This window comes from Zophobas morio, unplaced genomic scaffold, assembly GCF_036711695.1.
Source record: "Zophobas morio isolate AGI-343-1 ecotype UQ-CSIRO unplaced genomic scaffold, CSIRO_AGI_Zmor_V1 ptg000044l, whole genome shotgun sequence".
Taxonomy (NCBI): Eukaryota; Metazoa; Arthropoda; class Insecta; order Coleoptera; family Tenebrionidae; genus Zophobas; species Zophobas morio.
This window is the reverse complement of record NW_026972149.1, coordinates 5,671,246-5,935,305: the sequence shown is the minus strand read 5'-3', so window position 1 is coordinate 5,935,305 and position 264,060 is coordinate 5,671,246. Positions and strand designations below refer to the sequence as shown.

General features: G+C 36.2%; 18 protein-coding genes across 39 annotated transcripts in view; 9 read left to right on the top strand and 9 right to left on the bottom strand.

Moving 5' to 3' along the window:
• Positions 1-25,116: 25,116 nt before the first annotated feature.
• On the top strand, positions 25,117-139,339 carry Trh (trachealess). 4 transcript variants are annotated; one of them, XM_064072975.1, is made up of 13 exons: positions 25,117-25,462; positions 56,319-56,351; positions 66,036-66,083; positions 116,239-116,259; positions 130,039-130,277; positions 134,263-134,336; positions 134,738-134,827; positions 135,239-135,401; positions 135,783-135,904; positions 135,955-136,255; positions 136,325-136,472; positions 136,849-136,973; positions 137,046-139,339. In XM_064072975.1, exons 1-13 carry the CDS (start codon positions 25,230-25,232, stop codon positions 138,116-138,118), a joined length of 2,670 nt encoding a protein of 889 aa, XP_063929045.1. In that variant the 5' UTR covers positions 25,117-25,229; the 3' UTR covers positions 138,119-139,339. The 4 variants fall into 4 exon arrangements, with proteins under 4 accessions (XP_063929045.1, XP_063929048.1, XP_063929046.1 ...); XM_064072978.1 differs by lacking the exon at positions 116,239-116,259; XM_064072976.1 differs by lacking the exons at positions 25,117-25,462; positions 56,319-56,351; positions 66,036-66,083; positions 116,239-116,259 and adding an exon at positions 120,996-121,255.
• Positions 139,340-139,414: 75 nt separating this feature from the next.
• Positions 139,415-142,291, bottom strand: LOC135141675 (actin-related protein 8-like). The gene is made up of 10 exons (XM_064072980.1): positions 142,016-142,291; positions 141,799-141,966; positions 141,547-141,747; positions 141,213-141,497; positions 141,045-141,161; positions 140,515-140,667; positions 140,237-140,458; positions 139,895-140,105; positions 139,719-139,847; positions 139,415-139,664 (listed from the first exon to the last, which is right to left on the bottom strand). Exons 1-10 carry the CDS (start codon positions 142,046-142,048, stop codon positions 139,492-139,494), a joined length of 1,692 nt encoding a protein of 563 aa, XP_063929050.1. The 5' UTR covers positions 142,049-142,291; the 3' UTR covers positions 139,415-139,491.
• A 3,432-nt stretch (positions 142,292-145,723) lies between these two features.
• Positions 145,724-157,735, top strand: Sema5c (Semaphorin 5c). Of its 3 annotated transcripts, XM_064072973.1 has the most exons (10): positions 145,724-145,938; positions 145,987-146,091; positions 152,599-152,711; positions 153,115-153,214; positions 154,164-154,371; positions 154,419-154,721; positions 154,770-156,226; positions 156,287-156,678; positions 156,734-156,889; positions 157,061-157,734. In XM_064072973.1, exons 3-10 carry the CDS (start codon positions 152,612-152,614, stop codon positions 157,435-157,437), a joined length of 3,093 nt encoding a protein of 1,030 aa, XP_063929043.1. In that variant the 5' UTR covers positions 145,724-145,938; positions 145,987-146,091; positions 152,599-152,611; the 3' UTR covers positions 157,438-157,734. The 3 variants fall into 3 exon arrangements, with proteins under 3 accessions (XP_063929043.1, XP_063929042.1, XP_063929044.1); XM_064072972.1 differs by having other exon boundaries at positions 145,724-146,091; XM_064072974.1 differs by lacking the exons at positions 145,724-145,938; positions 145,987-146,091 and adding an exon at positions 152,291-152,391 and having other exon boundaries at positions 157,061-157,735.
• Positions 157,736-157,799: 64 nt separating this feature from the next.
• Positions 157,800-158,802, bottom strand: LOC135141359 (short coiled-coil protein homolog). The gene is made up of 2 exons (XM_064072404.1): positions 158,526-158,802; positions 157,800-158,473 (listed from the first exon to the last, which is right to left on the bottom strand). The coding sequence occupies exons 1-2, from the start codon at positions 158,587-158,589 to the stop codon at positions 158,115-158,117; spliced, it is 423 nt and encodes a 140-aa protein (XP_063928474.1). The 5' UTR covers positions 158,590-158,802; the 3' UTR covers positions 157,800-158,114.
• A 147-nt stretch (positions 158,803-158,949) lies between these two features.
• On the top strand, positions 158,950-161,132 carry LOC135141358 (cysteine-rich hydrophobic domain-containing protein 2). 3 transcript variants are annotated; one of them, XM_064072402.1, is made up of 4 exons: positions 158,950-159,320; positions 159,365-159,519; positions 159,568-159,778; positions 159,830-161,132. In XM_064072402.1, the coding sequence occupies exons 2-4, from the start codon at positions 159,398-159,400 to the stop codon at positions 159,995-159,997; spliced, it is 501 nt and encodes a 166-aa protein (XP_063928472.1). In that variant the 5' UTR covers positions 158,950-159,320; positions 159,365-159,397; the 3' UTR covers positions 159,998-161,132. The 3 variants fall into 3 exon arrangements, with proteins under 3 accessions (XP_063928472.1, XP_063928473.1, XP_063928471.1); XM_064072403.1 differs by having other exon boundaries at positions 158,951-159,320; positions 159,394-159,519; XM_064072401.1 differs by having other exon boundaries at positions 158,953-159,320; positions 159,385-159,519.
• An 86-nt stretch (positions 161,133-161,218) lies between these two features.
• LOC135141357 (uncharacterized protein B0303.7) lies at positions 161,219-162,313 on the top strand. The gene is made up of 2 exons (XM_064072400.1): positions 161,219-161,818; positions 161,866-162,313. The coding sequence occupies exons 1-2, from the start codon at positions 161,303-161,305 to the stop codon at positions 162,151-162,153; spliced, it is 804 nt and encodes a 267-aa protein (XP_063928470.1). The 5' UTR covers positions 161,219-161,302; the 3' UTR covers positions 162,154-162,313.
• Positions 162,314-166,953: 4,640 nt separating this feature from the next.
• Positions 166,954-173,619, top strand: LOC135141368 (uncharacterized). Of its 5 annotated transcripts, none has more exons than XM_064072419.1 (5): positions 166,954-167,345; positions 168,050-168,193; positions 171,356-171,503; positions 171,559-171,921; positions 172,029-173,619. In XM_064072419.1, exons 1-5 carry the CDS (start codon positions 167,173-167,175, stop codon positions 173,298-173,300), a joined length of 2,100 nt encoding a protein of 699 aa, XP_063928489.1. In that variant the 5' UTR covers positions 166,954-167,172; the 3' UTR covers positions 173,301-173,619. The 5 variants fall into 5 exon arrangements, with proteins under 5 accessions (XP_063928489.1, XP_063928488.1, XP_063928492.1 ...); XM_064072418.1 differs by having other exon boundaries at positions 167,933-168,193; XM_064072422.1 differs by lacking the exon at positions 166,954-167,345 and adding an exon at positions 167,397-167,864 and having other exon boundaries at positions 171,322-171,503.
• Positions 173,620-175,781: 2,162 nt separating this feature from the next.
• On the bottom strand, positions 175,782-179,804 carry LOC135141330 (mesoderm induction early response protein 1-like). Of its 6 annotated transcripts, none has more exons than XM_064072330.1 (6): positions 179,633-179,804; positions 179,225-179,473; positions 178,968-179,181; positions 178,841-178,920; positions 178,291-178,674; positions 175,782-177,447 (listed from the first exon to the last, which is right to left on the bottom strand). In XM_064072330.1, the coding sequence occupies exons 2-6, from the start codon at positions 179,426-179,428 to the stop codon at positions 177,178-177,180; spliced, it is 1,152 nt and encodes a 383-aa protein (XP_063928400.1). In that variant the 5' UTR covers positions 179,429-179,473; positions 179,633-179,804; the 3' UTR covers positions 175,782-177,177. The 6 variants fall into 6 exon arrangements, with proteins under 6 accessions (XP_063928400.1, XP_063928403.1, XP_063928402.1 ...); XM_064072333.1 differs by having other exon boundaries at positions 178,850-178,920; XM_064072332.1 differs by having other exon boundaries at positions 178,971-179,181.
• A 222-nt stretch (positions 179,805-180,026) lies between these two features.
• On the top strand, positions 180,027-180,862 carry LOC135141505 (COMM domain-containing protein 5-like). Its single transcript, XM_064072656.1, has 3 exons — positions 180,027-180,260; positions 180,307-180,628; positions 180,676-180,862. Exons 1-3 carry the CDS (start codon positions 180,179-180,181, stop codon positions 180,845-180,847), a joined length of 576 nt encoding a protein of 191 aa, XP_063928726.1. The 5' UTR covers positions 180,027-180,178; the 3' UTR covers positions 180,848-180,862.
• Positions 180,863-181,120: 258 nt separating this feature from the next.
• On the bottom strand, positions 181,121-183,297 carry LOC135141296 (golgin-84). 2 transcript variants are annotated; one of them, XM_064072277.1, is made up of 8 exons: positions 183,046-183,297; positions 182,815-182,996; positions 182,606-182,675; positions 182,238-182,552; positions 181,755-182,190; positions 181,626-181,701; positions 181,424-181,584; positions 181,121-181,383 (listed from the first exon to the last, which is right to left on the bottom strand). In XM_064072277.1, exons 1-8 carry the CDS (start codon positions 183,150-183,152, stop codon positions 181,375-181,377), a joined length of 1,356 nt encoding a protein of 451 aa, XP_063928347.1. In that variant the 5' UTR covers positions 183,153-183,297; the 3' UTR covers positions 181,121-181,374. The 2 variants fall into 2 exon arrangements, with proteins under 2 accessions (XP_063928347.1, XP_063928346.1); XM_064072276.1 differs by having other exon boundaries at positions 181,121-181,374.
• Positions 183,298-183,384: 87 nt separating this feature from the next.
• LOC135141297 (transcription initiation factor TFIID subunit 9-like) lies at positions 183,385-184,455 on the top strand. Its single transcript, XM_064072278.1, has 2 exons — positions 183,385-183,554; positions 183,634-184,455. The coding sequence occupies exon 2, from the start codon at positions 183,650-183,652 to the stop codon at positions 184,358-184,360; it is 711 nt and encodes a 236-aa protein (XP_063928348.1). The 5' UTR covers positions 183,385-183,554; positions 183,634-183,649; the 3' UTR covers positions 184,361-184,455.
• LOC135141298 (translocon-associated protein subunit gamma) lies at positions 184,385-185,260 on the bottom strand. The gene has a single exon (XM_064072279.1). It carries the CDS (start codon positions 185,014-185,016, stop codon positions 184,465-184,467), a length of 552 nt encoding a protein of 183 aa, XP_063928349.1. The 5' UTR covers positions 185,017-185,260; the 3' UTR covers positions 184,385-184,464.
• Positions 185,261-188,956: 3,696 nt separating this feature from the next.
• On the top strand, positions 188,957-207,985 carry LOC135141733 (transcriptional coactivator YAP1-A-like). 2 transcript variants are annotated; one of them, XM_064073098.1, is made up of 5 exons: positions 188,957-189,996; positions 203,143-203,267; positions 204,220-204,351; positions 204,410-204,682; positions 206,198-207,985. In XM_064073098.1, the coding sequence occupies exons 1-5, from the start codon at positions 189,518-189,520 to the stop codon at positions 206,458-206,460; spliced, it is 1,272 nt and encodes a 423-aa protein (XP_063929168.1). In that variant the 5' UTR covers positions 188,957-189,517; the 3' UTR covers positions 206,461-207,985. The 2 variants fall into 2 exon arrangements, with proteins under 2 accessions (XP_063929168.1, XP_063929169.1); XM_064073099.1 differs by lacking the exon at positions 204,220-204,351 and having other exon boundaries at positions 188,961-189,996.
• Positions 207,986-208,083: 98 nt separating this feature from the next.
• On the bottom strand, positions 208,084-215,976 carry Hpo (hippo). 4 transcript variants are annotated; one of them, XM_064073094.1, is made up of 8 exons: positions 215,827-215,976; positions 215,043-215,563; positions 214,708-214,995; positions 214,517-214,656; positions 214,302-214,467; positions 209,108-209,193; positions 208,877-209,053; positions 208,084-208,827 (listed from the first exon to the last, which is right to left on the bottom strand). In XM_064073094.1, the coding sequence occupies exons 1-8, from the start codon at positions 215,838-215,840 to the stop codon at positions 208,669-208,671; spliced, it is 1,551 nt and encodes a 516-aa protein (XP_063929164.1). In that variant the 5' UTR covers positions 215,841-215,976; the 3' UTR covers positions 208,084-208,668. The 4 variants fall into 4 exon arrangements, with proteins under 4 accessions (XP_063929164.1, XP_063929166.1, XP_063929165.1 ...); XM_064073096.1 differs by having other exon boundaries at positions 209,114-209,193; XM_064073095.1 differs by having other exon boundaries at positions 214,523-214,656; positions 215,827-215,975.
• A 4,739-nt stretch (positions 215,977-220,715) lies between these two features.
• LOC135141429 (transmembrane protein 205-like) lies at positions 220,716-221,837 on the bottom strand. Its single transcript, XM_064072524.1, has 3 exons — positions 221,580-221,837; positions 221,182-221,527; positions 220,716-221,122 (listed from the first exon to the last, which is right to left on the bottom strand). The coding sequence occupies exons 1-3, from the start codon at positions 221,789-221,791 to the stop codon at positions 220,835-220,837; spliced, it is 846 nt and encodes a 281-aa protein (XP_063928594.1). The 5' UTR covers positions 221,792-221,837; the 3' UTR covers positions 220,716-220,834.
• Positions 221,838-244,507: 22,670 nt separating this feature from the next.
• On the bottom strand, positions 244,508-245,651 carry LOC135141455 (transmembrane protein 205-like). Its single transcript, XM_064072564.1, has 3 exons — positions 245,370-245,651; positions 244,972-245,317; positions 244,508-244,911 (listed from the first exon to the last, which is right to left on the bottom strand). Exons 1-3 carry the CDS (start codon positions 245,579-245,581, stop codon positions 244,624-244,626), a joined length of 846 nt encoding a protein of 281 aa, XP_063928634.1. The 5' UTR covers positions 245,582-245,651; the 3' UTR covers positions 244,508-244,623.
• An 11,796-nt stretch (positions 245,652-257,447) lies between these two features.
• On the bottom strand, positions 257,448-259,355 carry LOC135141527 (mitochondrial outer membrane protein SLC25A46-like). The gene is made up of 5 exons (XM_064072710.1): positions 258,979-259,355; positions 258,652-258,934; positions 258,546-258,602; positions 258,078-258,495; positions 257,448-258,006 (listed from the first exon to the last, which is right to left on the bottom strand). The coding sequence occupies exons 1-5, from the start codon at positions 259,142-259,144 to the stop codon at positions 257,692-257,694; spliced, it is 1,239 nt and encodes a 412-aa protein (XP_063928780.1). The 5' UTR covers positions 259,145-259,355; the 3' UTR covers positions 257,448-257,691.
• A 1,968-nt stretch (positions 259,356-261,323) lies between these two features.
• The window catches only part of LOC135141498 (venom protease-like), a 3,331-nt gene continuing 594 nt past the window's right edge, over positions 261,324-264,060 (top strand). Inside the window, exons 1-5 of the mRNA XM_064072642.1 lie at positions 261,324-261,483; positions 261,775-262,149; positions 262,281-262,419; positions 263,769-263,929; positions 263,984-264,060. The exon at positions 263,984-264,060 is cut by the window's right edge and continues 25 nt beyond it. Coding sequence (XP_063928712.1) covers positions 261,405-261,483; positions 261,775-262,149; positions 262,281-262,419; positions 263,769-263,929; positions 263,984-264,060 — 831 coding nt within the window. The 5' untranslated portion in view covers positions 261,324-261,404. The remainder of the gene's footprint in view (positions 261,484-261,774; positions 262,150-262,280; positions 262,420-263,768; positions 263,930-263,983) is intronic.

Below are 264,060 nucleotides of genomic sequence, written 5' to 3'. Positions count from 1 at the left end.
GGTTTATGATTATAGTTCGAGAATTGTTGAAGCCGTGGAAATGAACGTCGGCCCGTATGGTATAGTTATGAGTATCCGCTCACACTATAATCAAAAGAAATGTTAAAGGTACCGGTACCGAGATGCCGGGGACAACACCATGAAGACACGCGGTGAGAGCAGCGCGATACACGTTCTCAAAAAAGATCAAATCGAAAAATAGCTTTAATCGCAAGCCGAGGTGAAAATAAGTGGCCAACACAATGCAATAACAGCTATTGTTGCCGTTGTCGTCCAGGATCGGACGCAGGGACATTCCGACCGCCGCAGCGAAAATCGCAGCAGCAATTAAGCCTGGAATTCCATAACGGTCCTAATCGTTATTTTTTCGCCGTAATAACAGTTATCGCGCTTGCGGAAGTATCGGCGACTTTTCGAGCGACGCGTTTTTACTTATGTGTGAAAATTAACTAACTTGATTAACCTTAATAAATCAGTCCGGCCCTGGTCGTCGGACTACACCTGGCAGGTTTGACGGCCGAACGCTACCTTGTTATTACCGGACCGATATTACTACACCCACTACTTTGCCGCTGCGGTATAGCTCAAGCATAGCCGAGCTTTCGCATTCTGAAATTTGTCGTGTAATTTTTATTCAGTTGGTACCTATTAAACATCACCACTTTACCCTTCAGCTCGATGCACTCACGACTATCATTTGCTACTACCAAAACACCCTAAGGACCTAAATAAATCACGGCTTCATCATCTTGTTATTTAGACATAATTCTTTAGTGTTAATAACGTTCCCATTTCGTAATGGGATGCCACAATGATGCAACGTAATTGTCGCTGGAATTGAAGTCATTACGAAGATTTGTGGGAATCCGGTTGATGTCCCAAATATGAGTGCAGACTCATATAGGACCACTATTGTTTCTAGTACACAATATGTCTTTTATTTTAAAGGTTCTAGTTACGCATTGCATAATTAACGCATTTCTGGACACCAGGGACCTTCTGGAAATCGAGAATTTTCCTGAAACCGTGACGCACCAGACTCCAAATTTTATATACCTTTAAATGAAGCAAAATTTCGGCCATTCAGGTACGGGTCTAAATTTTTCAAGTGCCGGTTCAACAGGTCCCACTCACCCTTGATCGTGGGACTCCGAGTTTCTTTAAAGCTTACTTCATATACAAAACAAAAGAAGTCCCTGAGATTCTTTCAAATTAGTCCAAAAACCAAACAAAAGGGGTTCCCGGAATTTTTCAAACTTCTTCAAAAACAAAACAAAAGGGGTCTCGGGGATTTTTTCAACTATTTAAAAACGTCAGAGAAAAGGATTACCGAGATTCTTTCATTTACTTCAAAATCGAAACAAAAGGAGTCCCCGAGATTCTTTCGAACTACTTCAAAAACCGGACACAGAGGGTCCCCAAAATTCTTCCAATTTACATAAAAAACAAAGTAAAAGGAGTTCCCAACACTGTTTCAATTTACTTAAAAAATAAAACAAAAGGAGTCTCCGAGATTCTTACAAAACTACTTCAAAAACCAGACAAAAGGGGCGCCCGATATTTTTCAAACTACTTCAAACACAAAACAAAAGGGGTCCCCGAGATTCTTTCAGTGTACTTCAAACACAAAATGTGTCCCCGAGATTGTTTCAAAACGACTTCAAAGACAAAACACAAGGCGATTTTTCCAAATTACTTCAAAAATGACACATAAGTGGTCCCCGAGATTGTTTCAAACTGCTTGAAAAATGAAACATTTAAGGACTCCAATATTATTTTAAACTACTTCAAAAACCAGATTCGAGGGGTCCCCGAAATTCTTTCAAACTACTTCAAAAATCAGACACAAAAGGTCCCCAAGATTCTTTCAGTTTACTTCAAAAACAATAGATGTCCCCGAGATTTACTGTAAAAACAAAATAAAAGAGGTTGCCAAGACTGTTTCAATTTACTTCAAAAATAAAACAAAAGAGGTCCCCGAGATTCTTTCAATTACTTTAAAAATCAGACACAAAGGGTCCCCGAGATTCTTTCATTACACTTCAAACACAAAATGTGTCCTCGAGATTCTTCAAAGCTACTTCAAAGGCCAAACACAAGGCGATTTTTTCAAATTACTAAAAAAAATGAAGCACAAGAGGTCTTCGAGGTTATTTCAAACTACTTCAAAAACAAAACAAGAAAAGTCCCCGCAATTCATTTAAACTACTTAAACAATCAGACACAAGAGGTCCCCGAGATTTTTCAAACTACTCCAAAAACAAAACAAAAGGGGTCCCCGGGATTCTTGCAACTGCTTCAAATATCAAACACAAAGGATACCCGAGATTCTTTCAATTTACTTCAAAAACAAAACAAAAAGGGTCCCCGAGATTCTTTTAAAGTACTTCAAAAACCAGACACAAGGGGCGCCCGAGCTTTTTCAAACTACTTCAAAAACAAAACAAAAGGGGTCCCCGGGATTCTTTCAGCTACTTCAAAAATCAGACACAAAGGATCCCCGAGATTCTTTCAATGTACTTCAAACACCAAATGTGTTCCGGAGATTCTTTCGATTTACTTCAAAAACAAAACAAAAGGGGACCCCGAGATTCTCTCAATTTACTTCAAAAACAAAACAAGAAAGGTCCTCGGGATTCTTTCAACTACTTCAAAAACAAAACAAAAAGAGACACTGAGATTCTTTCGATTTACTTCAAAAACACAAAAGGGGACCCCGAGATTCTATCAATTTACTTCAAAAGCAAAACAAGAAGGGTCCCCGGGATTCTTTCAACTGCTTTAAAAATCAGACACAAAGGATCCCCGAGATTCTTTCAACTACTTCAAAATCAGACACAAAGGCTCCCCGAGATTCTTTCGATTTACTTCAGAAACAAAACAAAAAGGCACCCGAGATTCTTTCGATTTACTTCAGAAACAAAACAAAAAGGCACCCGAGATTCTCTCAATTTACTTCAAAAACAAAACAAGAAGGGTCCCCGGGATTCTTTCAACTACTTCAAAAATCAAACACAAAGGGTCCCCGAGATTCTTTCGATTTACTTCAAAAACAAAACAAAAAGGGACCCCGAGATTCTCTCAATTTACTTCAAAAACAAAACAAGAAGGGTCCCCGGGATTCTTTCAACTACTTTAAAAATCAGACACAAAGGATCCCCGAGATTCTTTCAATGTATTTCAAACACCAAATGTGTCCCGAGATTCTTTCGATTTACTTCTCAAAAACAAAATAAAAGGGGACCCCGAGATTCTCTCAATTTACTTCAAAAACAAAACAAGAAGGGTCCTCGGGATTCTTTCAACTACTTCAAAAACAAAACAAAAAGGGACACTGAGATTCTTTCGATTTACTTCAAAAACAAAACAAAAGGGGACCCCGAGATTCTATCAATTTACTTCAAAAGCAAAACAAGAAGGGTCCCCGGGATTCTTTCAACTGCTTTAAAAATCAGACACAAAGGATCCCCGAGATTCTTTCAATGTACTTCAAACACAAAATGTGTCCCCGAGATTCTCAATTTACTTCAAAAACAAAACAAAAGGGGACTCCGAGATTCTTTCAAACTGCTTCAAAAATGAAGCACAAGAGGTCTCCGAGATTCTTTCAGTTTACTTCAAAAACAAAACAAAAGGAGTCTCCGAGACTCAATTTACTTCAGAAACAAAACAAGAAAAGTCCAAGCGATTTTTCAAAATACTCCAAAAACAAAACAAAAGGGGTCCCTGAGATTCTTTCAACTACTTCAAAAATCAGACACAAAGGCTCCCCGAGATTCTTTCGATTTACTTCAGAAACAAAACAAAAAGGCACCCGAGATTCTCTCAATTTACTTCAAAAACAAAACAAGAAGGGTCCCCGGGATTCTTTCAACTACTTCAAAAATCAAACACAAAGGGTCCCCGAGATTCTTTCGATTTACTTCAAAAACAAAACAAAAAGGGACCCCGAGATTCTCTCAATTTACTTCAAAAGCAAAACAAGAAGGGTCCCCGGGATTCTTTCAACTGCTTTAAAAATCAGACACAAAGGATCCCCGAGATTCTTTCAATGTACTTCAAACACAAAATGTGTCCCCGAGATTCTTTCGATTTACTTCAAAAACAAAACAAAAGGGGACCCCGAGATTCTCAATTTACTTCAAAAACAAAACAAAAGGGGACTGCGAGATTCTTTCAAACTGCTTCAAAAATGAAGCACAAGAGGTCTCCGAGATTCTTTCAATTTACTTCAAAAACAAAACAAAAGGAGTCTCCGAGACTCAATTTACTTCAAAAACAAAACAAGAAAAGTCCAAGCGATTTTTCAAAATACTCCAAAAACAAAACAAAAGGGGTCCCTGAGATTCTTTCAACTACTTCAAAAATCAGACACAAAGGCTCCCCGAGATTCTTTCGATTTACTTCAGAAACAAAACAAAAAGGGACCCGAGATTCTCTCAATTTACTTCAAAAACAAAACAAGAAGGGTCCCCGGGATTCTTTCAACTACTTCAAAAATCAAACACAAAGGGTCCCCGAGATTCTTTCGATTTACTTCAAAAACAAAACAAAAAGGGACCCCGAGATTCTCTCAATTTACTTCAAAAGCAAAACAAGAAGGGTCCCCGGATTCTTTCAACTACTTTAAAAATCAGACACAAAGGATCCCCGAGATTCTTTCAATGTACTTCAAACACAAAATATGTCCCCGAGATTCTTCAAAACTACTTCAAAGACAGAACACAGGGCGATCTTTTCAAATTACTTCAAAAATAACAAAAAGTGGTCCCCGAGATTCTTTCAAACGGCTTCAAAAATTAAACATAGGAGGTCTCCGATATTATTTTAAACTACTTCAAAAACCAGATTCGAGGGGTCCCCGAGATTCTTTCAAACTACTTCAAAAACCAGACACAAAGGCTCCCCAAAATTCTTTCAATTTACTTCAAAAACAATAGATGTCCCCGAGATTCATTCATCTGGAAATCAGGAATTTTCCTCAGGTAGCTATGGTACACTAGAATCCAAATTTTATACACTTTTAGACGAACTAAAATTTCTGCCTCTCAGGCGCCGGTCTAAATTTTTCCAGTCACCAGCGTGTTTTTGCGTTTGTTTGGTCTGATTTTGCCGTTTTATCAGAAATATTAGTTCTTTTTAAAGCGCATATATCGAAAAACCTCCGCACGGCCGGTGATGACTCACCTAAGCTATTTTCAGATTGTACCAGGTCTAATTTTCTCTCTAATTGATGGTAAATATCCGAAAAATGAGAGAATCCCACAGCGGACTCATATAGGACCATTAGTGTTGCTACAAAACCTTAACTTTCCAGTATATGTATATAATTTTTTGTATTGTAGTTGTACATTATTTACCCGTAACGCCTGTTTAGCACGTACGTGATTCTGGATACTAATTTTGTCTCTGACTAAATAGTTGCTTCAACTGAACTACGGAAATCAAGTCTGCAATCAAAAATGAACTCTAGATGCTTGAAGATTTGAAATTTTTGTGTGTATTAAATTTAATTGTCAGATCGTCACTATATACAAAGAAAAAACAGTGGACCCTGCACTGAGCCCTGCGGGTCTCCAATGCGAAGGATTTGTAACCCTCCATGCAGAGAATGTTCACCATCTAGATGTTACAAAATGTTTCTGTGTTGTAATGGGGGAAAAGAGGTAATTACAGCAGTTTTTGAAAATCTAGAAGCAAGGAACAAAACATAGATTACACTATGCGATTTATTAATAATGACTTTAAAATATTACGGTGTGTGTGCAGACCTCCGAGACTTGTATAATCATGTTTGGAAAACTGTTCAGATTAACGGATGATATAGCAAACAAGTGTACAAAAAATGTACGTGTCGAGGTGTTCCCCAGGGTACTGTTCTTGGACCGTTGCTGTTTCTCTATATTAACGATCGTGTCAAGGTGTTCCCCAGGGTACTGTTCTTGGACCATTGCTGTTTCTCCTATACTAACGGTCTGTAGATTTATTTCTTGTCAAGTACGTCTGTTTTCGTTGACTGACCACTAGATTATCAAGAATCATGGTCTTCTTGCAAAAAGTTACCACTTTGGATTTTCAAATTCGATAACATTTAATTGAGTCAAAACTTACGTCAGTACGTTTCCGCGGTTAACGGTCAAAATATCTGCTCAGGCGTACCTCAGAGTTCACTTTTTAAACCACTAATGTTTATTTTACTTATAAGTGATATCGGTAAAAAACTAACAGTGCAGTATTTGATAGATGCTGAGGATGTTGTTGACAAGTGCTCAAACAATAACTGCTTACCATTAAATTATTGTAAATGTCACATTGCGTCTTACAGCAGCAAACTAAATACACTAAAAAAACGAGTTTTATAAAAGACGTGGTGAGTTACACTTTTCAGAAAATACCATCAAATTATTATTATCATGATATTACTATATGTTGTCGCTTAGAAAATTTCGACTTAATGGCAAATACCAAAAATGGCGGTGTCCCCCACCGGACTCAAACGGGCCCGTTATTGTTGCTTGAAAAATCGCAATTAGTTAATATACTTGTGTGTCATTTTGGCTGCTCCAGTTACACATTTACCCGGCCTTAACGCCCGTTTGGCGGTTAGGTGTCTGTCCGTCTCGTAATTTTATCTAAGTAGATTTGTCATTCTGAGAAAGAATTAGCGTCGCCCCCTCGCGTCGATTTGTCTCCGGCGCCTGTCTCGGGTTTGGCGTGACGTGGAATTTTTTGTGCGTGCCTGGTTGATTTGGACAGTAGTTGCGATATTTTGATGGCAATACATAAGCAACAGGTGACATGTGATGGCGGAAAGTTGTAGCGGTCGTCGAGGGGGTGTTGGTCGAATACTTGTTAACATGCGCCATCCGTAGTCCGTAGAAACGCGTATATGCAGCGAGGGTAGCGGGAAGAGACGCACAATGAACGTTTGGGACGGGACCCACGGGACCCGCATGCTAAATACTTTAATACGTGATGCGTACAGGTCGTACGTCAGTACTCTGTGTCACTGCACCGGATGTTTGATTCAGGTATATTCTATACATAGATTGATCGTACGTACGGTTTTAGGTATTTGCTTAGAAACTTGTGTACTTATGGATTCGCCGAGATCGAAGTATTGATTCGGTGACCTAGTTGCCGTTTTACGATGGTACTTTACGTTTTCGGTGTTTGTGGCGATGCGGTGGAATAAGAGCCCGGCAAGACGGACATTTACATAAATCGTGAATAGCACTAATTAGCGGCTTGTTAGGAACACGTCATAAATCAAAAGAGGTTTTACTACACCCTTTATAATTACACATAATATCCACAATCATTTTTGTTAAACGGAATCAATTGATTTGCAGTGTCGGTTCAAGCGGGACGAGGAATCGTAAGTCTTTTCCCACACACGTGTCACTCACGCACATGCAAAGTACGAATTTAGACTTGTTCCTTCCTCCCATGGGAACGATTTCCATATTTTATGAAGTTTTTTTTCTCCGATAGTGGTTTAAGGACGGAATCTTAGATAGTCAATTACGAAGTTGGTGCATCGGAGGCAATATTTTACCAAGTTAATTTGACGCTTCACTGGAATCTACCATACCATTGTTTTTTTATTTATTTCCTAAACTACACCTTAGTGGATTTTTTTGCCCCGCGGGAAGCCTCTTCAGGTGTAAACCTGTTTAAGACTTGGCTACTAATATTGATTGTTCTGAATGTGACCGAAAGTCATTCATTCCTGTCATGATTAGACTTCGAAATTATATGCATGGGTTTTGATTAAAATATGACCGTGGTGTCTCGAATATACAAATTTGCGGTCAAAATTTACAACTAAAATGTTATTTAGGAGATTAGACAATACCGTCGTCTTAAATTAACTCTGACACCTATAATATAACACCCATCAATCATTATTGCTACTAAATGTAGTAGTAAAATAAATGAGTTTTAATGTTGATTGTTTCATTTCGATTATTAAATTTTTCGGCTTAGGGGTCAATTTCCAACTGATTTTACGTCGCCGCCAACTGAATTTCCGCATAGCAACACCAACCGGATTGTTTAATATATAGCAACAGCGTCAAATTTTATAACAAAACATAAGTTGTGAAATATGTATTCTGGAATTCTACTAACCAATTTTAGTTACTGTTTTAACGAAATTTTAAAGAAGTCTATCGGTACATTCTTTATCAGCCCTTTATACGTGATTAAAAAAAAATGAAGCTTCATCAAAATACACACCACATATTTTTACTCATTTTTCGCAATGACGTCATCAAATAATAGGAATAAACAGATATATTTTATAGATATTTTTAGTTAGTGTTTTACTAAAATTTTAAAACTTATGTATTTATTATGTTTTTCTTCGATGTCATAAACTTCAGTTGTGTTTTATTGTTCTTTTTCGTCGCATTTCGTAATTTCAAATAAAACTTCATCAAAATCAATAAAACACTGGATTCCGCAGCATATTTTTAATAATTTTTTCCGATGACGTCGTCAAATTTCTGAAAGAGGTAAGTAAACAATTAATTAACAGAGCAAAAAAATGTTGTTGCCTATTTGCCTATTATTGATTATGAGTGCCTTTTTGCATTTTTTTTTTACCTAAATATTTTACTGTTTTTCTGTCTATTTTGTTTTAAAGTCTGAATTTTCTATATCCCTAAGTACATTTTTCTTGCAAAGGTCACATTTAATATTTACGGTACCATAAAGTACTTGTTAAGATAAGACTGATTTATACCCTTTAAGAAAATAAAAGATAACACTGATTTTGGCAGATGATACACTCTTCAGTTCCTACAGGGTCTTTTATGAACAAGCAATAGCTTTACAACTTCCGTCTCAGTGCCAATAAAATGAGTGATCAAAACGAATAGGGGTGGGTGGGCGGGGCCACTTCTGACCGTTTTAAATTTTAGATTCTACCGTTTTTCAAAATAGAAGTCAATCAAAATTTTACACTAAATAAAATAAGTCAGTGAAATGGAAAAAGTGGCCCTGCCCACCCATCCCTTCTTCATTTCAGTGACTACTCTTGATATTGTTCAGTCTTATCTTAGCAAATCTTAGCCCCGCCCACCCACCTCTATTTTCTTAGAGGGGTAGGTATGTCATTTGCCAAAATCAGTCTTATCTTAACAAATACTAGCCCCACCCACCTGCCCTCTGGTTTCTTAAAGAACATTACATTTGCCAAAATCAATCTTATCTTAACAAGTACTAGCCCCAACCACTCGCTTTCTATTTTTTGAAGGGTATGTCATTTGCCAAAATCTGTTTTATCTTAACAAATACTAGCCCCACTCACCCGCCCTGTATTCTCTTAAAGGGTATGTTATTCGCCAAAATCAGTCATATATTAGCAAGTATTACGAGTACGAGCGCGAACTCGGTGTCGGTGTCGGTGTCGGTGTCGGTGTAACGCCGCGCTATAGAAAGAGAGAGAGAAATAAACTATTTAAAAAAATGCGTTCGTTTGACTGTTCTAACGACTGAATTAGGTACAACAATTGATGCCGTTTTCACACGCTTTATTACTCATGTAAGAACTGATATTTATATCACTCATTTTAGTCCACTAATAACTGTATTAAATAATAGGGATAAAGATACCGAAGGCGATAACACTATGATTGGACAGTAATTTGTATTTTAAATCGAATAAGTTATAAATACTGCATTTGTAAATATTTACTTGTTACTTTAGTTGGTAAATTACACATTGTACTATATTTTTTTTTAATGCAATATTATTATGATATTTATATAGGTATGATAAATAAATAAAAAAAGTATATTTTATAATAAACAACAATTGACAATACATGGATAGTTACTTTAATTAACCCAATCATCACATTAAACATCATTTTTCAAAAAATACAAATGCGACATATTTTTGTTTTTTATTATTTTTTAAGAGAAAATACGTGTTTAATTTATATAAATTGACAACGCAAAGTTAAAACTTCATCCGTGCGTCCCTGGGTCGACGCACTATTTTTTTTTTATTAAATATATATCATTTGCCAAAATCAGTCTTATCTTAACAAGTACTAGCCCCACCCATTCGCTTTCTATTTGTTGAAGGGTAGGTCATTCGCCAAAATCGGTCTTATCTTAACAAATACTAGCCCCACTCACCCGCCCTATATTCTCTTAAAGGGTATGTTATTCGCCAAAATCTGTCTTATATTAGCAAGTATTACGGGTACGAGCTCGAACTCGGTGTCGGTGTCGGCGTCGGTGTAAATGTGTTCGTTTGACTGTTCCAACGACTAAATTAGGTACAACAATTGATGCCGTTTTCACAAGCTTTATTACTCATGTAAGAACTGATATTTATATCACTCATCTTAGTCCACTAATAACTGTATTAAATGATAGGGATAAAGATATTAAATTTTGCCTTTTTTTTTCTTAATATATATAGCCATCTTCTCACAACAAGAAACTTAGAACATGGTTAAAATGGTACATTTTTGCAAAGGAATGTGGATTTTACAATTATCAATCGGAGCCTAATTGGAAAATCGATATTTCCTTGTACAAATTATCCATTTTAACATATTTTAAGTTTCAAGTACTAAAAAGAAATCTACACATATTAAAATAAAAAAGCAAAATGTAAGCCCGCCCACCCGCCCTATCTCAGTTCTGATGATTTTTTTTATTCGCCGTGAACCAAGGGGGCGGGGCTTAACTGCAAAGTACTTATTTCATTACAAGAAATTAAAATCATGTTTTTGAATATCGCATTGTTCAAAGAATACTATGTACATTAAAAAAAATGCAAAATATAAATAAGACTTGCCAAGATAAGACTGATTTTGGTAAATTATATACCATCTACCCTTCATTTTCTTAGAGGGTTTCTTATTTGCCAATATCAGTCTTATCTTAGCAAGTATTGGCCCCGCCCACCCACCCTTTGTTTTTTTCGAGGGTATGCAATTTGGCAATGTCAGTTTTATCTCAGCAAATACTAGCCCCGCCCACCCACCCTCTCTTCTCTTAAAGGGTATCTCATTTGCCAAAATCACACTTATTTTGCCAGCTACTAGGTCCGCCCACCCACCCTATCTTTTCTTAACGAATATGTCATTTGCCAAAATCGGTCCTATTTTATCAGCTACTAACACCGCCCCTCCCCGCCGTAAAAAATAAAATTCTCTCGACAAGATCTTCAAAAATATAGCGTGTTTTTGGCCCCAGGTCAGTATTCATGAAATATTCGGTATAATTTTTTTTTTAATCCAAAAAATTGAGATATTTCTCATTGACCGATTCTGACAGTGGACAAAAATACTCTTTCGGAAATTCTTAAAGGAGCTCGAAAATAAGTAAAAAATTTCATACAGGGGGTTTCGAAAAAAGTCCCTAAATAATTCTAAAATCTAGATGTCAACGAGCAGATTCGAAAAACAGAGCGTTTTCGGGCTCTCAACCAAAATATGTAAATATTTACTTGTTACTTTAGTTGGTAAATTACACATTGTACTATACTTTTTTTTAATCCATTATTATTATAATAATTAATTATGATATTTCTACAGGTTTGATAAATAAATAAAAAAGTATATTTTATAATAAACAACGATTGATTAACCAATTAACCCAAGCATATCACTAATCACGATTTTGTCAAAAAATACAAACGCAACATATTTTTTAAGAGAAAATTAACGACTTCACCACCTATACGTGTTTAATTTATATACATTGTTAAAACTTCATCCGTGCATCCCTGGGTCGACGCACTCTTTTTTTTCTTAAATATATATCATTTGCCAAAATTAGTCTTGTCTTAACAAGTACTAACACCACCCACCCACCCGTTATTTTCTTAGAGGGTATATCATTTGCCAAAATCAGTCGTATCGTAGGAAGTACTAGCCCCGCCCACTCACTGTCTGTTTTCTTGGAGGGTATATCAAAATTGATTAAATTAATAAACTATATTCACGCATTCATTATATCACCAATTTTGTCACCGCAAAATTTTGAGCGGATGCATCAATGTTTTGGAGCGAATAGGCAAAGATATTTTGATTAAAAATTTGTTATGACTATCATAACTTCAAAACATCTGCAAGATTTCAAACCATCAAATTGCAAAATGTGATTTTAGATTTTTTTTTCCAAAAATCTGGAAATTTGGTTAGCGTTTTACCATCTAAATGATATTCATAATACACATATAAAATTTGACAACAATCGGTGCAGTAGTTTCGGAGATTATCTGTCTAATAAAAATCCGAACAGACGGCAGACAGGCGGACAGACAGACAGACGACGGAAAATAAAAGGTCGCGAAAACGTAAAAGTAAAGAGTCGGTCGACGGACTCGATTATAAAAAGATGGATTTCGAGGTAATAAACTAAACACCTAAATACTTTTCACTAGTAGACAACCATTGAAATATGGTGTACTGATGAGACCTAAGGAAGTTAATAATATTTTATATTGCATATTCTTTCATATTGTTTATAAATGTATCCTTTTGTTCTTGAACTATATGGTGTAGGAACTCTTCCGAATAGTTTACCTGCGGACAAAGTATTTACTATATAAGTTATGAAAAAAAAGTCCAAAAAGATTAATTCCGACACTATAAATAATATTTTAGAACTCAGAGACAGCAAACTCAGTACACAATTACCAGAGATACTAAAACTAAAGAACTTAAAAATAAAATAGAAACAAACAAATTTGGTTTTCTTTATGACAAGAGAGTTAGTTATTCTAGAAAACAATACAATATCGTTTTATACCTTAATTCTTATCGTTGTTAATTTTTGTAGCCCGAATTGAATTTTATATTTCTTAAAAACAGGACAGAATCCCTAAAATTTGGATTTTTTAAAAAGGTGCCTCAAAACCACTTTTTTGTTTATCGTTTCACAGCAGCCTCCAATACAATCGAAAATTATCTGCCTATAAAATATCCAACTTACACCCGATGGAAACGAATGACTGATATTTTCGTATTCTATAAACTGTGAAAAACCACGAAATTGCATATTCATCAATATGACACGCTCAGATGCTGCGGGAAGTAAAAGCATATCACACTCGTGTCCGATTACTTAGAAAAAGATTGAAATGACGTCACTAATGTTTTGGAAAGGAAAAAGAGATATTTTTTACAGCACAGTTAAAATTCCATGCTTTTAAATTCCAAATGAAATTAGATGTTTGTCAAAATTTTCATGAATCTTTCACATATAGACAATCCGACGGATAGAAACGGGAAATACGCATTTTCGCATTTTACGTGCTGCGAAACGCAACAAATATGACATTAGACATTTATTAAAACGATGCTACTGCAATAATTCCCCTTGCTGTCGTTTGGTCAATAAAAATAAAATATTATATCAAGTTACTAAAACATGACTACACCGATATCATAACTGTCGGCATCAAGTCAAAAATAAAGTTGGATTGATTAACCGTATCATTTTGTAATTTTTAAATTATTCATCTTCAAACTTTCTGAAGAGTCGTATCATAGAGGCCTTATTTGTTTGATTCGTTTCTTTTCTCACAGTTAGATGCCTCTTGGGCAAAAAGATGTTTATCGTGCCGACTAATAAAGCAATCAAAGCCGGTAAGAGTCTCATCAGCATTCACGTATAGGTTTAGAAATTTCTATATTATACCATTTTTAGAAATGCCATTCAAAAATGAGTCATAAAGTATGATACCGTTTCGCATATTGAATGGAGTCAAGTCTGGGATATGTTAACCCGTTTGTCCACCCGCAGCGACGTGATGTAATTTTGGCGCCATTTGTAAATTATTACCGCAGAGAAGCGATTGTTTGTGACCCTCCTCTGTTGCTGAACAGCAATTAGAGAAGTCGACCGAATAATTACTATTCTATACTCAACTCCCACTCAACGAATTCAAATCGAACATCCCAGATTAGGAACTTTCTAAACTGTCCGTGAAATAATTGCAAATAGCGCACTTTTACGCAATTATCCGACGAAGGGGCTCAATTAATCACCCGACGGAGAATCTTGGCGGCCCGATAGCATCGTTTCTATTTTTCGGCATACACATAATTATCCAGAAAGCTGAATCCACTCTGTATTCGTGGAGTGTAATGTAGTTTAAGAGGCTAGTCACGGATCCTTCTCGATTCATATTTTGGAAAAGTGAATGAAAGGAGTATTGTATAAATAACTCAAGAGAACTTGCCGGTACCTGAGACTTGAGACTTCTTCCTTTCCCCTCGCGGAGACGTGGTTTATGGTCGCGGGTCGCAGCCATCAAGATAGGCACTGCGTTGTTTCCCGTGTCCAAGCTATTTGTCCGATCTTACCTTCCGCCACGGCCTTTCTTCTACACCTGCACTACCGGTGTGAATAATTCTTAACTGGCCTCTACGACTCTCACCCGAAAATTAACACAAATTCAACACTATACCATTAAAACACCCACACAACACTAAAATCGAGAGGTTTTTTGACAAAAGACATTGATTGTGCTCCAAAGACAAAGAAAGTTCGCAATTTTCACTTATTTACTAGCTAATCTTTAGCCAAACTCAATAATAACGATATAAAATTAGTAGTTATATAGTGGGGGTTCTGCCCGACTGACTCACACTTAATTGAATAAATGGGTGGTCTTCGAAAAATAATTTTCCCAAATTCGTGTCACTCTCGTACCCTGAAGCAGCTACGTATCATGAAAATGTACACAGTTTCAGCGGAAACATAAAATTTACTTTAAATAAGACACGTCGTATTATAATAAACTGTAAATGTCCATCGTTTGGAATATAAAATTTCATTCACACTATTCGGTCACTCTTTTCATTAAAATGAATGCCGCCTGTTTTCTTTTCGACTTCAAAGGATTTTCAACTCTATCAACATTGATGATAATAATTTACATTGGATTGTACAAATATCAAAATTATGAAAATAAAATTATATAAAGGTTATGTTTCGAGGTCCACCCATTTAATCACTTTTTATCACATAAACGACTGTACTTCTAACATGACGTCATCAAGTTTTTGGTGGGGACGAACGAACAAATTTTGGTTAATGATAAACCATCTACACAACACTTTTGAAATAAAGGAAATTTGATTTTACGATTATTTTTTTGTGATAACCTCTGTAAAGTAAAAACCAGTGGACTAAAAAAAAGCTCACGGCCTCTGTTTATTTTTATACTTCGAAATTCGACTATAAAAATTTGGTTGATTTTGTCTCAAGACAGAGGAGAAACCGTTTTTCCCAAAAATAATAATTTTACCTAATAATAACAGTACTCTAGTTCCAAATTTTCGGAAAAATGGAATGAACCGTTCCTGATTTAATCATTAAAATACTCTGACACATTGACTAATTTTTTTGACCCACCCTGAATAAGTAATTCTAAAAAGTGTTGTTATAAAATTTTGATTTTTTTCAAAAAATATATCTTATTTTATAATATTAAAAACAAATTTACTACTGTAAATTTTGGAGATGACGTCATCCCATTGGTGGTGGGGATGATCAGCCAAACTTAGATTAGCGCTTTACCATCTACATGATAGTCCTAACATACATAAAAAATTTGACAACAAACAGTCCGGTAGTTTCAGAAATTATCTGTCTAATAAAAATCGACACAGACGGACGCACAGACAGACACACGGAAACAAGCAACGATTCATCGGATAGACCCTATTACAATACAATAAATTATTGCGCACAAGTACAATTACTTAAATAAAGATTTGTTTTAATTTTTACTTCCCGAACGTAAGCTAACGAAGTATAGTAATCGACGTTTCATGACCCCTAGAGTACGAAAAAAGTAGTCTCTCGATTCCGTCTGACTGTCTGGCTGGTGTCTGCCGAAACTACTGGATCGATTGTTTTCAAATTTTGTATACATGTTAGAAATATCATGCAGATGCTTAAATCCTAACCAAAATGATCTTAATGTTAATAAAAAATATCCTCCTATACTTGTAGTATACGAACCAGCTCACAGTTTTTTCTTTTAGCTAAGAAAGACTGAGAAGCTAAGGAGATTTCTCTAAAAAATTAGAGGGCGGGTGGGCGGGCTTAGTACCTGTTAAGATAAAACTGATTTTCGCAAATGACACACCCACTAAGAAAATGAAGGGTAGAGAGTATATCGTTTGACAAAATCATTCTTATCTTCGCAAGTATTGGCCCCACCCTTTATTTTCTTCGAAGGTGTGCCATTTGACAATATCGATTTTATCTTAGCAAGTACTAGCCCCGCCCACCCGCCCTTTATTTTCTTATAGGGTTAGTACCTGATAAGACAAGACTGATTTTGGCTAATGAGATCCCTCGCTGTCGGAAACGTGACGACGGCATGCCTATTATGCTTTTTTTTTTAAATTTAATTTTAAAATAAATTTGGGGATTCATTAAATTTTTTGAGTCACCCTGTATATCCAAATCCAAAAAATATGATTGGAATGATAAATTACATCATATTTTGTACATTTTAGATAGGATTATCCGGCAAAATTTTGAACTGACGTCATCAATTTTTTGGAGAGGATAAGCAAATATATTTTTACTAAAAATTTATTATGCTCCTTATAACCTTAAAACATTTGCAAGAATTCAAAGCTTCGGTTCTGTAGTTCCTGATTAAATCAATAAAATAAATTTACCCATTCATTAACTTTTTGAGTCACCCTGTATATGCAAATCCAAAAAATATGAATGGAATGATAAATTACAAGAAGATACTCATCATATTTTGTACATTTTAGATAGGATTTATTCAGCAAAATTTTGGAGTGGCGTCATCCATTTTTAGGGAGGATGAGCAAATATATTTTGATCAAAAATTTGCCATGCTTATCATAAATTTAAAACATTTCCAAGATTTCAAAGCATTCGGTTTTGTAGTTCCTGATTAAATCAATAAAATAAATTCACGCATTCATCTTTTTTTTTGGGTCACCCTGTAAATACATATCCAAAAAATATGAATGTAATGAATGATAAATGACAAAAAGAGACTCATCATATTTTATACATTTTAGATAGGATTATTCGGCAAATTTTTGAGGTGACGTCATCAATTTTTTGGAGGGGATAAGCAAATATATTTTGACTAAAAATTTATAATGCTCTTTATAAGCTTAAAACATTTGCAAAATCTCAAAGCGTTCGGTTCTGTAGTTGCTGATTAAATCAATAAAATAAATTCACGCATTCATTAATTTTTTTGGGTCGCCCTGTATATGCATATCAAAAAGATATGCATGGACTGATAAATCACAAGAAGAGACTCATCATATTTTGTACATTTTAGATAGGATTTATTCAGCAAAATTTTGGGGTGACGTCATTAATTTTTTGGAGGGGATAACTAAATATATTGTGATTAAAATTATATCATGCTTATCATAACTGTAAACCATCTGCAAGATTTCAAAGCATTCGGTTTTGTAGATTCCAAATTAAATGTCAAAATGTTGTTTCCAAATTTTGATTTTTTTTCCGAAAATCTGGACGTTTCGGGCAAAATCTCAATTCGGAGTCATAAACTACATGTGTAAGACTATGCTATTTGATACAATTTTAAACCCAATTATTATGTACAGTTTTGAAGTGACATCATCACATTAGTGGTGGGGATGATTAGACAAATTTTGGTTAGCGTTTTACCATTTACCTGATATACCTAATATAAATACAAAATTTGACAACAATCGGCCCAGTACTTTCGGAGATTATCGGTCTAATAAAAATCCGGGACGGCAGACAGACGGACAGACGGACAGACAGACAGACGGATAGAGGTCATGAAAGATCGAGAAAATGTAAAAGTAGAGAGTCGGCCGACGGACTCGATTACAATACTTCTTTTTCTTACGCTCGGGAAGTAAAAAGAGGGTGGGTGGGCGGGGCTAGTAACCGCTAAGATAAAACTGATATTAGCAAATGACCCACTCTCTAAGAAAATGAAGGGCGAGTGGAGGGTGCTGGTATTTATGAAATAAGACTGATTTTGACAAATGACATACACTCTAAGAAAACGAAATGTAGAAGGTATATCATTTGGCTCCGCCCACCCACCCTTTATTTTCTTCGAAAATATGTAATTTGTCAAAATCGGACTTATTTTGGCAAGCACTAGTACCACCCTCCCGCCCTTTATTTTCTTAGAGACTGATAAGACTGATTTTGGCTAATGGAAGAAAATAGAGGGTGGGTGGGCGGGTTTAGTACCTGCTAAAATGAGATCGATTTTGGCAAATGATATATCCGCTAAGAAAATAGAGGGCTGGTGGGTGGGCCTAGTACCTCCTAAGATAAGAGCGATTTTGGCAAATTGTGCTCCCCCACCAAAATGATACACCATGGGTACCTAAAAGTTTCCCAAATGATAATGAATGTGTTGTTTACTTGTTAAACGTAGCAAAACAACCAATTTTAAAATCATTACAACTGTATAACAATTTTTTTTACTATTTTTCCCAAACTCACCAGATAATCCGCCTTTTTGCAGACACCCGGTATAATTATGATAAAATAAGAATTATAGTATTCAGAACATTTTGTTCGATTGTGGTTTCATTAATAATTTTAGTCCTCTGCTTTGAGAAGACAAACTCATTCAAATCAAAGTAATTTCTACGTGACATTCTTTCGATGTATAAAGATTATAAACACTTGGGCTTCAGATTGGTATATTACCTAGCGCTGAAGGACATTTTAGCCCGTTACTTAGGGCTTTAAATATATTTTACCTTGTCCGTACGGCGCAAGGGTTGCGGGGGTGTTATTTATGCCACTGGTTATCACAAAACGAAAATCGTAAAATCAAATTTTTAAATAAATTTCTACGGGGTATTCTTTCGAAATATAGACATAAACAATCAACGTTAAGCATGTGTACTGATAATAATACACTCTTTTCCATTGGTTATTTGTTTTGAATATATTTAATATATAAGGGTTATCAGAAAACATTTTTTTTTAATAATTTTTCAAAGAAGCGGAATTTGTTGGACTGTACTTTAAGAGCGAAGTTCGGTAAAAGTAACCTTGGACCAATTTTTTTAAGACGACGTGATCATCATCTTTCTCAAATGGATAGATAAATAGAATTTAATTATGTTACTCTCAAGAATTGTCACATGAGCAATTATTTTTGCATTTTGGGTTGAGTTCCCACTTGGATGGGAAAAATGAGTTAAATAACTGAAAGCAGTACTGGAACATCATCCGGATAAGAGAATCAAAAATAAGTCATTGGAACTTGAAAAGAAAACATTTAGAAAAGCCTCAAGTGCCATAAAGATCATGAATAATCACCACAAAAACCACAGGCCTGCCAAGGACAATGGTCAGGTTGCAACATCCAAGAAATCATTATTCCTGAATTATGATTCCACCGACTTTCCAATTTAGGCAAAACAAATTTGGTAAACGAATCGATTATGATGAAAATGGGGTTATAATTCACGTTGGTACCTTCTAGAGGACTTGCACTTTTTTGCACGTTTACTTGTTTCACGATTTGTTAAAGTACAATGTCTACAACATAAGACGCACATTTTGTACCGTTTTTCCCATCTCTGGAATGTAAAAGTCTTGTTTTAATGATCCTTCAGTCTTTATTAGGAACACGGGCACAACAATTGTTTAATTACCGTTTTTTCCTGATCCTCTTCTTCGGTCTTCTGTATTGGTTGCTATATATCAACATTTGTCTACAGTACGCATGCGCACAGTACAGCACCACACTCTTCGTTAGATGCGTCCCCAAAAATTAAATTAATACAGAGGTTTGAAAAGATAATGTGAAAATCACGAAATTTTGCAAGTCCATCTGTTCGGTAAACGGATTATACTAAGTTGGTTTGTCACTAATAAAAAAACTAATTTAAAGTTATTTCAGCTACGTATGGGACGTCGTATGGTGGATCTATGGTTTAGTTAACTTCTGCGGCAAAAATATTATTTCCTTCCTAACGATCCTAATTGGGATCATTACTCCAAAACGTTCGTTCCGGTAAATCATGACTAGTTAGTCGAAAAAGGTTCTTTATAGAGTCTACATGACAACATGAGCGGGAGCAGTAGCCACAGAATCTTTGTGCTTGTTAGTTGTCGTAAGTTTGAGATGACACGATAAAAATGTCCCATCCTCGACCACGACCATAATTTGTCGTACATCAACTTCATATAACTATTCTCTCACACTCCGAGTACGTACCCAGATAAAAATAGTGGTTTCATTCATAAAATTAAATTATATTTTTATGTGCGTGTACGTTTTTATACCGCGTCGTTGATTTACGAGCAGCTGGCGAATTCTCTTAGGATGTGTGCTCTGCTCATTTTTGCTTATCGTACCTACTTCCACTTAAATATCAATTGAAGAACGAGGTGTCGTGATGTGTCGGACGATAAAAACTAATGAAGCTATAATAAGTTGTACTGGTAGTGTGATAGTAATCATAGTGGATCCGATCAAGCGTAGCAGGAATGCCTGTCCGTGAGTACTGATCAGAGCGTACGGTTGCCTGGAACAGTACCGTGATGGTACTCGTACATGCACCTTACACTCGCGTGACACCTAATGACTAAATATAGACGTTTACTTCGTATACGCTTTATATTATTTTAAATTCATCTCCATTGTTGTGGTTAACCATTACTTTAATCAAAAACCAAATAAAATTCCGTAAATTCAACCGCAAAAATTTGCGTTTTGGACTCAAAGTCACTCAACGCGACGCCCAAGGTCAAAATTGTTTCCGTTGAGGAAAAGTAGTCTGTTATAAGACAGCTCCCAACTTTTTTCATGCTATACTACTAATAACATACACATTATATACCGTAATTTTATTGGAACGGCAATAAATGTACAGTTGAATGTTTTTGTCGAAGCTATAACACAACCTAGTCGCCCATTTTATGTTCATTTTAATTATAAGTGTTTTTTTTTATACCTTTGCCATGACGTGGAAATCACTTCCTATGAAAAATTTGTCTTGAATTTTACAAACTTTACAAAACAAATGTTCTTAAAATTTATGCGAGTTTACGCTAGACATCGTTTTTGGGATAACACCGTGTGTGTTGAAGAGACAAAAGGATTGAAATTTCGTTTTCTTTTAACGCAAATGCCAACGAAGCATGTTATCCGAACGTGCTAATAGAAAAATTTTTTCGAATATAAACATAAACAGTCGAAATTACGCATTTCCCTACTGAGAAAACATGTTTCCCTTTGGTTATCAGCTTTAAAATATATCTCATATTGTTCGCACTTTTACTGTGACTATAGAGGTTATCACAAAACAAAAATGGCAAAATCAAATTTTATAATTTTTCAAATGAGCAGGATTCGTTGGCTATACTTCAAGTGCGAGGGAAATTCTGTCGAAATAACTTTCGAACAATTTATTTCTTATTAAATACACTCAACAGTGTATTATATTTTGCCTTTTTTTTAATATATGTAGACTTCTTTTCACAACATGAAACGTAGTGTAGGAAATATGGATTTTGCACTTAGGCTCCGCCCTTCGGTCTGACAACGAATGAAAAATTCATATTAGTTGAGATCGAGACGGATGGGTGGAGCTTCTCTTTTGGCTTACTTTTATAATCAATACATTTAGTTTTCTTTGCATAACACGATTACTTAAGGACATATTTCATATGGTAATTTCTCGTAGAAGAATAAGGATTTTGCACTTAAGCTTACGACGAATAAAAAAAAAATCATCAGAATTGAGACAGGGCGGGTGGGCGGGGCTTATATTTGGCCTTTGTTTTCTTAATATACACTTAAGTTTCATGTTGTGAAAAGAAGTCTACATATATTAAAACAAAAAGGAAAAGTCGACCCGCCCATCCGCCCTATCTCACTTGTGATGATTTTTTTATTCGCCGTGTACCAAGGGGGCAGCGTTTAACTGCAAAATACTTATTTCTTTACAAAAAATTAAAAACATGTTTTTCAGTACCGTGTTGTAAAAAAAATTCCCGCCCACCCACCCTATCGCAATTGTGATGATCTTTTTATTCTTAGATACTTAAGACACGTTTAAAATGGTAAATTCTTGTAGACAAATGTGGATTTTGCAATTAAACCCCGCCCCTTGATCTGACAACGAATGAAAAAATCATCACAATCGAGATAGAGTGGGTGGGCGGGCTTACATTTTGCCTTTTTGATGTCTCAATTGTGATGATTTTTTTTATTCGCCGTGAATCAAGGGGACGAAACTTAACTGCCAAATACTTATTTCTTTACAAGAAATTAAAAACATTTTTGAATATCTTGCTGTTCAAAGAATACTATGTATATTAAGACAAGAAGGCAAAATATATACCCCGCCCACCCACCCAAAGATTTTTTTATTCATAGAAACATAAAAGACGTTTAAAGTGGTAAATGTTTGTAGGGAAATGTGGATTTTGCAATTAGGCTCCACCTCTAGGTCTGGCAACGAATGAAAAGTTCATCACTACATATTTCGATCAGGGCAGGTATGGGTGGGTTTTAATATTTGGCTCTAATTTTTTTTAATATACATACTAGTATTCTTTGAACAACACGATACTCAAAAACATCTTTTTAATTTCTCGTAGAGAAATAAGAATTGTGCAGTTAAGCTTGGCTAAACACGAATAACAAAAATCATCAGAATTGAGACTGGGTGGGTGGGCGGGGCTTCATTTTGTCTTTTTTTCTTAATATGTGTAGACTTATTTCGACAAGAAACTTAAAACGTGTGTAAAATGGTAAATTTTTGTAGTAATCAACTTAAATCCGCCACTTTTCTTCTACAACCTCTTTAAATGCGACAAAAGTAGAACGTCAAAAAAATGCATTAAAAAAACTTGAGACAAAAATTGACTTTTTTTATTTTATAAAAAACGCAATAAAAAACTTCAGCGTCAAAATTGGCCTGTTTGGTGTAACAGTTTAGAATCTATTTTGAGTGATGGTCAACAATTCGAACATTAATTCAATTCTTTGAAGGTAATTGTAGTAATTATTCCCAGTAGAAAGCAGTTGTGTCACTTTTCAACTGCTGAAACAGTGTCAGTGGTGTTTTTATTTAAATTTTTACGAATAATATACCTAACTACTTTTACAGTTAAATTAATACCTCTCTGTGTATTACGTTCGAATGACATACAATATTCAAAATAATTAATAGTAAGTTCGGAAAAATATTTAAAATAATTTACAAGTAGAATTGTAAAGACGACTGACGACTTTTACGTTTTTCGACGTTTCATGTCGTTTGTCCGGATTTTTATTACACAGAAAATCTTCGAAACTACTGAAGCGATTGTTATCAAATTTTATATATGCATTAGAAAATGTCCTCTTACAATTGTGCCGAATAAATCTTTTTAAATTTTATACAATAACATGCTTCTGTATGTGTGATTTATGAATCCGTGTTGAGCAATCCGGGCGTCCAGATTTTTGTAAAATAAAATTCAAACTTGTATTACAATATTTTACAATTTAAGTCTGAAATTGCAAAAACCGAATGCTGTAAAATCTTGAAAATGTTTAAGGTTATTGGAAGCATAGTAAATTGTAAATTAAAATTTGTTCGTCATCTTACAATTTTCTCAAATACATGTTCTGCAAATTTTTGTTTTTGTGAAAAAACCGTCTTTCCTTCTACGACAAAGGGAGACAAAATCAACCAAATTTCATTTTCTTTTCTGCTAATGCTTGTAATTTGAACGTGCTAACAGTCGAATTCTTTCCAACCATAAACATAAACAGTCGAAGTTCAGAATGTACATACTAAAAAATTGAGAATGTCCACAATTTAGGCGTTGGTTATCTGCTTTAAATATATTTCATGTTGTCCACACTTGTGCGGACCGCGCCCCTTTGGAATTTGCCCCTCAGCGCTACTGGTTTTTACTTTATGGAGATATATCACTGAACAAAAAGAATTTTATGAATTTCTAAACAAATGGGATTTGTCGGACTATGTTTCATGGGCAGGGAAGTTCTGTCGAAACAACTTTCGACCAATTTTTTTTTTAATTCTAATTTTGGTAAAGAAATGGTGATTATTACTCATAGCATATTTCCTTAAAATGTATGGTATTCCACAAGGTTCCGTTTTAGAGCTTGTCCTACTTTTATTGCATATCAACAACGTTGAACTATTCCAGAATTTCTTACAGACAATGTGGTTAAACTTATAAAATGATATATATTATACTTTGTTTTTAAATTTACTATAGTTCTAATTGTTGCTCGTATATTGTTGTTTAAAACAGTATACTTGAACCCTGTGCACCCGGACTTCCTCATTACTGACCTACGCCGAAGTAAAACAGTACCGTGAGGTTGAAAAAAAACGAGTTGGCTGTGGTTTTAAACTCCTGCTATAAATTCTGTTCTGTGGGTGGTATATTACATAGTTAACGTGTTTTAAGTTGAAGATTAAAATCGTATTGAAATTATGTACTTATTTATAATTTGTGTTGTTGTTAAGTATATATGTTGTAAAAGTTTGTCTTTGTTGTTGATCTTATCAGGCAACCGGAATAGATTTTTAGGAGGTATAAGGAAACGGCGAACGTTTGTCCTGTATGTAGAGGTATGTATCTAATTTTAAGGGTCGAATGATTTATGGTGGTAATGTGTAGCGTTATTAGAGTAGGGCAGTGTAATTTTATCCTGATGAGCAAATTTCCTTCCCCAGTAAATAAACGAAGGGTAAGTCGGTAGTGTGAAGGCCGCGTGCCTTGATCGATAGGGGCGATAGTGAGTCGTTTCGAACCGAAACGGAAGATATAGGGCAGGGGCGAAGGGCCGTCGTGCGGTTCGGTTTCGGGTTCGCTAATGGTAGCGCGATACACCTCGCGCTCGCACCTTGGTCCGACAGGTGAGCCGATGCGGTAATTAGGTGTAGTATTCGCATCGGTGTCTCGGCGCAAACACGCCTCGAGTGGGAGTAGCGCGGATAGGCGGGCTAGCCGCCGGAGCCAGTCAGCGGCTCCTCCCGCCTCGTCACGTGACGGTGGCCACGCACGCGAGCCCGCGACCCCGCCTTCGTTAACTCTTTCCTCATTCACGTCCAGAGCGGACTCCTAGGAGTCCGCGATCAATGGCCGAGTGTCCGCGCTCGCCGACGCACGTGTGACGGCTACTACGACTGTGACGGTGCACCGGGATGCCGTTAGTGTAGTGTTGTGGCTGCATGCACTTGAGTGTCGTGGAGAGGTGCGCCTTCGAGCTGGATCATCCCGGAGGGTTCGCGTCATCGCCCTGGGCGGCCGTCTTGGGGCACCACCACACGGCAGCCGCCGCCGCCGCCGCGGCCGCTGCCGGGACCATGATGCAGACCGCCGGCGACCACCACGGCTACGGCGCCGCGCACCACCCGGCCGCCCCCATGGACCTACACATGCCCCAAGCCTTTCCCTACTACCGGTGAGTTACCTCCGTTTCCGATCGGACGGACGCCACTTGTTGCTCATTTGCATTTGGGCTGCCACGTGATATAGCTTCCTGGGCACGTGCTGGCCGCTCGCCGATGGTTCTGCACCCCTCGGTCACCCAAGGGACCGGATTCGACCGCCGGTCACCTCGGGACAGTTAATCGCGACACGCGAGCCGCTCGCGCTACAAAAAACACCCTTCCGCATATTAATCTCGCCTCCCCACAATTTAACCATACTTAAACGTCGCATTCAAAGGGCGAAACGTCTTTTTCAAAATATCGAAGTATATGTTTATTTTCATTTAAACGGACGATTACTCAAATCGTATCACGTCAAATGGCTGCCTTCTAGCTTCTACTCATTGTATGTATATTTATATACTGAACAGTTACATTTAAGTGCCGGTGTGCCGCTCGCAAAAAACTCACCCTCCTGAAAGTAACACACAAACACTTTCTTCTCCACAATATAAACAGCCCTTAAAACTCGGATTCGGCCGAGGGTGGAAACTTTTTTCTAAATACGAATTGGCAACTCATTTACTTCGTTTTCATTTCAACGGGCAATTACTCAAATCTTGTAATTATAAATGACTGCCTTCTGACAAGCGTATTTGACGCCAGTATTTCAATAACCGATTTATAATGGTTGCTAACAAAACACAATTTTATTTTGTTATTATTATTATTATTTGTTTCAAGTGAAATGGACGATAAAACTGACATTTGGTTTTAAATTTGACATAAAATATTGCCTTGATCCATAAACGCTATAGTGTTACTACGGGTTCAGAAGGGAACATTTGTGTCTGTTTTTCAACAAATTTGCACGTTTTAGGAAACCTCAATTTTCACACGTAACTATATCCCACCTTCAATCATGTAGCCGCAGTATCAGTGGCCATTCATAAATTTAATCAACTTGTATAGGATTCGGTATTGATCAAATTCGGGTAATTAAATAAGGCTCCATTGAAAATGCGCACGAATTAATTTGCTATATATCGTCCACACACATTTGTTGTTTCCGCGTAGTGGTTTGCGGTAAATTAGTGGAATTTCTTTTTTCATGATTCCTAGTGTGCTATAATACGGACAGAATTTGGATTTTAAACATGTGGCACCAAATTCAATTATTACTTAGTAAACAATATATGACATTTATAAACAGAGTCACAAAAAATCTAGAATCGACTTGAAGTACCACTAGTACCCGTAATTTTCAAAGTACAATCGACTGATAATTTTTTGAAATGACGTCATTAAAACTTTGGTGGGGGTAAATATATGAATTTCTGTTTAAAATCTACTGCTAACTTAAAATAAAAACACAAGCAAACGATCTACGCGCATAACATAATAGACAAATTTTTGACATGACGTCACCAATTTTCTAGAAGGGTTGTAACATATGTTTCAGAGTTATCACGACAACGCTTCTTTAAAAATTATAAAATTTGATTTTGCGATTTTCTTTTTTTGTGATGATCTCTATAAGGCATAAACAGAAGTATATTTCTCAGTACATGCTTAACTTTGACACGTTATATTTATACTTCGAAAGAATTCGACTATTAGCACGTTCCGATTACAAGCAGCTGCGGTAAAAGAAAATGAAGTTTAATTAATTTTGTCTCCTCAACTCTTAAATTCGGCACAACTGTAAGATGATGGACAAGTTTTGATTAACGATTTACTTTAAAATATTTTCAAGACTTCACAACATTCAGTTTTTGCAAATTCAAAGTTAAATTGTAAAATATTGGTTATATAATTGTGATTTTTCTTCAAAAAATCTGGATGCCAAAGGTAAAAATTCAACACGGATTCATAAATCACACATGTAGGAGCATGTTACTTTATAAAATTTAAAGAACATTTATACGACAGAATAGTGACATGACGTCATCATTTTTTGGAGAAACAAATCTTGATTAACGATTTATCAATGTCCTATAACCTTAAAACGATTGCAAAATTTCGGAGCATTGGGTTTTACAGTTTCAAAATTAAATTGCAAATTTGGTTTTTTTTTCTAAAAATATGAATAAAAACTCAACACAGATTCATAAACTACATATGCAGGAGTATCTTATACTATAAAATTTAAATAATATTTACTAATGCAAATTTTGCAATTGACGTCATCTTGCTGCTGGGGGGAAGGATTAGACAAATTTTGGTTAGCGTTTTACCATCTACACGATATTCCTAACACACAAAAAAAAGCCAAAATATAAGTCCCGCCCACCCGCCCTCTCTCAATTCTGATGATATTTTTTTATTCGTCGTAAGCCGAGGGGCGAAGTTTCATTGTAAAATCCTTATTTTTCTAAGAAAAATTACCATGTGAAATTAGTTCTTAAGTAATCGTGTTATGCAAAGAAAACTACCAAGATAAAACTGATTTTGGCAAATGAGATATCCTCTAAGAATAGAGCGGGTGGGTGGGCGGGGCTAGTACCTGCTATGATAAGAGTGATTTTGGCAAATGAGATACCCTCTAAGAATAGAGCGGGTGGGTGGGCGGGGCTAGTACTTACTAAGATGAGAGTGATTTTAGCACATGACGTATCCTTTAAGAAATTAAATTATTATCTATAAGAAAAGGCACTAGAAGCTCCAAAGCATTTTCAAATTCTTTCCAAACAGGAATACCTAGAACCCCAAGATCGTTTAAAAAAATCTCGCGAATTAAAAAATGCTGCGGCACTCAAGACTTTCAAATTCATAAAAAATAAAACACTAAAAGGTCAAAAGATTTTTTCAAGTTCATCCAGCAACAAAACACCAGATTCCTTTACATTCATCAGAAAATAAAACAACAGAGGACCTAAAATTAACTGCGAACGTAGGGTTTTCAAATCTGTAACAATTTTTTTTTACTAGTTATATTCTGATAACGACTGTGTTGTTCAGTTGTTAAACGTAGCAAAAGAACCAATTTTAAAATCATTATAACTCCACCAAAATGACATCGATTACAATACTTCCTTAGCTTACGCTCAGGATGTAAAAAAAGGAAGTAAAAGAGAGAAAAATCGAAAAATCTAAACATAATAACAAAATAAAACAATAACTGGGAGATTTAGTTGCGAAAATTAATAAAAAAATAAGTAGGGGAAACAACCTCAAAATGTTTTATTGAACTAATTTGAGTAATTTGAGTACCTAGGCCCGGTTTATATACATTGGCAAATGACATACCCTCTAAGAAAAGAGAGGCGGGGCTAGTACCTGCGAAGATAAAAGTGATTTTGGCTAATGAGATACCTTCTAAGAAAAGAGAGGGTGGGTGGGCGGGGCCAGTACCTGCTAAGATAAGAGTGATTTTGGCAAATGAGATACCCTCTAAGAATAGAGAGGGTGGGTGGGCGGGGCTTAGTACCTACTAGGATAAGAGTAATTTTAGCAAATGGCGTATCCTTTAAGAAATTAAATTTTTATAAGAAAAGGCACTAGAAGCTCCAAAGCATTTTTAAATTCTTTCCAAACAGGAATACCTAGAACCCCAAGATCGTTTTAAAGTTTTCAAAAAAAAAACCCAAAATTAACTCAATAACAGGTCAGGTTAGAATTTTCCAAAAATAGAACACTAAAGTCCTCCAAAATTATTTTAAATAATTTACAACAAAGAATCTCCCCAAAATAATAGACCATGGGTACCCAAAAATCTTGCGAATTAAAAAAAACTGCGGCACGCAAGACTTTTTCAAATTCATAAAAAATAAAACATCAAAAGCTCAAAAGATTTTTTCAAGTTCATCCAGCAACAAAACACCAGATTCCTTTACATTTATCAGAAAATAAAACATCAGAGGACCTAAAATTAACTGCGAACGTTGGGTTTTCAAATCTTTGACAATTTTTTATTACTAGTTATATTCTGATAACGATTGTGTTGTTCAGTTGTTAAACGTAGCAAAAGAACCAATTTTAAAATCATTATAACTCCACCAAAATGACATCGATTACAATACTTCCTTAGTTTACGCTCAGAAATAAAAAAGGAAGTAAAAGAGAGAAAAATCGAAAAATCTAAACATAATGACAAAATAAAACAATAACTGGGAGATTTAGTTGCGAAAATGAATAAAAAAAAATAAGTAGGGGAAACAACCTCAGAATGTTTTATTGAACTAATTTGAGATAACTAGGCCCGGTTTATATACATTGGCAAATGACATACCCTTTAAGAAAAGAGAGGCGGGGCTAGTACCTGCGAAGATAAAAGTGATTTTGGCAAATGAGATACCTTCTAAGAAAAGAGAGGGGGGTGGGCGGGGCTAGTACTTGCTAAGATGAGAGTGATTTTAGCACATGACGTATCCTTTAAGAAATTAAATTATTATCTAGAAGAAAAGGCACTAGAAGCTCCAAAGCATTTTTAAATGCTTTCCAAACAGGAATACCTAGAACCCCAAGATCGTTTCAAAGTTTTCAAAAAAAAAACCCAAAATTAACTCAATAACAGGTCAGGTTAGAATTTTCCAAAAATAGAACACCAAAATCCTCCAAAATTGTTTTAAATAATTTACAAAAAAGAATCTCCATGGGCTCCCCAAAATAATACACCTTGGGTACCCAAAAATTTCGCGAATTGAAAAAAAACTGCGGCACTCAAGACTTTTTCAAATTTATAAAAAATAAAACACTAAAACCTCAAAAGATTTTTTCAAGTTAATTCAGCAACAAAACATTCTTTTACATTTATCAGAAAATAAAACATCAGAGGACCTAAAATTAACTGCGAACGTAGGGTTTTCAAATCTATGACAATTTTTTATTACTGCTTATATTCTGATAACGAATGTGTTGTCCAGTTGTTAAACGTAGCGAAAGAACCAATTTCAAAATCATTATAACTCCACCAAAATGACATCGATTACAATACTTCCTTAGCTTACGCTCAGGATGTAAAAAAATGAAGTAAAAGAGAGAAAAATCGAAAAATCTAAACATAATAACAAAATAAAACAATAACTGGAAGATTTAGTTGCGAAAATGAATAAAAAAAAATAAGTAGGGGAAACAACCTCAAAATGTTTTATTGAACTAATTTGAGATAACTAGGCCCGGTTTATATACATTGGCAAATGACATACCCTCTAAGAAAAGAGAGGCGGGGCTAGTACCTGCGAAGATAAAAGTGATTTTGGCTAGTGAGATACCTTCCAAGAAAAGAGAGGGTGGGTGGGCGGGGCCAGTACCTGCTAAGACAAGAGTGATTTTGGCAAATGAGATACCCTCTAAGAATAGAGAGGGTGGGTGGGCGGGGCTTAGCACCTACCAGGATAAGAGTAATTTTAGCAAATGACGTACCCTTTCAGAAATTAAATTTTTATAAGAAAAGGCACTAGAAGCTCCAAAGCATTTTTAAATTCTTTCCAAACAAGAATACCTAGAACTCCAAGATCGTTTCAAAGTTTTCAAAAAAAAAAACCAAAATTAACTCAATAACAGGTCAGGTTAGAATTTTCCAAAAATAGAACTCCAAAGTCCCCCAAAATTTTTTTAAATAATTTACAAAAAAATCTCCATGGGCTGCCGAAAATAATACACCACGGGTACCCAAGAATCTCCTGAATTAAAAAAAAACACTGCGGCACTCAAGACTTTTTCAAATTTATAAAAAATAAAACACTAAAAGCTCAAAAGATTTTTTCAAGTTCATTCAGTAACAAAACACCAGATTCCTTTACATATATCAGAAAATTAAACATCAGAGGACCTAAAATTAACTTCGAACGTAGGGTTTTCAAATCTATGACAATTTTTTATTACTAGTTATAGTCTGATAACGACTGTGTTGTTCAGTTGTTAAACGTAGCAAAAGAACCAATTTAAAAATCATTATAACTCCACCAAAATGACATCGATTACAATACTTCCTTAGCTTACGCTCAGGATGTAAAAAAAAGGAAATAAAAGAGAGACAAATCGAAAAATCTAAACATAATAACAAAATAAAACAATAACTGGGAGATTTAGTTGCGAAAATGAATAAAAAAAAAATAAGTAGGGCAAACAACCTCAAAATGTTTTATTGAACTAATTTGAGATAACTAGGCCCGGTTTATATATATTGGCAAATGACATACCCTCTAAGAAAAGAGAGGCGGGGCCAGTACCTGCGAAGATAAAAGTGATTTTGGCAAATAAGATACCCTCTAAGAATAGGCGGGTGGGTGGGCGGGGCCAATACTTGCTAAGATGAGAGTGATTTTAGCACATGACGTATCCTTTAAGAAATTAAATTATTATCTATAAGAAAAGGCATTACAAGCTCCAAAGCATTTTTAAATTCTTTCCAGACAGGAATACCTAGAACCCCAAGATGATTTTAAAGTTTTCGAAAAAAAAAACGTCCCAAAATTAACTCAAACTTCAGGTTAGGTTAGAATTTTCCAAAAATAGAACACCAAAATCCTCCAAAATTGTTTTAAATAATTTACAAAAAAGAATCTCCATGGGCTCCCCAAAATAATACACCTTGGACCTTGGGTACCCAAAAAACTCGCGAACTGAATAAAAACTTTGACACTCAAGACTTTTTCAAATTTATAAAAAATAAAACACTAAAAGCTCAAAAGATTTTTTCAAGTTCATCCAGCAACAAAACACCAGATTCCTTTACATTTATCAGAAAGTAAAACATCAGAGGACCTAAAATTAACTGGGAACGTAGGGTTTTCAAATCTTTGACAATCTTTTATTACTAGTTATATTCTGATAACGAATGTGTTGTCTAGTTGTTAAACGTAGCGAAAGAACTAATTTTAAAATCATTATAACTCCACCAAAATGACATCGATTACAATACTTCCTTAGTTTACGCTCAGAAAATAAAAACGGAAGTAAAAGAGAGAAAAATCGAAAAATCTGAACATAATAACAAAATAAAACAATAACTGGGAGATTTAGTTGCGAAAATGAATAAAAAAAATAAGTAGGGGAGACAGCCTAAAAATGTTTTATTGAACGAATATGAGATAACTAGTGAAACAAACTAAAGCAAGGAGAAGGATACTAAATATGAATTAAAATGAACAACAAATTGTACAGTTCAAAACACAGAAAGCTTAATTCTTTAATTCGAGAAATTATAAAATGCATTCGAAGCTTGGTGGTCAGCAAACACCCAACACAGACGTCTCTGATCTATATTAGAATTAGTTTAATTTAGGTGTTAATGAGGGTTACAATTGCGTGTTCTATTTGTTAATATTGTTATTTTTTAATATAGTTGAGGATCTTTACCAGGGAGGTTGTTGAGCATTTCACACAAATAGGGTACATTTTTTTTTTATTATTTCTAACGTGTTTAAGTGTGAGTACGTCGGTCTTTGACTGCGTGGCGTACGTGTTTGTGGTATTCCGCGCCGGAAAATAGTATACGTAAGTGATTTTTCACGAAATGAGTTATAGGTGACGGTGTTGGCCATGTTCGGTAGAGGTATAAACCATAATTGAAATCACACGGACATACCGCATGCTGCATGTTCTTCAGCGGGAAGCCGACTCCTGCCGTTTAGACTCCATCATCCTATCCCAGTCCAAATGAGTGCTTATTTTTAAGCGGCTTCTTGTCGCAGCGGGCGCTACCTAATCTACGCAGCGTGCCTAACATATTCACACCAGATTATTTACACACATACACACACCTGGAGACTTCGCTCAATTTGTTAGAAGCAGCTAAGTTGGTTCCGTGCTGTCTGACACTTAATCTCCGTCTAATTAATTAATATCTCTAATCGCTATAATGCGATACGCCTTCTGGACGGACGTTTTATTTAAAATTCAACGAGTCGGTGTGTACAAGCAGCCATCCGATCCATCGGCTTCGACGATTATATTTAGAAGGTAGCTTTCTAAGCGGCTCGTCCAGCGTCACACGCGCTACAACAAATCAAGAATAATTGACCAGTTTTATCTCAAACAGTTTCTAAACAATTTCATAATGTAGACGTTTTGCGCAAATATCTGATGCCGAGACTCAAGTTCGCCGGATTAGTCAAGGTCAACGCTACAAAATCATGTTCCCACATGAATTTGTCCTGTCGTAAAGCAAAATCGTGATCTTTTCAAATATGATCGTGTATCTTGACAAATGCGAAGCAACAGTCGGGTAAAAAGTGGCCTTTAGTACCGCGCTGGAAGTTGTAAGCGAGCCGTTTGTTTGCTTACGTCAAATATTAGAGACTTTGAGCACCTGTTCTAACTAGGTTCCTTCCTAGAAGATGCTTTCCGCCGCGTAAAGTATGGACTTGCTGACTTGCTGCGTTCTGTATCGGTCAACATACATGTTGATTTAACACAATCTGCCGTTAGCATACCGTTTCTCTCCGGACCTTCTTCTACTAATAGTTTACCTACTCATCTTTCAAAGCAACAACCATAATTTAGCACAAACCGGCTAATAGATGCCCAATAACACCTATTAACCAACCCCAAACCACACAAAAACGATCGGGCGCCCAAGGTTCTTCTCGTTTGCATACAGAATGACCAGTACAAGCCCTCTGAACAACCCAGTATTCATGTGCTTACTGAAATCAACAGAGGGGAATCGCTAGATTAACTAACTGCCTTGTAGCCGCTTCAAATCAGCAGTACACCTATCGTTATTTACAGCTGTGGGTTTTGTCGAACTTAAAACTCATTAGCAGCCACAGTACCAGATATACAACAATGTAAAACCTAATATTGTTGAAGTTGTCAGAAATCAATCTTTTGGCAGCACTTGTGCAAATTGAGCAATTGTGTGAGCAACTGTGATGTAATTTTGTGGTGGTGGTATTAAAGTTGTATATATTCTGGGATTCTAGAACTGCTAGGACAACCACAATTGATAAAAAAAACTTGTAAATTATGCTTGAGAAATGTAAATAAAGTTCCAGAAACTTGATTATTTATTAATTATTCTCAATTTTAAACCCAGCACAAAATACAGAAGCACACCAGATTTGGTAATGAAACGCGTCGCCATTTTGTGTCCACTTGGGGTTGCGAGAGAAGTCTAGGTTATAAAAGTTACGTTTTAACGATATGTTAAAACTGTTATTATAACATCCAAAGTACTTATTATTATATTAACTCAACAGTTACTTTAATAATACCGTGGCAGAAAAGTTTATTAAATCAATTAAATTGAGTGCTATACTTATAAATTTAATATTAAATATAAGTATAAATAACGACAGTAATTGTAATTCTCTAATGGCTAATTTCATGCTTTTTGACGTCCCGTGGTCCCTAGAATAAGAAAAAGTGGGTCCCCCTTTTTCGTTTATTTGGCTGCCAACTGTTGGTGATTTAAGTACAACCTATTTAAAACGTATCATGTTGACGAAATAAGTCTACATATACTAAGAAAACAAGGCAAAATGTAGCCCCGCCCACCCGCCCTATCCCAATTGTAATGATTTTATTTATTCGTCGTTAGCCAAGGGGGCGGAGCTTAACTGCAAAATCCTTGTTTCTCTACGAAAAATTAACAACATGTTTTTAAATATTGTGTTGTTCAAAGAATAACATTAATATTAAGTATATTAACAGAAATACAGGCAAAGATTAGGTCCCACCCAACCCGCCCCGATCTCAATTCTCAATTGTGATGAACTTTTCATTCGTTGTGAGATCGAGGGGCGGAGATTAATTGCAAGATCCATATTTGTCTATAAAAATTTACCATTTTAAACAAGTTTTAAGTTTCTTGTTTTCAAAAGATGACGACGTATATTAAGAAAAAGGCAAAACAGAATGTTTTAATCGTTCCCAATTTTTAACCTTATATGTATAGAGTTTTAGATGAAAATTAAAAATTATACAAACAAAATTTTACAATTTACGATGTGTCTCTTAAAAAGTAATAAAATATAGGGTGTTCTATTTGAAAAAAACTGAAATATAGATATTTGAAAATTGCAATAAATAAAACACTCTATGTGTGAAAATTTAATCTCACAAAATATTATAACGCAGATTTTAAAAATAATCCTAGTGTGATTTTTTTGTGGACCTTTTCATTGCTAAAACTTTCACGAAAATTGGGATAACGTGGCAATGTTGCATCGTTTTTCGAAAATACACTGTGGTTCTAAAGTCTAAGAAGAGGTCAATTAAAATATGTAAAGTTATATAGGTTGTTTCATTTAAAAAATCTAAGTTGTGATTTATGCTTTAAAAACAGAACAGTCTGTATAGTTAAAAATAATTTTACGGTATAGCCCTCAAAGAACCGCATAACTTTGATCTTTGACTTTTTTCCTATTTTTACTAATTAATGAGATATCCAAAAACGCGCGCCTAGTGACTCACCCTGTATATAATTGTTCTCTTCTTAAAAATTGACACTAGATAGTGACGTGCTTTTTTATTTTGGTTTAAATACTCCACACATTTTTTTAGAACTATTTATACAGGGTGTGTAAAGAAATTTTGAATGAAGCAATTAATTTTGTTGATGACGTCATCACAAAATTTATTAAGTTAAGCTTACTCGAAAAAATTCAGCGTATTATTTTACGACAGTACATTCTACAACTCATTGTTATGACATTTTAAATATAACCTCAATGTCTCAATTATTTAAGGAAATTTCGGAACGCCGTTTCCATCACTGTTTTCAGCTTATAAAACTCTAGAAAGGTTACTAGATACATTATCTACAAAAGTTGACAATTTTAAACATGTTTTAAGTTTCTAAAAATAAAAAAATCGTCACAATTGAGTTGGGGTGGGTGGGCGGGGTCCATATTTTGTCTTCCCCTTCTTAATAAGTATACATAGCATTCCTTGAACAACACGATATTCAAAAACATGTTCTTAATATCTCGTAAATAAATAAGTATTTTGCAGCCAAGCTCTGTCCCCTTGGTTCACGATGAATAAAAAAAAATCATCACAATTGAGGTAGGGCGGGTGGGCGGGCTTCCCTTTTACTTTTTTGTTTTAACATGTGTAGATTTCTTTTTATAACATGAAACTTAAAACATGTTTAAAATGGTAAGTTTGTATAGGGAAATATCGATTTTGCAATTACGCTCCGCCCCTCGGTCTGACAACGAATGAAAAATTCATCACGACTGAGCTTGAAACGGATGGGTGGGGCTTCCCTTTTTTAATTAATAAATGTAGTTTTTTTTATTAATATCATAGCCATGTTTCCACAACAAGAAACTTAAAACATGGTTAAAATAGATTTCCTTATACAAAGTTTCCATTTTAAACATGTTTTAAGTTTCTTTATCAAATTTGGGGAGGGGGGAGGGATAAATTCAACAATTGCTAAAATGTACAATGTAACACTAATTCTAAAGTTATTTACTGCATTACCAAAACCAAAATAAAATTAAATGGTTTCAGAGAATAGTCGGTTTGAAGAAGATACTTTTTTCACACATTCTAATTATTTTCTTAGCCTAATTTGAATAGTTTTGTTGTTTTCAAGATAGAACGGAAAAATAAACATAAAACTAAGGTAGTTTATTAAATCGCAATGGTAAAAAAATGTCATGCTATTTGTTTTAAGTAAGATTTTCAAAATTTTGAGACATCAATATTTTTTGTTGATTTTTACTTCTCGAGCTTTAAGCTAAAGAAGTATAGTAATCTAGTCGTATAGTACGAAAAAAGTAGTCTCCCGTTTCCTTCCGTCTGTTTGTCTGTCTGTTTGTCTGGTCTCTGTATCCACTTCTCTTAGAGACTGTAACTAGAGTTATCCATGCTGATGACGTCATCACAAATCTTTTATTAGTCAAATTAAGAACCAGTAGCCCTATTTTCTCGAAAATGTGAAGAATACGCACTTCTTTATACACTAATGATAAAATAAGAGTTATAATATCCATAACATTTTCTTCAATTGTGGTTTAATTAATAATTTTAGTCCTCTGTTTTGAGAAGACAAACTCATTCAAATCAAACTAATTTCTACATGACATTCTAGAAAATGTGAGAATACCCACGTCTTTATTTAATTATGATCAAATAAGAATAATAATAATAATAATCATATTCAAAACATTTTGTTCCATTGTGGCTTAATTAATAGTTTTAGTCTGTTTTGAGGAGCAACTCATTCAAATTAAACAAATTTCTACGTGACATTCTTTCGATGTATCAACAATCGGCGACATACACACGGAAAAAAGAACTTCAATTTTCATAGTTACTCTTGAAATCAGTTTTCGAATCTTTTAATAGTCATAACTACGTAAATTTTTATAAGGTGGCGTTTCGCTAATTAAAGCAAGCGTAATATTTCAAATTTAACTCGGATTTAATCACTACCCTTTGTCGCACCCTAATTTCTGTGTAAAAATAATTTTACTGCGTTCCGTCGGATAAATCGCCGGCGTCAATGAAGCAAATTACGTCAATTGTACACTTATTGGTCGGCCGACAAAAACGTGGCCAAACCCGGGTGTCTTAACCCTTGCCTGATTGAATAAGGGTTGTAGAAGAGTTAAGTAGGGGATTTGAGCGATTCGGTTTGAGTAAAACTACCCTCGTTTGTTACCATCGTCGTCCGTGTTTGCAGCCGTAATCAATCATAGTAACGTTGGTATGAATCTGCGCTACCTCAATTTTTTTCAGCGGGCTATAAAAATGTCGGTGGCAATAATTTTTAAGTAAGTGGCGTATGCAAATTTAAAAAGTGGGCGAGCACAATATTGAGCTAAGTGCTTGCGAACAACTGTTTCTATAATTCTCGTTTAATATAAATTCGGGCATACGGCGCTTTAGAGCAGGGGTCGAACGGTGTAAATGTAGGAGGCTAATGTCTTTACGGACTGTGAAGGGGGCAATCAAAAATTTGCAAGTCTGATTTTTTTCCAGTAGGGGCATGCACTTGATTATTCTTTAAAACAGTAGATCCTTTACTCCCCCTTGCCGTTCACTTTGTTAAAGTCACGGGAAAAGTCATCGAGTCAGAAGTATTTACATTAATTTGTGACTGTCGCGACAGCTCGTAAAGAGAATTTATTTATTTTTTTACCCTCGCTAACATTTTTCATAACGAAATATCGGCGCGAAATTGTTGCTATTTCGTAATCGACAGTCATCTGTACGTGTCGACGGGATTTACACTCACTACCAGAATATGCTGCTAATGTTGACTGCTCAATTAATTATTTTTAAATTATCACAGAAAAAACTGACTCATACATAATTAGACACCTGCGTGTTAAATCCGAGTTAACGAAATTGCAAATCTATGGCTTCTGACGTTTATAAATATATTCTTCTAATGTAAACATTAAAGGATCAATAACCTCAATCGAATTTAAATTATATACTCTTTCTTTTTTTTTCTGCTACCTTGTAACAATTTGTTAAGTAGCCATCTTCGAGAAGATAGTGAACAGGATGAATCATTTTATACAAATTATATGCTTCAAATAAATATTTGCTTTAACTAATAATTTGACTTAACGCTGCTCCAAAATAGATTAGTTACATGCTCTATTAGCTTTATTGTTAGCCCACAAACCAAATTTCACGCTGTAATTAGTCCTACTGCTTTGCGGAAATGACGTCATTTACTTCGCATTCAGAAGACTTCATTTAAATAGCACACGTATTTGCGATAATACAATACATATTTTTGTAAAATTAATTAGCAAATCCTACGACGTTCACCGTTTACTTTGGACAACAATCACATGTCTTTATGACACAATAATTCTTGTATTGTTTTTCCTTGTCACCTTTACTTTTTTGTTCATTTATTATTTCCACCCTTTACTTCAAAACTGTGAAGATTAATTTCGGAAATTTGGAAGATCTGTGTGTTATTTTGTTTCCAGCGCTCAAAACCACTTTGTGTATTAGATTTGGGAAAAATTACAACAAAATTTATAAGTTAATTTATAAATTACAAAACCGACTGCTCCTGACATTTTGCTAATCAGAATTTATCCGTTTATTTCTTCCAAAAGCTGGATGATTTCTAAATTATATGCTTCCACGCTTGTGACTAATTATCTTTATTTTTAACATTTTGAGCTTATGCGTGTCGATTTTCGAAAAAAAATCAAAACTGTTTACAATTTTTACTTCCTATGCGTAAGCGAAGTGTTATATCAATGCAAGAAAAAAAAGGAAAGGGAATAAAACGTTATTATACCTTGCAAATGTTTTTGCGAAAATTTGAACGTTTAGCGAACAAACTGAAAGTGGATTGGTACACTACAATTATATGAGTATACAGTATAACCTCTATAATCCGAACCCACGATAATCCGAACGGAGGCGAAAAATAAAACTCATTTTGGCAAATGACATACTCTTTTAAGAAAAGGTACTAGCCCCGCCCACCCACCCTTTATTTTCTTAAAAGAGTGGGTCATCTGCCAAAATCAGTCTTATCTTGACAAGTATTAACCCCGCCCACCCACCCTTATTTTCTTAGAGGATACGTCATTTGCAAAAATCAGTCTCATACTTGCGAAGATAAGAGCAAAATCAGTCTTATCTTCGCAAGTATGAGACTGATTTTTGCAGAAAACCTATTAGAGTCTTATTTTGCCAAGTACTACCACGGCCCTCCCGCCTTTTATTTTCTTAGAGGGTTGGTTACTTGGCAAGTGCTAGCCCCACCCACCCGCCCTTTGTTTTCTTAGAGAGTAGATCATTTGACAAAATCAGTCTTATCGTAGCGGGTACCGCTAGATTTTTCAGTTTTTCGTTTTTTGAACTTTCGAATTTTTCATTTCTCGCTTTTTAAATTTTCAATTTTTTGATCTGTCTTTCGATTTTGTATTTCTTTGCCAACTGAAAAAAACTTTTACAATTTTGGCAGTTTTCGCATTTCTCAATAATTGGATTTTTTAAAATATCGAGAAATTAGATGTTTATTTTTTTTTTATTTCGATTTTTGATTTTTTGTCACCGAGTAAAAAGTAATTTTGATCAGCGATTTGCCATGTTTACCGTAACTTTAAAACATCTGAAAATTTTGTTTCGAATTTTCAATTTTTGGATTTTTCGATTTTTCAAAATTTCGGTTCGAATAAATTGTCCTTTTAGTAAAAAAATCGAAAAATGACAAATCGTGAAAAGGAAAAATTTGAACTTGAGAACTTGAAAATTAAAAATCAAAAAATTCCAAAATTGTAACGTTAAAACTTGAAAAATCAAAAGATTGGAATCAAAAACTGCAAAAAAACGAAAACTGGAATTTCGAATTCCGACTTCTCATTTATCCGACTTTTCAATGTGTCATTTTTTGATTTTTAATTTTTTTTATTTTTAGCCAGTACTAACCCCACCCACCCAGCCTTTATTTTCTTAGAAAAATAAGTCATCTGCCAAAATCAGTCTTATCTCGGCAAGTCCTAGCCCCACGCCCACCCTCCCTTATTTTCTTAGAGGATATGTCATTTGCCAAAATCAGTATCATCTTGAAAAGTACTAGCCCCGCCCACCCACCCTTATTTTCTTAGAGGATAGGTCATTTGCAAAAATCAGTCTTATACTTGCGAAGATAAGACTGATTTTGGCAGAAGACCTATTAGAGTCTTATTTTGCCAAATACTAGCCCGGCCCACCCGCCTTTTATTTTCTTAGAGGGTTGGTTACTTGGCGAGTGCTAGCCCCACCCACCCGCCCTTTATTTTCTTAGAGAGTAGATCATTTGCCAAAATCAGTCTTATCGTAGCGGGTATTGCTAGATTTTTCAGTTTTCCTTTTTTGAACTTTCGAAAATTTCATTTCTCGCTCTTTAAATTTTCAATTTTTTGATCTGTCTTTCGATTTTTGATTTCTCTGGGCAACTGAAAAAAACTTCAATTTTTTAATTTTTCAATTTTGGCAGTCTTCGGATTTCTCAGTTATTGGATTTTTAAAAATATCGAGAAAATACATGTTTATTTTTTTTAATTTTCGATTTTTGAATTTTGTCACCGAGTTTTACGAAAGGAGTAAAAAATAATTTTGATCAGCGATTTGCCATGTTCACTGTGACTTTAAAACATCTGAAAATTTTGTTTCGAATTTTCAATTTTTGGGTTTTTCGATTTTTCAAAATTTCGGTTCGAATAAATTGGCCTTTTAGTAAAAAAATCGAAAAATGACAAATCGTGAAAAGGAAAAATTTGAACTTGAAAACTTGAAAAATTAAAAACCAAAAAATTCCAAAATTGTAATAAAAAATAAAAATCGAAAGATTGGAATTAAAAACTGCAAAATTGTCAAACAATGAAATATTCAAATGTTAAAAAACCTAAAAACTAAAAAAAAATTAAAACTAGAATTTCGAATTCGATTTTAGATTAAGATTTGTTTTTTTTTTCAATTTTTCGATATTTCAGTTTTTGATTTTCCTATTATACATTACAATTTTTGATTTTTCAATTTGTCATTTTGTGATTTTTAATTTTTTTTTATTTTTAAGTACTTTATTTTCTTAGAAAAATAACTCATCTGCTAAAATCAATCTTATCTTGGCAAGTACTAGCCCCCCGCCCACCCTCCCTAATTTTCTTAAAAGATATGTCATTTGCCAAAATCAGTCTCATCTTGAGAAGTACTAGCCCCGCCCACCCACCCTTTATTTTCTTAGAAGAGTGGGTCATCTGCCAAAGTCAGTCTTATCTTGACAAGTACTGGTTTAAATTATGCTTGTTTTTCGTTATTTTCAAATAACCAAATTTAAATCTATTGGAAAATGTCATCAACTAATTTTCGGATATACTTGAAAAATGGTCAAAAATGTCAAAATCAGTCTCATCTTATCAAATACTAGCCCCGCCCGCCCACCCTTTATTTTCTTAGAGAGTAAGCCATTTGCCAAAATCAGTCTTGCAAGTACTAGCCCCGCCCCATGGCCCACCCCTCTTCCGATTTTAACGACTAATTTTGTTGCTGTTCAGTATACGATCATTCATTTCATTCAGATCAGATAAAATCAATCACTGAAAAAAAGACAGGGTGGGTGGGCGGGGCTAATTATGGTCTCCTGTTGATTGGGAATGTAAACTAATTATAGAATTTAGGATGTGAAAAAGTAAAAAAAAGCGCTAATTGTAACTTTTTTTGTTAAAATCAGTCATATCTTAGCAAGTACTAGCCCCACCCACCCGCCCTCAATTTTCTTGGAAAATATGTTATTTGCCAAAATCGTTATTATCTTAACAAGCACTAACATTTGATAAGATAAGACTTATTTTCGCATTTTTGACATTTTCGACTATTTTCCAAATATATCCGAAAATTAGTTGAAGACATTTTCTTGTAGATTTCGATTTCGTTTCTTCAGAAATTTCTACCGTTTTTCGAAAATTTGAAATTGAAAAAAAGCAATTTTTGAGTTTTGTCAAAATAGCTCTCTGTACAAATTTTGTTGATAAAAAGGAAATTATTATTAATTTTTGTTCCATTGTTCCATTATTAGTTTTCACTCCCACTCGACAGACGAACATAATTAGCCCCGCCCACCCACCCTGTCTCCTTTTCAGTGATTCGTTGTAAATTTAAATGCAGTTTACATCAAAGTAAATTAAACACCCACTAAAATACAATATTTCCAACAAAATAAAACGCTAATTTTCTGGTTTCCGTCTGTTTGCCTGCCGTCCCTCACCTGTGTCGGTTTTATTACGCAAAATTTATCTGATTATCCCCACCAACATTTCGATAACGTCATCTCAAAATTTTGCTAAGCAATTCTATAGTGGGCGGGTGGGCGGGGCTAGTACTTCCTAAAATACGACTGATTTTGATTTTTCGGATTCATAAACCACAATGTTACTTTTTAACATTTAAATAACATTTATTCGACAAAATCATAAGTTGACATCATCAATTCCCGGAGGAGCTTAAACGGATAAATTTTGATGAACGATTTACCATGCTCCCGACGACCTTAAAACCTTTGCAAGATTTCAAAGCATTCGATCCTGCAATTTCAAAGTTAAATATGTAATCATAAAATGTTGTAATACAATTTTGATTTTTTTTTGCAAAAATCTTGATGTCTTGGATAAAAACTCAATACGGATTCAGAAATCACAAGTGAAGGAGTGGAAACTACAAAACCGAATCGTTCTTATATTTTTCTAATAAGAATTTATCTGTTTATCTCTTCCAGAAACGTAATGATATCAAAATAAGTGTAGATTTTCGAAAAAAATTTTCAAAATTGTTCAAAAATTTTATAACTTGATTAAAAAATTGTTGTGATGTTTTGCACACGATAAATCGATCCACTTGTATTTTTTGAAATTGTTTATACAGGAAGTCTCAAAAAAATAAATGAATTAGTTTCTTGCATTGGTCAAAATTCTGGGTACATACTTATCCAAACTGATGCATTTATCCCTACTAAAAAAATGGTTACGTCATCCCAAAAACATAATAGGGGTTGTTATAAAAACATTCGCATGATCAAATCTGATAATTTATCCAAAAAGTGACTAAAAACTTTCATCGATTGTATTCAGTCTAAATTTAACTTTCTTTTAACTAAAAGATATTTCTTAGAGTCAGAGTCCAACGGACGACTAGCTACTTTCAGGTTTTCTCGACGTTTCATGACCCCTACAATAGGAAAGAATAGATCTCCCGTTGTTGCCAAACTATATATATTTTTTGGAATATTAAAAAAATATATTTTTGTCGCACAAGAATTCACAATCTGAAAAAATCGAACGATAACACAAAGTAGTTATTTCTTGAATGTTTTGTCTCCACGTTACGACTGTTGTGTCTGTCGGAGTCCATTTTAGCTACTATGTAACATAAGATTAATGCGATATATCCCTTGATAAGATTATGTGTTGTTGGGTTACGACGTACATAGATATCACACTTCCGCTAAAAGATAATAATAAAATAAAACCCACCCAGCCGCTAGCACACTAATCAAATTATATATACATATTTTTTGCACAAATTAATATTAATAAAAATTACCTATGATAATTTAATTACACAAGTCGTCACGTGTTTAATTTCTTTAATAGTAACAAACTTGAACTCTGGATATTTGGAAAAGTTATTAAAGTGGCGTCTCGTGGTTGTGTAAATAATTCCAAATTCACCAGCTTGTCTAAAACGTTAAGGATCAGGAACTGGAAATTTTTTGTCGGGTTTTGAGTTATAGTCGTGAAACGCACAGAGAAATCGAAGAAAATGCACCGTCGGATCCTGTCAAAAAGTGAAGGTGAAAAGTTAAATGTTTACCGTGGTGTAATAAATAGCAAATAAAATGATAATTAATTATGTGATTAATTTTATTGCACTGACATAATGACTAGAGATTAGAATTTATTGCAAATAGCTGGATTATTTGATGGCCGGAAGGCATGAAATATAAATTTTTATGTAGGAAGGAACGAGTTTAAAATTTTATTGACGTTGTTAGAATGCGGTTGAAGTCTAGACGCTCCGAATTTGACGCAAAACAATGGATTACTGTTATTTAAAAAAAAGTAATTTATGCGCGTAAAATGAAAACATCAAACTTTTAAATGTTAACAAGTTAAACAGAATGTTATGCACAAACGAGCTTATAACGATCATTTAAAGTGTAAATGCCTGTATTAAATTTACATCAATTAAGATTTAAATGCGATAGATGGAATTATTTAAGCGCGGCGGTGTTTGTTCTAACTGATATATGTATTATAATAGGAAAAGATCGTATTTTTTAGGCTCGGCTCGTGTATGGTAAATAGCGGGATGTACATAATAATGGCGGGGTAATTTGTCTACTTGTGTATTCATAAGAAACTGTCATTGGTAGTTTTAAATTCAAATGAATTCACAAATCCGCGTTACTTACTGTGGCAAAATAAAAAATCCAGAGAGTTATGATTTATACATGGTAGCTCTTTGACACACTTCGTCTTTAAGGGTTTTATAAGAGAAGCCGTAACGTATTCATGAGCTGAATCAGGACGGAAAGAAAAGCACTTTGATTTTTACCCCCACAAATATAATATGAATATGATAACACCGCAATGGGGGTGGACTAATCAAAATGCATAGCTTATGCTTACAGCGCTCTATGCTAAGCCCAAATAAGAAGAAATTAATGGAAAACTCCTCAAACCGATACCGCTAATGCAACCCCGACGCGAAAAAAATTTAAACCAGACGCACCCTGGGACGAAATAAAAATATGTGCACAAAATATTAATTGTTACATGTATTAATTTATTTATTTATTTTTTGTAACATTGATGATGTTACCGCAAAATTTTGCTGATAAATACTATTTAAATTTTAAAAATAACATACACCTGTACGTGTAGTCTATGAATTCGCCTTGATTTTTATTTATCACGCGTAAGCGAAGGAAGTATTATGGCTACTTTCAGGTTTTCTCGACGTTTCATGATATCTAGAGTACGAAAAAGTGTGTGTCATCTGTCTGTGTCGATTTTTATTAGACAGATAAAAGTATTATGTATATGAGAGCAGCAATTCCTCTCCACCCGTGAAATGAATATCTCAGTCATTTATGGAAATTTCAAAACGCGATTTTCAACTTACAGAATTCTAGACACTATTTTCTGCCGGAAATGAGATTCGCTAAAATTAGTTTTTGTCGAAAAAGAAAAATTTCATTAAAATGTTGTATGTATTTTTTGAATTTCATAGCATAAAGTCTGTTAATAATGGACATATTACATTCTGAAAATGTGTTGAAAATCCCATTCGCCAAACTTGTGAAGTTCTGGTTCGGAAAACGGGCGCAGGTTCGAATTCTGCACCTGGACGTAGATGATTTTTTTTGTTAAAAAATTGCAGGTTCTGTAATACCTATTAAAAAATGCAGTCGATGTTTATTCGGCACACAGATATTTTTGAGTTCGCCCCAGTGCGCGCCGTCGTCGCAAATCGAAAGGAATAAAACGGGATTATATGAGAGTGCAGCGAACGGATCTAATCGATCGGAAAAGGCACCAGGTAATGCAATTTTAAAGCGTCAGGTCTTCGCCCCCTAAATGAGTCATTTGGAGTCCTCATACGCGGAGATCCTCACCGAGATATCGCCCCGCAGAAGACGGTCGTGGAGTCGTCGCCTGGAAATCTGCGAATGACGTACGCGGACACTGATGAATGGGAATAATAGTGATTGTTTGCATTGTGCAATTTCCTTCATGTGACATGTATCCGGAAATTGCTGCCAATCTCGGGGGAGGCGCAGACGATTAGATATCGCACAAAAGGTTGAGACAGATTTAATAAAGCACTCGACGATTGTCCGATTCGAGTCGATGCCTTCACGCTCCGCTTGCCTCTTTCGCAGATCAAGACAACCACTCTATTGATATGCATTAGACTTTTGCTGTCAGCGATCATCATTCCTGTTGCTCCGATAGTCCCTCGATACCGACATTGCACCCGCTTTGACGCTCATATTCGCCTACCATTTACACTAGACCTTTCAAACGAAACAATTCAATCGCGACACGCTTTCACCTCGACGTGCTCCTCGACTTTTAAACACACGATCAAACCGAATAATTAAAAAAAAAAACATACATGTGTATATATTTTTTTGTTGCAAAAATTTTACGATTTCAACTAACGCGTCCAGTTTGACGTTTCCGATTAAACAACTGCAATGCCACATCATTATTTTAAAAATTAATTTCATGGCTTACTAGACGACTTATTTTTCGATCATATGCTTTTGATGCTCCGTCATATTTCGACTGAACTCACCGCCGGATAACTCTCTCATGAGGTCACGATTGTATTAAAATCACAAGAACAAATATATGCAATAGAAAACTTATCCATTGAAATGAATGAAACAAAGGCCAAAGTTGCTTGCGGTCTACTGGTTCTCAAACTTAACTAAATCGTAACAGCTCGGCCGTTGGTGTGGCACCACTGCAAAACCAAGACTCGGGCGGATGTCTCAAACGCGAAAAAGTGGTATTTGTCACATAATTGTGGCAACCCGCGGAATCCGTTTCAGTGACTAACCATTCCTCTCACAGCGTCTCATTTCCCCGAAGGTGTGCCCCTCGATTATCATCTCAGAATTTTCGCAGAGCAGTTCCTGAAATGCTGCTGCCCAACCAAGATGGAACAACATCGCATGTAGCTTGATGTAGCTTTATGAGAGGTTCAAAGGTGAAGGTTGACCGGACAGAGTTCTCATGACATTTTTACATGCGATGAACCCTCGACATCTAAGTGCATTAATCTGTGTTGTAATTAACACTGCTCTCATTTATTAAATCTGAAGGGACCATGGCGTGACCGTGAGACGGACTCGTCTTACTTTGGCCAATTCGCTCTTCGGTCTCTTCATGTGCGATCGCTCATCACTCATTCGTGTGCGTAGGCGTTATTGGGAGTAAAAGGGCACGGAAGCGACTATTCATTGCTGCCTTGATGGAACCTGATCTAACACTACTTATCTTCGTGTTTCAGTCAGGGGCGTAACCGGCGTTTTGCCGGCGGGGGGCTGATTGTCTCAATTAGCGCCGGAACATCAATAGAGAGATATTTTCATAATAAAAAAAAAACTAGAGAAAAACAATACGGCTATTAGCACAACATGTCAGGTGCAGAATTCGAACCTTCGCCCGTTTTCCGAACCAGAACTTAAGAGGAGTCCCTACGTTTGGCGTACGGAATTTTTAACACGTTTTCAGAATGTAATATGTCCATTATTAACAGACTTTATGTTATGCAATTTTAAACATAACCTTTTTTAAAAACGATATCTCAATTATTTACGGAAATTTCGAAACGCTGTTTTCGCCACCGTTGAGATAGAGTAAAAACAATTTTTTCGACAACAAATACAAAGCTGTAAGCTTAAAACAGCAGCGACAATCGCGCTCAAAAATTTCCATAAATAACTGAGATATTCATTTCACGGGTCAAGAGGAATTGCGACACTCTGCGTGATCCGCTCGCCGTAGAAAAAAATTGCACATTTTGCAAATATTTTGAATTTTTTTTTCCTTTTTGATAGACTTTAAACGTGTATAAATACATACAGGTCGTTTTTTTAAAAAAAGTACAACTTTGATAAGACAATAAATGGTACTTATATATGGCAATAACAAAATGATTGTTCTTGGTATAAAAACACAGCCAACTATCTCTGAGACGCGAAGCCATCGACGTAAGAAAAAAAGACCACTTCCAACCGTTCGTGTTGGTCTATTTTGGAATATGCGCCTTCCAGGTAGTCGTAACCAGAAAGCGCTTAAATTGTTTAACCTGAACTCCCAACATTGACTAGTAGGTACTGTCAATTATTGTGTGAACAGACGACAATAGATGCTTTTAAAACCAATAAGTCACGGCAAACGTGAGTAAATTCAAAGTCTCGTGGAATCTCGTATATAACCTACAACCACAACTACACATGTGTTTGCAAAATCCGCACCAATTTAAATTGACTCGTCGCACAATCAGGCGTCTTTTACCCAAAATTAAATACATTTTACCGTTCATAGCCCCATCCGCGCGTCCCCTCAAGGTCGCAGGTCAGACTTGTCCGCTGTGTGTTTCTAACAATTTTTTATTATCTGCAAACATTCCGTGTATACGAATAAAGAGTGAATTCAAACAACCGCCGAGGTATTTCAATTTCAAACACCGCTTCGAAATTTCCTTGGTGGCTGCGCACCGACCGGCCAGCGCTAAAATGATCAACTGACGTGAAAATGTTATAAACAATTTGTCGCCGGTCGACCGGATTGATTAATTTGGTGTTGGAGGCGAGTGTTTTTCAGCACGATGTTAGTTCTCATGCATTTCACAGCTGAATTGTCCATTACTCATGTAGTCGAGACTCAGCACTTCACACCCACCGATCTCGGCGCGGTTCGGACTTAAGTCACTCACTCAGTCACGCTTCACTTGTGAAATCTCTTAGGCCCTAACGTAAAAACTCATATCTAATTTGTTGTTTAGAAAATGGGATTTTGACTTTGCCGACGCTTTTTTGGCTAGTTACGCGGACGTGGCCATCGTTTCGGCTAAGTCGCTAGACAAATTGAAATATTGAGGTTACGAAATCAAGTGTGTTTGAAGACGACTCTGATCAAGTTTGTTGCGAGATAAATTGTAACCAACATGATCAGGCTGTTACTAGGTTTGTGAAACGCTAAGAAAACTTTCGTTCAAATTGCTTCATGCACAATACATAAAGGAAAAAAGGAATAATAATTTTAGACGGAAGTTGCTTGTCGGAGTAATAAACAATTTAATCCAGTGTTGTTTTTTGTTTATTTATTACAGTCGAGGATATTGTGGAGGTCTTTTTGGGTAAAAATGTTCAATCTGCCTGTTCTAAATACACATTTTTTTAATTTATTCTATTAATTCTGTTACGTTATTCAGCTTTCTCCAAGGGCGCACTTTTTGCGGGAAATTTTCAATACTGACACCATTAAAATGCGAGCAAGAAATCGAATATGTTACAGAACATTTATTTATTGCGTTAAAATTACTATCTCGAGCAAAAAGTTCCGAAGGCATTTTTACCAGTTACTCAACAGTATAACCACAGCACAATTATATCCACTTGTTTTTGTTGTTGGTATTATACATACAATCTAACAGTAAAACTCGAGTTTTTTCTATTTTTCCACTATGTTGCACTAAACCCGATACATAATTGTACTAAATAATAGATAACAAATCAACTGAACCGAGACAGTTTTTTTTTCAACACAGAATTTGCATTCTGGTTGTTTTATTTAAAACGCAACCAAAAACGTTCACCTATATCTTTATCAAATTTATATTATTGGAAACCCATGTGTGGTCCATCCGAAGTTAATCGAAACTGGTTTGGTTAAGTATAAGTCGAAATTCTATTTAAGAGAGAATCACCAAATGGGATGCTAATCCAAATGATATTTGATTATGTTCATTCATCGGCCTTATTATGCAACGATTTTTATCTTGAATCGAAATCCCACTTTTCTTATCTGATCTGATACCAGTCGAGATCCAGACGTAAGGGTGCCCCCAATCATCTACTAACGACTCTTTCCTATTCAAAAATTAAACAATAATATCGCAATTCTGTCTGAGCGAATAAAAGCCACTGACCTTCGTACTGGTTTTTATTAACATCAACCTTCGAACTTTCATTATCATCATCAAAACCATTTTAATTGAAATATTCAAAATTCTCACTTACACAGTTCCATTCAATTAGCAATTACCAACCGTAAAACCAACCATTCCTTAGCTGACTTGCCACAAAACAATTTGTTCACGGGAACAAGACGACAAAACAAAACACAAAATAAATTACAATAATATTATTACAAAATCACCACGCCGATCCGCCAGATTGAAAAGTCGAAGAAGCCGCAATTGCGAAATCGATTAAAAAAATGCACCGCGTTGCTTTTTACGATACCCTATTACCCGCGAACACTACGGAAAAGTCGGTGTAATAGCATGGTCCCCGAAGTGCCCCCTTGCGTGACTCCGCTTTTAAATTTTGACGAGTTCGGTTTGACAATTCAACTCCACGCTTTTATTTATGTCTGCTACTGTTAATTATAATAGTCGAGTGCCCCAATAAAGCGGCCGTAAGTGAGATGAAGACAATTTAAATCAGTCAACATTTAGCGCTTGCGTGTTGTCTGCCGTGTTCGTGTTGGCATAATAATCAGCACCGGCTATAAATCTGTAGCCTCATTATTAAACGTGTCGTTTTAATTGAAATCTCATGTTTTGTTAGGCAAAGCGGCAAACTGGCCCCTATATTTTCCACACATCACCCTCTTACCAGCGGTCATCTTCTGGCGCCGGATTCAGTGTTCTTTACGGCATACCACCTTCAAAACATTCTTTTTACCACTCGTGCCGTCTAGTGTCGCTTCAATTTAAATAAAACGGCCGTAGCTACTTCCTTAAGACTTGGAATAATCTCGAGAAAGACTCTTGTTCTCTTATCCTTTAATAATGGGGTTTGTGTTTAGATTAGTGAAGGGCTCTAATGGAAGGTAAACACGAAGGCACTGATCATAAACGCTCACTTCCTTCTCGGCTATGAGCGAAATTGCTCCTACTCCGTGCCAATAAATTTTTCGACCAACTGATGATAGCGTACTTGGCGGTAGCGAAGTTCACAAACAAATATAAATAAACAATGTTTACATGTTACGGACATTCCACAGGCTCCACGGTCCAAAAAACTGGTGCCCGAGATACTTCACTTTTGATAGAAAACCCGAAAATTTTGGCATAGCAGAAATACCAAAGCGTTGTTTCACGTTCATCACTAAGCAATATTTATTTTAAGGTGCAAAATAGTTAATTCTTCACAAACATGACAAAAACTATTTGAATTATTTATACTCTTACAAGAAATAGTCGATATACGACACGTCACATTATCACAGACTGATTCAATTTAATTTAATCGTTCTGCTATATGTTCTTACGTACCCGCACAATCGCATAACTACGAGTTTCTTAAAAAAAAAAGGTGAGGGTAATACCGGCATACGAGAAAAGAATATTTGTGTAGTGGGATCAACTGCAGATCAATTCAAGGCAGATTCATAAACTACAAATATAGGGGTACTTTTTTGCGATTTAAATCGCATTTACAGATAATAGCATACGCTTCGGTCGTGAAACGTAAAAATATCGTTTAAATATGCTACGATATAAAAAAAACTTTCGAGGGTTTTTTTTTTTAGAAACGAAATAATTAAAATTGTTCAAACTAACGAACAATGTAGTATTCAGATTTCGTAAATGATGTAGCGGCGTGTGGTGGTTACTAATAAAACATCATAATAAATTTATGAGTTTACGTGCGGTAAATACAGTACATGTGATGTTGAATTTGCCATATAAATCATTCTTGTAATGAAGCAAAGAGCTCGAAGTGCATCCTCACGACTGTTATAATTACTTAAAAGGGTTCCCTCATCCTTATTGCAGCGTCTTAACTAGACCGTGACCCAGTTCGTCTCAGCACGACAATTCGATGCGGAAAGGCATCTCGGTTCATTCCGTTTGGCTATTCAGTTCGAAAAATTGGTGCCCGAAGACATGCGACGTTCGACTGCGACACGCATAATTTTGGTGGAGTTTTCCCAGCGTGCAACGAACTCGGGTGGATGTCCCACTGTCCAAAAAACTGGTGCCCGAAGACACATGCGGGACGGGCGAAGTGACTTCATTACACACCGGTCATTGTCAACAGGATGTGGTAAAATTTCATAGACAGTAAATTGTCCGTCTCATTCGAAATCAAGATTATCGACAAATCTCATTCCGCGGTTGCTCTTCCTAATCACCGAATAGAAAAAAACGGAATTTACTTACCGCAAGTTTGTTTATTCAATTTATGCCCGGTATTATGAATATAATGACAATAATTATCCGCGAGACGATGTTCCTCCATTAGACAATTTAATGGTTGCGTGTCTACGCCATTATCGAAAGTGAAACATCATTTCAGTTCCCGCAAATTCCTCCAGTCGATTAAGTGATTTGTACCGAGTGCTCTAATTATTCGCTCGTCGATATTATGTACCGAGGAGGAATGAAAAAGTCATCGCTGGCTCCGTGGAAGAATGTTATTGCGCATAAACACGAAGCAATTTACTTATTATAAGAACCCTCGAAAACTGATTACAATTTATCAAATATATAACGAGATCGTTTTTGCCGCAGCGCCAACAAAAGATTCAAACTAGCGGCGAAAGTCACGTTTCGGGAAAAAACAGAGGCGGCTCGTGACCCGCTGTGTTAGGACGGTATCGCCCCAGTAGCCGATGTAGATCTCTGCCGTACGTTATTCTACAGGTGCGGCAAATACAGTACAGTTTTCTAAAAGCGGTCGTCAATCCTGGTCCGCAGCCAAGTGTACGGAAATCCCAACGACTGACAAATATTTCGGGTTAAATGCATTTTGTCGAACATCGCCGCCCCTGCCCGTGATAACTACGAGAATTAAAGCGGGCCAATCATTTTTGTTTGAAATATGGTCCAAGCGTGCCATGGCCGTCGCAAAGATTTGTCTTTTAGATAAATTTATAGCCGTTAACTCCCCTTAAATATATCTCGAGTTTTCCCTCATTTGGTCTAAACGGAAATTTCGTTATAATAAAGAACCTACTTTACATGCTCGTTTCAAAGGTCTGTTGCGTTTCAAAGGCATTTTCCCTTCCAATATATCACCTACTCACTCCGTTGAGTGGAAAGTAACTCGACAATGCCACTCACATTTTCAAGTCGACTTCGAAATATCGCACAACTTAGGAGTTGTTTGTCATCCAGACGCGTTTTTGAATTTTCGTTGTTAAAGAAAAAATGGTGAGTGCAACTCGGGTGCAGAAGTGACCTGTCTGTCACAACTCCAATTCTACAACTGTAACTGTTGTTACTTTTTCGAGCAGTTTTTTCCATTTTGGCACAAACAGCCTATTGTTATCTATATAAATTGTCCATTTTTTCCAACATAATGTAACAATCGAGCGGATCGAATGGATTCCACTTTACAATAATGGAAGATAGAATTAATCAATCGGAGCGGAGTTAATCCTCATAGTCTGGTTTGTTTAACTGAAGATATGCGACTTTTCCGAACTGATCGACTTGAAAATGCCAAATCGTCTTGTAATCGACTAATTTAGTTTTTGTTTAAGACGAGCAAGCGCCAATTTGTTTCCACTGGTCTAACTTAAAAAAATGCAAGTCATGTCGGAATTTGCTTTTAAATGTTATTTTAGTGACATTCAATCGGTTACGAAACATTCATGGATGACTTAGCGAAGGAATTTTCGACATGAAAAACAAGAGCATAACTGAAAGCGACGCTCGCACAGATGGTGAATATTCATCGTAAAATCGCGATCTTATTCTGGTAACTCGAACATTTCAAACACAATTGGTCATGCTTTAAAAACTGATCACAATAAATTTATAGTTTACAATGTAACACTATCGAAACAAAGAATCTGAAGTAATTGAAACAAATGCGATTGATCACGTAAAACTCGCATGAACAGCCTGCGCTAAAGCGTTGTGAGTCGATGTTTAATTTACGCTACTAAAATCAAGGTGATTTGAACTGGAGTGAGCACATGCATAACTTACTATATAGGAGTCAATAGGAACGGTAAGTTCGTGGATCAAGCGCTTGTTCAGTGATTCTAGTGTAATTTCAGTTTCGGGTGTGTATCGGCCCCGCTGTGCATAAAAATTAGTCACGTGACCCGGTCGGTGTACGTTTTTACGATAGCATATCCTGTGAATCCCCGCTGCGTTGTCAAGCGCGGCGATAATGCGACGTTAAGCGACGAAAGTCCGCGTTTGTTTTATGTATAATAAGGTTGTTAAAACTTGGTTGCAGGAAAGTAATAAGCGCTCCGGTTTTATGTTTCACATCGCGATATTAGGTGTTGTAGACGGTACAAATAACAGCTGTCTGCGATTGGCGCAGTTTCATTTGAAAATTTGGCGTGGGGCATTTTTGCAGGGGTGTAAAGCGATGCCAGGCGTAATAAAACATGTTATTCAAAAAGACAGGCTCGCTTTACGAGCAAATCTACAAGACACAATATAGGTGGCGAACGGCGGGTGAGTATTTACAGCGATGGCACGTTTAGCGATAGTATGCAAAGAGTGTGGGGTATGTCATGTAGCGCGAATAAAGCAGCAACCCAAAGTGTAACATGTGGTTTGAAGTGGTGCTCCTCGTAAAGTTGTCAGTGGGCATGTGGTGGTAACGGTCCCTACTCGTACCGCATTTCAAATGAGCGACCTCTCGAACACGTAATGACAATGTGATGAGCCCGACGTCGTCACTCACGACTTTCCACAACCGCCGACGAAATTTTGCTCCGAAACACCGAGCCGGCGCTCATTAGTCGACGAACGCGCTCAAATTCAGAAAAATCGCGATTATGGAATTAGCCGAACAACGGCTCAGAATATACAGTCCACCGACGCAGCATTCGAAAGTCGCCCTAAACATTTTTAATAAATTTTAGCGACACAGGAACACATTTGTAATTTTTAATTTTCGCGTCGTTACCACCGCGCCTTTTCTTGCCCGGGAATACTTTTCGGAACGCTGGCTATCGGTCGGTCTGTCGGAAGGTCGGTGCAATCCATCGATGAGCGAGTTATCCCTCTAACTTGGAGAAACTACTTTTTACCAGTCCAAAGACCAACTAAAACGAACGTGCAGCTGCATTGAGGAAAAAGTTAGTTTGAGCCGCCGACAATCGGGGGTAAGTTCATAGAGAGGGGCATTATAACCAGACATGTCCATGTTAGGATCAAGGTGACTATGCCTGGTAGCTTTAGCTCACTGCCATTGCCACTGTCGGTTGACTTTGCTGATGGACGACATTTACAATCCTCAACGTCCTTTTTGTATGGTCTTTACTCTCCGTACCGTAGACTAGGCCTCTAAACGAATTTATTATGAAAACGTACGTACATTAAATCCATGAGTCACGTCAATTAAGGAATCATTTCAGAAGCGTGGGTCAGGTCATCCCGTAATTTTTTTATTATGATGGAGCGCTACATGAACTTGTTGCACTAAGGATTCTCCGAATAACACACCTGTGCGAGAGGCTAAAATTCATAAATCATAACGCACCAACTACCTCAATTTTGATATTTAAATTTTGATAGTACCACCTTCTGTCCACAAAGGGTGGTACTGTTTGCATATTTAACTACCGTTTAACCAAGTGGGTGCCGAACTATTTCCACTTTTGTTATTTTAATATACTGATTTTCGTAGTAGTACCATTTGACTAAAAAGGGTGGTACCGTTTGCCTAAATGATTAATAAATATATATATGTGGTGACAAACCGCAACGTAGTCAATGCTATTAAAGACATTTCTGTTGCAGGTACAGGGAAGAAGCGCTGTGCTGGACAGAGCGGTAAGTAATCTAATTTGCCCCGTAAGTGGGAGTCGGACATGGTAGGCGCTTGATAAGTCAGAATAATGTGTAGGTGTAAAGCACCGCCGAGTTCTTGTAAAGTTCGCCGTCTTCACGGAGTCTGAAGCGATGGATGGTGGCCGAATTTCGGATCAATTTAGTTCGAAACGAGTCGTCAGTCAAGTTTTTGTTTTGTCACAGCCATTATATAGACAGGCATCGATACTGGTCGAAGGTTTTTCTGTAGGATCGTGGTCTCGCGGTACGTCGGTTAATGAGGGTGGCAAATAAAACAAGAAGGTTATAAATTATCTTCCAGTCGATTAGTCCGAGTCTATCAACCTTAAATCGAAACCTGTTATGAAATTACTGGACATGATTACTCCTCCGATGCTGGCGGATAATTTGCTTGAATAAGTGAAGGTCTTGTTGGTGTCAGAAGTTCGACCGCCGACCGAGCACATCCCAACTTCACCAAATTACACTGCGGTCGGGTCCTATCAATATCTACAAAATAAAATTCCCGAGTGGACAAATTATTATTGCCCGGAACACGTACAATATTTTTGCTATGTCGTCCAATTCACTGATTACGATACGTCTTGAATTATAAAGTCATGCATTGAACTCACTGTTGTCGAAATTAGAGCATTTACGATATTCGCAGAAATTAATGACACCGCGGACCCGTAATGTTTGATAATGAACACTTTCGTTCGACGAGATGTCGCACACAGACAGACAGACGACAGACAGACGGAACGCGGACCTGGTTTTTCATACGCTAGGGGTCATGAAACGTCGAGAAAACATGAAAGTAGCGATTCGTTAGATGGACCCTATTACAGTACTTCCGTAGCGTCATTAGCAGCCATCTTGTATAATAGTGTATAAACTTAGGACTCTTTATGAAAAAAATGGACCTTGACATGCACGGGGCAAGCAATTTTTTGGAACTTCAACTCAAACACGTGGTTTTAGTTGTTATGGCTAGATTTTGGTGTGATATTAAAAATGATAATTTTGTGTAGGGAATGGAGGGAATATGAATTATGAAGGTGACCGTACGTGAAGGTACTATCTGTTGCGTTTGTGTTCGTGTTTTCGTGGGTACGTCGGGGTAGACAAAAACGGCCCCATTGTTCGGGAGTCATGCTCCCTTATTAGGAGATTGCATAAATTAACGGTGAGGGAAAGGTCCGGCCGGACTGGCCCGGCACTCGTCACAATAGCGGCGCGTAGTAACGAACCGATGTACCTTTAGATATCTGGTCGAATAAATCTCCCGAGTCCAAATCAAAGATGATTTTTTGTGCGAAAATATACAGTGCAGTTGTATTGTTGACCAGATAGATGCAATATTTATTGTGTCCAGCAGGCCAGCAGAATGCGACGGCAGTCAGTCGAGTTGCATTTCCACATTCTCAACATACATGGGTTTTAATGAGCAAATCCTACTAGTTCTGCCGTGCGCTCGCCCGCAGCACCAAACGCACTCCCTGCTTTTTATATCAATGAAGAGAGACCAAAAGGCCGCCAGAGCCACAGCGGCCTTCTTTGGGCATTCTGTCATTCTGCGGCCGACGCAAAACCTCTGTCTCCGGTTCGCTTCTTGTTGCCCGATGACGTTTTGGCTTCCAAGTCCGGATTCCCTTACGGTTCGAATTATTAAGCAGGGAGATAAATCGCGACGGTCGCTCTTAACGCGGTTTTGATGGCCGCGTCCCCCGTTTTTTCGCACGAGCACGCGCCTGAGGATAGATCCACAGATCTAGAAGGGCCGCCTTCCTAATTAAAACCGCATTTATTAAACGCTATAAATAAGAGTTCAGAAATCAATGTTCTTTCTGAAAACCAATTAGACCATAATTGGTAGTTGCAGATTGCTGAAGGCTAGTGACATATATGGAGTTGTATTTGTTTCGAGAAACGATTGAACGGTGGCCGATATGATATTATCGGTAGAGGCGGCCGAAGACCGGCTATCGGAGACGAGAGCGGCTCGCCGCGCTCAAGATCGACGCAACTTAGGTAGTAAGGAAGGCACGCGAGCAGAACGCGCCCTAAATGCTCGGATGCTGATCACGAGGAGTCTGCGACCGGCTAGTGTTGTACACAATGCAATACAACTCGATAGTGACCATTAATCTCCCATCTGAATAATGCATGTCGTCATGCCGTTACCGTATGGCGATTGAACCAAACTAACTTATATCACAAGATAACCATGCTGCAGCGCGTGCTGTATAAACACCATTAACCCTTAACTGGACGAGCGTTAAAATACCTTACATCTACCTCGATCAACTAAATTATCTCATCTTATACATTTTAACATATCATATGACAACACCATTAACCTCACTTTTCGCACTACGAAAAGAATAAGTTTCAGACAGACGGACATACGGAAAAACGCATTACAATACTGCATCTTCTATCCTATCTTAAACAGCCATCAGCTCAACTTCTGGCAAGTATGCAAACTCGGCGTCGATTTGCGGTAATTGGAGAAACATGGCCAAAATTTACCGGTTGATTAGCACGACACCACGACGTGGGTTCCTCGCCTTTAACGGATTGACTGCGCCCCTTAATTACACGCGTTTTCGGTAGGGTGTTGATTTATGGGGTAGTTACAGATCTCATAAACAGCACATGGGCTAGCTGGAATGCTCGCTGTCATATTTGATGGGACCATCGCGCATTCTTTCTCGTCATTCATCTTTTGCTTCTCTCTAAACCACTGGCTCGTTTCGCACTTTTTTAATCGTTTAGGCACGCATAAGTAATGAACCTATTATATTTTTATGCGGTTCTTGACCCAGATTTTTCTTCGTGCGTAACATACGATGTGGCAAAATTTATACCAGCACCAGAGAAAAGAATGCAAGCGTCCGTCATTGGGTCGCTTTTGGCGATGAAGCAACAATCGGGGTTGTATTATTCGCAAATATGTTATGCATGAGACATACTATTGTGTAACTGTGACCACAACATATCAAGGTGCTGCATTAAATTAATATTGCAGTAGCACGTACGGGCGTGCATTTCCAAATAAAAATTAGATAATTAGAATGCAGTGCGTTTAGATTGGTTTGTTATTAAGGTAGGTCGTATCAGGGTGATTTGTAAACAAAAATGGTCTATTGTTGCTTGGACTGACACTGGGTTTATAAAGCCATACAGTCCACCTTAATGCCTTAACTAATTTTACGACTTAATGGCAGTATTAAACACGTCGTTAATAGATTATTCAGTATTTGCTTATATTGTGCATTGTACTACTTGTAAACGAGTGATTTATGTTGTTGCCATATATATTATGATGTTATCACGTCCAACTGCAAACAACGTCCATAAAGTTACCTTTGAATCATGCTTAAAACTGTCTTAAATATACTCATTATTACTATTATTGTTTTTAAAATTTTTATTAAAAGCGTAGAATCGGCACAGCTTATGACTTTACAGTCCTGTTCCAGATTTGACCTCCTTGAAAAAAAGATTTTAGATTTAACCCTTGACGACTTCTTTCACTATTCATCACGATAGATATTATTGGTCTCTGTTGTTTCTCATGCTTGAACGTTCTGCAACTCTGACAACGTCAACTAAGTTATCAGAGAAGTTTTTACCGAACAGAATGTTCCAGAAACTTCCCCGTTTCTCTCTGTTACCAGTTCCAGAGGACCATCTTAAATTCCGAATTTCAAGAACATTTCCTTATGTCAACCCTTTTTTGACAGTCCACCTGTTTTGGAATACCCCCTTATTCACCAGGGTAACATTCTTCTCCAGTACAATTTTCTAAAACCCTTCCGAATTTCGTCTTTCTCTTCTAAGTTTTTTTGCTTTTCTAGAATGATTTGGAAACGTCTTTCTTTCGCTTTTAATTAGTGTCAACTTTTTGTATCTACTTGTTCCCACTTAAAATGCCTTTAAAAGTTACCAAAGTAGTGTTCTAGCACGATTGAAAGTTCTAGAAACTCCTCAATTCCTTATCAATTAACTTCCCTTTCATATCAGTTCTAGAGACTCATCTTAAATTCCGAATTTCATGAACATTACTCTGTCAATCTTTTTTTGATAGTCCACCCTGATTCACCAGGAAATTCGTCAAAACGAAATTCGTCTTCCTCTTCTAACTCTTCGTTTTCGAATAGGATTTTCTAGAATTCTTTTAAGCCATCAGTTATTTAATTTTAATTATATGTCAAACTTTCTGCGTCTTCTTATTCCTACTTAGAATGCTTTTAGAATTTGAATTCCCTCTTACCATATTTGTTTTCCAAGTAGAATATTTCTAAAAGTTACCAAAGTAGTGTTCTTACGAAATAGAATGTTCTAGAACCTTCTCTATTCTTTGTCAACTATTTTCTCTTTCTATATCGATTCAAGAGAACATCTTAAAGTCCGAAATTCATGAACATTTCCCTGTGTCAACCTTTTTTTGAGACTCCACCTGTTCTACACTACCTTGATTCACCAGAGTAACATTCTTCTGCAGTGTAATATTCTAGAACCATTACGAAGTTTTTCATCTTTCTTTTCTAACTCTTTTCGCTTTCGAATAGAATTTCTCTAGAATTCTCTTGAAACGGCAATCTTTCGACTTTAATTAGGTTTCAAACTTTCTGTATCTTCCTATTCCCACTTACAATGCTTTTAAAATCCAAACTGAATTATCAACTTACCGCATTTATTTTGCAAGGGCAATAGTTCTAAAATTTATCAAAATGTTGTTCTAGCTACTTTTTCTAATCCTAGAACCTCTTCGATTCTTTGTCAACTAACTTCTCTTTCTTATTAGTTCTAGAAAATCACCTTAAATTTCGAATTTCATGAACATTTCCCAATGTCCACCTTTTTTTTGATAGTCCACAAGTTTCATTTCACCAAGGTAATATTCTTCTCCAACATTCTACACCCATCACGAATTTCGTGTTCCTCTTCTAACTCTTTTCGCTTTCGAACAGGGTTTTTAGAATTCTTTTGAAACGTCATTCTTTCGACTTTAATTAAGTGTCGAACTTTCTGCATCTTCCTGTTCCGACTTAGAATGCTTTTAGAATCCAAATTGAAGTGCCTCTTACCATATTTGTTTTGCAAGTAGAATAGTTCTAAAATTTATCAAAATAGTGTTCTTGCAAAGTAGAATGTTCTAGAAACTCATCGATTCTTTGTCAACTAACTTCTATTTTTATTAGTTCTAGAGAATCATCTTAAATTCCAAATTTCATGAACTTTTCTCTATATCCACCCTTTTTTTGACAGTCCACCTGTTTCGCACTACCCCTGATTCACCAGAGTAACATTCTAGAACCATTACGAATTTCGTCTTGCTCTTCTAACTCTTTTCGCTTTCGGCTAGGATTTTTCTAGAATTCTTTTGAAACGTCCATCTTTCGACTTAAATTAGGTTTCAAACTTTCTGTATTTTCCTACTTCCACTTGCAATGCTTTTAAAGTCTAAACTAAATTATCAACTTACCGCATTTATTTTGCAAGGACAATAGTTCTAAAATTTATCAAAATGTTGTTCTAGCTACTTTTTCTATATCACTGCTACAGAATCACCTTAAACTCCGAATTTCATGAACATTTCGCCCTATCAACCCTTTTTTGACAGTCCCACTTAGAATGTTTTTAGAATTTAAATGAATTCTATCTTGCCACAAAAATAATAGAATGTTTTAGAACCTCTTCGATTCTTTGTCAACTAACTTCTGTTTCTTATTAGTTCTAGAAAATCATCTTAAATTTCGAATTTCATGAACATTTCCCTATGTCCACCTTTTTTTTGATAGTCCACAAGTTTCATTTCACCAGGATAACATTCTTCTCCAACATTCTACACCCATTACGAATTTCGTGTTCCTCTTCTAACTCTTTTCGCTTTCGACTTTAATTAAGTGTCGAACTTTCTGCATCTTCCTGTTCCGACTTAGAATGCTTTTAGAATCCAAATTGAACTGCCTCTTACCACATTTGTTTTGCAAGTAGAATAGTTCTAAAATTTATCAAAATAGTGTTCTTGCAAAGTAGAATGTTCTAGAAACTCATCGATTCTTTGTCAACTAACTTCTTTTTTTATTAATTCTAGAGAATCATCTTAAATTCCAAATTTCATGAACTTTTCTCTATATCCACCCTTTTTTTGACAGTGCACCTGTTTCGCACTACCCTGATTCACCAGACTAACATTCTAAAACCGTTACGAATTTCGTCTTGCTCTTCTCTTTTCGCTTTCTAATAGGATTTTTCTAGAATTCTTCTAAAACGTCAATCATTCAACTTCAATTAGGTGTCGAACTTTCTGTATCTTCTTGTTCCCACTTGGAATGCTTTTAGAATCTATACTAAATTTTCTCTTACTACATTTGTTTCCTAAGTAGAATAATTTTAGAAGTTACCAAAGCAGTATTCTTGCAAAATAAAATGTTCTAGAACCTCCTTCTCAAATCTCAAATCTTCAGATTTGAGTTTTATCCTATCTAATACTCTAGAATGTTTACGGGGGGTTCTTTTGATACATCGTTGATAGTTCGATTTTAATCCACCGTTCTCTTTTTTACAATGATTTTACAGAATTTTATCAATTTTTTCCTTCCCAATACACCGAAAGATGCAATAAAAACTTAAATTTAGTCATTACTATTGTGGCGGCACAATAATAGCTAGGTAAACGAAGTAAAGATAAGCCGCTCTGTAGCCTAGTGGTCAAGGCACCCGCCGGGCAAGTGGGAGATGTGTGGTTCGATTCCCAAACATTTTTCTTCGCTTACCGACACTATCAAAATTATATTGTTAAAAATTTTGTCTTATGTATTGTCAATTTCAAAATTGATCTGTATAAAATAGGAAAACGATGAAAGATATTCGTAAGACCAGATTCAAAGACCAGAATCAAAGAGAATTAGAAACAGTTTGGAAATGTATACAACTAAAATTCCATACAGTTAAGTGAAACAAAGCGAACTGAGACATAAGAAACTAGACCAAACGGAGAATACTTTCGCAAATTTTGAGGATTTGTTTTCAGTCAAGGTTTCCACACTTCGATCTTGTCAAGTGTTGACACCTGCATTCAAGATACGGCATCTGTTATTTACGACTGTGAGTTTTGCGGAATGGTATATCTGTTGTAGGTTTTACGATACCCTAAGTTTACACGTTACGTTCTTAGAGAATTTGCGAAACTATACTCGGAAAGAAATAACAAGAATAGGAAATGAGGTCAGGTCAGATAGCGGCAGACAATCTAATGGGTAAGTCTCATCAATATTTAATTAGGTATGTTTGTATTTTGGTTAGTTTTAGAAATGTATTCCCGACGTTCTGGATAAATCGTCGAAAGAGTGTACTACTCGAAATATAAAAATTTGATGCTGCTATTAGGGTGGCTACAGGAAGCGGCATTCTAGCAACGTAAAAACAATAAAGAATCCGGGTATCCTTACATGACATGCACTATGGAAAATTAGACAGACGTGTCCCCACATGGCGTAAATAATACAACGATAATGCCACTAGGATATGCGCTTCACGATCGCTGAAACTAAGGGAATATAATCCCGCTTCGGTCACATTTACTAACACAATTATAATCTTCCTCGGCGATTTTTTCCTGGACGAGAAATTGGATTGCATCGGCGAAGCTTTTACGCTAGCAGTTATCCGATGAAGCCTCTAATTGCCAACCCAATAAAAAATACCTATTGGAATGTTAATGTCAATTGTGGTTAATTAGTATTAATTAACCGTGTGATTTTGCTTTCCGACGTGCCTGAAAGAATTCTTTCTGCATCTACACCTAATAATAAAACAAGTTCCGAAGTGAACCTTATCTAATCTGGAATTACCACGGTTATTTTCATTAAAACCCTGTATACCGTCGGAGCTACGAATCCTTTTGGCCATTGTACTTGAGAAGTCATTCCAACGTCGCTCTTTTATCTTCCATCTACATTACTTTATGTGATTTGCTATTAATTGGCATGCGGTTAAAGACCAGCCTTATTTGTGACAACACAATGAAATAAACAATTTTATTCCGCATCTAAAATCGCTGCTATAAATTCAATTACTATTTGAAGATGCCACGTAACGATTGCGTTCGCTTCTGAACTAATTTAACTCACTAATTCGAATAACAAGTTCTGTCAAAGTCGATTTTTTATGGAAAAAAGTCAAAATAAACACTCGCTAACGTAATCGACTCCCCTGTAATTATAGTGATTGAAGCGAAAGCAATTTCCTCGAGTGTATGAACTGCTACAAAGTGAACACTTTTGAAGGGTTACTTTTTTCACGATCGGAATTGTAGAATCTCTCAACCGTCGTCTTATGCATACTACTACATCTCTAACAATCGTAAATTGCCGCACGTCTGAACCATAATCGCTGGCGCTCACTAACACTTCCATTAGCTATTAATTGCTATTAAATTAATCATACCTTATGCTAGGATAATAAGTTGGATCTTTAATACTGCCAACAATCTGTATTTAATCAGCAACACAAACATCCGCTCGGAACAAACCATGCACGGAATAAATTATCAAACCAATCACGACCAAATTTACATGTGATTAAATACAAGCGAGCATCTAATAATTACGTGGTTTAGATAACTCGTTAGCAACTCGCCCAATTCTGATCAAAATTTCATTTCTCTAACGCAGATGTGATGACTTCTCAATCCCCAAGCGCAAGTGGAGGCGTTTTGACAAACGTCAAATTTCATATTTTTCGTTTCCGTCTGTCTGTCGTCAGTCTGTCGGTCATATCATTAATTGATGAGATACCCATTTTACCTAACCAAAATTTCTTAGTGTTCGTGAAAATTAAATTCAATATTGTTTCTGTCTGGAATTATCCATGCAGGATAATGATGTCAAAAATAGCTTCTCCGATAATTACATATCAAAATTTAGGTATTAATTGTTGCAACAGGTGCTCAAAGGACTCGCTATATACTTAGCAACAATAATAAAGGCGTTTTCTGAGAATTGGATGGGGAAATACTGACTGAAATCTTTAGACCCACTATCAAATTACAATGTCGCCACTTTGTTCTCATCACCAGTTCTTATTTATTACGTAACTATTAGTTGGACTATTTCTGGTAGAGAAGGATATCAGCAGGAAATAGTTCTAGTTATTATTGTGTTCCTCCAGGTGAACATAACAGGCCTCTGCTCTACTCATTTACATTAGTAATAATAATAATAATAAAAATTGTGCGGTTGTTTTCAGTAATGAAAGGACGAGCTTTAGAATGTTTACGTTATCAGGAATTGCATCCTGCATTTCTTATTAGAAGAGTAAATTTTATAAAAGGCAGCGCGCGTTCGTTGAAATTTATCGTGCGCGTTTGAAAATGCGGTAAGGGCTGCTCATTTTATTAGTTTTCCTTGAAAAGCAATCCGTTATCAGTATTTGGTAAATGAAGTAGGGGTGGGAGTATTCTCCCATATTAAGACTTATTTAGGGTAGCATGTAGAAGGGGATCCGAACGACAAGGGCAGTGTCAGATTATAGCACCGGCAGTTGCATTTTCAACGTTCCGCGTTTCACGTCAACCGAAGGCGACTTCAGATCCGACTCCTACACGTGGTTAATTTAAACTGTTGATATGTTGTACGGACTTGCTTATCCAGAAGTTTGTTTCTATTCTAGGAAACCGACAGTCGACGATGTTGGAAATCCGTCATCGGTCAACGCGCGGTAAGTGCAGATAGTATAGTTTTCCAAAAATAAAAAAATTCGAACCTTGTACCTACAAGTTTATGTATAACAACGCCATTTGCACATAAACAAGAGCATGCTAAGTCCTTGCTTCCGATTAGCTTATAACATCGCCGATAATTCCGTAACCTGAAACGCAGGTGCGTGCTAAAGATCGAAGCATATGATTATACCTATATATGATTCTTACATAGTTTGTGCTTGCACATAGATTATCAATCAACAGCCTGCGGTACGTGTCAGTTATCAAAACCCTGCCATCTATAGCAACCTACCTGTCGTCATAAAATTAACTCAACTACCTTAACCTGCCCGAAATTTGAAAGTCAAACTTTTTAATTGGTGGCAATTTTCCGCAAATTTCTCACAATTTGCGCTCCGCGAAAGATCAAAATTTTCTCTCTTAAATGCATATAAGAATTTTTTTACGTGCAATTTGAGATAATGCCGATCGAAGATGTCCTCGACTTAGCTCATTTCTTTTTACTATTAACTTTTCGGTAACCATGGGTCATCATGTTGGGTAATCACCGTCGGTTAATGCAATTTTAGGAGATTGCGCCGTAAATCTTGGACCATGGTCCTCTGATCGCTACCTACACCTATAATTTAATGGCTCCGATCACTCCCCTAGGGAAATAAGATTTTATACCGGTGGAAGCGCTGCCGAAAAAACAGGTGCATTCAGCCTCCAGACCATCACAAGCTTCAATAGCTGTACCATTGTTTCCATAATTTATAAATTATGGTTATGGCGTGAGAAGTCCAATTCACGTACTTACCACGTTGTAAAGACATTGTAGCGTTATATGCACTCCAAATTCGTTTTCGTATTGTATACGACATAAAGTAAATATTATGGGCTATAACCGGCCGCCGCCAATCGCACACGATATCAGGGACGGCAAAATTCTCACGCTCGAGATCACTCTTTACTCGTACTTTTGCAATGCTTTATTGTATTGTATTACACCCGATACGATTAATTAAAATAATAACACACTGACACAAAATGTGAGGTTATGTTAGAGATTTTGTCTGTTTACACTTGTTTGTATATTCACGGAACGAACACTTTGATTGTTAACACGACTATGCAACGTCTCTGAAATGATTCTGCATCAAGAGTGCTCTGGAACTTTTTTTGTTAATTAATTTACCGCCTTGTTACCACAGCGAGCCACATTTATGGACACGTATATTAATACGCGTAACGACTATAATTAGCTGTTACGTGCTAATGGCTGTCTTGATTTTTGAATTTTAACTATAAATGGGGTGCTGGTTTGAACTGCCCAGTGGTACTATCGTAAGTCAAGTACGGAAATGTTATCGCAAAGAACGTATGCGTCGTGATACATTGTTCTAATAGTAGGAATAATAGTAATAGTACATTACTGTAACTGGTTGTGGGAAGGCATGGCCAATGACATGGAGATGTAATCTCCATCTTTATATTTCCGTATTGTTTTGGTGACGTGAAGGATTTTTGTCGTCATTATGGTACTTTTCAGTTTTATTTATTTCGCACTAAAAAAACACAAAATGGCTGCTCAGTGACAATCTGTATGTACCCCACATTACAAAAATAAATAATATTAATAACAATGTACATTTTGTCAAAAAGGTGGAAAACGTATCAACAATTAGAAATTTTGAAGTATTGTAATGTGTTACAAATACGTTAATTGGTTATGTGTGATTAGGTATCGCCAGGGTGTATATGAGAAATGTCAAAAAAGTAGTGGTTTGTGAGTTCGTTTGCAGTCCGTCGGTATTTTTCTGGTGAAACTGTGGCCGAAATACGGAATACACTTGCACGTACGTGTCGTCTAGAAAGAACGAACAATGACTCGTCCTAATAAGTGTGTTTTGAAAGGATAAGTATTCAATTGCCGATGTCGCGAATCGGGTGCGGTTCTGAGACAGTTCGTGCCGTCTGGTCATGTCCGGAAAATCCGCGTCTGGATGTATCGTTCGTATCCAAAGTTGGTCGGTTCGAGGAAGTTGAAATTGGAGGCCGTGATCTGGAGGTTTGCGATCCGAAAGGCGCTAATATGAGACCAGTAGAACCCCAAACACGTATGCAGACGTGACACAGCTGTACCGCAATATCTGGCTCTGATGACCTATAGACTGACGTCAGACGACGAACCTTCGTGACTAGCGTACCCGGGACGCTCACGTAGGGCATCGTGGCGCGCCGTGCCGGCCGTCGGAGGCGTCGTCTTCTTCATTACTACCACCAGCGCGGTAGAACACTAACCGACCGTACGTTTTGGGTCAAACACGTACTTGATGCCATAGAAAACGTTCCACGAACGGAGATGATCATATCCCACGCGATCGGGACGCCTTTTCGGTGTTGTTCGACCACCATTAAGGTTTTTTGTGTGGAGATTCAAAATCACGGCTGCTTTAGAGAGGTTCGAGACGCGGTTAGGTCAGTAATCTCACGTCAATGAATGATGCATAACCGAAAGTCGGAGCCTACATGAGACAAAGCGGCCGACCACGACAGACAGACAGGGGCCGCCAGCTGGACGCGGACGCCACTACTAGTCCTCCAGCTACCACTGACACTTCTTACTCCACGCCTCGAGTCACCACTTTACTTTACTATCGCGTCGTTAGTTGCTGTCATCAGCGCGAGCGTATTTTCGCATAAGAGACACTAATAATATCGGATTCCTAGTCGTTCCGGCGAACGTGTCAGGTGTACTACTAGTCGTGATTAGGTCGTCGTAACTCTTCATCTTGTGGGACGCTTTAGGTCCGCGCAGCCTCGGGAGGTCGACTGATTTGGGCTTGGTCATGTGCGGTTGTCAATCAGACATAGCCAGACACCCATTATTTCGCATTTTTGCTTAGCAAATTGGTTTTTATGGGTCTGTCCAGTTGCGATAGAATCATCGGAATGTGGTAGTTGTCGAACAATGGGCATTGAATCTCATATTTGTGATACGCTCAAGACCCGGTCCCGGCTATTGGCGATCATGGGACGCGCTTTTCTGATGAAATCGTGTAGAGAAACTGGATTACAAATTCGGATATACATCTAGATGGCATCTGTATTCGTTACACGCGACTCAGTTAGCCGTGGTTAGGTCAGGGATGGGTCCATCGTGCATGCCGAGCAGGCGCGCCCGTAACGGGACCGCAACATAGAAGCTTATATCTTGTTTTGTACGACATGTAGAGCACCCTCACACGGTCGCTTATAGGTGATCCACGTTTTCGCTATTAACCCCCGGCCGATATCAACCGGCGATCGCCCGAATCCCCACGTCCACTCTATCTAGAACTCGGGAAATTCAAACTCACCCTAATTTCGGACAATAACAAGAGTAAGGTGAAAGCTTCAAGGTTCAACCCGACTTAGACGGGATGATGCGTGCGTCGACGAATCTTGTGCCCTTTTGCATGAAAATCGTGCATTAGCGGCCCAAATCCGAGGAGGAGAAGTATCGGTAAGCCGGGTCTGATTGGAAACCGCAGCGGAACATTAAAAAGTAAAGCTCGTACTAAGTCCCGTGACCAATGCGTGGATTAATGCGAAATAATGTGCGTTCCATCTGCGTGTGCCTGGCGTATCGAATTTCCTCGCACCCCGTTGTGAAATCCAGTTTAATTTAAGTGAGATTGTAGGGGTGAATAGAAGTCGCTAGCCAAGGGTCAGTTCTTGTACTTCCACGGATTCCGTTCCCCTTCGACGCGGATTATTATTATTTCAAGTCAATCATAAAATATCACTGCTCTTTCTATCGATGACATTTCCATGAATTCTAAATATACCCTATCACAGTGGACGCTCCGCACACAACTCCTCCGTCCATTTATAAAGATTGATCTCCACCCATGAACATAACCATTTGTCAACTTCTGCAGTCGCAGCGCTAAAATTGCATCATTTATGTTTCAAAGTCGCCCATCGTCTACATTCGGATCAAAATGCACAATCCCGCCTCCATTATTTATCAAACTTCGCGAAATATTCCCGACACGTCAGCGAGCTGCACCGCGCGCTCAAAATTTTCCTTTTTCTTAAATTAACTTTAAACAAATCAGTGATGATAAATCTGGAAGTCTTATATTGAACCTTGCACTATATTGTCGCGTTTGGACAAATGTCCTGTCAAGCTTACACGTTATTGGCGCAGCAATACAAACGACAGGATTCCGGGATTAGGTGTTTGATGAGATGCAGACTTCTCCACCCCCCAGCGGGACTCAGTTTTAATGACTAGCATGTCTTGCGCGCTGCCAATAATTAAGACAAACACTCATGGGATATAACTTTACTTCCTCCCGCCACATCTCGAGCACTTGCAGCACGATTTTTACGGCCGACGCGATCCACGATCTCTTTCGAGGGACGAAGGATTATTAAAGCTCAATCTGAATGAATAAAATTAATATCGCAGAGTGGTGAACTTAACGACTTATCACCGGAGGAAGACGACACTGGATCTACCTTATCCATTTAGCTACCAAGCAAAGTTCAAGGCAGTGGAAAAGTAAATTTACAATCCATTCAAATTAATCAACCGGTTGTAACTAATGTCTTCAATTAAATAAAAATAAATAATTTTTGTCAAAGTTTTTTTTAATCTTAGTTAAGTTACTAAACGAGGTAAAGTATATTGACAATAAAACAACTCGAGAAGCACGCGTTACACTACTATCTAAAAACTCAATTCGTCTTTTTTTTAATTATATACTTCAAAACTTACGGTCTCGGTTGATTTGCGGTATTATATTCTGGGGAATACCTTTTCACTTCCAAACTCTACGTTTTCAACAAAAAAGCATAATGAGATCTATGGAAGAAACTAGTTAAAGATCCCGTGCAAAACCACTGTTTCACACTTGTCGACTATTAGTGCTATCACTTTTACCTACACATCGGGACGTGCCGGGTGTGAGAAGTTGCACGTGAAGTGGCAAGAGCCCGTTGTTTAAACACATTTGTGCTCATGGTCTGTATATTTCTATAAGTAACAAACTATTTTATCATAACAATGATTTTAATGAAGTTTTAGTAACTAACTTGACGTGAGTGTAGGAATAGTAATTAAAAATTTAACTGTCACAAAGTAGAGGATAATAATAAGTATATAAATAAGACGTAACAGCTTTTGAGACACATTCGTTAACTGGAGAAAAGAAAGGTAATTTTTCGTCTGCACGCAGATATGTGTTGCAGATAAGTACCATGAGAAATGGTTCCCCTGAGACGTCAGAACTCCACGTGAATAATTGATAAACATTCAGATTTAACATTCCGTATTCCCGTATTATGTGGCTTTTCCAATACAACAGAAGCGATTCCGATGCGGTCCCGCTTCAATTCTGCCACTTCGAATGTCGCTCTTACTTGATTTATATGTTAGCTGTTCTATATCTATCAATTTTATATATCCCAAGCGTGGCGTGTTTCACTCGGAAACAATATCCAAATCATCTGCGTTTGGTCTATTAAGCAACTTATTTACATCGTAATAAATGTTTGGATTTTTGTGGGGAGCGAAGTTATTATTATGCGAGTTTCTGGTAGAGCGAGCATAAAAGAGCTGTTCAATCAACAAATTTCCTCCACTTGGCGGAATCTTGGCGTTATCTTGGGTGCATGCATTCGGTATTGACGTTTGAAGCGTGCTGCAGCAACTCGCTAAGATAATAAGAAGGAGGAATTCGTAAAGAAAGATAATGAAAGAGTATTCAGGACAAATTCGAACAATCGAGTTCTTCTCTGTTATTCTAGAAGGCAGCATTTCTTCTCCTCTTGTAGCCTTTTTTATTCCAAGATATTTCTAAAACATTTAACACGATATTAGTCGAGTTAGTTCTGAATGGAAGCTGCTCGGTAATTTGCAGAATTTAAACAAGTCGAAATGAAAGAAATAAAACAGAAACAGCTGAAATTAAAGGGCAAAATGTGTCGGTTTAAAATACAGAAGAAAAAAATAAATGGTTAGCTCGTCGCACGAATCGCAAACGGGGTCTTGTAAACAAATTGCAATACCCTTCCGCGTCTGAAAAAACCCATAAGTTCTTTTAATTAGTGCAGCCTTCAGGGGCGAGGGCGCGCCTCCACCTTGCATAATTTACAAGCCTAGACCAATCGCGGATTCACTCAAAACAAAAAAACTTTCATTAACGAAATTTACAGATGATAAAACGCAACATCAGCGAGAGATAATTAAAAATACTGCCGACAAGAGAATTATTGCTGTTCGCACCCCAACCTGGCCGAGGGGCGCTTGCCTTTTTTATTATCAAATTTAACCTCGCGGAAATTACCGTTTTACAATATTACTTTTGTTCACAAATCGGATCGCGTACAAGGAATGCACTCACGCCGTCTTGATGCCCATTCGCTTTAATTTGCAGCCCATTCTATTAAATGGCAATTTGTATAAGCACTCTATTTTTACACGCTCGCGCTCTCGAGGATTTTCACATTTTTACAACGTTATGGCCCTTGAACAAACGCGACTCTCGTTCTTTCTTTAGTTTCATTTAAGTTTTATTGTCAACAAACGTCGATACAACCGAGGGGCCATGTCGATGGTGTAATTATCTGCGCGCCCTCGCCTCGCGTCACACCTCTAAGAATAAAAAAAATGGACTCGAATGACTAACCACCCTCAAAATCACACTCAGGGCTAAAGCCAAACACTTTTGTCGAGGTTTTGTGCCTTTCGCAACTTTTAAAGGACAATAGATGACATTGTTGTCGACGGTAACTAAATTTTAGGGAGAAGGACAACAACAGACACATACATACACATTTTTAATAAATACATTTTTCTCAAATTTGTTTAATTGTTATTTAAGCATCTTAAGATTCAAAATTCTTGTTAGTATTGTTAAATTTCACTCTCTTCAAGAAACTTACGATGTTTTCGAAACCATTCTTTCAGTCCCCATCCTTCCCATTTTACCTCCTCTACCCATATTGTTATAAATTCTCAAATCTTTTCCATATGATACACCACGTTTCGTTTCGTGGCGAAATAATTCAAAATTTCTCTCCAAATCCCTTGTGGTACACATGCAAAACTGGGTACTTCTCTACACATTTTCTAATATTGTGTACAGTTAGCTAAGACATGCCTCTTTTTCCCTTCTTCCAACTTCAATAATTCTACTACCACCTTTTTGACCACCTTTTTTAGCTGCTGGCCCCTCACTATCTCCTTCTACAAAATCCAAATTTCGCACTATTGTAACGAAGAGACTTTTCGGCCAACAATGGACAGGGGATTTCGTGACAACCGCGCCACGCCGACGTCGGGAATCTCATTTAACTTTGGTGAAAAGAATTGTGAAAAGTGCTACCAATCTCCAACGATTTTCTTTGAAAAAAACCATCCAGTAAGTTCCCGTTCGTCGCCATCTTACGACCATCACCGTCCCTTTTTGGAGCACGCGTGCGTGAACCCTTTCGGCGTACCCTCCCCAGACCGCTTGCGAGACCCTCCAGACATTCGTTTCTTCGGCTAGAGTATCTCACGAAGTTGGCGCCCGAGGAACCGCCCCCGTAGAAGGCGCAATATTGGTGTGACTCACGATCTGGATGTACCTCGTCGAATTACTGTAGAACGTCTTTTAACCACATGAAGCTGGAAGTTTTTCAACTCTCGTATCAGTTTGAGGTCCAGCAGGCCCGCCAACCAATTATCATCGCTCCTGGGTACCTTATACCGTGGTTTCCCTAGAATGTTTTTCGCAATGGGGAAGCAGAGTGTGTCCCTGCTTGCTCAAGCTTAGTTTTGGCCCCTACCTGTTCATGTCGGTGGAATTTTGAAGGTGCTAAGGAACGTCCCTTCTAATAATTCTCTTTTGTTTTGTGACTAACCCTTCAATATGGTGCTCCAGAACCTTCGGTACAATACCATATCATAATTGGGTAGTTTGGAGGACACTGAGCCTCATGAGCGCGATTTGGCACTTACTGGGATTAGAAAGAACACACGGACTCCCAGATTTTGAAGTTACATAGTATTAGCGGTGACATTGTAGATTGTATTCTGGGTTTCATCAAAGGTACAGGCTATTGGTGAATGCCAATTGAAAGAGCTGCTACAGTGAAACTTCCTATAACCGACACCTCCCAACAGCGGGCATCTCTCCACAACTTATAAAATAGGCCATTTAATGTAAATAATCCTCCAAACAACGGACACTCCCAACAACGGACACGGACAGATAAATTGGCGGATTTTTAGTTATTTTCTTTGTATTATTTGAGTGTTTACGTTTAAAGTGTGTAACACGACCGCTAAGCAAAGAAATTTTTAAGTATTAGTGAAAAAAATTGAAATTATCGACAATGTCGAGAAGTTTAAATTAAGCATTTGGCGACTCTCAGATAACTTCGCCGTTGGTTATGTCCGTACATGTTAAAATGTAGTGTTTTCTTTACTTCGTGTCTTGAAACCTCTTGATAGCTGGCACCTCTCCACAGCGGACAATTTGAGATTTCCGTAGATGTCCGTTGTGGAGAGGTTTCACTGTACGTGTATGACGGTGTGACAAAACATGTGTTATCGCACTCGTGTTCTTGTTAAAGAGGTGTATAAGGTCATGCATAGTGTAGGTAAAACCGCATTTTGCTACCGCGTTAGACCGCATACCCGTATCGGGTATTCTGACCAACCGGAAATGTATTTCTCGGTTTCCGTATTGGGTCTTTTACGACGACAATGCTTTTTAGAGTTTTCGTTGAGCAATATTAGATGAAAATTTGATATCTCTGTCCTGCGGAGCCGAGCGGTGGGCCCGAGGCGGAGGGGCCGGTGCACGGTGCCTTGATTCAATAAGTTCACCTCAAGCGACCTTTGGTCGGCTGCCCTCTCGGTCGTCTTCTTGTTTACATAATGACCGTCGTTTAGCTGGACAGCGGTCTGTGCCCCTTTTATTTCACCATATAAGTGTCCCAAAGCTGTAATCGATTCTTCAATAATGTCCGTCCGGCCCTCGCCTGCCGTCCTGCGGCCTGCCATCTATACATAAATATGCCGCATACGGCACGTGCAACGCTCACTTGCTTTATTAAAGGCGATTTACGATTTGCTGTTTTACATATATACACCGAATTCGGAGTATTTTGTTCCCGAACTTATAATAATCTCGGAAGTTTATCACCGGACACGTTTCTGCTTTCGGACAGTTCGCGTCAAATTTGGAAAATGACTTAACCACTTGCCGGAGGCAAGTTCGAAGATTAGCTTCCCCGCCGAATTTATACGGAGCGCACTTTATACAATTTCCAGCATTCGCCTAAAAGCTTACGAATGTTTTTAAATAAGTTATGCACCGCTAGCACTTATTTGAGCACGGAAAACCCCAAAACATAAAAGAAACATTCAATAAAACGTGAATTATGCTTTATGGCCGGACCCCATCTAATGTAGTTTTACTGTACACCATTTGGACCAAGTCCACCATTATCAACGCGTTAACTCATAGAATTGGCGTAATTGGGCATGCATTCACGTCTTATGCCTCTACAGTGGTGATACACGATGCGTACTGAGGAATACAACGGGTAAAAATTAGCACGGACACCCTATATACCCTATGAAACTGCGTGCCTAGTAATCATAAACTTACTGGGGGAATAATGAATCTTTCATAAAGGAGATGCGCTTCCGCTTAGCACTGTAAAAATGTAAGTTATTTTATGTTCGTTGATGTAACAACAGACTAGCGACCTACCTCTATACACGTCTCGGTACTAACGAGTTTTGACATTTTTACTGCCACGAGGGATGTGTGAATCACCAGTTATCGTGGTATTAGTGGACTAGTAGCATTTAGATGATACGTGGTGTTAGTTACTACTGTAGTATATTGCGTTGGCCACGATCGCGGCTGTTGCTACAAGTATTGCACTGACGATTTATATTAGGGTCGTGTCCAATCTGTCGCGGACATTAAGACAATAAGCTCGGACTTATCGCTCCTCATTGCGGTTCGAGATTTACGAAGCTATTATCTACACGGTGTTCCTCCAAATAATGAACTTATTAGACGCACAATATGGCCGCATTCTTTCATTAATATATACACCTCCTTACTCTATTAAATGAACTTACTTGCATGAACATTTATAGCTACTTAAGTCACGAACACACTGTAGAACATGTCGTCGAATCGTTACTTGACTTTATTGAGTAATAAGTCTAACTTTAAAACGCATGTACCTTTCCACTGTACTAAATAAACTTTTCCCCTTGACTTGATGTCATTTTAACTATTTGAAGTTGTGCGCACTATCTAATTGTTAACTGACTGATTGAGTAATAGCTCTAATTCCACAAAGGAATGCGTGCTAATTCTGCAAGAGCACAAAAACTAGACACGATACTTTTTTAACATCGTACTTTCAATCATCTACGGTAGATTATGCATTGAAATGAATTTTTTGCTTACTTCTCGGTTTGTATCAATTTGGCTTTTTTCGTTATTTTAGTTTCAAGACGAGAAAGTTTATAGTTTTTTTAGCTAAATTGAACGTTAGTGGGTCAATCAACGTTAGCAAAAATACTAAAAATGGCAAGGGCGATAGCACTATTAATGCGGTATATCAAACGTAGGAACGTAGATCCGAATCGGAATAAAATCCATAAATGGATGGACCCACGTTGTTGTTTAAAAGTCGGCAATAAAAGAGTGCAATTTTTACCAATATAAACTACAGCGAATACCAGCCGAAGGATCAGCATCACAATTGGAAATTGAAATGATGCTATAAGTTTGGGGCTTATTGCCCCTGTAATAGGGCATTTACACGTTGATGGCGTAGCCAGATGGGCCCTTGCAGAATGATAGGGACTCTTACTTTGACCCCACTGAGACTGACCGCTGACCGCTAGCCGCAAACCGCTCAGCCGACCGCGCTCTCTCAACCCATGTTATATATCATTTCCTCGCGATATTTAACAGGTTATGGGTTGCATGTCGATGATTCCTTTCCATCGGCGTACGGATTTATGTAAAATAATAATCACACTGTTGTTCTCGCAGAACTGCCGCAAAGTGCAAAAGAAGCAGAGAGAATGGTCCTCTAATAAATGATTCAACGACTGATCGGACGTACGGGTCCACACGGATCGCCTAAACGTCAGCCAGCCACTTTTACGACACTCTCTAATGTCGCCATTACGGTCCGATAAGACCAAGCAATGACCAGGAACAGTTTTCCGACCCAAAACCCCCAAGGCTCTTTAATGACGCTGCTATTTCACTAAATTAATTTTTACATAGACGATCAAAAACGAAACCGAACTTTGAAGTGTCGTATTCACCAGCAATAATGAATTAGTATGAGAAGCTTATGGAAGGTGAAACTACGCTTTATTCAGACAGTACATTAAGAGTGGAACAGTTTAGCATTTGTATAAAGACATGTAATCACAGTAATAAATAAGGCCGGTAATGTAAGGAAGGGACAAATCTGATGTTGTTCGTGGTGCGGCTCCCCGTATGTTTTATAAATGGTGTGTCTTTAATATGACAATGTTCCTCATCCCTCGTCACCCTTCTTTAAAGTTTCAGTAGCGAACCCTGCGGAAGTTGTCCCTGTCCAAGACCTTCCGTTGTTTTAAATTATAAAATACTTTCCACGCCACTGAGTTATGTCTCTCCAGACCAATTTATTACTCTTTTAATTAAAGAAGAAGCTAGCGAATGTCAACAGGCACAGAAAATCGGATAAATTTCGTTCAAGTGTGTTTATGTTTACCGTAGGAAGGAGTCCTTAATTCATGGCACTTCCAGGCGTCGGGGATGTTTAAGCTATCAGGATTTAGCCGCCGTGGGTGAGATTGAGGTTGGCAAACAGCCTCCAGGTCCGTCGTACTGTGATAGTCGCTCGAACGCCAACGGGCCATAAATAATGTTCTGTTGCCTCTACGTGTATTAAAAATGATTCATTAGCTTATTCCAAGCTCAGAGCGGGTGAAGCAATGGAACCCTAATAAATGTTAATACAGTTATAATTATAAGATTTTTGGTTATCGATCATTTTCAATAAGCACTTTGAAATCAAATCAAATCTGAAGCAGGCAGCAATTATTGATTATCGAAGAACGGAAAATTAGGCCTTTCTCGCGAATTATGATTGTATTAATTATGAAGACTATAAATTATCGCGAGAAAATATTACGTTAATTCGAATTGTCAATAGTAACAAATCTAGTGTTAACGAGCTGGCGTAAGTCATTTTTTATAAACGAGAAAACGCTTCGAGCTTTATCGTTAGACGTTTATTAAAGATTCGTGAATGTTAGACACGAGCATGTAATTATTTTTTAAAATTACTAACATTCTACGGATAGTCAAAGATGACGTATCTTCTAACACTGTATTATAATGATGAAGATTTAAATAATGAATCTATTAGACCCGCACGATATTAATTTAGAGATATATATTATAACTAAAAGATCGGTGCCGTTAGAGCTTTTATCTTGGGAACTTTACTTCTTCTTTTTCTCTAGTTTTATTGCATCATGGTGCCGAATAACCACCCTAATTTCGGCTAAATTAAAGAATTCTAATCGCTATTAAAACGTATTTAAATTGCCCAACGTTCGGCAAGCTTCAATGAGACGAGTCCGATCTCTCCCGCATAACTTAAGTATGCCTGAAGGGCAGTTATTAACTAAAAGAATCATCGTAAGATCTTATTCACTAGCCCAGCATAAGCGATATAACAAAACCGATCAGAACATTGTCTAATTGTCACCTAAAACTAGTAAAACATTTATTTCACTTGATAAAACCTCCTTAAAATATTCGCGTCGTCTAAAAGTGTTTTTCAAATGCAATTCGTGTGAAGATTTGACCTTTCCGTTTGCATAAGAGCAGACAATGGCTCCCTTATTAGGTAAGATAGCGTCATGCGATAAAAGTCAAGTTTAATGACAAGTTAAGCAAAATACGCAACAAGAATCAAACTGTTATGGCCTTACCTCCACCAGATTTCTATTTTAAGTATATTAGTTTTTTTGAAAAAAGACAAAACAAGAAATTAATGACAAAATTTAGATGAGAGAATGGAAAATTAATGTACGAAATTACTAAAATGGAAGTATATAGTTCCGGTTTTGCAATACGGAATACAATTTTCACTATTTCATAACTTGAACTATAAGTCAATAGCGCAAGCGTTAATTGTAGTTCGCCCTAATCTAACACGCGTAATTTGGTTTACGAATGTGGATACATTTTTTATTTTTTGCAAAAACGAAGCAATTTTTTCGGTTGGAGCGATAAACCTCCGGTTTATAAAATATCATTTCATTCGAGGTCGATTCGGCTCGTAGATGTCTCAAGCCATCCATCCCGCCGAATCACCCACTTATCATCCGCCGAATAAAGATAATCCCGCAACGACGGCATTTTTAAAAAGATCGCATAATTTCATGTGCGGAAAGTTAAAAACAGAACGTTCCCGCGGCGATGTGCGAAGATAACTTTGATTAGTGAAATAACGTTTATTCAGCTGGCGATGCGATCACGTGTGTTTAAGAATGCCGTAATAAGGAAGAAGTTTGTTAAGATGCAGCGGCGGCTCGTGGCGTCCTTACATTTGAAGTACCTCCGTTTCCAGTACTAGGCAACGGCGGGGTCACGTTGGTCTCTTCATGTGACGAAATCATCGCCGTGGGAACGAGAGGTCGATTCATAGAAGCCGCCTGCTGATGACGACGCTGATGGAGGCTCTCTGTATCTTGGCCCGCAAACGAATGAGAAAAGCAACTCCCCACACTATATGGATACACACTGCAAGATTATACATCATAAATTATTTTAATTAACATTTTCCTCGCTTCGGCTATGCCTATCGCCATCAATTCTACAAAAGTTGGCTATTCACAACATAATCTAACGCTCCGCAGCTCATTTAATGATAACGTGATGGGTTCGAGTGGGTTTAGCTTGCCTCTACAATACCGGTATATGAAGATTTCAAATATAAATCGCCAACATTTGATTGAATTTAATTAAAATGGCACATAGTAGGTCCCTCAATTGAATGGCGCTAAATTCAAATCAAATTGTTCGTAAAAAATTTTCACAATTAATTTCTGTGTTCGTGCACACGAGAATAACCGAGATCTGAAATCGCGCCGTACTAATCCAGGAATACCAATATCATCGTGTAGCAGTTATTACTAGTGACAAAAACTTGAATCGCCAAAGAACTACAGTATCATCTTGAATGAGTCTTGTGAAAACCCGTCTTAAATCAATTCGCACTAATGATTTGTTGGTTCTCTTGACCGCTCGTATCCACTTTTAACGCCAGTTTAATTTGGAAAAATGACTGTAATGAGTCCGCTCGGAAATCGTACGGAAAGAAAATAAAGAAAAAAGTCGAAATTAATTTCACACATAATTGAGCATATTTTCGTTATAAAATAAGAAAAAACTTAATCGAAATACTGACGATGTTGTCGGGAGTAATTTTCTTAATTCAGTCGTGGATTGCAACGAGTAGTTTAGGGTTAACGTACTGTTGTGTGGAGTCCAATTTAAATATGTCGAGATGCCGCGTGCCAAATGACATATAAGACGGGATTAAAGAAAGTGATCCTTTTCTTTAGAAAATTCCAGTTGCTTTTAACGAAAAAACACATGATCTAACGCATCGTGGTTACAGCTTTTGATATCGTCGCTAACACTTGACTGATATTGAGGAAGCCGGTGTTATTGTCTGTGGTGTTAATTCTACCCGAGATGATCTTAAGCACTATGCAAAAATACATATGCATGTGGTAAATGATATATACAGGATACATGTACAATTCGTTTGACATTGACGATAAATAAACAAGCGGTTGTAATAAATTTATGGTCCCACAAGTGATTTTATTCCTTTCAGGAGCCAAACATTGGAAATAAATTTTACACTTGTGTTTTAAGGCCGCCTTAAAATAAACCCGTTTTATCTCCCGGCCGGTGAGACGCACAATGTAACATAAAAAGAGCCGTTTCAGCTGAGTCAATGTCTAAGTAATCGAAAACTTCGATTTTGGATCAAGGTAAATACAAAAAATAGTAGAGGCGCAATATTCATGAACACAAAAATTACAATCGAGAAACACCTCACGGTAATAAAGCACTTCATTTCATGGATGTTTAGGGATAAAAGCCACACAAAAACCATCACTGTTTCGTTTTATACTTAGAATTCAATTACACACTATTAAATATTTGATTTTATTTCGGACCGAATGAAAAACATAAATTGCACTTTCTTCTTTTGAATGTGAAAATTTTTGCTAAAAATCTACGCATTAATTAATTTATCAACAGCTTAATCATTCGGTTCAAGTTTTTGTATGTTCGGTATGATTGGGAAATTCATGGTTGATACGTTTGCCACGGTAATTGCACTTGATGTCGGTGCTAAATAAGAATAAGAAGCAGGGCCATGGAAAATTGACACTAATTTATTTAATTTGATTCGTTAAGCTCCAGTTCATTATGATCCTATAATTAAAACCGCAACTTTTTGGGCTCACTACACAGTATGACTTCTATTATCCGAGCCGTTGATTTCCGCAAAATTACATGTGTCGAAATCGCAATTGAAATCTCACTGCAAAAAACGAACATACTCTTTTTCAGTTTTTCTTTTTATGAAAAATTAGAAATCGCTTTTGACCACAGGTTTGCTTCACCGATTTCTAAACTAATCAGATAGGACTTGTAACCAAATTATACTGGTTGATGATAATGTTTTTATTTAACTAAAAAACGAAAATTTTAATTTGCCTTAAAGCCTTCATTACGCAATAATTTAAAAAAAAACCCTAAAAGTTTGACGAAATTCAAAATATGTCAATTATGTCGGCATTGAGGGTGGTCCGTTTCAACTGAACGATCCAATTACTACGAAATTACCACTGATGTAAGGTGTGTTTAAAATCTGCTTAACACCAGCCAAAAAAAAAATAATAGAAGATTTCCTGCAGATCAAACCCACCCGTAATTTTCATAATTTCCACTTAATCAGATTTCTCAATCATTCTGCAAGACTTAACTTTAATAAAATAGCGTTTTGTGGTTGTAATTTAATTGACAAAAGAATATTATAGTAAATCACAATAGCACTCATACTTAACCATCCGTGATTTTTGAGGTTAACATCTCGAAATCAATTATGCCAACTGTAATGCGATTGTCATAGCTAGCTTCAAATCAAACTATTTGTAGATGATAAATGCTAAGCAAAATTTGTCTCTTCAACCCCACTAAAAATTTGATGACGTCAAGTCAAAATTTTGCTAAATAATTTATAACGTGACGTTAGACGCACTATCGCCCTTATGAGATCTGGTCAAACAACGTACTTTGAGCTAACCCTCACTAATTGGCACAACACTCTTGTTTCTAGTTTTATATATCCCCTAATTTGTCATTAAACTCAGCTTTTACAGTTAATAAAGGAGCTATTAGGTGGGGAAGACAACTCGAAACGGGCGATGTACACACGCCGGTAAAAATTAGTGGTTGTATCTACACCCGCTTACAAATGGTAGGGTGCGGGTGTGATTATAGACGAGTGTTCTGTTGCTATTCCCAGAATTCCGTCTGCCTTCCGAGTGTCCTTCCGTCGATCGCGATCCACATACGCACCTACGACGAGTGAAGCTGTGGCGAAGTGGTTATTATCTTTGCATATAAAGCCCGTGATGACGGGCACTTTATAGACACAAGCAGGTATCAGCGGATTCGTGGCTGTTAACTGGGCGAGAGTGATCATATATTAAGACCGAGGACAGGAGGGTGCCAATCCTGGTCGTTTTTAACGTCTTCAGTGTCGCCTCGTGACCGCTAAGAGATTGCTGAGTGCAAACTCTTGTTAACTTCCCGAGTTATTTCTCGAGCTTATAATCCGCAGTGCAAGGGGAGACGAGGGTCATGATGCCGGGATGGCGCGACGCCTATTTCTTCTTTCCCAACGGGTTAAACCGCTAATCTGGAACCTAAGAAGTCTAAGACGACACGTCGCGTTTGCACCTCGGGATCTTATTATGTCGCCCAAAACGGCGCTAACTGCTTAACGATGGCATTAGGAGTTGAGCAAGTTGCACAAAGTAGAGATGGTAAACAGTTGGCGGAGACGGCGTAATGTCGACGAATTTCCCTCGTAAAAACTTACGTTAACAACACTTGCGGCCATCATTCGGTAATGACGCATCGACCGGCCTTAAAAAGTTATTAGTGTCGGGATCCTTATTCGATTAGGCTCCCTCAGGTACGTGGCAGGTTGCTCCGGAATCCCTTGCTCTGGAACGCTGCAAGTGCAGCACCCCGCTCGACTCCTTCGAGATGCACGCTACGACCACCCAGGGATTCGGCCCGACACGATTCCCGATTTATTGCACCATCAAGGCTATTTATGAATACTCGTGAAATTGCAATGATACATATGATCGCGCACCATCTTCTGACTGTCGCTGCGGCCGGGCTCGCGATCCACTCGCTTTTTCTACCCGGTAATCCTACAGGAATGTTTCCATAACTAAATCCAAAACACGATCTTCTCCGTCCCTTAAGACATATCGCTCCAAGAAAAGAGAGAAATCCCCACCGCTATAAACAACACTGTCACCACAAGAAACTCTTCGGAACAGTACTTTTAGATGTGCTTAGAATGAACCAGAATCCTCACTATATAACTACCAGTATTATTAATGATTTCGACATTCGGTAGGTCCTAAGAGTTATGAACCGCATCTCTTCTTTGTTTCACAAATTCTAATTGCGGGTACGGTTTCACCACCTTTGATAGAATTAATCTTGCGTTTCCCGTTACAGTAGTCACTCTTAATCAGACTTCATTTAGGACACCACACGCTCTGACCTCTGAACCGCAAGACGCTCTTCATACGAATGGTCTTCCGGTTTGGATGTGCGATGAGCTTTTTTCACCTTCTTTTTCCCCGAATCAGCATAGAATAGTCTTTTTTTGACTCCCTTTTCTCGGTCTTCTTTTCAAAGACCTAGTAAGAATCTCGTTCCACGGTTGGTACCACCCTTTAGGTAGGTCTGCATTTTAACATTTAGGAAAGACCTGAAACAGAAACGCAAAATTCATGCTGTAAGCAATATTTATGCATATATACGGTTTAAGGTATAGGATGTCGATGGTACATTTAGTAGAGGCTATAATTTGGCACGAGGAGTCCATTTCAGGTATGTGCGTGTTTGTGTGTTGTAATCTGTGGCAAGGGGTATATAGGTGTGATAAACAAAGCGGATTCCCATCGGTTCAATGCTCCATCGAGCAAGAAGGAACAATGAATGTTTCATCCCATTTGCACAAATTGATTTTGACCAAATCTCTAGGTACCCTGGACTGTATTTTGGTTTATAGCTCAAAATTATACGGTCGAAGTTAGTAATTGGTTGACAGCGAGCGGACGACGGTAAGTGACGGCCCAAGGCTGATTACACGCCAGCGGAGCTCCGAATCGGACGGGATGAAAGATGAGAAGCGCGGTGGCAACTGGTCGACGGTAATCCGGAGGGGCATCGGCGATCGGCCCTTGGCCCACTTCCCGCAATATAGGGGCCCAAGGGCCGACACCCGGTGGCCGAGCAACCGCCCGGCAATATGTTAGCCTCCATAAATCATTGTTAGAATGACTAACAGCCTCCGAAGACGCGTCTCGCAAAACCCCTAGCTCCCGCCCTTCTTTCCAGAAATATGATGTAATTTATATGGAAATGCATCGAAATCTTTGTCATTTGGAGATATGAATGAAAAATTCAGTGTCCTTCTGCGGCCGAATTCGGTAGGTCGGAGCATGTGTCGGGGCAGATAGCGGCCGCCTACTGATTTGTCAAGTTATCTGTCCCCGTTGTTGATTTTGCTTACGAAATGCCATGATTTATGCGGCGGACCTCTCGTCCCGTCCTCTCCTTTATGAAACATGCCCTGCAATAAATGCGTTCCTGAAAAGCAGTTTGTCACTCCGAGTGCGAACTGGAATTCGTCCATCACTCCGGGTGCAATGCAAGAAAGAATTCTACAAGAGCGCTCTAATTGCGCCACCCTATTCTTATTCATTCGCATTCTTCGCACACCTCGCGAAATGTGAACCTAATAAGATATGCACGCTGCAGGACCAAAGCCGGCCGAAATCAGCCCTCCGCCAGCCGAACTTACGCACTTCGTCATTACCATGTCGACACCTCCATACATATTAATAACAAACCGACAACTTTTTCCGAATCGGGACCAACTTCCAAATTCACGAACAAACGAACAAAACACATCCTCGACGCCGCACGTCCCTTCGCATCCAAAACACGATAAAAAAAAACTCATTCACTCGTCCACGAAGGATAAACGAATCGCAAATTCACAGCGTGTTGCCGGCATTCGTCAAAAACCAAAAGTTAGGTTAGAACTGCTACCGAAACTAATGTGGTTACGTGTATTTGACAGCGACACAGGCGACTACATGTGATCGTAGACGTGTCACGACGACCGCAACCAATTATTATTAAAGACGTACTATATTACAACAACTACTGGACCGATTGTCGTCAAATTTTAATGTGTATTAGGAGTATCGTGTGGATGTTGAGATGACGTCGTCACCTCAAGATTTTGCACAGTAAATGTTATTTAAATTTTAGAAAAAAACATATTCCTGCTACCCGTTTATAGAATTTGCATTTTTAACATCATGAGAGTCAAGATCGATCGGTTCGACGCGGGGAAATGTCTCGCTAATTCCGCAACGAAATCTCCAATAACGCGGAGAGCAACATCTCCGCACCATTTTCTATTATATACCTTGCGAAAGCCTTAGCTTATGCATATTGCAATTTGCATGTTAACTAGATACCATCTTCAAATATCGACAGGAACAAGGGTATGCAAAGACGGGAAGCTGTTACTCTGTCGCGATATCTTGTCAAGACTGGATGATCTGGTCTCGACAAGTTAATCATATACATAACCACTACAGAAACGACCGTCAAATTATGCATACGTTCGAAAAAGATAAAAGAAAAATTCGCACTCATTATTATCGTTCATTTCCTTTCATTGTTGACACGATTACATCGCTGACACGGTATCTTAAATCGGCGCATATGAAAACATTTAGTCGGAGCTAATTTGCATTTAACACCCCCTTTCGGCTGTCACTCATCATCAGTTAACGCCGCGTTCAACCCTCGTTTTGTCATACTTCATACTTACTGACTGCGTTCTCATTAAATTGGGCAATGAAGCCCGCACGATTAGCAATATGTTCCCAATTACTCATCGCTCGTGCCTTCCCTTCTTCCCGTCGCTGAATTACAGCACATCGGCTTTAACTCGACGAAACAACTTCTGGCGGCGATCTTTTCTACTCGAACGGATTTTTAAAAACTGTCACAAAAAAACCGAGAGAAAAAGCGGGAGATCGCGACGTCCTGCATTCGCAGGAGCGAGGCCGCTTTCGAACGGCGCCGCCAAACGGCGGCAGGGCGAACTACTAGCTTCCAACGCCGGCGGATAGGTGGCGCCTGAATCAACTTCAAGCTTTTGGAGCTTCGGAACGATATTTTCGTTTTTCCGTCTCTATTTTTTTGAATTTAAAACGCGGAAACATCAACATCAAGTACGAGGATTTATAAGGAAGTGGAGCTAATTAAGTCGCTCTTGTGGTAATTAAGTTGATGGATTGAGACGTTCCGGTGGTCAAGTGAGGTAATAAATCGAGGCGGGAAGTGCGGACGTGAAGGGGTGAACGATGGGTTTAAAATGAAGTGTGGAGTAGCTTCCGTTTTATTTTAGGAAGCGGGCGGTATGATTCAGCATTCGAGTAGTGTTCGCAGGTAAATAGGCCGCTATGAGAACCGATCCTCGAGTTTTATGACGTACGTTTGCAATCCCTCAGGAGGATAACATACACACACTGCTTATTTCGACAATTCGAGATCAAAGTAGATCTGTCGTGATTTAGTTTTATTATGCTGCATTTACATACTCCTGGATTTGCATCGGTGGGATTTCGACGAGGAAGAGAGGAATTTTTCATCATCAAGCGCTCCCCGCCATAAACGTATCAGTTTTATTAGTTTAGGTATTTTTGGCACTCGAGAGCAATATCCGGTTAAGAAAAGTACGAAGGATTTCTCCTGTGGGCAATCTAGATGCATATTTAAAACGAAAGTGCCGTTTTAAACCGTCAGTAATTTGAAATTACCGCGAAAAATCATGCATTTGAGGCGGATAAAATAACCCTTTTATACTTCTTATATCCGCGCGTTATTGTGTGTGAAATTGAAACGTAAATTTAACCCTTAAAAGACAAACAAATGCACTCATTTAGAGTTAATTTTGCATCTTGGATGCGGCGCAGCCGAAGGACGAGTGGGACTGCGAAAAGGGGATCCTCAGGACTCCTTTATGACACTTCGCCGTTTTCATTCTAATCGTTCCTTCGTCCAGAATTACCCCGCGCTAATCCTGCGAGATCGCTCGCAAAACAAAATATCAGGAAGATTTGCTGCCTTGTCTTCTTTTGATTTGCATCATTTCCAAGGTAGTCGCTTCGCGTAATGGAGCACACGATTTAAGGTTCCCCTGAGTCGTTTTCTGCGATAATTTAAAAGCCATATTTTCTTAAATAAATTTTTACAGTACATATTCCCTGTCGCATGCTCGTTACATTTTATTGTTACAGATTGACTATTTCTGTATGCAAATATGATCCCCTTCCCCCATTAAATTCTCCGTTTAACTAGGATCGCTTTTGAAGCGCCTCGTTTTAAAAATGCTCAAATGACAACTCTGCTTCACCCCGCTGTTCTTTCGCTCAGCTAATTGACTCCGCCGAAACACCCGAATGAAATTCTAATCGCCCCGTAATAATGTTATAAAGGGAGCACACGCATCATAAAGTAAGTATGTGGTTGAGTTGCTCGACACCTTTTATTAAATGATTTGCATTTTAGTACGATACATAGAGAACTAGCGAGATTACAGCAGTTACGTCGTGTTTTGTAGATTTAAATTATCTCGGGGACCCATAAGTGTAGTGAAGCTGAGATGGGGTCCGGATTACATGCATTGCTCGACGTAAGCACACATAATTTCTGCAAAATGACTGCTACTATCTCCCTTACACTGTTTTAGAGCAACATTTCAATACGACTTTTGCTCCCGACTTTCGTGCTACAACAAAACGCGAAATTCGCTCTCCTACGAAAACACAAAACGCACAGTTTTTTCCAAAACCAGTAAAAGAATGATTTTCTCCCACAATTTTGAATCAAAAAGAAAAAGTCTCATTGTAGTTCCGAATTTTTCAGTGTTTCCGTAGCAATAGAGCATTATCCATTACAACGAAAAACTAATTTATTGCTTAATTTCTTCTATTCATGCAGTGTAGATCATTACTACTATTATAATTATTACGATATATTACTGGCAATCTTAACAGGTCTTGCTGGAAAGGGGAAATGCATTTTCAAGTTTTCGCGACGTTTCATGACCCCTAGAGTACCAACGAGATCATGACGTTCCCCCGGATAATAACATACTATAATAAATTTGTTCTCTAAATTTAGTTTTGTTCTGTTTAAAATTAAAAAATATGATTCTCAATTAAACTATTTCGCACCGCGCGTGTATTTCAGAGACAAATAAAGATAACTTTATGGAAATATTTTCTTTCGACTTCTCAAACTTAAACGAGGAAAGTATTGTGATACGGTCAATTTGACGGTTTGTACAATACCAATTGGTCTCCCGTTTCCGTCTGTCAATTGTTTAATAATGTCCGACTAACTACTGGACCAATTGCTGTAGATCTGCGGTGTGCTTGCAAAATTTGTTTGTTGTTTCCACCAACAATCTGATGACGTCATCTCAAAATTTTGCCTGATAAATTGTATTAAATTTTTGTACTTGAGACTTAAAGACTTAGTCTTAAGTAAAAAAATCAAAATTCCCAAAGAGCATTTGAAAATTTTTAAGAGAAAACACCAATGAACCACAAATGAGACAACTTCCCTCGCTTTTGAAGTACAATGCAACAAATTCCGCTTCTTTGAAATATAATAGAAAATTTGTCTTTTCTGATAACCTTTAGATAGTAAAAACAACGGAAAAGAGTGTATTATTATCAATGTACATGCTTAATTTCGATTGTTTATGTTTATACATCGAAAGAATGTCCCGCAGTATTGTCTCCTCAAAACAGAACACTAAAATTATTAATTAAACCACAATGCAACAAAATGTTTTGCATATGACTATTATTATTCTTATTCGATCATAATTAAATAAAAACGTAGTGCTTCAATGTGTTTATAGATCGAAAGAATGTCACGTAGACATGAGTAGAGTGATTTGAATGAGGACCAAAATTATTAATTAAACCACAATCGAACAAAATGTCCTGAATATTATAATTCTTATTTTATCATTATTATGTAAAGATGTGCGTATTCTTCACGTTTTCGAGAAAAATTTTTCTTTTTTTCGTAATTTGACCAATAAAAAATTTGTGATGGCATCCTCAACATGGATAATTCTAGTCATAGCACAAAAGAAAAATAGTCACAGCATTATACCAATGCAAGGAAAAAATTGCGGACAATATGAAATATAAAGCATGGAAGTACGTAACGGTGGCATTAAATGCATGCATATGTATTAAAAGAAACTGAAATTTGATTGATTTTGTCTTTTCAATACAGGCGATAGGACCAATTAAATAAGTAAACATACTCGTTTTTTTGCCCGAAAGGTATACCTAGATAATCGCAGGATAGTACAAGAACAAAAAAAAAAACGTGCTGGAATAGAGCCTCCGCAGTTTCTAATAAAAATGAATACAGACACCAGACAGACAGACAGACAGACAGGCAGACAAACGGAAACGGGAGACTACTTTTTTCGAAATGTAGGGGTCATGAAACGTCGAGAAAATATAAAAGTGGCCAGTTGTCCGATGAACTCGATTACTAACTTCTTTGGCTTACGCTCGGGAAGTAAAAATCGGTCGAAGGTTATTTCGATAGAACTTCCCTTGCGCTTGAAGTATAGTCCGCCAAATCTCGCTTCTTTAAAAGGTTATAAAGTAAACATCAGTTAAATTAAACAGTTAAAACGTCCGCACAAGTGTGGATAATACGAATTATATTTAAAACAGATAACCAATGGGAAAAAATGTAGAAATTCTCAATTTCTCAGTACATGCTTAACTTCGACTCTGAAAGAATTAGACTGTTAGCACGTTCAGACTACAAGCATCTGCGATAAAAAAAATTAAATTTGATTGATTTTCTCTCCCCAACAGAGAAAAGGACTGATTTTTTTCCCGAAAACACTCATAAATTTGAAGAACATTCATTCGGCAAAATGTAAGATGACGAATAAATTTTGAGTGACGATTTACCATGCTTCCAGTAACCTTAAAATGTTTACAAGGTTTCACAGCATTCGGTTTTTGCAATTTCAAATTTAAATTTCAAAATTTTTCAATTTTGTCATATCAAAGTTAAATTGTTTACTTGATCAAATTTTCTTTCGTCATTAGAACTGAGGGGCGGAGCGTAATTGAAAAATACATATTTTCCTAGAAAAAATTACCGTTTTGAACATGTTTTAAGTTTCTTGTTGTGAAAAGAAGACTATATTAAGAAGAAATGACAAAATATAAGCCCCACCCACCCACCCTGTCTCAATTGTAATGATTTTTTTTATTCGTTGTCAGACCGAGCGGCGGAGTTTAAATGCAAAATTTTACTGTTTCAAGAACATATTTCACATGTGAATTTCTTGTAGAGAAATGAGGATTTTGTAACTAAGCTCCGCCCTCGACGCACGATGAATAAAAAAATCGTCACAATTGAGAGGGGGTGGGTGGGCGGGGCTTATATTTTATAAATTTTTTCTTAATATACGAAGTCTTCTTTTCGCAACATGAAACTGAAAACATGCTTAATTAATGTGTTGTTCACAAAAAACTATATACCTATATTGAGAAAAAAAAAAAACGGAGATTAAGCACGACCCACCCGTCCCGATCTCAATTGTGATGAAATTTTCATTCGTCATTAGAACCGAGGGGCGGAGCGTAATTGCAAAATACATATTTTCCTAGAAAAATTTACCGTTTTGAACATGTTTTACGTTTCTTGTGAAAAGAAGACTACGTATATTAAGAAGAAACGGCAAAATATAAGCCCCACCCACCCACCCTGTCTCAATTGTAATGATTTTTTTTATTCGTTGTCAGACCGAGCAGCGGAGTTTAGTTGCAAAATTTTACTGTTTCAAGAACATATTTCACATGTGAATTTCTTGTAGAGATATAAATACATATATACATTTTGTCTTTTTGTTTTAATACGTGTAGAGTTCTTTTTACAACATGAAACTTAGAAAATGTTTAAAATGGAAAATTTGTATAAGGAAATATCGATTTTGCAATTAGGCTCTGCTCCATAATTGCAAAATCCAAATTTCCTTGCAAAAATGTACCATTTTAACCATGCTCTCTCTAACTCGGATCTTAACGGAGGCGTTCAACAGAATACCCTTGTTGAGGATGGGCTGTGACCGAATGGGCACAAAATTAATATATGAGAAGACATATAGAATATCAATGAGTGATAATTCAGAAGGACGAGCCGACATAGATATCTATGTCGATGGTGCCAAAACAGATAGTGGTTCAGGAGCCGGCATCTACTCCGAACAACTGAACGCACAAATCAGTGTACCTCTCGGCACCCACACGTCTGTCTTACAAACAGAATTGATGGGAATAATGCTGGGAGCTAGAATCATTGCTGAACGTGAAATCGGCAACAAATCAATACGCATACTTACTGACAGCAAGTCTGCACTACTAGCCCTGGACAGCTGTATGGTTCGATCCGGGCTGGTTTGGGAGTGCAGACAAACGCTAAAGTATGTAACGCAGAGGAATAGTGTGGTACTTTGTTGGATCAAAGGACACAGTGGCAACGAAGGAAACGAGAGGGCAGATGAGATGGCGAAGCGAGCCGCGCGTATGCCCTTCTGGGGACCCGAACCGGCAATCACGCCTTCGGTCGCCCTCTCGAACGAACTCGTAAAGCAATATACCCATAGACGCCATGAGCAGATATGGGCGACGTTGAGCAGCTGTCGGCATAGTAGAGCTTGTATGGCGACACCAGACCGTAAGTTGACAAAATTTTATCTCTCACTTTCAAGGGACAAACTGCGTAAACTGGTAGGATTCCTTACGGGACATTACCAGTTTAACAAACATCTACATACGATAGGGGTAGCAACAGACCCAATCTGTCGTGGATGCAATGAAGAAGAGGAAACAGCTGAGCACATTCTTCGTGAGTGTCCAGCCCTAGCCTCCTACAGGGAATCCATACTAGGGGACATCTGGCCTAGTATGGCAAATATCAGGGAGTTTCCACCCTCTGCATTACTCAAGTACATTCAAGCAGTTGGATGGCTTGACGAGTAGAGGAGCGGGAAAACACCCTGATATGGACTTGGGGAAGGTACAATGGGCCCAAAGGCGAGGCCTAAGTGCCGGCTGGCTACGGTCAGCCCCCATAAATTAAGAATCCAGAATCCAGAACCATGTTCTAAGTTCTTGTTGCGAAAAGATGGCTACATATATTAAGAAAAAAAAGCTTGAAACAAGAAAGCACTTCATTTTAGGTCATTTCTTAACAATTCAAAAGAAGAAGAAGAGGACAGTTAAGACATGTTTAAAATGGTAAATTTTGGTAGAAGAATATGCATTTTGCAATTAAACTCCGCCCCTCTATCTGACAACGAATAAAAAGTTCATCACAACTGAGATAGGGGCGGGTGGGTGGGGCTTAATTATTTGCTGTTTTTTCTTAACATATACCTATTGTGTACAACACCAAATACCATTTAATATTTTAAGTATTTTGTTGAAAGAAGACTATGTATATATACCAAGAAAAACAAATGATAAGCCCCACCCACCCGCCCCACCTCAATTGTGATTAACCTTTTTATTCGTCCTGAGGCGGGGAGTGGAGAGAAGAGCATTACCCTTTTTTTTGGAAAGACTGTTTGATATTTTAATGTTGTTAAACAATTTTCATTTTGGTTAGAGCTTTACAATCTTCACGACATTCCCAATACATATATAAAATTTGACAATAGTCGATTCAGGGGTTTCGGAAATGATGTGTGTAATAAAAATCTTGAGAGACGGCAGGCAGACAGGCAGACAGACGGGAAAAAACGTCGAGAAAACATAGAAGTACTTGACCAGTTGTCCACTGGACTAGGTTACAAAAATATATGCAACTAGAAAACGCATCTGACTGACAGACTGATACCAAGAAATATAGAGGAAACCGAATAAAAAAAATAAGAAGCCGAATTTATAATAAATGAAGACTGAGACAAGCAGGGGTTCTAAGTCCAATATTATTTCACATAGTGATGGATGATGTCATAAAGTAAATTAACGATCGAGTCAACAAAGTATGGGTAGAATTTAACATAGCAATTTTAAATGCAGACCAACAAATCCCAATTCTTTGAAACATTATAAAATTTGATTTTGCGTTTTTTGTTTTGTAATAATCTCTTCGTGCCGAACTTCGATTGTTTATGTTAATGTATCGAACGAATATTAGTTGCAACTGAGCAAAATTATTATAATTCTTATTTTATTAGTATTAAATATAGACAGGCGCAACATTACTGTAGTCTCATATTTTTGACAAAATGGGGTAATTTGATCACTAAAAATTTTGATAATGATTAATTTATTAAATTTACTCATTCATGCGTTGTATCTTTGCATCCTTGGTTCTAACAATTAAATAAGAATTTAACTTTCAAGGTGCAAAGTAGAGCAATAAGATAGAACTGTGAAGTTTATCTCCAATCATGCTTTGAATTAAAGAAACGCTGACTTCTACTTTAGTTTTTTTACTCATAGAAAGTCTTTTCGTTTCATGAAACTGAAGCAACTTCGCTGCAACGAAACGAAGTTTGGAAAGAGTACAGATATATTTCTAATTTTTAATTTAGAATGCAGTAAGTACTTGTGATATTAGTTACAATTAGTTTGGGCATTGTGATCGTATTTAAGAGCACAACCTGGATCAGCCTGGTTCGTGGTCTTCGAGACGAAGCCTCGTCAGGTGTTATTAATAACATTACGTCTAAAACGAGGGCAATTCGGCGGATTGGCGAACTGATGCCGCTATAAATTAATTCCATATCGTGAAATGGCAGTCTCAATGGTAGCTGATTAGGTTTCCTGGCTGGTGAGCAGTATTGAATGTCTATTCCCCGGAGGCTGTTTCGCGCCTGCAGCTAAAGCGTCCGAAAACCGGGAGGGTCAACTAAAAGACTGAGTATAGCAGGATGACCACCCTTTTTCTAGCCAGATTCGAGCGCACACCCTCGTTCGCATTCCTTGCGGGAATTACTCGTAATCTGCATCACAAACGTAAGATGACCGTGAGTGATAAATCTACTCGGAGATCTTTCGCCGAGAAGGGACGATTCTCCTTTACATAATCAATTTTGGCCCGTGTAAGACGGAGGCGGCGGTTAATTACGACGACACGTTTTCATGGAAGGACGGCATATTTTGACGGGTGCGGCGTTTTTTCGAGAACCGGACAATTACTTATCAGATAATGTTGCTTTGACAGGTATAATGCTGAAAATGAATCACGCGGAGGCATCAGGTAACGCGAGGGTTGTGCGGCTTCGGACTCGTCTTCCGTTCGGTACTGCTGAACCCCGCTTGTCGCCATATATCTCTTACTCCGTTACTTTCTCATTTTAACGACTGATGCTTATCGGTTATTTGCCCATTTAAATGAAAACATAACTCCTGTCCCTCAGATCTTCATATATAATAAACTACTTGATATTAAATTGCGTCTATTCTGATTCGCTTCGTGATAAAAACGCGGCTTTGGCAATTCAATTATGGGGGATCCGAGACGGAAGTCCAAAAACATATTCTACAGGAAAGGATTAAACCGGCGAACTCATTTACAACCAATTTGTAGGGAACTAAGCGATCTTATCTTTCAAACGTCTTTAACTATTACTCGAGATTTTTACTTACACCTTGATCCCCAAGATAACTCAATTCCAACATTCTACCTTAAACCCGATTCAAAAAAGGTTAAAGTCGGTTACACTTCATTGTATAAAACCTATTGCGTCGATATCCGGCTGCAAGACACGTATTTTCCAACTAACAGGAACGACAGGTTTGTTGATCACCGGACTGGTTAATACTTGTCGCCTTTTGACTTTTGACAGCTCAAGTTTTCGTAACCAAGGGTAAAAGTAACATTTCTGAAGCAAAGTTAACCCAATCGTATCCTTTTCGCAAAATAAGTCGATTCTGCATACTTACGCAAGTGCGTCATGTCGGTTATAACCGTCAAAACAAGTCGAAATCTACTGATGTAAAATAAATTAGTATGTATAAAATAATAATAACAATAATGAATTAATTGATTGTTGCAATTTTGTGTTGTGGGATGTTTTTGTGGCGTTTAAAAACTGTGTCTGAATGTACGTCCTGGTCGAGTCGGCTAGCTTTGGTCCAAGTCTGGATCAATACAGGCGGTATATCCGCCAAGGAACCACAACAATTATCGCGGTCCGAATTTGTTTTTCAAACTACCTGTCAGAGAGGATTTCGGGGTAGCCGCTCAAGACAAGATTTTATCTGTCACCACTTTAGGGAATAGAGTTATCGTAGTTAAAATATGTTTATTTCCTTTCGGCTTATCTTGCGGCAAAAAATTTGAAGCGTGTAATATTTCTGGGGTCGACCTGTACGGGGTGTGCGTAGATGGAAGAGCATGATTTGGGGATGAGTTATATTATTGTTAAAGTTAGTGCAGAAATTTCATTTCAAGGAAAGAATTCAGCGGAACGGGTGTCCTAATATCCAGCAAATTTCATTTGTGAGGTTTTTATCGTGGCAAACTGTATACTGTATTGTTAATGAAGTTGGGCGAGAACGTTTCTCTGTTTCCTATTTAGTCTCAGTTTTCTTTCTTCCGTTTTCTCCGGCACGCTCTGGCTGTATCGTACAGTTCGCATCTTGTACAACATTTTTCACTTGCTTTATCGAGATTTTAATTAAAAAATCATTATGAATTATAATCTTGAATCGTGTCGGGACTCCGTGATTAATGAACCCAGACAAACCCGCTTGTTTATTACCTCGCTATTTATAAAATATTCTCTGAAAATATTTATCTCGCGCCATATATCTTAACAAATATCTAAATTATAAACGACGATCATTTGCCCACGGTGTCGTCAATTTTTTCCACGGATGACCTTGCAACGGGTGCAAGTATTGCCTGACATCTCGTCTTTATCTCCAGCGAATATCACTGCGTCATATTTTGCGAGTTATATACGACCGAGTCTCGAGGGTAGTGTAGTTGAGCAAACAAATTCATTATAAGAGTGCGACATTAATATCTAGACTTTTGTTAATTCATTTTTATTATCATCGGAGGAGTAGTGATAGTAGTTAATCGCGAACCCTCCGGTGCTATATAAATATTCCCGTCGTGTCTTCAGACGGAGATAAGTTTTGTGCAGTAGCACGTACATCAACCCAGTCCGGCTCTTTCTATCCCTTTTTTCAAACCTTTTCGCCTTGTCATTGTTTTATTTTTCTTGTTAGGCTCTAAATTATTTTGTGCAGCGTCGATGAAGGCTCCGAAGAGCTTTATTCACAAAACATCGAAACCGCGTCAATGAAAAAGAACCCATTATTGTTTACGGGCATAACTAATTCATTCAATATTGGCGTTTTACAGATCACAAAATACGAAAATATACATTCCACTTGTCTCTGTATATGTATTTGCAGCCGAAAACGATAATGTCTTAACTAACGAACCGATTACTTCAAAAATATAATTAAAAACCCATGGAATTATACAACGAATTTTGTTTGTCTACTAGTAAAATTGTGCAGCCTAAAAGTTAAACAACTTGTACCCCTATTTTATAAATCTATAAATTAAAAACTCAGTTAAAGCCTGGCAGTTGCCTACAAGTGAACAGGGCCGTCTCTGAGTTCCGCTCTACTCTGATAGAAGATCGATACGGTACGGTTTTTATAAACATCTAAATTTTTGTATAATCGATTTATAATCATTGTTATTTGCAAAATCAGCTGCTTAAAAAATTAGTGTAGAAACCCTAAGCCAGTGTCTTTTCGACAAACTAATAATCACAGGACTTCGAGATTCTTTCAAATTACTTCAAAAACCAGACACATGAACTCGTCGAAATTCTTTTTGTTTACATACTACAAAAATAAGACAAAAGTTTCCAATTTTTTTTCAAACTACTTCAAAAACAAAACAAAAGAGTCCGACATTCTCTCAAATTACTTCGAAAACTAGGTACAAGGTATCCCCGATATTCATTCAAACTATTTCAAAGCCAGAACAAAAGGGATCCCCGAGATTCTTTCAAACTACTTCGAAAATCAGGCACAAGGGGTCTCTGAGATTGTTTCAAACTACTTCAAAAAGCAGGCACAAGGACAAGGGGTTCCTGAGATTGTTTCAAAATACTTCAAAAACCAAACACAATGTGCCTTCGAGATTCTTTCAGACTACTTCAAAAACTAGACACAAGAGGTCCCCGAGAATCTTTTAAACCACTTCAAATACAACACAAAAGCGGTGCCCGAGATTCTTTAAACTACTTCAAAAACAGAACAAAAAGTGAACCCGAGATTCTTTCAAACTACTTCAAAAACCAATGCACAAGGGGTTGCTGAGACGTTTTCAAACCACTTCAGAAACCAGACACAATAGGCCCCCGAAATTCCTTCAAATGACTTATTAGAAACCAAAGCAAAAGGAATCCATGAGATTCTTTCAAATTACTTCAAAAACTAGACACAAGAGGGCCCCAAGATTCTTTTAAACTACTTCAAGTACAAAACAAAAGGGACGCCCGAGATTCTTTAAACTAAACACTTCAAAAACAGAACGAAAAGTGTGCCCGAGATTCTTTCAAACTACTTCAAAACCCAGGCACAATGGACCCCCGATATTATTTCAAATGACTTATTAGAAACTAAAACAAAAGGGGCCCCCGAGATACTTTCAAATTACTTCAAAAACTAGACACAAGAGAGCCCCGAGATGCTTTTAAACTACTTCAAAAACGAAACCAAAGGAGTGCCAAAGATTCTTTAAACTACTTCAAAAACAGAGCAAAACGTGTGCCCGAGATTCTTTCAAACTACTTCAAAAACCAGGCACAAGGGGTTACTGAGATTTTTTCAAACCACTCCAGAAACTAGACACAATAGGCCCCCGAAATTCTTTCAAATGACTTATTAGAAACCAAAGCAAAAGGAATCCGCGAGATTCTTTCAAACTACTTCAAAAAATTATACACAAGAGGGCCTCAAGATTCTTTTAAACTACTTCAAGTAAACAAAAGGGATGCCCGAGATTCTTTAAACTACTTCAAAAACAGAACGAAAAGTGTGCCCGAGATTCTTTCAAACTACTTCAAAACCTAGGCACAATGGACCCCCGAGATTATTTCAAATGACTTATTAGAAACTAAAACAAAAGGGTCCCCCGAGATACTTTCAAATTACTTCAAAAACTAGACACAAGAGAGCCCCGAGATTCTTTTAAACTACTTCAAAAACGAAACCAAAGGAGTGCCTAAGATTCTTTAAACTATTTCAGAAACAGAGCAAAACGTGTGCCCGAGATTCTTTCAAACTACTTCAAAAACCGGGCACAACAGGCCCCCGAAATTCTTTCAAATGACTTATTAAAAACCAAAGCAAAAGGAATCCACGAGATTCTTTCAAACTACTTTAAAAACTAGACACAAGAGGGCCTCAAGATTCTTTTAAACTACTTCAAGTACAAAACAAAAGGGGTGCCCGAGATTCTTTAAACTACTTCAGAAACAGAACGAAAAGTGTGCCCGAGACTCTTTGAAACTACTTCAAAAACCAGACACAAGCAAGGGTACCCGAGATTCTTTCAAATGACTTATTAGAAACTAAAGCAAAAGAGAGCCCTGAGATTCTTTCAAATTACTTCAAAAAGAAGACACAAGAGGGCCCCGAGATTCTTTTAAACTACTTCAAAAACAAAACAAAAATGGTGCCCGAGATTCTTTCAAATTACTTCAAATACCTCATCAGTAAATTGAAATGTAAAGGAATAGTCATACTACGTCTACAAAATGTCAATATCAGGCTGCGGCTTCAAATCCACGTCAGGAGCAGGGGTGGATTTGGCCATCTGGAAATCAGGAATTTTCTAGAAACAGCAGTAGCAGTTGAAATCCAAATTTTATATACATATACTATTACGAAAGAAACCCATACGCTGCCCCGGTACAATTATGGGTTTTCCAGTATATACGACGATGATGACTCATTGTCGGTGACGGCGGCCGGAGACAAGCCTGGAAACGGAAGTCGCGATGGGCAATCCAGAAAAACCTCGACTTCGGAACTTCTACAAGAGAAGTATGGCTTTAAATAGAGGCCACCTTCGGGAACGATGATTATTTAGTTGATTCAGTCAGCGAGGAGTCCAGTGAACGAATTCAGTCAAGTTGCGCCGAAATTATTTTGTACATAATCGCTATGTAATCAGTCGTGTAAATTTGAGTTATTATTACCCACGCCGATTTTATTCTCCGATCAACGTAACAATGCTTTTAAAATTTCAGCCTTTCAGATGCCGGTGTAAATACGCAGATTCTTACCGGGAAAAATATTTTTTTTCCACTCCAGTATCTAAAACCATGTTCAGTGTACGTAAATGCACGGCGCTAAACGATGTTTTAATTTAAATTAAAAAATTATCCATCAATTGAAAATGATAGCAAACCTATTTGGGCTCTTTAAACACGGGCCGAAGATGTCTTCGGGCGCATTAGTCACATTTTGAGTGCGTTCGGCAGTTTTCCTGCTCATTAAACACGGCTTGGAAAAATGCTAAAAACAATTTGAAATCTAGTTATAGTTTTAAATAATGGCATTAACATGGATGCAAACATAGTATGTAACACGTCTCTCTAGACACTCGTGTTTTAAACACTCGCTCCAATCGTATCCGTGACTAAAGAGGCGTTTATAAAACTCATTAAATATACTATTATAGTACAGTCTTCTGACCAACCTCAGTTATTTACAGCTATTGGTTTCCGATAGTCGCCAATCAAGAACAAACCATGTGAATGTTAATCTTTTAGCTGTTATCAACGGAAACAAGATTATAGAGAATCTGAAAATTATTTAAATTTTGGAACGATTTCAACACGATACGGAAAAACCAACCAAATTCAAGCAAAATTTTTACTTTGCAAGTTCGGTAAGGAAGTATTATAATAGGACCCAGCCGATGACTGATGATTTTTGTTAGGTTGATCACTTCCAAAACTACCGGACTCATTGTTATCAAATTTTATATGTACGTTAGGAATATCGTGTAGATGGTAAAATTCTAATCAAAATTTGCATGATCATCCCCGCCAACAATATAACTTAAACCACTTAAACTTTTTAAAAATAGCATATTTTTGTACTTGTGGTTTATCAATCCGTCTTGTGTTTTACTCTAGGGATTCAAATTTTCATTATTTTATTAAAATCAACTTGTAGTAATTCAAGTAAAATTATTATTTTGAATTTTACCAACTTAAATTGGACACTGACTTAATGTGGCTTTAGCGCAGGCGGTTTGTGCGACTTTCACGCGAACACTAGAATAGTACTAATTAATATATAAAGGTTTAGCAATATTTACTGGGACACAAATTCATGTGTATGATGACAGCGTAGCTGTTGAAACGCGTTAAAAATGTGTGGTCATTTTTCGGTGTTGCGGGTATAATAACGTAGTTGATTTAATCATATTATACGTAAATTCGTGTTCTCAAATTCTTCGTCAGTCAAACAATAGTAGACAAATTGAGTCGACCGAGTATCTAAATATGATTGTCTGGAGAGAAAATAACTTCTCGTTGTCAATTAACGCCGAGGAAGTATTGATCCGTTCTGAAATACGGCACGGTTCCTCCGATAGCGCGCGATTAAATCCAAAATTCTTTATCAAAAACATATGTCGGAACATCTTTTAAAATGCAATTTTGTGAGATAATGCGAATAAGCACGACCCTAATATTAAAGAAACGGGGGGCGACAAAAACAAATGTGAATTGCATTACGTATTCATTCGAGCGTATGGAACGCGATGAAGAGTATATCGCTTTCTCTCCTTCCATCACGATTTGACTGCTCCAGAGCTAATAAAACTATTTATGACAGATTTGTTAAATTACTACCTTATGCGAACACGAATGAGGCGAGCAAATAAGCTATCATTTGAGCCGTAGGGGTTGGAGCGGCGCCCTCGCGAAATTTCCGTCGATTATCGTGACGGTGGTGGTAAAAGTCGCCGGATCAGGTAAGATGTCAATATATAATATTAGCTTCACGTTCTCTGATGGGCCGATCAATCACCCCGCTACGCTGGGGTTGAACGAGATTCGTACATTTCGATTGTGGTATGTATTGGTTATTTCACAGAGCATTGCCCTCATTGCATTTCTGCACAAAATGCGCGCCCTCGCGAAATAGACTGTCCATCATTCAGTCCATCAATTTTGTGCAAATGACACCCGAAATGCGCGATTATACGTGAAGTGCGTCTAAAGTCGTCAATTAATTTATGGCCACTCGGAAGATATGATTTAATATTGAAATGGAAGGGGTGAAGATCGTCTCCGTCTTAATACACACCCGTAATACTTCCGTGCAATTTCCGTCGAAGGAAGGGGTGATAGGCGAGGGCTTTCTTGACTCCTCGACACAAAACGACTTCCTTCTTCTTCGTCTTCGATTAGTTTATGTCGAGAAGGACGTATTAACACCGATGAAGGCAAAAACTTCATTGTTAATCAACGGAGCGAAGAATGAAGCCGCTGCCTGATGAACCTAATTCATTAAATTGCGATTAAAGGCACGAGCGGCCTCTAATTGTGTAATGATGAAGAAAACGAGAGATTGATCAACTTATGGTTTTAAAAATGAAACTTGAACGAAGTTTTCTCCACATTATTCGCTTCCCCTCGACACAGTTTCGACGCCACGCATAATTGGAAAGACAAATGTAATTATAATCGTTTAATGAGAAGAGGGATAAAGATGATGCCACTTGAGAAAATTGGAGGGATCAAATGCAGCCTGTGTTTACATCGGCGTCAAAATTTCCGAGACGCTACAGAAATTAGCTTAGCTACGAATATCATCAATTTCCCCACGCGTGTTTGCGCGCATTAATAAATATCAAATGAGCATAATGATGATATCGACTGTCATATATGTTAATCAATGCGGCTAAAATCCTGTTTGTCAGATGACGGGATGATTAGTAGGAATTATCAGACTGATACAACATGTAAAACTTGGTAGTTTGTTAAACTAATTGCTTTGCGCACTTTGATATCTCTATTATCATTTTCTTCCATCGGCAATCATTATAACCGAACTAAAAACTAAATTAACGTCAATAATCGTACCATTAAGTTCATTATGTAAAACCACTTTATTTAAAATTGAAGCTAAAAAGCTTCGCATAGATTGCGAAAAGCTTCATATATTAATGTGATTATCCCCGCAACACCGAAATTTTTAACGAACTGTCGAACAAATGCAGCTGCTTCGAAGAATTATAAAATTTAATTTTACGAATTTCTTTCTTTTTTATGTGTCAAGTGAGTTTCCCATGTCAAAATTTTGTTACGATGTTATCAACATTTTAAAAAGACATGTCAATCTGACTAAATAGGATGAACCGTTCCAGATTTGATCAAAACAATAAAAGCTGGAACCCGATCCCGGGTTTGATCCCCCGACCTTTCATTTGTAATCGGACTATGTGTCCGATTGAACAATTATACTATAGAATTTTTTGAGATGATGTCAAATGATTAACCAAATTTTGGTTAGAATTTTATTATCTACACGATATTCATAACTCTATCTAAAATTTTACTGTCTACTATAAAAATCTAAACTAGCCATTCGCCCAGAAAATGGAAAATGGTTTTAGGCTCCGCCCCATATTTGCAAAATTCATATTTCCTTCCAAAAACGTACCATTTTAACCATGTTTTAAGTGTCTTGTTATGAACAGATGGCTATGTATATTAAGAAAGAAGAGACAAAAATATAAGCCCCGCCCGCCCACCCTATCTCAATTGTGATGATTTTTTTTATTCGTTGTGAGCCATGAGGGCGGAGCACAACTGCAAAATACTTATTTCTCTACAAGAAATTAAAAACATGTTTTTGAGTATATTGTTATTCAACGAATACTATGTACATTAAGAAAAAAACGCAAAATATGAAGTTCCGCCCCTCGGCTTACAGTGAATAAAAAAAATCATCAGAAGTGAGATAGGGCGGGTGGGCGGGGGTTATATTTTCACTTTTTTTTGTTAGTATACACAGCCATCTTTTCACAACAAGAAACTTAAAACATGGTTAAAATGGTTTTTGTAAAGAATAATGGGGCGAAGCCTAAATGCAAAATCGATATTTCCTTATACAAATTTTCCATTTTAAGCATGTTTTAAGTTTCATCTTGTGAAAAGAAATCTATACACATATTAAAACAAGTAGTATAAAAAATCTCGGACACTTCTTTTGTTTTTAAGTAATCCCTTGTTCTTTATTTTTGAAGTAGTTTCAAATAATCTTGGGGATCTCTTATGCCTGGTTTTTGAAGTAGTTTGAAAAAATCTCGGGGACTAGTTTTGTTTCCGGTTTGACGTAGTTTTTAGTTTAGTTTTTGAAGTGGTTTGCAAGAATCCTAGGGATCCTTTGTGCCTGGTTTTTGGAGTCTTTAAAGAATCTCTGGCACCTCTTTTTTTTTCGAAATTTGAAAGAATCTCGGAGATAACTTCTGCTTTGATTTTGAAGTAACCTAAAAGAATCTTAGGGGATACCTTATGCCTGATTTTTCAAGTAATTTAAAAGAATCTCAGGGATCCCTTTTGTTTTGGTTTCGAAGTGGAATCAAAGAATTTTGGTATCCCTCGCTTCTGGTTTTTGAAGTGGTTTCAAATAATCTTGGGGATCATTTGTACCTGGTTTGAAAGAATCTCGGGGACTAGTTTCGTTTTAATTTTGAAGTAGTTTTAAAGAATTTCGGGGACCACTTATGTTTGATTTTTGAAGTAGTTTCAAATAATCTTGGGGATCCTTTGTGCCTGGTTTTTGAAATAGTTTGAAAGAATCTCGGGGACCAGTTCTGTTTTGATTTTGAAGTAGTTTGAAAGAATCTTATGGATCTCTTGTGCCTGGTTTTTAAAATCTTTTGAAAAAATCCCGGGCACCTCTTTTGTTTTTTTTCGGAAGTTTGAAAGAATCTCAGAGAAACCTTTGTTTTGATTTTGAAGTAGAATCAAAGAATCTTGGTATCACTTGTTCATGGTTTTTGAAGTCGTCTGAAAGAATCTCGGGCAACTCTTTTGTTTTGTTTTTGAAGTAATCCCTTGTTCTTGATTTTTGAAATAGTTTCAGATAATCTTGGTGATTCTTTGTGCCTGGTTTTTGAAGTAGTTTTGAAAGAATCTGGGTGACCAGTTTTGTTTTGTTTTTGAAGTAGTTTAAAGGAATCTTCTGGGTCCCTTGTGCCTAGTTTTGAAGTCTTATGAAAGAAACTCGGGCACCTCTTTTCTTTTATTTTTTCGAAGTTTGAAAAAATCTCAGAGATAACTTTTGTTTTGATTTTGAAGTAATTTAAAAGAATCTTGGGGAATCCCTTATGCCTGGTTTTTGAAGTAAAAGAATCTCGGAGATCCTTTTGTTTTGGTTTTGAAGTAGAATCAAAGAATCTTGGTATCACTTTTTCCTGGTTTTTGAAGTCGTTTGGAAGAATCTCGGGCACCTCTTTCGTTTTGTTTTTGAAGTAATCCCTTGTTCTTGATTTTTGAAGTAGTTTCAAAGAATGTTGGGGATCTTTTGTGTCTGGTTTTTGAAGTAGTTTGAAAGAATCTTGGGGACCAGTTTTGTTTTGATTTTGAAGTAGTTTTAAAGAATTTTCGAGGACGTCTTATACTTAGTTTTTTAATTAGTTTGAAAGAATCTTCTGAGTCCCTTGTGCCTAGTTTTTGAAGTCTTTTGAAAGAATCTTGGGCACCTCTTTTGTTTTTTTTTCCCGAAGTTTGAAAGAATTTCAGAGATAACTTTTGTTTTGATTTTGATGTAATTTAAAAGAATCTTGGGGATCCCTTATGCGTGGTTTTTGAAGTAAAAAATCTCGGGGATCCCTTTTGCTTTGGTTTTGAAGTAGAATCAAAGAATCTTTGTATCCCTTGCTCCTGGTTTTTGAAGTCTTTTGAAAGATTCTCGAGCATTTCTTTTATCTTGTCCTTGAAGTAATCCCTTGTTCTTGATTTTTTAATTAGTTTCAAATAATCTTGGGGATTCTTTGTGCCTGGTTTTTGAAGTAGTTTGAAATAATCTGGGTGACCAGTTTTGTTTTGATTCTGAAGTAGTTTTAAAAAATTTCGGGACCTCTTGTGTTTGGTTTTTGAAGTAGTTTGAAAAAATCTCGGGGACCGTTTTTGTTTTGATTTTGAGGAAGTTTGAAAAAATCTCCGGGGGGGACATCTTATGTTTAGTTTTTGAAGTAGTTTGAAAGAATCCTCTAGATTCGTTGTGCCTGGATTTTGAAGACTTTTGAAAAAATCTCGGGCACCTCTATTGTTTTATTTTTGAAGTTTGAAAGAATCTTGGAGATATCTTTTGTTTTGATTTTGAAGTAAATTAAAAGAGTTTTGGAGATCTCTTATGCCTGCTTTTTGAAGTAATTTGAAAGAATCTCGGGGATCTTTTTTGTTTTGGTTTTCAAGTAAAATAAAAGAATCTTGGTATCCCTTATTCCTGGTTTTTGAAATCGCTTAAAAGAATCTCGGGCACCTCTTTTGTTTTGTTATTGAAGTAATCTCTTGTTCTTGATTTTTGAAGTAGTTGCAAATAATCTTGTGCCTGGTTTTTTAAGTAATTTGAAAGAATCTCTAAGTCCTCTTATGTGTGTTTTTTCAAGTAGTTTGAATGAATCTTGGGAATTTTTGTGCCTGGTTTTTAAAGTAGTTTGGAGGAATCTTGGGTATCCCTTGTGCCTGGTTTTTGAAGTAGTTTGAAAGAATCTCGGGTACCTCTTTTGTATTGTTTTTGAAGTAGTTTAAAAGAATCTTAGAGATCACTTCTGCTTGGTTTTTGAAGTGTTTTAGATAACCTCGGGGATCTCGTGTCTGGTTTTTGAAGTACATAGTTTGAAAAAATCTCTGGGACCGCGTTAGTTTTGGTTTTGAGTAATTTGAATGAATCTCCGGGACATCTTATGTTTCGTTTTTGAAGTAGAGTACAAGAATCCTGAGGATCTTTTGTGCCTGGTTTTTGAAGTAGTTTGAAAGAATCTTCTAGATCCCTTGTGCCTGGAATTTGAAGCTTTTTGAAAGAATCCCGGGCACCTATTTTGTTTGAAAGAATGTCAGAGATAACTTTTGTTTTGATTTTGAAATAATTTGAAAGAATCTTGGTGTCCCTTGTTCCTTGTTTTTGAATTCATTTGAAAGAATCTCGATCGCCTCTTTTGTTTTCCTTGTTCTTGATTTTGAAGTAGAATCTTGGGGAATCCTTTTGCCTGGTTTTTGAAGTAACAGAATATCGGGTACCCCTTTTGTTTTGGTTTTGAAGTAGTTTTAAAGAATCTTGGTATCCCTTGATCCTTGTTTTTTGAATTGGTTAGAAAAAAACTCGATCGCCTCTTTTGTTTTATTTTTGAAGTAATCCCTTCTTCTCGATTTTTGAAGTAGTTTCAAGGAACCTTTGGGATTCCTTGTGCCTGGTTTTTGCAGTAGTTTGGAAGAATCTCGCGGACCTCTTCTGTTTGGTGTTTGAAGTAGTTTGAATGAATCTTGGAAATCTTTTGTGCATGGTTGTTAAAGTAGTTGGATATCCCTTGTGCCTAGTTTTTGAAGTAAAAAAATTTCGGGTACCCCTTTTGTGTTATTTTTGAGGTAGTTTGTAAGAATCTCGGGTACCACTTTTGTGTTGTTTTTGAAGTAGTTTGAAAGAATCTGGAGGACCACATACGTTGGGTTTTTGAAGTAGTTTGAAAGAATCTTGCGGATTCCTTGTGCCTGACTTTTGTAGTGGTTTGAAAGAATCTCGGGACCTCTTATGCCTAGATTTTGAAGTATTTTTAAAAGAATCTCGGACAACCTTTTGCTTTGGTTTTGAAGCAGTTTGAAGCAATCATGACTTACTTTGTCTTGTTTTTAAAGTGATTTTGAATCTCGAGGACTCCAAGTGCATGTGTAGTTTTTGAAGTAATTTTAAAGAATCTCCGAGTCCCGTGTGGATGGCACCTACTGAACCAGGTCGGATTCGGACACTCCTCCTCTAGGTATACCACGGCTAGCGGAGCCTGTGGAAACTTTCCAATTTCCAGATGCTATTCGCCCCAAAGTATCACTGGCAAAAATTATGCATTGATCGTAATTATAAACACCCAAAAAAGTAATATTTTGAGAATCTCTTGTAGAGTCATTTTTAAACACAGAACGAATTAGTGAGAGTGAAATATAACTTAAGCTAAAACTAGGCGAATACTGAAAGATGAATCTTTGAGGCCGAATTTCACGGCACGTTCTTTGCTACAGTAACAAAGCCAACCCGTCATGTTGGCGTGGGTTGTTCGAACTAAGCAAAACAGTGGCATTGTTTTGACACAACACGGCTACGTGCCGTATGCGAAGCCGCATACCGTGGAATTGCTGTTTTAACTTTTTTACCACAATTGTAGAAAATTGTCAATTCGTAACTGTCGTTCTATTGGTTTAAAAATTGTATTCCGGTAAATTGACGTTTTTGCAGCGACTTCAATGAATCGATTGTTACTTTCTCTTGTCATCATTAAGCATTATTTTGCGGTTTATTAAAGCCGAATTAGTGTCCTACCCCAATATTTTCTTTCTATCGGTCGTGACCGTATAAATAGGAGATCTGTGCCCATGCTGAAGTCGTAGTTCTGGCACTATAATTTCCCAACTGTAGGGGTTGCTGGTAGGGTCGGCTCGATCTAATGAACTTTATGATTACTCCGTATTTACCTACTTACACACGTCGGGTGGAACGGGGGAAAGGACATGAGCAATCATCTGGTTGAGAGAGAAATTAACAGCGACCCTCCTTATCTGTCAATATTGCCTCGAAGTGGTAAAATCTCGCCAATAATTAATTCGGCTCGATTGTCGTCGTTTTCTAGGTGACGCGGGACAAGTCTCGAAAACCGTACCGAAATTAGTCCGTTCTCGTATCAAGCGACCCGTCTTATCTCACGTATCACCATAATTATCGTCGTACTAATCAGGACAAATAATAAAAGAACATGTGAGCGCGCATACCAAGTAACAGCTTACGTACAAAGTCATACGTGGAGCCGCCGATGCAGCTCCATATTCGAAGGGATGCAGCTCGGGGATGATTCTGCGGCAATAAAGTGCGCGCTTGAGAATAGATAAGGTTATCTGAGGACCACTAATTGAAAGCTAATTGAGCAACTCTCGCAGTTAGAAGAGAAATGAACGCTGGCCCTCTGGCGTAATGCAGATTTAGTGGCCCGTGTGTGGCACAACTTACTGCCCTCGGGTCTTGATAAAGTGCTAGTTACTATCGAAATTACCACAGCGATCCAATTGTCTGAAGATTTAACCGTTTCACAAATTACCCGTTTTTGCAGTTAATTTCACTTCAACCGATTTACTGCACCCCCGAACCTCCGACCGCAGGAATTTGCACAAACGTGAGCATTTATTACCCATAATAAAACGAATGCACTCATATGCGGTCATACTTAATTCCTGCGCAACCAGCCACAGAGCCACATTACCTCTTACAGCTACATCGATCTACAACCAGCCTTTTCCACACTTCTTTTATCTTTCACACACCCTCCTTAATTTTTTTTTGTTATATTAATATCTCTGAATCGCCACTAAAATAACCGTACACCAAAAAATAACAGCTAGTTTTTTATTTTACAAACTTAAGGTCGTAACGACTAGTAGCGCTTACGGAAAAACTAATTGCGGTTTTATTATTGATAGTTTCTTAAACATTTTTCATGGTTTTGAAAGAGAAAGGATCGCATAATGTATAATGTTATTTAAATTGGTTAAAATAGTTGTCCAAAATTTAACACCAAATTAAAAATTTTGTATTTATTTTAATTTATAAATGTTTTTTTGTTCCTGTACAAACTTCATTGATCCTTTCTGTTTCAGCATTATAAACCAAAAAAATAAAAGTCGGTTGCCAGACTCTAAAAAGTATCTGCTCTATTCTATTATAAGATTTGATTTTGTGAATTCATTTTTTTAACCCTTAAAAGTTAAAATCACGATGTGTATGTAATGTAGAGGTAAAAAAGCGGCCTACGCGTTTGTTTTAAGTGAATTTTTACATTACAAAATTTTCAAAAATCTCTACTCGTAGCATACAAACAAAATGTGACAACAGTCGGTCTGGTAGTTTCGGATATTATATGTCTAATAAAAATCGACACAGACGGACAGACAAACGAAATCTGGAGACAATTTTTTTCATACTCTATTAGGGCTAGGGGTCATGAAACGTCGAGAAAACATAACATTGTAAAGTCGCCCGATGAACTCGATAACTATGTATCCTTAGCTTACGCTCAGAAAATAAAAATCATTTTACCTGAGTTTATCCGAGTAAGTTTCTGACACAACCCGAGCTTAAGCGAAGGAAGTATTGTAATCGAGTCCATCGGACGAATGGCCATTTTTTTTTTGTTAAATTTACGTAACTTTCAAAGCGAGAAAATTATCATTACAGATTGACGAGTATCTTTACCAGGGAGGTTATTCAAGCACTCTTGAGAAATTTTGTTGAAATACTAATAATTGATAATTTTAAATAAACACCAACCAAATGTCTAGAAATTAGAGTTGGAATAATTAAATTAATTGAATTAAATGTAATTTCGATAATTTTCTTACGTGTAGCTAATGTTTGGAATAACATTTTCTAGAAAAGAAAAGCAATAATTTAGTGAACAATTGTCCGCTTCATTGTAGTAACAGCCTTAAGCGTACGTTATTACTATTTCAAAAGTTAACTGGGAATATCTGGAAAACAAATTATTAACCTCTTCTTAGGTTTTACAACCGCAGTTTACTTTTGAAATTCCGATGCGACGTTGCCACTTTATTCCAGTTTCCTTGAAATTTTTTGGGTTCACAAAAAAAATCGCAACAAGATTATTTTTAAAGTATAATATTTAGTGAAAAGATAAATAAAGGTACGCGCTTTGTTGGGGTATCAACTAAACGAAATTTTAATATAGGTATATGTAGATATTATGGATATTTCAGTTTTTCAAACGGAACACTCTATATTTAATTATTGTATTTTTTGTCCTCAGTCGTCTAATATGTTGATGTGATTCTTAAAAAAGTAAAAAATCGCAGTCACTTGCTTGCAATAACAGCCTTAAGTGTACTTTATTAGTGTTCCAAATGTCAATTGGGAATATCTGGAAAAAATTTTATTAACCTCTTCTTAGAATTTACATTCATAGTTTACTTTTGAAATTCCGATGCGACGTTGCCACCTTATTCCAATTTCCTTGAAATTTTTTGAGTTCCCAAAAAAAATCGCAACACGGTTATTTTTAAAGTCTGCCTTATAATATTTTGTGAAAGGATAGATAAAGATACGCCCTTTGTTGTAGTATTACCTAAACAAGATTAATGTACCAAGTGTTTCGAAAAAATTCTAAAACTACAATTTTTAATAATCGATATTTCAGTTTTTCAAACAGAACACAGTATTTAATTACTGTATTTTTTGTTCTCAGTCTTCTAGTATATTGATGTGGCTGTTAAAAAAGTCAAACATTGCTGTAACTTCATTGTAGTAACAGCCTTAAGTGTATTTTATTAGTGTTGCAAACATCAATTGGGAATATCTGAACAAAAATTGTATTAACCTTTTCTTAGGTTTTATAACTACAGTTTACTTTTGAAATTCCAGTGCGACGTTGCCACGTTATTCCAATTCCCTTGAAATTTTTTGGGTTCACAAAAAAATTCGCAGCAGGGTTATTTTTAAAGTCTCCCTTGCAATATTTTGTAGAAGGATAAATAAAGATACGCGCTTTGTTGTGGTAACAACTAAATCAAATTTTAATATACAGAGTGTTTAGAAAAACTTCTTAAACTACAATTTTCAAAAATCGATATTTCATTTTTTCAAACGGAACACTCGGTATTTAATTACTGTTTTTTTTTGTCCTCATTCTTCTAATAGTCGATGTGGCTTTCAAAAAAGTAAAAAATCACAGTAACTTCATTGTAGTACCAGCCTTAAGTGTACTTTATTAGAGTTGGAAATGTCAGTTGGCAATATTTGCAAAAAAAAATTACTAATCTCTTCTTAAGCTTTACAACCACGGTTTACTTTTGAAATCCCGATGCTACGTTGCCACGTTATTCCAATTTTCTTGAAATTTTTTGGGTTCACAAAAAAATCGCAACACAGTTATTTTTAAAGTCTGCCTTATAATGATTTGTGAAAGGATAAATAAAGGTACGCCCTTTGTTGTAGTATTACCTAAACAAGATTTTCATATACAAAGTGTTTCTAAAACTAGAATTTTTAATAATCGATATTTCAGTTTTTCAAACAGAACACTGTATTTAATTACTGTATTTTTTGTTCTCAGTCTTCTAATATGTTGATGTGGCTCTTAAAAAAGTCAAAAATTGCAGTAACTTTATTGTAGTAACAGCCTTAAATGTATTTTATTAGTGTTGCAAATATCAATTGGGAATATCTGAACAAAAATTGTATTAACCTTTTCTTAGGTTTTACAACTACAGGTTACTTTTGAAATTCCAATGCGACGTTGCCACTTTATTCCAATTCCCTTGAAACTTTTTGGGTTCACAAGAAAATTCGCAACAGGCTTATTTTTAAAGTCTGCCTTGCAATATTTTGTGAAAGGATAGATAAATGTACTGGCTTTGTTGTGGTTTCAACTAAACAAAATTTTAATATACCGAGTGTTTAGAAAAACTTCTAAAACTACAATTTTCAAATATTGATATTTCAGTTTTTTCAAACGGAACACTCGGTATTTAATTACTGTATTTTTTGTCCTCATTCTTCTAATACGTCGATGTGGCTCTCAAAAAAGTAAAAAATCACAGTAACTTCATTGTAGTAACAGCCTTAAGTGTACTTTATTAGAGTCGCAAATGTCAATTGGCAATATTTGAAAAAAAAATTTACTAATCTCTTCTTAAGCTTTACAACCATAGTTTACTTTTGAAATTCCAATGCGACGTTGCCACGTTATTCCAATTCCCTTGAAATTTTTTGGGTTCACAAAAAAATTCACAGCACTGTTATTTTTAAAGTCTGCATTGTAATATTTTGTGGAATATAAACAAAGATACGCGCTTTGTTGTGGTAACAACTAAATCAAATTTTAATATACAAAGTGTTCAGAAAAAAATCTAAAACTACAATTTTCAAATATCGATATCTCACTTTTTTCAAACGGAACACTCGGTATTTAATTACTGTTTCTTTTGTCTTCATTCTTTTAATACGTCGATGTAGCTCTCAAAAAAGTAAAAAATCACAGTAACTGCACTGTAGTAACAGCCTTAAGCGTACTTTATTAGAGTTGCAAATGTCAATTGGCAATATTTGAAAAAAAAATTTACTAATCTCTTCTTAAGCTTTACAACCACAGTTTACTTTTGAAATTCCACTGCTACGTTGCCACGTTATTCCAATTTTCTTGAAATTTTTTGGGTTCACAAAAAATTCGCAACACGGTTATTTTTAAAGTCTGCCTTATAATATTTTGTGAAAGGATAAATAAAGGTACGCCCTTTGTAGCAGTATTACCTAAACAAGATTTTCATATACCAAGTATTTAGAAAAAATTCTAAAACTACAATTTTCAAATATCGATATTTCAGTGTTTTCAAACGGAACACTCGGTATTTAATTACCGTATTTTTTGTCCTCATTCTTCTAATACGTCGATGTGTCTCTCAAAAAAGTAAAAAAACACAGTAACTTCATTGTAATAACAGCCGTAAGTGTAATTTATTAGTGTTGCAAATGTCAATTGAGAATATCTGAAAAAAAAAATGTATTAACCTTTTCTTAGGCTTTAGAATCACAGTTTACTTTTGAAATTCCGATGCGACGTTGCCACGTTATTCCAATTTTCTTGAAATTTTTTGAGTTCACAAAAAAAATCGCAACAGGGTTATTTTTAAAGTCTGCCTTGCAATATTTTGTGGAAGGATAAATAAAAGTACCCGCTTTGTTGTGGTATCAACTGAATCAAATTTTAATATACAGGGTGTTTATAAAAAATTCTAAAACTGCAATTTTCAAATATCGAGACTTCAGTTTTTTCCAACGGAACACTCTATATTTAATTAAAACTATCAACTTTAAATATAGAAAATACTAGGCAAAAAAGCAAGAGAATAAAAAATAGAATAAGATGCACTAATAACATATGTGTACTCTTCTCTTTAAAAAAACTGAAACATCGATATTTGAAAATCGTAATAATTAAAACATTTTAATAACACCCTATATATGAAAATTGAATCTCATTTATACCACAACCAAGGGTGTACCTTTCTTTATCTCTCCACAAAATGTTCTAACACAGATTTTAAAAATAACCTTTCAATTAAAATATATGTAAAGATATATAGGGTGTTTAAAAAATCTAAGTTGTGGGTTACGCCTTAAAACAGAACACTCTGTATAGTTAAAAATAATTCTAGAATGTAGTCCTCAAAGAACCGTGCAACTTTGGTTTTTAATTTTTTTCTATTTCTAATTACTTAATGAGATATCGAAGAACGTGCGCTTAGTGACTTACTTTGTATAATGTTTATTGCATTTTTTATTATTGAGTAGTAGTAATATGTACAATGTAAAACTCAAGAAGCCAACACTCGTTATTTGTAAAACCATAAACTAGGATCATCGATTGACGCTTGGCAGTCGTTAAACCTCGAACAAGGTCGTATTTAATTTATTTTACAATGAATATAACTGACGTATCTGTAAGGATCTTTACCAGAAACATTCAAAATCTCTGAGGAATAACTATTTATCTTTATCGAAGAAGTTGTTCGAGCATTCGACTAGGTAACAAAGAATGCAGAATTAAGACGTTTTAGATTTAACATTTTTTATGATTACGTCATCAGTTTGGCGAAGGAAATGAATAGACCAATTTTAGTTAACGTTTATAATTAATACCAAAATAACTAAAATGTACAATTTTGTGTTCTTACCTGTGTAGGTTTAAGTTGCTCATAATTAGCATGACAAAATAAACATACCAGTATAGTAAACACACACTGCAATTACCTCCACAATAAGGGTACACGATGTCCAGCCCCCTTAATTGGCCATTTGACTCGAACACACACAGTCGGTAATAAATAACGTAATAGGGGTAATAGTACAAATCAAGTACACCGAAAATTTACATAGGAGCAAGTCTTGTCCAAACAGCAAGGGCAGTCTTGAACGTTCTGCAACATGAAGGTCGCAGATCGGGGTGGCGATAGGGTGTATCGGAACCCCATTATCGATTAGAGCAGAGCTGTTCATATGGAGTTTATTCAATAGGATTCGTTAGGGCCAATTTAAGGTTACTATTTTCCCCGATAAATAATAACACGGTTTGAGTTGTGCGCCAAAAGAACTTGGCATGCCCTAATTCGGTCTGATTGCTGGCGAGCCGAAAATTCGGCCTATTTGGAACGACAAAGTGAAATAGTGTTTAGATAATTTTTAGACGAAGGCATATCTTCCGAATTAGCGATAGCAGGAAGGGATATCAGATCGTCAACAGACCGTTCTAGCAAACGAAGACCAGAAACGGGGGTTTGTCGGGGTTCTTGTTACGCGCGTAATTAGAATATCTTAATTTGTATCTCAGCTATCGGCTTGACCCTCGCTTTAATATATTCCATGACTTTTAATTTATCTGCTTGTGGTAGTGAATGTCGCCACTAAAATCGCTAGCCTACATAATACCCGCTAGCCCAATAGAAAATAATCAGTTTGCTTTTCGTTGATACTAATTTATATGCATTACTCAGCTGCGTTCGCTTCAGACTCCGCCGGAGTCTCGACATGAAATCTTCTAATAATGCAAAAATGCTAAACATTTAATCTAAGCGGAACGTTCGAGAAAGAGATTACATCGCAGATTAAACTTTGCTTTTTCTATTTTTATAAAGACACTCGTTCATTTATAGTATGTCCTTGTTTGCTCAACTTACCAAAATCACACTTTTTTTTTTACAAAATTGGCTGTCCCGTTTAATGTACACAAAAATATGGAACATATTAACGAAGACAGTTGAAAAAATTCATCAATTAACACACATTAGAAATATTTGTTTATGAAAGATTCATATTTCGACCCTCATTGCAATTATTAGCTTGCATCACGTGCTGTCACTAACGCTATTATAAATTATGGATTTATGTTAACCCCGCATATTATTTAATTAACGATGTGATTAGCGGGCATTGAATTACGACAAGGTATTAAGGATGTAATTTTGTTAACAATTTGTGGTGGTTGGAACAGGTGTGTAAATAGTTCATCGTTAAACCGATCACAATCTATGAGATATTATCACAACGCCACTCGTTGTATATTCTGAATAAACCAGAAAAAATAACTGTCATTTATTTTAGACAAACGAAACGCAAAGATGCTTATGCAACACAGTTCTGTGGCGCAGGCGCAGGACAATTGTGATTATACCCCGACGTCAGGTTATAATCACTGAAATACGCATTTATGTGTATACTTATTAGCAGCTAATTATGTGCTTTGAAAATGACATTAAAACATGCATGAAGATTTTTGTAAATGATTTCACCAGGTTTTTTTGTTTCAGAAGCGGCTTTACCAATTTCAAGTAGGTAACAATCTTTTTATTTTGATTCTTGCATCGTTATTATATAGATATTTAAAAAAAGTTTTCCAGTTTTAGTATTTGTGGCATATTTTTAAAACTGAAAGTACAGGGTGTTCCATGTCAAACTGGCCCGGCAAAATCTATTATAACATCAAAAATAAATCTAGAAATAGTTTATTTTGGAACAACTTTTTTTTAAATGGTAGTACGCTTTTTATTATTATTATTATTTTTAATTGCTATATTCTAAATGCAATAACACGAAATATACAGATTCTATCACATTTCCATATTGATAAAAATTTCGTATTATTGAGCCACCCTGTATAATTTTCGCATACCTAATGAAACCTGACGGATACTAATAATTACATTGTTACAGCGACTTCAACAACTAGACAACTATACTTTAATACAACTTTAAACCAGTGAAATTGATTTTACCTACTGTCACTATATACACAAGTGGCATATGTCCGACAGACGCTTTGTTAACAAAAATCCATAAAAATCGTCGTATAACCAAATTTAAATAAATTAGTTGCATATCGTAAGGGCGAAATTTCAGCATACGCTTAAATCATGTGGACCAATTCCATTTCGTGTCGGTGTTTAGGTTATCGAGTGCGAAAAGTCGAAGTCAGTTTTTATGGATGAGGTTCTGCTGTCATAAAAGTTGAATAATTCAAGGGAGTCGGGCACCAGTGACGTGCCCCGTGGCGAACTCAGGGCTCCTTTTCCAATACACACTCAACGCCCACACTTAAGGGTGTTTGATGCTTTCAGTAAAAAAATCATAAAAATCAATTTAAGATATTTCATAGAAACTTTCAGATATCTAAATTCGTAAAATAATCTAAATACCTGATAATTTTCGTTTTTAAATAGTCAAATTGACCTAGTGCATCACTTGCTTATGGTATTAGTTATTCACAAACAAATGTTCCGCATCGTTTGGTCAAATTCACTATTTCAAAACCTTAACTATAACAATCAGATGTATTAAAATGAAATTGAAAAAAGTGTTGTTTAAATACTTAGGTCATTTTAACGAAATCTTAGCCTCTTTTAGGACTGCAGCAATGTTGGCTGCGGTTTCAACCAAATTTATAGAGAATCAAAATTCATAATACATACGTAACTAATTAATTAATAAAATGGAATCACCCGTTGAAAAAAAATAGTCTTAAGTTATTTAGACAGAACTTCCCTTGCCCCTAGAGCGCAATCTAAGAAATCCATTGTTTTAGATAAATTTTGGTTATAAATGATATGGTTCTTAAAATATGCGAAATCTTTTTGAAGCGCACATGAAAATAAAAGGAAAACCTCAGATCAACATCCAAAAACACATAATTTAAAAATTGTATAGTGTCAAATTTTACTTCTCGAGTGTAAGGTGAGGAATTACAGAAATCGAGTCCATTGGGCGACTTGGCAGTTTCATGTTTTCTCGACGTTTCATGACCCCCAAAGTACGAAAAAAGTGATTTCCCCTTTCCGTCTGTCTGTCTGTCAGGTGTCTGTATCCATTTTTATTAGACACGTAATCTCCGAAACTACTGGACCGATTGTTGATAAATTTTGTATATAAGTACACTTGGAATTTCATGTAGCTGGTACAATACTAATCAACATTTGGCTAATCACCCCTGCCAACAATTTGGTGACGTCCACTCATTATATTGCATAAACAGGCGCGGATCCAGGGGGGGGGGGGGGCAATGGGTGCAATTGCCCCCCCCCTGACACACGATCGAGGTACTTTATTTTGACCAATTTCAAAATTTTGAAATCGCATTTCATTTTGTAATTACAGTACAATCTCTATACTCCGAACTCACGATTATCTGAACATCCAGTAATCCGAACCGAGGCTATTTGAAGTCGATACCTCTTTAATCCGAACAAAAACTCTGCAATCCGAACTGAACTTGAAAACATCCACCTACCTGAAAAAATGACGCAAGATCTTTCTGTACATGTTGTATGGAATATTTTGAAATTTTTAAAAATTGCGATATTTCAATGCACTGAATTAATTAACTAATTCTGGAAAAAAGCTTGAAGTTATCGAAAAAATGAGACCCGAAATCTATAAGAGAAAATATTTAGTTAAGTTTCGAAAATCGTCGAAAATTTCCTAAAAATTCTGAAAAAATTCAGGGATATATATTCCGACGTGCTGATTCCAGAAATATAGCATGTTTATGGTAAAGGAGCAATATTTTCGAAAAATTCGCTTTAAAATTCGAATTTTTCGAAATGTTTAAAAATTGCGATATTTGAACTGGACGATTCTGGAAAAATGGTTTAAGTTATTGAAGAAATGAAGTCAAAGTGACTTCTGAGGCCCAAAATCTACAAGAAAACGTATTTAGTTAAATTTCGAAAATCGTCGAGAATGGGTCGAAATTTACATAATGGAGGTAATACGAATACATAATGGAAAATTTCCTTTTTGAAAAATTCATCTAAACATTCTGAAAAAATTCAGGGTTTAGATCCCGTCGTGTTTATTCCAAAAAAATTACGTGTTTATGGTCACGGAGTAATATATTTTTAGAAATTATGTATATTATTATCCATTGTTGTTCAAGAATTCTTTAATTTTGTTTAATAAAATTTAAGTTTATTTCTTGAAATTTGTTTTCAGTTATGTATGAAGCTGTTATTCAATTCCCTTTCAGATTTTTGGAAAAATCGCTGATTCGAACAAATCGTTAATCCGAACACACCTTTTTTCCAATTATTAGGATTATCGAGGTTCTACTGTAGGTACACTATACGTGTAAGGAAAACAACCAAATGTCACCCATGTTATGTGAAAAAGAGTATACTAGCTAAAATTTTATATATTTTTTTTGTTTAGAACGAATTTCTGGGGGATAGGTAAAATCCCACAAAAATTGCCCCCCCCCTAAACGAAATCCTGTATCCGCGCCTGTGCATAAATAACTACCGATTTTGTATGAAATAATATAGTACAATGCCTATTTGTGGTGTACGAATCTTATCTGGATTTTGTTTATTATTGTCTGCTTCACAGACCCAGGGTCCGTAATAATAAAATAATGATAAAATCACAATTATAATAATTATATTCAGAACGTTTTGAATTTCTACGTGACATTCTTCCGATGTATAAACACATTCAAGCACTACGCATGTTGCTGAGATTCCACTTTTCCCGTTGGTTATCAAGCTGTAAATATATTTTACATTGTCCGCACCTACTTGTGCATCAGTTCCCCGAAGTTAAAGGCTCCCTTCTGGGTTAAATGCAAACGAAAATAAAATTTATTTGTTTTTAATTTGGTTATTACAAAAATGATCTCGAAATTGTGCAAAGTACAAAACTGATCACTTCCGGCCATTCCAGTAATTTATGACTTGCAGCCAATCAGTTACCTACACAAAGAGCTGTCATTCTTATTTTGCATTTCTGTTCCACTTTCATAATTAATTATCGGAATCAACAGTGCTTACAGTATTCAGATAATTATCTTGGTATTGTTCAAAATTAAGACAACAACTAATTCAGTAGGTTTTAGATTAAATGATACTACGTGTGAGCGCAAATAATGTCTCAGTGGAAACTAAAAAAGGAAACTTAAATTTCAACATGAACAGGAGTAAAATGTCGAAAAGTCAAGTTTTTTTTACACATCAGCCTTCTAAATTCTTTTTTTTTTTTACATATGTATATTAAGGTAATGACAATATGTAACTTAAATTTTCTAACCAACTTCTATTCGTAAAAGGAAAATATGGTCCAAAATAAATAACAGGATTAGGTCCCTAAGAATCACCCCTAGATCTCTCCTTGGAATTGCGGTGGTCGCATCGCAATGTCGCATCCCAAAATCTAATTTTACAATCTTTCAAAAAAGCGGGATTTGTAGGACTTTTAACGGAATTAATATAGGTTTATTTCATTTTAAATTGTTATATTTTTGTAAATAAATTTTGTGATGACGTCATCAACCTTTTGGTGGGGACAAAATATTGTGGCAGCACAGAATTCCCAAAATTTTGGGAAAATGAAGTAGGTAGAGAACGTTTTTGATTTACTCAAAACATAAATGGGTTCATTCGTTAATTTTTTCACATCCAGTATAAGTAATTTTAAAAAATGTTGGTGACATTACCAAATTTTTGGAAAAAACGAATTTGGGAGAATCGATTCAAATAATAAAGGCACCTGTAGAAAAAATGAACTATACTTTTTAATCATTATTATTAATGTAATAAGCGTTAAATTTACCACAATTCGACTCAAGACTGGTTAAAACATGTGTACTTAATTGTATAAACGCTATCAAGATCGCGTTAGTTTAAGGATAGTCCGATATACATAGCGCGCGTAATTCAGCTTCCGTTTAAGCCGTTGTTGCGCATTCGGCGTCCGGGATGCAGCTTTCGTAATGATTTTTTGCGGGCGTCGCGGCGTTTAGCCCAGTTCGAATTTGCGGCGAAGCGACGAGACAATGAGATCCACATAAAACAGAGAGCGGCGCACCGCCACTGCATCTCGTAGATTAGCCGAGGTTTTAGGTGACGGCGGTGGTGTATTGGCTACTTGTTGCTACTCGGCGGGCGCGAGCGTGGCGACGGCGTGGGGGCGGCGAATGGCCTCGCGGTGAATAGCTGCGCTGCGTGGCCGCGGCCAACCAGCGGCGCTCGCTCCGCCCGCTCACGCCCATCCGCCGTCACTCGTTACTGCCGTCATTAGTCACTTGTTGGTGGTAACGGCAATAGCTTAGCACGGGCCTCGCGACCGACCTCGTGTGCTGTGTGTGCTGTGGGTGACTGCGACTGCTGCCGTCATGCTGCCCTACCAGGCGGTGGCCATGGACTACGCCGTCTCCTCGGGCTTCCAGAGGCAGCCGCCGATAGGGATCGGAGTCAACATCAACCCGGCGTTCACCCACTCCTGGTTCGTACCAGCGGATATGTGTGTCTCCTACAAACAGACTCCTCTCCTCGAACCAGGGCATGTCAACTTATTTTTTGATTAAACACCTAATTACTTATATCGAAACCGTCACACTAAGGCTTTGCCGCCCCCGACTCGAACGACCAAATAGCTGAAAATTTTATATGGCCAGCTATCACTTCACACTTGCAATACGGATGATGATACTTAAAGACGTACGAAACGTCTATCACAATCGCGCTGTCACCAATGTCAAAATTACGGTTCACTTATCGCACTAAACAATAATAATAATATGTAACCTCTAACGTTTCAGCCAATCTTGAGTCGAATATTACACTTAATACACTGATAAATAATTTTTTGTGCAATACCAACATTTAAGAAAAAAATAAACAATTTTCTTAATTGTGCATACTAATGTATTAATTAAAACAATTCTTAAAGATCTTAGACTGACTTTTTATTGAAAACATTTTCGCGGCTAAACCGCCTTAACTATTTAATACGAATAAACCCCCTTAACGGGTTATAAAACACCTAAAAACTCCTTTAGTAAAAAAAATGGTACGATTTAACTTCGATATATCTGAACACAAGGTGCAAACAATTTGAGACACAAAAACTAAAAGTTGACAGCGATTGTAAACATTTTTTACAAATGACTATATAATTCTATACGTCATCATTTTTCTGCGGGGAATGAATAAATAAACTTTTGGCGCGTTTTTCCATTTTGCGGTAACGACTTTAAAATTGTAAGTAACCGGTTCGGTTGTTTCGAAAATTGTCGCAAAATCTGCATTTTCGCAATCTACAATCTGTATAATTGTACGTATAAAGTAAAGTGAGACTCTAAATCTACTTGCGGTTATAATTAGAACGGCAACCAAATTCGTCTATTCATCCCCTTCTAGAAAACTGATGACGTCACCTCAAAACATTAAGTTGATATTTTAAATGTGTACCACGTAGTCTGTCTACTGAATTAGTGGAATATGAGTTTTGTATTGTTGTCTCAAAAGTCATATTCCACGAATTCAGTAGCTGGACCACATATAACATCATTCTTGACCGAAGACCTAAAGACCGAATTCCACGGTGTGTCGTACGTCAATCGCCGGTAGGTGTTGTATGTGGAATCACGTGCAGTAAATATTTACTTGAAATATATATCAGATACTTACCACGAAAAATTTTGGGGGAATGTCATCACATTGGTGGTAGCACTGATTAGGCAAATTTTGGTTAGCCTTTTACCATCCACACGATAGTCCTAACATACACTTAAAATTTAACAATCGCGCCGGTAGTTTCGGAGATTATCTCTCTAATAAAAATCTGGATGGACCGCAAACAGACAGACAGACTGAAACGGAGGACCTATTTCTTCTACTCTAGGGTCATGAAACGTCGACAAAATATTAAAGTAGTGGTTAAAATTCCTGTTTGAATTCAACCTGCCATCTTGAAAATCATAAACTCGTTTTGATTTTTTTGTAGTTTGAAACAAAAAGTGCTAAAATTTGAAGACCCCTTCAACAATTGCGGCGAAGAGACCTAACCCGGCCCTGATGATTTTTATCTTCGTTTTGTTGCATTGTTCATTAGATTTTTGTGGTTTTGCCATCAATGACTTCTCAGAATCCAGGGTTTTCCTATTATTAATATTTTGGGGGGGTAAAGTCCAGACGTAGATGGGTGACCAACTACGCCACCTGTATTACTTAACTTTTTGTTAAAAAAAAAAGTCGGAAAATATTTTTTTTGGTGTTAAGAAGTCATGCGTGCCAAACTTTTGACGTTGTACTAATAATTTTCTTTGTTTGCTATAGTGATCACATTGATAGCCGACATTATACCACAAGACGGTACATCAACTGAATATTAAATGTCGACGGACCTTATAAGCTTATATAACGTTTCTTTATGGGCGCAATTATATGCACTTATATAGTTCCAGACACTTTCCATTGAAGTTACATGAGTAAGAAATAAATCATCAGACAGCTATAAGTGCCATTATGTAAATTAAAAGATGATGTTGATGATGTTGATAAGACGGCTTTAAATCCATATGGATTGCTTTTATGTGCAAAGTCCAAACGGTATACGAATGTCAAATGTCAAGTAAATTTGAAAGCAAGACATTGATATTTTACTTTTATCTTCATATTTTCTCTATTTTTTCATTCTTTGCATTATAGGGTTTTTGTAATATTAACAGGTCTTTGAAGTTTTGGCGACGGCATAAAGATACTGTTTCAAATTTGGCAATCCTTTTAACACCATGGAAGTCTTTTTGATTTAATAAATCGATTTACTCACCTAATAATTATTTGCCATACCTGTAAATATCAGTTCAAGTTACTTTCATCGTTCTCCTGTCTCGAACTCTTCTTCTTCTTCTTTTTCCACTCTTATATATCTTTTTCTAACTTTCCTATTTTTTTCTTCTTTATTACCTTTTCACAAGCCCAGTATTAGAGTCCAGATCCTCTGTAACAAATTAAATAAATCAAAAAAACGATGAAAATCACATTGAGCGAGAGCACTATCTTGCTACTCATTTTCCGTCGGTTTTAACTTACTTAACTGGTAAGGTTCACACAAATTTTTAGCTACCCCTTGATACGAACAAAATTTAAAAATTTGAGTTGAATCTTGAATCTCTTAAAAATCGTTTGTGTAAGTACTTAGAGACAGATTCTTCTTTACCTGCGCACTATGCTCTGTCGTAAGATGTAAGCACAAAAATGTTGAGCGAGATTGAAAGATCAAATGACCGTATTCGGCAATAAACCGAAGATATAGATGTTTTGCGAGTAATAGTTGCTAATCCTTTCATTCGCAGCTTCATAACTGTTGACAATAAACACTGAATCGCAGTGTTCATAAAAGAGGGGATTTTTCTTTGGAACGAGATCGCTATATGTTCGAGTTTTTTTTTAGTGTTGCGTCAAAATATGGTGTAAATAAGGCGAGGTCCGAAGATAGACGAGGGTGTGAAATAAGCGAGTAAGGCGGCAGCTTGACGCAGTGATTCATTTACATTTGGGAAAATCTCAATGTGTGATTGAAAGAGCCACAAGGGGCCGAGTAAATTACGCTGAAGCAGCGAAATCAACAAATCCAGACCGTCGCGCCGGCAATTGGACTTGTTTTCATTTTATTTTAGTACACCCCTATAAAGCGGCATTCCCAATATAATCGCATTATCTCCTACTACCCTCCTTTAGTCCAATAAAACGAAAAAACTATAAGAATTGATCATAACGGGACCGCAATAACAGAAGGTGGCGAGTAAAAGCGACCGCTTTGCCGGTTCCGGAAGGAGCGTATTCCGGTCTACGGGGACCGGAGCCGATAATTGAACCAAAGAATTGTCTCTGTCGGCATCGCGTCTGCCCAATTTACGGCAGTTGCGAGGGGCAGCGTGTGAAAACAAAATTAAGGCGAACTTTCGGCGAAATTGGTAGAAATTGGCCTATGCTACTTCAACCGTCATTTCGGCCCCCGGGGACCGGGCCCGGCCGCCGATTATTAGGTTATCCGTCCGGGCGCATACCTGGCGACACCTCGCCCCGCCGGCCCTCCCTAGGGACCGCGGTGGCCTTTCATCTCTTCTCGAGTGCAAGATCCCTTGCATAGGCATTCTGGAAGAGATGGGGAAATGGCGCACGTCCCACGTCACACTCATGCCGAAAGACGTTTTCTTGCCGGAGTCATTCCGGAATGCTGACTGGCAGCCGCGGATGGTCCGGTTTATGGCCGACCTACGTGCGATCGTATGTCGCGCTAATGACCGGACCTCCCGGGGGACTCACACCCGGACCGACATCAAAAAGCTTCCGGATCTAATGTTCCAACATGTTTACGCTTCCCATCAAACAATACCGCCGAAACACGACCTCCGCTCGGACGCACACCGCCTACCCACATTCTTCTAATGTCATTATAAACTCCTCGATCTTCTTCCTCGCCACTTCCCTCGGCGATCCTCTCTTAAAACGCAGCCGCATTCGGCTAATAAATTAATTTCGTTTCTGCGTACGAAGGCGTAGAAGGGACATAATATAATTTTTATTGCACAAAGTCGGAACTCTGCCTCACAGGCCGGAAACCCGCACGGACAGAATACGTCGTTACTGTTATTATAATTGCAAAGACAGCCACAAACAACACAAATAGGACTGTCGTTAACACACAGAATTAAAAAAGTACACATGGTTAAGTCCTAAGTATATCACTACCACTGTCATAAACGGATGTAAACGTAGCACCACTCCCATAAAAATACGTAACTTGTTCAATTTGCGCAATCATAGGCACACTTTTACAACTGGGCAGGGCAAGTATAACATCACATTCACTGTTTTTGTTATAATAGCTACCGTAACATTCCATTTATATTATTGTACCATATTTGATTATGGAAACAGGAAAAAAGTACCCAATCCAAGTTCATTTCAAATCCACAACGAAATTACTAGAAAGATCATCTTGTATATTCTTAGTTTGTGAACGGCTGTATCTAAACGACCTTCTCACCTCCTAGAACCAAAACCCTAAACAATTTAGAGACTGAAGCTAGTCTTGTCCAGTTACAATGGTTGAACCCTGAACCCATAGTACCAATAAAAGTTCTCTATACTTCACATTGGATTCAAAGCCTTCACAATACTCCCTTTTCTATTCTAGGTTCTACGTTCTAAACAGTACCTATACCGAATAAGACAGGCGCGGATACAGGATTTCGTTTAGGGGGGGGGGCAATTTTTGTGGTATTTTACCTATCTCCCAGAAATGCCTTCTAAACAAAAAAAATATATAAAATTTTAACTAGTATACTCTTTTTAACATAACATGGGTGATATTTGGTTGTTTTCGTTACACGTATAGTGTACAGTAGAACCTCGATAATCCGAATTAATTGGGAAAAAGGTGTGTTCGGATTAACGATTTGTTCGGATCAGCGATTTTCCCAAAAATCTGAAAGGAAATTGAATGACAACTTCATACACAGTTGAAAACAAATTTCAAGAAATAAACCTTAATTTTATTAAACAAAATTAAAGAATTCTTAAGCAACAATAGATAATAGATACATTCTAAAAAAATATTACTCCGTGACCATAAACACGCTATCTTTTTGGAATCAACACGCCGGGATCTATACCCTGACTTTTTCAGAATTTTTAGATGAATTTTTCAAAAATGAAATTTTCCATTATGTATTACCTCCGTTATGCAAATTTCGACCCATTCTCGACGATTTTCGAAATTTAACTAAATACATTTTCTTGTAGATTTTGGACCTCAGAAGTCACTTCTAGCTTCATTTCTTCGATAACTTAAACCTTTTTCCAGATTCGTCCAGTTGAACCACTTATGGCAGTTTTTAAAAATTTCGAAAAATTCGAATTTCACACCGAATTTTCGAAAATATTGCTCGGTTACCATTAACATGCTATATTTTTGGAATCGTCGGGATATACATATCCCTGAATTTTTTCAGAATTTTTAGGAAATTTTTTCAAAAATGAAATGTTCCTCATGCAAATTTCGACCCATTTTCGACGACTTTCGAAATTTAACTACCTAAATACCTTTTCTTGTAGATTTCGGGCCTCATTTCTTCGATAACTTCAACTTTTTTTCCAGAATTAAATTAATTAATTCAGTGCATTGAAATATGGCAATGTTTAGAAATTTCAAAATACTCCATACAACATATGTAGAAAGATCTTGCGTCATTTTTGCAAGTAGGTGCGTGTTTTCAAGTTCAGTTCAGATTGTAGAGTTTTTGTTCGGATTAAAGAAGCATGGATTTCAAATAGCCTGTGTTCGGATTACTGGATGTTCGGATAATCGTGAATTCGGATTATAGGGTTGTAGGTGCTGTATTTACAAAATGAAATGCGATTTCAAAATTTTGAAATTGGTCAAAATAAAGTACCTCAATCGTGTGTCAGGGGGGGGGCAATTGCACCCATTGCCCCCCCCCTGGATCCGCGCCTGGAATAAGATCAAAATGCCGTTCACACCGCTCCTCAGTAGTAACCTAGATACACAAAAATGTTCTACTGTAAAGTCAAAACACGTTTTCTTACTGTGTCAAACGTAAAATCAAAAAAAATCAATACATACAAAAGAAAAACTAAACATTGGTCGAAGGTTATTTCTCTTGCCCTTGAAGCATAGTCCTGCAAATCCCCCTGCAAATTTCAAGGATGTGGACGGGAAAAAATGTAGATACTTTCAATTTCTCAGTACATGCTTAACTTTGACACTACGTTTATATTTCGACAGAATTCGATTATTTGCACGTTCAGATTACAAGCAGCAGCGGTTAAAAGAAAATGAAATTTAAAATATTGCTTATATAATTTTGATTTTTTCCCAAAAATTTGGGTGCCAAAAGTAAAAACTCAATACGGATTCATAAATCACACATGCAGGAGTGAAATTCATCATCACTTTTTTGGGGAGGCATAAACGAAAAAAATTTGATGAAAGATTTATCATGCTTACGATAACCTTAAAACGTTTGCAAGATTTCAGAGCATTCTGTTTTGCAGTTTTAAAGTTAAGTTGCAAAATGTTATGCAGTTTTGATTTTTTTCCAAAAATATGGATGATTTGGAGGTGACGTCATTCTATTGTTGGTGGGGACGATTAACCACATTTTGCTTAGTGTTTTACCATCTACCCGATATTTTTGATGCACATAAAATTTGGCGGTCGAGTAGTTTCAGAGTCTAACAAAAATCCGGACAGGCGGCAAACAGACAGACAGACAGACGGAAATGGCAAACCTATTTCTTGTATCATGGAATGTCAAGAAAATATAAAAGTAGCCAGTCGTCCAATGGACTCGATTACAATACTTCCTCCGGAAGTAAAAACGGGCGTTTTCGTTGAACCACACTTGGAAACTTTAAAAATATTGTTCATATTCCATGGCAACAACATTGTTTATAAATTATTAATTATAGAGTGAAGATAATAAATTTTAACCAACAAAATTGAAAGTAAATATTCCGCAAAAATACAACGTGTCGGATTGTTTTAACTGCCCCATTTTAAAAATTAATCATGAATTGTCATTATTCCATTGTCGATGTTGGATTTTATAACCTCATACATTTCCGGTTCTACATGTCAGGAGTATGATCACGCGTGATATGTAGAAACAGGTAGTACAAGATCAAATTGTACATGATTGGTGTACTGAAATCGACTTATACCAATCGATCCATACTCCCTAAGTAAAATTAAAAGCAAACACAAGATTGTAAATATCTATGATTTTTTATTTTGTTAAAAGCTCGACAGTCGACAAAACAACATTCGTTATTTTGTCTAATGACATATGAGAGGCGTAACGTCACACAACTAGCCATAACAAAATAAAGCCTTTGCACAGAAACGTCATAACACATAAAAACATATATTTAATTAATTTAATTTTAATACAACATGCATGCGTCTTACGTTACCGACGCTGATTATACTGCGTCGCGCGACGCGCAGAAACCCCGCCCCTAATAATGAAATAATCGAATCAAAATTTTTTAGCCACATTTTACTTCGGTAATTTTAACGTAAAGTGTGTAATGAAATTTTATTGGGAACATTCGTTTGCAATGAACATAACCAGTTTCGTTCAGGTTTTAGGGGTTGCAGTAACGAATGTCTAGAACGCCACTAAAAAACAGAGAAGAAAAATAATCACGTTAATTAAAATTAGGCGCGAACATAAATCGTATATCGTCAATCGAAAATTAAATGACTCACAGCAGACCCTGAAAACAGTCTTCAAGGTGATGCTAATATTATTTACATTCACGTTTTAAAAATACAAACTAAAAACGAGAAGATAAAAAAAATCAAAAAAGGTCCGCAATTACCACATAGAATATATTTAAGCCTTGTGTCAAAAAACTGAGCATTCCAAGTTGTCTACCGATGAGGTACTGTCAGAATTCATGAATGCTACAAATTCCGTGTCAAAATATTAGTAAAACCAAAGCATACGCGTCCGCGAAAGTCACTTTGTGTACGTGTAGCGGAAAATTTTTTCGATTGTGCGATTTTGACGAGCTCAAAATTTGCAAAGTTCGTGTCTTTGTAGGTGCCGTTGACGGATTTGCATTATCAGGTGTGCAGAAAATTATTCATGCAGGTAACATTGCTATCGGTATTAATTGTGGTATGTTTATTCAGTGTTGTCACACAGGTGTAGCATAATTTATCGATTTCTCAAGATATTAAGAAAATTGTTAATTCTTATCGGTATATAGTCTTGTTGTGTTGAAAAAAAGTCTAAGCTTTGCGTTGCAGATTCTTAGAAGGTAGTCAAAGTCGAGATCGTGGTATTGCCGTAATCGAAAGGGGAATGCGGGGGTGGCGGCAATCGGAGATTGGCGTTGTTGTACGTGTCGTGCAGCGGTCGCGCTCAGAAGGCTCGTTAACCTGCCCCTTTCCGTCCGAGTTAATTCTTCGAGTAGAGTTTTCGTCTACTGGACATTTCATTTTAGGATCGCCTAATCATCACCGTCAGCTTTCCGGCTTTCGTATTTTTCCGATCCGGGTTCTGATCCGAGTGCGTTACTTTTCACTTTTATCCATCCTCAGGGACCGTTGTCCGGCCCGATTTCCGCCTCTTTTCATTCGCGACTTATCCCTCTGGGAGCCTTGATTTCAATACGGACCTGAATATCGCCGTGTTTCCCGATAACACTTAACACTTAAATTAAGGGTAAATAACGGCGAGAAGTTTTAGGTCGTTTTCAATACATCGTCCTCCACTAAACTTGATCCTTCTTTTGTTACAGCATCCTTGAACTTAGGAAAGAAAAAAGCAGAGATGCGGCGCGATCGAGGAGAGGAAAAGAAAATTTCGAGTTTTATGAATTAGCCAAAATGCTTCCGCTTCCCGCCGCCATCACCTCACAGTTAGACAAAGCTAGTATCATTCGACTCACCATTTCCTACCTGAAACTTAGGGACTTCTCAGGACACGGCGACCCTCCATGGAGTCGGGATGGACCGCCGCCTAACAAAACGCTAAAAGGTACGTCAACGCAATCCCAGATTCCAGATTCTTCCTCTTTTCGAATTCGTCGCAAGCTTTTAACGCATTTTTGCGATAAACTGTCCACGATGCGATTAGCATTCCTGGCATACAAAGTGGAATAATGGACAAGCGGCGATCCATAACTTATTCATTCTCCGGTTCATCGTACAAATGCTTTAGTAATCAAAAAATCGTGCGTAAGAATTCTAATTAGATTAGAAAGCTGGAATCTGCATAATTAATTCCTTTATGATCTTGCCCCGAGCACGTATACACAAATTTTACTACGAATCCTTGTATAGCAATCGGACGGTAACGAATTTAGCGTGCTTTCTACTTCGTCGACGAACAATGAGGTTATGACACTACCCTGGATCTACGTTTGTGACTGCAGAATAATAAAATAGCCGACCATTTTGTTTTTATTTAGTTGATATTTTAGTCCATTCGTTGCCGTGCTACGTGATTGTGAACCGTAATTTGAAATTTTGCTTAATGTTTATGTTGTTGAGTTGCATACTTAACCACAAAGTCAAGCAGGAAATCGCGCTCTAATGCCGACACCCGCGCTTCAATCTTTACCGTCCCACCTTAGATACCAATAAACACAAATACAGAGCTCGATAAAATATTATTACCGATAAAACGGATTAATAGGGGCCGTTCCCAATTGCAGCTGCAGATGGGAACAACATCTTTCATAAAAACAATATCGGGGCAGTCGAGGACCTCTCTCTAGAGACTTCTTCTTCGCCTGGTCAGCTCTCCTTGTATACCAATCCCACCCCTGGCACACCGCCACCGCCGCCGCCGCCGTGACCGACGGTCACTATTCTCCGCTCGGATAATTCAATAACAGACCTTTAGCTCGTCAGCACCGGAAGCGGCCGCCCTTTTTGCTCGAAGAATCATTAATCCAATTTTTCATAAAACGAACACAACAAAAATCAAGCATCTACTTCACTCAAAACGATCACCGCCAGAAATCACCGCCGAATAAAAATCCGGTGCCCCCAGGGATCCACCTTCGACCCCCTTATTACAAGTCAAGGATTTCTTGCTGAGAGTAATTTTCCACTCAAAATGCACATGCTTCACTCACATTTGGACTTTTTTCTAAAAATATGGTGAACGTTCCCACCAAGATGGAAACACGTTCTCGGACAAATAGAGTCCATCAGCCGTTGACATTTGCAAGTGACTTCGGGTTGTAGACTACTCTTATCGAGTGTCTAAATGAAGCTTTTGCACTAAAAATATCAAAGTCGGTGTCCCCCAGGGATCTGCGTTGGGCTCATTTTTTCGCGCCCAGAGTGCAATTATCGATTGATTTGGCCGTGTAGGTAAATGAGCTTTTGTGTGTGTGTCTGTTTGACGATTATAACTAAGTTTTCTGTAATTTGGGGGCGTGGAAGGAACGCACGGTTAATCGAGTTTGGCGTGTGGCGGTCGGATCCGGCGCGGACGTTTTTGATAAATTTTTGAAGCGTGCGGGGAGCGGGTGTTTGTAAATAGGAGCCGCGGCGGTTCAAAGTTATGCAAATGCAATATAATATCGAATTTGGGTAATTCGCGGTTTGAGTTGTTTGAGGAGCGTCGGTAGCGGAAGCAAAGCAAATTTCATTTGAAAACTGAAACAAAACACCCTAACCCTCTAGATCAATGTCAATTCATTAAAAGTGTGCAAGTAAGAATGTTCAAGCGCGGTCTAATTCTCAATAATTATTTCGCTTGGAACCCTCGCTGCCACAAGTACACGAATTACGGCTGTGAATTTTCCGAGTTTGGTTTACAATAAGCACCACCTAATTTTATCATTCTCGGCCGGGGATAGAATTGGATTTGCGAGTTTAACAGCGAGGGTTCATGATTAGATTTACATGTTGTAGTTAGGGGCCTACCGCTCTAAGCGGGGCCGAGTTAGCGCGATGACACACTTTCAATCAAGCCGAACATACACGTCAGATTGTCACGGCGTTAGTTAGAGACAACCCCGCTTTAAAGACAACCCGCAAGTTGCCGGAAAGCGGCATGCACGTACGCACCCAAACTTCCAACATATAGAACAGAAAGACCGGCCCCTGTCAAATTTGCAAAATTTCGTCTGTTTTCCCAACTCGACAACTTACAAATTTCCAAAATTATCTCTTCCACCCCTTTTAAATAAATTTGAAGATCATATTAAAAGATTACGAGGAAAAATATATTACGGCCAGTGTCTCGCTGAAACGAGTTATTACTCAAAAGACGATTTAATCTTACGGTAGATATCATCATGAACAATTACAACGATTTACAAAAACTGATTTTCCTGCCTGGAATGAAAACATCTCTTAAGAGCTACATTCTCATTCGCTATTCATCACACACAGTATCTCCGTATTAAAATCAAATAAAACATTCAAAGTGAACAGATTTGCTTTCGTTCCAAACACGCAGCACAGATTCTCGTTAGCACAAACAAAACATTCGGCTTTTCTTTTAAAAATGTTAACCTGATTTGATATAAACCCTTGTGTCTACTCGGTGCCCCAGTAATTCCATCCGCTGGGTTGATCCCGGTGCATCTATTTACATTACTCGATGACCGTCCAAATCCGATTAATACAGTCCCGTTGACATGTTTTAACTATAGAGGAAGGTACGTCGTTAACCCTATCATGTCAGTCAATATTGACGCGGAATCGGGTTAGTTTCTAGCTCTTCATTAATAATAATAACCAGAAGAGTAAGAATATTTTTATTCCCAACCGGTTATGGAGCACACAATTGCAACAATAAAAAATAAGGAAACGAAACATACAAGCAGTCATTTTTGTGAAACGATCAGTTGCCCGTACTGGTAATGTTGGTTGCATAAGCGTCGAACTCCAGCAGTGCGTTGAATTTACTGAGAACTTTCATAAATTATTCTAACATCCAAGTGGGCACTATTTGTTCTCCCTGTTTCGGAGTGCGTAACTTTAATAGCAATAGTTCAAATGTACTAATAATTTAGACAGATTAGCCATCTTTAAAATGTCTACCATTACTAAGAAGTGACACATCTGCAACATTTTTAAATTTCACAGGGCACTGGATGTATGCACGTTCGTTAAAGCCCTCATTTACAATTAAATAAAAAAGTTGTAGGTTATGTGATAGTTTACTCAGTACAAAATGTGCAAATCACTTGAATGAGTATTTTTTTTTTAAGATGTATAGTTGAATCCGGTAGTTAAGACTATAGGTTGTTCCAATAAAGCATTTATGTTCGTTTTAATTAAAATATGTTTAAGAGAAATAAAAAGGTTACTAGTGATCCTGTTATTGTCGGCGCGAGCTCTTACAGGGTCCATTAGCAAGTTGAGCACGTGCCCTCATTACCGCTGAGATCGATGTACGTAATGCTCAGCAAAGCTAAAGAAATGCTTTCAATTAATTAAAATTTCCATTGCGGCATGGAGTACATTGTATGAACGAAGTTGGTGTGCGTAACAAGATTGGTTACGACGCGCCAACAACTAGGGTGAGTCAATCGGAAAGATAAGTCACAAGAGTACATTTCCAGTAACTGTCTATAAAGTTAGGTATAGGGCGGTAATATTTTAGAGATGACATTATATCCAATTTGTTACAGGTTTTGGGTCTGTATCAGACAGGGAACGTCTAGTTCCGTGCGCGTCTCATATGTTACGTAGCAAGTATAGATTGTAAAAACTCCAATATTGTAGGAAATATATCATAGCAAAATTAATATATCAAGAGAGCCATTCGTCAGAACTATCACAACAATCGTTTGTTTTATGAACAGCAAAATAGACATAAATGTCAATATAGGGCCCGTTTTCCACCTTACCCCAAATATTTGCGCTTAATTTATCATCTGGATACAGATTGAGAGATAAAAACTGGTGGAGCGGTAAATCCCATTCGGTGTGATGATATTCATAGCTTTGTTACCCTTTGCTTGGGTTTGACTCATCTATTAACTTTGTTACAGCTGGAAGGAGTCGATCTGCGGCGGGGGTGGCGATGGATATTTTCGAGCAACATCAAGGCACGCACATACTTCAGGTGAGGATTCCACGAAATCTTCGTGCCGCATTATTTATACATGTATTTGTCAAAGAATATCTTCCAAATGGCATAAAGTCTCAAAGCGTTGTGGGACAAGTTACTTATTCCTGTCATGTCTTGACGGTCATTCTTTATACACCGAAGGGATCAGACTTCAGTCGGGGAAAATTGGGTGGAAGGAAGTAAAAGGCTTGACGAAACGAACGGTATTAGATCAGCAGTCTTCTGTAATATACGACACGTATAATAAAAGTCACTTCGTATGACTCATCTCTCATATATTGAATTAGTTTTTGGCGATAGTACAATGCGAATCGCTAACCGCTTAGCGCTCCTGACTGAATTCTAACTAGTCGTTTATTAATCTGCTAAAACGGATTTCCTTCTTTTTTTTTCAGTCTTTGGATGGATTTGCGTTGGCTTTGGCAGCGGACGGTAGATTTTTGTACATTTCGGAGACCGTCTCGATATACCTCGGTCTTTCTCAGGTAAGTGAGGATTAAACAGATACGGTCATGTAACATTTGTCGAACTAAAAGTAACTCGCGACAGTCGACACTATGCGCCTGTTTCTCGCTATATTCTATCCGCCACCCGCGGCCGACCGCCCCGTTGGCGAATGCTCCTCACGTAGTCCTCTGCAGCAGCGTGCCTGCCATTCATAATAGGACTGGCGGGTTCCACAATCAATAGGGTATTTGCAACTGCGGGAACATGGCAGACCTTAGAAGAACACGTACACGTTATCACCTATACTCGCTTCGGACAAACATCTTTATCCTTCGACTGCCTCAAATCACCCATTTGACAAAATAACGCGATACCCTCTAAACAACACCTTCTAATTCAATCTCGACAATGCGAGTTCTGGCAATAATACATGCCGCTGCTGTCTTTAGGTGGAAATGACCGGCAGCAGCGTCTTCGATTACATCCACCACTTGGATCATTCCGAAATGGCCGAACAGCTGGGCCTGGGACTCGCCCAAGGGCAGAATTTGGCCTCGCCCGGGAGCGGTTCCGAAGAAAGCGCCTCCACAGCAGGTACCAATAATCCAGACGGTAAGACAAGTTTCATTCGGCGCCACTTCCCTGAGTTTGGAGGATTTTGCAATAAAATTGGAATTGACTTGGTGACTTTTGAGTCGATGCAAAAGTTCGATGCAATCGTATGATTCCGACAGGAAATGGTGGTTAAGCATGCAGAGGCTGCCTCATGTACGTGGTCAATTGTTATTCTGTAGTGGTGTTATGTGTCACGCCCAGGAATGTTGCGGCAGCCTGTGTATACCACTGGATTTCATTCAATTGCTTGACTGGACACTCTAATAATCAACTATAACGTAAATCTAGCCGAATTGTTATCAATTTCACCAAAATATTTCAAAATTGTTTGCTCCAAACGCAGTGCACACTTTCGTCAAGACGAGTGTTTCGTTGCAGTTTCGACGGTCATGTCAATCGGTACGAACCCTCCCTTCAAAGGCTTAGATCGGGCTTTCTGCGTCAGGATGAAGTCGACGCTAACCAAAAGGGGCTGCCACTTCAAATCGTCGGGATATAGGGTATAAGTCACATTCCGAACTAACATCGTTGTCTGACGATCTCCTTCCAGGTCGTCTTGATGTTGTGTCGGCTGCGACCGCAGTATACGTTCTCTCATTCTCGAAAATCACAGCCGCCGCTCCTAGGAATGGTCGCTTTAGCCATCGCACTACCGCCTCCCAGCGTACACGAAATTCGATTAGAATCTGACATGTTTGTAACTAGAATCAACTTCGACTTTAGAATAGCACACTGCGAACCGAAAGTTTCCGATATGTTAGACTACACCGCTGAGGAATTAACCGGTAGAAATTTATATACCCTGTGCCATGGTGAAGATGCCAATAAATTAAGAAAATGTCATATCGACTGTAAGCTAACACTAACATCCGTTCTATTACGGCACCCCTTCATTTAATTTCTTCTTTCCATTATTCCAGTGATACACAAAGGACAAGTGTTAACCCATTATTACCGACTAATGAACAAAAGCGGGGGATACACATGGATGCAGACGTGCGCTACAGTAGTATGCAATTCAAAAAACGCAGACGAACAAAATATTATTTGTGTAAATTATGTAATAAGGTAAGGACTCGCAAAATCACCCCTACGATCGATAACGCTAGCCTAAAACTGAACTTTCTCGAATCCTGATCCCAGTTTCTTCGTGGTGTGTTTGTCATTTTGTTGATTGTCATTCTTCAGAGCCACCACAAAGGGACCAGAAAAACTAATCGTAGATTTAGAATCAGCTTGTCCAAGTTTGTAAATTTCTATTCCTCTTCTTGATTTTCGATCGTAGACCAGTGTAATTCACAATCGCGGCCGAGGAAGGAATACCATGTCTAGAAGACACATGTCGATACCTTTGCGGCAGTGCCCTATCGTATCGACTGCGTGTAGTAGACTTGTTATCTTTACGGCCTCTGTTGTCGTCGTCGTTGACGTTATGTGTTTGTAGCGGTCGAGAATACGAAAACATGATCATGGACTGCTGTCAAATGGAGGACAATACTCACATGGTGAAGCGGGAGGAGGCCAGCAGTAACGACCCCGAGAACGGCTCGCCCGACGCCGATCGTGGAGGTACGTTAACGTACCACCAATGCTAGTTATACATTGTATTTGAATATAGTGTTAATCTGATTCTGTGGTAAGATGGCCGGAACAGCGGAGGCCCGCCCAACCCGCCCCAAGACGCCACGCAGAATCTGGAGGACGGCGCGAGCACGGCCCCCGGCGGCGGCACCGGCGGGGCCATCGAAGAGACGGGGGAGCTCCGCAGCCGGCGGCTGGAGCACGTCCCGGTGTCGCAGCTACAGAGCACGCCCGCAGACCATCAGAGGAAGCCGGTCTCGGCGCGGCGGCCCTCGAAGCGCAAGAACGCCTCGTCGGACGACGATGAAGAGGAGGAGCAGTCGCCGGCCCACAGGAACACGGCGATGAGCCCGGCCTCGTCGTGCCACTCGATGAGCGCGCACCCGGTCACGTCGGACTCCTCGGGCACCAGTCCGAAGAACCTGGAGGAGGGCGGGGGCGGCGGCACCTCGGTGAAGGACCTCGAGAACGCGATGTCGAAGCACCTGCCGTCGTGCAAGTCGCCGCCGCACCAGCCCACCGACTTCAGTACCGACGCGCTGCTCAAGCAGCAGCAGCGCACCACGATACAGTGGATCGGCGCCCACCACCAGCAGCTGCAGCAGCAGGGGCCGCTGCCCGCCTCCGCCCTCCTCCGGCAGCTCTACGCGAACAGGGAGAGCGTGATCCGGGCTAACGTTCACGGTATTACGAGTTCGACGAGTCGCTCGAGCAGTTCGACCGGGTACTACCCGGGGGACGGACAAGTGGGCGTGGGCCCTCTGCCCACTCCTCCCGGCAGTGAGGGCTCGTCTTCGTACAGTGAACACCAATTTCTTTTGTCGCAACACCAAAACTACCCGACTAGTTACTCGATGGACTATCACTCAGCAATGACGCCTCCGTCCAGCGTTTCTCCGCGTGACAAACATCAGCAGTTGCACGGAGGGGTTCCTTTCGACACTCCTGTGCCGTACCAAGACGTACTACGTCATCAGTACCCGGATAGTCCGCTGCCCCTCAAACCGCAGGTCTACTCGTACGTGGAACAGCCCCAGTTTTACCACCACGGCGCGGCTAGCGCCGGATTCCATCTATACCACCCCGGGAAGAGTACCCCCGCCGCTCCCGCCAACTGGTACTCCCCTTCATAGTGTAAATACGGACTCGCAGTGAATTTGACTATGTTCCTTATATAATTTATGTGAACGATTTATAATTGTTAATACTAATGTGGTACTATTATTTTTACTGCTAGTGTAATATTAGTACTGTTATTGTATTTTTTAAATGCAAACAAATATGAAATGTAGTCGGCAAATTAACGAAAGTGCTCGTTTAACTATTTTTAAACCAAAGAAAATAATATAAAATGACATGATCCAGTTCTGTTCGAAACGCAAACCGAATCTAACACTCTAACATATCAAATATGTTAAGACTTTTTAGTTTCACTATATTATTTTTTCTACTTTCATCATGTTATTTCGTATTATTTACCATCTACAGTGTCATTGTCACAATTGTTTTGTGAATTTATTTATTAAGATTTATTATATCGGAGTTCCGTAACCGTACTTTTTGCCGCATTAAAATTAACACAACTTAAAGATTAATAATGTGTCTACAAAATAAAATGACTCCTATATAGTAAATGTGTTGTATAATTTGAGAATGCTGATGGTACAGCATACCAACTGGTATATTATACTATGTACATAATTTTTAGATAGCTGTATGTATATTACTCTTTTGTTGGGCATTGGTGACAGTATTTTGGGCTATTTACATTGAAAAGAAACACTTACTCTTAAACGAGGCAAAACAGATCATATCTACATTCCAATTTTTGATCACGAAATAATCAAATTTCTGAAGATGTGAGTGTTTAAAAACAATGCATTAATATTTACGATCACGAAAAGGTGCTGACAATGTAGGAATGTGATATTCTCTTTAATTTGTTAATTTTTCTTGTTCCAGATGTTAGAATTAGTTGTGTTATGTTGTCACATGGTGTTCAGTACAAATTTAATATGTGAATTAATATGAGAGCTTCATGGATATGTAGCAACATATTTATGTGCAATATATACTTAATTCAAATTTTGTTTAATAAATTACCTTCACAATTTAGTTAAATGTGTAATTTGTGACTGCTCAAATTTGTTTTATATTTTTTATTTTCTCAATAAATTCTAGCCATTTTGTTTCTACGAACCAAATTTTGTATTTTCATTTAATTCAAAGTTAGTAGTGACGAAATACCCATGTATGTAAAGGTCAAAATCCATTAACCCGTTGTTAGCTTACGTAGTAATAATTAAAAATTCTACCTCGACACTTATTGTTCACACTTTCACCTTACATTTTCATCACAACGGCACCGTAACTTTCATTGTGCCAGACACAAATCTTGTCAACATTATATTTTCTCGCAATAAATCACATACATCACGAAACTTTTATTTTAGTGAAAAAAACGTATCAAAACTCTTTATTTTGTCATTGTTTACATATAAAAATGTCACCATGTGAAAGGTGCCCTCTCTCTTAATATTCGCACTCCGTATTTTTCCCACTCGGAGGCTAAAATCCACAACTCGTGTGCCGTCTCTAAACACGACATTATGCAGGCACCCTTCCAAGCCACCATAGCCGGATCCATATCTCTCGGATTCGTTATAATATCCAACTGTTCTGAAAAACAAAACCAAAAAATGAAACCATCACGAGTACTAAATTTTCTTGTACCTGCTCTATATAAATACGGTATTTGCAAAGAAATCCTATTCTGAAGCCAAGTACCTATCCCCGAGAATTTCATCCCTCCCCCCACGATTAGAATACACCCGTACATCTTCCGCTTCAAGTCCTCGTTAGCTAAAAACGACCATAATACACCCACACATCGTGACGCAACAACTTACGACATCTATCGATGCTCTGGAGAACCGCCTGGTCCAACCCGAGAATCTGTCCAGGTGCGATAACGAATTCTTTGTCGCAACTTGGCGCGACGGTATCTATAGCATCAACCACAACGTCGTCTTCATTTGTAGGATTCTGCGATTGTTCCAAGTATGGCTCGCTCAACAAATCCGCTGAAGCTTGTTCCATATTGTCCTTCATCCCTTTTCGCTGTCAAATTATAAATACTCTGGTTTTTGATATTTCGAGGTTATGTAAGGACTTTTTATACCACCGTTCGCTTATCTGTTCTTACGTGAGGAAAAATAAAGCGAAAAGCAATATGCGCAACTGTTACTTACTCTAATCTCTCTTAAGTAATTCTCGTCGTGGGAATCCTCGGGGTCTCCAGTTGAACCTTTCTGGGTTCGGATTGTTTTGGGTCCCGTGATACCAAATAGTTCAGGACTGAACATACTAAGCGGCGCCACTATACACTCATCGCCGACTTGGATTGTGTATTTTAATATAGGTTTACCCGGATGTTTCAAAATGAGTGTTTTTTCTTGCGAACCGCAAATATCCTAGAACGTCGAGTGATAAATCGCTCAGTTAGTAGTTTTAATTAATTGTCTCGTACCAGATTAACATGACAAAAGTCTTCCTTCAGCTTTCGCAACAACATCGTGTCTAATTTATTTTGATCGCTACATTCTTTATAAGGGAAAGCGCACTTTTGCAACAGCCAATAAAATATCTGGGTAATGTCGCCACCTCCGTATTCTAACCTAACCTGTTTAGGGTTTAAGAACAAAGAATAAGTGATACAAGGCGCACATAAACAACAAAACTTATCAAAGTGTGAATTGTTTTTCTGAATGGTTACACAACCGCACGAGTCATAAAATACGTACTTCATGACAGATCATCCAAAGTGAACACAAGCACAAAACACAATTTCCAATCTCATTTTTTGAAATTTTTAAATAACATTTACGACGAATTCTTGTCCAAACACTAGTGCCAAAGTTCACGAAACGGTTTCATATAACCTCACAATTTATTTATTATCTTATGACATAATTTACGTCACGATTTGTCAATTTCATAGCCGCCCGCGATTTTATTAGTCAAATTTAGATGGTTTAATTATTTTGCCAGTTAACATACCCTTGTATTTGGATGACAAATACCATCTTCAACACACGATACTGAGGTTTTCTGGTCACCCACATCCACCACGCATGCGTAACTTAATCCAGAACCAAAAGTAGCGGCCACATGGTCCTTAAAAACACTAATCAAACATGAAACATTCATTCATATTGCAACAAATACTTGAACAAGAAAACAGCTACCAAACCCCATTCTACACAACAACATATACATGAGTTCCCTCAAATACGTCCTATTGTAAACATCCGGTATTATAAGTACGGCTTTATGATGCTTGAAATCTTTTCTATCAATTTGAAAATGAGTTTCTAAAACATGTGTCCAGATCGTTTCTAAATCTACTAATACTGCAGTCATGGAGCCCCCAGGTCCTGGATGAATATTAAAATCGCCCCTTTTAAACGGAAAGTGAATATTAAAATTCTCTTTAGGGTCCAGTTTCAAAATCTACAAAACTCATTACAGAGGAATATCGCTACAATTGTTTTTATATTACGTCATTTCCTATAACTACATCTCCTTCACATTTCAACCAGTCGCCCCCACTGGGTCCTATTACTTCTGGCGTCGCTCTTCTATTAAAAGCCGCGATTTGTTGAGGGGGCGTTGCATACCGTCTTCGGCCGTCTGACTGCAAGCATGACTGCAAAGTATGAGAAACCGAGAGTCTGGCGTCTTCAAATTCCTGTGGTTGACTCTAGAATAATTAATTGTATTTCTACACCACAGTTGGGTTAAAATTCTCTACCAAATCCACTCGAGCGGGTAAAAACGCATCTCTATACTGATATTTCTTATTCAAACACCTTCTAGCTATCGCATGCAAAATTGTTAGCGGATTTAAGTCAGAAGCTCGCCCAATTCTCAGGTTCAATGATCCTGGATGTATAACGATGATAGTTTTCGATTGCAAGTGCTTCAACAATTCATTATTTTCCACTGAATGTAAATACAAACCTGTTTACCTCTGGAGGCGTTTCAGAATACGCAGGCATCATTCAATTAATTTTATTTCTTTAAAAATACAAAATTATAACCTCACTTTTTCATGACGAAATAAGTTGTGTTTATAATTGTCTGAACACATCACATTGTTATCCAATACGTGACTTAAATTGACTATTGTTTTAATGAATGGTTAAATATTACACACATCTTCAACTGAAGGCACTAAATTACAAAATCGATGTGTTAAACACGGACCTGTATCAACAAATAGCTGATTGGTGGACGAGCATGGTAGCAATTTGTGATTGGTTCAAAAAGCGAGATATGGGCGCGCGTTTTAAATATGAATTTTAGCAACAATTACTATTTATGTGGAATGAAATAGTGACACGAAAGTAAGTTAATTGTAAATTAAGTAGTAGCAGTGCGTGAGTCATATTTATATTTCTTATTAAATACCGCTAGAAAAGACCAAGAATTAAAATGTAGTACGGTTTTACTGGTTGCCTAACCTCTGATAACCGACACTCATTTATTTATGTTCAGTGGCGTATCGTCACAAAAATGCACTAATAGTTAGCAACTATGATACTAAGAAATGTTACAAATGTATAATGTATAGTAGTTCAACTTCCCACTCTTAAACAAAAACCAAAATATAGTTTCGATTCTCTCTTTCCTGCCTCTTTGGATAGATGGCGCCGTTAAAATAAATCTGACAAATTAATAAATCTGGTGCATACATTTATTAGTTTATTTACAAAATTAACGCACATTAAACCCAAAAATTAAAATAGAGTTTCATATCACGTATAATTTACAATTTTTTTTAGAAAAAACGAGAAAAGTTAACATCATTATGACAAGGCAGTTATTTATTCAAGTAAAGTTTAAAGTTGCAATCTCTTGATGACTATGACATTAAATATCATAATTCAAAATATAAATGTTGTTCACACATTGCTCAGAGCAGTTTCGTCATATATATCACGATTTTATTTAATTTTTGTTTCATTATTTCTATTCTAAGTGGTGATAAAATCGGAAATAAAATCTGTTATCTCCATTTTATTGTAGGTAAACCCGGCCTAACTTAAGACACAGCTTTGTATTTTGTAATCCACACTCAACAGTCTTTAATAAACAAGTAAACACGACTTAAATGAGAAATAAAAAGTAATGGGAATTATGCTGAGCAACGAAAGTAAAAATACATTATTTTCCACAGAATGCTAAGCTATTAAATTGTAATAACCTTTGTAGTGAATCAGCACTGAATATAAATCAAACGTTCCGCCTCATCCACACAAAAGAAGGTAAAAATTTATTTTTAAAATTGCGAGAAGCGCGTCGTTAACGACCTAATAAAACTCACGGTGGTAACGGGATTGCTGTAAAAATACATTTAGCTATTTTCAAGTGAACTTTAAGTTAAATATTTGTTTCAGAGGTATTTTAGTTGAAAATAATTGATAGCGATTTATTTTTCAACTAAAAGCAGGCGAAAAAGTCGTTCTATTTCTTCAATTCCGCCGGAAATAGTGCGAATTTTTGGAATTTAAATAACAGTACGACCCTATCACCATATATAGAAATCGAAAGGAGATGTTTTCAGTTGCGATATAGTTAAAATTAATATCGTGGGTTTATTTATACAACGTTTCAGAACGAACCATTGTTTCGTTTATATTTCTAAGCACAATAATACGTAATCTTAATGTGTAGTATGTAGAACGGTTTGGATTTTCATATTTTCATAGCCGCTACATAGAAAGTCAAAAGTTGACGACAAATCTATAAGTTCTAATTATTTTCTAATGGATTTATGCGGAATAATGACAGTAGTAACAATAAATACTACGTTTTAACTTATCGCCGAATGTGAAAGTACCGCATTTCATGTACCTACATACTTACATATTCAAAACAACAGACATGTAAATTAATTATAAGATATATTTCCATAACGGCAGTTAGACAAGCGTTTCGCGGTTGCTTAACAATACGTGTTAAAATAATGGATTTTGGCACGATCCAGTCGATAAATACCAAAACAAAAAGCAAATTTGCGTACATTTTACTGTATGATCATATCAAATAAGTCAGTTCACGGTTACAGGTTTTGTACTTATGTTATACTCCTTATTTCATCCAACTGGTTTGTTTTTTTTTAATCCCACGTTCATTTCGCGACAGCCAACACATGGCTCGTTTATTAACCATATTGTTTGAAATTCTTTGTTTTCGACGTTTTCCTCAAACACGAAATTTTCTCTCGTCGCTCAAAAATCAACATTGGATAATGACTCATGTAGCAATGAAGATTTACTCAGCAAATTGTAAGAATTGTAGGTAATGTACGTAGGCGACCTTCTTTTCCTGACCTCGGACTGATCTGTTTTGTTTTTGTTAATTTTAATCGACACGAGAATATTTTCTATTTCACGCCCCACACTTCCAAGAAGTATGGTGCCTATTTCGGTGCGCATCATCTAGTAGGAAATTTCTCTAGATTTTGGATTGCATAATTGCGATGCGGAGTCTAAAGTCGGTTTGATCGAAATAAGCACGGTATCTGTTTTACTATCTTAAAATAAAACTCGTCACATTTATAGATTTAAGATAAATGATTAAATCTTAAACATGATACCGAGCTGTGTTGCAAAATTATAGGCGCATTTATAAAAGTGAGTAGACTTTTACCTTTAATCTTTATCCTTACACTGGTCACTGTTCTCTGCGCTCGTGAATCAACTAACCCCTATTAATTTTTTTAATGCATGTAGATAACATTAATTATGACACATACAATGATTGTGTCTAATTATCATAATTAACAACACAGAAACGATCGACCCTATAGATGTTTTGCGACCAACAGTTGTTCAACATTTATTCACCATCTAGGATGTCTACAATACTCGGCTTCTTATTTTTCTATGATTCCATGAAGCTTTCTAATTCTATGAGTAAATTTTCAGACCGTTTAATGTCGGATTCTTGTTACAGAAGTTGAAATTAGTGCAGAGATTAATTTTCAGAAAAACGAGAGTCCATTAAAGCGTTTTTCAAATTTAATGGAAGATAACTCCAGAACGGTTTAGGACTCCACCTTGCAGTTTACACTCCCTATATTTTATAACGCTTAATGTTTGTAGTTTTTCCTAAACTCTTAAAAATACGTAAATATTTCCAATGATTAACAACAAATGTAGTAGTTTAATGATGTATTTTTAATAAAAATACTAAAAACCTGCAAAAACAATGTTACCTGATGAGGTTCTTGTTCAAAATTGAACAATTTTTTTAATTAAAATTAAAAATTCATTATCATTAATTAATTGCAGTATTTTAAATATTGGTATATCGTAGATACCAAAATGGGTGTACAATGTACACCGCATACTTAGTTATATATTTATTATATTATAGTGCTTGTTAATATTTTGTGTAATGATAGTAATAATAGTGTAATGAGGCTCGAGCAATAACAAGATCAATCGAAAATTCTTTTTTTTGTAGGTGCAGGTGTGCGCGTAGCGCACTCTAAAAAATCCCGGGGCAGGTAATAAATTTGCCGGGCGATTTATCCGCGCCGCGCGTCCGTACGATTTGAAGAATTTTTTTATAAAATCTCAAGCTAATCTAATCACGAGACCGCTTTTCTCTCGAAAGCTGCACCGCCATAAGATGGAGTTGCGCAGAGATCGGATAGGCCAAGCCGGGACCGAGAACAGTTCTTTAGAACAGTTCATAACACACTCCATGCAATCGAATACCGTTCATGCAATGAACCCAAACGTTTCGCTTCACAGAAAGGCAACACAGTGTTTATACCCAAACAACCTAGCCAAGGTCGTTCAATAAATTTATTTATTTGTGGGCATCTATGCCGCGTTTTCGTTAAAGTTAAAGTATTTTCGGGTCGACAATTCGATCAGTGAGTGCGATTTGTGTTTAAAATGGACATTTTTAGTGATATTTGCAGATTTATAAACAGATTTTTGATGTGATGGAAAGTTGGACGATGTTTTGCCGCTCTCCCCTCTGTACTGACCTGTCTACTCGGCTATGTTCATAGAAAATCACACTTGTAAGTCCTTTTTAAACACTTAAGTGGGTTTTCTTTAATCTAGTTTGGCGTGGACTTAATTTATGATTAGGCCGCCGAAGCACAACTGTGTTGTTCAACTTGTTGCTATTATCCCGGCGGATTGACCAATGGCTAATGTTTATTCATTGAAAATTGCGATACTTAAGTCAAAAGTGCTTTTTACTCAAAAAGTGACTTAATTCGTCGCGTTACTTTGTAGTGTCACTTTTTTACTTCTTGTATAAGCATAGATGAGTATAGCGGTATCTAAATTCCAACATTCCCTATAAAGCGATTTATGCCGTAATTCATTTTTTTTTCTTTTTGGATTTGTGGCAATTCCTCAGGCTAATTTATCGCTGGGATGACAACGCAAAATTTTTTTCTTCAGATGATCCACTTGCAAATGTAGGCAAATTGAGGACCCCAGCGGCAATGAACTTTTCGTTTCCTAGTCAAAAAATAAACAAAACGAAGATTTTAAAATTTAAATAGACCACAAGGTCACTCTAGAAAATACTAGCTGAAAAGTGGGTACACGAAACAAGTTTGCCACAAAACGAATTTTAATTTTAAAGTTGCGTGACGATAATAACAACTAAAGCCACATTAACTCAGAAAAATACGCCGGTGATAATGAGCCCGACTCGAAAAACACAAAATCATGTATATGATACAGCGCGTTTTGCGTTATCTTATATAACGTGTCGTCGCTATCACTAAATCTAAATTAAATTTACACCGAGAATTTATATGTAGCACAAAAAATGTAAGTACAACAATAAGGCGTTAACGAGCCGTTGCGCCATTAGCGAGACGCGGTCTTATCCTCCAGAATTGCACTTTACGAGGGGTTACTCAAGGCGCACCTTTAGGACCATTATTGTTCGCTTGTTATCCGCAGACGGCATGGCAACTCGTATGAGTTAAGATAAGGCGTTTGTAACAAATAGGTGCTATTATCACGTCCGCAGTATGCGTGGCGACGCGTTATACAATCAAAATTGATTTTTCGACCTACCAATTTGGGGGCGTAAATAATACAGGCGCTTTTCTGGTCCCTGTCAGTATCCTCTTTTCCCAGTTTTAAATTTTTGATTATGGTGCGACGGTGTTGCGGACAATTCAATAAGTAATGGGTGTCAATCAAAGTAATTGCCAAACAAGCAGAGAGATTTTCAAGTTATTGTTACGACACATTTTGAGTTTTGAACTTAAATATTAAGACATTCACTGTAAAATGTGTTATTAGCGCAGTCATCTTTATGTATGGTCGCAGTAGGACATCACTCTATAGGAATATTTTAATAAAATAAAAGACACGCATGTATGCTATGTGAAATTATATACTCGTTTCCTAGTGACTGACCACGTCAAGAGTTTATTAAAACCAAATTGATATTGATACAATCTCGTTAAAATACATTACGAGCGATCAGCTGGCTGCACGTAGTCTCTCCAACTCCTTGACCATTTGAAATTTTTCTTCGTTCGTTGTCAGTCGCTGATAATAAGTTATTAATTTGCAGATGTTCACTTCAAAGTAAGTCGTTATCTTGTTTTCAACGTTTGCCCTTCCACTGTATTTACAATCAACGTTTCCGTGTTCTTTTGATTCCAAACCGACTCGCAGCAAACTTTCTTCAAAACCAACAAAGTAATACGGCCTTCATTCCAATGATTGATTATGACAGCGCATTTTATCAGTCGAACTTCTAGACGGAGTAGGCCCTGATCTATTTAACCGCGGAATTTTTCAAAATCAAACCCAACAAAGACAAATGCGCTTTTAATGGTTCAAATCAGTTTACACGAGTGTTTGCGTGAGTAATTGTTACAACACATCATTCAATAGAAATATCTGCCTTCAATAAAGAGTTAATTGCGTATTGCTGAGAAGTCAATGCATTAAGTATTCCCTGGGTCAGAAGGTCGTAGTCTCCTCGTACAGATAATCCATTTTCACACCACAAAAATCGACTTTTCGCTTCTCAACCAAACATATGTTTATGCCGTCAACCATACAAGTCGTTCGAAAAGTTAACAAGTGAAGTGTCTGCTTAATTTATTCGCGTTGACAGCCGTTTCAAAATTGGGACGCTTAAGTGCATTTAAAGTGTAATTTTATATGTCTGGGGCAAAGTTAATGTGCCAAGTACCTCGCGCTGACAGTCACGAAAGCCTTGTATACATTATCGGGGTTGAACACTCCCCGAGTCCCACAAGGCTCACCTGCTGGACCTTTGCCATAAACTTAATTGAGTCGAATCCTGTTAATTCTTCTGCGTTTCGTGGATTTTCTGAGACGCAGAACCGTCGAGGACACCGGAGTAAACAATTCCAAAAGCAAACGTTAATTAAGATGCCTAAATCGGCGAGCTTTTCATTGGTAATGAGCTGTAAAATTAGACACGAGAAGCTTAATACGGATTTTTCGTAAATTTGATGTTATCGTTGTTTACGTTGTTGTTAATGGTAATGTTTTCAATTTTTCGCCCAGTAATTCGCTGCTTTACAAATTTGAGATCGCTATCTACACACTCAATTAATTCGCCACAAAAACAATTTCAAGCGTCATAATCAAATAGCCGGTTAGAATCTGGCAAAAACAGGACGTTGTAATTAGCGTAATTAGTTGATTAATGTGGAGCATGAATTGTTTGCGTTTTTGTACCAAGTAGAGTATATTTGTTTACTCAGAATTGCCAAAAAACTATATAGATATATGTGATCATTATTAAATAAACGAATTACCACTATATCTTGTTTGATCAAATGAAGAAACCATGTCTGGATTTGATGACATACAAATTACGTCATGTTCTCTAATAATAAATAAATATTTTAGTAGATGAGAAACCTATTTCAGCCTCGAACAGAAGGCAATCAGTAGAACGACCACTGGAATTATTAAATAGCAACGGTAGCTCTTTATCGAATTAGCCAGTTTATCTAATTAAATTATTTTGTGTTGCCAACTTGAAGACACGACTTGCCAACGGTAGTTCAAATCATTTCATGTGATAGCAACCGACTTTCAAAATTCCCCATTGTAACCGTGCCTGTTGCAAGAAACAAGTGCCCGTCAACCGTCTGTTCTTGTTAACTTAACTGTGTAAACGAGGTTTTTGGTAATATTGGTGACGTCACTGAGGTGTCAAAGGTAGTGCGACCGCTCAAAACACACAAACCACGTTTGTAAATGACACACAAAAGTACCACTGAAAGTTTGACAACACTACGTTTGACATTTTAATGACACTATTGACGTTCGTAAACTGTCAAGCCTTCGTTTCGAATATTTACGAAGGGCACCCTTTTAGTGTGCTCATAAACAATGATTTTCGACATTTTGACGTTATTGTGACAGCTTTGAGAGACTACATGACAAGTAATGCTGCCAACACCACCTACTTCAAATTCCGGAATGGGTTGCAATTCAAATTTTCTAGAGTAAATTTTATTGCGGATTTATCGTCTTCGTAACTTAGAACTGCCATAAATAACCCTTGAAACGAGTTCTTGGCGGAAGCATCAGTTTTTCGGTGCTCATCAATGAAGGTTTTAAATTCATTGTGCGAGGAATAAAATGCAGCCAAGAACCGTCGTCGAAATTCTGTCCACTATAATGCCTTCCGCAACGCCCAAGTACAATTAAAATCGCTAAAAAAGGCCGGTTCTTCCTGGAGTGGCGTGTAGTAAAGCTAATAAATCTGACGGCGGGTATGGTACTTTGCCAATTTGAATTCCACCAATACCAAGGTTAAGTAATGAAGGTTTTACGTTGTCTTTTTTTATAATCGACCCTGTGCAAGAATCGTATTCTTGCTACCGTCCGCATTGTATCCTTGCACCCACTTATTGTTTGTCAGAAAAACGAGCAAAAAGGAAACGAGTAAATGCAGGTTAAAGCGAACAACTGTTCTTTGTGTTTCCTTGGATTTTTTACAAGTTTTGAGACAAAGACAAGCCGATGCTATTTGCATAGTCACACTCATCTCTTGCAAAGTAAAGAGCGCACCCATCTCTACTTTTACTAGTTTTTGTTACATATAAATTAGACAACCTTGCCAAGGAAATCGTAATGGTGACTCGGTTGCATTTACGGCCGTTTTTATGTATACAATCAAATACACATTACCTCGTGGCGTACAAATTGCTTTAATAGTCGTACATGCACCAAAGCGGAGGTATATTAAGATCAAATTAATTTAGCACCTTTCAGCGAGATTATTACGGCATAAATTATTTTCAGTCGATAATGCACAATTAGGTGTAGACGCAACCACGTTCGTGCAGAGAAACGCGACCGGTGTAGTACCAGGAAATGCGATCCGCGCTTAAAATCCAGCTATAGTGTTGTAATTAAGCGACGGCACAAAGGCTCTTTTGTGGTGCACTTGGGTGGTTAAATTAGGATCTGGGTAGGCATTGTAAAATTCTACAACTATAGACGACGATTCGAATCCGGAAGGTCTGGCCAATTAGTTTTGGTTTTTTCGACAACCGCACTGTCGGTTCCCAAAAAACAAATTCGTAGTAATCGATAAATAAACATCGCCCACTTCGTACGAAAGAAACAAGATTACTTTTATGGAAAACAACGTTATGTAAATTTGACGATATTTCTTAATGGAAGTATACGTTTCGAAACGAATCCGTCCTGAAACTCGATATTTTCTCCAGAGGTGTCGTCGGGACCAAAGCGCTTTCCAAACGGACGCCTATGTTATGTTATAAGTTATAAGTTATAAGTTATAATGGTGCCGACATGATCACTATAATCTGTTTACCTATTCGCACGCTCATCAAGGAACTTACAATCACGTTTCAACTTATTCCTGGGGCACTGTTGCGTATGACGTAAGTTCGCGATTGTTTCCCCCACGAATGATATAATAATTATAAATATTAGTTACTACTATAAATTAAAGTAAGTATGTCGAAATGATATGCACGAGGCGCCTATGCTGATTTTGTAATCCACCTTGGACAGCCGTTTTTGGATCAGGCGCTTATTTATACACCCGTGAAGATTATACAGGTACTTGCCTTTACGGATTTAAACTCCGCCGAGATATATTAAAATTATTGACGACGTACGGTCACGTACATTTTAACAACAAATGCAAATTTTCAGAAACGTATTGAGGTCGATACACCCAAAAAAAGCGCGTGGGAAGCACAGGTAGCAAATTATTTAATATCTCCGATAATATCCTTATTCTATCCATTTATTTATTACACGCGATTATGCTTATCTTCTCCGCGTCCTCGATTTTTATTTAAAAAGGTCGAACTTAACACCATCCAATAAGTATGATTGTGTAAATCGGCGATCATCAGATAACATTATTGCCAAAATGGATTACATCAAGATAACAAAATTATCTTCAATTAATTTGTTTGTTTTTAAAGCGAAATACGTGATCTCTTGCTCGTAACGTTTATGACTTTTATGCAGATTTCCTCGCCGTTGCAAATAATGTCGAAATGAGATAAGATCACCACATTCGTGCTAAAACGGAGACAATCTGACCAACACTTGAAAATTTTTAAAACTAAGAACGATTTTGTCGGTCCGAATTTCTGCTTATTTGTTTTCGTGATTTAATTTTTTCTCTTCCGCGAATTGAGATTTGTGAAACCACACGGTAATTAGTTGTGATTTTCTCTGTTCTAGGAACATATTTAACAAAAGTTGATTGCTTGTAACAGTTGTCAAGAAACGAAATAAAAAAACGTGAGTCACGCACCAATCAAAAATTAATACACCTAATTATATATTTGAGTATATAAAATTATAACTGGCATTCTAAAATTACAAACCGCTATCAACAAAAAACGGCAGTTTTAATCATTCTGTCATATTACTAATGTTCAAGTCGGCTCTAAATTTTCAATTATTAAAATCCGACGTCCAATATTTCACGAAAGAGAAAACTGGAGGACGTGATGCTGGAAAGATTGTCGTATTTGCTTAACGAGCCAAAAGTACACCTGTACAGTACACAAATCAAGAGAGTGATTTTTATCAAGCAGAGAGTATACACATGAGACTAGTCCACGCGATAAGAAATTTGTGCTTTATTGACAATACTCTAATCCTCCACACGTTTCGTAACGCTGATTGTCACTTTACAATACATCAAACCTAAAACCACCAGCATTTAATTTATAGTAATGCCACATAAATAATACCAACAAAATTTCAAAATCGTACCACGTTGAGAAATCGTGTCCAATTTCAAGTGCAAGGGTGTCTTCGGTACCTACAACTGACGTAGCACGCAAACAAACGTACGTACGGCTAAACCAAATATTTTCTTACTGCAGCGACTGTTAAGTTTTGTCGACTCCAAATACACTTTATCCTTGAAGCTTTGTTCGCCAAGTGTACAAAATACTCATAAAATGGTCAATAAATATTTGCGTCCTGCAAAGCAAAAGCGCATTGTTACTAAATTACTAGTTTCTCGTCACGTACAATTTGTATTTTTTTTCCAGAGTATGCGCAAGAATGGTGCCATATGGAATTTTTACATTTTTATTTTGTCTATGTCTTCTGGTAACACTGACCACACCGGTGGAACATGACTCCAGATACATCTCGTTTCAAGGTAAGTGTTGAACCTCCGGAAGGTGCAAAAAACAGTGTTGTAAAACTCGGAAAATCTAAATACTGATAAAATAAAGAAAACGTACGGAACTGTAAATAGAACACTTTAAGTTTATTTCCAACGCTTATAATTTGTTTATTTTCTGATAACAATTAATCCTGAACAGGTAAGAGTTATAAATGTTTACTCGAGAAAAACACGGTTTGTTTAGTTGCCACATTTAAAAAATATTTGTACATTACAAATGCACCATGTTCCTGTTTTTCGAAAAGCCTCATGAATACAATAAATCATCGTTATCAGATATTAGAAACGACGGTTAAATGTTTAAAACGGTCGTTACAACATTACTTCCTTATTAACATTAAGATTGTAAAAATTACACAAGCTTACTTCCTTTTAGATTTACAACAATCGCTAAAGCAGTTTTCACAAGATGAAGTGATTTCGTACTCGCAAATGCTATTTGATGTGGCAAGGAATCAAGTGTTAGTGGGAGCTAGGTAAGCCAATAGGAGTTCCGACTTACTTACATTGAGTACAAGTGTTACCAAAATTCCTCAAGCTATTAACTTTCCTTCCATTCGTTCTATCAAAAATTTATCGTATGGTAACAATATAATGAATTCCGAGTCTTGTAATTAGGTCTTTGCTAACGACTGTTTGAAGCCATGAATCAATATAATGAACACCAATTCAATATATCGATTCTCTGTTAATTGTTTGTAATCGGTAAATCAGTTAATCATTCCCAATCTAAATAATTAATCTGTTACTAAAAGTACAACAAAACAAAACGTGATCTGCCTGCCGGTCGTAGACGGTACGGTAGAACGTAAGCGGTAGTAAAATTTTGTATGCACAAAGAACGCGTTTACACTTTTCCGTCGCATGACATTCTAGTGATTTTAATAACTCATTTAATCGATAAACGATCTACGTTGGTTAATTAAACCCGATGCATAAATTGTTGGTTGTTTTTTCCTTGTAGATCTATCTGCACTCTGTATGTACTTTCGCAAACACAACAATATCAAATGTCTATAGTGATGCAAGCGATATCTCGGCTTCTTTAACTTTTTTCCTACGCCGGAAATGCAGATATCAGTCCTGTAAATAATTCCATGATAGTAGGTATCGATTGCGTGAGAAAACAAGAATCGGGTCTCAAATTTTCTTTTTTGCAAACGGAGTCGCTTTTGTTCCACAGTCACAATGAAACAATGTCGAATCTCCTGGAATTCTTAAAGCTAGCACTGTTTTATTCGTACGGTTAAACCGGCATGCATAATCAGTATAAATCTTGGGGTAATAAAATCCGTGAACCTGATGGATGATTGCTTGGAGGATCCATAAACACATAAAATTAATTTACTCTTGTAACTAATAACTCTTTACAACTTTTTAATTCGTCTTAGCCTTTTCATGACGAGCGGTTGTATTCTTTTATAGAGACGTCTTACTTCGGCTCTCTTTGAGGAACTTGGAGCTCTTAGAATCAGCAGAATGGCCTACATCGAACGAAAAGAGAACCCAATGCATAAATAAAGGCCAGTCGGACGAATTCTGTCACAACTACATCAAAATTCTACTAACTAATGGCAAATTGTTGTTTGCTTGTGGCACTAACGCGTTCTCGCCGCAGTGTTCCTATAGAAAAGTAAACATTCGCTCTACTTTTTTCTTTGTTTAATGTACACATTGCAGATCGAGAATGTGTCAGACGTGATCGAATGGGCCGACGGTTTAGCCAAATGCCCCTACAATCCCAACGCCAACATCACCGGTTTTATGTCAGAACAAGGAGAGTACTACTTCGGCGGCCCCACAGACTTCTCCAGTTCTGATTACGTTATTTCGAAAAACATAGAAGCCGACACTACCATACGAACCAAACAGTACAACAGCTTCTGGTTAAACGATCCGCAATTCGTCGGGTCGTTTGAAACTGAAAATTTTGTTTACTTTTTGTTCAGAGAAGCGGCTGTAGAATATATGAACTGCGGCAAGGTACTGTATATGGTTTTTGCCCCCAGGTGCGTAATGTTTTCTTTGCAGGTTATTTACTCGAGGATAGCAAGAGTGTGCAAGAACGATCCAGGAGGGCACACTATGTTGAAAGATAACTGGACCACTTTTCTCAAAGCGCGCCTTAACTGTTCCGTCAGCGGCGAGTATCCATTTTACTTCGACGAAATCCAAAGTATGTCGTACGTACCTGATGAAAACGTGGTGTACGCGACGTTTACGACCCCGAGTAACAGCATAGCGGGTTCTGCGATTTGTGCGTTTAATTTGTCCGCTATTGAAGCGGCTTTCGCTGGACCTTTCAAGTACCGAGAAAATATGGATAGTGCATGGGGTAAACATTCCATGCAACACCGTGATCATTTCAACTGCATGTCGTCCTCGCGGAGTAGTCATTTATTGGAGACCTCCAAGTACCAGTTGATGGATAGTGCAGTACAAGGTACCACCTTGAATCCGCTGCACATCGCGCACCTGGAAAGGTTCACCCATATAACCATAGATGTTTTACCGACTCGGTTGCACACCAAGGTCCATGTTATCTACGCCGCCACCACTCAAGGTCTGGTCAAGAAGATATCCGTGATCCCTCGGACGCAGGAGACTTGTGTGGTCGAAATCTGGCAGGTAGCACCCGACACGGCCGCCCCCATCCGTAGCATCCAATTCCTCAAAGCCACTAAATCCGTCTACGTGGCCACCGACCACTCCGTCATGAAAATCTCCGCCGACCATTGCAATCGCCACACCTCGCGCAAGAGCTGCCTCAACGCCATGGATCCCTACTGTGGCTGGAACGACCGCAACGAGTCCTGCTCGACCGCTCCGAATGGCGACCCTCTCGACAAGTACTGGGACCAAGCTATCCCTGCGTGTCCTGTGCTTGACGCGCAAATCGACGGCGGTTGGAGCAGTTGGTCGACATGGACGGCGTGCGTGCACCGCGCCGCCCCCGACGCGGAGCCCGCGGACAACTGCATGTGCCAGACCCGCGAATGCAACAACCCGGCGCCTAAAAACGGCGGGCGTCCGTGCTCGGGTCTGGCCATCGCCGTGGCTAACTGCACGGTGCACGGGGGCTGGTCGGACTGGTCCGCGTGGTCGGCGTGCTCTGCGACCTGCGGCACGGCGGTCAAAAGCCGCACTCGCACTTGTAGCAACCCGGCCCCCGCGCACGGAGGCCGGGTATGCGTGGGTCAAGATTTAGCCACTGCGTTCTGCGACGCGGAGATTCCCCCATGCCCGGCGACGCCGCAAGACGGAGGCTGGGGGCCGTGGAGCGACTGGAACGACTGTCCTAGTTCATGTACCGCGGGCTGCAAATCCAGGACAAGGAGATGCGATAGCCCGGTACCCGAAAACGGGGGGCAGTACTGTGTAGGGAACGACGTCGAGTACGTGCATGAGTGCGGAGAGCACAAGAAGGTGCTTAACTCGCCATGGATTAACACGTCGAACTTGACAGGAGAGTACAGTTGGAGGTTCAGGTTAGTGGAAAAAGTACCCGACGACGTACCGTACTCATTTCATTTTTTGTTTTTGTTCAGGTTTACTTGCAAGGCTCCTGCTAAGCAAGGTCTTATGAAAGTGTATCTGAAAGAGGAAGTGTGCATCAATAACAACTGCACTACCTCAAAGGAGAACGAACACCCGCATTGGGGTCCTTGGGGACCGTGGAATTCGTGTTCCGTGCCTTGTGGAGGCGGAGTACAACACAGGAGAAGGGATTGTGAAGGGTTGGGGTGTGGGGGGTCTTCAGAACAAAGTCGGGACTGTAATAAGCACGACTGCCGGGAGGAATGGGGATGTTGGTCTGACTGGTCTCCTTGTAACGTTTCGTGTGGTTGGGGTGTCCGCACCAGACATCGCGTATGTCTAGGGTATAACTGTACTGGTTCCCCGTGGGAAAAAGAATCGTGCGAAAACCGTGAATGTTATTGTAAGTAATACTTAACCTATACGAAATAAGGCTAACTTGATGGTGAATGTTACAGCAACTAGTGGTTGGAGTAATTGGACCGTGTGGTCTTTATGTGATAAAAATAATGAGCAGCACCGGAAACGCCAATGTCGTAAATCCAATCCGAAACCAAATGAGTGTCAAGGTAGCATTGAGGAGACAAGAATGTGTATTCCAGACCAGTTAAATGGTAAGAATCTGTTAATACGGCATTTTTTGTAAATTGTAGCGATATCTTGGAAACCAATTACAACGATGCTAGTTAGCGATTCGGGTTGTTTTGTAAAGTAGCGCATGCGCGTTTTATCACTTGAAAACTGTCAAAAATATCATATTTATTTGTTTTTGTTCTAATTTTCAGATATAAACTCCGCCTCGTCCGACTCGCCAAAGTTGGCATCTCCCGGAGGTGCAGTTCTCTTTTTCTTCGTAGGTGTTATAGCGGGTGGTGCAGTGGGAGCTGCAGCGATGCACGTTTATCACAAAAAGAAGCGCATTCGGATTCCGAGTTCGCCTCATTACATGAGTCCTAAACAAAACCCGTATATAACAATGCCTTTGCAAGAACGGCCTAAAAAGCATAATGCGTCAACGTCGAGCAACATTTTAAACAACGGAACACTTAAGTCAAAATACAGTGATTATGAACCGTCGACACTTAAACGAAACAGTAACGCGTTGAATAATGGACACGTGAAACAGGACTTTCTTGGTGACGATAAGTTTTATTATGACTGACTTTCCTAGTGGAAATTCCGATTGTGATATATATTGTATCAGATTGTACCTGCTGTATAACATATGATTGAGAATTGTGGTGGATCAAGATGGCGTTGGGTATTTGACAGCTGTCAAATAATCATGACTTTGTGATATGAAGTAAAGTGGAAATGTTATTTAATTGTCTAGATCACTTTTTTGGTCATATGTTCATTAATTAAGATATTATGGATAAATATAGAAATGGATTTCGCCATAAGAGTTTTGTAAAATACTAAAAAATTGTACATATCTTTATATTAATGACTCATATTGAGTCACCATTAAACTTTTTTTTATATAAAAAGCGTGTTTTATTTCTAAATCGAAACCAGGGTGTCTTTAAATTAGCACTTTATTTATGACAAAAACTATTCATTTAAGCATATTAACTAGAATAATTTATAAATAGTATATTATACATTATACATGTAACATTCATATACTTTATACCTTAGCTTATTTGCTTGATCATGATCAGTGTGTAAAAGTAACATACTTACAAATAATCACAGACTAAAACGCTTGGTGCTTGTTTGGTAGAATGAAAGCATTGTGCAGTTGCTTCAAAATAATGAACTCCACAACGAAACATTTAAAATCTAATTCCTGTTAAATCAGCACGACTTTTGACTCCACAAACTAAAACAACCTACTCACTTCTTCTTAATCTTTGGAGAAGTTGATTGAAAAACGCTAGAAGCAGACATTAAATTCTCAATATATTGACCCAAAACTTGATTTTCAGATCGTAATTTCAGATTCTCTTCTTTAACACTATCAACTCTTTGAGACAAATCATCAAGAGTATTTTGTAATTCCAAGACTTGAGATATTAGACGCGCTTTTTCTTCTTGCTCGTCAGGACTAGTATCGGGCTCTAAACTATTATGTTGAGGACTGGAACTTCCATTAGTAAAAGTTGATTGGATTGAATCCATGCTTCTACCATGAATCATACTAGATGAATTTCCGTCAGATATAGAATGCTGCTCGGGCTCGTCGTTGATTATTACTAGAAGCCATTAACCTCAATTCATTTGATAAGAAAAATTTAGATCACTCACCTTGAGGGTCATCGTCAGCCAATGGAATATTGTTTATATCGTCTTGAAGCTTAGCGCCCGCCATTTTGTTTTATTTAATTATCCGACTAATTAATTAAACAATTCGTTTACTGAACATCAATTAATTGTTACATTAAATTTTATTCGTGACACATTTGACAGATTTGACAATAACAGCTGCAGAGATACCAACGCAAGCGTTAGGAAAACTCAATACGACTGCAGTGAAATACACACAGTGGTTATCAAAATCGAGAAAAAGGATAGACGCTTGTATACTTTCATCAAGTTACTAATTAGCTTCAATTAGATTTAGCACATTCCGTCAAAAATGACAATTTAACCCAGATTCTCAACCTATTTAATTAAAAACCACTAGTTTACATTTATCAACTCACTACGATCTATATCGTAAACAGGATCACCTCGTATATACAGTTTAGACAGTTGTTTACGGCGTAAAATGCAAATGCGCTACAAATGCATTTAAAACGACGTGGTATTTCATAAAAAGTACTTCCAGGTAGAAAACAACCTGTTTTTAATCGAATAACTAAAATTAAAAGTTGATTTTCAAGCTGTCATAAATTGACATTTAAGTAGATGGCGCAGTCGTCGCGGTGTAGAAATCGGTGTTGATGTTCTGAAATAAAATAAACTAAAACCATGTATATTACGGAAATAGAAAGTAAACAAAGAATTTCAGTTCGTGTGTGTAAATCTTAAAGCTCATCTTTTATCTTCGATAGTTCCACGTAGCGTTCTAACTGTGTGATTTTTTTTGTAATCTAAAGAGTAAGTGTTCTTCATAATAACATAAACACAATTCATGTGGTTAGAATCTGCAACCATTGTTTAGATTTTCCAGACACATGGAAGGTTTTGATGCTATTTATTATGAAGAAGAAGAAGAAAACGTGGAGGAACCTGAACCAGCGGATGTTTCTTTGGTTCCTGATCCTGTCATAATTCGAGGTGCAGGCAACATGACTGTGTATGTAATCTCGCGTGTTATAGATATAAATTGATTGGGTTTTTATAGATTTGGACTGAGTAATCGATTTAGTACTGAGTTCCCTAGCGGGCTGGTATCTCGAGTGGCCCCCGAAGAGTTTAAAGAAACCGTTATGCGTATTAATGCAATCTTGAAAAAGACACTTCCGGTTAATGTGAAGTGGCTTTTTTGTGGTTGCTTATGCTGTTGTTGTACTTTAGGTTGTTCATTGTGGCCTGTTATTTGTCTTAGTAAGAGGGTAAGGTCGTACTTGGTTGTTTAAAAGTGTTTCTATAGTCGGTTGTTTCAGACACAGCATTCCTTAAATAAGCTTCTAGAATGGGAGAATAGTTACCTGTATAATAAGCTGGGGTTGCATTGGCGTTTGACCAAACAACAGTGTGATTCATCATCCATGATGGAGTATGTAATTTTAATAGAGTTTTTACCAAAAATACCTATATATAGACCCGACTAGCACATATTTGGTTACTTTATGTAAATACGTAGCGTTATATATAGTACACAGATAGATTTCATCCGGAATCTCTATTTTACCATTTAATTTTTGTAAATATTGCAATATATGTGATAGTAGGTCATATGAATATTTTGCTTTTCTTAGTACATTGGTCAACAAAATTTATACAATAGTACAAATAAATTTTAATAAGAAATGTTTTAGTTAACTTGAGTGTGAGGTGCTCGATTGATATTTTCCTAATTGATTTAAATTTATTTAATGTATTATCAAATATAGTTGTTGTGTAAATTCGTTATAGGTCAAATTAGTTGCTTATATTATTTGTAATTTAACAATAATTAATTTTTTATAAGTTATGGGTAGGGAATGTTTACAGTTTTAAAGTTGGTTGATCCATTTCTTAATGAGAAATGGTTGATCATATCTATACTTTAAAATTTATTATGAGTTCAGTTGAATGTTAATTTGAAAACTTTATATATAAAATGTAGTTTTTAATAAATTGTTAATAACGTATAAATGTGCTCAATTTAATTTGAATTTATGTAAGTTTTGGTGTTTTTAAAACTCTCTTTGGCTAAACTAACTTACACTTTAAAATCTTGTTGCAAAAATCGTCTTAGCGTTTGTAGTTTTCTTTTCAAATAATTGTAAAATTAAGCGATCTTTTTCTTAAATGGTGTATATCTACTACCTTTATGATGGTAAACCTAATTTAGTTTTGTAAGCTGACGTTTGTATTTTTAGTCATTGTACCTCAATTACAAACGCGACTTTTCCAACAGATCAAATTTAATACGAGTCCGTTAAATTTTAATTAATCAAGCGACAGCTTATGAAAAGAAATGTACTGTGTATGATACAACTTAAACGAATTAAGTAAACATGAAAATTTTTGATATTGATATTTAATTGTTATAGAATAAATGTTTGTTAACGCATATTGGTACGAATTAAGTATATCTCAGATTTGTATTTATAAAAAGCCATATATCCAGAGATGTGTCTAGAGCGCATACAATATCATACGATGTTTTTTCATTTACTTATTTATTTGTAGGTAGATACTGTCAGTGTTAGGTAACTGTATTTTTTCTTCTCAAACTTTAATAAAATTCTAAATGTCTATCAAAAATCGTTTTAATCCATCCTTGCACGTGTTCGAAAAGTCGGTTATACTACCCGCTATACACCTTCGATGTGTCACGTTACCAACGTAACGCCCCCATTACGAAATGTCAAACGTCAAAGTCAAAAACTTCCGTCTTGTCAAAACCACCAAAACCCAAAAATTAGCTAATGAAATCCATGTTTCAGCAAAAATCGAAGAAAAAACCGCCACCGAGGCCTCCACCCCCGAATTTTATGAAATACAAGAGTAAGTCGACGTATAATTTGAATCAACCTTCCACGAATTTAATCGAATGGAGTCCTCCAAGTTCACCAAAACCAGAGCACTCGCACCAGTTTGGCGGAAGCGTTTCTAGCTCATACAGCAGTAGCACTAGTAGTTTAACCTCGAGCAAAAAGAGCTTGGAAAATGATAATTCTTTATTTAATATTAACTCATCAACATTGAACTGGATAAGCAATAACTCCATGAAAGAAAACTCAAGTGTCTTAAAACCGAGAATCATACGTCCAGCGCCTCCAAAGAAGCTAGTTTCTAGAGATGAATCGGCGAGTGGGAATTCGCCCCCGATGCCCAAAGTGCCTCCGCCAAGCCTCCCGAAGGGGCGCTACGACGTAATCACGCCATACGGGATTGCGCTGTTTGATTTTCCAGCAACTCAGGCCGGCGATTTGGCCCTTCAGGTATAGTTGTTTTTTTCGCAGTACGGTGGTTGAATGAGGTTTTTTAGGTTAATGATGTAGTGGAACTGGTACGAAGAGTTAACAGTGAATGGCTGTATGGCAAAGTGTGTGATAGGGAAGGGATTTTCCCTGAAAATTTTGTTCAAATTCAAGTACCTTTAGCTGGTGAAAACCAAATAGTTACAGCTTTGTATGAATTTCGTCCGCAAATGGCCGGTGACCTAGCTTTAAAACCCGGCCAGAAAATTAAAATTTTGAAAGAAGTCTCAAGTGAATGGCTGTATGGGCAAAGTGAGGGACAGTGTGGGCAGTTTCCACGGAATTTTGTTTCGTAGAAATTTAAGTTCCGAGTATTATTTATGTGATTGTTGCACATAAAATGTGATAAATTGTGCCTCATTATGGCTATAGTTTTGTATATTTGTTCATGTTGGTTATCTAAATGGAATATTTTTTTAACATGTACCTTAAATTTAATACAAATTTTACACTCCATATCCGACTTTTATTAAATTAATAAAATTAATCAAATGAAATTATAAATTATGGCAGTCAGCAATAATAAATATATTCGGCACTTGAACCACAAAAAAGTACACTATGTGTCCAAAGTATGGAACACATGACACAAAATACAGCATGGCTAAAAAATTTGGAACCTGTACACGTTCCACCGCAATACGTATAATTCTCTATAGTTAATAATTTTTACTCTCACTAATAATAATCGTGAAACAACTTATCATTAATTCCATGTCAGTTAAATATGTAATTTAATCACTATTTTCATTAGTTATAAATATCTATATTATCGTTAAATTCTGTGAACGCCATTGATTTTTAACTTACAAGGTATATAATATATAATTTGGCATCAAAGTAGAGTTGACTGAAAACAATGGCGTTCACAAAAATTTAATATTTCTGTCCACTCTCAAATATATGACTGACACAACCAATTCTAGTCTGTGTTAGACATATTTCATTATCTACTAGGTGATATTTGGAACTATGTGTATGCGAAGTACACGTCGAGCTATTACAACGATTTCAACACTTAATAATAGTTCATTTCAAAATAAATAAAGTTTGGGCACGAATTTACGTACGACCAATAATGTTGTGATATTAACAGTACCATAGTATACATCACCTTATCTAATACACACTAGTTTAATTTATACTAGATAATAATAATTATTTATACATTTATATATTGTTATTCTTCTTTATTTATACAAGTTAATTATTGTTATATTACACTATAAGTAATTCTATTTGAAAATTCCGTCACTGTTAATTAAAACCTTAACCAAAACATTGGTCTACAGTTATTTATACAGCACTTATTCCCTCAGTTTTTTTTAAACAAAAAGTAATTCAATCAATTCGATTCAAATTTTATAAAATAACGTACTCTTGTACTTGTGGCTTATGAATCCGCATTGAGTTTTGCCCTAAGTATCAAAATTTTAAGTCGCCTCGGGAGCTTTTTTTCTTACATTGTCAATTACGAAATTACAGGGGATAACCAGAGAAAAATTGGTTATTGTTTTACGCGATATTTTTAAAATCTACATCTAAAATTTCACAACAGTTAGTAGTTTCTACCCGAAAGCGATAACATGCGAAAAAGAGCGACCTACTTTTCCATATTTTAAGAACTATGAAACTTCAAAAAACCTGAACTTAACCATTCCCTAAATGAAGGTCGTGACAGTGTTATATGTACATATAAGGTTAACTTTTCATTATACTCGTATGTTCAGGTTATGTTAAGATCTGTAATACATTACGTGGACATTATATGATATATTTATCTAACAATGCAAAATTTTTATTAAAATCTTTCCACAGTTCATGGACTTTCAGGAATATTAGACATTTTGTTTTAATATGACGTCATTAACTTTCTGGAGGAAATCATTACAAAAATTGAGTCCATTACGTGGTTTATAAAAATTTAAAATCACAAATTTTATTTATTCTTTTTACTATAACCCAAGAGAAATTTACTAAGATAATTTTTATGTAGACGTCATCAAGTTTTAGTGAGGATGAACACACATGTTACCATGTACTTACTTTTTAGCAATCAGCAGGCGCGGATCCAGGGGGCGGGCAATGGGTGCAATTGCCCCCCCCACCCCCCCCCCCCCACACACACAGGACCGAGGTACTTTATTTTGACCAATTTCAAAATTTTGAAATCGCATTTCATTTTGTAAATACAGTACCTACAACCTCTATAATCCGAATTCACGATTATCCGAACATCCAGTAATCCGAACACAGGCTATTTGAAGTGGATGCTTCTTTAATCCGAACAAAAACTCTACAATCTGAACTGAACTTGGAAACACGCACCTACTTGCAAAAATGACGCAAGATCTTTCTACATATGTTGTAAGGAGTATTTTGAAATTTTTAAAAATTGCTATATTTCAATGCACTGAATTAATTATTATCTAATTCTGGAAAAAAGGTTGAAGTTATCGAAGAAATGAGGCCCGAAATCTACAAGGAAAGGTATTTAGGTAGTTAAATTTCGAAAATCGTCGAAAATAGGTAGAAAATTTGCATGAGGAACATTTCATTTTTGAAAAAATTTCCTAAAAATTCTGAAAAAATTCAGGGATATGTATATTCCGACGTTCTGATTCCAAATATAGCATGTTAATGGTAACCGAGCAGTATTTTCGAAAATTCGGTGTGAAATTCGAATTTTTCGAAATTTTTAAAAATTGCCATAAGTGGTTCAACTGGACGAATCTGGAAAAAAGGTTTAAGTTATCGAAGAAATGAAGCCAGAAGTGACTTCTGAGGTCGAAAATCTACAAGAAAATCTATTTAGTTAAATTTCGAAAATCGTCGAGAATACATAATGGAAAATTACATTTTTGAAAAGTTCGTCTAAAAATTCTGAAAAAATTCAAGGTATAGATCCCAGCGTGTTCCAAAAAGATAGCGTGTTTATGGTCACAATTCTTTAATTTTGTTTAATAAAATTAAGGTTTATTTCTTGAAGTTTGTTTTCAACTGTGTATGAAGTTGTTATTTAATTTCCTTTCAGATTTTTGGGAAAATCACTGATCCGAACAAATCGTTAATCCGAACACACCTTTTTCCCAATTAATTCGGATTATCGAGGTTCTACTGTACACGACGAAAACAACCAAATGTCACCCATGTTATGTGAAAAAGAGTATACTAGTTAAAATTTTATAATTTTTTTTGTTTAGAACGCATTTCTGGGAAATAGGTGAAATACCAAAAAAAATGCCCCCCTTAAACGAAATCCTGTATCCGCGCCTGGCAATCAGTCAAGTAGTTTTGGACAGTGTCTGTCTAATATATCCTCGACGGACAGACAAAAGGAAATGGGGGACGAATATTTTCACATTCTACAATCTGCGATACGTCAAGGCAACATTTTGTTCAATTGAGGCTTATGAATAATTTTAGTCGTATGTTTTGAGGCGATAAACTCATTCCAATCAAACAAATGTCTACGTGACATTCTTCCGATGTATAAACATCAACATTTTAAACACTACGCATGTAAATATATTTTACAGTGTCCGTACATTATAAAATAACATACTCTTGTACTTGTGGTTAATGAATTCGCATTAAGTTTTGCCATAAGTATCAAAATTTTAAGTCGCCTCGGGACCTTTTTTTCTTACATTGTCAATTACGAAATTACAGGGGATAACCAGAGAAAAATTGGTGACTGTTTTACACGATATTTTTAAAATCTACATCTAAAATTTAGTTAGTATTTTCGACCCGATATGCGATAATACACGAAAAAGAGCGACCTACTTTTCCATATTTTAAGAACTATGAAACTTCAAAAAACCTGAAATTAACCATTCCCTAAATGAAGGTCGTGACAGTGTTATATAAAGTTAACTTTTCATTATTACGTTCAGGTTATGTTAAAATCTATAATACATTACGTGGATATTATATGATATTTATCTAACAATGCAAATCTTTCTACAGTTCATGGACTTTCAGGAATATTAGACATTTTGTTTTAAGATGACGTCATTAACTTTCTGGAGCAAATCATTACAAAAATTAAGTGCATTCCGTAGTTTATAAAAATTTAAAATCACAAATTTTATTCTTTTTACTATAATCCAAGAGAAATTTACTAAGATAATTTTTATGTGGACGTCATCAAGTTTTAGTGAGGATGAACACACATGTTACCATCTACAGAATAATCTTAAAGAATGTACTTACTTCTTAGCAATCAGTCAAGTAGTTTTGGACAGTGTCTGTCTAATATATCCTCGATGGACAGACAAAAGGAAATGGGGGACGAATATTTTCACATTCTACAATCTGCGATACGTCAAGGCAACATTTTGTTCAATTGAGGCTTATGAATAATTTTAGTCGTATGTTTTGAGGCGATAAACTCATTCCAATCAAACAAATGTCTACGTGACATTCTTCCGATGTATAAACATCAACATTTTAAACACTACGCATGTAAATATATTTTACAGTGTCCGTACTTAAGCAAGACGGTTTATATGGATATGATTGTGATACCGGACCATCTGGCCCCTGAAGTTAAGGGACCCCTTCTGTCTTAAATGTAACGGAAAATAAAATTTATTTGTTTTTAATTTGGTTATTACGAAAATACGATTTCGTCTTCGACTGACTGTTGACACTTCCGGTCGTTCCACTAATTTATGACTTGCAGCTAGGCAGCCTGCACAAAGAGCTGTCGCCTGAGTTTTGTTTGCAAATCGTTTCTCATTCTTATTTTGCTTTTTTTTAACGTTCAATAAAGTATACCGCACACTTTTGAAGTAATTGCATTTGCATTCATATTTTTTCGATTTGTTTCATTGTACTTCAGGAGCGAGGGAAGTTCTTTCGAAACAAGTTTCGCCCAATTTTTTAAATTCATATTGTGACAGAATAAATAAAATGTTGGAGCGCCATCTGACAATGAAAAGTTGGTGTATGAGTGTCGGTAAAACAGTGTTCTATTCCAGTTTAACGTAATTATGTCATTGCGATTTTTTTTAGTTGAGCACATTTTTTCCTAGACTGCGCTGATGAAAAAGCGACGTCAGGCGTCGGAGAAAGCGACGCCGACGGAGACACCGACAATGAGCTCCGGAACAAGGCTTCCACAAAAATACAGGCCGATAACATTCTATTGATTTTTCAGAAACGTTCGTTGAACCAATCACAGAGTTGGGACTATTTTTAAAGGGTGAGGTTGTTGTTGGGTTTTTCTAAAGCTAGTGTAGGAGCTAGATGTAAGGTGTGTGCGGTTTTTGCGTTTTTGGACGAGCGACAGCTCGCTGCGACCGCCGATGCAGGTGGCAACTCTTTTCCGCGAGTCCTCCACACTGCTGGGAGCCACCATGGAGGCGGGCGGAGGCGGCGGCGGCGGGGCTCCGGACTCTGGAGTCTCCGGACTCGGCCCCGGACCTCTGCCCTACGACTCCTACAGCCACCCGGTGACCTTCTCCAACAAGTACAAGCTGTAAGTGCGATTTCGGCTGCCCCTTGCCCACACGCGCCGCTTTATCAGCATGTAAACACTGTGCCCTTGTTTATCTGTTATCTTTTCGCCTGCTCGCGAACGCCTACTCCTTATCTATTTCGAAATTATATTACTTAATCGCTCGCCGAACTTTCCTGCATTTCTGGACCGGACCGGCCCGGCCGCGCGCTCCATTTTCCTCGACGTTTGTTTATTTTACGCCCCTTTCGGCGGCCGGTGCCCCCACGTTGCGAATTCGTTTCGATCGTCGGATTTTTACGAAAAGTAGGTTTTCCTGCATGGCTTGGCCGGAAATGTTTGGTGACCGCTGCGTTTACACAACACCCAGTAACCAGCCAAGCTTCGGTGTTTACGTGTTGCCTAATTAATAAAAAGCACACAACAAATAGCAACCCTTCAGACCTTGACTCTAAAACAGCAAATCGAAATGAAATACATCACGTAGCTTAGTACATCCTGCATGATGTGTCTGTGATATTAACACGCCCTCGACTAAATGTAAGTGTCTTCATTTATCCACTGAAAGTGTTTTTAAACAACGTTAATCGATGTGTTTTTATGTGTAGAAACATGAAACTTGAACCCCATGATGATGGTTATGAAACCAGTGCTGATATGTTGCTTTCAAACACTGCCAGTGTTAATCATGAAGTGAAATGTGAAAAACTCGAAGATCCTTACAGTTTTATTGACGATGATCCTATTCCGATGCTTCCTGCTGCACAAGGGCCTCCTCATCTTATCAGTCCCATGCCCCCGCTCAACAACCAGCTAGTTCCAACAGGCCCCAAGAAAAGGGGGAGAAAAAAGAAAATTAAACCAGACCAGTAAGTCCTTTCATTACAAATTTTAAAATTACAATTAACGCCCAATTGACACCCACAAAAAAACCCATTTGTAAACAGAAATTATGGGGATCCAATCTCGTTATTAGTTATTTGCTAATCAATCCAAAATCACTTATATATACATAGAGTGGTCAAGAGTTGATTCATGAAAAAGTGAAAGTGTTTATCCATGATCTGTCAAGTGTCACTTAATCTGGCGCCGTTATTTAAATACTGTGTGACGTCACGTACATCAATTATTGGACACTTGCAACGCCAATTTTTAGGCGCATTTCCACACTCTCCCTTTTTAAAAATTAAATTCCCACATTCCTTAAAAAAATGCCCACTTGTTTCTAAGCACAAAACGTATTTATAAGTTGACCTTCACAATTAACTATTAATTCAGAGCACAATAATTAACTGATCTTCCACTGATTTCATATAAGTTTTGAGAAATACAAAGCGAGCATTCAGTGATAAAATTTTGGGTCAACAGGCTTTCTGATTAGGTGGTACAGTGCTATTTATGTCAAAAGTGTCAGAATAGTATCATATTTATCACGTGTCAAGCTTTACGTCGATTGGGTCTGACAGCGAAGTGGCTTTGTGTCGGAAAATCACCATATAGACAGGATGCCAATTTTCGATAGGGAAATTGTCAGTGGAGATTATTTTGAAAGTCTTCCAATTTAAATATTGAAATTGTTTTACATCATTTTGTTAAGACAGCAAAACGCAAAACATTTCGGGTGAATATGAATTCACCATTTAACATTCCAAACATTATAGACTCAATTTTGTTGAAAAAAAAGTTCGCAATATGGTAAAAGCATTTCCGTTTTTGTACCAATACGGTGTCATATTTATATATTTCCTTTTTGCGATGATGACATGGAAGTTATGATATGTGTATGAAATAACAAACGAAAATTTAGACAGAGGGAGGTATTTGCCTCTGAACTTCGCGTTCTCACTAAATATGATATTGCAGTGTAATTGAAATTACTAACTGTCATTCGAAACTAAAACCAGATTAAATTAATACATATAGCATGAACTGTCGTTTTAGCTGGGGCTTAACTAGGGATATTTTAGTTTCATGAAAAATGACCCTCCTGTCTGCTGTAGCGATTTTTTCGACACAAAGTTTCGCCGTCAAGCCGAATTAGCGCCAAAGAACGATCCCTCGAAACTGACATTTACATTAAGGGAATGTAGTGAGGCCAATAGAAGAAATTTTAAGGCGCTAGGGATGTAGAAATGCGCCACAAAAATAGACGTTGAAAATGCTCCATCAATTTTTTTAAACTATAGATATAAATATACACACAGAAAAGTAAATACTTGTCCGATTTGTATTTCGTACCGTTTAGTGTAGGTGGCGCTACAGAAAATGAAAATACGTCGTATAAAAAAGTTTTAGAGAAGGGTGTCAATGTAAATTTTACAGTGTCTTTACCACTCTTGTATACTTATTGGTCTGCCCTAATAACCCCCACAATTTTATGAGCCACAAAAGTTCAAGCTGCCGTAATTCGAGCCACTAAAAAATACCCTACAAGTCGAATCTGCACTTTGGAGTTTAGATAACATTGACCCATTAGAAACGATCTTAAAATAAGGCACAAGGTCAGTGGCACAATAATGGCGGGAATTTCAATCTTATATCGTTCGCCGTACGCAAAGTTTTTAAATTCTTCGTACTACGATTTATTAAACCGAAGAGTCGGGTTTTTACATGAAATACCACTGGTCGCGGGTGGCCATTTTGACCACGGCAAGAATTTCCGGTTGATGAAATAACGTTGGGAAATTTTATGCGTAGTGGGGAAACCAAGCGATCGACGATACAGAGTCCTATAATTTAGGTTTTTCCCTTTTAAGGTCTATTGACCTCGAAAGCTAACGTGTTCATGGATTAGGTTTCTATATACGAGGGTAATACAAAAAGTAGATTTCGTTCGAACAACTTTATTCGTAAAATTGTTTATACAACGTGTCTATAATTAAAGTCGGCTGTGAAATTTCAAAATTGCCGCTCTCAATCGACTAGTCAACCCCAATCACTCAGCTGTATAATTGGTCACATAATTAAGAGGAAATTAAGGAGCAAAATAGTTTATTCGAATTTTCACTAACAAAAACGAAATTGTGTCCACACCACGACTCAATCTTATTGTCGGCTCTATTTCGAACTTGAGTGCTCGTCTTTCATCCAACAGCTGGTTCCATTTCTTGTATCATTTATCACATGTTCATCGTAAACTTGACACTTTGATGATGATTTCCACTGGCTCATTATTTGCACCGAAAAAAGCCGAGACAGGTTTTACCAACGTAAACACGTTTAATGCTCAATGAAAAACATAAACACAAGTTAATTTTAGTGTAATTATGTTTGTGAGTTTTCAGTGAGCGAAAAGATAGCGAGACCTGTCGAACTAAATTTAATTTTGGGTTACCCTCGTATACACATCGATCGTTTAAACCTGAACGTGCTGCATTCACGGACGCTCCTTCTGACATGTTTCCATTAATTCTCCACAGATGTAAAAATAACAGTAATTTTGCTACACCGCTCTATACATTTGTAATTAAAACGGTGTTTTATTATGTGTAGGTAGTCATAAAAGTGTGAGTAGCTGGGTATTTTCGATAAATTATTACTACAATGAAATGGCCATTTTATATATACATATATATATTGGGTATTGTGGACTTTGTCCCTATTGAGTTTAGAGATATATAAAAATCAAATTACAAGAGAAATTTTAATAAAAGTAGTACTAAGTTGCCCATTCTTATTCATATTTTTTCACAGTAGTAGTTTTACATATAAACTATCAATTGTGGTCATGCTAACAGTGTGTATTTTTGTGTTGCATGATTGTTACATAAGCACTGCATACTTAAGTTTTACTTAAGAAAATTGGTCATAACTTACCTGTTGTTCTTAAGGTGCAAATGAATGCCTCATGTTATGCTTATGTAACGTTAGTGTAAACAAGATGTTGATAATATTTAAAAATTCTCAAGTTTTACCGACAAATTTTGCGTAAATATCTTTTTTTTTCGTTTATTTGATTTTATACTAATATTTAATTTCGTTGTTATTTGATTTGCAGACATTTCTGTATTTTCTAATATGCGTGTTGCTAGGCCGGACTATAGCCAAGATATGAACGGTGGAATTCCTCGGCCTATTAAGGAAAGAAAAAAGCACGATCGATTTAATGGGATGCCCGAAGAGGAAGTATCTAAACGAACATTACCAGATCATCTAACCGAAAATTTAGATATAATCATAGTAAGTGATGAATTGGATGTTGTTGAAGTATCGCTAATTTGTTGTTATCTGACAGATTGGGATAAATCCGGGTCTATTTGCGGCCTACAAAGGTCATCACTACGCTGGTCCCGGAAATCATTTTTGGAAGTGTTTATATTTATCAGGATTAACTCAACAGCAAGTATCAGCTGACGAAGATTACAAATTACTTCAAGTAGGGATCGGCTTTACAAATATGGTACAGCGCGCAACTAAGGGTAGTGCAGATTTAACTCGTAAAGAAATTAAGGAGGGTAGTCAAATATTACTAGAAAAATTACGGAAGTTTCGACCTAAAATAGCCGTTTTTAACGGCAAACTGATCTACGAGGTATTCTCGGGGAAGAAGGATTTCAAGTTTGGGCGACAACCGGACTTGGTAGACGGCACAAATACGGTAAGCCGTCGTGTTTTTTTTATTGGGGCCGTGAGCTTCGTTCGCTCTTAATCACGCAATTGTTTATGATATAATTTTCTAATGTAGGAAAAAATGTTCTTTTTCAGTACATGTGGGTAATGCCATCATCCAGCGCCAGATGCGCACAGCTTCCAAGGGCGGCAGACAAAGTTCCATTTTACGCGGCTTTAAAGAAATTTCGCGATTACCTGAATGGCGTCATAACAGAAATCGACGAGTCAGAAATGGTGTTTTCGGAGCCTCGGGTCAAATCATGCTACGAAGCCGAACCGAAACCCGATCCATATGCCACCGAACTGACCGATATAAGCAACGCTGTGATTAAAAAAGAAGATGGTACGATTGTACCTTGTAAGAAAAAACGGGGTCGGCCTAAAAAAATAAAAGTGGAGGGTGAAGAGCCACCACCGAAGCCAGTTGTCCGCAAAACGCCACCAACTCAAAATAACTGTGATTTTCCCAAGAAGAAAAGAGGCCGGCCTAAAAAAGTCAAAGTGGAGAACATGGACATACCCCCACCGGACAACAATACATCGACCAACATGACTCAATGTTACTCGAATCCGTCACCTATCCAATCACCGAACAACTTCTACCAGATGGGGCCGGCACTCACCCCCCCGAACAGTGGGAGTAATCTGTACGCCCCCCAGCCGCAAGGCTACACCCAGAGCCCCAGACCGCCCTACAGCCAGTCTCCCAGGCCCCCTTACAGCCAGTCGCCCCGCCCCCACTCTCAGCCCTTCACGCACTCGGACCTCAGTTCGGAGATCAGCGCCGCGATCAGCTCCGAGCAGCTGGGGTCACCGGCGTCCCCCAGCCTCGGTCCCCCCGATTTCGAGCCCCCCACCAGCATGGCGGAGGAGGCGGAGTGTCGCCTCAGCAGCCCCGCCCCCTCCTCCAACAGCGAGCAGCCCCACTACCCCTACCACTCGTACAACATGGACCCCTCCCACGAGGCTCAGTACGCGTCGCCCCGGCAGCCCCAAGACATAGCTTCCAAGAGTTTATCCGGCTTGGAGTCCCTGGTAGATCAGATTCCGAGCATAACCGACGGAGAGGCGCCCCTCAGCGAGGCGCCAGACCAATATTCCGGCCAGTTCAATAACTACAACGTGTCGTCGAGAGCTAGTCCAGTCCCCTACAACTACCCCCCGTCTTCGGGGTACCCCCTGTACCCCACCCCCACCTGGAGCGGCCACTACGAGCCCATGCCGCTGGCTTACCCGCAGCTGCCCTATGCTCAAGGCTACGGCCCGGGCTTGCACGTGCCGAGCCCGAATTACCCCTACTATAGTTACCCCCAGCCTGCGCCGACACACCCGCCCGGCTACCCCCCCTACTTGGGCGGCTTCTGATTGGTTTCCGTCACTGTGTATTCATGTTGTGTACCTGTACCATATGTTCAGCTAGTACCTAGCAAGTCTGTCCGCTTGAGTACAGTTGGTCACTTGCATTTTGACAACAACAGAGACTTGCACAGGGTAAATGGTGATATTTTTTTGTCATAAGTATTTTCTCTAAACTTTGAATGTTAGATAGGCCAAGGGTTTCGTGCATTATTCTACATTCAGATCTCAGTCGAGTGTGTGTGTGTGTTAACTCTGAGTGTGTGGTTCATCGTTATAGCTGTAGCCCATGTCATTCATTTAAATAAACATTTGTTATAGCTCTTCAGGTCGTCTTTTCTTGCCCCTTCCCACATATCACTGCATTCGAGGGTGGGCTCGCCACAAAATACTCTGTAAGTGGTTTGCTCATTTAAAAAGTTGAAAACTACTTTTATAGCGACAGAACTGATATTTATTTAATATTACCTATTTCAATGTGTTATTACGAAATGTGACATTTTTTTATATCTAATGTTATATTTAATATTCGTAATAGTTTCACATTTTTAAAAAATTCTATCTTCAATTTTTGTACTTTAAACAGTATTACTAATTAACGAAAAAAGATCAAATAAATTTTGTTTAGTTCTACTACGTGTTTTTATTTTTAACACGCATTATTATAATTACCGACAAAAACAATCATAAATTTATAAAAATAAACGACTTCGGTATTTACAAACATCACGTGTGTAAACCAAATCAATAAAAAAAATTAAATGCGCACGCATCCGAAATATTTAAATATTGCCGAAACGCGACTGCGCAAAGCGCCAAATTTTAAAATGCTCCAATCATTATTATGTGATTTCATTAAAGCCGCGTTCACAATCGAATCATACTTAACAAATCCTTGAAAATACCAAGCTTTCTACGCATAAATACGAAGCGGACCAATTGGAAAAGACATACTGAGCATGCGCACTACTTTGTAATGATCAGCTGTGAATGTGTCGTGCATGGCATAAGCGTGATTACCTACGGAACCAGACTTTAACTCAGTTTTCACAAATTGAACGCTTTGTCACAAAAAATCAATTTTGTGTTGTGAAAGCTTAAATTAAACTCTGTTTTGTTAAGTATAATTTCTTTAACCTGAAATTTTGGTCACCAATCACACGATGACCTTAAGTATGTTTAAATTTCAAAACAATCAGTTGTGTAATAATCTGTCAAATAAAATCGTCAATAAACAGGAGACATAATTTTACAATACATTTCAAAGAAATCAGTTCTGTCAATAAACAAGCACTAAGACTTTGGTTTAAATCATTCAGATAGAATTTCTCTTGTCTGGTGCGTCGTTTCTTAGATAAATTGTGACAGACGGAAACGGGCGACCTACTTTACCACATTCTACGAGCTATGAAACATCGAGACAACGTTTGCTCGCGGGAAGGCACAATAGTGTTCTGTACATAAAAAATGTCTCCAAACAGTGTAAAAATATATTGCAATCATGAAAAATTCATATCTGTATGTTAAAAATGTAGACATTGACGTTGTTCGTAAATCCTGGACACCTATATGTATAACATGTAATAGTAATAGTGTCATTTCTAACAAATGAGAACATTTACAAATTACAAGTATCAATGTAAATCGTGCAATCAGTAGAAAATTCGCTAAAAAACTCATAAATCTTATTGGTTGCGACTGCCGTGGAACTGATCGCAATGCGCGCGCATCTAGGATAAAACTACGTCGTAAGTCACATTAATTCTGCAAAATAAAGTTAAACAATAACAAAAATAGTTTATAAGTGTAAACGCAACCTGAAAATAAAGATTAAACAAAACAAATAAAAGAAAAACAAAGCAATTAATTAATTTAAACAACAAAATTTACAATCTGTAACTACGCAACAATTAAAACCAAACCAGCATACACAAAGTTGATGAAGTTTACATTTCTGAATGATTACTCTATTCAAATTTTAGCACCCTTAATCAATGTTGGTTTTTAGGAAAAAACAACATTTTTATCACAATTGAACATTACAAAAGAAAAATAATAATAACCTGAGGCATTAAATAGAGTCGAATTCAAGTGTACATTAAGTTTGTAAATAGTGCTTAATGGGTAATTGTAAGCCCACTTTGTCGAGAACAATGAACAATACCTACAATAAAAATACAAATGCGGGACTGTTGTTAATTCGTGTCGATTTTTAAAACGGCTTAAATTCTAACTTGTGTCTTTACACTATTTTTGTATAGTAATGAAATTTCACGACCGAGAATTAGATTGACGGGGATCTTTACCACGCTTACTATACAAAAATGGTGCGCCAAGAATACAATTTACAAACAACGTCACACCTCTACATTTTATCATCTATTTTACGCAGTATCTGATGTTTCAGCATACTCGAAATGCGCAATAATCACAATCTGGGTGTAATTGTGGGTTTGTGATAATTCTCACAATTTTCTATTCACAAAAGAATTAATAAAAATAGATTTTATTCATTTGAAGTCTCACAAAGCAATATAAATATTACTTTCAATAAGTTAAAAAAGATAACAAAATAACTTTGCTATATGAACTTAAAGGTTGACCACTTAATTTGACGTGGGTTGCGAAGTACTCGTCAACATTTGTTTGTTTTATCAGTTTTCTTACAAAAAAATTCAACCTATATGCATATATACCTATAGTACGAGTAGGGTTGAATAGTCAAAATGAATAAGATTATCAGGTATATGTGCACCAGTTCATAAGAAAAATAATTAACCTTTGTAAGATTTTATGATGTCTATCCTAGTTATCATAATTATAGTTTGTACAAAAACAACTATATGTAAAAATATGCCCAATTTACCACTTACTCTTATAATTAAGATTTCACAAGTAGGTAGGTAGTGAAAGACTATTGGACCAATATTAATAACAAAAATACTGTTAAAGCATTTTTCATTCCTTATACCAAGCCTAGGCACTGAAATGTCGGTACGACATCAACACTCGCGGAGTTGATAAACCACTCCCTACAATTTATTAAATCAAAATCTTCGACTTTATTGCGTGTAACGGTTAGTACTATTAGGTGCTTACGTTAAGGAAAATTTTAAAAGTGGGTGGAAAATTACCAATAATTTACACGTATACCGTTAGCAACGTTGCTATACATCCAGTAATTGTGGTTTTGAATGAATAGCAACCACCTTGCTAATCATTGTCCAGCAACTATATTTTTGTTATCAATTTACTCCACTCTAGAAAAATTCCGAACGAAAATTGAAACTGTGGCCCAAAAATCTTATACTGTTTTACACACATATCAGGTCAGAATAATTTGTTCCACGTAAATCACGCACATGCAACAAATTATTCGTATTTGGAACTAAAATCTAAATTAAATACGTATCTCTTGAAGAACCTAACTTAAAACGATAAAATACTTTTATTTGACTCAATAAATCAAAATCACGATCTCGAACGATATCTTGTGATTATGAAGTGCTATTGCTTTAAACAATCAAATATCTATATACAGTCAACTGTTTTAAAATTAAAGTTAGACACATACGGCGTATAAAAGATGAAAAATATAAAACGTGAAACAAATAATAAATAAAAAGATATTTGTCACAATGAGTAACAAAGGTTGCTTCCTACAAAGTACTTATATAAAATATATACATAATTATTTATCATATATAAAATAAAGTTTACATTATATCGACGAAATATATTAATATAAAAATATAAATAAATTAACAAGTATAAGTTCCATGAAAATGAATGTTAATAAAATACAGGAACTTTTAAATGTACATAAAACTTTCTTTAATAAAACTTTAGTTGATCTATCATAGATATATTCTATTTTAAATAGTGACTATGCATCAGGTGTCGATTTTGTCTGTTGCGAAACATTTTCTGGAACACTTTTTTTATTGTCTGAAACACTGCACTGTACATTTGGGGAAGAACTTCTATCTCTACCATCCTGATCTTCTAAAAATCTATCCATAAAATCAGTAAGACCGGGATGTAAAGTGTATTTCTTTTTTTCCAATCTCGTTTTGTTGGCAAATATGTCATGCCTTTCAGATTTCTTCCACAAATAATAGAACTGAACTAATTCCCCCACAGACCTTGTACGAACCTTCAACCACATACTACTCATTTAAAATAAAGAATCACTACTTTTTTCTCGTTAAAGCACACTTGCACCCCGACGCCACAGAAGCCACAGAAAGCAATACGCTCTGTGGATTCAGACAGACAAAATACGCGTTCTGATAAACTTGAAATTTTGAATTTTCTTCACTACACGGAATCAAACGAGCGTTCAAATTAAAGTAGACGATAAAAAAAAATAACACACAAAGACCATATTCAATGAAAAATTAAAATAAATCGAAAGATTCGAATCAAATCATATTTTAAAACTGTGATGCGTCATTTTGTTCGTATTATATAATTATCGATTTCTTTATTTAATTTCCTGTTGGTTTAGGTACTATGATGGGAAAGTCGTAGAGGCACCTTGGGTACTTTGTATAATATATCAGATCCAATTAGTGTTCTAAAAGTCTGTATTTTATTAACAATCCTAACAAAATTTTCCATCAAATATAGTCTTTACGGCTTATTCTAGTGGCTGTTTAATAACACCTGAAGTCTACCTCAACAGAAAAAAGTGATCAAAGCCAGTTTGAAAACCATTCCAATATAATGTTAAGGTTCATTCAATAATCGTACATAAGGGTGATTGAGTGTCAAACGCGCTTAAAATGAATTTTGCTGAATATGTTGAGCAATGCCTGAATCCACAAACTACTATTGTGTTAAGTTAGTGTTAACTGCAATCGCCGCTTGGTAGAAACTTTAGCAAAGTTAATAAAATTGGAAAAAAACGCAAGTGCAACTAAATGATTGCCACTTAATACATAGTTACTCAGTCTTGCAATCATTTCTGAATTAATACTCAAAAGTTTTATGTTACCTTATTTTGTTGTATTAAATGGAAATTTTTCCCGAAACACCTGACTCCAGCTTCAAAATTTCTACATTCTTCTTCTGACCAAAGACTCATATTGTCAGAACTGGGGGCAACGTTCATTCTTAAACGCCGTAAAGCTTCTTCCACGTTATGACCACACTGTTGTAACAAATATAACGCTTGTTCATCGTCCCGCAGATGACTACCCATCGGAATCGGCGGTTTTGATATTTCAGAAGCCTTTTTCAAGAAGTCTTCTGTTATTGTGGCGCTTATCACTAATGGATCCCATAGAAGTTTATCTTCATTTTCATAAGGCAATGCATCATCGTAATGACATAAACCTTCAGGAATTTGTGCTTGGTAGTCGCTACCAACCATAATCGTCTGAAAACAATAAAAAAATTAAAACAAAATAACGGAACTTACATCGCATGCAACGCAACGCATATTCAAAACTAACATTTCAAGCCACTACGTCTACCTACTGATCTTAGAAATAAATGTACATGCATGATAAAATGTTAGTAATGAATTATAATAAAGAAATAACCTTATTAACCTTTCTCCATTCATCTTCATCTGGACTGTAGTCGTAATCTTCTTCTTCTTCCTCGCTCACTCGCGACACCGCTACAATTACAAATTAGAAACAACCTTTTTGTAATTTTTACTCTTACAACGTAATAATCTCGCCGCGTCTTGGTCGTTCTCGGGGATGTTTTCGTACAAGGCTCTCAGTTTCGACGGCTGATCTGGGGGATCAGTCTCGCTCTCCTGCTCCTCCATGGGTTCCGACGGATCCGCGTCTTCCTCAATCGGACTCTCGTTTTCCTGATTTTCGCCTCGGTAACCATACAAAGCCAGTAGTTCTTCCAAGGGCATATTACTCTCCTACAAAGTTTAATTATTCACGAAACACCCCCAAAACAACTACCTTTTGTAAACTAGAAAGTTCGGCGTTCGGATCTTCAGACTCTCCGGCTGCTAAAGCCTCCTCTTCTTCTAGAGTTCTTTCGTCGTCGAAATCGTTAACGAGCATATCAACTGAAGGGTCAAATAGCTTATCTTTACTGGGTGAGCCGCTGTCTTTTCCATCTTTATTTGGAGAAGCAACTTCTGCCATGATATTACTCTTCATTCATCACTTCTGCTTGTAGCGGTGCTTGAATTAGAGTGAACAAATCTGGAAAGACGGTGTGACTCAGCAACGTATCAAAGATAAACCAAAGTAACACGAGAATTATTTCACTACAACGACTAAACAAACTATTGTATTATTTTCACAAACAAAAACATTGAGTAAAGTGAGGTTAGATGGGCCGAAAGTAAGCCCGCTATTTACATGATTTTTTTTTTTCAATGCATCCACCTGAAAGTGACAACGGGCTGCCTGCACACAACTAAAGTGTAAACTAAAAGCGAAAATTTCGCAATTCGGACAAACTTTTTTAATTAAACATTTTTAATTCCACCAAAAACACAAACCACTTATGATTATCCGCCATATTTGTCACGTGACTGAGAACAGCGAGACAAAACAACCATCAAAGTAGAACAAAACGAGAGCCGATTGTAATTACACTAGAAAAAAGACTTTTCACAGATAAAACAAAACAATACGTGTTTTTATTACAAGAAAACAATAAATCCATAAACCAGAAAGCTTATTTTGTTATAAATTATTAAATGCGGTTGCGTAAAACACCGTCTATATTTCGGCCATCATCTTTTATACACGTCAATGTTTACAACTTTGCAATACCTAACCCTTCCAAACTGGGAAATAAAGAAATTTTTTCCTACACAACAAAATTTAACAATAGTTAACATGTGGTAAATTCGAAATTGCGCCATTCTTCAGTGCCATCCATTGTTATAGAAATTTAAAATGAATTTAAACGATTTATCAAAAACTGTTATTACTTCCAGCTCCGAATGTTCAAAAGAATGCAGAAATATTTTGTTAAAAGGTAAATAGTTAATGGTTGTAACGTCCGAATATCTGTGTTATTTCAGTTGCGTTGTCTATAAATCAGTTTCCCAATCAAGATCGCGTGAAAGTTATCGACAAGATTTCAAGTGACCATAACATCCCCAAGCACAAAGTACTCGAACTCCTAGGAATATATTTAGCCATTGTTCAACTGTTTGTGGAATCGTCTGACAAAGAATTCAACGCAAGATTGATAGAACTGGGATTCTCAAATGAGTTTGTTGCAGATTTGCCTTTAGTTAGTAATAGGAGCAAAGTTGTAGAAACTATTTTAAACGCAAGAAGGGGAGAATTTTGCAAACTTGTTTCCTTAAAATGGAGAATTGATATAAGTTTAACCCACAGGTTGTATCATTCTGAAGTCAAGGTTTTTATTTATTTTGACGTTTCAGTGTTCTGAGTAAGAAAATTCCCACCAGTGTAATTTTGTGCCTTCAACTCAAAAATGGACGTAAATATACAATCAACGTCAATATTAGGACATTCCATAAATTAAGATATAATGTAGCTTTAATACTGAAAGAAGTTGCTAATTTAAAACTAAATCAACAAGTTAATAAATAAAGTTATTTCAGTGATTGCTATAGTTAATTCGTGAAGTGATTTTAAGCGCGTGGTTGGTACCCCTGATAATTTAGTTTCCCGCGACGGGTGTCATTTTAAATCGACCAATGACGTGTACAATATAAATGTCATTTGGCCACGTGCCCACACTGTTTCCAATAAGCTTGATTAAATTAACATGTGTACTGACAATTTTATTATTAGATAACTTAGTTAACTCGTGACCTGTACCTAAAATTTATTGACTGTTTGTCTATACCAAAACGTCAGGCGTTATTATAAAATCTTTATTTTTATAAAAAGAAAACTACAACAAATACAAACGTAATATATTTGTTTATAAATTAAAAAAATCACCATTATGCTGACAAAACTGGAACTGCGCCACAAATATTAGCCAGTGGAAATTCCCAAAGATCACCGGGTTATTATGAAAGTGACTGTTGCACTTATAACAATCTAACAAATTAACGGTTACTGGGCGCATAAAGGAAGAGTAAAATAAGGGCCCAAAAATGGAGCAAAACCTACAACAACTACACTTGAAAAAAATTTAAATCCAGAAAGTCGTCTTACCATATAGCAAAAAACAAAAACTCTGGCGACAGGGTAACGCCGAAGAAAAATTCCAGTTCTCACACTGATTGCGTCAACTGTCGAATACGCGTGTTTTACTCTTCTTGTGACTCCAGCGTCAAACGGAGACACTCTCATGAAATGGGGAACCTGTGACTTGACTAAACCAGAATAAGTCAATACTATACCACAAAATACGTACCATCGTCTGTATCATTCACGTTTATTACACGAACTTGTGCCCTCTCTAACTGTACCAAATTATTATGATATTCGCTCTAAAATTACAAATCAATTAATTCGTTTGACATTAATAATTATAATACTTCACCTCCAACTTCTCCAGTTGTATTCTCAAAGCATTCCTTTCAGTCGTCACCGTTTCTAACGTATTCTGCTTCAACATCAGGGTCTCCGTCAGCGACTTTATTCTCATTTCATAATCATTCCCTCCTACACTACTTTTATTTCTAACAGCTTCTTGTAATCGCTGAATTTCCTCATTCTTTGCCTGAATCACGTGATATTGTTGCGTCAACTCCTGACTTTTTGACTGCAACTCTTGTACTTTCAAACGACAATCTTCTTCAGCCATCACCCTGACTTTTTTCTCAGTCATTAAATTTTCGTGAAGGATTTGCGTGGACTGTTGCGACGAATTTTGCGTTAACACAATTTGCTGCTGCAAAAGCGAGATTTCTTGCGTCAGTTTCTTATTTTTTTCCGACAATTCTACATTTCGGTTTTGCTGAAACTCGACTTCTTTCCTAAAAGTAGATACGTGGTTTTTGGACTGCGTGAAAAGTGTTCTTACTTTAGTTCCTCGTTGTAGTTGGTTAAAATTTGATCGGAATTTTCCAAAGACTTGCTTTCGTTTTTCAGAAGGATTAGATTTTCTTTCTCTTGTAGAATTCTTTGAGCTCTGGCTTTGTACTGTTCCATCTCGGATTGAGCGGTTGTTACTAAATAATTGGATGCTTCAACTTGAGAACACAAAGTTGTGTTTTCGTTTCTCAGTTCCGCGTATAAATGCTGGAGATTTAATAATTGTTTACTGAGATCACGGACTTCATTCTCTAGTTTTGTTATGGTTTCTGTGTAAGTTTGAACATCTTCAGTCAAGACAAAACTAGACGTGGAAAAATTAATATAAATGTGTGTGTATAATTGAAAAGTATGTACCTATTATGAGACGAAAGGGATTTTGACCCCGGTGAACCAGGTTTAGACAACTTCTCCGTCTCTTCTCCCACTAAAAACAAATTTACTTAAGAAACACACCATCTTGTTACGTACTTTTAATTTTTTAAATTTCGTACGCTGCACAAATATTACCTGCGCATGCGCAGCATTTCGCACCGAAATTTGCGGCAAATTTAAATTACACTCACCATTGTCTTGATTTTCTGAGCCAGAAAATTGTACAACCTCCTCCACAACAGAAGCCTTAACTAAATCATTGCCACTCGTTTTGGGTGACTTTGACACTGAGCTGATACTTTCAAGTGGCTCTGAATGAATCACTATTTCTTCAACTGGTTTATCACCAAATTCATTAAATGTACCATTTTCCCTACGAGTGCGACTTATTTACTTTTGTACTTACACACAATGGTACTTACCCCTCTAAATATTTATTACTACTATCGTTTAAAACTGTGGCTGCATTTTGATCAATTTTATTAAGTAGATCTTCAGCACGACCTGCTAAATTTTGTAACCACGCCATGATTTTTAACTTTCGACTTTTACATCGTTTATCACTTACATGTTACGACTTACAGTCACCGTTATCATTCTTAATTTATGTTAAAAAATAATTAAATAAATACCGTCATCGTGTCATCGATACGTCATTTCCGAAACTTTTGGTGCATTCTAGTTATAATAATTTTATCACTAGTTTCTAGGGACTTTTGTTGGAAGGATAAGCGTACGTTGGTGACATAATGGCCTCCAGATCCCGACACGATCAACATGGCAACTAACCAAAAACGTAATCCAATTGTTTGATAACAAACATTTGAAAGCATTTAATGGAATTGCGCATTAATTATAAAATGGTGTAAAATTTTCTATTGTATTTTTTATTGAATTTTAATATTAATTTATTTTATATACAGTACAGTCGGTAAGTAACGATACAAAAAAAACTTTTTATAGACGTACTTATCACTGGTTGGGAAACTTCATTTATTTTTTGTTTTTAGTGTAAATCTATCCACAATGGCCGAAAAGGAGAAGGCACAGCCAACCCAGCCGAAAAACATACCAAAAGATGGCCAAGTTATCATGTCCATAATGAAAGAAATGGGTATAATGGATTATGATCCTAAAACAATAGTCCAGTTAACAGAGTTCGTATACCGATACGCGACTTCTATTTTAGAAGAAGCTCGAATGTATGCTAACAACTCAAAGAAAAAATTTTTAGACGTTGATGATGTACGGTTAGCTTTACAGTTAACAACAGAATCTACGTTTACGACTCCGCCACCTCGTGAAGTGGTTTTGGAATGTGCGAATGTTAAAAATTACACGCCTTTGCCTTTAGTGAAGCCTCATTGCGGTTTAAGGTTACCCCCTGACCGTTACTGCTTGGCTTCATGTAATTATGCTTTAAAAAGTTGTAACCAGAAGAAACCGAGTAAACCAAATTACAGCAATCCAGGGCCTGGAAGCGGAATGAAAGTCGCGACTAAACTCAACGTGAGTTATGTGAAAAGGACTCCAATAGGTGTCACGAAACAATCGGTCAACATCCCCAAACCGCTGACGAAAGTTACGACCACCATGCCCGTTCAACAGAAAACAACGCTCAAACCCAAAATTCAGATAGCGTCGCATAATGTGCAAATTACTTCAGCAACAAACGGTACACCCATGGAAATGGAGAATTCCCTGAAGAGGAAAAGAGATGATGACGGTGATACATGATGTAGATAATCTTTAAAAATAACGTTGTAAATTTTGCATTAATTATTTTATTAAACAAAATAAATTACAAAAAATCATGGAACACTACAAATGAACGAATTGTTTTATTGTGAACCAGTGGAAAGTAAGGCCAGAAGGCCTGAGGTCACGCCAATGGAGATCGTGTAGTTGACTGGCGGAGTGAACGACGGCAGCAAGTAGAAACTAGAGATGATCACGATTGTCAAAAACAGCGCATTGTTGTAGAAAATCGACAATGTAGTGGCTTCAAAATCAGCAACTTCGTTCTTCTTCCACAAGATTCTCTCGTCCTTTTCCTTTTTGCTCATTTTCTTGTCTTCTGACAATTTCTTTGACAAATCTCTAGTGACGGCTTCTTCTCTCTTCACGGCGATCTTATGCTTCAAAGTGAACTTGGTATTTTTATAGGCCAAAGCCAACAGATAGGTGGCTATGGAAGTAACCACGACGAACAAAATCAACGAGGAATAAATCTCAATTAAATGTATTCTCCAGAATAACCAGATTGGTACTGCAGAAACTATCAAAGCGTTACCATAAAATAAGGCCGACGATTTTGTTGATACGTTCCTGCTGAAGTCTTGTAGCAGCAGCTCTTCTTCTTTAGTGAAGCCTTTACTTTGGGACTTGGACATCTTTTTGTAATTTCACACAACTTTAATTCAAAACACACTTGTAAACCTGCGACAAGCTTCTCCACGTCTAATTTAACAACCCCATACACTACTTTCTCTGCACCTAAGCGCCACGCGCTACGTTTTTCTTCCACGTTTCAAAGTGTTGGCGACACGAGAGAGTGGGGGAAGTTGCAATATTTCAAAATCCCATTAGACATAATGCTGACATTTGCGACTGCGCAGACTCCTGCGAGCGTGTTTTAAAAAATCGGAATTATTTACACAAACTCCGTCGCCTCTGAAAGTACAACAAAAAACCGTATACACTTCAAGAACTATCGTTTTTAAGTTTAATTTTTTTTTTATGTGACGTCATTAATTTTTTAATAAAACGGTATTTTTGAAATGAGAAGATCCATTGTCTGGACGGGATACACAAATAAATTTTTGTTAATGCACACGACAGTGAAATATTGACTGAGATCTACTTAATAACACTAAAATAACGTAATCAGTTTTTTGTAAGCAATGAATAAACAAGTTTTTGTGAAAATTATAGAATACACGTCAATTTTCATTCAGATTACAATGAAACCGTCCGAGGTTTTTGTAATTACAACAGACATGCACAAGTACGGACAAAAATGGGAAGGAAACCTGCGTTTTCGTATTCTAGAGCTGTGAAATTCCCTGTCACAATATCGCTCGAAAAATAACACGATATTATATTTACCTGCATTTATGTCTGTGTAAGAAAAGTGGATAACCTAGTTATGTCACTGTAATAATAAAAAGCAGGTATTTAACTTTGTGACAACGCTTGCGCTTGCGTCTACGTCAAAATTCAAGAACCTTTACATAGATTTATGGTCGATGGAACAAAACAAAAACCAAAAGTCACTAAGCAGATTTTAATGTGTTGTTAATTTGTATTTACAAATACACTTCTACCTCATAAAATTGTATAAATTTAGACTTGTCTCCTTACCCGATTACACTGTTACACTTCACCAATACACATTAACATTGTTTTGGGTGAAGACTTGAGTGTTGAAGATGTATAATTTTAAATTAAATATGTGCTTCGTCACAAAGGGACAAAGACACTTTCAAAATTTTTCTTGAACACTAATTAACTTTAATTAAGTTTTTTTTTCATCTCCTCTAAAATATGTAGAATAATATGTGTTCTTTTATGTGGTTATTTCGACAGAACTTCCCTCGCCCCCGAAGTACAATAAAAGATATCAAGCTTTTTCAAAAAATTCTAAAATTTGATTTTGTGAATTTCATTTTTTTATGAGAACCCCTGGAATTTAAAATAAAGATATGTATGGTAACGCTAAACTAAACGTAAAGAAGCATGCTACTGGTATATTTGAAATGAGTTTACCTTTTACAAAATTTTGTGATGACGTCATCGACATTTTTTCAAGGACATGGATGTCAGGTTGTATATGTGCAGTGTAATACTACTGATAGTAATTTAATTGTTTCATTTTAAATTCGACTGGCAAAATATTAATCAGTTCAGTATTCCCAAATTTTCGGGAAAATGAACTGACCCGTTCTTGCTGAATCAATAACTGATTCATTAATTTCTTTGAGTCGCCTGGGATAAGTAATTCTAAAAAATATAAATTCTATGATAAATCACAAGATGACGTTACCAATTTTTGCAGAGGATAAACAGATACATTTTGATTCCAAATTTACCATGCTTGCGACGATTTTAAAGATTTCAAAGCATTTGGTTTCGCAGTTCCTCATTTATTACATAAAATAAATTGACACATGGTTTAATTTTTTGAGTTACTCTGTATAAGCAATTCTAAAAAATATTAATGGAATCACAAGTATAGACTCATATTTTACACATTTTCGAGAGGATTTATTCGGCAAAATTTTGAGATGACATCAATTTTTTGGGAGCGGATAAAGGAATAAATTTTGATTAACGATTTACCATCATTAGGACAATCTTAAAACGTTTACAAAATGTTGTACAATTTTGACTTTTTTTCCAAAAATCTGGATGTCTAGGGTGAAACCTCAACACGAATTCATACATCAGAAGTGCAAGAGTTTCTTATTTTATAACATTAAAAAAAAAATATTATTGTAAATGTTGGAGATTACGTCATCTCATTGGTAGTGGAGATGGATGATTATCCAAATTTGGGTGACCGTTTTACCATCTACATGATATTTCTAATGTACATACATACAAAATTTGACAACAATTGGTCCAGCATTTTCGGAGATTATCTGCCGAATAAAAATCCGGACGGACGAACAGACAGACAGGCGGAAATGGGAGATCTACGTCTTCGAACTCTTGGGGTTATGACAGGTCGAGAAAACATAAAAGTAGGGAGTTGGCCGATGGACTCGATTACAATACTTCCTTACCTTACGCTCAGGAAGTAAAAACCGATTTAAAACACAATCAAAAGCAGCCATGGGTTTTTGAATATTTGTCTTTTGATAAAATTTTCGTCCAAAAACTGATGACGTCAGTGTAAAAATTTATTATTAGTTAACTTTATATTAAGTAGATAATTTAAACGGTATTGTGTTAATTATATAACTTGCTAACAAAATAATAATCTTAACTTTATTTATATATCAAATAATAATAAACAGTGTTTATAAAAAAAATTAAAACGTTACAATTTTCAGATATCGATATTTTAGTTTTTTTAAATGCAACACCCTGTATTTTACTAGTGCATCTACTCTTCCAATATATCGATGTGTCTCTTAAAAAAGTAACAATTAGCAATGTAACAAAATGAAATGTTAGGTACAATTTATCTTAACGAGAATATAAGGAACTCCCTTGAACACCTTTTTGAAAACTGTAGATGTCTTTACGAAAAGAACGACAGAAATGTACAACTCGAATGTCATTTTTGAAATGACTAAAATTTTATGGCCATGTAAAATTATAGATGGTCATAACTGTGTAAACAGACCCTAAATGGAATTGCACCAGTGGTAGGTAGAATCCCCTATCAGAGACGTATCCTTTTAAAATTTCAGTGTAGTGTCAAACGTTAAAAATCCGTTTTTCACCACAAAATATTTGCTAGAACACTTGTTGTATATACAATATGTGATTTATTAAAATTCTGGTCTTGACTACTTTATGATATTCAACCTTAAAGCCTTCCTTTATATGACTTACTTAACTGTCATTGCAAAATATATTTTCTTATACATTCTATGTGTGTCATAAAGGTATATATTTTTTAATAAAGAAACAGTGTACATTTGATTGTCATTTATCTGTCCAGTTTCCACCTATTGAACTAAAACAAATTTTCCACTGTGATTTGTAAACATGACTGGTCTTGGTGTATGGAAATTTAGTTTGCGGCAACACAAAGTAAATTGAAATTGGGTCTTAAGCCAATAAATTTAATCTGTGAACAAAGAAACCAGTTGTGATTGCATTTAATCAAAATCAAACAATCAACACTAAAACAAACAACGATGTTTATTTTACAACAAGGGCTCGCCATTTACATCGTGATAGTAATGAAGGCGTCAAGTAAATAAGATTTTTAGGGACCCTAGTCACCAAAAGTTAATGAATTGCAACTGGTATGGTTTTTGTTATAAATAATTTAAATTAAGAATGTGTATTTTTGTATATGTAGAATAGTAATAAATGACGAAACGCAGACGTATGGTTTATACTTTGTAATGTGGTTATTGCTGAAGATTCATCTGTACACTTGTACGTACACTTGTAGTCGTTGGCGATATTCTGGTCGTAAAGTATATTACGGTCATAACAACGTGGCTCGGATAGATGCTGAGTAAACGAAGTCAGTGACTTAAGAGTTGAGTAAAGCGGAGACAGGTGGCGCTAGTACGTTAAGTAAGCGTTTGAATGAATTAAGCGTATTAATGGAATCAGTAATTTGAGTAAAGTGTGTCTGTATAGCGATGCCCTCAGCGGATACCAGCTAAAACAATGCACTAAGAATGCGCGCGGTTAAGTGGAAGACAGGTGTATGAGGTGAGCATTCCGAGCAATTCCGAAGTAGGAAAACCAGCTACTCCAGTCAGTTGTCTGTCTGTCAAATTCAGGCAGGCGCAGCAAAGAGTCGAAAATCGTGGTTTAAGCGTTTTTGTGAGCCATGAGAACTAGACACTGAGTGACAGTCGTACACAAAAATCGGCGTTCGTCGAGTAGGTTCTCGGTTAGTCGCAACGCAAAACAACGCAACCGTGCAACAACGAAGGAACACAACGTAGATATCGCGATATCGGTAATCGGTGTCGTTCTCTAATCTTCCTCTGCAAGGGAAGGGGGGTGCGCAGCCGTGTGAACCCACTGGTCGGTCGGTGTATTGGTTAATGTCTGAAACTTTGTTGACTGGTAGTTGAGTGCCGAGAGCCGAGAGTCGATGAATCGAAAGTTGGTCGGGCGGTAGTGGAGCGAAGAGCGAGTGTTAGTGCGTGTGTGCGGTTCTGGTGCGGTGTGTACCCGTCCTGAGTGCCGAAGATGGCAATAAACCAGGACGATGCCAAACAGGTGTTGCGAGTTGACCAGGACTCGGAGACGGACCTGCAGGCGCTGTTCGACAGCGTGCTGAAGCCCGACTCGAAACGGCCGCTGCAGGTGCCTTGGAGCATGCGGAAGCTCCCGGACTCGTTCTTCAACCCGCCGTCCACGGGCTCCAAGTCGATCAACCACTCGCGGGAGAACTCGGTCGACTCGGCCTTCGGCTCGGCGGCGAGCGGCAGCGGCAGCACGACCGCCGCCGCCGCCTCCACCGCGCCCCTGCCCAGTGCCCACCACCGGGCGCACAGCTCGCCGGCCTCCCTCCAGCAGACCTACGCCGTGGGTCAGGCGCAGGCCGCCACGCACCACCACATCAAGCAGCGCTCCTACGACGTGGCCACCAAGGTCGAGGACAACACCCCGCTGCCCACCGGCTGGGAGCAGGCGCGCACCCCCGAGGGCCAGCTCTACTACTTGAAGTGAGTACTAGGACTCGGGCGGACGCCGCGGCGCCGCTAGCCGGATCTCCGACACCTGTTGTGCATTGTCCATTCCGTCCGCTCCGCCAGCGTTCCTCTTCTCTTTCTTCTCGTGTATATACCTACCTACCTGGCGAGACCAACGACCACCGACACAGACTAGATCTCGCGGTTAACCCGCCCTCTTTCGTGGAGGTCGCACTCAGCGCTGCTCGCTCGCTCGCTGCCTTGCTGGCTTTCACAACTATCTGCATAACGATTACCGTTTGTACCTGTTACGACCACTTTCTAGCGAGGAAACGGCTTTACCTTGTGTTATTTGCATATCAACAACCGTTCGATTATTAGCTATCAATTTACAACGCTTTCGGACCATCACATACCTAAGCTGACCGTTCCACGTTCGACCGATCGTTTTAAATTCCGATCTGTATCGAACGCACATACTAGATCTGACTCTGCCTAGTACTTCTTATTACAGTTTTTGACAGAAACGAGAAAACCAGAAACACCAACTATACTGAATAAATACATCATTTCATCGACCGACCATCGGATATATCTACTTCTTCTTTCCAAATTCTAGACGAGGTGATAATTAAAGTACTTTCCCGATCAGAAACTACTTCCAAGGCACTTAATAACCTGTTTTGTTAACGTGAAGGCTCATAAAAACCGACAACCTTACATTGAATGCACGGAGTCTGACACCCTTGACTATTGTTGAAACAAGGATCCAGTTCTACATTAACAAAGCGAACACAGGAATAGTTCATAATGCGCTAATACAGAACCCGCCACCATTATACCACTGTAAATAAACTTATTTATGGCCAAGCAAATCTCTTTGTAACATCAAAGATCCGCAAACAGACCTTGCAATAACACCCCGATCAATTCTAATTCTACCAACACTTTCTTCATCACCCCAAGACAAAGATCTACTAGAAATGGGATTCAAGTCAGAAGAAATCGAGAGAATTTTGAAAAAACTGACACTCAACTGGCTGAATCTATTACACAAATTATTATTATCAGTTCCAAAAGTTCCAAAACAATCATAAACCACCTTCGAAAGTACTGATTACGAATGGGTTTCTGTCCATTATCTAAATTTACGACGAATTTAGAACTACTAGTGATCTAAATTACAACAGACAACATTACCGTTTATTAAAAAAACGATGTTTTACCTCACGTTATCTTTATTTTTATTTCTTTAAAAGGTACGGCGAATTCGTTATTTTTAGTCTACCTGTTTTCGGCACCTTGTTTCTTAATGGAAGTGTATTTTACTTTTATAAAAGTCGGGGCGTACGTAGATAGGTTTTAAAAAGGTCCGACCTTTATTCTACGGCAGGTAAGAACACGGATCAAAGAAAAAAGTTGCCGTAGAAAACATTTCTTGGAAAGCAACCAAGGACATCCAATTATGAGGGAGGAATTTTATTCGAATAACCTGCAGCCGTTATTGTGTGATATTAACACTTTTTATTTTTTTTTATGGAATTATCAACAATTGTAATGTTGTATGTGTTTATTTTAATAGATGCGTCTATAAAATTTTAATTGGAAACCGCATAATAACTTTTTTTATTCGTGGATCTTTTGCAGCATGCGAGCAATTAGGAACCTCATTTAGTATTAATACTTGCAGTTTTTTATTACTAAAAGAAATATAACGTTATCAAGAATCATCATCAGAAGCTGAGACCATGTGCAGTTCCATAAAATACACGGTTATACGTGACGACAGCATATTTGTACTAAAATCGGCACCCAAAATTTTAAGTAGATATTTTTATGGCGTCTGATTTTGTGATTATCGTTATCACGAGAGTTGTAAGGCAATATTATCTATATAAAGTGTCATCTGTATAATTCTTTCATAAAAACTAACGTCGTACCTCGATTCAGGACGGTAACGAAAAGGTTATGTTTTCGCAGGTCCACAATATAGCCCTCAATGAAAAACTACACAGGTGGACCATAATTAATACTGAAATTCAACACCGCACGTCCTCTAAAAATAACCCAAAAACTCTTCAGAAACATCTGCAAGGGATGACCTGAATCATAGTGCACCGAGAATAATTTTTGTGTTAATAGAACAAGTTCGCGAACGTATCGTCATGGACAACGCTCGTTCATTGTAAACTAAGCAAGCCTGTAGTTCTTGTTTTTGCTGGCAGCGAAAAAGTGCGAGAGGTTTAGTCTGTGAATTTATTTCTGTGTATGTTTTTGTTTAATTTAACAGACTTGAAATTGGAAGAGAAGGTGGAACGATTTTTTGTCTTGTTTTTGTCTTACATGCCCATATGTAAATGCACAGTTGTTTGCTTTTTAGAGGAAATGTAATGTTTGTAATAGCTTATCTCAAGTTTCATAGATGCACACCTATCTTTATTACATTCTTACCAAATTAAAATACAGTTTTTAAGACAAATATTGTTTTTATGAGATCACGTACATTATTTTACTATTTTTGGAATTTGTGCGGATGCTTAAAGTTGTGTAATTGTAACTTCGTAGACGCAAATGATGAGTTTTTGTGGTATCTAATATGGTTTAACAGTTAAAAGTGACAGTTATCGCATGAAGCAAACCGGAAGTAACAGCCTACTAAGAATCCAACATGTTTGATATATGTATTTGTATTTGTAAATTAAACAACATTTGTATGCAGTTTTTGCGCAGAAATCAAGTATTAAATGGTTTTTGTTTTGATATTTGCTTACGGAATGTGTGGATCAATATCTACCTATAATATGGCGAGTGATAAAGCTGTATAATCATTGGAACCAAAGTTTAACGCAGAAATCACAACAATAACAACATGTGACATATAGAAATAATAATAACAATAACACGTGACGGGGTGATGTTTATAGAGCAAGAATAGATATAAGTTCGTGGCTGTAACATTATAGATGCAACATATCTTGCGATTATCATTCTTTTCTGAAATCCAACTCTTCTTTGTTTAAAACTCCATATATTCGTAACGGTTCTCACGAACAACCTCTATTAAAACTAGTATCATTCTTATCATATGTTTAATATAGTCCAATTATTCCACATAAATAGCCTGTTGTGACATTATTAGAAAGTTGACTATTTATAGAGCAGTATATTAAATCATTGTGAAATGTAGGGTGGAAAGCTTTATTTTTGTATTTGCATGGCGCCGCACTTACTTCGATATAATTTTGAAATAGCAATAAAGACGAGTCTAAACATGACAAAATTACCTGAGTTCATTCGCATCAAAAACCATTTAAACTTCGTATTGATGATCCTTTTTTAGTACGTACGGAGAAACATGGGGGTCGTAAAATGATTAAATTTTAGATTTTATTGTCCACCAGCATCAGACAATTTATCTCATTACGGTTTCATCTGCATACAAAATAGTTTAATAAAATGGCAGTTAACAGTTCTTTATTTAAATTTGAATCGTAATGGTTTTACATCTTAACGGTTTACACAGGGAAGCCATCTTTGTGCTCCGTAGTAAATATTCCGTGTGTTATCAAACCATTACAAGTGTTCAGTTATCGTAATGTTTTAATTTCGGTATTATTTGCCCTTTCGAGCCGGATATGTAACAGTAACAAGTGCGATGCAGACAACTTTAATGCTTCCTCTTAAACTTTGAAAAATGAATTTTAACAGTAGACACCTATGTCGGTATGTAAGGTTAATGATATTAGAGATATCTACTTGTAACACAGGTGAGCCAGAACCGAGCGATAGTTGGTAGGAATATCTTTTTGATTTATGCTAAACGAAAGCGAAGGTCATCTTGTCTGCGGTTACTAGACATGCCATTTTCGTTCTTCTGCAAACTACAGCTATTTGAACATTATCAAAAAATGCAAATATTTGCAGTAAGTGTTATTTCAATATTGTTAAGTTTTACTTTCAACTGAATGTCAAAAACGTCAATTGAGTTACAGTTTTCATGATACTAAAAGTCAAACACTATTACGAACGTCGCTAAAGTAAATATTTTTGCAGTTTTTCTTCGTTCAAACAAGCCGAGGGCCTTTAGGGTAACACCTAAAGGTCGCGAGTTCAAACCGAGCGGAAGCGCTTTTTTATCAGTTTATCTACGATAGCAAAGTGTATGACGATCTTTGTGTACTCGTATTGTGTTCGTCTCGTTTTTAATTATAAATTGCCATGAGAAATGACGGTTTTAATTGATAATGCGTTATCGCAGCGTAAAAATGACCAAATTAGTCAACGTCTGACATTTATGCAACTCTTGGCGATTTGGTATTTGTAGAAGGTTAATTTCAGTTGCATGAATGGAAACAAAATGCTCCTGAAAATATGTGTTTAAAAATTAAAGATGATATCACTTCCGGTGAAACCGAAGATGAATGAGTGTTTTTGTTATCGTTCACAATGGAAGGTTTGTCGAAGTAAGTCGAGTGAGCGAATTTCATATTTCGTAGAAAATCTCAACACGATTGTACAATCATGTTTGAAAATGGAATTATTAAAAACAAAAATTATATCACGCTGTCAAGGTTTGATCATGCACTGGGCGATTAGCATATAATGGGAGTCGATTTTTGAAAATCGAAAGGTTTGATTGTTGTATTTTATCGAATTTCGTTGTTTTTTGGCCGACATGTTCACTTTTCTGAAGAAATTTCGAAACTCGGCTACGTTGTACTAACAATATGCATGCTACTTAGTTTACTGTAAACATTATGTGTTATAAAGTAAAATTCCCAATAAAGTTCTAAATATAGTCGAGATCATGGTTCAAATCTAGTTCGTATTAACCTCGTGTCTTGGTTTCCTGGAATTCGAACTTCAGATGTCGTACCTCAACTCCGAGCCCCACATTTTCCTTCGCTTTCCAACATTTCAAAAACAAAAATAACTTTTTCTCTCTACGCAGATGTTGTAACACGCACGTGTAGCAAAAACCGATTGTGTTTGTCTGGGAAGTGTAATAGAAAGTCCTTTGAAAATACAAGAACTCTTGATAAAGCAGCATAGTTATACAACGGAAATCTGGTCGCTGTTGCCGCAATGTTCGCAAACATCAGTTCGCGTTACATAATTTTGCAATATTATATTTTTCAGATATGTTATAACGCGCTGCGTTGCAGAACCCTGATAAAATTTTCATGTACCCGCTGGTGACTCATTGTTTCGATTCACGTTATGCAGGTATACAGAAAGTCAATAAATACAAACCGCGCTACATTCAAAATAAACAAAATTTTGTGTGTCTTGGCGCCACGAGTTTATTTTTTATCGTTTAAAGTCACTCTAAAATTTTATGTGTAACGTGCGAGAACAAGAATCGTGACTCGGGCGGTTGTTTTCGTAGCGTGGCTCCAGAACTCGTGGCTGTGTTTTTGTTTCTTAATTACATTTTGCTGCCGTTTTTGTTTGACGGACGAAGCAGACGCGAGAACGTCTATTCGGAGACTCATTATATCCTAATTGTAATAATCTATTAATAGATCTGGACAGGTTATCACTTTTAACGTGAAACATTAGTATTGATGTTCGAGGAGAGCGAATATTGGCAAGCCTGTAGTCCGGTCCTGCACATGAGTCAGTTGTTTTGTTTGTATTAAGGTCGATGGTTATGAAGAAGATGAAATTGTCGTAAAAATGGAGTAAACGGTGTTGTTTAGCATCTTGATAACATTTTCGATAAAATATCCTTGTGGTGGATGTAATACATTTTGGCAGTTAGGGCTTCTATTCCACATACATGTAATTAGTCGCCGAGACGTGTATTTTTAGATTTTAAAATTCTAGGCGCCTAAGTCGGACGTCGAACCTTTTGCCGAATGCACAGCAAAATAATGAACTTATTTACACTTATAGCATCGTATTTATTTGTTTTATTGCTTCTACACGTGTATACCTACACAAAGTTGATTAAAGCGAGCCATCACGTGGATTATTTAACTGTCGATTTTTTCAAACAGACTCACTATTTTTTTAAGTTGGCGAATAGTTTAAAGGTTAATTTGTAGGTGTCATCCTTTTATTCATGGCCTTTTGCTTAAAAATATCCCACTAGGAATAAGTTTGATGGCGAGTCGCATTCATAATAATTACTAGAATCATTTCAGATTAACCGAATCGTTGTAAATTTTCTAAATATAGAACAGTTTTTAATTTTAACGACGGGAAATTTACTATTAATGTCTTTTTTGCTGACGCTTCCGTTATTCGCAAGTGTTAAATCGCACTAAAACCGCGAAAATCGAAAATACGCTTTTTTCTATGGATGTTACAATGTGCGCTTTTCTAAGCATGTTTATGTGATCATACACGACCAGCTGGATTAATTTGTGGCAGTTGTTTCAACTATGATAGTGGTATTTTCTTCTACTTATGTGTATAGTTACTGAAAGTAATTATAAAATATTGCTTTATTAAAACTCAACAGTTTAAAACTGGAACAAAGCAGTAGTTAATTAAGAAATTAGCCCTATTTATCACTAAGATCTATTTACTTATTATCGCCACTAATTATTATTTGTAATAATTATGCTCTATTTATTTTCTTTCTGTTACATCGTACGGTATACAATCTCGCGATTATAAGGTGAGTTTAATTAAACAATGGCGTCGTGTGGTGGAGTCATAGTGGAACTAAATGTTGACAGATTGACATTTGTAATATTTAATAATTATTTTGTATAAAAAAAAATACACCGACAATACAACAATCGTGCGATAGCTACTCCACGCGACATTATCTTAACTTCTCGTTACGCCCTTTTATAAACACAATACACACATTTGTACCACACATAATAACAAAAGTACCAAGACATCGACTTCAAAGAACTACATTAAAATATTTAAATAATGTAATCCGCATGCATACCATGCAAAGGTGGGCGTCAACAGTAGCCGATACCAATTTTTTAAATTTAAGTATGTTTATTTAAATGACAAGCCCGATAAATAATATGGTCGGAAATATTTTATGTAGGTAAGCATTAAATATGGACTTTACAACACAGCAATGAATTTGTAAGAACTAGACAGTCCGTATTATACCCAACATAATACTAGTTACGAAACGTAGTCACTTTAGATGTATTGTAGTATAACTAACACATGTGCACACCTATTTCGCAACAAACATAATACATTCCGCTGATAAAAATTAAATTAATTTCTAATAGTTTCATTATTGAAAAGTTGACGAGTCTATTGACCGAACACCATCTAACGCCCATGGTTGCAATTTCTCTAGTGTTCCTGGTTCGTGCGTCATTTTCTGTTCGCGAACTTACGAGTCGTGTTATCATCAAACATCCATTGAAGGTCCTTGACATTTAAAATATATTATTGAACGTACTGTATCTATCAGTCGAATAGTTAATCAACAAAAACGGCTCCCACAGACATTTATTTTAAATGAAACAAAATGGTGTCATGTTTGATGTCATTGTTTCACTGCAGTCTCCGTCTACTTCTTCGGATAAATTAAATGGTCTGTTTTTCTTGAAGTGGTAGCTATATTGTGTTATTTTTAGTGTGAGTTAGTATTTTTATCTCGGAAACCCATTGGCGGCGACTCAAGATTGACGAGGGCTTCCATAATGAATGTAATGAGGGATTGTTTGAAAACTAGCAAATATTGTTCGCGAGTTTCACCGTGAACCTAATTTATCGAGTCGTCTCCAGATAAGATTAGAATTATCTGGAGCTTGATGATCGATTTCTTTCTAATAATAATATGCACGTACTTCAAGCAAACTTTTTCTTATCGTCGACAAATCCAATCTTCACGCAGAAAATGTGTTTTGTTAGTAGACAGTGTTACGTAACGTTAACTTTTACGTTTATGCTGGATAATTCAATATTAAATTAGTTGCGTCATGCGAAAAAATGCTCGTACTGTTGTACTGCCGAATTAGCTCTGGTTAAAAGAGTGAATTTGGTTTCGGACTTGTACTTAAATGTGTTTTTATTGTGTTTTCCAAATATTATAGCTATAACATTACACAAACCCATCGGACTCTTATTAGAATGTCAAAATATCAAGAAATGCAGCCATCTTGTGTCCAATTTTAATAAATTACGTTAGGGTTACGTGGCCTAAATGGCTATAAGTGTACTAATAATGCTGAGGTAAAAGAAGCTGTGTTTTAGATTGTTAAAAAAATTAGAATATGCTTTGGTTTAGGTACTTTTAATCAAACAATAACGCCGAACAAAAACGTGTTTCTAACGGGGGATTATAGTTCCGGTTCTGAAAGAGTGAACATTAGCGAAATCACTTCTGATGGATTTATTTTGACGTCTCCATGAACCTGTTAGGATTATGCTACTAATAATTTACAACCTCATTCACAGAACCTCTAATTCCTACAGACAACCTACCCAAACACGTCATAAATCTTCGAAGTCTCTTACAATGTTTATAGCCATAATCGTCTGTACCCAAATGCACCCGTCAGAAGGCAATGTCGCCAGTTTTCATAATTTCGGAATAGAGAGACTTTCTTGTGTTTGATTTTTATGTGTGCGTCGCAACGCTGTGGGAAACCGCTAAAGAAAGTCGTGCAATTTGAAGCAGTTCTATATTTTGACATTTATACACACTCGGTGTAGTTTTAAAGTGGTGGCAATTGCAAAGTTCAAACTTCATTGTTGGAGCGTATGTCTTGATTAATAATATTATGTTTTCTTTAAATTAAAATTGATTGGTGGTCTTAAATGGTGGCTGACGCATTGATTCCTGCTGAATGTACTAGATACAATCTGGTTTTTGATTTGCATGTACATGGTGCAAAAAATGCTAGTTTTTAGTTTTTATAAACGACTGACATTCTTTATATGTAAGAGTAAACCAGTGCAGCATAGACCTTTATATGCCATTATCAGATTACACCCAGATGTTTAGAAAAACACTCCTTGATATTTTCCATTGTCTGTGAAGCAATGCAGGTCTATCCCAATCAATTATTATTAGAAAGTAAACGCTCGAAACATACACGTATCCTTCCTTCATAACTTTTTTTAAGGTCATCGCATTCAGGAATAAATAAATAGTTTGCTCCTTAATGAGAATAACAATTTACAGTTATTTCGTCATGTCGTATAGGTAGGTAGCGCATATATTTTTCTTCCTGATTTATGAACGATCATTTGAATACGCACGCAGTTGGGCTTGACGATGCAAATCTAAAAGAAATCTTTAATTATGGTACATCATCGTTCTATTAGAATTACATTATTCTGTGCTTTGATCGCTTTCATTCGACATATTAAGTACTGCTGGATTGTGGTTAAGGTAACTCCAACGTAGGTGCATCTTGCTTCATGCAGTGAAAGTGATGTAAAGTAGAGACTAAAATGATAAAAATAAATCTTGCTTTAGATTATGATCGGTAGATCTGACAAAACGTACGTTTTCAGCGAAATTCAAAAACGACGGAAAATATTAAGTTTTACGTAAGTTGTGGTTAGTGTGTTACCATATTCACGGTAATTTTAACGCACACTTAAAATTCAGAGTAATTATATACATTTCCGGCAGATAGACAAAAAGCTATTACAGTAGTTATAATCACGTACAGGTAGTAAAAATAATTTGTGTAGGTAGTTCATTCAGTATCATCACAATGTAAATAGTAACACTTTTGAAATTGGCGTTTGGAAAAACTATTGAACGACAGAGTTGGTTACATTAATTTAGAGTAGTGTGATTATTTAAACATGCTTCCCACAGTACTTATTTATAAAATCCATTCCAAATCAATATAGCCGGATGTACAGGCGAAACTCTAGACACAAGAAGACAAGTATTAAAAAAGGAGAAAATGTGATGACAATATTATTGGCGATTGTTACTTGACATAACCTTTAAATATAAGGTTATATTATAATATAACCAAGGACGTATACATTAAGTGCATGGAAGAGGACGAACAAAAAGAAAATATCGTGAAAAATACAAAAGAGTAAGTAAAGGAAATGTATGTTTGCATAACACCATTGCAGTTGCTGTTTCTACTTTACACAGGATGTGCAACAATAAAGTATAGAAGTTGTAACAGGATGTTCTCCGAAAAAATAACCAAAAAAGTCTCAGTACATTTGTTTTGCTCATAAAAAGTTAAAGTTTTTTCGTAAAGTTCTAGTATAAACATGTAAGTTTTTGCCATTTGCACCTTCTTAAAACTGTAGTAGCCTGGAAAGTGATCCATAAACGTTAAACTGTCGTTTAAATTTGGGTAAACAAATGCGGCAGTAACCTTACTAAATTTTAGTTTTCTGTCAAGTAAGCTTGTGGGATTTTCTGGAAAAAGTCGCCACTTAATTCCGGTCCACACCCTATATATCGAAAAAGAAACTCCAAGGTGAGCACATGGGAAAAACGTTTATCTTACGTTTGTAACCTTCATTCAAGTGTATTCCGCTTCAGACTTAAAAATAATTACTGAAAAGAGTAAATCACAGTGGAGGATGTTTCAGAGAAATTTTGCTGCTATTAAAAATGAATTACGACCAATCAGATTTGTGTTGACTGTCATAAAGTGACGTTTGGAATTGAATATGACTTCGATTGTTTGATTTTGTGACTATAGGTAGCACTCATCGAGAGGCATTGATGAGTAAGAAAAATCGTGAGTAAGTTGAAAGTTATTCGATGCTAGAATTTGACACCCAAACGCTTTGAATTGGAATGGGTTTTGCAATATTAATTATTGACGTTTTTTATTGACAAAATGTAGTGTAGTGATTCGTTTTTAGCGTGTTTATTAAGTGTGTAACGAGCATATCCTTTTAATGACATTTTACAGTTAAAGGCTAGAAATGACAAATTGTTTCCCAAGCCGTATATTTAATTGGCACGGCATCATATTTCGAACAATTTACCATTCGTAAAACTATTTATATTTTAGTTTTTACTTGAACAGATTTGCCACCACGTGTCACTTCCTGTTGGTCGTTTCGCTTGGCCTTTAAAGGTCGATACATCGATGGTGTATCATTGAAAACAGGTAGATTTCTACTTTTTCAATGACTCAGTGCCATTCATTCTGTCTTCCAAGAATATTTGGCAAATGATTTGTAGAAAATACGTTTCAAGAAACTTTCTCAACCGTTTTTATGAGGTACTTAAATACCCTGTTCATTGATTTCGAGAAGAATGACTCCAGAAATAGTAGCAAAGTATTGGAGTTTTTATTTTCGTATATATTAATACCTTGGGTTCAAGTTTATTTGATAGGTTTTGGCATTCGTTAATTGCCGCGGTTATCTAGACTACGATCTCCACTTTTTAACCGCGCTATCGAGAACTGTTAGGAAAGTATAAAGTGTGACCTAGTAGGAAAAAATAAAAAATAAAAATAATCTCGAAGCGATGGGATCTAAGAAACACAATATTTGCTTTGTAAACTGATAACCGATCTTTTTCTTATTAATGAAACGAGAACTCGTTCAAGTTCGAGAGCCAAAATCGTGTTTACAGAGAACTGTAATTCAAGCATTTGCACATCGATTCAGTTTAATAACAAAAAATCGCGATGACTAAGATAATTTCGTGTAGACACAGTTGGCAAAAATGCATTTAATGTTACGTCTATTTTCGGCGCCGTGATGACTTTTGTGACACTAGCGCCTATGAGCTTCATTGATAAGGTTAAAAATAACGCTTTTCATACGTTGTACGTAATTTATGATTGCCTTGAGGATTTTTTTATTTTGGTGTACTACATTAAATTCGTTCGTAATAAAATGACAAGTGGACGCAGACAATTTTACTATAGACTGTACACAATTACATATAGTAGAATTTCATTAACATGACCAGATGAATTTAAAGTCATTGTTAGCCGTATCAAACAAATTCGTGTGATTATGTCATTCGCGACCTAAGTAATAATTTGCATGCAAACAAACAAAATGGAAAACCGTGGCCATTGTTGTGCGGTTGAGTCTATGGGAATTACCTCAGATCAAGATACAATTATTCAATGTATGAAACGTTTTTCTCCCGCTAGATAAACCAAACGTGACGTAAGGTGTTTGTTCTTCTTTTATAGATTTATTACCTTTGTTAAGATTTCATATCTATGTAAGTTTTAATCTTTCCTTGAAACGGTGATAATCAAGTGTTTATTTAACTGTCTTATCAATAAGAATAAAGATTGTATCATTGTTTTTATAAAAGGAGATTATCTACCCTACTTGTAATATAAACGTCATCATTTGCAACATCAAAATGTTTGAAAAACTGCGTCATTTTTGTGTGGAGTTAAACAACGATGAAGTACTTAAATTGCGCAACTTAACCTCACTTGTTTCGCGAACGTACCACAACCTCAAATTTCTTGCTGGATGATACGTTATTGTAATCTTTAAATTGTTACCTAATAAGTTCAAATCAAAACATGTAATTTGTTTTGTTTAAACGACTCGCTGACGTAGCGAGTTTTCTACCCAACCACAAACTTGAGGTTTCGGCTAACCCCAAGTCTAGCAAATTATGATAATACATCCCATAGTCGTAAATGAGGTTTTTCTAATTTCGTTATGATTCACTTTCGTCAGAAATAGATTCAATTTTGACATTTTGGTTCCAGTTCTACTTTTGCGATTAGTACCAACTGTACTAGCCATTTGTGGTCACGCTGAGTATGTTTTAATTGTTATTGATTTACATAATTTACAAATCCCCACAAGCCTTCACTTTTACTTGATTGCGCGGTAATAATTTTAAAATAATTAATGATTTAAGGTAAACGCCTGTTTTATGGAAACCATGTGGTACCAGCGATAAAATTCGTTAACGAACTTAACGGAAATAAAACTAAAAGTAAATAAAACTTGATGTTGCATTAAATATTTTTATTTGTTCGGTTTCTAGACCTCTGCGAAAGTACGACGCCATGTTGCATAATGATTTCATTATAATCCATAAAACGCGCCATAATTTGGATTTTGCCAAAATGCGACTGCAACGGAACGCGATTTTATAAAGTTTAACAAAGAAGGCGTCATGACGTAATCGTGACCGCAAATGTGAAGGGGATGTATCTGGGATAGATGCTTAGGGCGGGGCCAAATATTTACTGAATGTCGAAACTATTAGTGAACGATTTAAATGTTATTCCATTTTTTTTACAGTCACATAACGAGAACTACAACGTGGGAAGACCCGCGAAAATCGTTAGCTGCCCAAGCTGCCGCCCAACAACACCAAAGTGCAGAACTGCTGACTTCACACCAACAAGCTTCAAATACTTCGACCCGTAAGTCCATTTTTTTAACCAGTAATTCACTGTTTTGGTACAATTTGATGATGTTAATTGCAGTTCAAAATTTTTTGAAGACGCAATGAATTGAAAAATTTGACCAGATACTTGTATTCTACAGTTTTTGCAATTTTCGTATTTCCCGCGCTTGAATATTGGTGGACACTAACAATTGAAGCCATGGTCGGTGTATAATTCTTAACCGGATTCATATACTGATGAATTTTTAAATAAAAACTCAAAAACCCATATTATGACGACAAAATCAATAATATTCACGAAACGTGACTGAAACACCAACAACGAGAAATAACAAAATGTACTCACTTTTATTACATTTTGAATGGGGAATTATCGTAAAATTTAATACTAACATTCTAGTTTTAATTTCGTAAACAAGAATAGTAAAGGTTTTTTTTAATTCAGAAATTTCTGAGTGACGTTACCGATATATACCTAGGTATGTTATTAGGTTATTACGCATCGTCCAATCGGATTACTGACCAACATAAGATTTGGGGTTTGGTTAAATTGACAAAACTATGATATAATTTAATAATGCGCATACTGTAGAGAGAGGGTTGGATTGGTCAAATTTATTCAAACACAGCGTTTATACTTGTATTACTTTCGTACCACAGAGATTAACCACGCCTCACTTTCGCGCCATTACTGTAATGAATTTGACATTTGTATAAGAGTCAAATTTGATGATTTAAGTGTAAACAATACTTGTACAATTTGAAGCGGTTGTGGGTGTGGTTAACTCAAAGTAACGTTGACCTGCGTATGGTTGTACGTTACTTACTTAAATTCAAGGTTAAGTTGATTCTTTCCTTGTTCCCCAAGTTAAAGTAGCCTTGTCAAAATTCTGAACTGTATCGGATAACTGACGCCTGATCCTTCACTATCGGAAATTAAAGTTACCTGAGGAAATTATTTTCTCTAGCTGCCAAAGTGAATGCAGACGTAGATTTAGGCCCTTTGCCTGAAGGTTGGGAGCAGGCACAAACTCCTGAAGGAGAGATTTACTTCATAAATCATCAAACACGTACTACTTCGTGGTTTGACCCTCGAATTCGTAAGTTAAGCCGTGACGTTTTCGAAATTTTGGTTTTGATAAGCGGTCTTGTTTACAGCGACACATTTACAACAGAGATCACCTGGCACTGGATCGGTAGCTGGACAGTCATGGCATACAGGTTCTTTATCGCAATCGTCTCCTGCCAAACAACAACAGTTTCGACTACAACTGTTGCAGTTTGAACGTGACAGACTGAAATTACGGCAACAAGAAATCAGAATGCAGCAGGAATTGATGATGAGGGGTAGTTCGAGTGACGTAGCGTTGGATCCTTTTTTAACCAGTTTGAATGACCATTCGCGGCAAGAATCGGCGGACAGTGGTTTAGGTAAGTTCGTTTCCACCCACTATACAGTCAAGGGAAGTCGTCAGGGCGATTACGACTCGGCTCGTTTTCATTACACATTCTCGATCTTTGTGTGAAAATTTGATAAATAAAGTTCACAAGTTCAACCACTTTTAAATTACACGTCTAAAATTTCGTCAGATCGAGAAAAGTTGTTGCGTTGGATCGTAAATGTTAATGCACTTGTTGATTCCTCCTACCTTGTCACAAGATTAAAATGTAAAAATTCCGAGTATTTTCAATTACCGGCTAATTTGTTGACAAGAAGGCTGGTTTTGGTATAAAATTTGTAATGGCGGATGATTATGCTTTGCGAAGTTGACATGCCGCCGATACTTTGACGGACGATTTTTTTTTCAATTAAAGAATTATAACAAGTCAAGTTGGGCAAGTTTTCAAGGTCAACCACACGATGCTTCAATTGTACCTATTTTCAAGTGCACTGTGGGTCTCCGCGATTTTATTTTAGGAGCAATATCTCGCTTATTAAGATATATAATATAATCAAAAGCGGTATGACAGTTGCCGCTTGAAAATTTTCAATGTCAAATGAAGTCGGTCAGATTTTTTAATTAAATGGCTTTCTTTTTCAAAATTCGATTTTGCACACACGGCGATGGAAATGTTTAAGAGAAAAAATTGTAACCTGTTTACCGTCATAAAATTTGATACCATTGTTATATCGTTTCAATATGCTATTAAAAGTGGTTGTTACCACGTGTTGATATTGCCATTATTTAGCGATGTAGCCCATAAAATAGAATTTGATTCCAATTCCGTGCTGCCATAGTGTAAAAAAAAGTTTAATGAAATTTTCCTTTGTAGTATTTACTACCAATATTCCAAGGTAAATGAAACAAACTTTTTCATTGTTTAACGAGATTTTAACTACTGCAGTTTGTCGTTAGACGTAATGAGATTTTTAAAGTGTAACTTTTTGCTTAATTGACGTGTCAGAAACGACAAGGCAGTCATTATCTACTTTCTATTGATCTGTCAACACTGACTTTATAGTCAGTAATAAGATTTAAATTTAGGAATGTTAAAATAATTTTAGTTGCACTTCTTTGTTTGGACAAAGTTTGCTCAAGGGTAGTACAACTAATCGATATTTTATTTCTTGGAATTTCTTTGTCACGCAACTTAACTTTGTCCATTTAAGGGTTTGTGTACTTCGTGTTTTTAAAAAAATATTACTTGTTATATGTCATTGTGGCGTTGACCAAACCAAGGTTGTGGTGGTCAGCATTGTCATTGAAAGCCAGGTACTCTGAAAACGGTTGACTTTGAAGTGACCAGACAACAAGCAAATATAGACGTTATCTGCATCGTTTAGTAATAATCAAATTAAAAGGAAAAAAAGAAAGGAAGAAAATAGGACTTTGAATTTAACTCGGCTTACACAATATATTTTTTAATCGAATTTGCTTTAATCGCGAAAGTCAAACGAGGACGGTAATTAAGATAAAGTATTTATTTTTCGTATTTTGATGGTAGGTTTGGGAACGACATACTCGATGCCTCACACGCCAGAGGACTTCTTAGCAAATATGGATGACAATATGGAGGTAGGCAGTGAAAGTCACACAATGGACACCCCGGACATTTCGTCATTAAGTGATAATATCGACTGTACAGATGATTTAGTGCCTTCGCTTCAACTGGGGGAAGAATTCCCAACTGTCATTTTAGATGATGACGTAACATCTTTAATAAATACACCTACAACAAAGCCTGATAATGTGCTCATTTGGTTGTAATAAAGTGCCTACTTAAGTAGCCTACTTCAGCTCAGCATCTTTCAGTTATATGTGAAACAATGAAATTTTTTATATTTATATAAATTTACCAAGTTAATAAGACAGCACTGACAGTTATGATGACGCAAGGACTGTCGACTAATTTTCTGCAATATATACCATTTGAATACGCTTTAAATGGCAATAATAATCAAAACTTATATTTTTAAAGTACATTTTAATTTTACATTTATCGCATTTGTAATTCTCAAATCAATTACTGTTGGGTATGTTTTTCATACATATGTATTTTATAGTTTGTATTTTTAAGTTAGTAATTGTAGTTTTTATGGAGCAGTTAATCGGATGTTTTGTCAAGTAGCGGCGAATGCGGTAGTCTTCAAGTGATTAGGTGAATAAAACGAACTTGGATTTGCCGCTTCTTGAAAAAATATCTCGTCAGAAAGTATAAAGGATGTTTAAAGTAATGCCAAGTACTGAAATCAAAATTGGATTACATATTTATTTATTGTTGTGTTTTAGAGTTAATTATTTAACAATTTTAATTTATATCATGTATAACTTTTTTAACCTCTTTGTTCCAAATCTAACGTTGTGATAATGTAATCGTGTTTGAAAATATTGAATGTTTAAAAATTCTATTTCTGATTTGTATTTTTGATTGATTAATAGGAATACTTGACTGTATACCTATTTAATTTTATTGTTAACTGTATTTATATTGCACCCCTGCTCCTTTCAGGAACAGTCTTGTTGCAGTAATCGAAGATGGGTTACGTTAACTTGATACATACATACATGATGCTCACACTAAACTAATCCCTCCATTTTGTGCCTTTAATTGGTATAATGTATATGTACATATATATATTTGACAATTGTTACATGTAGTCTTAGTTTTACAATTTCTAAAGTACATCATTTTACACTAACATTTATATAACAGTGCCTTTCACATTTACTGTAGTGTAGACTAAGTGCTTATTGTATCATATTTGATCAACTTCATCGTCTTTACACTTAACGTGACGTGATCTAAAGAAATTTACTTATCTTAGTTTACCACAAAAGTTTGTTGTTTGGTACAGTAAAAACAGAATCTAGAGCTGTGATTTAAATTCAATAAAAATCAGCATCAAAGAAAAGTCGGTTCCATTACACACATTGACAGGGTGCTTTTTTAAAACTTGTTCAAATGTCCATTTAGAATTGGCACTAATTTTATTAAATACGTTCTTTTTATGTGTAGGTAATAAACGCATGTTAATAGCTGCAAAACGCCATTATTTTAATTACGTAGAGTACATACGTAGGTCTTGGACCAATAAGTTAAGCAATACTCAATGCAATAGGATGTTCAAGTCTTACCCACAGTTTTGCAGCTATTAACATTTAAAGAGTAAACTTGAAGGCTTATCAATAAGAGCAATTGTTTTCATTGTGTACTCTGAGATTGACCATGTATTTGTTTTATTGTGAAATTACTTGTACTAGACTATAATTGTAAATATATATTGGAAACATTTCTCGCTCTTATCATTCTCCTTTTCCTTCCAAGAAACACACACAAACCCGTCGCTGTCAAACTGCGTTTTACGGTAAGGTATAATAAAGACTAGTAAATCGTTAGTTATGAATTTTATTTGATCAAAAAATATGATTACACTCGTACTTACTCCTAGATATTCTACTAAAGGCACAGCAAGCGTACTTATCGTACAGGTTATAACCTAGTTACACAACGTTAAAAATGACTGTACAAAAAGAAAATAACACTGATAAAAAGCTCAAACGTGGTGAAGGCAATAGAATTTATTAAAATGGATAAAAATGATACCTAATTGGTGCGGTTTTTATGGCAAAATATTTTCTAATTAACCTATACCGAAAAAATATTTGCACGAAAATTAGGATAATTAAAATCCAGCGCGTCCCAAATCTGTTAATTTTTTACAAAACTAAACCGAAATCGCCAATTTCTAGTTCCACGATCGGTTGGAATAATTTGGGAGTAGCTGCAGTTGACGCAAACAAACTCAGTAAGTACAATAAGTAGGAACACGTTCCTCATTGAAATGTAGTCTAACAATATTTGGCTCAAAAAGCATTGAATTAAACAATAACAATGATAAACTAAATGGCAAGTATGTAATAAAATATAAACTTTTTGAGCACCATCTCTTCATTGCAACAATAACCTGATTGTTCTCAAAAGTTCTGTTGTCGCTTACGTTTTGTATCCATAGCATCCAGGATCGGTTGCCTTTTGATCTGATACCTTCTACGAAGTTCGTCTATTTCTCTCTCCATGTCTAAATCTAGTTTGGCCATCCTCTGTTGCAACTCCTCGAAACTCAAAAACTTCAACTGGAAATTTTTATTTAAAAACGGTACAGTCGTTCAATCACGTACATACAAATTCAAAGTCGCCATCTGAGAAAGGCCTGTGAAATTGTGCTTTTTGTTCTTGCGGTTGAGCCTGCTGAGGTGACGGCACCTGATTTAATTGTACATGAAAATGACTCTGAAAACGCTGCTCGTCATGAACTATTTCTGGACCGTCTAACGTGGTCGGGGTTACAACTCCGTTACCCTAATCGACATAAAACAAAACACCATAATTATCAACTATTTCGCTTTCGATTACCTTTACTTCTGCTTCCTTTTTGTCGAAGTGCTCCAAAAACAGAGGTCTGTACTTCTTCCCGCCTTGGCTCGAACCAGTGTCATGTCCTGGAAAGTTAACGCCAGTTAAACACAGAACACCACTAGTTATTGAAATTAGAACTGTTCTCTTTTCTAATTGGTTGACGACCCACTGTCTTTCAACAAACTTAACCTCAAAACTCTTAATGTCATATTATTATTAATTATGAAGAATATGAGCAAGTTCCAGTGCTTACTAGATTCCCAAGAAACAACAATCTGATTTTGGTCTGCTAGATAATTCATTTTGTGATTTCATTCACACCTTAACTTGGCGCTTGTTTTAAAAAATAAACTGCACTTTTTATGCGGTCAGTTTTTGTGTAACTTAGTGTAATTATTAATATCTTAAACGCAAAAACTTCATCATTAAAAACTTAGCCAGAAGTACGAAATCAACAAGTTTTTGCTACTTTCAAGTCCACAAAATAGATTTCAACTTGACAATGTCGGATTGTGCCCCCGGGACACCGGGAATTTTCTTGTCTACTTTTTTATACAATTGTTTACATTTTTCATATATCCAGGATGTTACAATTAAAAATGCAATAAAATTATAACAGACGCATAAAAAACTACATATGTAAATATTAAATAAGAGCATCTTTTTACAGTGTACATTTTCGTTCGTCCGTCTGTCTGTCTGTCTGCCGTCTGTTCGGAATTTTATTAGAGAGCTAATCTCCGAAACTACTGAACCAATTGTCAAATTTTATATGTGGATTACGAATATCGTGTAGATGGTGGCTGCCATCATTTTCTACACTGTAGCTTTCTATCAGTACTCATGTATTGTTAAAAATAGTTCTCGACGTTAAAATCAACAAGATTTACTACTATTCGTCTCAAAAACAGATTAGGTATTATAACTACAAGAGCTTACATTTTTCCCTTTTTTCTTAATATGTGTAGTTGTCTTTTCAAAACAAGAAAAGTAAAACATGTTTAAAATGGTAATTTTTTGCAGGAAAGTATCGATTTTGCAATTAAGCCCCGCCCCTCGGTCTGACAACGAATGAAAAATTCATCACAATTGAGCTTGGGATGATTCTTTAAACAACACGATATTCAAAAACATGTTTTTGAGGATTTTGCAATTAAGCTCCGCCCTCTTGGCTCACGACGAATAAAAAACTCGTCACAATTGAGACGGGCGGGTGGGCGGGGCTACATTTTGCCGTTTTTTTTCTTAATATGTGTAGCCATCTTTTCACAACAAGAAACTTAAAACAGGTTCAAAATGGTAAATTTGTGTAGGGAAACATCGATTTTGTAATTACGCTCCGCCCCTCGGTCCGACAACGAATGAAAAATTCATCACGATTGAGATCGAGACGGATGGGTGGGGCTTCTCTTTTAGATTTCTTTTTTAATTAATACATTTTGGTTAATTTCTTTTTATAACACGTTTACTTAAGGACATATTTCATATGGTAATTTTTCGTGAAAAATAAGTATTTTACAATTAAGCTCCGCCCCTCGGCTTACGACGAATAAAAAAAAATCATCAGAATTGAGACAAGGCGGGTGGGCGGGGCTTATATTTTGCCCTTTTTTTTAATATACATAGCCATCTTTTCACAACAAGAATCTTAAAACTTGGCTAAAATGGTAAATTTTCGCAAGAAAATATGGATTTTGCAATTATGGGGCAGAGCCTAATTGCAAAATCGATATTTCCTTACACAAATTTTCCATTTTAAACATGTTTTAAGTTTCATGTTGTGAACAGACGTCTACATAATATTAAAACAAAACGGCAAAATGTAAGCCCGCCCACCCACCCTATCTCAATTGTAATGATTTTTTTTATTCGCGGTAAATCAAGAGGGCGGAGATTAACTGCAAAATACTTATTTCTTTACAAAAAATTAAAAACATGTTTTTGAGTATCGTGTTGTTCAAAATATGTATATTAAGACAAAAAGGCAAAATATAAACCCCACCCACCCACCCCATCTCAATTGTGATGATTTTTGTATTCTTAGAAACTAAAACACGTTTAAAATGGTAATTGGGCTCTAGGTCTGCCAACGAATGAAAACTTCATTACTATTTAGATCGGGGTGGGGCTTAATTTTTGGCTTAAATTTTTTCTTAATATATACCACGTGTTGCTTTTATTTGATACAACCCTCATAATTTTTTTATTTTAAAAAATAAACATATAGTTCTTTGACCAAATTTGTATCATTTTAAAAGATCACCTATGTGAATAAGTGTCAATTTTTCAAGCTACTAGATTGTCATCAATTAATATGAATTTTTCGTCTATTTTATTTAATAATTTTTTAAGTATTGATTTTAGAAATATTGGTTGCCTTTGATTTTTAGAAAAAATCAGTCTTTCCATTTATGAAAAATATACCAAGTGTTCCACAAAAAAAATAAAGTTGATGTCATTTCCGGTTCTACCGGAAGTGATAATATAAATGTGAGGTTGCTATCACATAGATCTTTTAAAATGATACATTTGTTCAAAGAACTACAGGTTTATCTTTAAGAATAAAAAAATTACAGGGGTTGTATCAAATAAAAGAAACACCCTGTAGTACTCTTTGAATAACACGGCTTTTGCAATTAATTCCGTTCCTTTGGCTCTCGACGATTAAAAAAAAATCATCAAACTGGAGACAGGGTGGGTGGGCGGGGCTTATATTTTGCCTTTTTTCTTAATATGTGTAGACTTATTCGACGGCAAGAAACTTAAAACATGTCTAAAATGGCAAATTTTTGTAGTAATTAACTTAAATCGTCCACTTTTCTTCTACAACCCCTTTGAATAGGGCAAAAGTTGAACTCAAAATTACTATCAACGGCAACTTGGCAACGGAGTTTATAAATCCCACTATACTCCTATACATGTGGTTTATGAACCCCTGTTAAGTTTTTATCCTAGAAATCCAGATTTTTGGACAAAAATCAAAGTTACAACATCTTGTAACTGTTTTATGGTTATTGTAAGCATGGTAAATCGTTAATTATTTTTTTTCGTTTATGGCCCTCTAAAACAATAACGACCCAATTGTTTTCATTTATTTGAGCTATATTTTTTTTACCAGTTTTTTCATCTACTTTAAGATATTGTATGTTTTTTTTAAGCAAGTCAATTTTTGTGGTGAAGTTTTTTTAATGCATTTTTAAACATTTTACAGTTTAATTTTATAGGATTGCATACTCCTGCATGTATGATTTAGAATCCATGTCGATTTCACACACTAGACATCCAGATTTTTGAGAACAAAATCAAAATTGAATAACAACATTTTACAATTTAACTTTGAAATTATAAAACCGAAAGCTTTTTATGATTATCGTAAGCGTGGTAAACATAAACAGTCGAAGTTAAGCATATACTGAGAAGTTGAGAATGTTTATATTTTTGCGGGGATGTTAATTACGCTTCTTTACATTTACTTTAACATAACATACATATGTTTATTTCAACTTATGCGGGTTCTCATAAAAATAAAACTCGCAAAATCATTTTTATAATTTTTCGAAAACACTGAATACGATTTCATTGTGTTGAAAGAAATTATCCATTCTGTTCTTGTTTTTGATGCGGTAAAAATATGAATCAACTTGTTTCTGCTACCTTAAATACACATTATTTCGACATATGCGCGTTGTTATGCAGTTCTGGATTCACCAATTTCTCGAAAAATGAAAACAAATCGGCGCACGTCTATTTTCAATGTCGTCTAAATTTATTCCGTTAAAACAGAAGTAAACAAAACACCAACTCTCTTTCTATTGTTTATGAAACATCTTTCAAACCAATTTTTGGCAAATTCTAATATTTTATCAAAAACCGTAGACGCATTAACTCTACAATAATACACACTCCCTATAAAAATTAAATCAACGTTCAAATCAGAAAGAAAGATAAATAAACGTCAAATACCAGTGCGATTTTTATTGAGATCTCGTCATAGCAACCGAACATTTTTAATTTTTACCGAGAAAGCGCTCAAAAACTAAAAATCTGTTTCTTGGATTTGTTCAGCTTATTCTTAGATCGTCTCAGATTCTAAAAAGAATATATCATGTTTTGACAACTATAGTTGCTACATAGCAACAAAATTTTTCTTTGAAAATCTAACCTATAAAAACTTCTTGATATTTCTCGACGACCTTGCATGATCCCACTTATTATTACTTGGTACAAGTAATAATTATGAGTTTGGATTTTTATTACATGAATCATTGACGCTATACAAAAAAAAAACAAAACAAAAATGAGTTTTAATAGTATTTTACATTTAGTATGTCGAATTTCAACAATCTATACAAAAATGAGATATAAGTAAGAGAATTCAAAATTTTTTCATTGTTGTTGAACACCGCTCAAGTGGGAGTGAGATAGAGCGATAAAGGAAATGAGTGACAGGCGCTCCCCCATCTACTCCACTTAAAAATATAGTAAAAATTTATTAACGCAATGTTTATTATGTGTGACCCATTTAGAGCTTATTAGTGTACACTATATTTCATAACCACTGTACCTACAAACAATAATCCCTAGCGTAATTTGGTTCCGACAAAATAATGAAACAAAAGCTTGAGTTATGTTGGTAAAACTGAAGTAGTTGGCGGCGGCACGTCAAACAACTGTCAAAGTTTGAACACCCCCAAAGAACTAACAAAAATCCAGCCACTAGGTATTTTTATTGTTCAGGGGATTATCGTTGACATTTTTGACAGTTATTTATAACCTGCGCCGTATTGATCTGCACAAAACCGCAATCTTGATTGATTTATTCACCTGTTGAAGCCGTGCTTTTTAGATCGTAGTTCCGACAGGGTTATTTATTTAACATAAACATTTCAATTGATATCTATTATTTAAACGAACACAAGTTAATTATTCCATCGTTGTATTTTCCTGCCTTTATCACCCCAACGCATCTGTCACTTGTCAACGCCAACTTGCTAATAATTTAAATGATTCGCTAAAAATAACTGCGAAATTAGGTAGCGCGGTGGGTCTTTGAAAACAAAAGGGAGGAAGTGTCGTAAATTAATTTTTAAATTTGGACGATGATTGATGTGCGACGATTATTTGTGAGATTTTTTTGATGATAATAGTTTTCATTTTTAGCACAACAATACAGCTTTTATGTAAAACTTACGTTTCATTGTCTGTTCGTCAACATCGCTATTGATTACCATTGTACCAAGTTCCACGAGCGTCCCGCTTTGTGATACCGGCAGCAACGTTCCGCCTTTACCAGGTACCAAAGTACCTTCGTCTGTACAAGGAAGAATAGTTTGATTTCCTAATGCTACTTCATCGTCCTAAAAGCATAATTTTAACACGAATCAAAATCAGTTTTTCCGCTTTTACACGTACAGATTCTTCTGTGATATTCTGCCTTACTCCTACGATATTAGCGGCAGATGAAACGTTCCTATAACTTTGGTTTTCTCTAATTTCGTGCGCTTCTTGAATCATTTGGTTTAGAATACTAGGAAGTTTAGCATTACCTAAACAATGACAATTTATACCCTATATAAACAATCAAAATACGAATTTACCTATAAATACATGATTGAGTAAATCAGTGGCACTAGCGCGTTCTTCAGGGTTCTTAACAAGGCAAACACTAACAAAATCTATAAATTCAGCCGACCACTTGTCCGGTTCTCTAAACGAAGGCGGTGGTTTTGTGGGGATCATAAATATTGCTCTCATTGGATGAATATCACCGTAGGGTGGTTTACCTTCAGCCATCTCTAAGGCCGTAATACCTAAACTCCAAATATCAGCGACACAATCATAACCTATTTCTTGTATCACTTCAGGAGCCATCCAAAACGGGGTACCTGAAACCAAAGTAGCACTATTCGTCCGTCTGACGGTTTTTACACACCGATCACAGTATTTCTCTTTGCCATGGTGTCAGTCAATTGTCCCGCGACGCCGAAATCAGCTAGCTTCGCGTGACCTTCCGAGTTTAGCAGGATGTTTCCGGCTTTGATGTCCCTGTGGATTTTTCTACGTAGGTGCAAATACTCTAGGCCTTTCAACGTGTCGGATAAAATCGTGGCGATTTCGTCTTCTGTGAGGGTTTTCTTACGCAGCCTCATTATATCAGAGACGGATCCCGCCCCGCAATATTCCATAACGATCCACAGATCGGTGTTTTTGAAATAACTACCGTAATATTTAACAACATAGGGACTGTCACATTGTTGCATTATTGAGATTTCTTTGATGATTTCTTGAAGATCAGTATCCACAGGTACTTGTTTAATTGCTAATACTTGACCAGATTCTTTGTGGAGTGCTTTGTAAACACTCCCATAGGACCCCTCACCCAGCTTACATATTATATCAAACACTTCCTCTGGCTGGCGAGTCAAACTCTCCTCCGATAACTTTTTTAACTCACTAAAAAAGAAACAATAGTGGTTACACACTACATATTAGGAATCAATGATTCACTCAAAATGAAAAAATTTTTACAATTTTTAACTCAAAACGGGCTTGAAGGTCTTAAATGAACTCACTAAACATACAAATTCATTTTCTGAGACAGTTCATGTGGGTTTTGAAATACTTCAAAAAATAAGAAAAAATAGGTTAACTACAGCCTAGAATTACATGCTAGAGAACATACACCACTATTCGTTCTTACATAATTTATAACTTACCTCTTGGAAGACATTTTTAATTATTACAACTTGCAGATAGTACCAAACACACTACACATGATTAATAGTAACTTATTTATAAATTCCTATTTTCTTGTAATCAAAATCTCCATGTTGAATGCAGTCAAATGCAATCAAAATAATGTATTATAGATGGCCTACTCTACCACGTTGAAACATTTATGACTCCAGCGCCATCTCTCACCCAAACTAGACACCAACTATATTCAGAAAGTTGTTAGCTTTAGTACCTGAATACAAACATAGATGGACGAGGCGCTAAAACCAGTCAATCGTAAACTTCGATTTCAAAAGCTCTCATCGTTTGACTCACCGTGGTTTGACTATATTTGCAAATGTCATTTTATGTCAAGGTCACTTATCTCATTTGAATTCAAGACCCAGTTTTACCTAAAAAATAACATAAACCTTAACAAGGTCCTTAAATAATTCTAACAACAATTTAGTACATAAAAAGCATCACACTACTGATGCCAATATTATTCAAATTTTATCCTTTTTTTCACTTAATAAGGGTTGTACTGTTTCTGTTTTTCACGTTTCTTCTTAAATTGATCCTTTTCCGAAGTCTCTACTCCAAATAAATTTCTTCTAGAATGTGTTCTTTTTCACTTTTGTAATCAATAAGTTCGTTTTTTAACCCACGCCTTCTGCCTTCATTAACTCGGTCCCATTTTTGATGCTATTGTTATTTAACGGAATTTTTAGCGTGGGATCAACAATGGCAATCAATAAACTTTATAATTCGAGTCCAAACTACTGGCACACCACATTCGTATACCTACTGATAATATTTTACTAGCTTCAGTTCTTAGTCCTAGTCCGTCAAACTAGAAACATTTAAGATTGACGATCGTCAAACGTTGAACAAAGTCGTATTATAGACAGATTATTTTACATCGTTAGTCTAAATGACACTAATAGGCTATAAAATTTTATTAGTATACGGAAATAGTGTGCCAGACTGACAGTTAATACTTATTTATTAAAAAATGGTTCTCGTGTGATTAACCTCTTAAACCCAAACTAGTTTTTCATCTTGTATGTCTAATATACCTATAATGAAATAAAATTTGTGTGTCAAATCTTATCACGATATATTTATAATCTTTCCCGACTTGTAGTGTCTAATCCTCAGACAAACGAACCAGTGGATTAAATTACAGTCAAGGGATAAATTCGTACCGAAATGGCAAATGATAAGTTAAAAATAATTCCCACAAACCAAGGACAACTGACCTTTCAAAAACAAAATTTGATAACAAAAAACATTACCTGTGTTACACTATGTAAAAAACTTAAAACGCATGGCAGCAATTCAAAATTGCCGCGTAGCTAAGTACAGTCGTTTCATACAGAGAACATAAATTGATTGACATACTTGTATATTTTGTATAAATATAGTTAGTACCAGATGTAGATTTTGCGAATACTTGACATTCTTACAACGACCTAATTCAGTCTTGATAGTCGGAACTCTCCTTTAGCAGGTAAAAAGGGTACAAACCCGAGCAGTGACATTCAACATTTTCATTGTGGCGATTCTTTAGAAATGACGGAAATTCCCCCTCGAGAGGCTTGGACCATGGAGGAAGGACTATATTCATTCGTCCATGGCTCCATGGTACGAACCCATCACGTCATATCTGACGTATCGGTAATTATTTATTTTCACTATAAACGGAAACAGCACTGTCATGGCGAATCCAAGACTCACAGATCCGTGTAAAAAAAGCTTCGAAACTTAATGGGATACTAACATTGATTTAGAAATGACAGATCACCATCTAAATTCATCAGGTGTTGTTTTACGTTTGCATGACAGTGCACGCGGTCATCCTCCAGCGGCGAAGGAAGTTCGGTAATTAATAAATTGATACAGTGTATAATGTGGGTTTTCTTTGTATCCTTGTTTACTTAATGCGATTGTAAACTGTAATACTGTAAAAAAAATTGTAATCAATTTAAAACCGTATTTTTTCATTTGTAAGTATTTTATATTCATTTTGTATTGTCCTTTAACGACTACTAATATATTGTTATCAATTTTGGTTTAATAATAATAAATTTCTCTAATCCTCTCGCTTGATAAGATTATATTCATAATAAATAGAGCGTAAACTACTTTATAAGTAATTAACTTATTACTTATAACAAATCAAGTAAACTTTAATAATCGCAATTCTATAAACAATCCGCAGCAATCTCATTACAAATTGAATAGCTTCTTTATACTGATTTAGAACGAGGTTATTGATCAAATCTAAAAATTAAAATTTCAATGACTTTAATTAAATTTGATATGTCACAAAAAATCGTGTATAGTTGGCGCTAAATATAAAGACGCTGATTTCACTTAAGTGGCATTTATGAGGTTTTTTCATATTGAATACTTCTGAAAATTGTTTTTGTCCTTAACCGCATGTCTTTCAAAGTCACCCTGTATAAACACTATATACTACTATCACTGACTTTGAAACTGTAATTACACATGTCAAATGAGGCATACAAGGTAACAACGTGTGACGAAATGTCCACTATATTAGTTTTCTATGCTTCAAATTGTATGCCAAATCGTGACTCATGTGTCCAAATAGTTCCCCTTGCATAAACCAATACATAAAAACAAAAATGCATGTTTATATAATAAAAGTCAACAAGCAATTTTACAGGGCACGGCTATATCGTGTTTCACCGACGCATATAAATTACGCGACAGATGAATCGGAAGCTTCCAATCATCTAAAATGTGCACTTCAATCGACCTTGACTCTACTGAATTCGTAAGGTAATAGGTCGCTAACCAGCGGAATGGCACAGGTCAGCAGTTCCGGTTAAGTCCAGACTCTGGACATAATAAATTCCCAGACACTACTAGAGTCACGTCATCCATGCCAAAGCACAGTCTTCGACACTAGGGAGGCAATTTTACATTCCGACGAGATGTTGCTCTTTGAAAATAGTGTGTACCTACCACTGTTTGGAATTAAAAGCGGCGAAATCACATTCTGGACAGTTGAAAAGCACTCTATACAATTTTATTAGAGTTATTGTTAGTTTTTGTTGTATGATTTTCAATGACTTTGTGGATGCAGCAAATGGCATTGGGGATTTCATACCACGTGATCGTGGCAGCGGCGGTTCGTGAGTACAAATTCAATGTAATACTAATTTAATATTTACATATATTATTTTTAAACCAAGATTAATGCATTATTTTTTTCATTTGAATTATTTAACTTAAGTAAATAAGAAGTCTGATTCATTTTCTCTGAATATTATATGATTTCGATATTTATTTGCGCTTACTTTTACTATCGCTTTAAATCCGTATTTTAAAATATCGGTGACTCATATTTTTTTAAGTTTTAAAAAATGAACACTTAATTGTGGGAATCGATAACAGCCGACACGGAGCAGACAACATATGATAACACTGGGTTACGTATGGCGTTATATGACCTAATTAATGGATTCATTGGAACATTGGTGAAAATGGAATATAAACGTCAAAAAAAAATTTCTAATACGATAACTGTTGACAGGTAAAAAAACAACGTGTAGGCAGTAGGCTACGTTGCGTTATATATATGTTCCTATAGTATAGTGTAAAGTTTAATTCTCTCTTATAACGAAACAAGTATGATCATTGTTGCAACAATAGATATTATTATTGACGGATTAGTGTGAGCGATTAGCAGTGATCATTTTGACAAATTTCCTCTCTACCTGACAATCTGCACGTGTTGGTGCAATTGATAGATTAAACTTTTTCTATTTAGATTTTTCCATATATGGTCGACACAATGCGTAGAAAAAGTGTTTATGTTGTTTGGTTTTTGACTTTCCATGAAAGTTAACATTTTACCGCAAGGATGCTAAAGACAAACTAAGAAAAAATCTCCTAATTTTTCAAAATTTTTGACCACTCTCTAGTATATATTTTTTAAAATTTCGCCGTTGTAATTGGGCGTTTATATCTCAAGGTTAAATTCACTGAATGTCAAATTTATTACTTATCGACTATTCATTTTTAAGACTGGACTAAGCGGTTTTCGTTTCTTATTTTTATAGTTTCAAGCTTTCGTTTTAAATCTTAAACAAATGGATTTAATCTTTATTACTTAATTAAATTACATCTGGCTATCTCTATTTGGAATGGAATTTACTACCAGAATAAAAGAAACAAACACACTTGTTGTACAACAAATGTCATTAATATTATGACATTTATTTTTGTATGAAACGGAAGTCTGCAACCAAGTAAACCGAAATTCCCTGATGCGTTGACGGGTAGTCACGGGTGTAGCATTATATAATTAGAAAAGTTAGAATGCAAATTTGTTCATTTGACCCGATTTATTTCTCAAGTTGTTTGACCTTCATACAGTTAAACTGCATCGAAATAGCTACAATATAAAATTAAAACGAAAAGTGATAAAACCTCGATCCGTGGGTTAAATTAAAAGTTTTTTGGTTGATGGAAGTGAATGTCATCACACGTAATTTTTTACGACCATCCAGAATCTCGGTAGTAAATTTTTAATAAACTGCCATCAAATACGATTACTCAATAAGGTATAAAAACAAATGTTCCGGGTTTTAAGATACCTAGACCATGGATTTTATTTCCACTAATATTGATTTTCACGGTACGTCGATGCTAATAGTAATAACTGACCTCCAGGTAGGTACTTTCTAAGCTAATAAACGTCACTTCGTCTGCTGAAACGTTTGCAACACTTACTATTTTATTTAATATTTGTTGTAACGGTAGTGACATTAGTAGACACAGCGGCGTATCATCCACTGATAAGTGGTGATTGACCTACGCGCCTTCCATTGGCGAACGAATGAAACAAAACGCAGTGATTCCATAGTTTTATATAAAAACATTAAGGTACAAAAAAATAAATATATTATAAACTAGGAATGCTTTAAAATAAAGCAATATCGTATTCGGTTTGAATTACAATAAATAATTAAATTATAGTACACAAAGTTTTTGTGATAGATAATATAAGTGGAACATCGTACACGCCATAGTGATAAGGTTTCCAATGGCAATGGTCATGTGTACCTTACGGAAAGCTTTATGAACTGTCATATAGTGCGGACAGTTCAAAAGATTTCCCGGTACCAGTTTCCCAACTTCCATCCCCACTCCAGCTTGTGCTTCAATTCGGTTCTTTATGGTCATCAAGCTAAGTAGTGGAGGTGTTAAGTACAAGCGAATCACCAACTCGATTAAAAAGCACAAGGTCATACCAGCAACCTATTAAAAAAATCAGAAAGTTAGGTTGTGTGCGGTCGAATGGAGCAGTTTCTGCTTACCTGAGCAGCAATCTCCGCTGATTTTAGGTGGTAGTTGTGAGCACGGAGGAAAACATAAAGTGTTATTAAACTCAAAATAGAATTAATGAGAAAATATTTTGGAAATAACACTTTCTGCACGTTGCCAAAAGTATGACGGGGCAGGGCAAAGTAGAGTGAAAGGCCGGAAATAAACGTCATCCATAACTGAGCACCGAAATGGGCACTGAACGACCCCATGTAGATCAGAGACCACAGGGGCGATTCGAGGGATGTCTGTTTTTCCGAGGGTATCAGCATCAGGGATACCATAATCACGGCTATGGCGGTTATCACATGAGCGGGTTGAGTGGTGTGGAATAAAATTCTGTAACGAACCGAATAAGAAAATAGTTTTTCAATGGATTAGTAAATCTTACTTGTAGTAGATTGAATCCTGGAAGGTTTTAAACCACTGGTTTAGAATCACAAGGGTCACTTTTGTGTAGTAGGTGGACACGGCTAGGATGTCCTCCTGGTACGGCACTTTTCCATTTTCATTGATAAATTCCACATTTTTCATCACGTTTTTTCGAGGGGCCTTAAATGGCCCATCTAGTCTATCACTGCTTGCAACTTTTCCCACGCACATTTTCTTTGGTTTTAAGGCAGTCACTTCAGCACTTTCGTGTGGTTGTTTGTTCTCGGAATGAACGGCCCGCTTGAGGGTAGGTGTTTTATAGATACTCCCCTCCACCTGACTTGACGCACGTGTTCAAGCATTTAACTTACAATTTCATTTTATCAATTTAATTTATCGATAAGAATCATGGAACCACTAGGGTCAACAGCGCACGATATCCGTCCAGAAGTGTGTGTCATTAAAATAATTACACAAAACTATTTATTAGCCTGATTACGCTTTCCGCAAACGTGACAAAATCGCAACTAACGACATATAAAAATTGCGCAAGTTTTTCCTAAATTTATTTTACTCAGAACGAACATTTTTTAAAGCTTCTTTGAATATTCATCCGCGTGTCGGTGTGCTACAAGGTTAGCCACAAGCGCCGGCGTTATTCGCGTCACTTCACCGTACTGGATTGGTTACGTTTCCATGTTGTATTAACAACCGCATAATGGGATAATTAGTAACTTTTGACAACTGCAAATGCAGCATCATTCACGTGCAAAACGGTAAACCTATGCAAATTACACAATAGGCAATCGAGCGGAGCGAGCCGCATACTTTCTTAACCAAAATATCTTTCTCTTTTTGTGTTTTATTGTCGTTACCAATTTCAAGATTTTAAATCCTAAAATAACTAAATTTAGTTTATACCTACTATACATATTGATATAATCATCACCAACGCTACAATTTTCCAAAGTATCTCTTGTCTCTTTTCTTCTCAGTCATACATCTCATTAATCATCTTCTTAGAATGATTAACAGCCACACTTTTGGCATATTTCTGTCACGTCCACTTATGACGCGCATTTTATGAATGGACCATTCAAAACACAAAAAGAATAATTAGCGCAAAGTTCAAACACCTGTGGTCATTTGGGTGCGTAGTAAAATAAATATTTGCCCCCTCAGTAAAATGTACGTGATTTAATTCTTCTCAATCACATAACATCAAGTGGTTCCTTCTAGGAACGTTTAAGACCGTCAGTGAAATTCCAGGATTGTTGTTTTATTTAAAACGATAACTATAATTTTGATCTCTGAGATCTATAGAACTATCAATTAATAACCGGTTGTGACGATGCTGCATTTCAGGAACTTTAAATGATTCATCTCGAGTCAAAAGTCTTTTTTTGTGTTTTTACTGGTGCTACCTGCAGATCTTTATGGTGTTTGAAACAGTCAATATGTACTACTTGTTTAGTTTGTTTGGTTTAATTTTTTTCACTTCGGTTTGGAAAATTTGGGCTAGTCAATCAATAGCATCTTGATAGCGGTTTTGTTCAAAAAGCTGACATGGAAAAGTTTGTACAAGTGTCAATGATCTTTTGTCAACAGTTTTATTGGGACTACTTTTTATATATTCTGACTCGAATATTGTGAACAGAATTTTACTTATATAGTTATATAATTATGTCATTGTATCAAGGTCATATATTCAAATTTGACACTCAATTTGACGAAAGTGGCGCCACTATAGATCCCATTATGACATTAACCTCGCTTCAAGTTTAAACGATAAAAAGTAAATTGAAAAATGTAATAATACCTTCAAAATCGATTACTGTAATCCCTTATCACACCTGTGTTCTGTGAATTTTAAAAATTCGACTACTCCACGCGCAAAATTATGCAACATGTGGAGCGAGTGAGCATACAAAGTTCAAATACTGACCTTTATGTCGCACGCATAGAGTTTATTATTATTATTATTGTACTTAATGATAACATGTTATATTTTTAGTTGTATGCAACGTTTCAAGGTCCCCGAAAATTCCCCTTTTTTGTAAAATTATTACATTGCATATTCGTTGAAATCTGCTTTTAGATTTCGAATAAAATCTTATTTTTGAAAGACATTTTAATTTTGTGGAATATCCTGCGATTGTCTGGTGGCTCTTCCGCTGCAGAATTTTGCATGGTTTGTCGGTAAATGTTCTGTGAACTTTCCAGTGACGTGATTTCCCGTTTGTCTGCCTGCATACGATACATGCATGTGGATGGAATAACGGCCGAGCTAAATTTCGAATATTTTAAGGAATGTATAACGTATATGACTTGTTGTTTTGGCATCTGTGTCAAATTTAATATTCAACTAATTACGATTTTGACAAGCATCTTGTAACTTGGCTGACCGTTGACAGTTATATTATTTGACAACGCACGTCAAGTTGGTGGTGTTAGGTTTATAATTGGTATTCCACCCTGTATAAAAATCACAGTAACAGCCAAATTATCTTTTTAACCCCGATTGCGTGCGTCAATTGTGTGGAATAAATTACAAAATTACTTTCCTCTCCCGTCGGTGCACTTCTGGGAATAGCCAATTTTAAATTAGCACACAAGGCTCTGGTCACATACACTGATCTAAAATAGAATCGTGTCTAGACACCTGTTTAGAATTACAATTTCTTTGCAAAAGTTGTAAAATTTATCATTTCATAGTATTAAGAGTCAAGTATAAGTCGTACGTGTTGGTAACAACGTCAATCTTGACACGGAAAGTGGCCTGTTATTCCTGGATTTGTTCACTAGTATCTATCAGTTAATCTTTTTTTAGTTGATAATAGTACACTAAAGAGTCACTTAAACTGGTCATGAACTTATTCTGCGAAATAAACTGATTATATTTAAAATCACTTTGCAATCAAAAAAACCAAAGTTAACCACTGAGTAAAACAAAAAATATTTACTGTACTTTCATCTAGTGATGGTGTGATCACCTACGTAATAAATTTCGCGCGCAAAAAAACTTATCGAATTTGCATTTTTAATTTTTAGTAAGATCGAATTACTTGCAAAATTGCAACCTTCATTTACACACTTTCTTCAACCAGTTGACACTTGCGACCTACATCATAATATTTAGTACCCAAATAAATACAGTCAATTTTTAATGAAGGTTTACGCAAAAGTATACTGTCAAAACAGGAAATCACGTAGCAACAGTTTCGTTCTGTTTACACGGTGTCTTTGTCCTAAAGAGCTGTTTAAACAAGTTAGAACCTATTGTCAGTGCAACTTTCGAAGGTCGTAAATAAGAGGGAGGTGTCAAAGCAATAAATTGCGGCGCTTTGTTGTTTATCGTGTAAGCAGACCTTAATAGGCCAATAATATACCAAAGTTTCAACTTTGTCTGTGGTCACTTACGACCTATCAATTGTTTATTTATTTAGTTGTAACAGCATCTGCTAATGTGATTCAGTAACGATTACGTAACGACTTAACGAGCTGTCAAAGGCTGATTCACGTCAAACGTAACAACTTATTTAAGGATTTTGGCACATTCAGAACTAAATTCACGTGCACCACTAAATTTAGGAAAAAAATTAATCGGTCGTTAACCACATTGTATTGTTTAGAAAACATGCATTTTATTGAAATGCAATTTCTTAATATCCGTTGGAAAATTTATCTTGCATGTTATATTAATTAAACACGATCAGTTTACATTTATGTCACAGAATATCCGCAATCCGGTTGTGACTCACGACGGAGTATATTTTTATACACCGTGTGATCCAAAACAAACTGATTTAGTATGACTTTGACTGTTCGCGCAGAGTGTCTTTTGTTGTTGTGTTGCTTGTCATTTATACACAACCCCCCCTCTTTTTCCCGTCTTAAGCAATGTATGGGACTACTCTGGTACAACATGCTAATCGAAAGTGTTCCAGAAACGAAAACAACCGAGACTTTGACTGAATTAATCGTTTGATATGCAACATTGTGATTGTCGTGTATCGTTTACCCACAGTACTTCAGCTCAAGATCTTGGTATTTATTCCACCTTGTGTATTTTGACTTAGATGGCATACTTGTAGATTTCTTTAAAAAGTGTCAGTATCCGGTGATCTGTCCTGGATTGCTATTTTCATCTCCTCTTGCGTTAATAAGTGGAAGTTTTCTTTAATAACATCCATTTGTAATGGTGATAAAGCTGATATCGCAAATTGGCGTCCAGGGTCAAGCTAGCGTTTTCCAGGACATAGTACAGAGCAGTGGCGGCTGGTGGGAGTGGGCAAGGTGGGCAGTGCCCAACCTAATTTTTTCGAGGTTTTAAAATTAATAAAATATGAATTTCTCAAATTTTATACAAAATAAATCCGATAACAAATCCTTGCAATTATGTTCCTTAAAATTCCTACGTTCAACATGCTCGTTATACTCCTTATTTTCGGATAAAAGTGATCTTCGGGCTAGCCCGAGACGCCTGAATTAATCTGTACGGATCTACCATACCGAGATTAGTCTGAAAAACAGAGAACACCACATAGTCGCAGGCTCTGTTGCGTTGGCTGGCCTGGAGTAGGGATACACCACGAGTGACCAAGCTCGGGCTAGCCCAGAGCTCACATATAAAGCATATAAATAATACGAGTACATACTACACACTGGATTAGGGCTTCGCTGAAAAATGTAGTTGCTATAATTGTATATATAGAATTTAAAAATGGAATTGAAAATTATAGGTACATAATTTCTTTCAAATAATCAGTAATATCATTTTTTTAATAAATTCAATTTGTTTTATAGTGTAAATGATACGGACAAAACACGAACTAAAACAATTTTCATTACGGCTAATCGTCATAGTGAAAAATTTTTCCACATCTTGGCTGAAAAAAAACCGATTTGTGTCAGATTCGTATTTTATCTGCTATTTCGAATGTCGTAACATTGTATTCGGTAATGCACACAGCCACCGCTGGTAAGGCTGACGGGTTACGATACAGGCTGGGCTTGCCCAATCGGATAGTTTCGTAGTTGCCTCGTGTCACATCGTGAACCGTTAAATATTACAAAATTGTTTAGTGTTCTGAGGGGTTGTGGTGATTTAATTTAATTGTTTTTTAGTGCAATAATCGTAACATAAAAATCATGGCAAATGGTAACAATTTGACAAGCTGTAACAGTAGTATTCTGTCATCGCCATCGCCTTCAACATCAGGTACAGGTATTAGTTTAAATACAAACATCCGGGAGGTGGTCAACAATAATGATGATGTAAATTTCTTATTGGAGACTAAATTTAGCAGACTAAATTATGATGATAAACTTTTTATAGTAAAATTGAAACCACGTCCACAAATGAAAAATTTAATAATGAAAAATAAAGGCAGCAGAGGTAACAGAGGGTTTAATAATAATTGGTACGATAAGTATAACTGGCTCACGGGAAGCGAAAAGCGAAACAAACTTTACTGCTGGAGTTGTCTTTTATTTTCTGAGACTAAGCAAAGTCCTTGGACTAGTGGCTATGACGACTTAAAACACTTATCCGAATCGTTGCAAAAACATGGAAACTCAGAACAACATACTCATGCGTCTTTAAAATTTAAATTGTTTGGAAAAAATAATATTCAAGATTCAATAGATTCTGCCCATGTTCAAAGTATTTTAAAGCATAATGAACTGGTTAAAGAAAATAGAGAAATAATAACGAGGCTGATTGATATGATCATTTATTTAGCAACCCAAGAATAAGCATTTCGCGGTCACAATGAATCAAGAGATTCTTTAAATCAGGGAAATTTTAGGGAATTAGCGTCACTGCTTTCCAAATATGATAATAAATTTAAGGTATTTTTGGATGAATCTTCGGTATTCACTGGGCTTTCAAAAACTATTCAAAACGAGTTAATTGAAAGTATTAATACAGTAATTAGTGAGATTATAGAGAACGAAATTAAAATGAGCCCCTTTTTTTCGTGGCAAGTTGATGAGACCACTAAAATAATTGCCGATCTCAAGTATCCGTAATTTTTCGTTATGTAAAAGAGGGTAAAGCTATTGAACGCTTTATGGGATTTTTTGACGCTAGTGAAGGTAGAACCGCTGCTGATTTATTTAATTTGTTAATAGAAAATTTTAGTAAATACGATATCACTAATAAGCTGATCGGTCAAACTTATGATGGTGCTTCCGTAATGTCTGGTGAATTGAATGGGTTACAATCAAGGGTTAAGCAGATAGCTCCTCAAGCTCTGTTCACGCACTGTTACGCTCTTAGGTTAAATCTCATATTACAAGACGCATCAACATCTATTAAAGAATGTCGATTTTTTTTTGCAAACATAAAAGGATTTCCCACATATTTTTCTAAATCAACAAAAAGGACTAATATTTTAGATCAAATGTGTACTAGGAGAATACCTAGCGGATCCGACACCAGATGGAACTTTAAATCACGTTTGATAAATGTTATAATTGAAGAAAGGGATAAACTTGTACTTGTTTTTGACAAAATTATTGATTCCGAAGATTTTGTAAGAGACGGCGATGCGATTAGTAAAGAAATCCTGAAAAATTTTAATTTTTTAATATTGCTTCATATTTTCAGTCTCATATTTGAACAAACAGAATTCATTTTCGATATAATTCAGTCCAAATCGACAGACATATCATACTGTAAGAAAAGAATAGAAAATTTGCAGCAAACATTAAATAATTTCAGATCAAATGACAATTATTTTAATAAAATATATAATACTGTTTCCAATATTACTGAGCCACCAAATTTATCTAAGAAACGTAAGTCGAACTATGATGGAATTGATGATCCTAAAACGTATTTCAAACGCGTATTTAATGAAATTCTTGACATAATAACTACTCAAATAGAAGTTAGATTTAGAAATATGGCAACTTTAGATTTTCTAGATTTATTGAATAAAGACAAATTTATGTCATACAGACAAACGTTTCCCCAAAATTTAGTTAATTCCTTACTTAAGAATTATAAAAATATGTTCACCCAAGCTAAGTTGCAAAGTCAGTTGCGCGTGTGGTATTCAGATATAGACCTACTTGGAGATTCTTCAAATTATGCCGACATTTTAAATTTAATTTTTATTAATGATCTGCAAAATGAGATTTCAGAAATATATAAATTGCTTTGTATCGCTTTATGTTTACCCTCGACTTCAGCTTCAGTGGAAAGAAGCTTTTCAACTTTAAAAAGAATAAAAACTTTCACTAGAAATTCAATGACGCAGACGAGATTATCTAGTTTATCAAAGATTGCCATCGAAAGGGGTTTGATCAAAAAACAAGTCCAAACAACACAATTTTATGACAGAGTAATAGACCATTTTGCCTTACAAAAAAATAGACGCATTGACTTATTTTATAAAAATGTGCCAAATACCAGTTCATAATTTTTTTTATCTCAAGAGTTTCAAAAAGCATCACTCTAGAATATTTTTATTTTGTTATACTGTTAATTATTATTTAGAGTTTATTTTTTGTTTTTTACGATTTTCTATTTAAGAATCTTTTTATGTTTTGAGAATTTTTTATTTTTATTTTTATTATTTGTTATATTGGTTTTATTATTTTTTATGTAGAGTTTATTTTTAGTTTTTTTTACATATTTACTAACCTTCAAGGCCCCACACTAACAATGACCTTTCATTTTTTTCTTCCCCGGCAAGATATCGCTCCGAACCTTCACGTGGTTCTTGCCGAACGGTGTATTTTTCATATTTTGGAATTATGCCGGCTAAAACGGAGCTCAAACCAAAAAAACCTACAGAATAACTACGCTGTAAGAACCTCGTAATACATAAAATACTTTTGATTAGGTACCTACCGCTTCACCACCTTGCCCAACCTACCAAAAATCTCACGAGCCGCCACTGGTACAGAGACTAATCTTGTTTTTGTTCCCAATTTATAATGACATGGAATAAGATTATCGAGTAGACGCTGTCTGCAGTGATTGATTTCCTTCTTTGTTAAAAATCACATGTTGAAAGCTTCAAGGAGTTCATTCCAATTATGAATCATTCATTTGTGGTAATAGAGTTACTTAATTAAAAATGGGCATGCGCAGTTTCAACTTCGGGTACAAAAATAACGTTCTGAGTATAAATGTTATATAACTCACGACTCACGTCGTTAGTTTTTTTTAAGCTTTTACTGTTTGCTCGAAGGTAGGAAATAATAAGATATTTCTTCACGGTCCATTTTGCTGTAATGGTGAAGTTATTAATTCGAATTACCACTCAAGCAAATATCTTTTTCTCGAGTGCTGAAAGGAATGTACGAACATTAAATATTTAATGTAGAAATTTCGATTTGTTAAGTTAGAAATTCGAATAATAATTTGCTATAAAATTTGATTACTGCAGAGAAAGAGGTCATTGCTTGCAAGAAACATCCGTCCTTCGGCGAAACATGGCAAGGTGGCGAGATCTGACCCGATCTTACTTTTGCTCTTCAGAGAAGTGTCGTTTCCTTCAAGTTACAAACCCGTTATTAATGAAATTTGTGTTAAACTGTAGTAATTAGGTTACGAAATACAACATATTAGTAGTTCAGAAGCATGTTATACAAGTTTTATTAATAATGTTAACTTGAAGTTACAGGACGTATTTGGAGGGTTTGCCGCCTTGTCGAAATAGGAATTACAACCAAATTGTCAAACTGACGTGTCCTTTTTTAGTAATATACTAGCGTCAATATATTGTAATTAAATTTATCCGGAATAGTCACCAGACTCGATTAGTAATCGACTGTTGGTAATAAACTCGGCAAAAAAAGTTGATTAACCTGACAATTTTAACAATCACCGTGATAATAGCGCCAGATTATCTAGCACATAAATTAAAACAAATACAGTCATGTTGGGGATCGCAAGTCATGCGAAATTACATAATACGTCATCTAGTGGTTGCACTGGTTGCACTGGTTATCAAAATAGAAAAACTTCAATAACTCATTTTTAATTAACCTGCTGGTGGTGCGTGCAATTATAAGATAAATAATGCAGAGTTAAAAATAACCATTCTAACAGATAAAGGATTCCCATTCATCTTGCATCAGACCGAGTCCCTGCATTAATGACATATGGTTGGACAACGAAACCCGGTTATATCATCTAAATGAAGAAAGAAGAAGTAAAGTGTTTGTATAAGAAAAGGAAAGCCTTTATGCCACCGACAGCCAATCCGTTACGTTTCCGAACATAATTGTAAAAGTCGACGATTTCATTCGAAGAATGTATGGTAGAAAGAAGGGGCGCAAGTGGACTACGTGATCTTATCCTCGTATGAGCTCCGTGATACAGTTTCTATTGCGAATTTAATGACTCGGCTGTATCGCATAGTGTGGCTACCTTAAGTTCTTATCAATACTTACTACCTGTGTAATTTACGGAAAAATTTGTTTTTATTTAATTATTAATTATTACCGTTAACAACCGACAAGAAATTTTGTACAGGCTACTGCAGCATGCTGGGGGCAAAGTCCTCGTCGAAACATTGAACTATAGCTTGACTGTTGCCAAAGAAATTTGCGGTCAGTAGATGCTCAACACAGTCATGAGACATTTATACGTGCATCTGACATCTCCCTCCACCAGTCTCAACGTCCAACTATATTCTTGTTTTTTCACTCACCTACCCGAAGCTATTACCTCAAGATTAAACTTAGACTCGCATAAATAGTTTTATTACTGGCTTTAATTACCTACCAAACTATTTTGCCTTTCCACAGTATAGTGAGATTTGGTTACATTGTAATCAGAAACGGTGGACAATTTCGAGGAAATTTTTAGAAGGCTATCTAAATGAAGATGGATGTACAATCGTAGGATTATATTAAGAAATTTATAGCATCAGTATTATTAAAGTATAATAAAAAGTAATACATACAGGAAACTAAACCATAGTTTATTGATACTTCTCTCATTTATCAAAATATTGAAATATGGGCTATCCACATGGCCTTTTCAACTCACATAAATTTGTAGAACTGTCACATCAGTCTTTAAACTAATTAAAATTAATCAAATTTTAACAGTCATGCTGTGGCGAGTCCTAAAAAGTGACCTTCATGTCTCCTATGGAAAAATTTTCTTTCAAGTTACCCTAAACCATGTTACAAATAATTTTGGAAGTTTGAACTTGTTGACTGACATGACTTACTGACACTGTTAGTTTTTTTTTGTTCTTTGTCCAGTGAACTACATTTTTTTACTAAAATTTACCCAAAAATGACAAGCAATCATCTAGTGGACGACTAACCATTTCTTCTGGATTACTGAACTACATTTAAAGTCTTGTCAAATCATAGAGTATCAAACCGATTTGGTTTTGTTTTGTCTTTAGCATGTACTCACAGACAAATAGGTTATCTTTGTCCGAAGGCAAAGACCTTCTGGGAGCAATCACAAGGAATATTAAAAGAAGGTTTACCCAAAGATAAATACAAATATATGTAGTATTTATTAGTATTAGTATTTTGTATTTATATGAAGTTCCTTCCTTTTGGAAAATGGAACTATATTTTAAAAATCCCGCCAACCAAAATAGTGAAAATATACTGATTTTGCAAACTTGTTACCTAATTTGTTTATTTTCATTTAGTTCATTTAGATAAACTTAGTCACCATTATCGATAATTCCCTTCGTTTTCTTATCTTCAGTACGTGTGTGAATAATTACTGTACTATATTTACGTTGCAACAATGACACACACTATATCAATAAATGAAATTTTATGTAATTCTTTTGCAAATTTGCAACTTTGTTTACTAAATGTTGTCGTTTGTAATATTTGTCAAGTGCTTATTAATCAAAGACCGAGGATTAACTTTAGGATTATGTAAGCTGTTTATTCAACAATGATACAAATTTACGTCATAAGTTATTTGGTGAAGGAATCTTCCGGTTTTGCGTTGCTCGATTCAGGGTCCTTTGGAAGTAACAGAGTAAGTCAAAACATGCGTCATACAAGCGTATACACTGGAAAGTTTTTATTTCAACTTACCCATATTGGGGTCTGGTACCTAAATCAGAAAACGTTCACGCTTATGACAAAAGTGTCAAATATGTATATAGAGTTGCAAATTCTGAACCAAATGAATAGAAAACCATGTTTACTATTGCCTGACAAGAATACAATTTAGGAGCAAACTCATGTTTCCAGATTTGGTATTGTCAACGTGACCTGGTTTACTTCTTCAGGCTTGCTGCTTGCGTAAAGGTAACTTAAATAATGGAAGAACAATGTAATTTCTTGAGTAATTTCGCTTTCAGCGGTTTTTTCAGATGCTAACTCTCAAATGGGTTTCTCAAGAAATCGTGTTACTTCAGTTTTTGAAAACCTACTAAGATAACTTGCTAAGTTATACTATCTTTCTTCAAATAAAGACAATAATCTAGGTTTCTAGAGTGGTTTAGTAAAATAAATACATTTTTCACAATCCGTCTGAGTTGACATACACCCCAGGAAATGCAACAACAATGAAGCTGATATATAGAACGATTAAACCTAGAATTCAAAAATTCTGAACATTTTGCAAAAGTTCTAAATTAGTTTGCAAAAATATCAACATCTGAGTTTCAGACTAGACCTTCATGGAAGCAATTTAGACCTTTGACGTCAATTTTTCTAGAACGTTTTGTAATTTCAACAAAATAAACAAATATTGCACTATCACGACGTGTTATTGCAAGATAAAATTGTGTACTTTATTTACACTCGTCCACTCTGACGTGTTCCGGAAGAAACATCACGTGAAGAAAAAGTCCTAGTTACTTAATTATTACATCAGTAAATAAAAATGACAAGAGAACTTTAGGTCAATGTGTTTCACAATGATTATCACAAATTTTGCATATTGCAGATAATAATTCCACACTCTTGGGATAAAATTTGTGAATAAAATATAATTATTTTATGAACTTGACCTTACAAACTCTGGGTTATACCAAAAGAACTGAAAGACAAAAAAAAATATTATTTTAAAGTGACATATAAAACTGGCGCTAAAATTTAAATTGTAATAAGGATCCACCATAATTTTAGAAATTTCCATACTACGATATACACAACTATCAAATATTTATTGAACTGATAAAGACACAAGCCTTGGCAACCGATACAAAAGAGACGAGAAAGCGTTTTAATTATAATCAGTCACTTCAGAAAAACTTATTTATTCTGTCATTTAAATTGCAAATTTTGCTTGTTCAATAAAAAACTTAAATAGTTTTACTATCCTTTAATTGGCATCGATGATTAGCAATAATTCCTAGGATATGTAACCAGGAATATAAATTTAACAACTTTGTACAAAAGGAAAAACACTGTAGACCTTAATTTATAACTTTGTTTATAATTCGAAATAATATTTCAATTAATTAAAACAAAATGCATATTCAGTTGTAATAGTTCAAAGAATTCAATGCCTTATGTGAATGTATGTACTTAATTGGCATTCAGTGAGTTGCGTAATACATACACGTTTCAATTCCTATAAAAATCTTCATGTTTTAACACACAATTCAGATCAAAATTTGCCATTGACTCACGCATTAATAACAATATTTTGCGTTTCGCTTAGGAATAAATAAACAAACTGGAAACTTAAAGCACTGGTTTGTGTGCAAATTTACACCATCTTTGTGTTCAAGACTCGGCGATCCACGAAGCGACGATTTCCACCTATTTGGGTTTGTGGTTCCCTGGATTAAACTGGAAAGGAGCGTCCGAGCGTCTTCAGGAAGTGCAGTTCATGGTTAGTTCATTACTTCTAAAGTAGCTGACTGCACAAAATTTCAACTACAGAAATAGCAAAATAAATTATAAAATTGTACCTAAATAAAAATAATAATTAATATTTTCTGTCTACCTACCTTCCAGTTCGTTTCCTGCAGTGTTTTACTGATAATTGTCAAACTGTCAAACATCGTTGGTGAAAGACAAATCAACTATTGTCTCCTGTATCAGGGAACTGCACCCAGAATGTCCAGTTCTTCTTTGTGTTTACAGGTGGCGCGCTACTCCTGAAGGTCACTGAGACATGACACGGTAAGACTAGTTCCGGATATGTACTCAAGAGAGAGCGGAAATTGATAGAGTGATAGATTAAGGTGTTTTGTATTTTCAGTGTAGTTATCATATTCTTGTACTTAAAAAATGTTTCTGCAATAATCTTGTGAATATAGACTTGGAAGAGTCTATTAGATTTAATGTTTGACTGCAAAGAAATCGGTTTTTACTTATTATATAATATGGTATTAGTGTAAAAAAACAGTTTACGTTGTCATAATAGCAAACAAAGTTTAATAAATGTGAGTGGAGATGGAGATTTTTTTTATTTTACAAATACACCTAGTCTCATTGCACACCAGAGGAGTCGGGAATTTCTCAATATAAAGAAACTCTAGATATGGTTAACACCCTGACTGATCAATCAAACTCTGGCTTCTATCTGGTTAAGATCAAATTCCAAATCTGGGACGTAAAAGCGTTAGATATCTTTCTAAGGTGGGGATACAATGGCATGTTTTGTTTTGGTTTCTAATTAAACACTTTCTGTTTGTGAAATGCCCGTGTTTTTCAAAAGTTTGACTACCAGAACTTTCTTAAGTTTGACAGTTACGAGATTTTATTGTTTTTCGATACATTGTTCCAGTGTTATACAGAAAAAAGAAATCGATACAAATGTAGTGTGTTTGTTTGACAATATGTATTTGTTTTTGTGTGTGGATTTAAAATACTTAGAAATGAACACGAACGAATGCTCAAAATAAATGACAAGTTTGTGTATGACAAAACAATAACAAACCGGAGACAAACAATTATTTTATCAGAATAATTATTGTTTACCGCGTTTATGGTGCTTTCTTCGCATGTGACTAGCACGAGCTTTAAAAATATATTGCCCATCTAAAAATAGTAATAAGTTGGAGTTATCAGAACATTTAAATATGTTTACCTATGTATACTTCTTGAGATGTAGATCTCAATTATTAATCAATAGTCTCTAGATTTTATCAGTGAATCTTAAGTGTTATCGAAAAACAATATAAGAGTAGCATGCGAGAAGCTCATGATTTTTAAAACTGTCATTATTTTTATTATCTATCTATATCTAAAGGCTATTAAATTTTGTTCCGTATGAAGCAGACGGTATATAGAAAGAAGGAGAAATATCGGAAAGTTTTTAAATGGTCAAATCTGAGTGTGTTTATATAGAATTTTTTTAAATTGGAGACATGATGCCAGGAGAAAATAATATAAATCTTATAGATAAGCTATCTCAAGCAATAAATTAATAAAAAAATGCAATATTCTCTTAGTAATCGATTTATGATTAATTTTGATTACAAAGGTGAGAGAGTTTCACGGTTACCGGGTTCAAGTGTCTTTTAGAGACTACTAAACAAGGAAAGTACAAGCGATACTAAGATTAAAATCGATTGTTCTAAAGTAATATAAATGACACAATGCACAACATCGTGATCAGTTGTTATCTAAAAATGGACATGCACATGGTTGAAGCAGTTGCTAAACCGGAATATGAAAAAGAAAAATAGAAAACAAATATGATGACTAACATCGCTGATGAAACTAATTTTTGTAAAAAGTAAAATGTTGGCGGAGCAAAAATATCTTTGGTGGATTTTGAAGGTACAGACGTCTGATTAAAAGATTAAACTTATGAAACCGGGATCAAAATAAAAAGTGTGGGATAACTTCGCTTTGAGATTATACGTCAAGAAGCTTATTAAATAAAAACTAACACATACATTGACATTTTGTACCCTTGTCTATTTATATTCGAAAATCGTCAATTTGTTATTGTTGTAAAAGAAATGGAAAATTTTGACGATAATTACAAGATACAAGATGAAAGTGTACAAAGCTCAAAATGACTTCTCAGAATTCTGTATATGCACTTACCTGGTGTCTATTCAAAACACTTCATGTTCCATTGCACAATAAATTCTGAAGAGATTAAATAAAAGTCAATTACAAAAAAAGAGTTTATCACTCAAGAGTAACTTAAGTCAATGCTGCGTGGAATACACGTGAATTCTATGTAACCTGAGCCTTCATTGACTGAAGTAGCGATAAAATTAATACTGTATGTAAAATATGTATTGTTAAGTTTAGTTTCAAAACAAAAACAAGCCACTTTAAAATATACACTTAGTTTCTTTGAACTATTTTAATTGTTTCTGTGTACCGAACTAAGTTAATTTTAGTTAGTGTTGATAATTTAAGTTGTCAAGTTTTAGTTGCATAGCTGTTATTCTTCGATACTGGTAAAGGTAAAAGCTCAGTTTAATGACAACAAGTTTTTACGCAATTCAAGGATGTACTAAATGGTGACAAGTTTTGATGCATTCCTAAAAATCTTAATAGATAATAACTATAATAAAAAAGTGAATCTGGAGCAATGTTCTACTGGCCTAAATTTACAACATGTTATGACTAAATATAGTAAAAATGTGCTTGTAGATTTGCAGATATGGTACTTAAAATTTTCGTCAGTCTAAGCATATAGAATTTAGAGATCAGAATGTCCCAATTTCATTTTTATTACTGTCAGTTTACAAATTAACAAAAGGAAGCCTTCAGAGTGTTTGCTGATTGCTACCTGCAAACTTAAGTAAATTGCACAATAACGATATTATTATTGTGGTCACTTAACACACTTAAGATTAAAAGATTTGTTATCGGTGATACAAGAGTAACTGCTTATATTCAGAAGAATGTTTCTAAATTTGCATGATTTTGTTTGGATTTTTTTATAAGTATGTTGCATTAGTTTTAAAAACTATTGATGGAGTGAAGATAACCTCTGATTTTTTTCTAGTTCTATGCGTCATCACTTATCTCCCCAATTTAAGGTTATTTTAATAGATAAAAATCCCATCTTTTGAGATTATAAAGAGAGGTGCGTCCATTTTATCTGTCTGTTAAAACAAATGACGTATTTAATAACTGTGTTACTACAATAAACAAATATTTATTTTATGCATTATTGGTTTATTAACACTAATTTGTACCTAAAAACGAATTGAACTTTAAGAGATCATCAGATTCTATACTAATAAATAACGACATTATTATGATTTACGTATTGCCTACTCTTAGAAGCTACGTAAAGACCCCTTTGATATCTTGGTAAGATCATCCACTGATAAATGTTCTCATCAACATTTCACCAAGGACATGTATGTCAATTGCGACACGTGCAGTGTTAGGTGTATGTAGTTGATTAAAGAAGAAGAAGAAGAAGAAGAAGAACATTTAGACATAAAAAGATATAATAATAATAATAATAATAATAAACAAAACAATGACGACGATTAACCTTAGACTAAAAAGTTGAGGTCAGTAAATAATGTTCTAAACTCATTAAAAGTGACTTAAAGGTGGAATTAAAACAAATGAAAAAATATGCAATAAAAGATGTCTCACATAGTCATAAATAATAACGTGTTATAAACTGAGTCATAAATTACTAAAAATTAATAGAGTGAATATCTGATACTTTGTTTTTCATATCAAAGGATTTATAGAATTTGTTACATTTTGAATAACAATTTGCAGTTCCTTACAAAAGACAATGAATACGTCACTACTTATTGTCATACTATAAAAATGTTAATCCGTTTCAGTTTTCCCTTAATTCTAAACTTGTAAAGGAAAAATGTAGGTACGAAATTATATAAACATAAGCTATAAACTCCACATTGTTGTTATTCTTCAGAAGAAAAGAGAGTGGTTTTTGAAAAATGACGTCATCAATTTTTTTAAGAAAGCGATTAATTTTTACTTCCCGAGCGTAAGCAAAGGAAGTATTGTAATCGAGTCCGTCGGCCGACTCTCTACTTTTACGTTTTCTCGATCTTTCATGACCCCTAGAAGACGAAGAAATAGGTCTCCCATTTCCGTCTGTCTGTCCGTCTGTCCGTCTGTCCGTCTGTCCGTCCGTCTGTCCGTCCGTCTGTCCGTCTGCCGTCCCGGATTTTTATTAGACAGATAATCTCCGAAAGTACTCGACCGATTGTTGTAAAATTTTGTACTTATATTAAGAATATCATGTAGATGGTAAAACGCTAACCAAAATTTGTCTAATCATCCCCACCACTAATGCGATGACGTCACTTCAAAATTGTACATAGTAAATGGGTTTTCAATTGTATAAAATAACATAGTCCTACACATGTAGTTTACAACTCTGAATCGACTTTTCACCCGAAACGTCCAGATTTTTGGAAAAAAAATCAAAATTATAAAACAACATTTTGAAATTTAATTTTTAATCTGCTAACCAGAATGCTTTGAAATGTTGCAGATGTTTTAAGGCTATAAAGAGCATCATAAATCTTTAGTCAAAAAATATTTGCTTACCCCCTCCAAAAACTTGATGACGTCAGCTCAAAAGTTTGTGGAATAAATCATATCTAAAATGTACAAAATATGATGAGTCTGTACTTGTGATCTATCACTCCATTCATATTTTTTGGATTTGCATATACAGGGTGACTCAAAAAAATTAATGAATGCGTAAATTTATTTTACTGATTTACTCAGAAACTGCAAAACCGAATGCTTTGAAATCTTGCAGATGTTTTAAGGTTATAAAGAGCATAATAAATGTTTAGTCAAAATATATTTGCTTATCCCCTCCAAAAACTTGATGACGTCAGCTCGAAAGTTTGCCGAATAAATCATATCTAAAATGTACAAAATATGATGAGCCTGTACTTGTCATTTATCACTCCATTTATATTTTTTGGATTTGCATATACAGAGTGACTCAAAAAAATTAATGAATGCGTAAATATATTTTATTGATTTAATCAGGAACTACAAAACGGAATGCTCTGACATCTTGCAGATGTTTGAAGGTTATAAAGAGCATAATAAATGTTTAGTCAAAATATATTTGCTTATCCCCTCCAAAAACTTGATGACGTCAGCTCGAAAATTTGCCGAATAAATCATATCTAAAATGTACAAAATATGATCAGTCTGTACTTGTGATCTATCACTCCATTCATATTTTTTGGATTTGCATATACAGGGTGATTCAAGAAAATAAATGAAAGCGTAAATTTATTTTACTGATTTACTCAGGAACTACAAAACCGAATGCTTCGAAATCTTGAAGATATTTTAAAATTATCATAAGCATGGTAAATTTTTGATCAAAATGTATTTGGTCGTCCCCCCTAAAAAATTTATGACGTCACCACAAAATTTTGCTGAATAAATCCTATCTAAAATGTACAAAATATGGTGAGTCTCTTCTTGTGATTTATCATTCCATTCAAATTTTTTCGATTTGCATATACAGGGTGACTCAAAAAAATTAATGAATGCGTAAATTAATTTTATTGATTTAATCAGGAACTACAAAACCGAATGCTTTGAAATCTTGCAGATGTTTTAAGGTTATAAAGAGCATAATAAATTTTTAGTCAAAATATATTTGGTTATCTTCTACAAAAAACTGATGACGTCAGCTCAAAAGTTTGCCGAATAAATCGTATCTAAAATGTACAAAATATGATGAGTTTGTACTTGTGATTTATCACTCCATTCATATTTTTGGATTTGCATATGCAGGGTGACTCAAAAAAATTAATGAAGGCGTGAATTTATTTTATCGATTTAATCAGGAATTACAAAACCGAATGCTTTGAAATCTTGGGAATATTTTAATGTTATTATAAGCATGGTAAACTTTTGTTCAAAATGTATTTGTTCATCCCTCCTAAAAAAATTGATGACGTCACCCTTAAATTTTGCTGAATAAATCCTATCTAAAATGCAAAAAATATGATGAGTTTGTACTTGTGATTTATCATTCCATTCATATTTTTTAGATTTTCTTAAGAGGTGGTTCAAAAAAATTAATGAAGTCAATTTATTTTATTGATTAAATTAAAGGCAACACTTATTATTAGTATTACACCCCAACCAACCCAATTTGGTAGACACAAAATTTGTTAAAGGAAAAACTCGGTTGAAACATAAGGGTAGCATCGCTTATTTACATCGACTTTAACATTACAGACCTGCATTTGTTTTATGCGATCACTTGGTTCCGCGAATGTGAAATAGACATGTTTATAATCAACCAATTGTGAATTTCACCGTCAAGAATTAAAATAAAACCCAATGTTTTATATAATAAGCGGAAGTCGAAGCAATAAAACCGATGGTCGTTTTGTTTACAGTTTCTCTGTTTGACTTTCACGTATGCTGTTACGCTTGTCATCTTAAATTAAGAATGTTTATACATAAACGATTTTCAGTTGCCGTATACGGGAGTAAATTGTTTCGTTATTTTATTGATTATAAAAAATCAATATTCAAAACGACCCAATTCATTTTCCCGAAAATTTGGGAATACAATAATTTTATTCTTAGTATTATACTACATCTATCCCAACTGATCCTTGCAAAAATGTTGATGACGTCATCGCAATTTTTTTTAAATTCCCACTACAAAAATGTAATGAGAAAAAAACACAATAGCCATGCAGTCGTCAATTTTCCGACAGCGAGGGAAGTACTGTCTAAACTCTTTAGACCAATTTTTTCCACATGTCAGGATGCCTGTATACAATTTCAATGCCATTGAGTACGAAGTTTTTTTAACACTTCGTAAAACATATTTTTTAAACATGGACAGTTGGTGACGTCAAAAGCAGAATATTAAATCACAACTAAAGTGATATTTAAGACTTTACATTTGAAGTAATTACTAAACAACCTTTTGGAATGACGTTACCATTTTTTAATGAGGATAAACATATTAATTTTGAGATTATTATTATTATTATTATTTTCATTTATAAGCTTAGTTTGGAATATGGGTAGTAAACCATTACACAAAAAAAAGTGACTAAAAAAATTGTGTCACCAACCGGCTTCGGCAGTCTCCTTGCTTTGACAAGAATATGTGCACTCAAAACAGAGCGGCGACTAGTTTATAAATAATTAACTTATTAACTGCAACATTTCAAATAAATTTCAGTAAATGAACCGTTGCAATCTCATTACAAATTTAATTGCTTCTTTATGTTGATTTAGGACGAGGGTATTTGTCAAGCTGAAAATTAAAAGTCTAAAGAGTTGAATAACATTTGTCTGATAAAAGCGCTAAAAATGATGATGAATGACTTTCGTCTTCATTGTTGCCAGCCACGTTATGTTTTTAATACAACGCGGTTATAAATGAATGCCCCTTTAACGTGGGCGTCAATTTTTGCCGCCTTGTCGAAACGTGAATTATAGTCAAACGGATCAAAATTTTTATAAATGCATCCTGTACGTGTACTAATAATGCAGATTTTCAAAGGATTTGTACAATGCAGGAACGTGTGGAGACATTATTCGGTAAATTAATTTTTGAATGTTTGAAATCACATGAGATATTGTGAGTCATAGTCTCAGGTACGCCCCACGTCACTCCACTTGTAGAACTAAATATACCCAGATGCATGTTTGTGCACGTAAATTATAGAGCGTCCTTAAATGATGACAGATGAATCGGAAGCTCCTAATCATTTAAAATATGCACATCAGTCGACCTTGCATTTATCACAATTGAATTTTTAACAAAGGTAATAGCAATAGGTCGCTAACCAGCAGAGTGGACAAGTCAACAGTTCCGGTTGACGTCGGACTCTCTGGATGTTACTATAATCACGTCATTCATTCCCTATGCATGCCAAAGTTCTTCGGGACAAGGGAGCACAGTTTGACATTTGTGGTTGCGATGTGACTGTTTCGAAAATAATGCGCACGAGATTAGGCGAAATCACATCTTGGAACAATTAAACTGAATCCAATAAAACTTTATTGTAGCTATTAATTTTTGTTCTATGATTTTGACTTGCTTTGTGGACGCTGCAGCCGATCGGATATTACTTCACGTGATCGACACCAATAATAATTAATAGTAAAAGTAATAGTAATATAAGTATTAAAATGCATTCCGAATCAATATGGCTATACTACAATCAGTAAACAATTTCAAATTTTTGTTTGCACACTAATAAAATTTTACAACCGAAAAATCGTAATAAACTGGCGACGTCAGTCCAGATTTGGCGACAGTTTACTTATGTTTCCAAAGTATGACATTTGGGTAACTGATAGTAGCTTATTGTCCACCTTTATACTATCAAGGCACTCCCACTGCATTCTTCTAAAATTTGTGTAAACTGTAGAACCAAATACACCTGGAAACTGTATGATACTTTTAATCACAAACATGGTGGCAAAAGCAAATATGAGGTCAAACACATAGAGCCGTCTGATGGTTCTAAAGGGTCAGTCCTCGAGTAATTTCAAGATGGTGATCAGACACCGATCGCATTCTTTCACGGCCAACTATCTTTTTTTGTTGTTTTTGTGTCTACCCGAGGTCACTTTTGTTTGCTTTTGTATTCAATTTAATTCTGAACCACCCTTGGGCAAGAAGAGTGTGGTCCTATCCATCTAACTCGTCGCTTAAAAATAAACACTTACACACTATTAAGTGAATAATATTGACGTTCAAATAAGTCTTTAAGTCAGATTGCTAGGATGTCGTATTAATTATTCTTATGATGATTGCTGTTACTATTGCTATTATTGACAACATTATATTATTAAACATTGACACGTAACAAATGTTTTAATTGGTGTTGATAATAACAATCCTTGCTTAGAAGGAGCCTGAACCTTGATTACGTGAAGACATAGGGCTATCCTTAAGGCACTAACTTACCACAATTAATAGATTGACCTTCCAGTTTGATACAGGCTTCAGTATTCAAGGAATCTCATAAGGGGAGTACTGGAGAGGTTTTCCAGCAACCTCTACTTTTTTGTACGATTTCACAGGCTAATTCCCAATCCGACACAATACAAGGTGTGAAGACTTGGAACCAAGTGTGAAGCATTTTGGATCTTAGAAGATGTAGAGGTAGAATACTCTGTCACACTTAATAGACACGGGTTTCAAAATCCAAAAAATCTTATCGTAAACAGAGTACTGGAGAGGTTTTCCACTATCTCCACCATATCACACGGTTTGATAAGCCAGTTCCAACTGAAAACTGGAGTTTCTAAATGGGTGAAAACGGAGGATTCTTCTTCGGCAGTCTGGAAGAAGAATCCTCGGAAAGTCTGGAAGCAAGTCTGAAGCACCTCAGACCCTAGACGACGAAGATCAAGGTTCAACTCTTCGAACTAGACAAACTTGTTCAGAAGGTTTACAGATAACCTTGACCATATAGATCTTGAACCCTAGGGTAAGGTACCACGATTTTTGAGACTCGGTTTGGGTGAAAACGTCCGGCTCAACTTTGAACACTTATTATTTATTATATCTTAGGAGATTTTATCTTATATTAGGGGCTACAGACGTTAGAATACCATATAATGCAGATCGATCATTTGAATTGTTTTCTTGTCAAGCTGTTCAACCTTGAGATGATTAAAGTGCACAGAAATAGTTCTGAAATTTAAAATAAAATAAAGAGTGACAAAACCGCAGACCTCAATATGTGGTCTATGTGAAACCATTATTTACTACTGCAATTGAATGTGATATATCAAACTTCGATTCCTCGTATGATTTAATCTAGAAAATTGTTAAACTGGAATTAAGCTGTTATGTATGATTACTTGATAAAAAAAATTCCGGGTTAAAATCGCGAGTTCTGTTGTCACTAATATATAAATTTGCACTTACGTCGCTGCTAATAGTAATAATTAACCTTCTAGACAGACTTCCTAAGTTAATAAACGTCACTTTGTTTGTTGAAGTTTGCAACACTATTTTATACATTATTTCCACCCACACTGATAACTAGTGACTGAGCTTTACCCCCTCCACTCACCGAGGAATTAAACAAAACATTCGATCATATAATTTATATAAAAAACGTAACTGTACAAAAAATAAATATATTACAGACTAGGGTTGCTTTAAAATAAAGCAATAAGGTATTCGGTCGAATTGACAATAAATAGTGCTATAATACACACAGTTTTTGTGATAGATAATACAAGTGGAACATCGTACACGCCATAGTGATAACATTTCCAATGGCAATGATCATGTGTACCTTCCGGAAGCCTTTATGAACTTTCACATAGTGTGGACACCTCAAAAGATTTCCCGGTACCAGTTTCCCGACCTCCAACCCCACTCCAGCTTGTGTTTCAATTCGGTTCTTCACGGTCATGAGGCTAAGTAGCGACGGTGTTAAGTACAAACGAATCACCAACTCGATCAAAAAGCACAAGGTCATAGCAGCAACCTGTTGAAACAATTAGAGAGTTAGTTGTGTCTACGGTAGAATGGGGCAATTTGTGTTTACCTGGGTAGCAATCTCCGTTGACTTGAGGTGGTAGTTGTGAGCACGAAGGAACACGTAAAGTGTTATTAAACTCAAAATAGCGTTAACGAGGAAGTATTTTGGAAATAGGACTTTCTGTACGTTGCCGAAGGTATGACGGGGTAGGGCGAAGTAGAGTGAAAGGCCGGAAACAAAGGTCATCCACAATTGAGCACCAAAATGGGCACTGAAACACCCCATGTAGATGAGCGACCACAGGGGTGACTGAGTCGACGTCCGTCTTTCCGTGGGTATCAACATCAGGGATACCATGAGGACGGCTATGGTGGTTACCACATGAGCGGGCTGGGTGGTGTGGAACATAATTCTGCAACAAGTTTATAAGAAACATGTTTTTTTAATAAATGGGTGCATCTTACTTGTAGTATATTGATTCCTGGAAGGTCTTAACCCACTGGCTGAAGACCACAAGGGCCACTTTGGTGTAGTAGGTGGAGAGGGCTAAGATGTCTTCTTGGTATGGCACTTTTCCAGTTTCGGTAACTAGTTCCATGTTTTTCGTCACGTTTCCACGAGGGGATTTGAAAGGCCCATCTATCCTATCACTAACTGAAACTTTTCCCACACACATTTTCTTTGGTTTCTGAGCAGTCACTTCAGCACTTTCGTCTGCTTGTTTGTTCTCGCAATGAACTGCCGCCTTGAGGGTAGGTGTTATATAGATAGTCCCCTCCACTTTGATTTGACGCACGTGTCCGAAGCATTTACAATTTGATTTTATCAGTTTGAATTATTATTGATAAAAATCATTATGGAACCACTAAATGCAACATCAGTAACGCCCACATCTCCCTTACCCATAAAATAATTACAAAAAAAAAAAAAGTACCGATTGCTCTCCATCAAACGCGTCAACAAAACTACTAAGTATCACTATACGACAAGTGTGCAAATTTTTTTCAAATTAGTTTTGACCCAGAACGGGCATTTTTTAGTGATTCTTGGAATACCCATCCTTCGGTAGGTTATAAGGTTAACCCGAAGCGCCGGCGTTATTCGTATCAGCGCTATGCATATCTCGGTTTATTACTTTTTCCACAACACATTAACAAACGATATAATGTGATAATTAATAATAATTTCTGACGATTGCATTGACTGCTCGTCGCGAATGAAGTAATCACTCACGTGTAAAGTAGTAATAACCGTATAATAATGTACGCAAATTATACAATACACACGACAGAATATCTATATCACCGTCAATTAACCTACTATAACTATACGTCGAAACGTAATTTGCTGTAAATTTTTTAACCCAACTGAGACACTTAGCTATGTCTCTACGACATTATAGTCATTGTTATTATCATTATTATTATTAAAGTGCCCTTTTTTGCCAAAATCAAGTTTCCATTAAACTGATTAATTCCATGTCAAATCTGAATCAAAATTCGGATTAATCATTTTCTCTGAATATTTGACTGGCCGCAGTTTTTTACCAACGTCTTGTCACGTCGACCAGTGACGCGAATTTGTGAACGGATTAGTAGGAAACAAGAAAAGATTTATCGCGTAGAGATTCACAGTTCACACACCTGTGTAACCGGGATTACCCGAGCCCTGTGTAGAAGATGTACGTGTGTCCACGGGAAAGTGTCCAGTGGTTTATTTTAGGGGCTTTTTAGACCGTCAGTGAAATTTCCAAGAGCAAAGAGGTTATTCACTAGGTTATTTGCATCGGAAGAGATATAAGTAAACTTGAATGGCATAACCGGTTTTGAGCGATATTTTGCATATGCGGAACTAGAATGATTCACTTCGTGTCAAAGGTCTGTCTTTGGGTCCTCTTAGTGCTACCTGCTGAATTTGTACCGTATTTAACAAAGTCAATATGTATTTTGTAGTATAGTTTGTTTGGGGTTCTTGTTTTCACTTCGGTTTTGAAAATCTGGTTCAAATTTAAATATCACTGTCGTCGTCATAGTGATATTTTACACTTGTCAAAATTGTTGTTTTGACGACCATAGTATATATTTTAACTTCAGTGATGAAAAATTTTTGTTATGATCTAACACTATTCGCTTGATTGTTATCCCCCAGATCTCGATCAGATGATAACAGATAACCTTTCCTCTAGTGCGCAACTTTTCAAGATCTCAAATTTTCCTCGTTTTTGTTTTAATTACCCATTTCAGTAGTCACGTTGTAGATTCGTGCAAATCTAATTTTAGATTTCGAGCAAGATCCTATTTTTGACGGTGATTTTAAGCGTTTGATTTTGTGGAATATCCTGCGATTGTCAGGTGGTTCTTCCGCTATAGAATTTTGCATGGTTTGTCGGTAAGTGTTCTCTGAACTTTCCATTGACGTGATTTCCCGTGTGTGTACCTGCACACGATTCACGAATGTGCGAGGAATAACGGCTGAGCTAAATTAAAAAATATTTTAACGAACAATCACTAATGAGTGATAAAGATATGCACCTAAAAACGGTCACGCTTGGAAGGAAGGGAGTTGTCCTCTTCTTATTACAAGCGTTGCACTCAGAGATAATTCCACTCGAAACTTGTCAGGGAAGATAAAAGTTCCATGAGATTTTTGTCAAAATTGCGGTTTATATCGGAAAAATTGATTTGTGGTGTTAGATATGGCAACATGGCACACTACTAAACTAACCACTACAATAATGTTACCTGTCATATTATATATTACTAGGTGTTCCCTAACCTTGACTGACCGTTGACAGTTTTGACAACATAAGTCAGTTTTGTGACATTATCAAGTGAAATTGGCTAATTTTGTCGTTGCTATTCTACCTTGCATAAAAATCAGAATAACAGCCGTATTATCTTTTTAACCCCGATTGCGTGCATCAATTGCGTGGATATAAATTACAAAATTGCTTTCCTCTCCCGCCATTGCACTTCTAGGAATGGCCAATTTTAAATTGGCAGACAAGACTCAGGTCACATCTACCTACTAATTTAAAATACGAATACAATAATTTTTTTACAAAACATACCAAACTCAAAAAAATTTGACGTTTGAAAAAAATCACCTGATCATATTTAGTTAGCTACGCAGTTAAACTTCTTGTAATTATGACAATCTTGACAGGCAAAGTGGTTTATTATTCCTGGTTTTTCGATGATATTATCGGTTAATCATGATAGGTAACCAAGGAGTCACTTAAACTGGTGATGAACTTATTCTCAGAAATATTTGTTTTAAGATCACAATCGTACCTGAAGCACTTCGCAATTAAAAACTAAAACTAAACATTGTATAAAATCAGTAATATTATAATCCATCTGTAACCAAAGGTGACTAATTTTCATTAAGTGGCGAGGTAGTCAAATTCAATTTTAAAAATGATCAAAATATGTGCTAAATTGTAACCTTCGTACTGTCAGTTGACACTTGCAACCAATCAACACCTAAGAAAAGCAAAAAATATACAACCGCAGTGAATTTTTAATAAAAGTTTTCAAAAAAATGTAACACCAAAGAAAAAATTACGTTGCAATGATTTCAGTTTGTTGACATACTTGATTATTTTTTATCTTGTCTGTGGTCATTTGTAGTGAGCTGTGATATTGCAACAGATATAGCTTGAGATCAACAAGAGTATCTAGTTGGCGCTGGATTTTAAACTATTTTAGTATTTCCATTGACAAATGAATAGATCGTCTATCGCCAACTTCAAGACGTTTTTGGTTAAATGCACCTCATTTTTACCGGTTTTAAATCTTTGGTGGTTCTTTGGAAGTTAAAAATTAAATTAACTATCGAAGTATTGTCATATGAAATTTAATCGGAAGCGTTTTGGAAAAGAAAAGTTCGGGAAAGGAATAGTTGCCAACACAATAAATTATTTGTTGTCATGTGACAAGCACGTGGTGTCAAAAATGTAGTGCAAATAACATTAGTGACATTATCTAAAATTTGTTTTGTAGATAATTATCTACTGTGGCACGCTGACAGGGTGGGATCAACAAAAAGTGACTTCTGGTTGGCGTTGCACGACCAAGGTATTTTTTTCATGCAACAAGGGATGAAAAACAAAACTGGTCATCCGGTGCCAACTAGAGGACGAGCTATGTTCAACCTTACGAAAATAAAAGAAGTATTTGTGAAAAACACTTACGGGCATTTTTACATATCAATCTTGGATTTTATCATCTTTAATACCTCCAGTATTAGAGGAGATATAATGAAATCCGTAGTACTATTTTAAGGTTTAGTAATCCTGGATACTTAAACTATTGTAAGTTATTAACTTTTACTTGCGACAATCTGCACGTGAAGACTAGATTACTTTGTCCCTCTACAAATAGTGTTCCTAATTTGGTGTTTTCTGAAAGTACTATATCTTCTAATATATGATTTTGTCAAATTATGGATAACTTATTTAAAAGGATCTTAACTGTTTGTTTTTCTGTTCTTTCTTCTGATAAACTATTGAGATGTTTAGTTAGATCTCCCAGTATATATCAATACATATTTGATCAGGACATGGTTGGAAAAGTGTATTTTCAAGCTTGTTGTGCCTCAAGGCAGCCTTTTATCTCCACTAATGTTTCTTTTATTTCTTAATGATTTGTCTCTCTCTTTAATTAAGTCTAATGACTGAAACTTGTGCTCTAATAACAACAATACCCTTTTTCTTAGTTTTGTATTATTCTTTCAAAGGTAGCAATCAACCTGATAGATCTTCCTGGAATTCGTTCCATATTTTGCAACAGTGATGAGTTACTAGGTCAAATCAACACTTAACCATATTCTAACAAACAATTTATGTTTTTCTTACAAACTGAAAGGAATGCAAAGACGTTAAACATTTTATGTAAACATTTAGATTTGTTAGGTTAGAAATTCGACTAATAATTTGCCATAAAATTTGATTATTGCAGTGCCGAAAGAGGTCATTGCTTGCAAGAAACGTCCGAGAAACGCGATGTGACCTGATCTTTTGTGTCTCAGAGTTGTTACAAACCCGTTACTAACGAAATTTGTTAAACTTTATTAATTATGTTATGAAACGTAAAATTATGGTCGTTTTGTAAACCCAGAAGCATGACGAACAAGTTTCAAGTTAGAACTTCATGTCAAATTGCTTGCGATTTGCTTTGATAAGATGTCATGAAATGTTTTAAGGTATAAATTTGAAAGTGTTACAATATGAAAATATGGTGCAATATTCAAACGCAAGGAATTTGTTATATATATAGTGTCATGGCAAAGTGCCGCCTTGTCGAAATATAAATTATAATCAAACTGTCAAATTAGCGTTCATGATAAATGGTTGAAGATACATTTTAATGGGTTAATATATACCGGAGTTTCCGACCGGGGACAAATTTATGTATACGCGTAAAAGTAAACTTCACGGGGATTCTCACTGTCTGTTGGTGGTAAATTTTAATTTTCCGAAAACGTAAAAACCAGAAGCGTCAAATAAATTGCATAATATAATATTTGCTAGAATTTTTTCTGCACTATTGGCGTCAATGGCAGATAATTAATTTTTTCCGGAATTTAAGTCATCAGACTTGATTACTAACCAAATATTGGTAATAACTTAGCAAAAAAGTTTATTAACCTGGCAATTTTAACAATCACCGTGATAATGTGTCCAGATTATCTGGTATATAGATAAATCCATTTACAGTCATGCGGTGGTTGTAAGTCATGAGAAATTATGTAACACCTTTTACAAAATAATAAAATCATAACTTCTTTTTTAATTAACCTGATACCGTTGCTGCGTGCAGTTGTAACATAAATAATACACAGCTAAAACTAACCGGTTTGACAGCTAAAGGATTGCCATTCATTTTGCATTGCGGTGTACATTGATGACATACAGTGGACAACGAAACCCCATTGTATCATCTAAATGAAGAAAGAAGAAATAAAGTGTTTGTATAAAAAAAGCTTTATGCCACCGACAACCAATCCATTTCGGTTCCAGACATAATTGTAAAAGTCGACGATTTCATTTGAAGAATGTATGGTGGAAAGAAGGGGCGCAAGTGGACTACGTGATCTTATCCTCGTATGAGCTCCGTGCTGCAGTTTCGGTCGCGAATTTAATGAATCGACTGTATCGCATACTGCAGCTACCATGAGTTCTTATCACTACTTACTACCATGCGTAAATTATGGAAAAATTTTTCTTATTATTATTTAATTATTAATTACCGCTAACAACCGACAAAAAGTTTTGTGCAATCGCAGCGTTGCACGCCGGGGGCAAAGTCCTCATTGAAACGTTGCGAGTGTATTAGCAAAGAAATTTGCGGTCAGTGGATGCTCAACACAGTCGTGATACATTTATACGTGCATCTGATATCTCCCTCCCTCAGACTGAGCCGGCAACTGTATCCTTGTTTTTTATTTACCGAGCTAAAGCTATTAAATCAAGATTGGACTCAGATTTACGTAAATGGGTTTATTACACACTGTAATTACTTACTAGAGTGCGACTATTTTGTCTTTCCGCACTGTTATTATATTTTTGTTTTACGTCAACTGGAGATGGTATGCGATTTTGAGGAAACTTTTAGAAGGACGAATAAACAACTATGAGGAATTAAAAATTACGTTAAGCGATTTATGATAGTTGCGAAACGATGGTCACGTCGGTGGTTAAACTTTATCGAACTTCTTAAAACAATAGCAACATCAATGTCTACCTCTAACCTAATTTTGACAATAGTTGTAACACCTAACACACCATACTTTTGTATAAAATTATAATTTTCATTGATAGTGTGAATTATCAATGAATTTCTTGTCGTGATGACGAAATTCACCTTTACATGCTACTTAGAAATCTTAGAATCGATCTGTCACCAAATATAAACAAAGTTATTTAGCTAAAAATAGTAATGAGTGTAACTTATCAAAAATTTAAATATGTTTGTGTACACTTCTTGAGATGAATATCTGATTGTTAATCACCATTCACTAAGATTAAATTTTACCTTTTATCGAGGCATCTTAAAAATGTCATCGAAAAACAATGCAAGAGTAGCATGCGGGCAGCTCATGATTTTTACAACTCCAATTCTGTATATTATTTATTGTTAGGTTATTAAATTTTGTTACTTTGAGGCAGACGGTAAAAAGAAAGGAGCGAAATTTATAGCACCGGCGGAAAGTTTCTAAATAGTCAAATCTGGGTGTTTATATGGCAATTTTCTTTATTACTGTCATGATGCCGGGTAACAATATAAATCTTATAGATAACATATCGCAACAATAAATTAGTAAAATTTCCAATAGTTGTCACTAATCGATTTATGATTAATTTTGATTAGAAAGGTAAAGGTAAGTTCAAGTGTCTCCAGGAAAAATTACTATATAGGGGAAACAAGCCACCCAAGATAAAATCAGTTACTTCCAATTAACGTAGTTCAGATAATGTCCTCGAAAATTTCTTTTTGTTACCGATAATATCTATTTTAACCACTTGTTGCACACTTATGGACATGCAAGCAGCCATTTTTATTAAAGCTAAAAAGATTATTTATTAAACTAGAAATTTTACAAAAATATATGACTTCCTTTTTGTAAAAACAGATTGGACTGAAGCTTATACACAAAACTGTTAAAAGTATCTGTTTTAATTAGTAACTTTTTTCAATTTTGACATGCAATCTTTTAGTACAAAGTCTATGGTGGTTGAAATTGTTAGTGCTTAACATCAACAACATTTTAAGAAATAGATGTACTACATCTGGAAATCCATAATATTGTTTAGTGTAAAAAATGCAATTGACCAGTTAGAACAAATCATGTTCTGCGTGAAATACAGTGCTTTCTGTATTGTGGACTGACATTTTATGAACTATACTATTCTCATTACTGATCTATGGATTTATGATTAATCTTAGAATGTTGACGGAAAAAAAACATTTGACCCTTATGTGGCATTGTAAAAGTACAGACGCGTGATTAAGAGCTTAAACTTATGACATGTCGATTAAAGTTACAATGTGGATTATAACTAGAGTGTCTTCATATTATACTGTCAAGAAAATTCAGCAAATGAAAAACAAGCAATTTTCAGGTGATTTTTAACTATATATTTGTCAATATCAGTGATATATTATTATTTACATAGGTGTATTAAATGTGTATACCACTTTGCATAAAAAAATAAATAAATAGGGAATCCTTAACGTAACACGAAAAATTAGATAAAAGGTATACAAAGATCAACACTCTTTTCCAGAATTCTGAACTTGTACTTAAGTATGTGTTTATTTAAAACACTTCATATTTCGTTGCACAATTAAATCTGAAGAGATTAAGTCAAAATCAAGTCAAAAAACAAAACATTATCACTCGAGATTAATTAAAGTCAACAGGTCGTGAAATGCACGTGAATTCTGACTGCAATACTGTGACTTGACTTCTGAGTCAAGTGGTGATAAAAATATTCCGGTCATTGCTTTATTCGTACCAAGGGTCGAGATCAGTTTACGTATACATAAGCATTTATATAATAGTGTCTTAAGTTTAGTCCCAGGCAGGAACTTGTAGCTAAGGTGTTACTATGTGGTAAATGTTAAGTTTAATCATAAGTTGTGTAATAGAAATTTTAAAGCATAGTTCCAGCAGAGAACATAGAGAAGTGACATAGAGGCTGATTTTACAAAACCACCCTTATTGACATTGGAGTCCTCAACCGCCAAAGGCAAGCGCCAAATTTAAATACTCGTTGCCAATAAAAACCTTGGTTCACTATAATTGTAATTCGTGTGACTTGAATGAAAATGAAGGAAACAGTAAGCAGCTTGTAATATTCTGGTAAATCTAGTGTCAATTTGTCGAAAGTAAAACGCGTCGTTAAAAATATTGTGACATTTCTTCTACAGTAGCGGTCATTTCTACGGAACCACTCGATAAAAAGTCAAGTTGGTAGCGCTGTCATCTAGTACTTTACGCCGAACGCGGTTGGTAGCGATAGTTGACATGGCAATCGAAACTAGCACAACACGAATGTTTCGGTTGCCCTCAGCTATGCCGCACTGTATCCCGTGCAGACTGTATGTTCTGTTCATCTATTTATTAAAATAAAATATCTACATTGACAATGGGGCCATCTAACCTGTCAAATTTTTGACACATATGTTTTCCCCCAGAAACCCGTCAAGGTCACTTACACCAAACAAATTTTGAAAATTTACGCTAGGGAGTGGTTCTATAGAAAAGATCGCGACTTTAGTTAATTTTATTCCTAGTTAGAACCAAACACTGCTGCCAACATAAATTGCGGAGTCCTCAACCGTCATTTAATTTAAACTATGGCGCTTCTCTATGTTCTCTGGTTCCAGCGTCCCTATATTGTGCAAAATGTACCCTTAAAATATATTTCACTTGACATTAAAACTAACAGTCGTAACCTTTTTGACTATATTTTTGTGTACTGTACTGATGTTTGACCTCTGAGTGGAGATCGTTTGGAACAGCTGTATTTAATGTTTTTTTAATGAAAAAAAAGTAGTCTAGTAAACCATAAAATTTATTTTCAAAATAATAATGTTGGTATTGTAGTATTTAACACTTTATTTGGCGCTTATTAATTTCCGATTTACACGAACAATTGACAACATAATTTTTAACATTAAATTTCAAAAGCTGCTAGACTACTTTTTCCTCGATCATAATACAGCCTGTTATTGAAAGGTACGTACAAAATAAAATCGGCAATTGGTCTCGAAGTATGGGTGCTAAAAATTAAAAAAAGTTTAGGTAAAAGTGTTCTCCTTTTAGAGATACAAATTATTAAAATTTATGTCCAAATTCGTTGTACGCCTCTGATAAAAAGATCATCTTTCGTTTCTATAGCAACATTTAGTCTTGACAAAAGTTTTATTGTTACAGTTGCTAGGATTTACTAAAATAAATTAATTTTACCTATTTATCCTTCAGTAGCGTCTAAAAAGGTTGGATAAGGGTTAATTTTCCCCTTATAATTTTGATAACACAAAATAAGTTTTTCCGACTTCTTAGACTTCGCGAAGAACTGTCTATTTTGTTGTACGTACCTTTCAATAACACCCTGTATATGGTGTGAAAATCTAGTCAAATTAAAGTTAAAATTTTCGTTTACCCTAATTAATAGTAACATGAGGTCATAAGTCTTCCAAATGTCTGCTGGTTGTTATTAGCAAATTTAGACAATAGCGATATTGTTATTAATATCACTTAATGCACGTGAGATTAAGGTGCTTGTTATTTTGTAATATAAGATTAAAACCACCTATGTGCAAAAAATATTCCACTCAAAATCACGAAATTGAATCGTTTTCGGTTTGGAGTGGATTTTATATATATTTGGTGTGAACTTTGAAAACTACTGACGCAGTGGGAATACTTCTCTCTATTATTACAGTTAAGATATTTTTTTGTCTATCTTAAATGTGCCGCCGCTTATCTGCGCAATTTAAGTTAAATTAAAGATAAAAAATCATCTTCGAGATTATAAAAAAAGATGAGTCCATTTTATCTGACCATTAAAATGGATTGGGTGTGTTTAATAATTTTGTTGCCGTAATAAACAAATATTTATTTTATGCTTTACTAGTGCATTATCACTAATTTATACCTGCAGTTGAATTGGCGTTAATAGATAACCTACAATGACAAACTAATTCCAAGTCTTAAAAAAACGAAAAACAAAAATTTAGTAAGAAAATTAATATGAATGTGAAATACATATGTATGTTTTTTATTTTTTTCAACTTTCAAACTTCTGTTACTGGTTCGTTTTTTAACGTGTTTGGGTCAAATCTTACTCACTCCAGATAATTGCAAGTGTTCTTAAAGTTGCGCTTTGTAAAGCAGACTTAACCAGTATCCAATTCATAAACGGTTGTGTCAAAATTTTTGTCAAAATGCGCGCGCAGCTGTTAAAAGTAAATAAATTATCTAACGTCTAAATATCAGTGATTTTGAGGAACAAATTTACTGCCATGTTTGGGCACAAGGTTTCAATTTTTTACACAACTACATCTTATTCACTCTTTTTCGTTGTATTTTATTTTAAGATTAACTTTAGTATGATTAATAAATCAAGTATCAGGTGAGCACTTTGGAACGTCTAACATATATGATAGTATTGTTTTTGTAAGGGATTAACCTTAGAATAAGCAAGTTCAGGTCAGCGAACAATGGTTATATCACTATTAAAACGTAACTTACAAGTGGAATTAAAAAAAAGATTAAACATATTTTATAAACAATTTTCTTTTCTTTCACAATATCATAAATAATAACGTGTAATAAACCGAGGTTATAAATTACTAAAAACTAATAGAAATGTATACACTATATTTTGTTTTTTATTTTATCTACAGATCTTTAGCTGAAAATATTTGGACTGTGTTAAGTATATCTTCAAATGAAATCTGTTAGTGTATGCTATTAAGCTATTTATGTAATTTAATCCAATATAAATTTGTACCTTACTGAAAATTGATAAATAATTGGTTCTGCAGACAGCAGGTAGTTAATTTCACCTCAAAATAGAAATAATTATTAATTATAGTCAGCAAAAAACAAAAATACAATTTGACACAACAAAAAATTTAATACAAACGACAGCAAATCCTTAATTGCGCAGTCTCCTCTGCGCATAATCAGTTTCACCCCTTCAAAGTGTCCTTATTTTTGGTGATACTAGCTCTATTTTTTTACTTTTGTGGAAAAACGTCTTCGTGGGTGTTTTGTGATCTTATCATGAATCAAGATGGAAATAAGAGATGCGAGAAATTTGAATAAATTATTGTGTTCGATAAATACACAAATATGTTGTTGATACTATCGAAATGTCGAAGCTTTGACTAAATGCGCCATTTATTTTTATGTTATGTATTTAAGAATATCTTTAAATTTATTTACACTATCGGGGTTTGCTAAATGATTTTATTATCAATAATTATTATGCTTTATTTTCTGTGGCGCCATCTAGCCTAAATTAGACGAAGTGCGAATAGAGACGTCGTTTTCCGATAATGAATTTTGATGCTCAATTTCTGGTTTATTGTCATTAAACTATACTTTGATTTCTCTCATTAGTCATTATTGCGTGAGTATCATCATTCAGAGTGCAGTGGAGAGTTAATTACTGTAGGTGGTGAATATGCTAAATACAGAAAGTGGAGCAATTGTTTGAGAACTTCTGATTGTCACATTCACGTAAAAATGTATATAGACTTTTTACAAAAATTACTAGATTTGACATTTTCATCAAGGTGGCAGATAATGTTAAGGTTAGGGATTTTTTTTATCTCGAGTGTCTAATCTGTAGAGTAATATTGGTTGCATAATTATACAAAATGAAAAGGTATTTGTAATATTCAAATCGACAAGTTTTTCGAAAATATGTATAGGTTTCTTAAGTTTGCCTATTCAGTGTACGATACCAACACAAAGACATTTTTATGGAAAAGTAGGTTAGGTTTAAATAAAAATGCCGCTTCAATCTCACCATTTACTGTACCTCAGCTACTCATCAGCAAAAATCATAACATATTCAACGACTTCACAAATCGAATAACAAAAATATAACAAATGTGTCCTTTAAGATCACAATACAACATACAAATAAACTAAAATTGAAACACGATGTTAACATAATGTCAATTAACAATAATTTAGTTGTCATCTCCAAGAACACATCTTATCTGTCACTACAAATTGGTCAAAGTATGAAATGACTAGTTATGGAAGTAAATAAGACCTATGTGTGGCTGATAGATTTGAAAGAGCGGCTGGAGAAATGTCTGTCGGTAAAGGCGGTTGCTTCTTTGGTTTATGTATCAAACTTCCCAATTCAGTTAGTAAAAATCGTGAAAACTGTATTAAAGCAACATGGACAGCGTATTGCATTATAAGAGCACCGAAACCTTTGTAGAGACCTAGGGTACCTTCAGAGGCCACGCAACTTTCGTAGCAATCCATTGCACCAGCGAAATTTGTTAAGATTGGCAACACTGAACGCCCGCTGTCTAAATTATCAACTATTGTCCTTGTACCCTGAAATAATAATAATAATAATAATCATTAGTATTATTGAATCAGAATTTTTTTGTAATTTAAAATTATACCTGCAGATATAACCGATGAATTATTGTTTCACAAGGATAAAATGCGACATCGCTTGCAATATTAGCGATTAGCGATGCTGTTGTATCTAGATCTTGTAGCACAACAGAATGTGAAATATCTTTCGGCAGTGCGCCGTTTGCTTCATGTTTGTTCTTAAATCTTGAATGTAGAAGTCGAGCAGATGCGCCTTTTACCATCATGGTAAACAAATATTTAGATAACCCTAGCGTAATGGTAGGTACTATGAGGACCCAAATGGGTAACATGCGGCCTTTAGCACCCCCATTCCAGTTGAAGAGACGCATAAACCCTTCTTTGAAGACATCCAAAATTCCAGGTTTTTCACTAGCAATTTCACTCTGCACTGTTTCAACGAACGACGCTGAATAAAACGGAGTAACAATTGCTAGACTGACGCTACAAGAAAAATTAAATAAATAAAATATAAAAAAGTAGACATGACAAACCATTTTAGTAGAGTGTGTTGAAAGAAATGTTTTAAACTACTGTGCCACCGGATTTCTCTACAACTTAACAATGAGTGTGTCGCTTTTAACCTTATACATACACTACTTTGGCCACGGTGTTATTTTCGAAATTAAATCTTCCACTCCTATCGAGATACCTCTAACAAGCAGCACAGACCCCAGCCCTTTCCAAAGTGTAGTAAGGCCTTGGTGTTGGTGTAACCTATAAACTGTTGGTATCAAAGTAAACGGCAATAAATGATATCTTTGTGAAGTGTGATGGACTTGGCATTGTCGACGCAACACTTGAAACGGATGGCTCAATAAATTTTCAGCAACCAGACTAACGAAAGCAACCCCAGAACCGATTCGACGCTTCAGGATAATTTCTGAAAAATACAATCAGTCACTTTCACTGACCAATTAAACCCACCTTCTTGCGTCTGGTAGAATCGGTTGGGAAAATTTGCCATTATATCTCGGTTGCGCATAAACTCTTCATGGCTTATTTGTCGTTTGGATGCTTTTAGGTGACCTAACTCGTCGTCGGAATCCAAATCAAGGTCCAAATCCAGATTATTTTGGCCTGCCATGTCCATAACCTCACTTTTTACTTAAGAAAAAACATTATCGACAGAGGAGCGATTTCACGATATATGAAAAAGGAGTACCCAGTTTGATGTACTAAAGGAGTTTTACTCCATTTTACGTGCAAATCACGGGATTTTTATTCAACAAATTTTGTTAGCGGGACCCAGCGCCGCTTTATTTGTTTGACATTTGACACGTGACGTCACGACATTTGTGACATTGACAAGTGACTCATACATTTCAATGATATGGCGCCAACTTAAAAATATATATGTATTTTTTGGCGTCGAGGTAACATAACTCGGAAAGAATTCCCCATAAAATACGTTTGGGATCATTCAAAACCATTTTTGTCACTTCGTAGTGCTTTTGTCTACCGTGTGTCTATCTTATTATTTTCGAAATTTTGCATCGAAACTAAAATAAACTCCATTTCAAATCAAAACGGCTAAATCTGTAACTTTGATGTGCAGTATTACAATCATATTATAAATTTCAATGTATTATTTTGTAATACAAATACATAGCTATAAATACATCACCTTCTTGATGATTTATTATAGTGGTAAACTGGCGGAAATAACTCAAAATAAAAAATATTTGAGTTGAAATTTGACAATTCACTAATACTTTCGTCCATCAATGAAAACTTATTATTGTATGAATTTTCCGTAGATGTTTAAACGAATTTGGTTAGTGATTTATCATTTTCAAGATAATCTTAAAGTACACTAAAAATTCATATTAATCGGTGCAGGAGTTTCAGAGAATTCACTGATGAAAACTAAAAATTTGTATTTTCACGTTCTACGAAATAAAGACATCAGAGGACATTAGTTAAATTGACGAATTTATTCCAGGATTTTCCACTTTGTGTGACATATTAATATGTATTTATGCATTTTTCACATTATAATTATGCACTATGGAGCGCGAGATGACGACACAGAGTGCTCCAAAAAAATATCAAAACAGTCGGCTGCCACTTTTAAATTGGCTTAATATGTTAATTAAGTAACGTTTCATCATTTTCTGCTTGTTTTATTTTCCGGATTATAATTTATTAAGAAATCAAATACAGATTAATTCAGCTCAAGTGTGCCATATACAGTTTCCAGTTCCTGGAAAGTCCAGTAAAATAAATGTCATTTTGTTACTCATCAAGCTGTTACCTTCACGTTCAATGCAAAAATGATTACAAAAATAAGTAAGTATCTATAGCAACAGTTGGAAGTAAAAATAAATGATGCACATATTCGTTGGAAATGCAATAATGCAACACCTATACGAAATATAAAAATCCGGTATGCAAGTAGCACTAAAACTTGTGGTTTTATTGTGGGATACCACAGCACTATGTGTAATAATTAATTGCGTTAGTTTGACAAAATACGAAATTACTAATTCGTATACCTAAGTTTTAAATTATGTAGCTCCAAAGTATGACATACAGATTAATTTTTGAGAAGTTCTAGACGCGTGCGCATGCTACTTAAGTTAGAATCTTCTGGAATTTAAAAGATTGATTTTCATATTTTTCCCTAAATTGTATTTTATTCATCAAATATCTCTAATTTATGTAAAAATGAAAATGTTATCGGGTCAAGATAATCATAGAACTTGACGACCCGCCCTATTTATTATCAGTTTCAGTAAACTTTAAAAGAGTCACTTCCACGAGAATATTATCCGGGGCTTTTCTACACTTAATCAATTATTGATACAAAAACATAAATAAAAACCAGATGCACACTCAAATCAAATATACCAAAATTAACACCTGGAAAAAAGTAATAAAATAAATAGTGTGTAACGTAGGCACTCAAACCATGTTATGGGTTTTCAGTGAAACGTTAAAGGATGTAAAATTGTCACCCAATTCCCAGAACAGAATATTTCTATTGTTACCATACATTATTCTGAAGGAGGTATGGACCAATTTATTAACATCGGATTTTATGTGTTTTAAATATGTGTTTTAAAACCCCTGACTAATTCTCTTTCTATTTACTTTTTTCGCCCCACCTTGAACGCTGCAAAAAACCGGAATGTAGGTCAGACGGATTTTCAGTAACAGCTCACCATTTCTCAGAAAAAACAATTTTTTCGCAAAAGTCTATCAAACATCCTCCTCGTTTCGACCGTGGTAGCTCAAACGTCATCGCTGATTATGTTGAAATAACCACTTCGCATCAACTTCTGTCCAGTATTACGCTAATCTCTCGTGCGATGCGCTAGTCAATCAGTTGAATTTTGAATCTGAGCAGCATGGGTCGTGTTTTTGTAGCAGTTTGCACTTGTTCGTTTGTTTTATTCGCGGCGGGGATATACAGCATTAGTGCCCAGGGTAAGCACACAAAACACACCTATATTTCCAAAAAAAAAAAGATCAAAATTTATAAAAAAAATTGTGACTACGGTAGCAAAAAATGTATGACTTAAAAAAACACACTGAAAATGTGACGAATACATAATGTAACCTTTTTGCACACTAAGTTAGTTACACAACAACAAATATCTTTTACAACCTTATTATTATAAATTTTTTAAATCATTTTTTACGAAATGTAATTATATCCTCTGTAATAAATATCTCTGAAATTATATAGGTGTCTGAGTTGTGGAAAAATTGTTACAGACTCAGAGGGAGTACCCTGTGAAACCCCCAACGAAGAGTACGGGCTATGCATAAACATATACAACTGTAGCTATTTGATGAACCTTCTGGTCCAGCAAAGTAACAACCCTCGAGTGCGCACATATCTACGAGCTTCCACTTGCGGTTACGTGAAGGATGTACCCCTAGTTTGCTGTCCTCTATCCAAAAATAATAATAACAACAACAATAATAACAATAACAATGTGAACCCCCCTGTTACGTCAACCACAACTAATTCTCCTTCGAGCCGGACGCCAAGAACTAATGCCATTTACACGTTACCACGAAAACCAGACTGTGGACACAGTAATTATACAAATACACGAGTTGTCAACGGTGAACGCGCCAAATTAGGTAACCACGAGATGAATCGTTATTTTATCGTTTATAACATGAACGATAATTACTTTTTCTTTATTTGTTTAAATATGAATGCTAAGTTCAAGGATATGTTGATGCGAATGTGCGAATATTTGTTGTTGTAGGTGAATTCCCTTGGATTGTTGCTTTAGGATACAAGAATTCGAAAAACCCGGATTCACCAAAATGGCTGTGTGGTGGGACTTTGATAACTGATAGGCATGTCCTAACAGCAGCGCACTGCGTACACAACAGACAGGATTTGTAAGTAAAATTTTTCTTATTTACATAATTTTTATAGTTTTCCCACGGAATGTCTAAGTTAAAAATAAACATTCGACATTCGTGCAAACTTTAGACATAATTTTGTTAAAGGAAACATTATTTCGTTGAGATGTTTCCCCAGGCAAAAATTATATACTTGGTGACTTACACAATAGTGGGAAACCACAAGAAATAATTACTATATTAATAAAATAAAAACAAAGCACGTACAACACACCTTGCTCTTAAATCTACTAAACAGGAGAAAAAGTTAAAAATAATATTCTCACACTTACTAAATCGTCTTAAATTATAAAATCTAAATAAAACAATAACCGCAAATAATCATTATGTGTGGTTTGTGCTAACCGCACGACAGTTCTGACATACAAATGTAATTCGATTAAGTTAAGATGCTGTTTTGATCAACTTATTGCAAAAATTAACAGGCTCACTCTTACAGAAAAAGTATTTCTAAAAAATTCCGTTCCTTTTAAATAATATGTATATCTACAAATTAAGTAATTCGTTATAATTGTTTGCGGAATATATTTGGTATATCTAACGCCCGTTTGACAGTTTAGACCCTTATTTTGACGAGACGGCAAAGCACGTATTTTAAATGAAAATCATCGATAGCCTATTGATACACCACAATTGTGGAATTTGAGAATTCATAGAGATTTTAACGTTAGAGTTTTGTCTCACTCGTCTACTGGACACTCTGAAACGTGTTTTTTTATTTTTCGTAGTGTCTGTATCTTTAATTCCAAGGATGATCATATCGATCAGAACAGATCCTGCTGCATACAATTTCCAAGTAAATTGAAACTTAAAATTCAAGTAGCAATTCACCACACGTAAAAAATATTTATGAGTTAGTAATGAAGTAGCGACAAATAAATTACGATTAGATGCAATCGGTAGTGCAGCTGATGCATAATGGATTAGACATGTGTCATTGTGAATATTTAAATATATTAGTTTGACATTTATTAGAAGACAAATCCTTTTAATGTATAAACAGGCACTAGATTAAAAAACAGAAAGTAAAACAACAAGCATTAGAATGCATTTGTCGTTTTTTGTAAAAAATACGGATATAATTGACTGTCAAGGACGTTGAATTTTGCCGCTTTGTTGCAACAAGCAGTATAGTTAAAATGTAAAACTGAGGTTACAGGTCAGTTTATGATGAATGCTAAATGTTACTGTCAAGGTGAGCGGCAAATAAAATTTCTAACGTGATAATAATTTATTTCTACATGCCATAACTACACACTAGACGAAATTCAAACACAGTAATTAATAAAATGCTTTGTAAGCTATAATTAACACAAATTTTGCAGATATATAGCCCGACTAGGAGATTTAGACCTCTATTCAGATGATGATGGTGCAGATCCTGAAACAATCCCACTCATTAAAGCAAAAGTGCACGAAGAGTATAGCCCAGTTAATTTTACCAGTGACATTGCAATCCTCACTTTGGAACGAAGTCCCAGAAAAAGTAACCATTTACTTTACATCTTCTAGTATTAAAATTAAAAAAATATATTTTTAGCTACAGCATGGCCGGTTTGTCTCCCTATTGAAAATAATCTTCGCAACAACGATTTCCGCACATCTAGTCCTACAGTG

Excerpts from the sequence above, each read along its gene's own strand:
- Trh (XM_064072975.1), top strand. The coding sequence starts at position 25,230 with ATGCACTTGAGTGTCGTGGAGAGGTGCGCCTTCGAGCTGGATCATCCC. Across the intron at positions 135,905-135,954 it reads TCAAATCGTCGGGATATAGG|GTCGTCTTGATGTTGTGTCG; the intron begins GTATAAGTCACA and ends ATCTCCTTCCAG. Across the intron at positions 136,974-137,045 it reads GCCCGACGCCGATCGTGGAG|ATGGCCGGAACAGCGGAGGC; the intron begins GTACGTTAACGT and ends TTCTGTGGTAAG.
- LOC135141675 (XM_064072980.1), bottom strand. The coding sequence starts at position 142,048 with ATGATGCCTGCGTATTCTGAAACGCCTCCAGAG. Across the intron at positions 141,498-141,546 it reads ATGTAGTTATAGGAAATGAC|ATTTTGAAACTGGACCCTAA; the intron begins GTAATATAAAAA and ends TGAGTTTTGTAG. Across the intron at positions 140,668-141,044 it reads TTTGTCATCCAAATACAAGG|GTTAGGTTAGAATACGGAGG; the intron begins GTATGTTAACTG and ends AACCCTAAACAG.
- Sema5c (XM_064072974.1), top strand. The coding sequence starts at position 152,612 with ATGGTGCCATATGGAATTTTTACATTTTTATTTTGTCTATGTCTTCTG. Across the intron at positions 153,215-154,163 it reads CAAGTGTTAGTGGGAGCTAG|AGACGTCTTACTTCGGCTCT; the intron begins GTAAGCCAATAG and ends ATTCTTTTATAG. Across the intron at positions 154,372-154,418 it reads CGCAGTGTTCCTATAGAAAA|ATCGAGAATGTGTCAGACGT; the intron begins GTAAACATTCGC and ends TACACATTGCAG.
- LOC135141359 (XM_064072404.1), bottom strand. The coding sequence starts at position 158,589 with ATGGCGGGCGCTAAGCTTCAAGACGATATAAACAATATTCCATTGGCT. Across the intron at positions 158,474-158,525 it reads GGCTGACGATGACCCTCAAG|TAATAATCAACGACGAGCCC; the intron begins GTGAGTGATCTA and ends AATGGCTTCTAG.
- LOC135141358 (XM_064072402.1), top strand. The coding sequence starts at position 159,398 with ATGGAAGGTTTTGATGCTATTTATTATGAAGAAGAAGAAGAAAACGTG. Across the intron at positions 159,520-159,567 it reads GGTGCAGGCAACATGACTGT|ATTTGGACTGAGTAATCGAT; the intron begins GTATGTAATCTC and ends GGGTTTTTATAG. Across the intron at positions 159,779-159,829 it reads TTATTTGTCTTAGTAAGAGG|ACACAGCATTCCTTAAATAA; the intron begins GTAAGGTCGTAC and ends CGGTTGTTTCAG.
- LOC135141357 (XM_064072400.1), top strand. The coding sequence starts at position 161,303 with ATGAAATCCATGTTTCAGCAAAAATCGAAGAAAAAACCGCCACCGAGG. Across the intron at positions 161,819-161,865 it reads CCGGCGATTTGGCCCTTCAG|GTTAATGATGTAGTGGAACT; the intron begins GTATAGTTGTTT and ends GAGGTTTTTTAG.
- LOC135141368 (XM_064072418.1), top strand. The coding sequence starts at position 167,173 with ATGCAGGTGGCAACTCTTTTCCGCGAGTCCTCCACACTGCTGGGAGCC. Across the intron at positions 168,194-171,355 it reads AAGAAAATTAAACCAGACCA|GCCGGACTATAGCCAAGATA; the intron begins GTAAGTCCTTTC and ends GCGTGTTGCTAG. Across the intron at positions 171,504-171,558 it reads AAAATTTAGATATAATCATA|ATTGGGATAAATCCGGGTCT; the intron begins GTAAGTGATGAA and ends GTTATCTGACAG.
- LOC135141330 (XM_064072330.1), bottom strand. The coding sequence starts at position 179,428 with ATGAAGAGTAATATCATGGCAGAAGTTGCTTCTCCAAATAAAGATGGA. Across the intron at positions 179,182-179,224 it reads AACTTTCTAGTTTACAAAAG|GAGAGTAATATGCCCTTGGA; the intron begins GTAGTTGTTTTG and ends TAAACTTTGTAG. Across the intron at positions 177,448-178,290 it reads ATTTAATACAACAAAATAAG|GTTCGTACAAGGTCTGTGGG; the intron begins GTAACATAAAAC and ends ATGTGGTTGAAG.
- LOC135141505 (XM_064072656.1), top strand. The coding sequence starts at position 180,179 with ATGAATTTAAACGATTTATCAAAAACTGTTATTACTTCCAGCTCCGAA. Across the intron at positions 180,261-180,306 it reads CAGAAATATTTTGTTAAAAG|TTGCGTTGTCTATAAATCAG; the intron begins GTAAATAGTTAA and ends GTGTTATTTCAG. Across the intron at positions 180,629-180,675 it reads GATATAAGTTTAACCCACAG|TGTTCTGAGTAAGAAAATTC; the intron begins GTTGTATCATTC and ends TTGACGTTTCAG.
- LOC135141296 (XM_064072276.1), bottom strand. The coding sequence starts at position 183,152 with ATGGCGTGGTTACAAAATTTAGCAGGTCGTGCTGAAGATCTACTTAAT. Across the intron at positions 182,997-183,045 it reads AGTAATAAATATTTAGAGGG|GGAAAATGGTACATTTAATG; the intron begins GTAAGTACCATT and ends TCGCACTCGTAG. Across the intron at positions 181,702-181,754 it reads TACAACTGGAGAAGTTGGAG|AGCGAATATCATAATAATTT; the intron begins GTGAAGTATTAT and ends TTGTAATTTTAG.
- LOC135141297 (XM_064072278.1), top strand. The coding sequence starts at position 183,650 with ATGGCCGAAAAGGAGAAGGCACAGCCAACCCAGCCGAAAAACATACCA.
- LOC135141298 (XM_064072279.1), bottom strand. The coding sequence starts at position 185,016 with ATGTCCAAGTCCCAAAGTAAAGGCTTCACTAAAGAAGAAGAGCTGCTG.
- LOC135141733 (XM_064073098.1), top strand. The coding sequence starts at position 189,518 with ATGGCAATAAACCAGGACGATGCCAAACAGGTGTTGCGAGTTGACCAG. Across the intron at positions 203,268-204,219 it reads AGCTTCAAATACTTCGACCC|CTGCCAAAGTGAATGCAGAC; the intron begins GTAAGTCCATTT and ends TATTTTCTCTAG. Across the intron at positions 204,352-204,409 it reads GTGGTTTGACCCTCGAATTC|CGACACATTTACAACAGAGA; the intron begins GTAAGTTAAGCC and ends TCTTGTTTACAG.
- Hpo (XM_064073094.1), bottom strand. Across the intron at positions 214,996-215,042 it reads AAAGAGAAATACTGTGATCG|GTACCCCGTTTTGGATGGCT; the intron begins GTGTGTAAAAAC and ends CTTTGGTTTCAG. Across the intron at positions 209,194-214,301 it reads TGACGAACAGACAATGAAAC|GACATGACACTGGTTCGAGC; the intron begins GTAAGTTTTACA and ends TTAACTTTCCAG.
- LOC135141429 (XM_064072524.1), bottom strand. The coding sequence starts at position 221,791 with ATGTGCGTGGGAAAAGTTGCAAGCAGTGATAGACTAGATGGGCCATTT. Across the intron at positions 221,528-221,579 it reads CAGGATTCAATCTACTACAA|AATTTTATTCCACACCACTC; the intron begins GTAAGATTTACT and ends GGTTCGTTACAG. Across the intron at positions 221,123-221,181 it reads CAGCGGAGATTGCTGCTCAG|GTTGCTGGTATGACCTTGTG; the intron begins GTAAGCAGAAAC and ends TTTTTTTAATAG.
- LOC135141455 (XM_064072564.1), bottom strand. The coding sequence starts at position 245,581 with ATGTGTGTGGGAAAAGTTTCAGTTAGTGATAGGATAGATGGGCCTTTC. Across the intron at positions 245,318-245,369 it reads CAGGAATCAATATACTACAA|AATTATGTTCCACACCACCC; the intron begins GTAAGATGCACC and ends AACTTGTTGCAG. Across the intron at positions 244,912-244,971 it reads CAACGGAGATTGCTACCCAG|GTTGCTGCTATGACCTTGTG; the intron begins GTAAACACAAAT and ends TTGTTTCAACAG.
- LOC135141527 (XM_064072710.1), bottom strand. The coding sequence starts at position 259,144 with ATGGACATGGCAGGCCAAAATAATCTGGATTTGGACCTTGATTTGGAT. Across the intron at positions 258,603-258,651 it reads AAAATAACACCGTGGCCAAA|AGAAATCCGGTGGCACAGTA; the intron begins GTAGTGTATGTA and ends GTTAAGTTGTAG. Across the intron at positions 258,007-258,077 it reads TTCATCGGTTATATCTGCAG|GGTACAAGGACAATAGTTGA; the intron begins GTATAATTTTAA and ends TTATTATTTCAG.